Consider the following 286189-nt stretch of genomic DNA (forward strand, 5'->3'; position numbering starts at 1 on the left):
TTAACTGATGACAACATTAAAAAGAATCAACGTTTAGCGATCATGAAATAATACCATACATGATAAGATGTAAACAAGCAGGGAGATAATGAAGATCAGTAGTTCTACTCAAACTACTTGTGCACGTAGGCTATAGAAGATTGGTCAAATCTAGCAAGTAGGAAAGTTTAAGTGAATGACGTGAAAGTGAAAGTAAGACATTCGAAAGGCCAACATAAGTTAAGGTTGCTTTTGGTAGTACAAATACTTTCACCACAAAAACTGTCGCTCTAAATAGCGATTCTGTTGTCTTTGAAAGGTTCTCTTATTGACGCATTGAACTGCAATTTGGATTAACACCTGCTTTTACAAGGCGGAAGTATTTAGGCGCAGAATAGACGTGCGCGTTCAGGAGCAGTCTTTGTACATACCGCGGAATACATAACTAGGCGCTCTTTACTCTTCCCCTCCCATCTTTTTACACTAAACTCCCACTTTCCCCTGGATCCTCCCATGAATGCATATGCATGACATGACAATCGCAGTCTGCCACTTTCAGCTCCCGCGACAGGCAGTTTGCGCTTTTACATCATTGCGGCCTGTTTGTACATACCTCGCAATGATTTTACATGGACATTGCGAAACAAATACGCCTGAAATGGGCGCAAAAGCGTTAGTACATCTAGCCCTCAAAGCCCTGATAATATTTGTCCGTTTTCCGGTTTTGTTCGTGCATTGGTCACCTAAAAAGTAACCTATATAGTACAACATCCACATGCAATATCTTTACAATAACAACGCCTAATTAGAACACATTCATTTGGACAACTTTATACAGCCCTATAAAGGCTACTTATAATGGTTAATACAGTTATTCCTATTTTATGTTCACTGATCTATAGGCCTCCTAAAGTCTCCAGTGGTTTTATTCAAGATTTCTCTGACCTTCTGTCCTCCATGGCTTCTAGATCTGATAAACTGTTGATTTTGGGAGACATTAATATTCACATCTGTTAACAAATCGCTGGTCAATGAGTTTTTAAGCCTTATTGAATAATTTAACCTAACACAGTCTGTAACTGGCCCAACTCATCAAAAAGGTCACACCTTAGATCTTGTTTTGTCATCTGGTTTCCCTGTCTCTGTTACTGCTACTGTTGATGTGTCTGACCACTTTTTGATTATGTTTGAATCCTCTGGGTCTTGTCTAACTCAGTCTCTTCTAGGTTTATTAAATAATATTTGATTGTTTTGCTAGTCCCCCCTTTTTTATTTATTGATTTATTCTCCTGAACGGACATAACACCACCATTGATTTATTCGTCCTGAACGGACATAACACCACCACCAGGGCCTGAAGTTCTAGGTGTATGTAAAAACCCATATTAGGGAGGGCACAGATCGCCGAGAGGGGAGACATCACAAGCAGTAAGCCAAGTTTCAGTTATGAACAGAAAGTCCAGTTTGCTAGATAAAATAATATCATTAAGAATGAAAGTCTTATTTGCCAGTGACCGAGCATTTATGAAAGCAAACCTAACAGGTGAAATCGTCGGTTTCCCCGAGATAGTCCCATTAAAATGTACAGTACCCCACCATGGGAAGGTGTCTTGACAGCGGTGAGATGGGAAGACCATATGCCGGGATGGTGGCCTGTAACACAGGCAGCTCTGGTGGGTCGCACATCGCCGGCTGAAGTTGGTGCGTAATGGTGGCATGCAGCGCCGACATGAAAGACCGTTGTCCATGGCTCACATCCGAAGAGGGAGAGCCATCCCCTGAGGAGGAGCTCCGGTGAGCTGACCCATGCTGGACCCCTATCTCGCTGGGATGTGGTCGCGGAGAGTCAGAATTCCAGCATTACCCTTACGCACATGGGAGAATTCACCCCATAGACATTAGATGATGAAAGAGAACAAAAAATGCTAATAATAGTTTTGAGAGTTCTCTCTGCAGTCTTCATTATTGAATTACTTGTAATTATTGTGATAAAAGCAGTTATCGTGATACTTTTAAAAAAAATATTATTGTGATCTGTTTTGTGATCTGATCTAGCCTGGCTAGCGCCAACACTTCTCAATGAGACGTGGTCTGGAAACCAAACGTTCATTTTCTCGTATTTGAAAAAAATGCCCAGATCCGTTTATTGGGTGCCACGGATGTCTATCAAATGCGTCTGTGCATAGCTCATCATCGTCTTGCTTTGCCCCTTGTTCTGTGATTGGTCCCCTATCTCAGGCGAAAATTTGCTCCATGGTCTCCAGGCTGCCTTAGCAGCGTGAATCAAATCGCGCGCAAGGCAGCATGGGAACACCCAGGCTAGATCTGATCTGTATTGTGAAAAAATCTGTTATCGTAACAACCCCACTTTCTACTGTCAAAAGGACAAAATAATTTTAAAAGTGATTTTAGAGTTATTAGTGAAAAACCAAAGGACTTAACACTGAACACACTGAACCGTGTGGTGTTGTTTTGGCCTTCCTGTAAAGTTGGTGAAATGTCACTTACGCCCCTCTGGTTCTAAGACCTCAATATATGAATGTAAATATGAATTGTTAAAGTTTTGTTAACCATATTTAAGTATTTTGTTGAGGATTGTTATACTGTCTTGTCATTCTTGTAGATCTGATAGCTACTGTTTGTTCTCTTTATTCTTGTTTTCATAGTAGAATGAAGCATACAGAGAAGCTGTCACCATCAGCTAGTCTGTACTTCAGCTTTTCTCTTTCCTCCCCACATTGATTTTGCCTCTTCAGAGTATAGTAATACATCCCACATTTAGCTATGCATCATGCTTAGATGGTTAAAACATCTTATTTTTTGTTACATGACCATTAAATCTGTATATATGATGTCAAATCAGGGAGTGAAAACACTCTACTCTTTAAAGATCCTATGTGTTGCTGCGAATGTGTAGGTATTAATACATTTATAATAACTTCTGATACTTTTAAGCCATGTGATTTCACATGAAGGGCTATGCCCTGACCCACAGAAGTGGTCTACTTTTGATAGGAAGATGCGGGCCATTGTGTGGGCCGTACATCACTTCAGACATTACCTAGGACTTCAGGCTCTTACTATTGTCATTGACCATAAGCCCCTTCTTGGACACCTCTCCCTGGCTAATGCCCGAATAGGCAGACGCAGCAGGTGGGCCCTGGAGCTTGACCCTTATGACTGGGTGAGTGATAGCTCACAAGGATAGTTCAGGACATGCAAACGTGGATGCTATGTCTCGCCGCCCATCTTCAGATGATGACTGTGATATTACCAGTCAGGCCTGACCCATGAACATTCATGCAGCAACACAAACTGATGTGTCTATAGTGGACACCCCTCTTCAGGTTCCTGTCAGTCCACTGGCAGGTGACCACACCAGATCAGCCTATGTCATACTCCATGTCTCAGGATGGTATTTCAACCAAAGACATGCAGAGGAACAATGCTGATATCAGCTTATTGATGTCATGGGTGGAGAGTAGCCAGAGGCCCCTGATGGAAGGTGAATAAGGCCCCTCTGACAGTGAGGCGGCTGAGGAGTGAGTACCCAACCCTTACCTTGGTAGATAGACTGCTATACTGCATGTCGGAGCAACCTGGGATTGTTTATTTGTCCCATAACCACAGTTACACTTTGTAAGGGCAATAATTACAGAACTTACAGAAGTGATGGAGACCTCTGATGCTTAATTCAATATTTTAAGAATTTTTAAACCGATCATAGTTTTGAAGAGGATGTTTTTTATATAATGCATGCACACTTCCATATAATTGACCATGGTGTGGTGTAGCGTAACAAGTGGTGTTTGTGACAGAAAGCATAGCCCAGTGATTCCCAACCTGGTCCGCGGACCCCATTAGAGGTTGCCAGAGATTGCAGGGTGTCCGCACAATGTTGCCTGGGCTGAGGTTGTAAGGTTACCAAATTTATATTTGTGAGCATTAAATGTATAAAATCCCAATAACACACCCAATTGGATAATCAAAATTCTGTATAATCCAAATTAAATCAATTTTTTGTTCCACATTTAAATTCATGTAGCTATTTATTATTGTAATTAATCACAATTTATTATTTTTGTGTGTGTATGCGGGTAGGAGTTCGGGTATGGCTTGTCTTAGACACACGCAAGGGGGCCTTCAAGGAAAAAAGGTTGGGAAACACTGGAATAGCCTATACTTATCTACACCACTACGACATCAAGCTGTGGTCGCACCGCCCCTCCGTAGGCGGTCCTGTTTTGGCGTGTTACCTTTCCGCAAGCTCATGGTGCTGAAATCTCGCTCCCTCGCTCGCACGCACCAAAATGTAGACTAACGTAGTTGAATTTAAAAGAAAGGTTATCTGCTGAAAAAGTCACCATAATGGAGGAAGATTTGTTCCAGTTACGACAGCTTCCGTAAGTGCAAATTACAGCCTATAGACTCATTCACACTTGCATAAATGCGCATTTACGTCGGCGAATGTTATGATTGTTGTCATCTATGATGTAAGGATAATTTCGATACAGATGAGAAAACACGTATAGCCATATTCTATTGTGGGTTATGGCCATGGCTTAGACGTTTTGGGGGTTTATGTAGCTCTGCTAGCCTGTTCTGACGTTCATGATTCAATGTGTTTACCTACCGTATCCCACTAGCCTACACCTTGACCGTCACCAAACATCACTCCCAGAGTGGGTTTCCTATAGTCTCCAAACTAACATGACAAATAGACGTAGAAGATGACCAGGCGTAGTTGTTTGAAGCTAATGAAAATAGTACCCATGGTATCAAGCAATGGTTTTGCCTATTGCTAGTTTTCATGTCAGATAATTGAAACATGAAAAGCCATTGCCTTTAATAGGCAAGTATGACTGCCATATTGACCCCTAAAATACAAGTAGCCATGCGTTTTAATTTCTCAACTAAGGCCTCAACATTATTATGCCTCATATATATATATATATATTTATTTTTCTTGAAGAACAAGGTGCAATGAAGGCTCATTTAGGTTTTCATATTAACCTTTCACCCTCCACTGATCCAACATTAGTGTTAGTAACACACTCTAAATCATCTCTTTTGAAGGATATGGCCACACAAAGTGGATGGTACAGGCATAGGAAACAAGTGCATATGGATAATATGTGGCCTACAAAAAGTTGGGTCTTTCTGAAATGTAAATAAAAACACAAAACAAATCATGTAGACTACACCCTGGACGTTGTGGAAGAGAAAATTATGGAGGGGTGGAGGTCTGGGGAGCGGGGCGGGTGTGTGGGTGTTGTGTGTGTGTGTGTCTGTGTGTGGGTCATTGACAAAGTTTTTAAAAATGTGTTTTCAAAATAATCTTTAAAAATGGGCAGAATGCATTTGTTTGAAGTTGAAAGACTGTGGTTAAACAAGTCTTAATGGCCGTGTTACATTTGCAGGGGTTTTAATACATTTTTAGACTGTATTTGCAATTTCAACACCCAAAAAATGGTGGCGCAACTAAAAGTTTCTTAACAAAAACCCACACTTCTTTTTTTTTGGTAAGAGTGTCTATAGTGCTCAACACAATATTATTTTGTAGTTGACCTTGGTATTAAAAGTAACTTATGAAAACGTATGAATACTTTATTGTATAGGGTAGGTATTTTGGTTTTCCAACATCCAATTTTACATTTAAAATGTAAATAAATAAATAAATACTTAACAAATTAAAAAATAATTAGGTACAGCACATTTTTCAACACTTTGTTCACTTTGATTTACTATTTCTTGGTTTAAATTAGTATTTTACCTGGTTGCACCACCTGACAATGTGTTTGCTCCATCTGACTTTTACTACTAATTTCAAATTATACATGCATCGTCTTGGACACCTATATAACCTTTTGACTTTGCTAGCAAGTTCATTCAATTCTTCAATACAATAAAGAGTTGTATATTAAATTAACTGTTTCTTAGTTTTACATTGGTTGTACCACCTGATATGTAAACTGTACAAGTTCAACTATGAAGAGAAAGTAGATTTATCAATATTTGAGAGAGAGATTTACAAACTTTTCACTCATCAGTAAAGGTCACTTGTGGTCCTCTTGATGAGGCAGTATCCTGTTTATTCTTTTCCCTATTCAATTAAAAATAAACGTTTTATGAATGCGTTTTATAAATGCGTTTGATCATTTCAGATTCCAGACAAAAGTTTTTTTTCAATTTTCCAAACAATTTAAGAGCTATTAAACTAGTAAACTTTGTTTATTTGAAAGGTCTTCAACAACATAATATTAGGGCTGGGTATCGGAAATTTTTCGATAAGGTTCTAATTTCGATACCTTGATTTCGATGTCGGTTCCTAAAAAATACTTTTTCCGATACCATATATTTGTAAATCAATTTCAACAACAAATATAGCCGCAAGCGGCAATGGCGGGCCCGAGCACCTGCGGGCCGCAAGCCGTGACATGTCGGAATCCAACAAAGCACCGACGTGGTTCATTTGTGAAATGTACATATTTGATGCATGTGCTATTTGTTTTTGTATTTTATTTTCTGCCACATGTACTTGCTTGGCCAGGTGGGGGCGCAATGCAAGGCAGGCCCATTGGGTGTCATCATAATCATAATATATATTAACCTGAGAAATTTCAGACCATTCATTTTAAGCAAAGAACATTTCTGATACACTTTTTGGTTGGCCAGATGGTGGCGCTATGTTAGACATGGAAATAAGACATGTGAATATCATCACAATAATGATATCCAAAATTTGTGTAAACTTTCAGATCAATCACTTAAGGCATTGTCCATTTCTGGCACATTTCCTGCTTGACCAGGTGGTGGCGCTATGCCAGGCAGGCCCATTGGGTGTCTGGATATCATCATAATCATAATATCTATTAACCTGAGAAGTTTCAGACCATTTATTCAAAGCATAGAGCATTTCTGACACATTTCCTGCTTGGCCAGGTGGTGGCGCTATGCCAGGCAGGCCCATTGGGTGTCTGAATATCATCATAATCATGATATCTATTAACCTGAGAAGTTTCAGACCATTCATTCAATGAACTGTGATTTATGACACATTTCCTCTTCATGTGGTGAGATATTAAAATCATATCAAATATATAACATATCAAAAATCCCTTCACAATTTAACATCAGCGACATCTTGGCATAATGTTTGCCAAATTTCACATGAATCTGACAAACCGTCTAGGAGCAGTATGTTAAAATTGATCATGTGACATCAGTGTAATTGTCATTCTTTCTGTTGCCAGTTGGTGGCGCTATGCCAAACATGAATTATGGGCATGTAAATATTATCATTAACATGGTCTTCAATGACCTGTGAAATTTAAAACATTTCAAGCCATGCATGGTGAATTATGACACATTTATTGCTTATGTGGAAGGGTATTAAAATTAATAATTTCGCCATTTCGTCAAATTACAACATATCAAAAAAAGGCTTCACAATTTATAATCAGGAACATCTCGGCGTCATGTATACCAACTTTGACATGAATCGGATCAACCGTCTAGGAGGAGTACGTTAAAATTGATCATGTCCACATTGCACAAAATCTCAATTACCTCACTTCCTGTGGGCGTGGCTAATGGCATGTTAATACAAAAGTTGTTTGTTTTTGGGAGTTACATACACCCACCAAATTTGGTGTGTGTATCTAAAACTATATGCCAACCACAAGTCACAGTGACATAAGGGGGCGCTAGCGAGTCTCTGGGCCATACCCGGGGCCAAGCTTTTTTACCTAGCTGCTTTGTGTGACACCTGATGTTTGTGTCAAATTTCAAGACTTGCATATTAAAATTATGACATATTTCAACATATCAAAAATCCCTTCACAATTTAACATCAGCAACATCTTGGCATCATATTTGCCAAATTTCACATGAATCTGACAAACCGCCTAGGAGGAGTATGTTAAAATTGATCATGTGACATCAGTGTAATTGCCATTCTTTCTGTTGACAGGTGGTGGCGCTATGCCAAATATGCATTATGGGCATGTGAATATCATCACTCCCATGGTATTCAAAGACCTGTGAAATTTAAAACATTTCAAGCCATGCATGGTGAATTAAGACACATTTATTGTTTATGTGGAACGGTATTAAAATTAACAATTTCGCCATTTTGTCAAATTACAACATATCAAAAAAAGGCTTCACAATTTAGAATCAGGAACATCTCGGCGTCATGTATACCAACTTTGACATGAATCGGATCAACCGTCTAGGAGGAGTATGTTAAAATTGATCATGTCCACAACGCACAAATTCTCAATTACCTCACTTCCTGTGGGCGTGGCTAATGGCATGTTAATGCAAAAGTTGTTTGTTTTTGGGAGTTACATACACCCCCCAAATTTGGTGTGTGTATCTAAAACTATATGCCAACCACAAGTCACAGTGACATAAGGGGGCGCTATGGAGTCTCTGGGCCATACCCGGGGCCAAGCTTTTTTACCTAGCTGCTTTGTGTGACACCTGATGTGTGTGCCAAATTTCAAGACTTTTCGATTATGTTAACCACCTCAAAATATTTGCCAACCACGGGATCAGTCACCTAAGGGGGCGCTAGCGAGTCCCTGGGCCACGCCCAGGGTCAAGCTCTTGTACCTAACTGCGATGCGTGACACCTGACGTGTGTGCCAAATTTCAAGAGTTTTCGACCATGTTAACCACCTCAAAAACAGGAAAGCAAAAAAGTAGAATAACAATAATACTCAATAATAATAATAATAATAAATATAACCGCAAGCGGTGATTTACGGGGTCCGAGCAAAACGAACATGATGGCATAGCTTTTTAGTTTTACATATGCTTTGATTGTTTGGGCACAATTGTTCAAAAGAAACGTGATCGGATTTCGGTTATCGGATTTCAGTTACCGGATTTCAGCTATCGGTTTGGATCAAATCTTGAAAATGGGTTGTTCAAAGGGAAACAAGGATCCTGAAATTGGATTAGATCACATAATCTATTCTTGGTTTTGATCTGGATAAAACCTTCACTTTGTGTCGTTCAAAACTTTTGAGTTGGATTGGAATAAATTTGATGCATAAAATTAGGATTACCCTGTGCTGTAACATTATAGTGTGCTAACCTCCACAACCCAACAGTATTCTAACAATACTTGATTCTACAGGACTATTTATTTGTTGTGGATAAGATGAAGGGTTTGATAATGGAAGGCAGTGTTTCCCACAGAATTGAATTGTATTTGTGGTGGTGGGTTCTGTGTCGGAGTCAATAAGATAAACAGCGTATAATTATACAGTTATACTTGCCTTGCACTACAAGTCCATATTGACAAGTAGCTGTAATGCTGTAATGTTATAGTGTGCTAACCTCCACAACCCAACAGCATTCCATTCTAGTATGCTAACCTCCACAACCCAACAGTATTTTAACACTAATGCTTCAGGTGGGATTTGAACACTCAACATAAGGATGACCAGTACAAGGCATTATCCCACTAAGCCACTGTCAATCCTACATCTTTGCCAGTCACATTCACATGGTGAAAATGTGTATTGGTAAACACACAAGAAAAACTCCAAGTATACATTTGACAATAAAATGAAGGGCTTTCCTGAAAGAGAACACCTGAAAACGTTTGGAAATTCTGGGACAATTACACATTTGTAGAGAAGAACAGTAATGGATGAAATATAAATATGATAGACTTAATGATGAAGGAAAAATAGTAAACAAAGAAGTTCCCCTATATGTCTTCGAGTGTGTCGGCATTCTGATTCTTGGCAACTAATGAGTGTGAATGTTGATTGCCTGATGTCATTCAGGTGCTGTTCAATGGTGTGACTCTTCAATAACCAATAGCATGTGCATCTTGAGCCTAAAGCTCTAGCAGGATTCGAACTCTCAACCTAACAAACACCAGCACTAGGCATTATCCCTCTGAGCCACTAACAATCCGACATATTAGGCAGTCACATTCACATGGTGAAAATGTGTGTTGGTAAACACACAAGAAAAACTCCAAGTATACATTCGACAATAAAATGAAGGGCTTTCCTGAAAGAGTACACCTGAAAACTTTTGGATATTCTGGGGCAATTAGACATTTATAGAGAAGAACAGTAATGGATGAAATATAAATATGATAGACTTAATGATGAAGGAAAAATAGTAAACAAAGAAGTTCCCCTATATGTCATAGAGTGTGTCGGCATTCTGATTCTTGGCAACTAATGAGTGTGAATGTTAATTGCCTGATGTCATTCAGGTGCTGTTCAATGGTGTCAATCTTCAATAACCAATAGCATGTGCATCTTGAGCTTCAAGCTCTAGCAGGATTCAAACTCTCAACCTAACAAACACCAGCAGTGTGTAATGAGTGTGAATGTTAATTGCCTGATGTCATTCAGGTGCTGTTCAATGGTGTGACTCAGAAGGCTCAATGGTATGGAGTGATGACACGGAGATGGCAGGTTTCGGTGCAACACAAGTTAACTTTATTTGAGTTTCAATTTATCTGTTCTTTTGTTCTTTACTTGTATGTGTGCTGCATCAAAGAGGAAACAAACAGAAAATGGAGTAATCAGTGAAATGGGGTAAATCAGTACAGATCCCAACTCACAAACAAACCAATTGACATTTGAACAATAAACTGAAATCATATGGCTATATAAGGTACAACTAAACAATACTTGACATCCCAAGTCAACCAACATCACCTAATCATCTCTCACATGGGACTCAAACACACCAAACCAACAAACAAAGACCTTAACTTTACACATGATTGCAGAGCTACTCTACAAACTGATAAACATCACAAAAGTCATAGTGAGGGTGATTAAAGTGATGACTTACGTTAACTCAAAGACGCACACAGAGCAGGACACACTGGAGTGCTGGGTTGAGATGAACAAAAGAGCGAACTGAGGGCGAGCAAACAATTTATCCTGGTCTGAGCCCCTGCTCCGGAGCTACAGGGTTTCCCAGCGGGTAAACTTTGGAAAGATTTGCAAAGATTTGGAAAAGATTTTTGAAAGACTACAGTCTCAGACCCTCTCACATCTAAAGACAAGTAGTAGAGTTTTAAGTCACAGACTATGATTTTGCAATGACTAGGGATCTTGCAGGGTCACTATTTACAAGACTGCAACATGATTCCTTTAAATTATTACCCATTGTGCAATAGATAAACAGGAACTGAAAATTATAGCCTACTAAACTCAAAGTCGTATTTTCATGTTTCTGCAGCATTGTTTCATGCGTGACATCCTTAACCGATATAGAGTTGTTCTGTCAAGTGGAAGAGCCGACTAAATATGTATAAGAAATGACAAATATTATAAGAATAACAAATAATTATAGGCTACAGCTTATAATTATACAGTAATACTTGCCTTGCACTACAAGTCCATATTGACAAGTAGCTGTAATGTTATAGTGTGTTATCCTCCACAACCCAACAGCATTCTATTGTAGTATGCTAACATCCACAACTCACTAATGCTTCAAGTGGGATTTGAACTCTCAACCTAAGGATCACCAGTACAAGGCATTATCCCACTGAGCCACTGTCAATCCTATATGTTGCCCAGTCACATTCACATGGTGAAAATGTGTATTGGTAAACACACAAGAAAAACTCCAAGCATGGAGGGGCGATTAGACATTTGTAGAGATGAACACTAATAGATTAAATATAAATATGATAGACTTAATGATGAAGGAAAAATAGTAAACAAAGAAGTTCCCCTGAATGTCAAAGAGTGTCTCGGCATTCTGATTCTTGGCAACTGATGAGTGTGAATGTTGATTGCCTGATGTCATTCAGGTGCTGTTCAATGGTGTGAATCTTCAATAACCAATAGTATTCGAGCTAGAGCCTAAAGCACTACCGGGGATTCGAACCCTCAACCTAACAAACACCAGCACTAGGCATTATCCCACTGAGCCACTGACAATCCTACAGATTGGGTAGTCACATTCACATGGTGAAAATGTGTGTTGGTAAACACACAAGAAAAACTCCAAGTATACATTTGACAATAAAATGAAGGGCTTTCCTGAAAGAGTACACCTGAAAACTTTTGGATATTCTGGGGCAATTAGACATTTATAGAGAAGAACAGTAATGGATGAAATATAAATATGATAGACTTAATGATGAAGGAAAAATAGTAAACAAAGAAGTTCCCCTATATGTCATAGAGTGTGTCGGCATTCTGATTCTTGGCAACTAATGAGTGTGAATGTTAATTGTCTGATGTCATTCAGGTGCTGTTCAATAGTGTGAATCTTCAATAACCAATAGCATGTGCATCTTGAGCCTAAAGCTCTAGCAGGATTCGAACTCTCAACCTAACAAACACCAGCACTAGGCATTATCCCACTCAGCCACTGACAATCATACACATTGAGCAGTCACATTCAAATGGTGAAAATGTGTGTTGGCAAACACACAACATCAAGAAAATTCCTAGCATACATTTGACAATAGAATTAGGGGCTTTATAAAAAAGAGTACATATCTGAAAATGTGCACTGTTAATGGTATCCACCCAATGATGGTTGTATGTTTGTTATCCAAAAAAAAAAAAATACTCATATAGGAATATAGGTGATATAGGAGAAATGGGCTGAGTGGTCGAACTTTATTGGCCTATATCTCTGAAATGGAACAACGTATCCAAATTCTTTTGATAACTTTTGTGAGGCTTTGTCTAAACATTGTCTGTGAGAATTTTGGTGAAGATTTGATAATTTTTGAAGCCTGTGAAACTTTTTATGATGTTTGGCTTTTCTCTGAAATTGTGGCAAAAGTAAACATTTTTAGAGCATAAGACCAGGGTGAAAAAGATGCATCTGAATGTAGAGATTAATATGATGAAAGAATTTTGAGTCTAGGTGAATCTGGTAAGGAGAAATAAGCGTTTTTGACAAGAGCGCCACCTTTGGGTGCAGTACCCCAAATTTGGGTTATGGGTAGTGGGGGGTACTGGTAACAATACTTGAAAATGTCAAGTTTCTAGGACTTACGGTTTATAGGAATATAGGTGATCTAGGAAAAAAGGCCTAAGTGGTCTAACTTTATTGGCCTATATCTCTGAAATGGAACAAAGTATCAAAATTCTGAGCGATAACTTTTGTGAGGCTTGGTCTAAACATTGTCTGTGAGAATTTTGGTGAAGATTCGATTCTTTTTGAAGAGTGTGAAACTTTTTATAATGTTTGGCTTTTCCATGAAATTGTGGAAAAAGTAAACATTTGTAGACCATAAGACCAGGGCCAAAAAGATGCATCTGAGTTTAGAGATTAATATTCTGAACGAATTTTGAGTCTAGGTAAAACTGGTAAGGAGAAATAAGCATAATTAACTTTTTTTTTCAATAGCGCCACCTTTGGGTGCAGTACCCCAAATTTTGGGTTATGGGTAGAGGGGGGTACTGGTAACCATACCTGAAAATTTCAAGAGTTTTGGAGTTACGGTTTAGGCTGCAGTATGACTTTTACAGAATTTTGGCCAAAAAATGAACGGTACAGAAACAATAGGGTTCCTGCAGCTACGCTGCTCGGACCCCTAATAATCCTTACAAAAACAATAGGGCCTTGCGCCCTTCGGTGCTCGGGCCCTAATAATAAATATAGCCGCAAGCGGCAATGGCGGGCCCGAGCACCTGCGGGCCGCAACCCATGACATTTCAGAATCCATCAAAGCACCGACGTGGTGCATTTGTAAAATGTACATATTTGATATGTGTGTTATTTGTTTTTGCATGTTATTTTCTGGCACATTTACTTGCTTGGCCAGGTGGGGCAATATGCAAGTCAGGCCCATTGTGTGTCATCATAATCATAATATATATTAACCTGAGAAATTTCAGATTATTCATTTTAAGCAAAGAACATTTTTGATACACTTTTTGGCCAGATGGTGGCGCTATATTAGGCATGTGAATTACACATGTGAATATCATCACAATAATGATATCCAATATTTTGTAAAGTTTCAGATCAACCAATATAGGCATTACCAATTTCTGGCACATTTTCGTGCTTGGCCAGGTGGTGGAGCTATGCCAGGCAGGCCCATAGGGTCTCTGGATATCATCATAATTATAATATCTATTAACCTGAGAAGTTTCAGACCATTCATTTAAAGCATAGAACATTTCTGGCATATTTCCTGTTTGGCCAGATGGTGGCGCTATGCTAGGCATGTGAATTATATGTGTGAATATCATCACAATAATGATATCCAATATTTTATAAAGTTTCAGATCAATCACTTAAGGCATTGTCCATTTCTGGCACATTTCCTACTTGGCCAGGGGGTGGCGCTATGTCAGGCAGGCCCATTGGGTGTCTGGATATCATCATAATCATAATATCTATTAACCTGAGAAGTTTCAGACCATTCATTCAATGCACTGTGATTATGTGACACATTTCCAGTTTATATGGTGAGATATTAAAATCATGACATATTACAACATATCAAAAATCCCTTCGCAATTTAACATCAGCAACATCTTGGCATAATGTTAGCCAAATTTCACATGAATCTGGCAAACCGTCTAGGAGGAGTATGTTAAAATTGATCATGTAACATCAATGTAATTGCCATTCTTTCTGTTGCCAGGTGGTGGCGCTATGCCAAATATACATTATGGGCATGTGAATATCATCACTACCATGGTATTCAAAGACCTGTGAAATTTAAAACATTTCAAGCCATGCATGGTGAATTAAGACACATTTATTGTTAACGTGGAAGTAGGGATGTAACGGTATGAAAATTTAACCTCACGGTTATAGTGACCAAAATTATCACGGTTTTCGGTATTATCACGGTATTTTAAAAAGTGTGTTCAATATGTTCAGAAAGCACTGATAGGCCTACACAAGCTGAAATAGTTTCAAAAAGTGTCCCGTTCATGTTTAATTGGCTATGTGCTTATAGCTTCACTTACCCTAACATTACTTGGAGGTTGCTATGTTATTTGGATCCAATGAGTGAGACCAGGCTTGGAATTTCACCATTCTGGAGGCAAGGCCACTTGGCCTTCAGTTGGGCATATTTGGTGGAGGGCACAAAGGCCACATGTTAGGGCACCAAGGCCAAAGTTAACTATACAGTAGTAGGCTATAAAAATGATCAAAGTTGTAGCCTATTCACTGCAGTAGACCTGCATCACTGTATGAAACATTACAAAAACATGAAACATGACATATTACATAGAACTGCAAATTATCTGATCATCTAATATTTACAGATATCTAGGCTATATTTAACATTTATTTTATATTTGGCCTGTTATGAAATCATGTATTGAACAATTTAAGCACAGTTCAGCTTTAAGAAACTCAAATAGCCTAGATGCATGCTTAGCATTTTGTGATCTACTTTCACAAACTCTTAGTCAGCTGTCCTCTGATTTACCGATATCTAGGCGATATTTGTAACATTTATTTTGTATTTGGCCCGTTATGAAATCATGTGGAACAATTTAAACACATTGTAAAACTTAAAGCCCAAATTTGGAGACATCCATGCATGTCGAAATTTACTGCAAATTCAAAACTGGATTACTCTGGAACGGCTAACTGTACAGGGGACTGCTTTACACCTTTGTGTTCGGTAAGGTCTGCTGTTTATTCTGATATATGGTTTGTCGTGTGTTAAACGAAAGGTTCGTGAAGTATTGCACCGAGAGGAATGGGTAGGGAGATGGACGCAAAACCTTCAGTAGAATTTATGATTAAATTGAATTATATTATTTACTTTTCTCGCGAACCGTTCACCACAGCAATTTGCTGCTAACATCGTTTAAAAGCTGAGAAAAAGCTCTTTCATGTGATAGGATACTTGTGATGTCTGTGTGATAAGTAGGCTACTTCGCGAGTAGTTCAACTGAGAAGAATGGGTGAATTTAGACGCACTTTCTTTCTCCACTGCGTAAAAGACTAAATTAATTTGCGCTGTGAATATTTTGACAGGCCATAGGCTAAATAAAAATCGCTATTAGTAGGACGCAAAGCAGAATATTGAAAGAAGGGCACCAAGGCCACCCTTGCCTGTAAACCTCTGATTTTCAAAGGGACATCACGGCCAACGCAAGGGGCAATGACGTGGCCGTAGTGAAATTCCTACCCTGAGTGAGACCAAATGAAGTGTTCGAAATAAAACTTTATGCTACTGTGTTCTTCTGATAACGTGAGTGGAATGGATTTAATGTGGACGTGAACATAAAAAGACGCAGAGTGGCTAAATGATACAGTGCAAGTTTTGCGGTGAAAATGTTCCGCCTTTTAAAATCAGTTGTAGCCTAATCCAAATAGCAGTTAAAACCATCAATTAGACAATAGAATCAGTAGGGTACCAATTTTGCTTCATTGTACCAGGCCTACTGTATGTCAAAAGCAGGCTCGGATGAAGCTGGGAAGGATTAAACACACGATTTCAACACCGTGGTAATCAACCGTGATAATTATGATATTTCAAAAGAAAACGGTAATTGTTATCGTCAACATTTTTATCACGGTTTATCATTATACCGGTAATCGTTACATCCCTACGTGGAAGGGTATTAAAATTCATAGTTTCGCCATTTCGTCAAATTACAACATATCAAAAAAAGCTTCACAATTTAGAATCATAAGCATATTGGCATCATGTATACCAACTTTCACATGAATCGGAGCAATCGTCTAGGAGGAGTACATTAAAATTGATCATGTCCACAATGCACAAAATCCCAATTACCTCACTTCCTGTGGGCGTGGCTAATGGCATGTTAATACAAAAGTTGATTGTTTTTGGGAGTTACACACACCCACCAAAGTTGGTGTGTGTATCTAAAACTATATTCCAACCACAAGTCACAGTGACATAAGGGGGCGCTATGGAGTTCCTGGGCCAAGCCCAGTGCCAAGGCTTTTCCCCTGTGTATTCATGGTACCTCTTGACGTGTGTGCCAAATTTCATGCGTTTTCACCGATGGGAAGAACGTCTTCTGGCATCACAATTCATCACATTTTAGTCCGCACAAAATCCCAAATACCTCACTTCCTGTTGGGCGTGGCTAATGCATTGTACATACGAAAGTTGTTCATCTTGGGGAGATACACATACCTACTGAATTTGATGCGTCTAGCTGAAAGTATGTGCCAACCACTGCCTCAATCACCTAAGGGGGCGCTACTGAGTCCCTGGGCCACGCCCAGGGCCAAGCTCTTGTACCTAACTGCTTTGCGTGACACCTGATATGTGTGCCAAATTTCAAGCGTTTTCGACCATGTTAACCACCTCAAAAAAGGAAAACGCTCTGAGACAAAGTTAATATAATAATAATAATAATAATCCTTACAAAAACAATAGGGCCTTGCGCCCTTCGGTGCTCGGGCCCTAATAATAATAATCCTTACAAAAACAAAAGGCCCTGCGCCCTTCGGTGCTCGGGCCCTAATAATCCTTACAAAAACAATAGGGCCTTGCGCCCTTCGGTGCTCGGGCCCTAAAAATACATTCTCCTTTTGTGGTGAAATTTAACATAAATACAAACTTTTTTGCATATGCACATCTGTAGAAATCATAAAAATAAACAATACTTAAGAGATTATTGCTGTATAGGCCTACTTAACATCTGCAGTATTAAAGTGAAGAAATGTAAATGTAGCCTAACAGATTAGTGCATTTTTTTAAATGCAAACTGCTTTGCACATAAGTGGCATTTTGCTTTGTTGGCATCCACCTTAATGAAATGGAGCCACACTTTGATTTATTTGCCATTTATTACATTATATGGAAAAAAACAATACACCTCTCCAGACTACACACCCCTTTGTATACAATGTGTCTATGCTTTTTTCCTATGGCAAAATAACACAGATTTTGGATAATCATGCCTGCCAAACTGTTGATAATGTATCGGTCTGAAATACAGTCAGACGTTTTGCCCTACACACATTTGTCATCTGACATGCAGTGATTTTTGTGCTAAGAGAGATTGCTATGTGAGCTAACCAAAACAAACTCCTCCGCACCATAGACAACTTTAGCATAGCAATGCAGGTGCCACAAAACAGAACGCGATGTCTGTGGATTCAGCCACACTACACTGTCAACTCTATGTGGAGAAGAGATATTTGTTCTAATGCAAGCCAGCATTGTGTATAATGCTTGTCACTTGAGGGAATAGCTAGATTAACTAGAAATGCAATTCCAAGGAATTACCAGTGCATGAAAATGCTAAAGTTGTGAAACAGATAATACAAAGATGGTTACTACGGTGATGCTAGGATAGACATGGTGGTTGCATAGCTTAATAAAAGTTGATAGTTTAAAAGTAGACTGTTTAAAAGCTGAATGTAGATAGTTTAAAAGTTGTTGATAGACAGTAGATAGTTTAAAAGTTGTTGATAGACAGCTAGTTTAATAGATAGTTTAATGATAGTTTAAAAGTAGACCGTTTAAAAGTTGAAGGTAAATAGTTTAAAAGTTGTTGACAGACTGGAAGTTTAATGAATGTTGATATTCAAATAGTTTAATGGCTGTGTATAGGTAGCTATTTGACGATAACTGAAAGTTGAAATGGCTCTAATGTTTGCTAGCAGTTATCCTAAGATTTTTAACTATGCTAACCATGCTACTTAGCTAATGTTTTATAGTAGTGTTAGCAATGCTAACATGCTAACCATGTTACTTAGCTTACTTAGCTAACGTTTTCTAGCAGTTTAATGAATGTTGATATTCAAATAGTTTAATGACTGTGTATAGGTAGATATTTGACGATAACTAAAAGGTTGGAATGGCTCCAATGTTTGCTAGCAGTTATGCTAAGATTTTTAACTATGCTAACCATGTTACTTAGCTAATATTTTATAGCAGTGCTAACAATGTTAACATGCTAACCATGTTACTTAGCTAACTTAACTAACATTTTCTAGCAGTTTTGCTAAACATGCTAACTATGTTAACCATGTGACTTAGCTAACCTAGCTTATAATTTTTAGTAGTTATGCTAACTATGCTAACTAGCATGTTAACAATGCTAACATGTTAACTATGCTAACCATGTGACTTAGCTAACCTAGCTAATCATTTTTAGTAGTTATGTTAACAATGTTAACATGTTAACTATGCTAACAATGTGACTTAGCTAATCTAGCGTATCATTTTTAGCAGTTTTGCTAACTATGCTAACTAGCATGCTAACATGCTAACTATGCTAACCATGTGACTTAGCTAACCTAGCTAATCATTTTTAGTTGTTATGCTAACTAGCATGCTAACATGCTAACTATGCTAACCATGTGACTTAGCTAACCTAGCTAATCATTTTTAGTAGTTATGCTAACTATGCTAACTAGCATTATAACAATGTTAGCATGCTAACTATGCTAACCATGTGACTTAGCTAACCTAGCTAATCATTTTTAGTAGTTTTGCTAACTATGCTAACTAGAATGCTAACAATGCTAACTATGTTAACCACGTGACTTAGCTAACCTAGCTTATCAATTTTAGTAGTTTTGCTAAAAATGCTAACAATGTTAGCAAAGCTAACATGCTAACTATGCTAACCATGCTAACTAGCTACAGTCGGTAGGAGTCATAGTTGATGACAAGTGTTGACATAGTTGATGACAAGTTAAAAGTTGTTGATAGACAGCTAGTATAATAGGTAGTTTAATAATAGTTTAAAAGGAGACTGTTTAAAAGTTGAATCTATATAGTTTAAAAGTGTAAAAGTTGAATGTAGATAGTTTAAAATTTGTTGATAGACAGCTAGTTTAATAGATAGATAGTTTAATAATAGTTTAAAAGTAGACCGTTTAAAAGTTGAATGTAAAAAGTTCAACCCATTACATTGTTTAACAGTGGATTATTGTAGTGAGGACTTATTTTGAAACAGTTTTGGGCAGAGGAAACAGTTGAATAGGATGTGTAGTCTTAATTGACCCAGATTGTATGCTTAAAGCCTGAGGCTGCAGGTGGCCTGAACACCTGCCATAGGATTCTAATTGCTTAACGCCCGTATTATGATGTCATAATCGGCAATGTTAAGTCTATGGGGATTTTAAAAAGTTTTTCTTTAATAGTTTAAAAAGTATAAAAGTTTCAAAGTGAAGACCTACGTTAAAAAGTTTGAATGAAGTTTCTAAGTTAAACTGTTCAAGAGAAATTGCATACGGAAAAAGTGGTAAGCGGAAGAATAATAACTAGAAATGCAATTCCAAGGAATTACCAGTGCATGAAAATGCTAAAGTTGTGATGTAAAATATCATGTATAGTTAAAACAGATAATACAGAGATGGTTACTACGGTGATGCTAGGATAGACATGGTGGTTGCATAGCTTAATAAAAGTTGATAGTTTAAAAGTAGACTGTTTAAAAGCTGAATGTAGATAGTTTAAAAGTTGTTCATAGACAGCTAGTTTAATAGATAGTTTAATGATAGTTTAAAAGTAGACCATTTAAAGGTTGAAGGTAAATAGTTTAAAAGTTGTTGACAGACTGGAAGTTGAATGAATGTTGATATTCAGTTGTTGATAGACAGCTAGTATAATAGATAGTTTGATAATAGTTTAAAAGGAGACTGTTTAAAAGTTGAATCTATATAATTTAAAAGTTGAATGTAGATAGTTTAAAATTTGTTGATAGACAGCTAGTTTAATAGATAGATAGTTTAATGATAGTTTAAAAGTAGACCGTTTAAAAGTTGAATGTAAAAAGTTCAACCCATTACATTGTTTAACAGTGGATTATTGTAGTGAGGACTTATTTTGAAACAGTTTTGGGCAGAGGAAACAGTTGAATAGGATGTGTAGTCTTAATTGACCCAGATTCTATGCTTAAAGCCTGAGGCTGCAGGTGGCCTGAACACCTGCCATAGGATTCTAATTGCTCTATTCAAATAGTTTAATGGCTGTGTATAGGTAGATAATTGACGATAACTCAAAGTTGGAATGGCTGTAATATTTGCTAACAGTTATGCTAAGAATTTTAACTATGCTAACCATGCTACTTAGCTAAGGTTTTATAGCAGAGCTAGCAATGCTAACCTGCTAACCATGCTACTTAGCTAACGTTTTCTAGCAGTTTAATGAATGTTGATATTCAAATAGTTTAATGGCTGTGTATAGGTAGATATTTGATGATAACTGAAAGTTGGAACGGCTCTAATGTTTGCTAGCAGTTATGCTAAGATTTTTAATTCTGCTAACCATGCTACTTAGCTAATGTTTTATAGCAGTGCTAGCAATGCTAACATGCTAACCATGTTACTTAGCTAACTTAACTAACATTTTCTAGCAGTTTTGCTAAACATGCTAACTATGCTAACAATGTTAGCATGCTAACTATGTTAACCATGTTACTTAGCTAACTTAGCTAATCATTTTTAACAGTTATGCTAAAACTGCTAACTAGCATGCTAACATGCTTACTATGCTAACCATGTTACTTAGCTAACCTAGCTAATCATTTTTAGCAGTTATGCTAAAATGCTAACTAACATGCTAACATGTTAGCATGCTAACTATGCTAACCATGTGACTTAGCTAACCTAGCTAATCATTTTTAGCAGTTTTGTTAAAAATGCTAACAATGCTAACATGCTAACTTTGCTAACCATGCTAACTAGCTACAGTGGGTACGAGTCATAGTTGATGAAAAGTGTTGACATAGTTGATGACAAGTTAAAAGTTGTTGATAGACAGCTAGTGAATGTATATAGTTTAAAAGTTGAATGTAGATAGTTTAAAAGTTGTTGATAGACAGCTAGTTTAATAGATAGATAGTTTAATGATAGTTTAAAAGTAGACTGTTTAAAAGTTGAATGTAAAAAGTTCAGTAGTTTAATGGGTTTCATTGTTTAACAGTGGATTATTGTAGTGAGGACTTTTATTTTGAAACAGTTTTGGGCAGAGGAAACAGTTGAATAGGATGTGTAGTCTTAATTGACCCAGATTGTATGCTTAAAGCCTGAGGCTGCAGGTGGCCTGAACACCTGCCATAGGATTCTAATTGCTTAATGGCCGTATTATGATGTTATAATCGGCAATGTTAAGTCTATGGGGATTTCTAAAAAGTTTTTCTTTAATAGTTTAAAAAGTATAAAAGTTTCAAAGTTGAAAAGTCATACCAACCCGATCTGTTTGAAGACCTACGTTACAAAGTTCGAACGAAGTTTCTAAGTTAAACTGTTCAAGAGAAATTGCGTACGGAAAAAGTGGTAAGCGGAATAATAATAATAAGAAGTTGCCTAGGAAGAACAGTACAGTGCATTTTCATGCACTGTAATAAGAAGCCTAGGAAGAACAGTACAGTGCATTTTCATGCACTGTAATAAGAAGAAGTTGTTGAAGTTGCCTAGGAAGAACAGTACAGTGCATTTTCATGCACTGTAATAAGAAGAAGTAGAAGAAGTTGCCTAGGAAGAACAGTACAGTGCATTTTCATGCACTGTAATTAGCTAATCGGTGGCCAGCTATTGGGAGAGAAAAGGACACCATTTCGCCCAGAAACCATTTATCATGGTGTGGATGATGTTGTAGTTGTCATGATTGGAGGTGAGGAAGAGTTTTCAAAATCAAAAGGGAGAAGTGATGTTCAAAGATCCTTCATTTCAACTCTTCTTCTGTGTGACCTGTGTAATCTGTAATGTACTCTTTTGATCCCATGAGGGAAATTTGGTCTCTGCATTTATCCCAATCCGTGAATTAGTGAAACACACTCAGCACACAGTGAACACACAGTGAGGTGAAGCACACACTAATCCCAACGCAGTGAGCTGCCTGCTACAGGCAGGCGCTCGGGAAACAGTGAGGGGTTAGGTGCCTTTCTCAAGGGCACTTCAGTCGTTCCTACTGGTCAGGGTTCGAACCGGTTACAAGTCCGAAGCGCTGCCCCACAAGTGTTTATTAGCTAACAGACGCTAAGATTTATTTCTTTAGGTATCGGAATTTGGCATCAAAATATAATACATTTTTCGATACCCAATAGGATCGGAGCATTTCAGGTTGGTGCCATAAAAGCATCAACTTTCGGTGCCCAGCCCTAACCCTTATACCAGTATTTATTTTTTGTTTCCTTAACTTTTAAATTCTATATTTAATAATTTTCACATAGTGTTAGTGTTGCACCATCTGACATTTTGAGAGTTTAAGATGATAAAAAATAATATATATATTTTTTATAATAAACAGAATATATGTTCAAATTATACAGGTTTTATAGAATAAAATTATGCTTGTTATGAATAATTTACAATTATTTTAAACCAAAGTAATGGACTCCGACACAGAAGTCTGCATGTCACGTCATTGATCTGTGTGTGTGTGTCAATCAATCACAGTGAGCGGTGGCTACGCTTGAATGGAAAGGATTGGAGGATTGGAAAGTTGAAGAGTTGAATGGAATATCTTGGACCTAAGACTTTTCCTGTGCATTTGTAGCCTACTTGCCATAGCCTGTATGTTGCCGTAGCCTGTATCGTAAACGTACTAATTACTAATCATTTTGTTCGAAAATTCTAAAACAGCAATGTTTTTTAATACTTCAAAATAACATTTGATAAATTAACCTTACATTTTTCAGTAAATCTGTGTAGATTTGAACAAAATCTAGTTTGGTTCTTACCAGGGGGATATTCCATCAACCTCGCTAATAAAGGCGGCGCTTAACAGAAATAGCCTGGCTTGAACTAGCGTAGACTTTCACTTGGGGCTGAAGCCGTTCCATTAACTCAAGTAAGCGGCATCTTGGCCTCGTTTATTCAAGTGAGGTTTAGTTCAGCTTCATCTCTGCTCGTGCACGAGGTAGAAAAGTAGACCAAAACAGTAGATTGACGAAAAGACGATATATGTCGTAAAATTAAGACAATACTAGATGATTTATGTTCGATAGGCAAGCGCCATCTACAGGATTTTCATCAAAAGTCATCAAATTTAACATCGAGAGAAAAAAATAGATTGCCTACAGAAATTGGAGAATAATGAAAGCATACATTTAAAATAACAATGCTAATGGTTTGAAATCAATTGCGAGTTTGATTGGCTTCACTCTTGAACACATAGACTAAACAGTCTATGCTTGAACAAAACGAGTGAATGAATAAATAGTAGGCTATAAACTCAAAAACAACTTTGGCATATATTCAAAACTATCTATAGCCTACGTTCTTATATTAAAAGAGTTCACTCCAAATTATTGTCTAGGTGTAGGTGGTCATAAAATAAATTAGTATCAACATAATAGCCTATTGTCTCCCATAAGTCCCAAAGTGTTTGAAATAAAATTATCTGAAATGCAATGGCTTTCAATTCAATTTATGCGTAGTATTTAATCTGTGTAGCACACAGTTGATTTGACATTCATGAACAATCGTCGACTCATGAAGCAGTTTTAATTATTTATTAGCTGCCTAGGCTACAGAATAATTATCGTTTGGCTTGCATATAATATAGCCCGCAAAGCTGTCACTGAACAGCCTACCAAATGTGCATGACCCTTTATCAGCAGTAGACATATGTCTTTCATCAAAGATTATATCTAAAAATGCCATTATCAAGGTGATAAACAATGTAGCCTTAATACTTCGTATGGGAAGCGAACCTGCGAACATGCAAGAAAGTAATTCCTATGCCGTCTTGCTGCACGTTACACCACCACCGAACGTAAGTGATGCAGAGTAGCATGATTCCTAGAATCACACGCATGTGAAGTTAAAACATTTTTAATCGTATAATCTTCAGACATTCTTTGGAGCTAGTGAATGTGTAAATCCATGCTTGGTGTACTGTCGGAAAAAAACATTTAGGCCTACTTCTATTTTTGAAGTTATAGGCTACAGGTGACGAGAGCACAGGTTGACGGAACCATCTTTTTGGACTCGTTTTCCGACTGATTGTTTTTTTTTGCAACACAGCTTAATTTAGCTTGAAAGTTAACCTGCTACGGAGCAGGTTAGTTCTGTGGCATAAATTCCCATGGTTACCAAACTGGGATTCACGTTAACCTCATTAATGGAATGGAATTCTCACTAAAATTAGCGAGACTTATCGAAATAGTGAGCATACTACTTCAAAAATAGAAGTAGGCCTATATAAATGTTTTTTCCGACAGTGCACCAAGCATGGATTTACACATTCACTAGCTCCAAAGAATGTATGAAGATTATACGATTAAAAATGTTTTAACTTAACATGCGTGTGGTTCTAGGAATCGTGCTACTCTGCGTCATTTACGTTCGGTGGTGGTGTAACGTGCAGCGAGACGGCATAGGATAGGATTTACATTCTTGCGTGTTCGCAGGTTCGCTTCCCATACGAAGTATTAAGGCTACATTGTTTATCACCTTGATAATGGCATTTTTAGTTATAATCTTTGATGAAAGACATATGTCTACTGCTGATAAAGGGTCATGCACATTTGGTAGGCTGTTCAGTGACAGCTTTGCCAGTGGGCTATAGCCTATTATATCTCATGCAAGCCAAAGGATAATTATTCTGTAGCCTAGGCAGCTAATAATTAAAACTGCTTCATGTGTCGACGATTGCTCATGAATGTCAAATCAACTGTGTGCTACACAGATTAAATATTAGGCATAAATTTAATTGAAAGCCATTGCATTTCAGATAATTTTATTTCAAAACACTTTGAGACAATAGCCTATTATGTTGATACTAATTTATTTTATGACCACCTACACCTAGACAATAATTTGGAGTGAATGAACTCTTTTAATCTAAGAACGTAAGCTAGGCTATAGATAGTTTTGAATATCTATATGCGTATCATAAGTTGTTTTTGAGTTTATACTATTTATTCATGCACTCGTTTTGTTCAAGCATAGACTGTAGACCTATGTGTTAAAGAGTGAAGCCAATCAAACTTGCAATTGATTTCAAAACCATTAAGATTGTTGTTTTAAATGTATGCTTTCATTATTCTCCCATTTCTGTAGGCAATCTATTTTTTTCTCTCGATGTTAAATTTGATGACTTTCGATGAAAATCCTGTAGATGGCGCTTGCCAGATCGAACAGAAATCGTCTAGTATTGTCTTAATTTTATGACGTATATCCTCTTTTCGTCAATCTACTGTTTTGGTCTACTGTTCTACCTCGTGCACGAGCAGAGATGAAGCTGACTTTAACCTCGCTTGAATAAACGAGACCAGGATGCCGCTAACTTGAGTTAATGGAACGGCTTCAGCCCCAAGTGGAAGTCTACACTAGTTCAAGCCAGGCTATTTCTGTTAAGCGCCGCCTTCATTAGCGAGGTTGATGGAATATCCCCCAGGTTTGGCCTTTAGCGAGGTTGATGGAATACCCCCCTAGAGTGCCAGCAAACTAGACCATTGTTGATGATTTTTGTACAGCCACAGCATATTCTGTGTTATCGCTATGAACACATACAATGGCTCATTTAAAAGGTGAGACTTTAAGGTCTCAGTGGGTGCAAACCGTGTATTTCTACACGCCTCTGTTCCTGAGAAATCCCAAACTAAACAGTGGCTAGTTTTCATCAAAATCGCTGTTTTTTTCTAGAAATGGAGATAAAACGTCTTTCATGAAATATGAAGTGTTGCCTGTAAATTTTCCGGGAAGTGATCAGTGAGACCTGGCGAGACTGCCACCTAGTGATAGACCCACAAAAATTGCCTGGTTTTTAACTGACGTGCAAGCGTCACTGATTTGACCCAAAGCGGCAACCGAGTTATGATAAAATGTCCAGATAAAATGTCCAGATTGTGCGTTTTCATGAGTTTTCGATCGTCATATATTTCATTTCCATTCATCACAGAGTTCCCAAAATCACATGTAAGGTGTGTTGGAGTGTCTAGTTTCGTAATGAAAAAAAAAAAAGCTAAAAACGTAATATTACGTTTTTGCCACTCAACGCATGGGAAGGAAAAACGTAATATTATGTTTTTGGCACTCAATGAGTTAATAAACAAAGGTGCGATTCGTGTGGTTCCCAGTCACGAGTGCCAGACAGGTTTTTACAGTCGTTACTTCCTTGTTCCAAAGAAAGGGGGCGACATTCGCCCCATCTTGGACTTGAGAGCACTGAATTCTTATCTCAGACTTTTCACGTTGAAGAATGCTAATAAAATTGTCTCCTTAATTCCACATGGAGACACAGTTGACCGAGTAGATGCCAGTGTAGTTAAGAGCAGGTAAAAACTTGAGGCTGGCTTGCGAAAGAATAGTTCTTTATTCTGGGTGTAACAACAGAGTTCTGGACAGCACAGCACAATGTTGCAAGGTGAAGCCAAGGTAAGAAACTGAAGCAAAGAACTAGGAAACTCCTGGCTAATTATAATACCAGAATATACATTCACGTCTGGGGTCAAATTGGAGGGGGGAGGGGGGCTTGTTCAATTAAGACGTCTCTTGTGGGGGAACAATTAGTTAGGTACACCATTTGCTATTGTAAGGTGACAACATTCTGTCTGCTTACAATAAACCTTCTGTCCCCACAGTTTCTGCAGTATTAAACAAAGAACCAAAAGAATGACATACAGAAAACCACTAAAATCTAACAACGTTCAGAATGATGACACAAAAAACCCTGTTACTTTCTGTTCATCAGAACGACTGGTTTACCTCAGTGGATTTGAAGGACGCTTACTTTCAAATCCAGGTCTTTCCGCCCCACAGGAAGTTTCTAAGGTTCGCCTTCGAGGGCGTGGCCTACGAATTTCTTGTTCTTCCTTTCGGACTAGCGCTAAGTCCACGAATATTTTCAAAATGCGTGGAGGCGGCGCTCTCCCCACTGCGGGAGAGGGGAATACGGGTGTTGGCCTATTTGGACAATCTGCTGTCTTGTGCGACATCGAGACAGCAGGCCGCGTCTCACACAGAGCTGCTTCTGTCCCACCTTTGCAGCCTGGGATTCAGAATAAACAGCGAAAAAAGCTCTCTCACCCCATCACAGGAGATTGTGTTTCTGGGAGTGAATCTCAACTCAGTTGCACGCCGCGCAACGTTGTCTCCCCAACGTATGCTCTCATTCCGGCAGTGCCTGGCCCTCTTTCGACTGAATCAGAAAGTGTCATATCGCCTATGTTTGCGTATGCTAGGTCTGATGGCATCTGTCATAAACGTAGTACCTCTGAGTCTACTTTTCATGAGGGATTTTCAGCGGTGGGTAAACGCCCTCCGTGGTAAACGTGGGTAAACACCGGGTGGTGGTGACAGTGGAATGCCAACACACGCTCAGGCAGTGGAGGGCCCGACTACATTCACGCAGAGTGTGTTGGGCGGCGTTGTCACACGCAAGGTGGTGACTACAGATGCCTCCTTGACCTGTTGGGGTGCTCTGATGGAGGGCAGAGGAGTGAGAGGGCTATGGCCTCCTCATCGGCAGGGTGTGCATATAAATGGCCTGGAACTCCTGGCGGTGTTCCTCGCACTCACAAATTTCTCCCGCTCCTCCAAGGCCTTCATGTGCTAGGACGGACAACACCACAGTGGTCGCTTATGTGAATTGTCAGGGCGGCATGCGCTCAATTCAGCTGCACAGCCTGGCCCGCAGACTGCTACTGTGGAGCAGCGCGCGTCTTCTCTCCATCCGGGCAACACATGTGCCAGGACTCCTGAACTCAGGTGCGGACATGCTGTCCAGGGGCCATCCGCTCCCAGGGGAATGGAGACTTCACCCGGAGGTGGTGGAGGTGGTGGATCTGGATGCGTTATGGCAGGGCTGCCGTAGATCTCTTCGCATCGCCAGAAAACGCGCATTGTCCGCTATTCTTTGCTCTAACAGCGAGCGAGGCGCCGCTTGGCACTGATGCTCTGGCACACCCGTGGCCAAACGTTCTGCTGTACGCGTTTCCTTCGGTGAGCCTCAATCTGCCATCACTGCTCAGGGTAAGGACAGAGGGTCTGACAATGATTCTCGTAGCCCCCCTTTTGGCCGGGACGTCCTTGGTTAGCAGAAATAGCTCAGCTTCTCTATGCCGCACCGTGGCGCCTCCTACTACGGAGGGACCTGCTCTCCCAGGCGAGGGGATAAATGTTCCACCCTCACCCAGACAGGTGGGCTCTTTGGGCCTGGCCCGTGAGAGGCTCAATTTAAGCTCAGCTGGTTTGCCTTTGAATGTGATTGCTACTATTCAGAGTGCTAGAGCGCCCTCTACTAGGTCTTTATATGACTTGAAATGGAGGGTTTTTGAGCATTGGTGTGAGGAGCGTCAAGAGTTACCTTACCAATGTGCTGTTCCAGTTGTGCTTTGCTTTTTACAGGAGCTCTTGGACCAGGGCAAAGCCTTTTCTACAGTTAGACCCCGTTTACACGAGCATTTGTATTTTTATAAACGAAGACATTTCCCTACGTTTGAGCCTTTCATTTAGACGCAAACGGAGAATTCGCCCCGTAAAACGGTTATCCAAAAAAACTCCGGCCAAAGTGTTTTTTGGGGAAAACTCCGTTTATGCGTTTGGTTCTAAACTGTGGTAAACGGAGTTTTGGGCAGCCAACGTCACAGTATGCAACAGAAGTACACCAAATGTGCGACCAATGTTTACATTTACATGCTCTCACGTGCGACTTTTCAGGGTTCTGATTGGTTAATGTGAGCTTGAGGCTATCGTTAGACTGCCACTGTGGTTTGGCGTGCTCATGACAGCATGTATGTACACGGGTTCGTGTAAACACATTTTAAAAAAAAAAACGGTCTCGTGTACATGCAGTTTTATTTGCAAACGTAGATGGCCAGATATTCGTTTAGGAAAATACCCTGCTTCGTGTAAACGTAGTCTTAAAGTTTATCTGGCAGCTATACAGTGGGCAGTGCTTCGACTTGGCCAGCTTCACTCGCGGTCCGCGCGTGGGATCACGCGGTATCACGCGACTTTAATTTGTATTTTCCCAGTGAGACGCTGCAACAACCCAAACAACCGGTAGATGGCTCAAGTGAGTAGGGTGTCTCGTAAAAAGAAATGGAGCCTGGAAAACCCTACACAGACTTCACTACAGACTTTAGCAGACTGGTTTAGAAATAATTTAATAGCCAGAAATATGCCTGCCCTGCCCTAATAAAGAAATATTTGGTTAACTGCGAGTGAATCCCGTTTGCAGCCGTAGAAGAAACGCAGGACAAATTAAACATTCTGGTTTTCTCCGAGTGCAACGATGATAGACAGACATCATTTGGACAAAATATAGAGCATATTAACCTCGTTGCTCAGCCAAATGCCTTCCTGTTACGTCCTGTTATCACGGAGTTACAGGCATAAACGATTTTTTAAGGTCACACGTTTACTTCATTAGCGGTTTATTTTTTTGATTATTAAAGAGTGTTTTTCATTTAAAGGTTTGACTTCGTGCTTATTCAGTAGAGCATGTAGTGCTCTTCCCAATCCCAGACGTTCACATTGCATGTTTGTTTGTAATGGATGCAACCGCGAGATAGGCTACGCGTTTGACGGCAATGAGTTGTGAACGGACATGAACCAAGACATATAGCCCAGCAGCAATCTAGGGACTGTTCGTTATTTATTGAAGGGGCCACCGGATGAATTTTGAGTGCTTCAGTCAAAAGTTGCATGACCCTCCCTTGCCTGCTAGAAATTGTTCAATGACCCTCCGACAGAATTGTTAAAAAAGACATGACCCTCCCCTTGCCGTCTTCCGCCCGCGCTGCTTTGCGCCACAGCCACACACTGTGATAACGTTCTTAAATCAATCTTTCGTGAGCTTGCATGCTACCAGTCCTTCCTTTTCAAATGTGTTGCGCCTGTTTGCACAATTTCACAAATAATCATATGTGATTAATAATATGACAAATAATCCCTGTGCATGGGGACCGAAACAATGCACTTTTTCCGTGTTTATCACGTATTTTAACTTTCCCCCGCTGTCTTGCCGTAGAATAGGCTATCCCAGATTTTAATACTCTCATAACAACCCTGCCATCGGGCCTGTCTCTGTGTTGCCCTGTTGCTACCCCTTGCCATTCCAACGAAACAGATGTCTTCAAATCATCGTTTTCCTTGCTTGAATGTCATAAACATACAACTTTAGACAGCAGAATTACGCATAGGCTACTTGGAACATAACACATTGACAAAGGACAGATGTATCGTAACACCCCCAATTATCACCACTTTTGTTCAGAAATTCTAAAACAACGATGTTTTTTAACACTTCAAAATAACATTTGCTAAATTAACCTTACATTTTTCAGTAGCCATAGGTGTGTAGATTTGAACAAAATCTGGTTTGGTTCTTAACGGCACATGGACGGTTAGACCGAGAATTCTTGTCGTGAAATTAAAATTCCACTGGAGCTCCAAGCGGTTGTGTACACGCAGCCTTACAACACTGTTTACAGCTCTTTGAGTCACGGTAAAATGTCATTTTTGGTACATAGCTAATTTAGATACACCTATGGTGTTGGTGGTTGCGTCTCTTTAGGAGTCCGCTGTCTTGGTTTGTATAGAAATGGATAGTGACACATACACGCAAGACGGTGGAAATACGGGACCGACGGTAATAGGGGGAGTTCCGATATGTTGCTAGTGACAAAATATTAACTTTCAGTGTTTTACGATGTCTTTGTCATGGGGAAGTGTTTTTCCCCATGCATTTATTCTAGGCTACTGCATTGACTGCCGTGAGAGAAGCGGGTTCTGTGTTTTGTTCATGTCAGTGACTGACGCGAGAGAAGCGGTGTCTGTGTTGTGTTGCATTGCGTTGCGTTAATTTATTTTCATTGGGCATACCGTGCCGTGCCGTCCACAGCTCTTCAGTTCAGTTTTTTGAAACAATGAGTGCAGGAAGCGCGTTTGTATGGTTATATTGCTTGACGGGGGGATCCCAAGCAGCTTTCAGCCATAAGGCTACTTTGAGAACATTTCAATTCACCCGACACTAATATTCAAAATGTTGACAACTATTTCGGCATAGCCTATAAAGCAGTTTAATTAAATGGAATGTAGTTGTAAACAAACGAGCTACTTGGTGAGGCTTGGCCTCACAGATGCGCTCGTGCTTTAGATCAGGGGTCCCCAACCTTTTACGTAGCCTACCATGGACCGGTTTGATTCCCATTTTTTTTTTCACGGACCGTGGAGGGGGGGGGGGGGGGTATTGGGGGTTCGGGGGTTCCATGTTCCATATGTGTTGTGCATGCATTACTTGAAAAGAACTAGCTCCAGTTATGTATGAACAGTGAAGGTAACGAACTCTTAAAAACGTGAAAAACGTGAACTTGAAGAAGTGAAAATGTAACAATATGAACTATGAAAATTGAACAACTTCAAGCTACATCTATCAAGTGTGAACATGCTTAACAAAATATGGGAACAAAACATGGGAACTAAACATGCATTATGAATATAATCAGTGGGAGCCCTGTGCTTGTTCCCTGCAACAAGACAGTGACACCCTCAGTGTGTTTGAAATGTCCAGTCGATTAGTGCAATTGTCGATTAGTGCAATTTGGTTTTAGTTGCAGTCATTGCAGAAAACCCGGCCTCGCATAGATACGTGGTGGGAAATGGTAGCAACGTTTTCAGCGCTTTTACGGCTATCTCGGGATATTCTGCTTTGGTTTTGATCCAAAAACCCGCCAGAGAGGTTTCCTCATACACACTCTTAAGACCACCGTCATTTGCAATTTCGATCAACTGCTCTTCCTCCTGCGCTGACATGTTAGGACTATTCGGGATATTGACAAATGGCTTGCAGACCCACTCATTGGTTTGCCGTGGATCTTTGGAGGATGGGAAGTAGCCTAACGCTCAAACTCCATTTGAAAGCGCAACAAGGTAATCGCGCACCAGCTGCAAGAGAAAGGGCCCTGCCTCAGTCTCTCCCAAAACCCCCACTACTGTTTGGAACATATCAAATACACCCCGTCCCCATTCGTCCCCACAAATCAAGCTTGGCTTTAAATGCAGCGACTTTATCTGCCAGTTTAAAGACAGTCGTCATTCTCCCCTGGAGTGACAGGTTGAGGTCATTAAGCAACCCAAATATGCCACATAGGTAAGCGAGTTTTGACACCCAGTCCTCATCACTAAAATGTGCAGCTAACGGTGACTTTTTTTCTGTAAGAAATCTCTGCAGCGGCTCTCGCAACTTAAACACCCTGGCCAGTGTCTGCTAAAGATGCTTGTTTTTTGATGCTCATTCTAGCAGTTTAGCTAACTTCGTGTGACACTACCGTTCGCCAAGAACTGATCAAGTGAAGTGAGCTGACCTGAGGCTGCGCAGCGCTGAAGGCAATATGTAAAGTGTTGAAGGCGGGACAGACGTAAGAAAATAGACCTGGCAAAATGCAAACATGTGTGCAATCAAACAACTGCATATAGGCCTATGCCATGTAAAAACGTGACATTATTGCGAATAAAATTAAGTTTAGTTTGCATGCATTTTTTTAAAACTCATGTCGTAGGCTACGGCCCGGTTAGGAATGTACCGGCCGCGGCCCGGTGTTTGGGGACCGCTGCCTTAGATGGCAGGAAAAATCTTCAGCCTATTAACTGACCACCCGATTCACGTTGGCTGGGGGGGAAGGGGGGCCATCAGACATTTGTGACCAGTTAATTCGGCCCTGCCCCCAACAAATCACACCTTCCCACCTCTGACAGCTTAAAAGAACTCACACCTATTCACAAACCTGCGGCATTTTGCCGTGTTTTGAAATCCTATGCAGCTTTCAATAGTGAGGAAGCAATTTTGCATTGTAGGCATAACTAACATGCAATAACGCCACCAACAACAACCAAAACTAGGCTAATCATTGTCAAAATGTAAATTAAATGTAACATTATTGTGCATCAAATTAAAATGTTCTCTTTTGCAAACGTAGGCATAGTAACAGAATAATTTAATAATGTTACAAAGATACTACATCAATCCGTATGTTTCATTAGGCTACTAGGCTATTTGTTTTGCCTTACTCATTATTCATTTAGGCTAGGCCTTTTTATTCAGTTATTAATCATCTTCCTTCTCACTACTTGTGTAGCGCACGCATTCTCCGACCTGTCACCTGTCACTCATCATCGGAAGGGAGGTGTTTGGAATCATTCCCGCGTTACAATCGTCAGCCAATCAAGGTGGTCACTTCAGTCAAGCTCGTGCATGAGTAGTGACGTCATCTATAGCAACGAAGACTCACTCCTAGTTTAGGAGTTGTCTGAAAGGCTTTGTGAATAACTTTTAAGAGAAAACTCCAAGCTAAAATCTTTTAGTGCGATTTAGGAGTAGCCTAGCCTACTCCTAGTGGTAAGATAAAAGCCTTTGTGAATAGCCTACGGCCCCAGTTATTCATCATCTTCCGTCCTTGTGTAGCGCACGCATTCTGAGACCTGTCACCTGTCACTCATTATCGTAAGGGAGGTGTTTGGAATCATGCCCGCGTTACAATCATCAGCCAATCAAGGTGGTCACGCTTGCCCATTTACACAAATGAATGGTCGAATATTACTGATGATTATTGTTATTTAAGAACATGCAGTGTGCGTAGGGCACCAAAAACATCTTGCTCGTAAAAAAGCATCATACCGCACATTGTGGCGGGTCTGTTATTTACTGTAGGCTAGGCTGCGCAAACCACAGGGCAAGCCTGCATTCGAGGCCTTCTGTTGAAGACTTTTATATAAAGCCTGCGCTAACAGTAATCCTCCTGCCCCTGATAGGCCTACCACAGCTGTGGATATGTGTGGAATGTTCAAGTAATAACACAATCCAATGTGTGTCTCAATTGTCCCCCGCTGACCAGACCACCTCACACATTTCTCTAGATTTTGCAACGAATTTACATGACACAATGCCATAAAATATGCCAGTTTTAGGACACAGAATAATGTTTGTAATGATACCAGTTAGGCCTACGTTTAACAGTAACAAGTGTAATGAGCTATTCATTGTCGAAGGTGCATGGTCAAGTGAAATTCTTACTTTGGAAAACAAACATTTGCCGATATCATCGCCGATCATCAGAATATTGCTCTGGACTGCAGGTAACTTGTTAACCCAGTGGTTCTCAAACTTTTATTTAATTCCCCACTTTGATCAAGGGGCATTACTGATGATAGTGGAGATAACGTGTTATCCCGAGGCCTTTGCCAGTCAGCATCTCCGACGGTACCCTATTAAAAATAGGCTATACGTTTTCGATGTCCCAAACGGAGAGACATAGGCTACTTTATTGTTTTTAACGATCTCTATGCTACTCACAAAAATGTAGGCATGGGGACATGATGAAGTAGGCTATCCAACTGTCGTGTGTTAAATTATTGTGATTACGAGCCAGTGGTTTTCAAACATGCGTGACTCGGACATCTAACTAAATGCAACAGGCTCATATCGTCCTCGCATTCGCAAAATGAGGACCAGTGTTTTGTCAAATTGCAAATAGCTATTCGTTTTAACGAATTTTTATGATAGTAGCCTATGCTTTTTGTATAGGCTACTATCTTAATCTTGGAATATCGGGAAGGGAAGTGGCGCGTCTGCAGTCAGCCAAATATGAATGTAATTCTGCGGCATAAAGCAGATGTATTTGTTTATTGTACAGAAACAGAAAAATAAAAATGACATGTCAAGCAGTCAACTGACTACATTGCAGTCAAGAAGTAGGGGTAAATTAAGACACTGTTTTGATTTGCGTAGTTGCATTGCCCCCAACACTGACAATAACATAGCAGATTTCGATTTTCGCTACCACCGTGTAGTCAAGCCTTAAGCCATACCCAAGTAGCCTTAATGAGGTAATGTTTAATTATGCATGATTTATTTTGTTATTGAATTCGTAGGCTGGGATTCCTCTCGGTAACAATTATGTTTGGTAGCCTCCTGCTTTTTCAGAAGGGGCGGCAGTCAGGCTACTGACAGAGCGATGTACAGTGGCAGAGCGACGCACAGTGGCTGAAAGTGGTACTAAAGCTTCACGCAGCTTCACGCCTCGTAATGCGCGACTGAAGTGGCCATTTGAAAGCGATGCCCACTGTATCTGCGTGCCACATAGGCATTGGCACAATAGCGATGGGATCTCACCCGTTGGTGTGTCGCTTTATGAAAGGTGCTAGGCGTCTTCGGCCGGTGTCTAGGCCTGTTATGCCACCGTGGGACCTTTCCTTAGTGCTGGACGCATTGTGTGCGGCCCCCTTTGAGCCCCTGCAGGAGGCTGACTTGAGGCTGCTGTCTTACAAGACGGCACTTCTGCTTGCATTGGCTACCACCAAGCGAGTAGGAGAGCTGCACGCGTTATCTGTGCATCCTGCACGCACTCAGTTTGCAGTGAGGGATTCTATGGTAACTCTGCGTCCTAACCCGGCATTTGTTCCTAAAGTTTCAAATGACTTTAGCTGTGCGCTGGTTCAGCTTCATGCTTTTCACCCGCCCCCCTTTTCCTCCTCTGAGCATCGTTGGCTTTATTCCTTGTGCCCCGTCCGTGCTTTAGGAGTGTACATGGACAGGACTAGGGTGTTCAGAAGGAGTGATCAGTTGTTTGTGTGCTTTGCCAACCCGTTGCGAGGTCAGGCTTTGTCCAAACAAAGACTTTCTCACTGGCTTTTAGAGGCAATTTCTATAGCCTATGTGAGTAAGGGGCTACAACCCCCGGTTAATGTCAAGGCGCATTCCACCCGAGCTGTGGCTGCGTCTTGGGCCCTCTTTAACACAGCGTGTCTGTGTCTGACGTGTGTCGCGCTGCGAGTTGGGCGAGCTCAGACACTTTTGTCAGGTTTTACCGTTTGGATGTGATGGCTCCCCCTTTAGAGCATGCAGTTCTGGGGACGAGTACCTGATGCGACTTTCTTGTTGCCTTGGGCCTGTTTCGGGAAGCTAGCCTGGCAATTGGGGCGCTTTCTATATCCCATAGTGAGATGTCGAGCGAATCGACCGAAAGAGAACTATAGGTTACGGTGAATTGGGCTTCAGCGAATTACCACGCAAGAGGCGTGTCCCATAGTGAGATGTCTCACTCATCTCCCTCAGAGAACCGGGGTTACATACCGTAACCCAGTGGTCTCCAACACGGTGCCCGCGGGCACCAGGTAGCCCGCGGGACGGCTATGAGGCGCCCCCAGCGCACTTTCTAAAAATAGCCAACAGGTCGCCTGCAGATCACGCTCTAAAAACACGCTCCATTGTGAAGTTTTCAATAGATATTTAAGTCTAGACCAGAACCATTTTAAGAATGTATGTAGCCATACATCTGTAACATTAAATTGATATTGGTGATACCTTTGTAGCTGCGTTAAATTTTAGCCTTTGGCTCCAAATCCGTTTCCCATTCAATCTTTAAACAACAACGGAAGCGGAGCGCATACACGATGCTCGCACGCATAGACAGTAAAGGGGGAAAAAACTTGCTTGTCTGGTGTAGCCAATGGAAGCATATCTTCAAAAGTTCTGTGGCCATTCCATGTTCGTCAAATACGGTTCTTGCATGATTGTTCAAGGACTGAAAAACAATGGCTTTAGCTCACAGGCCTTTTCTCCTCCTAGGCAACTGCCGAATAATAGCGCTGAAAATGTTATAGCATGTATGACTGAGCAGGACTGTGCATTACCCTTTTTGTCAGATCGATCATTTCAGGTGTGCAATAACTTTCAAATGAGTTTTCATATGTTAGGGTGGTGTGGGCGATTACTATTGAAATGTTAAAACCGAATTGTCCACTGAAATCAGAACTTAAACAACCCCTGAATTCATAATGGTGGGTGGGTATAAATTGGGTACAAATTCTAACCCAAATTATTAATTGCACAAAAAGATAGTTTTTTTTGTAAAAAAAAAAAATAGATTAGATTCCCCATGCAAAGTATGAAATGAACAAACTGAACAAAATTTTTGGTAGTGTTGCATAGGTTATTGATATTAAATTTGAAAATACAGTTGCTTAATATATAAAGATGTATAGGCCTGCACAATATTGATAATTTAAAAGTAAAAATCACATACAGTAGGCCTATTATTTAGGAGGACTACCCTCGCAAAAAAGGGGTGAGGGTATGTTTGTTTTAAATGAGTAGCCCTCCATATGATTTCGGGTCTTCAGGTAGCCCTCATTCCCAAAAAGGTTGGAGACCCCTGCCGTAACCTATACTGTAGTTATGTTGGTTCTCCAAAAAGCATTTGACACTGTGAACCACAATATTCTTTTAGTCAAACTTAGAGCCCTGGGTTTTAACTACAGTATGCGTCTCTACGATGGATCCAGTCTTCTTTGGGGGGCTGAGAATAAGTGGAACTATATCAACACTTCTTCCACTTACATGTGGGGTCCTTCAGGGAAGCATCTTAGGTCCATCATTCTTTTTGCTGTATATTAAAGGAGAATTCCGGTGTGAAATTGACCTTTGATCCATCCAAAAATGACCTTTGTTTTTGATAGCTGTTGAAAACGGCATGGAACTGACAGAGATGTTTTTGTTCATAAATAAATAAATAAATAACATTATGCTGATGCCTTTTGCTTTTCCCAAATACAATGTAGCCTACAGGTGTAAGTGACCTTTCATCAATCCAGTTGCAATGGATGAACTGTGATGAACTGCCCTACTTGTGATTGTTTAGAGATTTTAAAGGTTTTATAACAATGCTACATCTTCTTTGGCTATTCTACAATCTATTCACCTTTTCAGCACCAGTAGGCTACTTTCTGTGCAGCCGCACACACACACTCAGGCATGCCAAACAAGCATACACAAAAGTTTCAAGAGTGGGGGATGGAGTAAAATATGGAGACAAATTGAAGTGTGATTTATTTTCGTGGAACGGATGTACAGGACTGAGTCATATTTTGTACCGCTATGCGGTACATCTAGTTATTGATTTATTTATATAAGAATCATCCTTTGTACAAAATACGTCAATAAAGATTTTCAGTCAATCAAATATAAATATATCACGACTCTAGAGGGAGCTCTACAGTGCAATTTCAGAGTGGCAGCTAAAATTGTTGAGTTGCCATTGACAATCAAAGTATTATATCCCCTCGGGGCTTTCCGTAGTTTGGAAAATATATTCCTGCTGCTGCGGTGGCACTATTCTTATACTATGTTTGTGAGGAGTACATGAAGTAAACGATTCTCAACAACTCTTGACTGATGGATTATTCTATTAATTAACATTTTACAGTGTGGTGAAGTTTCGCCGGACAGGTGAGAGCTCTCGCTCAGATGATGACCATACAATCAAGGAACAAGATGTCCAGATGAACACTTCCCAAACTGATCTTGAACCTGGCCCTAGCCTGGCTGATGGTGCTTCGGTTCCGCGGGAATTTGCCAATCCCACTGATGGTACAACAAGAATTAAACAATTCTATAGCCCTGACTAAATTATGATTTTCAATGCTGTTTCAACATTGTGTAGAAATGTCTCTGCTTAGTGAATGCAATGACCTGAGTGATTAGAGCCCGGCAGGTGTCATTGTAAGATTTTTTGTATATCGAGAGTTATACAAAATAAGAATTATACGAGAATTTACTAAATTGTGTACTCATTTTACTAAATTGTCGATTCATTTGACTAAATTGTGCGCTCATTTAAATTGAGACGACAGCAAAATGAGTGCACAATTTAGTAAAATTTGCGCACAACTTACTAAATTGAGAGCACAATCTAGTAAAATGAGAGCATGATTTAGTAAAATGATCACACAATTTAGTAAAATGAGCGCATATCCTGTGGATATACACATGTGCAATGACACCTCTGGGTTTCCATATCAAATCCAGCGTATGCAATTTCCAGCGAAAATGTAGTATGATGTTTGCTTTCATCCTAGATACCTTTATGGTGGAAGATGCAGTTGAGGCCATTGGCTTTGGGACTTTCCAGTGGAAGTTGTCTATCCTCACTGGACTATCATGGGTGAGATGGTCATGGTGTTAATTTACATATTACAAAATTACAAAGAGAGATGGACAACATTGTGCTGGGTCATTAACAAGAGGCCTGGACCCAGTAACATGAAGTAGTTAATGACCAATGATTTCATTTCTTCAAATGTTTTGATTTGATAAACTTTTCATCATCATTATTTTGTTGTGTTCCTCTATTGGTTCAATGGAAGGAAATCCTGACAAAACTTTGTTTAGCCTTTCTCTGCATTACACTTCTGAAACCCCTTCCTTTTTTGTTTTGTAATCATTCAGATGGCTGATGCCATGGAGATGATGATACTCAGTATACTGGCTCCCCAGCTTCACTGTGAGTGGAGACTACCCAGCTGGGAGGTAGCACTGCTCACCTCGGTACAATTTGCAATTTTTTTTATTTGTTTTTGTGTATTGCAGGGGTAGCTAGCCTCTTTCAGCTAACACATCCTTGATGTACGATTAATGTTTATATGGCTATTTGGGTCTCAGGATGGAGAAAAGAACTCAGTTGGGTCAGCAGAGTTGGCTGCCACTAGTTATTTATTTTTACTTTCTGATTTCAACTTCTTCTTTTTTTTAACTAGGTTGTATTTATTGGAATGATGATCAGTTCTTCACTATGGGGGAACATATCGGATAAGTATGGCCGGAAAACAGTGAGTTCTCTTCTCTGATTGAAGGCTGCATTAACATATTTCAAAATAACTTTCATCATATAATTTCTGAAACAACAAACTAAGGAGTTAAAACCATTTGTTCCGGTGTGTGTGTGTGTGTGTGTGTGTGTGTGTGTGTGTGTGTGCACGCTTGTATGTATAACAGGGCCTGAGGATGAGTGTGTTGTGGACACTGTTTTACAGCATTCTCAGTGCATTTTCTCCAATCTATCCCTGGATTCTGTTCCTTCGTGCTCTCGTGGGATTTGGCATTGGAGGGGCACCACAATCGTAAGTGTTGTTTTAGAGCATTTAAAAAAAAGAAAAGACCTGCATCAGTAGTCTGATGTAGCAAGACTCAATTCTGTTAAGGGGAGTGTTTCAACTGAAACTGGGAAAAAAATGCCTCTGCACACAATTGGATAAACCTAACCAATCAGGGGTGGGTTTCTAAAAAAGGGTCGTTGGCTAACTGCTGTTGCAAACTTTGGAGTTAGAACCATCATTCTTGGATTTGGTGTTTCTAGAAAGGGTAGTTCCAACCATAGATATACAGTACACTGCTCAAAAAAATGAAAAGGAACACTTTGAAAACACATCTGATCTCAATGGGAAAAAACTCATGCTGGATATCTATACTGATATGCACTGGGTAATGTGTACTGGGTAAAGGTTGCCACATTATTTTTTTGGTAATGAAAATGATCAACCTACAGAGGGCTGAATTCAAAGACCCCCACGAAAATCAATGAAAAAAGTTAAAAAAAATGATGCGACAAGCTAGTCCATTTTGCCTAAATTTCATTGCAGCAACTCAAAATGGTACTCATATGAGGTGTTCTACTGGATTTAAGTCAGGGGAGTGTGGGGGACAGTCAATGGTATCAATTCCTTCATCCTCCAGGAACTGCCTGCACACTCTCGCCACATGTGGCCGGCCATTGTTGTGCACCAGGGGGAACCCAGCGGCCTCTGCACCAGTACAGGGTCAGACAATGGGTCTGAAGATTCATCCCGATACCTAAGAGCAGTGAGGGTGCCGTTGTCTTGCCCATAGAGGTCTGTGCGTCCCTCCAAGGGTATGCCTCCCCAGACCATCACTGACCGACTAATCGGTCATGCTGAATGATGTTGCAGGCAGCATAACGTTCTCCACAACATGTCCATACCCTTTCACGTCTGTCACATGTGCTCAGGGTGAACCTGCTCTCATCTGTGAAAAGCACAGGGCGCCAATGGCGGACCTGCCAATTTTGTATTCTATGGTAAATGGCAATTGAGCTCCACAGTGCTGGGCAGTGAGCACAGATCCCTCTAGAGACCATCGGGCCCTCAGGCCACCCTCATGAAGTCTGTTTCTGACAGTGTGGTCAGAGACATTCACACCAGCGGCCTGCTGGAGGTCATTTTGTAGGGCTCTGGCAGGGCTCCTACTGTTCCTCCTTGCACAAAGGAGCAGATACTGGTCCTGCTGCTGGGTAAAGGACCTTCTACCACACTTCCCAGCTCTCTTAGAGCAACTGCCTGTCTCCAGGAATCTCCTTTTGGGACTGCGCTGGGAGACACAGAAGTCCTGGCAATGGAATGTATTGGTGTGCCACCTTTGTAGGCTCCAGGTACTGGCTTATGCTATCAGTAGTGACACTGACCCTACCCAAATGCGAAACTTGTGAAAAATCACTCAAGAAGGATAAAGATGGAAAAATGATCAGTTGCCACCACCTGTAAAACCATTCCTGTTTTGGGGGTCGTCTCATTGTTGCCCCTATAGTGCACCTGTTGTTGATGACACCAAAGCAGGTGAAACTGATTCACAACCACCTCTGTTACGTAACTGGCCAGACCAATGGGCTAGTTGCACGAAAGGCTCCCGGTGAGCTTGTTTGTTTCCTGTGGAGCCAGGTGTGTTTGAACGTATGATTGATGAATGTAATTAGTGTCTACACGGACCTGGCTAGGTGTTGCACCTAGAGAATCAGAATGTTACGATAAAGAAGGACGTGTAGACACTAATTACATTCAGAAGAGCGGCAGGTTCAAACACACCTGGCTCCACAGGAAACAAACAAGCTCACCGGGAGCCTTTCGTGCAACTAGCCGATAGCTTACAAGTTTGATAGACTTGATGCTATACTCCTGTGAAAAAGTGTTCCCTTATTTATTTTGAGCAGTGTATATATAATAAACACTAGGGGCCCGATGTACGTACATTTGCGAACGTAGCATTATCAGCGTCATGGATAAACCGCAGACTGCGAACGCTGTCAGACCCAAGTTTCCGTCATATTTATCAAACTAGTGTAAACTGCACCTTTCTCTGCCTTTCTCCTAGCCTGGTCCTTACCGCCTGTGACTACGTTTCTCTTCGTCATACAGTCTGGAACAAAGTAATAATAATCTGTTTCCGTAATGGGCGGATGCTTATTTTGAGGTTTAAAATCATTGGAGTTCCCTTAACCAATCAGCAACGTTTGGTAATGACGTATGCTGTGCGCCGGAGTTCAGGCTTTTACGCTTCCCACTTCTGCTCTCAGTAGTAAAACAGACCGCTGGCTAGTATGCAGGCTACCTGACCGCCAGGGCAGTCTCTTCGTAGTGGATATATCTCTAACTTGCGCCAGCCACAGACCGAGAGTTGTATACCAAAAGCGTCACGTCGCCGAGATTATATCAGCTCTTGTCACACGCCAGTTTTCCCTCTTATCTCTTCTCGCCGCTTATCAGACGATTGTTGTTCTACGCAGCCCGGTGACTTCATCGGAGCTTACTTTGTTCTCCACGGGCTGTTCAGACTACACTCTCGGATAAGTTGGATTGTACTGACGACCTACGTGTTATTTAACCTGGAGCTTGCTCAGTTAAACTAACAGTTGTTCGGCATAAAACAACGCACCTTGAGCCACGCTCGGTGACTGGCTAACGTTACTGTCCACAAGCACGGTAGCCTCGCCTGGACCCCAGCTCGGCCACAGGCTAGCCTCTGTCAAACACAAACACGGAGCGGTTTACCTTGAGCCCAGCTCGGTAACCGCTAGTCCCAGTCAAGCACAATCACAGCAGCCTTGCCTTGAGCTCCGCTCGGTAACCGGCTAGCTCACGTCAAGACACACCGCCTCGCCTTGAGCCCCGCTCGGTAGGGTAGCTATAGCTAACATTCCATTCCTTAAGTAGGCCTATGCCACATTGATTTTGTTAAGGTAATTTGAGAGTAGGGGGGAGAATAACGAGCAGCAAACGTTTATTTGAAAACATGATAAGTAGTGATGCATGTAGTACACTTGTGCGTTTAGGTTTAGCTATCACCATCTGATAAATCAAACTTTTCCCAAAGCCAGTTGGAAGAAGAGTTATACGTCCTTGCCATTTATAAAATTGACAAGACAAGCCTCTTGCTCCTGCTTTAATTGCGTGATGCCCTCGAGAGTTGCGACAACTTCGCAGATAGCTTCTAGCGTCTCTTCCTCCGTCGCCATTGTTGCTGTGCTGTTGAACTACAAGCTTCGCTGGACTACAAGCAACTCGGCAGGCAAGTTCTGCGTCATCACTCAACTGTTCGCTGATTGGCGCGGTCGTACGCGAACCGCATACTGTGGATTGGGCCAGACTACGTGCGAGGCTGAAATCAAATTTTGGCCGGAAGTACGTAGGATGGTAACACCAGGCTACCTTTCTCCGCCCATAAACGCAATTTACGAACGTCCACAACTGAATGGCAGAGCCTATACAAGTGCAGTTGAATGAAGTTAACTGATGACAACATTAAAAAGAATCAAACGTTTAGCCATCATGAAATTATACCATACATGATAAGATGTCAACAAGCAGGGAGATAATGAAGATCAGTAGTTTTACTCAAAGTACTTGTGCACGTAGGCTATGGAAAATTGGTCAAATCTAGCAAGTAGGAAAGTGAATGACGTGAAAGTGAAAGTAAGACATTCAAAAGGCCAACGAAAGTTAAGGCTGCTTTTGATAGTACATATATTTACAAAACTGGTGCTCTAAATAGCGATTCTGTTGTCTTTGAAAGGTTCTCTTATTGACGCATTGAACTGCAAATTGGATTAACACCTGCTTTTACAAGGCGGAAGTAATTAGGCACAGAATAGACGTGCGCTTTCAGGAGCAGTCTTTTTACATACCGCGGAATACATAATTAAGCAGTCTTTACACTTCCCCTCCCATCTTTTTATGCTAAACTCCCACTTTCCCCTGGATCCTCCCATGAATGCATATGCATGACACGAAAAACGCAATTAGCCATGTTCAGCTCCCGCGACATCATTACATCATTGCGGCCTGTTTGTACATACCTCGCAATGATTTTACACGCACGTTGCGAAACAAATACGCCTGAAGTGGGCGCAAACGTGTTAGTACATCTGGCCCTAGATGTCTTATGGCGGAGTCTCTAACGGCATCACCGGCGGCCATCTTGTCATAGGCAAGCTATCTGGTAAGGTATATATCTTCTTCTACTATGGCAGAACAATGCTCCCAGGCTATAACAATGACACCTTCAGGTCACTACCTGCCGTTACAGTGCACCATTGAAACACAATGTTATGAGCTAGCTGTTGCAAGATAGCCGCGAGGTGCAGACATCGACCTCCATTGGCCAGCAGCGCGGACGAGACATCTAGCCTTTATTATATATACTGTATCTATGGTTCCAACGCTCAATCGCAAACATGGGTGGAAAGTTTGGCAGTTGGAATGACAGGTCGAGAGTAGTCGTTGAAGCGTTGATGGATATTTTGCAGATGATAATGTTTTAATTGCATTAGTTTGGCTAGATTGACCCTTCCATATTCATACCTGAACACCTTCCAACTGAGTATTTAAGTTATCGTAACGTTTTAAATTTACGGGGGGTGGAATGACGGAAGTTGTAATGGTGTTTAGACATGACAGAAACGTTTTCTTCCATTGATTATAAGTTGGTTGTGCATTCTCAATCATTTCTATGTATGATGTAGCTCTATAGATGCTCTAGTAAATGTGCAGGACTATTTTTTATAATGGCCTGACGTCATTAACACTAGTGTTTTGAACAACGGAACTTCGACCAAACAACAACACTTTCTAGACACAGTTGTTGGGGGAGCCGTGGCCTACTGGTTAGCACTTCGGACCTGTAACCGGAGGGTTGCCGGTTCGAACCCCGACCAGTAGGCCGCGGCTGAAGTGCCCTTGAGCAAGGCACCTAACCCCTCACTGCTCCCCGAGTGCCGCTGTTGATGCAGGCAGCTCACTGCGCCGGGATTAGTGTGTGCTTCACCTCACTGTGTGTACACTGTGTGCTGTGTGTTTCACTAATTCACGGATTGGGATAAATGCTGAGACCAAATTTCCCTCACAGGATCAAAAGAGTATATATACATATATACTTATACTTGTTACAAGGTTGTTGTTTCAGCAATTGGTGCAGTTTTGCAGACCAGAATATGCATTTACAGCTGAATAGCACATAGCATAGCCTTTGGGGGCAACTTCACTAAATCAAAGTACCTCTTTTAAGCCATTAACTAGGCTCATTATACGTATGCTGATAAACCAAAGTGTTTTTACCTTTGTAAGTGTAAAGATAGGATATTAAAAAGGACTGTTTGTGTAGTCAGATCATTATCTTCTTCTTTTTCCAGTCACCACCATCTTAAACGAAAGTCTGCATTTATAGGCCCACACATGCAATTTCCACTCTTTCCCCACAGTGTCACTCTGTATGCAGAGTTCTTACCCATGAGGTCAAGGGCCACATGTATTCTACTGATTGAGGTATAGTACTGTTTTTCACATGTACACACTTAGACCATATACATGCATTCAGATGCTTATTAACTTTAAGACTGTATCTCAGACTTACTAGATATACTAGATTTCAACATTCTCTCTCACAAAATGCTAATTCTGTGGTAACAGCTTCCCTAACCAAGTGTTATTAATCATATATTAAGATAAAAAAATCTAGTTGGTATTGTATTTAGTGTGAAGACACTTACATAGTGCTTTCCTGTACAATCCTTTGACTTAATTTAATAAGAGTAAATTATTTGAAGTCATTATTTTGGCTGCCAGTGCGTTAAGCAAATTTGTCTTAAAAATATGAACATTCGGCTGCCAGTGCGTTATGCCATTTTGTCTTGATAATGCCAACCTTACACGATTTTCGTGCCATTTCACAGTCGGTGACTTCCTTTCCGAAGTCGGAATGAAATAATTGAAGTTTCACTGGAGTCGCGGCGCGCTCCTGTTAACTACATTGTTTATTGTAAGCGATTTATTGCGATGTAAGCGATCTATTGTAAGAGTCATTTTTTTCTAGTCTTGGCGTTACGACAATATCAAACATAACAAAACATAACAAAAGACACAAGTCTTTAAGTCGTGGCTCATGCAAATAGTGACGTGAACAATATAAAAACCAATAGTAAGCTATCTCCAGCACCAACATTAGCACTCTCCAACACCAACAGGAATGGGCAAAGCAGGCTACAGTTGAAGTCTAAATGTTTTTTTTTTCATATTTTGTTTCTTAGAAATTATTAGTCGGCTATTCCACGTGACAGAACTCTATGGCCTCTATCATGACGGCCTAAAACATATGGTCACTGGCAAAAAGTTGAAACAAATTTTGTGGGTTGTCCAGTCCACATTGGGTGTGGTGTAGTTATGAAACGTAGTTATCAAACGTCCGGCGCTTGACGCAAGAAGGTGGGCCTTATGTTTCTTAATCAGTCATGGGCGTGTTTTGTGCGTAACATCCTTTAAACCAATGAGAGTGATCTGTCATTCCCTTTAACATCCTTCAAACAGCGCATCGGTATTTTGATGGTCACCGGCGTATTTGAAGGAATCTGCTTGAACACTAGACCGTATGGACCAGTTATTCCACTAAATCATGCTTTACTAAAACCTATCAGAGTATAGCCTAGACACATTTGCACTCGTCTATTATTTGAACTCATTGACAAAGTGAAACTAACTTCACCGTGGTGTCAGTCCAAAAAAATCATCTTTTGGAAATGGATCTTCATGCCTTAATTAAAAAGCATACCTAACCTAGAGATTGGGATGGTTTTATTTCAGTTAGCCTAATAGCTGGTTTGATTTGCATTGAGAGATGATCTTATGGAAGGTACCCCATGCCAATCGTGAGATATGGTAAAGGGTATGTGATGATGTGGGGTTATTTTAATTCCAAAGGCCAAGGGAACTTTATCAGGATGTATAGTATCCTGGATCAATGAAATAACTGGCCTTTAAAAATAAAAATCTGCCTGCCTCTATTGGAATTCAACATAGGGGTATGAATACGTATGCACCCTGTATTTTAATGAAGAACATTTATTTATTTACGATACAATTTTCATTCACAAAGAAAACTGGTGTCGTTAAAGGTTGGATTTTTCCTCATTTTTTGATTAAGGCATTAAGATCCATTTCCAAAAGATGATTTTTTTTATTCCTCTTTTTAGTCAACTTAGCATGGGGCTGAAGACTTTTTATAGGCACTGTAACTACTCATTGTGAGATGTATTTCATTATATCTTTATTCTAATTATGTTTCCCATTGCAATCGTGTAATTATGACCGCCGCGCAGCGAAGCGGCGGTCATATAGGTTTAGTCAGATTTTTTTTTTCTTCTTTTTTTCTTTCTTTTTTTTTTTTTTTTATTCTTTTTCGCATGTCCAAATTTCCGGGGAAATTTGTCCTTGGTGGGCATGTAACCCCACATGGATAGCATGGAACCATGGTTTTTCATTTTGATCTGTAGCCGGACTGGACCCCCCGAAGGGAGGGTAGGGCAGACACAGTTTTCTGTGAATATCTCAAGAACCGTAGGGTTTAGAAGGACCATTTTTTTTTTGTATGTTGATCTCAAGGGGCCATGTCAACCCATTCCATAACCACTCATTTCATGTATAGCGCCACCTAGTTAAACACAAAAAAGTAAAAATGAGGTGTTGTAATCGCAGGTATCTGTGACTTAACATAGTCAAAACTGCACGAAATTGGAAGTGTATGATCATTATGACACCCTCTGAATGCACGCCAGGTTTTGTGGAATTCCGTTCGTGGGGGGCCACACAATAAATTAATTTATGTTACTATACACCAACTGGCCTGTAGGTGGCCGGAGACAGTTTTCTGTGAATATCTCGAGAACCGTAGGGCCTAGGAGGTCCACCTTTTTTTTGTATGTTGGTCTTAAGGGGGCATGTCAACCCATCCCATTACCACTTATTTCATGTATAGCGCCACCTAGTTAAAAATTAAAAAGCTAAAAATTAGGTGTTTTCATCACAATATCTCTGGCTGACATGGTCAAAACTGCACGAAATTGAAAGTGTAGGATCATTATGACACCTTCCGAATGCATGCCAAGTTTTGTGAACTTTCGTTCATGGGGGGCCTTACAATAAAATAATTTATGTGTACATTTAGTGACCGTACACCAACAAGGATTCCTGGGACACTGAAAGACCGGGGTACACGAAACTTAGTGGGCATGTAACCCCACATGGATAGCATGGAACCATCGTTTTTCGTTTTGATCTGTAGCCCCCCCCGCTGGACTGGACCCCCCGAAAGGAGGGTAGGGCAGACACAGTTTTCTGTGAATATCTTGAGAACCGTAGGGCCTAGGATGACCAATTTTTTCTGTATGTTTGCCTCCAGGGGTCATGTTAACCCATTCCATGTGCACACATGTGCATAAACAGATACACACGCACACACATACATTCACAGTAATCATACGTATGACACATACTCACACAGTAGACATGCACATGCACAAACACACATACGCAGACAAACACACAAGCACACACACACACACACACACCCACACACATAAACATAAACGTGTGCACACACACATGCACACAATTCAAGAATTTCTCAGAATTATGAACAGGCAAGATGGGGGTGGGGTTGTATAAAATCATTTTTACATGTGAAATCTATGAACTAATCATGTTTTGGTACTTGTTGTCTAGCAGATACCAGTGAGAATTGAGTGTGGATAATGCAATTTAGTGAGACAGTTAGAATCATATAGGCCTTTCAGCGTGATTTATTTTTGTGGAAAAAATGTGCTGGACTGGGCGGTGGTCATATTTTGTACCGCTCTGCGGTACATCTAGTTTGTAATGTTTTGCATGGATGTGCATTGGTGCGCGTTCGTGGATGAGAGAAGCAGGGTGCATTCTGCACCTGCCCATATCACTGTAGATAATGCGCTTTTAAAATAACATATAAACAACTCGCCATGGATTTCTGACCATTTCTGTTGGTCAGTGGCATAATGTGTTTTAGATAGTGTACGATAGCTATTTTTAGACAATGCATCAAACCCTTCCTTAGGTCGTTAATTGCCACACCCCTTGGCGCGTTGCTCAAAAAAAGAGATGGGCATGACTCGAGTCTACGATAGGAATAAGCTTTGTGTCGTGATGATTATAGACTTTCCTCCAGGTTTTGCATTACGAAAACAGGGCCCTATATCAGTTAGGGATGTCACACAAGAAACAATGCTGCAGATAACACGAAATATGACTTTGATGAGTAGGCTATCGTTTGAGTTCATGTTGATATCTAGTGCACAATGGGAAATAATTTAAAGGAATCTAGTTGCAAATAGTGTTATAAATAGTGTAAGAAAAACGGAGGATGGTTTCCAAAAATGTTGCAAAATAAGTCCTTTAATCCAATAATAGGCAGTAGCAAAGTTTGCAACGATACAGTAATAGTATTCAAAAATACAGCAATGTCACGCAACGATAACTTCGAAACACCACAGTCAGAATGCATGTTTAAACCATGAAAACCACAACATATATACAAAAACTTATAATGAGTAGGTAACTCCCTTTGTGTAAATTAGCTAGCCAACTTTTGTGGTTACGAAAGTATTTGAATTAAGCCAACTGGCTTTTTGAAGTTATGAAAGAAATCATTCTAAATGTAAATTGTTCATTAGTGGATCTCTGTCAGTGACAGTTTCAAGCTGATTTTTCTCTGTGGCCCATTCTATAATTGCATTAGTTGCCATTTGGCTTCTCTCCAGGGGAGAGCCTGGCGTGAACGGAAGAACCTTCTTTATCTTTGAACACCATTTGGCAAACTTACATACCTTTGCCTGAGACATGAGAGCTTGGTGCTGATGTCAATTCAACTTCAGAACGCCAGTTAATCATTTGAGTCACTCGGACATATTTTGTAGGACAAAATCAGTAATCTTACAATAGTGACCCTGCAAGATCTTTACTCGTTGCAAAATCATAGTCTGTGACTAGTCTGTGACTTAAAAACTCTGTGACTTGTCTTTAGATGTGAGAGGGTCTGAGACTGTAGTCTTTCAAAAATCTTTTCCAAATCTTTTCAAAAATTCTTGTGTAAGGATGCCATTAGATGCCTTAAAATAAGCCAGTCTTATTAAAGTCAAAATGATCTTACGAGAAAGTGCTAGGTAAATCTCTTTATACTAAAAACAATACCAACTAGATTTTTGTTTATATAAGATTAACACTTGGTTAGATATGAGTTTTTGCAGTGGATCATCTTGTGACTCACTGTCATACTCTGATTTATAGATATTCTGGGCACTTGGCACTGTGTTTGAGGTACTGCTAGCCATCTTGGTTATGCCAACCCTGGGCTGGCGCTGGTTGCTTGCACTCTCCACGCTTCCTCTCTTGATCTTTGCTGTCCTCTGCTTTGTAAGTATATACACATTTGAAAGATGTAAATATATTACATGTTATATTTCAAACACAGACATTATACATTTTGTATCAGAACAAATATTTATTGGGATGGTGATTAAAATGCATGATCAATATGGTGCTAAAATACAGACTCTGAGTTTGGAATTGAAACTAAATTGAAATTTTAATGTTGAGAGACTTTTTTCAATGTCAGTTTAATGTGTAGCTTCAAAGGAGGAACCAAATGCTCAACAGTGCTAACTTCGAAACTAAAACAAAAATGGATACAAGAACAGGAAAAGAGTGACACCACATCATTTGAACACGAACACAAGAACACAGAATAAAGCCTGAGGTACATGAGGGTTTAAACACAGGGTTAATTACAAAACACGGCACGGGTGAAATCAATGAACCAATACCAATGAACAAAACCAGTAAGTGAAATAAAGACCAGAGGGATATCTCTGCAAGAGGGATATCTCTTGCTCTCCATCAAGCAAGCTAAATACTGGCTTATTTCAAGTCCTGGCTTATTTCAATAAGTCTCACTAATTTAAGTGGGAAATCCAGCGACTTGTCACATAGATCTCCGTTTTTCGAGGTCACTGAGTACTGTCAGTACGGGAAAAAAAACAAAATAATCGGTTTTACCTAGATCGAGTTGCAACAGCCATCAGTTAAAGGCAGCTACAGTACTACACTCTAGGGACATGTTCATGAGGCCTGTGTTGCCCCCTGCAGGTAACCCCCAGAACCTAGTCAACGTCAGCCGTTTCTCAGACGTAACCCCAGGCCTAAGCAGTTAAAACCTACGATACCTCCCTTGAGGTTATTGTAGATAGCAGGGACCTACTGTCGAGTGAAGTCGCACGTCTTCCCTCTACGGCGCAGATAACCTAAAGCTCCTATTTTTAAATATCCCCCTTGGAAGTTGATCAGGCTTCCGTGGTGGATTTATTGAGATGTTTATGAAATAAGAAGCGACTACGCCTAGGTCTTGAACAGTTGGCTAACGTGCGAAGATGTTTGACCCTAGAATTTATCTAGAGACACAGGTTATAGGCTACTTCTTGCTTAGGTTTTTAAAGAGTGGAGACCTTCTTACCGTCCTTCAGTATAAAGTCACGCTGACCTAAGTCTTAGAAAAGACAGATGAATAACCACAGAAGAGACAAGTTATCTTACCCTCCTGCTGGAATTCGTAGGAAAACCAAGAAAAGACAAAAAATACTGCTTGAAGAATTAGATGCCAAGGTTAAATGAGTTCTTTACTTTTCAGCACTTTGGTGATGTTACAAAATGCGGCGTAATATCCACTTGCAGGTTACAATGTCGTAGAAAATATAAAAAGAGTAAATCCACAAAATAGGAAAATAGTAAATCCACAAATGGAGAAGAGATTACAATAAAAATAGTAAATCCACAAATGGAGAAAAAGAGAATATACGGAAAAAAAGTAAGTCCTCAAAAAAGGGAAAAAGTCAGCTGATTGTCTTCTGCAGTCACTCTCTGTCGGAGTAGCAGGTCTGATATCTGCAACAGGTTCCACGGAGTTTCGGTCCGCGACTCAGCCTGGCACGACGTCCAACACTTTGCTTCTCAACGAATTTCGGAGGACGAATTCTGACAACCGCACGCGACATCATAAAGCAAAAACCCAGCGAGTTGAAGGAAGGAAAAAAGAAGAAGCAGCCCTGATCGTCTAGTTCGACCCTTATTTATACTAGGTGGACTTGTCCTCCCCCACACATTCCTGAGACAAATCAATCCTATTTTCCCACGACAGTTTAGAACCTTCTAGAAGTTCCCACGAGGGCTGGGAATATTCTCACGTTAGCTGGGAATATAGCTGGGAAAATTCTCACGTTAGCTGGGAATATTCTCATAATAGCTAATACATTCTAGAAGTCACTGATCTTAACCAACAATTTAAGATGACACGCATTAACATACTTCTCCGGGTTACATTTCAGAGATGATACATTACATTCAGGTTTACAGATAGTTTCCACAGGTTACACAAACAGTTTACATTCAATGGCAATTATAACCATGTGACACATTACATTTAGCAACATACACTTTTACAGTCATCAAGAGAGATCGGTTACATTCTTACAGGTTACAAACACTTATGGCATTAACCTTCACACAATGCAATCTGAATACATTCATTTAAACAGTTTAAAGGCACTTTACCTATTTCACAGTTTAAGACATACAATTCCTTACATGCATAATTCCCTAGACTTTACAAGGTCAGGCTACTAAAATACTTGTAATGATACATTTCATTCATCGCACTTTATTATTTATTATGAGGTCATTGTTTGCAGTTATGGTTCATTTTCCATTCTTTTATTCATATTCAATAATCATCAAGTATTTCTGAGGTCAGGGTGATCTGGTTTAGTAATCCTGCACATTGTTCAACATCTGCTTCAACACATTCATTCACTTCCACGCTTTCAGGTGAACTTAATTCAAGAGTAGGTTGCAAGGTCATTGGTTTGACATTACGATTCAATTCCTGGTCAGTTTCTTTCCTAATTTGTCTAATCATATTTTCTAGATCAGAGAGATTACCTTGATAGCTAGCGCTGAATCTAGCCTTTCTGCGTTTTCGCCTTGTAAGACGTATTGGTTTTGTGCTATCGCTCTGGGGTCCATACGGTTGGTGTTCTGGCAACACGTCACCCCCTACTTGGAGCACAGGGCGTAGCACAGAAGTAGGCACTGCGTAAGGAACTTCGAAGGATACTGGACCCCACAAGAGGCCAATCCGGGCTCCAGTATGATACTGCAAAGAAGCCCAAGGGGCTCGCGTCTGATAATCATAAAAACACATTAATACTACACGGGTCACTGGATAACTGTACAGAATTGGAATTTGTCGATATGGAGAGAGATTCCATGCATGCAAGACAGAAGAACTGATCGATCAAATCAAATATATTGTCAGGATATACTCCAATCATTATCAAGGGTTCAGGGCTGTGTGTTATTGCTACTACCTGTACCCAGCACTCGGGTCTAGCAGAAACGCAGGTTCCGCACAGGAGGTAGGTATTATTCTGTCGTCCGAGGTCACAGTCAGCCTGGAGCAGAAGAAATAACGCTATACCTGCCCGGGAACAACTGACGTTGCTACACACCTGCTCTGAGGCAAGGCTAGTTCCAGCAACACATCGGCCCAATCCGCCCGATATTCCGGGGTCTGTAGTGGGGAAGTCGGAGTCTCGGTCGGGACTATCCGATCGGTCTCCATCACATGGTCCTGGCTACATGAGGGAATAAATAAACATTTATCCAGTGCCCCTTTATCTGATATAGGCTATGGATCGCTTTTCCAAATGTCTGTAAAGGAACTGAATAGGCAAAATAATCACATGACAGTGAACAGGATACTAAAGGCCTAGGATGTCTTATTGCTGATTCTATGTACATCTCATCTCGCTTCATAATTTGGATTACAGGGATATTCCCCACAATGTCTGCCAATTGTCCTCGTAAGGGTAACATTCCATAAATTAACTGACACAGGGGTTTTACCTCCCGCATATTTAACTCTTGAATAAAGCATTGCACCTGATCCAAAGACTTTTCACGCATGCATTCAACACACACTTTCTCATAGTTTCAAAGGCATTACATAGTCCTTATGTTGGCGTAGTATAATAACGAGATATAGTATAAGCTGCATGCAAGGAATCGGTAAGTGAGGATTCTGTTCGTTAACATGTTAGCGGATGCGCAGTGTAGCACCACTCCTTCAGTGAATCAGAAAAGGGGAATAATTCAAAAGTTCCCGCGCAACATCCTAGCAACTTCTCTCGCTCCTCAGTCATGTGACGCAGAACATGCTTACTCAACATTGGATAATGTAAAGGGAGGAATAACATGAATGGCCATAAACTATTTCACTTCCAATATTAGACCATCCGATAGGTGCAACTTAACGCACCAGAAATGTTAGGATAACGTCCAAAAAAAATAATTAGATTAGGTAACACATTAGGTCAAATAACAAAAACATCCTTTCCTACACGTTTCATTCTTCATGAAGATAGAGCATGATTAGTATAAGTTGTCATGAAGTTAGCAAATATCCTATTGCTGACGGCAATGCATGTTGCGCTGATTCCGCGAAGCAAATGAGCATGCATCAGTAACCTTATCACTCTCATCTTTCCCACCTATGTGTGGCGAACAGCCTTGTAGCTCATGCTCCCCAAAGTGGAATTTCTCGGGATAGTTAGTATTTGCAATGGCATGCAGATTAATGTGATAAGTAGCAAATTGTTAAACCTAAGCATACAAAATCATTAGCCTACTCTGTCTTAATATAAAGATGTTATCATGTTTGTCAATTGCTCTATGCTAACAAAATAATCGTGAGTCAGAGAAGGCCTATGCCTACTGAGATAAGAGTTTGTCTTACAAGTAAAAGTCCTAGCGCAACTTGGATACCCACAGCATTTACGCAGAGGGTCACAGGCAAATAGTCATAATAATGCTGACAACAATTACACAACTTTTAACATGAAGATCTTAAGAATATTAAGAATAAAGATCTTAATATCGGTTAGTATAAAGTTCCGTATTGGACAATGGGTTTGGACACATCTCTTTATCATTTAACTCTAGAAAGATAAAACTTATTAACATTTCTGTAGGTCATAGCCTACCACAGCTATAAAATCTTCAATAACATTACAAATGTTATTCACTAAGGAGGCACAATATTTTACCCAAATAAGTGTAATTAACTAAAAACTTACGCATAGGTCTACTCGCTCTGCTTAAAGGAAATTTGCCCATGAAAGTGCGTCCTTAGTGAAGCCCGTCTCTGCGTGAGCTTTTTAATGACTATGACAAGAGGCGGTTGATGGAGATGCATGGTCATGGAGGGTCTAGAGACATCTGACTACATTTCGTACCTACAACGAGCATCGGAGTCTCCTCCCTGCCAGTTATCCTTAGCCTATCTGCGTTGGGGTCATCTGCAGGACGAGAACCATCATGTCTTATTTGTGTTCACTAGTGTTTTCAGGTTTTACTGACTTTTAGAATATCTGAGATTGAATGTAAGATCATATCTCTATTAGTAAATGGGATACTTCCTTAAATGCATCTAGCAATTAACTGACGTTGTTAACCACGGTAGGCCTCTGCAGGCATCCCAACACCCTTACAATGATATAACGTTATCTTCCACTGGGATATATCCTGTTTTGTAGTGTCCTCAAACTCTCTCTTAATTACAACACTACTGGTCCATGGAACAGTCAAGTGAATGTCTATTTATTATTTTAACATTGTATACTAATGCACATCTAAATCTTGTAATGGAATAAGTAATGGTTGGGTTAGCAGTAAAACTGAATTGCCCCTCCGGGACCAATAAAGTTATCTGAATCTGAACCCGAATCAATACACAATTGGTTAAATATACCCAGAAGTTACCTTAGCCAAAGCAACACGTGTCTAATAACCTACCAGCAACTGGACACTTTGGATAAGTTATCATTATAACGCTTGTTTGCATCTTCTATTACTTACTAAACGCGCATGTAACTGGCTACACTTCGCTGCATACTTCCATCTGCAGTGTGAATTCTTACCACCAGGTTATCGTGTCCCATTTCAATTCTAGTTATGCTTTCTTTCTAACATTCTATCTTATACTTCACCTATGAAAGTTATATCATACTAAGTTCAATAAAGATCATTGTTGTCAGGTAAAACATCTTTACCATCTTCCTGGGAATATACAAGATCTTTTGCATTTAAACATTCTCATGCGAATAGGGGAAAAAATATAACAGCATTCCCAATTCCTGCCACGCTAGGTTGTGCTTACTAGAATGAGTTATGTCACAAGATTCCTACGATTATTTTAAAGTTTGATCATATTGTCTACCTATCCTTTATATATGCTACATTATATTTTTAAATGAGCATGGCAAAATAATGTTTATTAATCACACGCTGTAACTCGTTCTTATGAAAATGTCACTTTCAAGCATAAACATAAATCATCTAGGCCTACTTTTACGCACAATGGATAAAAACATCAAGATGCGGACGCGCCTATATGCAAGTCTCATCGAAGCAGTGTCATACATCAACCAAGCCAAATGGCCTAGAAGGGACGAGGTTATCGGGCATTCAAGGAAAAATGAGTTAGAAAATCGAGTTGAGTTTCTACTTAAAAACTGGCGACGCACTCCATCTCAAATAGAACAGTAACCGATTAGGTATTTAACTATCTAATTGTCCAAAGTGTGGCTTTCTCCACATGATATTTTGTTTCCTCTGCATATGTTATCAACGACTAAAGTTGTTGGTCCTATTCATCAACACCTTAGCAGCACAATCTGATTACGTTACTGCCTGGCTCTGGCTGCCCTAAATTACCTCGTAACACGGTTCTTCTTCTGAATTTTTTGCCATAGCCTTTTACCGAGTCTAATATGGACCAATGCAACCTAGAGTCCATTCAAAGCTTACATTGTCATTTGCCTAAACCAACGATCATCGAATTGTATTAAATTGTAACATTCTCATCTGTATGGTTCACGGAACACTATATGCGTATCTATCAGCAGAGTAGGCATAGTTAAACTCCGGAAGGGTACAAATTCGTTTTCGCATAACCTGAGACTTTAACACCAAGCTATTTAAAGTTTCTTGTTTCTGCCAATAAAGATAAACATAGGAAATATAAACGTGAGACTGGTATGTAACTCTGCAAGGGATTTATCTGTATGGCTGTGCGCATTCCTTATCATCTGATTAGATCCACGCAACCCCACAGAGCTGGTCTTCGTCTCGCATCATTGCTCCCAAGGCTCCCATTATCCAAGCCTCGCTAGGGTCTCTGTAAAGTAACCCCAACTTATATAGTAGGGGGGCCTATGTGTCTAATTTGGGGGCTTGTGGGATTCACATGTTAATTTTTGGAGAGTATTATATCTTTGTTCTAGGGGTTCTTAAGAGTAAAAAAAAACATGTCTCCATTTTTTTTGAAGGTTTTGAAGGACCCAAATCAAAGGTCAAATTCAGAAAAGGTCAAATATGGTGTTTTGTCCATAAACCTCACATTGCTGGTATTATAGCATAGGGTTTGGTGCCTACAAGGTGTGCAAAAGTGGGCCACATAAACAATACAACATTATAAAACATTTTTAGGCTGATGATTGATCTCTTTAACAAGAAATTGTGCCTAAAATTCTCGAAATTGTCCGCTAAAAAAATAATACTTCAATATCAATACAATCAATTCATGCCTATTAGTGTGCTTGAGTGTAGGCCTAGCCTGCTCTGTCAGTTCTTGTCTACACCCATTCAGAGCACAAAGTGCAGAGATCTCTGTTAAATCAAGTTTAATAGACTTAATAGACTTTTACATAGTACCAGCTGAAGTCTGTAAGGCCTTCCGTAGCTTATGTAAGTGTGATGAAAAGAAAGGGTAAAGGATCAGATAGACAGACAGGTGTGTGTGTGTGTGTGTGTGTGTAAGAGAGAGAAAGAGAAAGAGAGACACTACCAGCATGGATGGATTATGAACTTTCAGGCCCCTGGGCCCAGATGTATTAAGGGCCATCCACTAATTGTTGCGGGGGACATTTTTAAAAATGTATTTGATGTGATTTCCTATATTCTGGTGCATTTTGGGGATGGCCAATACTTTAATTAAATCAGATTCATAGCCTATATGTTGATATGATGTGTTGATACTGAGGCAATGATTCCATGCAATGGCTTGGGCCCCCTGACTCCTTGTCTCCCCTGGGCTTGGGCCCGGTAGGCCCATGCAGTAATCCATCCCTGACTACCATTGACAGTTGGCTGATAGCTGGCAGTGATAGAATTTAGAATATTGAATAACCTGAAGCACATAGTGCTCTGTTCTTCATGGTTGGTGATATTAGTGACCTTCTAGCCTTCTACATTTGAGCAAGCACATTTTCATAGTCCATGGTGGCACAGTCTAGTTAGGTTATATTATGAGGTCTTTCTGTTAGTCAGGTGATGGCACGCATATTCTAAAAGAAACAGATTTTGGGCTATGTATCCAGTGGCAGATATGTGTGGACTGGTGAATGAACCATCACTAGAGACATATGCCAAATTTCTTGTTTTTGTCCATGAGAGAGTATAGTAATTCACAGATTGGGTTAAATGCAGAGACCAAATTTCCCTCACGGGATCAAAAAAGTATATATTCTATATAGAAATCATGTGAAGCAGGCAGGACTCGGTGTCTTCAGAAAAGACGTGGTAGACCATCTTCTGAACCTGCAGCAACACCTGCAACTGCATAAAGTCCATCTAGAGGGACTTTGTACACTTGTTCAGCAGCAGCTGCTTCCAGCATAGATAAGTGCTTCTTCTGTCAGAAGCAGACAAAAGAGTGTCTTCATGAGGTGTCCTCTTTCAATGCAGGCAACCAACCAAGAACTATAAGTAATATTTTGAAGTCAATGACTTTTAACAGGTAGCCAGTGTAAAGGTGCTAGGATGGGGAAAATATGTTCATATTTTTTGTGTGTGTGAGCAGCTGCATTTTGAATAAACGGTTAGCTCTTTAGACAGGTATTATTACAGCCAGCATAATAGCATTGCAATAGTCTATCCTTGAGATGACAAAACATTAATTTCTTGGCATCTGGTAAGGAGAAGGACTTCCTTATCTTTGAAATTTTCCTTAAATGGTAAAATTAAGTTTTGGTGATCTATTTTATGTGATTACTTAGTGCTAGGTCCTGGTCAATTATAACTCCCAGGTTTTTAACACTTGTGGATGAGGTCAGTGGAAGATCACTATATGTAGCCTGTGATGTGGATAGGATATCCCTCATCTTTTTGAACCTAAAACCATGACTTCTGTTTTATCTGAGTTCAAAAGCAGGAAATTATTTGTCATCCATGTCTTTATAGCTCTTATACATGTGTCAAGTTTGGCTAACGGGGTTAATTCATCAGGTTTTATGGAGAGGTATAGTTATGTATCATCTGCTAAACAACAGGGGCCCCAGTACTGAGCCTTGAGGCACTCCATATTTTACCATAATCTGGGTAGATGGTTTATTATGGACCTGTACAAATTGTTGATGGTTAGGAAGGGATGATCTAAACCAAGCGAGTGCTGAGTCTTTGATGCCTATCAAATTTTCAAGCCTAAGTAGTATTGTCACGGTCGGGTCTAGAACCCGGGCCGTCGGAGTGGCAAACTGACTTTTAACCCACTAGGCCACTGAGACTAATGACTCAAGTGCAGAGCAGACAAAGTAAGATTAACTGAGTTTATTTCAGGTTTTAGACACAAAAGCTCAGAAGATCCGAAAAAGTCAAAAACAGTCCAAAAAGTTAAATCCAATAACATCAATCCAAGGCGTAATCCAGAAAGTCGAAGTCCAAGAGCCAAGCCAGGGTTCAGATAACAGGGTTCAGTCCGAGGGAGGAAAGGCAAACAAATCCAATAGGAGAATCCAAAAGAGATACCTTAAACAGTCCGGGTCAACACAGAGGTAACGAATCCACAGGGCAAAAATTTCCACAAATTTCCACAAAGGCTTAGAGCTTGAGACACACAGGGTATTCACGAAGACTTAGCAAAGACACAGACAAAGAGCAGGGTTTAAATACACTGACACAATGAGGAAATGAGACATGTGACCAGAGACAATGAGGAACAGGTTAATTGGATAACAAGAGGATTGGGTAATGAGTGACTAGCGACTAGGGACCGAACTCTTGTTTTTGGCGACATCTAGTGGCCAAAATAGTTAATGCGTGACAGGACCCCCCTCTCTAAGAACGTCTCCTGACGTTCCCTGGACAATCAGGATGTTGGAGATGAAAGTTCTTTTTGAGATCCTTGTCCAGGACGTCCCGTGCTGGGACCCAGGAGCGCTCTTCCGGTCCATAGCCCTCCCAGTCCACCAGATACTGGATCCCGCCACGAACCCGGCGGGAGTCCAGCAACCGGCGAATAGTGTAAGTGAGCTGACCATCAATGATCCGAGGCGGGGGTGGGGCCTTGGGGATAGGGGCAAAGGGGGAAAACAGGACTGGGCGTAACTGGGACACATGGAAAGTGGGATTGATTTTCAGGGACCGGGGCAACTGGAGACGGTAGGTGACCGGGTTAATCCTGTGGGTAACCTTGAAGGGGCCGATAAAGTGAGGGGCCAGTTTGCGGGATTCCACCCGCAACGGGATGTCTTTAGAGGACAGCCAAACCTGCTGTCCAGGTCGGAACTGCAGCGCAGGCCTCCGACGGCGATTGGCCTGACGCCGGCTCCTCTCGGACGTCTGCTGCAGTGACTGTCGAGCTCGCCGCCAGGTCCTCCTGCAACGCCGGACGAAGTGCGAGACAGAGGGAACACTGACCTCACCCTCCTGTTCAGGGAACAGTGGCGGCTGGTACCCAAACTGGGTTTGAAAAGGCGACATCCCTGTGGCTGAAGACTGGAGGGTATTATGAGCGTATTCCGCCCACAACAGTTGAGAGCTCCAGGAAGTGGGGTTGTCGGACACCAGACTTCTCAAAGTAGTCTCCAGCTGCTGGTTGACCCGTTCAGTCTGGCCATTAGACTGAGGGTGATACCCAGATGAGAGGCTGGCTGTGGCTCCAATCAGCTTACAAAAGGCCCGCCACACACAGGAGGAGAACTGGGGACCCCTGTCCGAGACGATGTCCTGGGGGAGGCCAAAAACTCGAAAAACATGGAGAAAAACAAGCTTAGCAGTCTCAAATGCTGTAGGCAGCTTGGGCAAAGGTATGAAACGGCAGGCTTTAGAAAATCTATCAACAATAACCAGAATAACACTGTTACCTTCAGAAACTGGTAAGCCGGTGACGAAGTCCATGGACAGATGAGACCAAGGGCGATGAGGGATGGGGAGGGGATGCAGAAGACCTTGTGGACGTTGATGTTGGTTCTTACTCTGGATGCACACAGAGCAGCTGGCCACAAAGGCCTTGATGTCTTTTAACATACCAGGCCACCAGAAATGTCTCTGGAGAAACTCATGGGTCCTCTGGGACCCAGGATGGGCAGTGAGGTGGGATGAATGGCCCCATTGAAGAACCTGGGACCGTACAATCCGGGGCACATACAGCAGTCCTCTTGGGCCAGTTCCAGGATCTGGGTGTTTCAGAAGTGCCTTCTTCACAGTCGCCTCAATCCCCCAGCGGATAGGTGCCACTATTCGTTTAGCAGCAATAATGGTTCTCGCCTCATCATCTACCCGACTTGAGGGAAGGAATTGCCTAGAGAGTGCATCCGGCTTCTTGTTCTTGGTTCCAGGGCGGTATGAGAGCGTGAAATCAAAACAAGTGAAGAACAGTGCCCACCGGGCTTGACGGGGGTTCAGCCGTTTGGCCTGTTGGAGGTATTCTAGGTTCTTGTGGTCAGTCCATACCAAGAACGGATGCTGGGCCCCCTCCAGCCAGTGTCTCCATTCTTCCAGGGCACGCTTAACTGCCAATAGCTCTCTATCTCCAACATCATACCTGGTCTCGGTATCAGTCAAACGGTGGGACATAAAAGCACAAGGATGCAGCTTTCCATCCGATGAGTGTTGAGACAGGACAGCACCTATCCCAACATCTGATGCGTCCACCTCAACAATGAATGGCAATGTTGGATCGGGCAGCGTCAGAATGGGGGCAGAGGAAAAGCTTTGCTTCAGCTCCTTGAATGCCTTATCTGCCTCCTGAGTCCAAAAAAAGGGCACATTGTTTTTCTTAGTCAGCCTGGTAATGGGAGCAGCCACAGAACTGAAACTTCGGACAAATTTGCGATAGAAATTAGCAAACCCCAGAAATATTTGGATCTCCTTGACAGACCCAGGAGTAGCCCAGTTACTCACTGCTCGTGTCTTCTTAGGATCCATTTCAACACTGCCTTCCCTGATGATGAATCCAAGGAAGGACACCTCAGTGGTGTGGAAGGCACACTTCTCTGGTTTAACAAAGAGAGAATTCCTGAGCAACCTCTGGAGAACCTGACGCACATGATGGTGATGCTCGTGTAGGGACTTAGAGAATATAAAAATATCGTCCAGGTACACAAACACAAATTGGTTAATCATGTCCCTGAGAACATCATTGATGAGGGCCTGGAAGACTGCAGGGGCGTTTGTTAGTCCAAAGGGCATCACTTGGTACTCATAATGACCAGTAGGGGTGTTAAATGCAGTCTTCCATTCGTCTCCTTGGCGGATTCTGACAAGATGATACGCGTTGCGCAGATCCAGTTTTGAGAAGATGGTGGCTCCCTGAAGTAGGTCAAAAGCAGTAGACATCAGAGGCAGAGGGTAGCGATTACGAACTGTGATCTTGTTGAGACCCCGGTAGTCAATACATGGGCGTAGACCTCCATCTTTTTTACCCACAAAGAAGAACCCTGCCCCTGCTGGAGAAGTAGAGGGGCGAATAAAACCAGAGGCCAGGGCATCCTTGATGTAGGCATCCATCGCTTTACGCTCAGGCAATGAAAGAGAGAAGATACGGCCGCGTGGAGGAGCGGTGCCAGGCAGGAGTTCAATGGCGCAGTCATAAGGCCTATGGAGTGGAAGAGTAGATGCTCTTTTCTTGCTGAACACCTCCTTCAAGTCCAGATACTCAGTAGGGACATGGGATAACTCGGAGGGATCTATAGACTCTGGCTGAAAGGAAGGGCTAGCAAAGAGGCATGTAGCGTGACACGTAGGACCCCATTCAAGGATAACACCTCGACTCCAATCTATGTGAGGATTGTGGCGGTTTAACCAAGGGAAACCTAAGCCCACTGGGAATTCAGGGGAGCTTATTAGATGCAACGCTATCTCTTCTTGGTGATTCTCAATCATGAGACGCACAGAGGATGTAACAGAAGTCACCACCCCTGGACCAAGAGGGTGGCCATCTAGGGCGGTGACAGAGAGAGGGACATCAAGAGGGACTTGAGGAACGTTGAGTCTGTTAACAAGATTGGCATCAATAAAATTTCCAGCAGCACCAGAATCTACCAAGGCATGGCAAGAGTATACTTTCTCTGCCCAAGAGATTTTAATGGGAAGGTAGACACCAGCACCGGGTAATTCGGGAGAAAAGGTGGCTCCCGTCACAGCCCTCCCTCTGCTGGACGGGACTGGTCTTTTCCCAAGAGATCTGGGCAGGAGGCTCTGAAGTGACCAGGCTTGCCACAGTAAATGCAGCATCTCTCCCTTCTGCGCCGCTCCTTCTCAGCCTGAGACAAGCGAGCACGTCCAATTTGCATAGGCTCAGGATCATCTGTGGGGATTGCAGATTGTTGCCAGAGGGGAGGTGGCCCCTCGGATGTAACTGGATAACTGGTACGGTTCCGGTTACGTTCCCGGAGGCGGTTGTCTAAACGTATTGCGTGGGCAATCAGGGACTCAAGGTTGTTGGGACAGTCAATTGACGCCAGGCCATCTTTCAAAGCCTCAGATATCCCATTCATAAAAGCTGACACAAGTGCTGGCTCGTTCCAGCCACTGTCAGCTGCTAGGGTTCGAAAAGTGATGGCATAATCAGCTACACTGTTCCTCCCCTGGCGGAGATTTAAGAGTTGTCTTGCAGACCCCTGACCTGTGGCAGATTGATCAAAAACACGCAGCATGCCATCAGAGAATGTTTTGAAATTCGAGCATTCAGGGCCCTGTTTTAGCCAGATGGCTGTAGCCCAGGCACAGGCCTTATCAGTCAGGAGAGTAACCACATAAGCAATTTTAGCCCTATCCGTAGGATACATAGAAGGTTGCAATTCAAAAGTCAATTGGCACTGGGTCAGGAACCCCCGGCATTGGCCCAGAGCACCGTCATACCTCCGAGGTGTAGGAAGCCGAGGTTCAGAACCCGGAGGTGGATCTGGAGCAGGAGCAGGTGAGGGACCCGGAGGTTGTGGATCAGCAGGTGGAGCAGTAGGAGGAGCTGATGGTTGTAGTTGAGTCAAGCTCTGAACTGTGTCATAGAGTTGCCTTAGAATTTGGTCATGGCGACTTAAAACATTCTGTTGAGTTGCCAATGCTTGCCCATGAGTGTCCATTGTAGCACCAAAGCTATTCAAGGCAGCCATTATCTTTTCAAACTCAGTGGGAACAACGTTAAGGGAACTAGATGCTTCTGCTGAGTCAGTCATGGCTAAGTCTTCTGTCACGGTCGGGTCTAGAACCCGGGCCGTCGGAGTGGCAAACTGACTTTTAACCCACTTTTATTTCAGGTTTTAGACACAAAAGCTCAGAAGATCCGAAAAAGTCAAAAACAGTCCAAAAAGTTAAATCCAATAACATCAATCCAAGGCGTAATCCAGAAAGTCGAAGTCCAAGAGCCAAGCCAGGGTTCAGATAACAGGGTTCAGTCCGAGGGAGGAAAGGCAAACAAATCCAATAGGAGAATCCAAAAGAGATACCTTAAACAGTCCGGGTCAACACAGAGGTAACAAAAATGTCCACAAATTTCCACAAAGGCTTAGAGCTTGAGACACACAGGGTATTCACGAAGACTTAGCAAAGACACAGACAAAGAGCAGGGTTTAAATACACTGACACAATGAGGAAATGAGACATGTGACCAGAGACAATGAGGAACAGGTTAATTGGATAACAAGAGGATTGGGTAACGAGTGACTAGCTAGGGACAGAACTCTTGTTTTTGGCGACATCTAGTGGCCAAAATAGTTAATGCGTGACAAGTATGTCATGGTCTATGCTGTCAAGGGCAGCACTGAGGTCCAGGAGGACCAGTATAGATACAAGGCTAGGTTTTTTGAGGGAGAGCTTAATAACAGATGTCTTAAACGACTGCGGTACATGCCCTGACAGAATTATTTATAATCTAGAGCAAAACATTATCCAGGAAGGGGAGACCAGTCTTAAGAAGGTGAGTACAAATAGGGTTTAGTAGACTAGTTGTGGAGGTGACATTGTGGAGGTGAGATCTAATATGTTGTGTATATGTAAATTAATTAAATATTGTTTGAGGTCTCATCTGTGATTCAGTGATTTTGCTATCTTTCAGCAATGGAGTTTGTGTATTTGGTGAAACTGATTGGTTATTGATCTTATCTCTAATTGTTTGACATACAATCATAATACTTACATACAATCATACAGTTGAAAATAATAAAATAACTGTTTTGTGAACTTTATTCAACATAGCCAGTGATTTAGGCAATATTTATGGTGTTAATTATAGTGAAATATACAATTTCACAAAAATAGGGTTAAAACAGGTAAAAAAAAATGGAGACATCATTTTTCTCCATGTTCAATGACCTCTAAAGACAGTCCAACCACTCTCCAAAAATTAACATTTCAATCCCACAGAAACCACATAGGCCCCCTGACTAATATGCGACGCCAACATCTTTATCTCACTCATCGTTACTCTGAGGATAATTATTCACTTTATTAACTAATTCAAAAGGGTTTATGTAAAGCATTGTGAGTTGTTTCTTACATGTTACTGTACTATAAATGTAATCTTGACTAGTTTAACTATAATATTCGATATGGCCAACGCTCCTCTGAGTCTCTTTGCTGGCTAAAGCAACCCATGAACGCGGGAACTGCGTAAGGTTTCATACCGTCCTGATGATTGAACAAGTAGACGTAGAATCGTGGAGTTAAAATGTCTAAACGATCTCATTCAAAATCATTAACTTTTCTACATTGTTATAGGACAAAGACGTGCCTACTAAATAAGGGACTTCCACCCATTGATTCTAAGCGATGTGATAAGCCTATAAACCATTGTAACAAAAACGATGTGTGAGATCCCACTTTGAATATTACAGCGCAACTAACCTAAAGTCGATCTTTCGGCTTTAAAAGATGAATTAAAATGGAAGGATTTAAAGATCTGCTGCTTTTAGTTTACTTTCTTTTAGATAAAACTTGTATCTTTACCTTAAACAATACACGGGTATTGTAAATGGGGAATTCATTACGGACCAAGCCTCGCAGAACAATCAGTCTCATGTGATAGCAAAATCTGAAAATCACCATCGGGATCATACCATGATAGTCTATACGAACACTTTTAGAAATGCATATTCTTAGCATGGACTAAGTTACAAAGCATCAGTCACTCAATGGGAAATAGTGACCACATGAGACAATTCCACACTAATTATCTTATCAGTATACTTTATCTCCTATCGTTAGGTGTGGAAGATAAGAATCACTATGAATGTGAATTACAACGTGATTATGGGTATCATCCTCAGCTAAAAACAGAATGTCTTTGCGGAGAAATTTCACTACCCCCACCAAGGGTCACAAAATCTGGCTCTGCCCTGACTCGACAGGCTAGTGACAGAAACCAGGACACCTTGGGGTAGAGCTCGAGAAGCTTATCATGCCAATTCAAGATTAATGTATTGTTGGTCGTACCTGGTACATTGTTGGAATTTGTCTCAAAATTGACCTTCCTAGTTTACGCACCATTCCTTTTGTTTTACGCATAAAATCTGAATACAACTTTCAGATATAGCGTACTGTTGAACAAGGGACATTATTGATCAATAGACAGACTACATCTACGCATCCCCCGCAACGTTGCGTTATGTCTTACACAAAAATAAAGAGTTATAGGCTGATTTGAACGTTCAACCTGTCCTGAATGAACTTAAACGCTTATTAAGATTCCCATTATGGACACAGCAGAATAGGTTATTATCCTAAAGTTTATTTGGAAATCTGTCTGTCTGCGAGTCTATAGTGAACTGCTTGCGCCCACAAATGAGCAGCCAGGTCATTACACTGCAGTAGGTTGATACGGTTGGCTAACCTCTCGTTATCTGTGGTTACTCCAATCCCCAGTAAAAAAGTTGTCTTTTCCATCCTTCCCAATACAAACTTTTCATCTAATTTAAAAACTGCTGTTTACATACTTTGTTTACAAACTAGAAACCATAAGGCCCTGATCCTGCGAACATTAACCGACTATTCAAGTATATTGACGTGGTCCTGTACTTTCCAAACATTACCGACAGACGCATGTTTGACACTCGTGAATATCAGTTTAATACCCATTCTGAAACATAACAGACTTATAGTTACTTTACGAGTCTAATCATATTTTTTTTCTTGGCAGACTAGTTGCTTTATCAGGCGGACATTTGACATCTGCTTTTTAATCAGTCTACGTAAGCAGACTATTCTCCCCATTCATCTTTGGTTCGCTGACCTGAGTTGTACATTGAAACTGGGTACAGGCTAACTTTAGAATATTGGACTTACGCTTTCCTCTAGTTTTATTCGAATAGTCGTCTATCTCTGTCAACGCAACGAACGAGCCTCTAAGGATAGTTTTTTTTTTTTTTACAAAGTGTTTTACTCGCTATGTTGAACTTTCCCTCGTCGTCCTCGCTTCACAGCTTGTAACATAGACGTGTGACTGATCCTTATGGCCAAGAGTGGCCTATCTCTGCATAGCCTCGACTGTGTCCTGCGTAACTCTTAAGCAGCCAGGGTCACAGAAACACATTTCTAATAACTCTCAAAACGACTAGGAGGGGGTTTAAGCTAATGTGTTTATCACACAAGGCTACAACTGTTTCGAAGAACTTTTTATCCTGTTCACGTATGGCATATCAAATAAACCCATCTTCCCGCAGCCGCACTCACGGACGGAGAAGGCTATATCTCTCCTGAGATCTAACTCCTAGAAAGTTTCTATTAAAACACGATGGATTCGCCATCCTTTAGGTTTTACACCAATGACTATCTGAAGTCATTGACGTTAAGCCTACGCTCTCAAAACCAGTCGAATTAGTCTATACTTGTACTTAATGAATCAACATAACTTTTACTCACGCTCCCACGCATTCAAGCGGTGTGTCTGTGAATCCCATGCAGCGCAATAGTTACAACGTTCTGTCCAGATAGATAGATACTCGCTTCTCATCTATTCATGAACGGCGCTCTTGTTTATTAACACTGATACTCTACTTATTGGCTGTACAAAGGCGATTGTGGGTTTAAGTTATTTTGCATAATTACATCTAGCAATAACTATCCATTAATTTATTGAATACCGTCGGCAATACATAATAGCAGTGGAACAGTAACCCACGCAGTGTCACCACCACAATGCATCCCCAAAAACTTTAGTTAGTTGTAACTACACAAGTTAATTGATACTTTGATCAAACTGAAACATTTCTTTGTCATGTATACTAAATACTACACGCAACAAACTCGTCAATTATTGGAGACGTAACAGCCAATGTAATTTAAGGCATTTTGATGAGTTGTAAGCGCTTAAGCACTCCTGCTGGTATCCGTACCAGTGATGCCTTCAGCCTATCTCCCCTAATCTCGGTGCTTATCGAAGGGGAGCGACCCCTCATAGCCCAACCGCAACTAGGGAGACGGCCATCGCAGTTTGAGGACTGGTAGTTTACCTACAAGTTGTTATACGTTTGAGTTTAGTTAAGCCATTCTGTCATTACTCGCTGTCTTGCATTTTCTAATACGATTTTTCAATTAGCATAGGCTACTCGAAGCATTCTACAGTCCCAAACATTAGGGACGCGAATCTCGATTCGCGGTAAGCGTTTCTTTTTTTCTTAGATTCAGTCTCATTTCCTGATGGAGAACTTATATAAGCCTACGACAGGCTCAAAATAGGCAAACTCTGCCATCGCTAGAGCTGTTACTTTTAGTTTTACGCACGGATTTCCGCCTATAGTCTCCCTACTACTGAACAACACGTAGTAAAGATGCCTTTAGAATCTATTCCCGAAAGTAAGATATGTATCCAATATATCTAACATAGACTCCGTATCTTCCTTTTCCAGGCAAGCGCGTATCTCGACGCTATTTGTTACTTTCCGTAACTGTTTCTGCAATATCAGTGCAACCTCTTTCTGATGTTACACCAGTTACCCTCCTAATAGTCCGGAATATTAGGAACCGTCTTACTTTTACGGTCTCGACCCACGAACTTTCTGTAGGTGTTTTTGTCGAGGAATAACCACTTCCCCTCGGAACTTAAAACAACAGCCACAACAGTGTTTTGTCTTACACGTTGTTTGTATATTATATTATCTAATATAAGTTCCAGAGATAACCACCAAGACCGTTATGTGTCTATCAGAACACACCGAATGCGACGGTTAACACTTATCCGACGCCAAAATTAGACTGATAATTAGAGTTGCGTTCTCAACATCTAATATTATTATCTAAAGGTCCTCCCGGTGTTCCAGTTTAGATGGTGAGCAGGTTAACTTGTGATATTTGCATAAAATCTGTGAATATTCAACAAGACCCTGCCTGCTTGTTAACAACGCTTTGCTCTGCCTCCGCCCTTCCAGTGCTGGAGATTCACATTTTCACAAGCCTACAGTGCGTGACAGAATATGAAGCAAGATCTTGCCGAAAACATGCGGGAATCGCTATGTATAATGCATGTCTGCTTAAGCATCCACACAAAATGTTGTGCAAACAGGAAATGTGTCAAAGTAAATCAGCGAAGGTTTTGTTGGGTTTCGAACATGAGTCTCACTGAGGCAAAATGTTCCAAGCAGTAAACACTATCACCACTACACCACAGAGAGCAATGCTTGTCATTAGTCTATTAGACTACTAGCTTACTAGCTATCCTGATGTCCATGTTAACTGGTGATAGCACATGAGCAAACACAGCGAATGCATGCCTTGAATAATGCAGATTAATTTTGACTCAGTAATTTTGCATCACAAACTAACAAATGACCCCATCAGACGTTGCTCGTTTTTTGTGCAGAAACACACATCGTGATTATAATGCGGAAAAATTATGAAGATCACTTGGGCCTCGAACTGCTCACTAAAATAGCAAGCTAGCAGTAATAGTCCACCCTGCTAAGCAATTGCACCACTGGTTATTTTGTATCTATGTAATAGCATGGTGTTCCTATTAACTGAATGTAGGTCTATGTTGTGACAGCTTATTTGTCAATCGATCAAGATATTCATTATAGCAAACATCTAGGCTAAGTGAATGTTTTGCAACAGGCTGGTGAATGAGCAGTAAGTAGGCTAAACTATTTTGTAATTTAGGCTACGTGGGAATCTGAAACAGCAACCACTGTCATCAAACTCTCTAGCTACATCAAAGTTTTGTAATATATGCTACCATGATAACCATTTTGTGTCGTCAAATTAGGACCAACAAATTAAATAATATTTAACTCGGAGAAAAAGTTTCATGTGTTCACTTTAAATCATTAGACAGCTCACTGCATAACTTCACCGAGACATGACACTAAGTTATGATAATTTTTGCACATGACTGACGTATTTCATATTATTAACCCCCAAAACGGAATAAAGTGTTAGTGGGACATGCCAGTTTGTTGTACATCAGTTAGGTTTTGGTATGTGAGGCAAAGATGAACCTATTTTGTTGTTTTGAGGCTTGCATATGCCCATGTTAAATTGTGATGGCACCAGTTAACATGGGCGTATATTTCTCACTTATGTTAACCTGTGTTAACTTTGACTAACAGTTCAATATATACATAGAAATCTGGCATCGATTTCAGCGGCTCGTAGTGTAGTGGTATAGACGATGTAGAAGCTAATCCAATCAACTTTCTTGTCCATGCTTGGTTCGAATCCCAGCTAGATCGCTAGTTTTATTTTTTTCCATTCATTCAGTATGTGTCATATTTGTGGATAATGCTTAAACGAACATGTATTAGACATACACTGGTGATGTTTTCAGCGATATCCGTTATAGTGTCTCACTTGCAAACACTTCGTGAAAATGTAGCCTAATATAAACTTGCACTATCGGAGGCAGAGCAGATTAAGAAGTTGGCAGGGTCTTGTTGAATATTCACTGATTTTATGCAAATATCACCAGTTAAACTGCTCACCATCTAAACTGGAACACCGGCAGTTCGGCACCATGTGTTGCCCCCTGCAGGTAACCCCCAGAACCTAGTCAACGTCAGCCGTTTCTCAGACGTAACCCCAGGCCTAAGCAGTTAAAACCTACGATACCTCCCTTGAGGTTATTGTAGATAGCAGGGACCTACTGTCGAGTAAAGTCGCACGTCTTCCCTCTACGGCGCAGATAAAGCCTAAAGCTCCTATTTTTAAACATCCCCCTTGGAAGTTGATCAGGCTTCCGTGGTGGATTTATTGAGATGTTTATGAAATAAGAAGCGACTACGCCTAGGTCTCGAACAGTTGGCTAACGTGCGAAGATGTTTGACCCTAGAATTTATCTAGAGACACAGGTTATAGGCTACTTCTTGCTTAGGTTTTTAAAGAGTGGAGACCTTCTTACCGTCCTTCAGTATAAAGTCACGCTGACCTAAGTCTTAGAAAAGACAGATGAATAACCACAGAAGAGACAAGTTATCTTACCCTCCTGCTGGAATTCGTAGGAAAACCAAGAAAAGACAAAAAATACTGCTTGAAGAATTAGATGCCAAGGTTAAGTGATGTTACAAAATGCGGCGTAATATCCACTTGCAGGTTACAATGTCGTAGAAAATATAAAAAGAGTAAATCCACAAAATAGGAAAATAGTAAATCCACAAATGGAGAAAAAGAGAATATACGGAAAAAAAGTAAGTCCTCAAAAAAGGGAAAAAGTCAGCTGATTGTCTTCTGCAGTCACTCTCTGTCGGAGTAGCAGGTCTGATATCTGCAACAGGTTCCACGGAGTTTCGGTCCGCGACTCAGCCTGGCACGACGTCCAACACTTTGCTTCTCAACGAATTTCGGAGGACGAATTCTGACAACCGCACGCGACATCATAAAGCAAAAACCCAGCGAGTTGAAGGAAGGAAAAAAGAAGAAGCAGCCCTGATCGTCTAGTTCGGCCCCTATTTATACTAGGTGGACTTGTCCTCCCCCACACATTCCTGAGACAAATCAATCCTATTTTCCCACGACAGTTTAGAACCTTCTAGAAGTTCCCACGAGGGCTGGGAATATTCTCACGTTAGCTGGGAATATAGCTGGGAAAATTCTCACGTTAGCTGGGAATATTCTCACAATAGCTAATACATTCTAGAAGTCACTGATCTTAACCAACAATTTAAGATGACACGCATTAACATACTTCTCCGGGTTACATTTCGGAGATGATACATTACATTCAGGTTTACAGATAGTTTCCACAGGTTACACAAACAGTTTACATTCAATGGCAATTATAACCATGTAACACATTACATTTAGCAACATACACTTTTACAGTCATCAAGAGAGATCGGTTACATTCTTACAGGTTACAAACACTTATGGCATTAACCTTCACACAATGCAATCTGAATACATTCATTTAAACAGTTTAAAGGCACTTTACCCATTTCACAGTTTAAGACATACAATTCCTTACATGCATAATTCCCTAGACTTTACAAGGTCAGGCTACTAAAATACTTGTAATGATACATTTCATTCATCGCACTTTATTATTTATTATGAGGTCATTGTTTGCAGTTATGGTTCATTTTCCATTCTTTTATTCATATTCAATAATCATCAAGTATTTCTGAGGTCAGGGTGATCTGGTTTAGTAATCCTGCACATTGTTCAACATCTGCTTCAACACATTCATTCACTTCCACGCTTTCAGGTGAACTTAATTCAAGAGTAGGTTGCAAGGTCATTGGTTTAACATTACGATTCAATTCCTGGTCAGTTTCTTTCCTAATTTGTCTAATCATATTTTCTAGATCAGAGAGATTACCTTGATAGCTAGCGCTGAATCTAGCCTTTCTGCGTTTTCGCCTTGTAAGACGTATTGGTTTTGTGCTATCGCTCTGGGGTCCATACGGTTGGTGTTCTGGCAACACGTCAGGCCCCATGTTCATGCCCCCAGAGTGTAGCGCTGTAGCTGCCTGGCTGCTTTAGCTGTTGGGTGCAGCAACTCGAGGTAGGTAAAACCGTTTTTTTGTTTTCAGGGTTTTTTTTCGTACAGGCAGTACTCCGTGACCTCGAGAAATGGAGATCTATGTGAAAAATTGCCAGATGTCTCCTTTAAGTGAGAGTTCTGTTGCATTACTGTGGTTACAGGAATCCCAGCTTATCTACATGCTGCCACATGTCCACATGATGCCTCTCACCACAGGGTTTTCTGGTCAAAAACTTGCATACAGAAAATACTTGAATTTGTGACGCAAGGGGGACTGCATCTCCAACTTGGCTGTTGCCCACTCTCAAGCCCTGCCAGTGAGTAAAGAACACAAGTGCATTTATCAGAATTAACAGAGAACAACAGAGCACCAAGAAAGAAGGACAAGTGGACAAAGAGCCATTGTACTTCTGGATTTGAAGCCCTCGAATTCAGGCAAGGAGTAGGCAAAAGGCAAAAAAACACATAATTCACAAGATACCAACAACTAGAAACAAGAAATGAGAGCCTGACTCTGGAGAGTACAAGGCAATCCTGCAACTGGGAGATGAAAAGACTAAATGCTAAAACTTAGGGCTCTGATTAATTATGAAGAATCACAGAATTATTTGTTTATTTTATTTTCCAATCTGTCAAAATGATATATCAATGAAAGATGTTAAGCGCATCAAGGCTATTTTACCCAGCAGCAAGCCTCTACAGCACTGCAAAATAGCGCAAGTACTTCTACAAACTTAACATTTTGGGGGATTAACACAAAGTTATAATAAGCTACTATTAAAATTGTGCTGAAAATGTTTGCTTTTTGCCAGGCAGGGGCTCAGACTCAGAGAGGAGTGGCACATAAGTATAAGTAATACACTACATTAAAGCCTTAAATTCAATGTCAAATTATGGATTATTAATAAACAAACTGTTTTATGTAAAGAATAATTGAAAATTCACAATTTGACATATGAAGTAATAAATAACTTAGAAATATACGTAATATAAATAACGCAGAACATCTGAAGCACAATTTGGTAGATGCAATGCAACAAGAAAGAGTATTTTCAAGTAAAGCAGTAGCAAACTAGAATTAGGTTTTCCACCTTATACAGTAGCCTATAAGCTAGATATGCATGGAGAGCAACTTCATCACATTGTCTAGAAATTGGTTCTTGAGTCCAGTGACACAGGACATGCATAGCATCTCAATGCATACCCATAAATATAGCCTCAACTAGGGGTGTCACTAGGAGTGCAAAAGGAGTGTGTAACGGAGGCGAACTGAGCTAGCGTGCTAGTTGCCCGTGTAAATTCTCACAGCCCTAACCTTAAGAACGCTTCTAACCGCTGAGTTGGGAGCCTGGGCTTTTAGCTCAGTGGTTAGAGCGTTCGACTCCCATGCCGGTGAGTGTTGAGGTGGCGGGTTCGAGGGCCGTGAGCGGCGGACGAATTACGACCTCTGTTACAAGTGCAATTTTAAAAAATTTTTGCAGGGTTCCGGGAAATTTTTAAAATGTTAAAGATGCAATTTCAACATAGTTTGGGAAAGGAAGGCCAATCGTTGGGGTCCTTATTACCATATTTTAATAACAAATAAAGCAAATTTTCCCTCAATAGACCTAGGCCTACTGAGTATGGTAGGCCTATTTATGGGGCATTAAGAGAAAAAAATCGTCATTTAACAGAGACCTCACACCCAAACAATTTTTTATGCCCGTTACGTGATGAATGAATGCATCGTTTTCAGGTGCCACTCTAATCACTAACTGTAAATGGATTAATCCAACACAACTCCTTGTTTAATTTTCAGTTTTCATGGAAATCATTGGTATGTTTGCCTAGGACCACCTGTGGCTAGCCTGGCTCTTCCACTCGGTTTATACCCTATGGTACTGTAGCTAGCAGTGTTAAAAAGGCTGTTGACTACTGTACTAGTAGACTTAATGGAACAAGTTCATGGAAAACGAATGCTTGTGAAGAATTTGATTTGATCCTACAGAGCCGGTAGGATACGTAAGCAAGTTTATCTCTTCAGTTATCCAAATGAAGTGTCTTAAAGCTAGCGAGGTACAGAGGCTGGCTACTACTAGCCTGTAACACAGACCATTAATTCAAAGCCAGAGCTGGCTGCTTTTTTCACAAACCTGAGCTGATGGAAGTATTATCAGGGGTTGGGGGAGATGATGTCTCAGTCTCAACCTCTTCTTGCACTGGCTGTTTTTTCCCACCCAAAAAACCTTCTTGTATCCATATTGTATCCATAACTATACGCTGCAATAGTAGGCTATTAAACTGTAGACGGGCTCTGGTAATATCAGTTTGACCGAGGGGGGAAGAATAGAACACTGATGTTGAATTTGCAACAAATTATTTTGAGTCAGTAAGGAATGCCAGGTCAGCGTTAGTAACAATGTTGCAGTTGTGACTGCTGGCCGTGGCGTTCGATTGGAACCTCATACAAATCTCTAAGACGATTTTCATTATCTTTTAAGGCATAGATATCCGGGGCTATTCCCAAGACATCCAGGGCTATAGCCTCGAATGCCCAGGTCTAACGACGCCACTGGCCTCAACAAAGAACAGCATCAAAATGTAAAACGCTTGTTTGGGAGACACACACTGCTCCGGGTGTGTAGGTGTACTGTATTTTCCGGACTATAAGTCGCTCCGGACTATAAGTCGCATCAGTCAAAAAATTAGAAATGTATTTAGAAATTTACACAAAATCCAAGACCAAGAACAGACAGCAGGGGCGGAGCCAGACATTGTAAACATTCGGGGCTTAGCCCATTTTTTTTTTTTTTTAAATAACCCCTTAAATAATGACTTCTAGTGAATTTTGTGTAAACTAATGGACACATTGAGACTTAAAAAATGTAAAACTAACATTCAACAGATTCAAGGTATCTGACTGGCACTACACTGTGTAAAATTATAGTTTTGGGTCTTTCAAGAGGCAATATCTGTTCATATCTGTTTAGCATGTACTTAGTTAATTAAACGTTTCTTATGGTTTGTATATTATAGTATTTGTTTATTTTCATTAGGCTATTGTTTGATATGACATTATTGTTTATTATTGCTATTCTCCTTCTTCCTCTTCCCTGATCTCATCTGTGTGACAAATATATAGAATATCTTATACTATAATATACATAATATTATGATATATTTTACAGTATGGCCAGTCATCATGATACGGTATTTTAGAAGGAATGCATTATCATCTTGACATAGGCGTTTCTAAATTATATTAATTTTGTAATTTAGCAAGATTATTCATAGGTTTCATCAGGTAACTTTACACAGGTGCATAAAATCAAGCACCTAGATTATGAATGCAGACTGCATGGTGCTTGATTAACACACATATGGAAAGGGCCCTCTCCTCTCAATATATCATTGTAATGTTTTTTTTTTCAGTTAATAATTAGTTAGGCAGCCAAAACAACATAACATGACTTTTATATTTATGTGGACTCTTGGATTATAAGATCTGTGGTGGTGGATAGGATATCAACAAGGTTTTAAGGTAGGCTAACAGTTAACATTCTTTTGTGCAACATATGACACTGAAAAGTTGACATGGGCAGATAACTGTTAATGGGTTTTTCTGACATTTCAAAACAGTGTAGCCTAATTTATTACAAGACGAGGATCACTTTGTTTTGGGAGCTGGAATTTCTTATTCTGCAGTAGGCTTAGGCATTTAGTGCTAGGGAGCTAGCCAAGTAGCCTAACGTTAGCCTGCCTAACTGACTGAAAGCTCTTAACGTGATATCACCAACCTGAAACAACACTATCCGTCAGTTCACTGGGCGATGCTGTTGTTTGAACGGAGCTGGGTGGTCTTTTGAAAAATGTTCTAATATCCATAACGTTTTAACAACATGTACACAAAGTGTTTTATCACAGACTATAAAAGTGACAGACTTCTGACAGAGACTTTTTGGAACACCGAAGCCATGAGGTAGCGTTGTCAAGGCAGCATTTTCACTGGAAGTAAACAAATCAATCTAACCATTGAAATCACCATAGCGGATAGCCCAGAGACCTGGCATAGGTCGTGTAGCAAGTCAAATTATTTTTCAATATTGGGTTTTGAAAATAAGGGATTTTGTGACATTTATAGAGAAACCGAGGGGAAGTTATATTGGAAATAAGAATTGCCGGGAATTTAAAACACTAAAAAAAGATTCGGGGCTTTTGAAAAAAGATTCGGGGCTTAAGCCCCCTAAGCCACCCCCTAGCTCCGCCACTGACAGACAGACTATGTAACTGGACACATACAGGCCAAAAAGATTGAGAATTCTACCGGGAATGTTAATGAAGACGAAGGAGTGAATGGCGGCAAGCTAAGGCGAGCTGGGCAATAACGAAGGCAGCCAAGGAGGGCCCGACAGTAATTGTAATGCAATTTGCAAAAGATTCACTGAACAAAAATGATGTGGTACATGAAAATTTAGCTAGAAATGTGGAGAATGCAATGCAGTCAAGCATTTTGAGCGATGTCGAGGCACAAGCCGGCAGCAGAGTAAATGCTCGGGAGGCTACCTCCAAGAACGAGAGAGAGAAAAAGATGTGCGTTTTGAAAGAACATGCAGACGAAGTAGTGAACGGCTGCAAACGTCTGAGACGAGCCGGGCAAATGCTCGGGAGGCTGCCTCCGAGAGAGTGAGAGAGAAAAAAAGATGTGCGGTTGAAACTGACTAACATTTAAAAACATGTTAAATTATATATATTTTGATATGTAAGTCATACCTGACTATAAGTCGCAGGCCAGCCAAGCTATGAAAAAAAGTGCTCCAAGTGTGTGTGTGTGTGTGTGTGTGAGTGAATGTATGCATACTACACCAGGATAGGTAAAATGCAGAGAACAAATGTCCTCACAGGACAGCCTTTACTGAATGATGCCCTCAAGTTCACAAAACAACCGGTAGGCGCAAACAAATACTCCAATGTTTTTTTTTTTGCAACAGAAGATGCCGCCCTGGGCGATTGCCCATATAGCCCATATAAGGATGCCACTGACTGACACCAACATTCACTCACACACTACACAGCAGACACTAATGAAGAATGAAGTTTAACTTAAAAATGCACTCACCATCACATTTTGAACTGCTGTTTGTCTTGTTCAGGTGAATATTTAGCTTCAAATGTTATTTTTAGACTTTAAAAACAGTCTGATTGAATTAAGGAAAGCAAAGACTTATAATCTAAAACCAAGAAGTCCTTCTCAGAGGCAGTGTTGTAGGAGGCGATCTGATGATGACAGGCACAACACTGCAGCAGCAGCAGCTTATCTCAAATAGGAGAATCTACTAACTTTTGTGCGCACTGTTTGGAACTCTAGTGTTACATGTTACACTACTATGTTACGGACAAATATAATGTGATTACACCCCTGTTCAATACTGATAATAAGTCAAGAATTGATTGAATTTTGAATTTAGATTTATACTTTTGTTTTTATTTGATTTGATTTGGAGGCCACCAGACTCTACTCAATCCCCCAACACACTCACTAAAAAGAGGGCTTCATGTTTCTATTTCATATATTTTGAAATTCATATTAAGTATATTTTGTTAATAATTAATTAATTTATAGTGTTTTACGGAAGAGTAATTAGGTGTCAGTCTCACAAGTTCATGAATGGCTATAAAAACTAGGAGCTTTGTTGAAAATGCCTACCGGTATATTTACAGTTAAAACAATGATTAAAAGTTTCTAATCAACTGGAAATGTGACAAACATACATGCTTGGACAAAGACCCATGGTTATCTTGCCCCCACACACAGTATGGAGGATGGTAAGATAGGCAAAAAAATCCATAAGAATCACTGTTGGAGAGGTATCATCTTGGGGTCAGCAAGTCCCCCCAAAAATCTTCAAAAGTGACCTCACTGCTAATAGATTATTTAGAGGGCATGCCAGGTAAAAGCCTATCCAGTCATTTAATTACAAATGTACAGTATACGGCAGGAGTTACCGAATGGTACAGTGACATTGTCAGTTTTATACATTTTGTGAAGATTGCCTAAAATAAGGGCCAAGGCGAAATTACAACAAAGAAGACCGAATGGCTCAAAGAAGCAACAAAAGGCTCGTTACAGAGCAGTCAGGTTTAGACATGCAAAATCGCTGTCTCAGACATCAATTTTTCACAAAGAGTGCTAAAAAGTTATATAGAGGGGATGAAAAGTTTATATAGAGGTGGTTCAGGATCAGCTGACCAAGAATAATGAGCTGATAGCAGGTGCAAGCCGTGATTGACTAATGAGGTAGCAAAGCTAAATGATCAATACTTAGGTGATGCTGAGCACTGATTGGATGACGAGGGGAGAGGAGCAGATGGGGGTGTTAAGACCAACACTCACTGGCATTGTCTAATGCGCATCAAGTGACACCAAAGTTTAGAACTCTATTATTTTTAATGGTGCAAAGCCCACTGGTGGTGTCGTGCAAAATTGGAACAGAACAGACACAAAAACAGGCATCTTTAAACAGGGTCTCTTCAGGATTGAAAAGGGTGTTGTGGTGCTTCATCCTTTTGGTATATTGACGTTTTTTTAAATGTCCTCTTTAATTTTCCTAAAATCTTTTTGCTTTGTGTGTTTGTATTTCCATTTCCCATTCCAGTGGCTTCCTGAAAGTGCTCGTTATGATGTGATAACGGGAAATCAGGAAAAAGCTCTGAATACTTTGAAACGCATCGCTATGGAGAACAAAGTACCCATGCCTTTAGGCAAGCTCATCGCTGCCAGACAGGTAATAGAGTATATCACATTTGCACTGATTTAATTCCAGCATATTTTGGTTTTATAATCCTTTATTTAATAATGAAATAATTATGAACACATTTGGATATGGTAGTAAATGATTAATAAATGCTGTATTGACATTCCTTAAGTAATTTATGCATTATTTTTAAACTATTAGTCAATGGTAGCCTCGTTGAGACCAGACCCTTCTCAGTTGAGAGTGGGTCTAGAAAAGGTTTAATTGACTTACGACTTCTAGCAGGGGCATAACTAGCAGTGAAATTAAACTAAAATTGGTGCATTAAACTCTAACCATATCATTTCAGAAGTGTAGCAATCTTGTAAACAAAGATTTTAAATGCAGTTGTTTACTCAGTTTCAAAGAAATACACGTCCATGCCAGATTAGCGATTGTATTGGCATGCCCGTGTTTTAGGGACATTGGAAATGGGCTTCAATGGCCTCTTGGCTAGACGGACCTGCAGAGCAAATCCCAAATTTGCAAAAAGTTTGTATGGGTATTCCCAGGCTAAGTCAGTGGTGTAATTACTATTTAGAAATCATTAATAAACCATTTGTAAACAATTTGTTGCTGAATGATTCACTTGTAAGCCATTCAAAATAGCTGAAGAAAGATCCCTTTAAAAATAATTTGTTATGTGACTAAACATTTCCTGAATATTTATATCCACTGCACCCAGGCATAGCCTGGCTAACGTCAGATCTCATCTCATTGAGATGGGGTCTGGGAACTAGACATTAATTTTCTCGTATTTGAGATGTGGTTTACGAATGCCCAGAGCCGTTTATTGGGCGCTACGAATGTCTATCAAATGCGTCTGGACGTAGCTCATAACGGCTAGCACCCAGGGGTATTATACAAAGACTAACCAGTTTAGCTTTCCAATGGTTCCAGAAGGTGCTTTATGGATAATAAATTGGCATCACTCAATTAATTTGTAAATGTATGGAGCAGGATTTTGCATCCCCTAATCTAAAGTGTAAACAGGTCATATCATACATAAATGCTCACCACACTATGTGCAAATCAAGTTACTGGCCGTCATTCCTTGATCAGAGGTGCGTTTTTACAAAAGTTAGCTTCGTCATTGCTAAGCCACCGTGGTACGACACAACTTTCGCTCAAACAATGACCTTGTAACACCTATGTCTAGAAAGCGCTGTTGTTTGGTGGTTGTTCCGTTGTTCAAATCACTTCAGTGTGAATGACATCAGGCTATAAGTTGATGGTAAAAAACATACATAGAAATTATTGAGAATTTACAACCAACTAATAATCGATGGAAGGTAATGTCCCAATATTTTCTTAATTATAGTCGCTGCTCATGCACAGGCGTGAATGTTGATGTTGTGGATGCAGCTGTGTCTGAACACCATTGCAACCTCTGTCGTTCCACCCCTGCACTCAAAGATGAATGAATATAAATTCAAAATGTTACGCTGTTGGAGGGTAGGGTTGTAACCAAATCCATTGTTGATGCACAACGGAAATAGTAGTTTGAATAGATGTTTTTTTGATGTTTATTGACTAAACTGAGATATGGTCCGCCCACTTAATATGTTTGTGTGGGAACTCAAATTTGAAACATGATCCACATGCAAAAAAGCTGTTGATTACTGATAAAGACTGCAATGTAGTACATTCATATCTAAACGGTTCGGTACGAATATGTGTACCTTTCCACCCCTATTGGAGGGTGTTCAGGTATGATATCAGGTGTCAGGTACGAGAATGTTCTATGCACTCGAGTAGAAAATGTTTGCAGACTGGTGTACTGACAACAATTGTGACCCACTGTCGTGTCCCATTAAATCAGTGCTTAGTTCCTACAGCATTTATTAGAACTTGGCTGCTCTGCTTCCACACTAAAGGTTTGGCTGCTATTTCTGCCTGCCACTTAGGCTGAAACGGAATGATGCCAGAAGCACACCCCCTCGCGTTTTGCTTGGGACCTTAGGGTGGTGCTCAAAGCTCTCTTCGGGCCTTGCTATGCTATCACTTCAGACTACCCTCCTCATTGCCCTGATTTCGGTCCAGCAAGTGACAGCGCTGTCTGTGAACTTTGCATGCATGCAGTTCTCAAAATGTGACTTGAAAGTGGTTCCCAACCCAAACCCATTTTATCTGCCTATAGTGCCAACCTCAGCCCCGAGGAGTAGAATAATCAAACTACCTGCTTGTCTTGCACTTTCAAAACAGAGGCTCTCCCACTGGCTAGTGGAAGTCATCCCTCTAGTGTATGAAGTGTCAGGCGTGCCAACCCCTTAATACTTGAGAGCATCCTTGGCGGCATGAAAAGGTGTATCGATAGACCAGATATGTTTCAGCGCGAGGTGGGCTTCAGGACCTTCACCCGTCCTTATGCAACTGTCACATGCCACATGTCACTCACTTCACCCAGTGATGAACGCTCTAGCCGTTTCCCAAAGTCAAGGAAGCATACTCAACGGCCACCAACGTCATCAAACTCCGCCGAGCACTGTTCCGATGTCAGAATACTTCTAAATTTGCGCCTGTCACAGACTCAGACTCAGGACAAAGAGTAAAATCCACAGGTGTTTTAATGAAGGTTCTTGTCAAGTAAACAAAAGTCAAAACAGTATCAAAAACAAAGTAGAGTCCAAGAGGACAAAAACACAGGAGATTGCAAAGGAGAGTGGTAACTAAGGCAGAGCCAAAAATACCAGAAGACAAAAGACTTCTAGATAAACTGTTCAACAAACTTAGGTATACAAAAGCCCAGAAGATAAGCTTAACTTCACAGGAGAAAAACACTGGATAAATTGGAGAAGCACTGGAGTGCCAATATTGAGGGAGTGCATCCGTATGTCATATAGAGAGGAGACCAGACAACAACTGAGGACTGGAGAGGGTTTTTATAGGTGGGTAAACGAGCTGAAACGGGCAACAGGGGAGGAGTGCTAATAGGCTGGGGATAGTGAACGATGATACTGATTAAGTGGAGATTGAGTAGTGGGCGTGGCTGAGGGAGAGCCCAGTGCCGGTGTGACAGCGCCCTTCGTTCTGAGAATTTTCAAGGATGCATCTTTGGATCCTCAGGTGAAAAAAATACCCATAATCCTCTGCGTTGACATGCATCTTAGCAGCGGCATTGTCAAAACAGAAGCGTGCAGTTAAAAGCGTCCACACTAGCTAGTCTCTTCCAAAGTAGAGTCCTAATCTTCGTAGAACCCAACTCACAAGGAAGCATTCTATCAAGGAAGAATGCTCCACTTTGGGAAATAACATCTATCTGCATGCTTGCCAAGTTCTGCTCGTGTCGGATAGCTCAATTATCAGTGTGCTTATGCAACTATCGAAACAACCAAAATCACCGGTCACTGACTTCACTCTATACGCAAGCATACGCACTCTTGCCAAGCTCTGCTAGCATCAGACAATTCAAATCCCTTCACTGTGCACTCGCAACACCTCTGCTTGTGTTAGCCAGTTAGATCACTCCAAGTTTCAAGTGGACGTGAGAGAGACCTCTCCCCACTTGGTGCATTGCTTTCCAACGCGGACGTGAGAGCTTGAGCCCGTTGACTAATACAAGTCACCACGCACCAGCTCTGCTTTTGACATATGGATGACTCACTGCCTAAGTGGACATGATAGAGAACAGTCCCTTGCCTAGCAAGTGGGGACATTTTAGTATCAACCTGCTGATATCCCATCAGGTATCTATGCATTAGCCATTTGCTTAAGGGGGGTTCACATTACACGTGCGCGCAAGAACTAGTCTGCCGCTGCGCCAAGTAAAGCGCAGCGAAAGTGGCATTTTGCTAAACCGCTCAGCGCATGCTATCGGATTTATGACACGGCAGGAGTGAGGGGGAATACTCTGCTGTGTGTAAGACCATGAAACTTCTACATGCGTGAATTCTCACTCTGCGGTATACAGTATATCACTGATCTTCAAGCGCGCTTCCTGCATCTTGTTGACTATGAGTTGGTGAACAATGTAGCCACAGTCGCACTGAGATCCCTGGTATACGTGTTCCCATTGGTTAACGTTGAGTGAATTTGACTGAAAGAGAAAGTATGGTTATGAACATAACCTCGGTTCTCTGAAGGAGAACACAAGACGTTAACCCTTTCTTCCTTATTGACTCCTGATTCTGGCCATTAGGTGCTTCAGAATGTCAGAATAGGAGGAATATTCTGCATGTAGGATATATAGACTTTCACATGCAAATATTTCCCCCCCCTCAGAGGCAGGTGATTGTAGACTGGTTCAGGTCGATGACATTACCAGGGGTGAACTTCCCGTGGGTTAACTTCTCATGTTCTCCTTTAGAGAACCGAGGTTATGTTCATAACCATATGTTATCGATATTATTATTGTTATTATTACTATTTGGCTTAATGTAGGATTACCAACTTTAAAAAAACTGTCAATTCTCACTATTGTAATGTTCATATTCTGTAACTTGCTTTGGATAAAAGCATCTGCTAAATACAATACCATAACCATTTCACAGTTTTGAGTCATAATAAGCTGCATTGATATGTCTCTTAGACACCAATAGGATATTCTACCAGAAATGTAAGTGGGGGGAAATTCTTATTCTTGAATCTGAAAATGTTGTCATATGGAGGGTATGTTTAACTATGAGAAATACCTATTGTGCCATAGATGTTTTGTGCTTGAATAAAATACATTAGACACATTTAACCCTAAAAAAGTTTGTTATGGACAAATCTGTATATGATAGAATGATTCCCTAACAAATTTCTGTTACACAAATAACATTGTTTTGTTGATAACATGTCCCTGATTGTATCTAACATGGTAATCCCCATAAGAAATATAAGAAATATATTCTACAGACAATTGTAGTGGATAGTAAGCACATAAGAACCATCAGCCACTCATAATATTATAAATACATAATGATGGATATATATACCCCACCTTCATCTACATAGTTTATTAATCAGTATTTTTTTCAAAATAGTAATGTTTTATTTCCATGTTTTATGTGACAGGACTGACCGTGGTTTGACAGAATTTACTTTATACAGTGAAACTTGTATATGGCATGCATTTTGCATACATTTGTTGTCAAATTAAAATTAACCAGAGTTATCAGGCCCTGTTAATTCTTTATCGTAGCAAAACTGTGGAAGACGTATATCAAATCAGATTGGGCACAGTCCATTTTTTTTCCAAGTGATTTTCATAAAGAAAAAAAAAATATTTGATAACCTAATGAATAGCGCATTCCTTTAAAGAACAACTAACAATCATCTAGTCAGTTCAAGGCTTTTTTGGATTATATATGTTTTATTCATTACTATAATTCCAGGACAGACAATGTACATTTCAGACGAGAAACTCACAGATGGAAAGAGAATGCATTTATTGATGTAAGTAAGTATAAGGTAGTATGCTTGGCCTAGATCTGCTCAAGATATTGCTGCTGCAGAGCTGCATAAATGAAGCTGCATGAGCAATACAATTTCCGCTGAAGAATGCTGCTGCGTGAGAACATATAACAAGCATAGATGGGAATCAAAAAGACCCCCCTATCCTAAGCAGACAGGTGGAGCTGGGGAAGAGGAGTGAGCAATTTAGCGATGTCATCTCACGAGTCACGACTGCGTGAGTCTGACATCGGACCGCGGATATCTAAAATACCCTGGCAATAGAAACGAGACTGATTGGTACACACCACGACCAATTAGTAGCGTCACTCAGAGTTTCCCGTATGAACTAGTCATTTCTGGTAGAATATCCCCAGGATTGCACAAAAAATTGTCGGTCGTCGAGCAAAAACTGGGGGTGGGGGGTTAACATGAAGGGACATGACCCCTACATGGAAGAAAACCTTGTAATTTCATGTGTATCAGTGGTCTGGTTTGGTGTCCTGTGAATCATCAACCAAATGGGTGGGGGAAGAAAAGACACCTTAACAAAGCCTATATGACTACCATACTCATTCAAACCTATGTTTTTGTTCTTGTACTGTGTACAGTGAAACCTAGTGAACAGGTGAGTGTAAAATTGATATTCTAAGTTTTGATTGTTTTAGTTACTGTGACACCATTAATAATGGTATTGTGACTTTGTCAAAAGGAGGACAGAGGGAAAATCCAGGACCTATTTTCCCCACACTTTCGTTGGACTACCATTCTATTATGGTTTATCTGGTAAGGCATAGATATTTTTATATAAATGCTCCAGACAATGGCAACCATATCAACTGGTATGATGGTAACAGCTGATGTGCAGTATACTGTATTATGCGTAGGTACATTACTGTTGGTTTTGAAGGTAATTTTAGGCATTTAGGCATTTTAGAGTTTCATTATCATAATGGGCTGTATTTTGGGTCACCAGCGCATGGCGTAAAGTTCGTTATTCACCCGCGCAAAGTTGAATTCGGTATTTTGCACGTTTATTTTTTAAGCATTGCGCCCAGGGGTGTGGCAATTAACAACCTAGGGAGTGGACTAGCGCATTGTCTAAAAATCGCTATCATACACCACCTAAACCTGGTCAGAAGTCAATGGCGAGTTGTTCATATGCTATTTTAAGAGCGCATGTCAAGTCATATTGGTAGGTGCACGCACCATCCTTCTATCATTCAACGCACACCAGCGCACGTCCATGCAAAGCATTACAAATTGCACGATTACAATGGGAAATATTAAGATATTACGAAATACTGTACATCTCATGATGAGTAGTTATTCACCATCATTTACAAATTGGTAATGACGGTTAAAAGTGATTAGGGGAGAGGCGAGAGACACGTAGGGAGCACAGCTGAAGACGCACTGTCACGAGATATAAGCAACTCCTCTGCAGGATAAATGTTGTTTTATTCAGTCATTTGAGCAATATTAGGGTAAGTGTTGCTTTTTCCAGCCTATGTTTTCGGTGGTAACCCATTGTCAGTCAATAGTGAAAGTAACTGCATTTAACTGTCTTGTCGTTGACTGACTCCTTGGTGAAGTTAGTTTCACTTTGCCAATGAGTTCAAATAATAGACGAGTGCAAATGTGTGAAGGCTATGCTAGGTTTTAGTAAAGCATGGTTTAAGAATGACTATTCCATACGGTCTCGCAAGCAGCCTCCTTCAAATGCGCCGTTGAATGCCAAAATACCGATGCATTTATTTGACATATCGCGCGTTGCGCCGTTAAAGGGAATGACAGATGTCATTCTCATTGGTTTAAAATGATGTTACGCCCCAAACACACCCATATGACTGATTAAAAGACCTAGGAACACCTTGTTACGCCATGCGCTCCACTTTTGAGAAAGAAACCCCTCCCAATGTGAACTGGACATCCTACTAAATTTGAATAGACTTTTGACGAGTGACGATGCACTTTAGAATGTCATGATAGGGCCCAATGTTTTATAGTGTAATTTCTAAACATAAAAAACATGACAATATTGGCTTTTAAGAGAGGCCTTTTGGTTTTCTTGGTTTTTTTTATTAATGTTTCCCATCCAAAGAGCACCTCAGACCAACTCTATGTGAGTCCAGGAAGCACTCCAAAGTGTTGTTTTTCAGTGCATTTTGGGTCTGTTGCCACTACCAAAAAAGTAACCCTATCTTTCCTGACCATGTACATTTTTTATATGAATGTTATATGAATGATGGCATTGTGGTTATGACACTGTCTACATTTAGACAAGCTATGTTCTATATTTCTTAAACACTGTCTACATTTTAGACAAACTACAATTTTTGACAGAAATGTATCATTGTTTTTCTGTTTAGTCCCAGGCCATGTTGGCAAAGAGCAGGCAGACCATTCTGCTTAAATAGTCCTCATTGAAGAAGTGACTGTCAATCCTTCAGACTGGCCTCTTTAATATTTCAAGAAAGTGTATGAATGAATTGGATGAATGTCTTATGAACTCTGTTACCTCTGTCATAAAACTGCATAAAATATTTTTAATATGATGCATGACGCCTGCACAGAGATGTCACCTCCTCTGGTGGGATATTTCAGATAGGCAGTGAGGAATATATGCTTCTTTTTTCATTAATTTACACAAAATGTTGAGGATACACCAACAATAGATTAATTATTCCTCAACTCTGTTATTGTGATATTGGAGTGAATCTCTCAATAAAAAAATAAAAAAACTAGTATGATTAAAATCCATGTTAAGCCACAAAATGATGGGAAATGTAAACTCTTATCGTCAATGCTGTCATTGGATTACACAGATAAATGATAGTGCATGTCTACTGCACTAATGATACTCTTGACATTTCAATGACTACACTTGAAATGTACCCATATATACATATACATACACACACATACACACACACACACACACACACACACACACACACACACACACACTTTTCTGCCATAAAATAGATTCTTACTTACTTTCATTGCCATACTTTCAATGCCATTCTTCTGAGGCTGAGGAGTTGTGCCAGAAACATTTAGAACATTTAGAAATTGTTTTGAGGCTTAATGCTGCTTTACCCCATAATGAATTGCGAAATGTTTCAATCATTTTACCCCATCTGTAAATGACAGTTGAAACATCTGTTCTAGGTTCTCGAATGCATTCTCTTACTATGGTCTTGTTCTGCTGACAACAGAGCTTTTCCAGGAGGGAGATACATGTGGAGGTGTGTCTTGAAGAGAGGGCTGTCTGCATTTGTGTCCCAAATTATCTATACTGTGACAGGAATTTGAGATTAAGTTTCATTAGATGTCCTTTCCAGGTTCCAGAGCCAGTAAAGAGCCAGTCTGCAGCCTGGAGTGTAAATACCTAAACTCGGATGACTACAAAGACCTACTGTGGACTACTCTTTCTGAATTCCCAGGTAATTGCTTCAATTCAAAGCTTGTTCCATACATTGTCTTAATTCAGGGTAGTTTATAATCTGCTGTTTTGATTTACACAGGTCTGCTGGTGACCTTGTGGGCAATTGATCGTATTGGTAGAAGAAAGACCATGGCACTGTGTTTTTTCATCTTCTCCTTATGCATTTTGCTACTCTATGCTTGTGTAGGGAGGTGAGCATACATTTAAAAGGGGGGGGGGGGGTTAAGCAGCAAAGATGCACAAACACCATGAGTGTTTATACTTTTCCTTCCTATCATTAGATGGATAGATAGATATTCATCCAAAGTGAGATTTTGGCTTCCAGTAATTTATATGACATACAGAACAACACACAGTCAGGTGTCCTTCCATTGCAATCTTGGTAGTTAGAACTATCGTTCATGTATTTGGTGTTTCTCGAAAAGGGTAGTTCTAACAGTCAATCGCAAAAATAGTTTGATTGTTGGAACGAGGAGTCATAGAAGCATTGTTTATCATGACCTTCGCTGCACGGCGGTTTATTATCACCGATTCCCGGTACACTGAAAGATGGGGTGCATCAATGAATTTGTGGGTATTCACCTTATTCACCCGGCGTCCAGAACAAGGCTGCAGGGTACACTTGGCCAGGGAACAGGCCATTACACCTCAGTCTAGCAGATGGTGGTAATGCATTCCGTTTGCAAACTGCCAAAAAAAAGGCTCACCGAAAGAAAAGAAGGGTTAGCTGGTGGTGTCTAGAAGGGATACAGCTAAGGGTTAGGGTTAGGATTAGGGTTAGGTTACTTCCTGTCCTGATACTGTTTATTTCTATGGAGATTTCACTGGAGATTTCACTATCTGTTACGTGACTTCCGTTGTTAGCTGTATCCCATCTAGCCACAACCGGGTTAGCTGGCCTGTTCTTCTTCTTCAGTGAGTTATCTTGACAGTTTACAAATGGAGTGCAGTAACACCACCATCTGCTGGACTGAGGTGTAATGGCAAGTGTACCCTGTAACCTCGTTCTGGCCACCGGGTAAATAAGGTGAATTGAAGTTTATGTGAGCAGCGTGAGAGTGGCTAGTTGTTTACTTTTGTTTCCAAAGTATCTTGAGAAGTCTACAAAATTGGTTTTATTTTAAGGTGAAAAAGAAAGTGGAGAGCCAAGTGCTATTTCAAGAAAAAGTCCTTGTATATGGATCTAGAGGCATTTCTTAGTAAAATTTGGGAACAGGACATTTTATCATAATTAACATGTGCTGAATCCAACTAGCCCTGTTCCCAAGCAGAATTTTGAGTTTTTGACCATCTAAATAAACTCCAAATAATAGCCCGGGCTTTTATTTTCCCAAATCCCCAAACTGCACCGGCTAGTATTAGAGACAGGCGTCTATATGAGACAGGCCTTTAATTCCCTTTACACAAAACTTTTCCTCTGCAAAGATGGAAAATATTATCGAATTAATTATTTCAAACACACTGAATGTCTACCTATATGACTAGGCTATCTGATGACAATTACGGATCATCATTCATTTATTGTTGAGATGTTGTTCATTGAGTGAGATACAGTAAGATCCAAATAGCTGGGATAGCCAGAACAGATGAAACACATTTTAATTAAACGTAATCTATAAAGAGATCGTATCACACTGAAAGCTCATATTTTGTCACAAGCAAATAGCCTATATCGGTCCTTTGTCAAATACAGTTGCATTATCAGCCCTGACCAAAACCGTTCAGGAATTATTTATGCAAAAGTGAAACGTGCTTAATGTTTCATTCTCCCTCCTTTTCGGCAGGAATGAAACAGCATGAGAGAGCATGAACCATACTGTTTCTCCCGTTTTGTATTTGCCAAATTCTACAGTCTACATTCAAATCATAGCCTATACTTCCAGGCGCACAGGAACATATTTTTGACCAGGGGTGCTGAATAACAAAATAATCATGGATGTCCGACGATTTCTCCCCCAGCATATGATTCGAATTTAGACAGCTAAATACGCCATTTCACCGCCGTGTATGAGTAGGTCTAACGGCTCCCACACACAGCTGCGTGCTTCGCGTTGCTGGAGACGCATCCCATTCACTTTACATGGGCTCACGTGATCCGTTGCCGAACTGAATTGTGGGTCCGTCGTGTCGCGTTTCTCCCGCCGCTCGCGTTGAGTTCAGCTGTTGCTGCACCGACAGACGGCACCGGCCAATCAAGCCAATCTACGGACGGCACCAACCAATCACATTACGTTTTTACTTCAAGTCATTTGCATAGCTACCGTCGGGAACACCCACTGGCATGCATTGACGGAACGCAGATGTGTGTGGGAGCCGTAAGAGTGAGAAGTTTTATAATGCACTGGGCAGCCACATTCCACTGCAACTATGCGCAGCACTTGCCACTCCGACTCATCAATAAAAACTGTGCGCGCGCACACCAGTCCCATAGAAGCGCACTTGACTTTACATCATTAATCTATTTCAGTAGGTTATATAGCCAGAGAATGTCCGTAGACGGGCTCTGATATAGCCTAGTCTAAGGTAAATTCCTTTTCTGACTTCTTTCTCTTTATCGCCATGGCATTTAGAATAAAGAATAACGTTCACGAACCGTTCTGGTTTTGTTGCCAGCATAAAAACAAGCTTACCATCGGCCTATCCGCAAATTAACACAAGGGATGAATTAAACGATGACGAAGTCGGATATATAGGCATAGTTCATATTGGAAAGAAAGTTATACAATTTGGAACTCTAGCTTTTCCCCACCGAAGTCTTTTAATGCCATCTAATCATAACGTGCGCAGTCTGCGCCATACTTAAGCCCAAATCACACCCAAGATTTGCAACGAGATGAGCAGCAACTTGATGCAACATTCTTAAACCTTGCAACTGTGACCAGACATGTGAATGCTTTGCGACGGCTTGTAACGACGTGCAACATCTAAGTCACACTGCTGTAACCTCCTTTCTGTAACGGTTTTGTGTCATTGCAAATCTTTAAACAGATGATCTGACGGGTTTTAGAACATTAAATACAACCCGAAACTAAAAAACAGACCAGGCTTCTACTGGAGACCGGCTTTTAACCCAAACCTGTAGCCACGCCAGGCGTTTAAAAGAGACAGGCGTCTCTTAGGGACTCGGCGATTATTTGAAGTTTTACGGTAAACAAAATGGCTGCCAAAATGGCGATTTTGGGCACTTTCTTCGGACAGGCATTATTATACCATGTAAATAAATTAATATTGTTCACATCTGTGCATCTCAGAAATCTCCCGTGGGCAATAAAAAAAAAGTAAAGGCTATGAAAAATATAAAAAAGCAAAAAAAACTAGTATTATGCTAATTAGCCTTATTATCACCTTATTATACTCTTGACTATGTTTACGGTCCTCTTTGGCAAAGAGTGTGGCCTGACTTCATTGGCAAACATCTTCTTCGTGGTGGGTGGACACATGTTTGGAGTTTAAAATCATTGGAGTTCCTTTGAACTAATCACGAACAACCGTAGAAATGTCAGTAGAATATTGCTATGTTTAAGTGTAATAAAGTGTGTACATTATAAATATAAATAGAATACTATGGGTGGGATAGGGGCAAAATGTTCGCCTCCTTGTTGTCCTGTGAAGGTTGCCATCGACATGGACACCTCAACAGGCACAGGCAAGGAGGCACCGGGGGGGGGGGGGGGGCATACCATACTGTGACACAGTTGGTGAGGATGCTCTCAATGGTGCAGCGGTAGAGGTTTTGAAGTTCACCAGGATCTGAGGAGAGAGGTTGTGTTCTTTAGTCTCCTCAGGAAGAAGAGATGCTGGTGAGCCTTCTTGGCTCAAGGTAGAGGTGTTGAGGGTCCAAGAGAGGTCCACAGAGATGTGGACACACAGAAACATGAACTGGTGACATGCTCCACCTCAGTCCTGTTGATGAGGATGTGGCTTTGTGTGCTAGCTTTTGACTTCCTGAAGTCCACAATGAGGTCTTTGGTCCTTTGGTGTTGAGAGCCAGGTTGTTGTCGGTGCTCCGCGATGTTAGGTGCTGGACCTCCTCCCTGCAGGCTGTCTCATTATTGTTGCTGATGAGAGCAATCACCGTAGTGTTGTCTGCAAACTTGACAATGGTGTTAGAGCCATGTACAGGTATGCAGTTGTAGGTGAAGAGGGAGTAAAGGAGGGCTCAGCACACACCAGTGTTCAGGGTGAGGGTTGAGTGGGTGAGGTTATATAATCTAACAGACTGCGGTCCAGAATCTAGTTTCAGAGGGAGGTATTGATGTCCAGTTCACTGAGTTTGGTGATCAGTTTGGAGGGGATAATGGTGTTGAATGCTGAACTGAAGTCAATGAACAGCATTCTCACATAGGTGTTGCTGTTGTCAAGGAGGGACAGGGCAGAGTGAATTGCCGTAAAGATGGCATCCTCTGTGCTCCTGTTTGCTCCTGCAAATTCTCTTGAAGCATTCTATACTGCAAACAAAATCTACCTCTGGGTACAAATAAAGTAACTTAAACTTGAACTTGCACTAGTTATAAAGTTATTCATCTAGCTATTAATTCACAGGACATGCAATCATTTTACTAACAAAAATGTTATGAAGAAATATGGGTAACACTTTATGGTAAAGGTACATGAATTATCATGAATTCATGCATGAATTAATTCATGATTTATGCATTACTTCATTCCTTTATATCCTATGAATCATCAGGAATTGAAATGAATTCATATACTCTCATTCATGATGACCTCATGTATGAACAAAGAGCAAGTTTTAAAGTCCGCACATCCAAATGTCTGACCTGGGAGCAGGACAAACAAACGACCAGACAAAAAAGAGAAAAAGTCCGCTTCAACCAGGGTTTTCTGAAGAAGGGTGATTACCCGAAACGTCACGGAAAAATAAAAGTGGGAGCAGAAAACCCTGGTTGAAGCGGACTTTTTCTCATGTATGAATAACACATCAACTAAAGCATTAGGTGTGATGGGTATATCATTATGATTTATGATTTCTTAAGCATGATCATCATGATTACATGAATTTTAGGATAATTGCTCATGCATTCATCATGTCTGTGGCCCCTCAAATAAAGTAGTGAATAATGACATGTGTTTAGAGAACTCCAAAGTTATGTTCAAATCAGAATTTGAGCAGTGATGACCACATTTTTGGCAGAAAAATAAAGTCATGATCATGGTTAATACATCATAATTCATAATGATGTGTCCACCGTACCTAATACTTTAGTAATGTGTTCATGTATGAGGTCATAAATGACAAACTATGAACTCAGTAAATTCCTGATGATTAATTAGATATTAATGAATGAAGTAATACATAAATCATGAATTAATTACAGTGCATGAAAATCCTATGGCAGGTATTCAGGCCACCTGCAGCCTCAGGCTTTTAAGGAACACGCCACCCAAAATCAGTAGTAATATATGTTCTTACCTTAACTTTCACGAGTTGAGTCATACCTCTCCCGCGCCGGTAGGTGCACTCAAACGCTCTGTCGCGCGGCGCGAATGTGTTAGCATGTTGCTATGCTAGCGGGCTCTGCCGTGACCGTAGAGAGAGGAACATAGCAGTAATCAAACACCTCCATTTTTTCCCTACTTAAATACAGTTGCACGAGTAGTTGATAAAAATGTGTACGTCACACAACATGAAACGTGGCGATTTTCCAAGCGAATAAACAGGAGAACTACAATGTGTGGCGCAATAGCACTTGGGAGTACTTCGACCTAGCGTGGTAATATTATTAACACCTAATTGTAGATCCTATCCACCACAGAGTTTAGAATCCATGCTGGATCGACCCTCAGCCTCTCCCTCCCCTCTGAGCGAGAGAGAGGCACACACACTAGAGATGGGCTATTATTTCAACCATAACTGCATAGCAAAACTTATCATCCATCAGCCATCCATCAGCACCAAAGTTTGTTGACCAATTTTCAAAACCGCACCCGCCCACCATCCGTTGGTTGTTTTAATGTAGGCTATATGGGTGATGCAGCGCTGCTGACGTGAGGCTAGAAAGCTCTTGCCTGTTCTAGAAAGACTGATCTAATGCAGCAAATATATTAAAAGGCTAAAGTCGTACATTGGCTAGGCCTATCCCCAGAATATCAGCAGCAAACTCAGTCTCTGTCGCGCAAAACAGTCTCCAAATAAAACGCACATCGGCCTGTTGCCTATTCTGCCATGCAGCTTGTGACAATATATCGTCCAAAATGCTTGATTGCATTGCATTCTCCACATTTTTAGCAAAATTTTCATGTACCACATCAGCATTTTTGTTCAGTGAATCTTTTGTAAATTGCTTTACAATTACCGTCGGGCCCTTGTCAGCAGACTTCGGCTTGCCTCTTGCCACTATTCACTCCTTGTCTTCCGATGTCATTTCTGAGTCATCTACAGATGTTTACACACATTCACCTCCCTAAATAGAACCAACTTGACGTTGACTTCAACCTGTGTTATATCCTAGATGAGACTGCCTGGGTTATTTTGTTTAGATATTAGCCTATATATAAAACACATAATTGTAGCCTACCATTCAGGGAATAGGCATTTACAGTAAAAGAGAGACAGAGAGTGATATGACTCAGAAATGACATTGGGCGATGGCAGTGCGAGATGTTCAGAACGTAAGAGCTAAAACTTCTACAAACTCCATAACATCCACAGCGGAAAAAGAAGGCAAGAAAAATAGTCGGAAAACTTAGATGTGTAAGGCAAGCAAGCAAGTTTGGCGGTTGTTACTAAAAATGTGAACATGCACGTTGCACTGTTGTGCGCTGGTGGACTTTCAGAATGAATGGAGTCGGAGTTTCTTTAATATCGAGGCGTCATATTTGTCCGATGGCCTGCTATAAAATGAATTGCGATGTCTGTCTGAAAAAGACACGCTCGTGCAATCAAAATGAATGGGAGTCTTTAGAACAGGCTTGTCAGTCAACCTGACATATGTGTAAAGTAGCCTATAATGTGAATGACTTGTTATTTTATCAAGGATTTCTTTCTTTTTGCAAAAAATAAAGTACAATAGGCATTAATTAGTAGGCCAGGAGCATGCTGAAATTATGTGGCAAATTGCGTTTTTTATTACAATGATAAAATTGTAAAAGGACGTGACCGAAGCTGAGGCAAGCCAGGCAATATAGGCCCAACGGTAATTGTAAAGCAATTTACAAAAGATTCACTGAACAAAAATGCTGATGTGGTACATGAAAATTTAGCTAAAAATGTGGAGAATGCAATGCAATCAAGCATTTTGGACGATATATTGTCACAAGCTGCATGGCAGAATAGGCAACAGGCCGATGTGCGTTTTATTTGGAGACTGTTTTGCGCGACAGAGACTGAGTTTGCTGCTGATATTCTGGGGATAGGCCTAGCCAATGTACGACTTCAGCCTTTTAATATATTTGCTGCATAGATCAGTCTTTCTAGAACAGGCAAGGGCTTTCTAGCCTCACGTCAGCAGCGCTGCATCACCCATATAGCCTACATTAAAACAACCAACAGATGGTGGGCGGGTGCAGTTTTGAAAATTGGTCAACAAACTTTGGTGCTGATGGATGGCTGATGGATGATAAGTTTTGCTATGCAGTTATGGTTGAAATAATAGCCCATCAGCGCATCTCTAGTGTGTGTGCCTCTCTCTCGCTCAGAGGGGAGGGAGAGGCTGAGGGTCGATCCAGCATGGATTCTAAACTCTGTGGTGGATAGGATCTACAATTAGGTGTTAATAATATTACCACGCTAGGTCGAAGTACTCCCAAGTGCTATTGCGCCACACATTGTAGTTCTCCTGTTTATTCGCTTGGAAAATCGCCACGTTTCATGTTGTGTGACGTACACATTTTTATCAACTACTCGTGCAACTGTATTTAAGTAGGGGAAAAATGGAGGTGTTTGATTACTGCTATGTTCCTCTCTCTACGGCCACGGCAGAGCCCGCTAGCATAGCAACATGCTAACACATTCGCGCCGCGAGACAGATCGTTTGAGTGCACCTACCGGCGCGGGAGAGGTATGACTCAACTCGTGAAAGTTAAGGTAAGAACATATATTACTACTGATTTTGGGTGGCGTGTTCCTTTAAGCATAGAATCTGGGTCAATTAAGACTACACATCCTATTCAACTGTTTCCTCTGCCCAAAACTGTTTCAAAATAAAAGTCCTCACTACAATAATCCACTGTTAAACAATGTAACCCATTAAACTACTGAACTTTTTACATTCAACTTTTAAACAGTCTACTTTTAAACTATCATTAAACTATCTATCTATTAAACTAGCTGTCTATCAACAACTTTTAAACTATCTACATTCAACTTTTAAACTTTTAAACTATATACATTCACTAGCTGTCTATCAACAACTTTTAACTTGTCATCAACTATGTCAACACTTTTCATCAACTATGACTCCTACCCACTGTAGCTAGTTAGCATGGTTAGCAAAGTTAGCATGTTATCATTGTTAGCATTTTTAACAAAACTGCTAAAAATGATTAGCTAGGTTAGCTAAGTCACATGGTTAGCATAGTTAGCATGCTAGCATGTTAACATGCTAGTTAGCATTTTTAGCATAACTGCTAAAAATGATTAGCTAGGTTAGCTAAGTAACATGGTTAACATAGTTAGCATGCTAGCATGTTAACATGATAGTTAGCATAGTTAGCAAAACTGCTAAAAATGATTAGATAAGTTAGCTAAGTAACATGGTTAGCATAGTTAGCATGTTAATTAGTATTTTTAGCAAAACTGCTAAAAATTATTAGCTAGGTTAGCTAAGTAACATGGTTAGCATAGTTAGCATGCTAGCATACTAGTTAGTATAGTTAGCATAACTGCTAAAAATGATTAGCTAAGTTAGCTAAGTAACATGGTTAGCATGCTAATATTATTAGCATAGTTAGCATGTTTAACAAAACTGCTAGAAAATGTTAGTTAAGTTACTGCTAGCAAACATTAGAGCCGTTCCAACTTTCAGTTATCGTCAAATATCTACCTATACACAGCCATTAAACTATTTGAATATCAACATTCATTAAACTGCTAGAAAACGTTAGCTAAGTAACATGGTTAGCATGTTAGCATTGCTAGCACTGCTATAAAACATTAGCTAAGTAGCATGGTTAGCATAGTTAAAAATCTTAGCATAACTGCTAGCAAACATCAGAGCCATTCCAACTTTCAGTTATCGTCAAATATCTACCTATACACAGCCATTAAACTATTTGAATATCAACATTCATTCAACTTCCAGTCTGTCAACAACTTTTAAACGACTTACCTTCAACTTTTAAACGGTCTACTTTTAAACTATCATTAAACTATCTATTAAACTAGCTGTCTATCAACAACTTTTAAACTATCTACATTCAGCTTTTAAACAGTCTACTTTTAAACGATCAACTTTTTTTTTAAGCTATGCAACCACCATGTCTATCCTAGCATCACCGTAGTAACCATCTCTGTATTATCTGTTTTAACTATACATGATATTTTACATCACAACTTTAGCATTTTCATGCACTGGTAATTCCTTGGAATTGCATTTCTAGTTAAAGTACCCTTACCGTAAAGTGTTACCGAAATGGGTAAAGGCCTGTGTAACTTACTCCGAGACTACATACATTACCAACCCAATTCGCTTCAATTATGTAAATGTAATGTAAATCAGGTTTTATGGCCAAGTATACTTGGGTATACAAGGAATTTGGTCTCTGCATGTATCCCATCCGTGAATTAGTGAACACACAGATCACAAATTGAAGCACACATTAACCTGTGTTGCATTTGTTAATTACTTTAAGACACATTCCGTGATAGCCGACTTCTTTCGTAACTATGTGTCACGCAGTGTTGGGCAAGTTACTGAAAATTAGTAAACATTCTACAATGCATGAAGGCCTCCCTGACCTTGTTTTGCGCCACCCTCACCATCTAGGTGGTTTGATAGATATGTAGAGTACACTGCTGCTTGCCTTCTACTAGTAGTATGCATGGTGGTGCACTGACACTGAATTCTGCAATATAGTAATAAGTTATTATTATCATTATTATTGCAATCCTTCTGTAGGCTACATGGAATGAGTTCAATGGGATATAATGTGAAACAATGTAAAATGGCCTATTTTCAAAGCAGTTATTGTCTGCTCACACACACATACAACCTTAGGTTGTCCTCATCCTGCTTTAAACACAGTTGTATTATATAGCATTTTAAGCACCACCAGTTTGGGAAAAGCCTGCGCTGCACAAGTGCTGACCTACCGAAATAAGTTCTAATGCGCATCCGAGGGTTTGGGGTTGTGCGCTTTTACTGTAGTGGAGCTTATGAGATGGAAACGAAAAGGCTTTTAAGATGCCAGTTTAAATTGTAGCCTAATGCACTCTTGTGTGTTTTAGCATAAATCCGAAATAAGGAGGAATCTGAGGAGGCTCCTATTAACTGTAAAGAAACACAATCGCTGGAAACACAGCTAGGTCGGGAGACGTTAGATCAGAAGTGCATCTGTCATCTTGTCTGCAGTCGTTTATTCAAGATCAACAGAGTAACGCAAGTAACAAACTCTTTGAAATTTCAGTAATTGTAATTGTGTTACTTGATTTACAAAAATACTTCGTTACATGCTCGTTACCACTAAAAGTAGTGGAATTACAGTAATGTGTTACTTTGTAACGCATTACTCCCAACACTGGTGTCACGTGACGGTGCATTGTCCTGCCCATTATTTTCAATTAATGAAGCAAAACTTGAAGATAGAAATATTGAGGACCTGACCTCAATGTCCTCTATGGTAGATACGGCCAGGCAATGGCCCTTGTAATATAGTTAACATAATAAGTCGCTTTGGATAAAAGCGTCTGCTAAATGAATAAATGTAAATGAGCAATAATGAGTGTTTCAGGCGAATGCTTATATCAGTAATTTTATTTTAGTGATATCTCCTTGCCTATTTACAGACTGATGAGAGTGAGGTTCGCCTCTGGTTACGTTGTTGCAATGAATGCCACCATGATTGGAGAGCATGATTGTGACATCATGTCGGGTAACTCTGGGCACAATACTTTTGCACGAGTCTCCAAGCATAAAATCTGACCCGACATTGCGTTCAAGACATTTTTCCGGAGTCAGAGATTGGTATTTCCGAATGACTGATGTGTCATGTACACAGTATTAAGAATCCATGATTTTTCAACAGTTAAGCAACAAAAATAGTTACAGTGTAGGCCTGCAGAGTAGTTAGAGTGTAGGCCTGCAGAGTAGTTACAGTGTAGGCCTGCAGAGTAGTTACAGAGTAGGCCTTGCAGGCTCTGACGATCCAACCTGGTCCCTTTTGTTCACTCAAGGGTGCCGTGCTTAGCTGCTTGGCCCCCACATCACTGTCTGCATTTTTTTGTATGGTGTGTGTGTGTGTGTGTGCGTGTGTGTGTGTGTGTGTGTGTGTGTGTGAAGATGTTATACAGTTGTGCTCTTACATACTCTGTTAGCATACTCTGTACCATTCTTTGAAGAAAACGCAAGTGATCAGGCAAAACACATGGCATTTATTTTAATGGGATTCAAATTAAACCATAAGGCATCACAGAGTAGTGTGATCATTAAACAAATCAATAGCAGTAAAGAAAATCAAAAGTTTATATACTCAGTCCTTAATACTGTGTTTTACCTCCTTTAGCACCAACGACAGCGTATAGTCTTTTGTAACAGTTGTGGAGGAGTACCTTCATCTGAGGTGGCACAATTGCCCATTCTTCTTGCCCTGTCCAGAGATCCGCTTTACAAACAGGGATGGTTCACTTTTCACCATAGGAATTATTGACTCCTCTCCAAACATAACGTTTACGGTTGTGTTCAATTTAAATATTAAATTAGTTTTGGTTTCCCGAAGTTCTGAGACATATTTTCAGCTGCCATTTTGTGGCACAGACATTAAATTATTCTGCCAATTTGAGCCCATTTTTGTTCAAGTGCCTACTTATTGTGGATTTTGGCAGTCAGTTTGAAACACTAACTTGCAGTGAAGCTTGTATTTCATCTGAAGTAGTTTGATTTGGCTGAAATCTTTGTTGGTCTGCCTGATCCAACTAAATCACTAATTCACCACTTCTTTATCGGACTTTAAAAACTTCTGACAGGCATTTTCAAATCGTTGGATATCTTTTTATAGCCTTTTCCAGATTTATACAGTTCAACTACCTTTTCTCAGAAATATTCAGTCAGTGCAGCCCAGGGTGAAATGTGCAGAGGTCTCCCAAGAGCTCCAAAATTCATTAACTATCATATTCAAGATTCAGGATTCAAGAATGTATTTGTCATGCATAATTTGTGGAACAAAAAGCAGTGAAATGGGGATTGCGACTGCAACTCCCAGCTGTGCAAAGTTTAATAATAATAGAAAAGTAAGAAGATAGAAAACAGAAGGGGGGTGGGGATTAAATAAAATAAAATTTAAAATGTTTATGAAGAGGGGGGAATTATGCATTCATTGTCCGTATGGCTTGGGGGAAAAAACTTCTTCTTAGGCCACATTTACACATAGCCAGGTATTTAGAGAAACGAATATTTCCCCCCCTCCGTTTTCAATAATAATATCGTGCACACAACATTGTTTTCAAAAAACTTGTCATTTACATCAACCCGCATGAATACGCTGTCGAGCGCCATAATAACTATGCCAAACCTATGGGTGGCAGTGTAGGGAAAGGAATAAAGCCATGCTGGCCAATCAAAATCCTCAGAATCGACACCAACGACTAACACGAGCAGTAAAAATGCTGACCTCCGTGCGATCCTTCGCCTCTGCTCCTCCATGTAGAGCAGTTGTTGCAAATGCAAACAGGCCAGAAGCGTTTGCACAAAAGTAAAAATTAGTAGCACCTTAACAGCATCCATGATAATCCTGATCAAAGAAACTGTAAACATCAGGCACTCACATGACGTTAAGGATTTTCTGGCGCATAATGTGACGTTTAAGAAGCTAAAACGCCGTTTATCCCTGTTGACACGGCAGCACATAACCGGCATTATCAGAAATCTCCACTTTGGCCGGAGGTTTTAGAAATAATCGTTTTCTGTGATAAAAACGGGGTTTTGGTGTAAACGAGAGGCCAAACCGCAGGGAAATATCTGCGTTTTCCCTTCGTGTAAATGGGGTCTTTCTGTTCTGGCCTTTTGAGATCGAAGCCGCTTTCCAGAGGGCAACCATTGAAAAATGTTATGGCCAGGGTGATGACAGTCCTTTAAAATCCTTTTTGCCCCTTGACAGGCAGCGCCTAGTGTAGATGTCCTGAAGTCCTTTTCTTAAAATAGTTATATAGAATATAGATATATAGACTTTATTTCTGCATTGTTGCACTGTTGGACCTACTCATTTGCATGACCACTATTACCATTGCACTATCACCATGACACTCACTCACACAGAGCACCTTACCTTACCTTACTATGCACAGAGAATCACAGGCTCAGTCCCTGCCTCAGTCATTACAAGTGCCTCTTGATTGATTAATCACCACTATGTGGATACTGTTTTTTTAGAATTGATTTAGATTAAGTGTTAGTTAGTATAATTTCTATCTAATCTATCTATCTATCTAAGTCCAGGAAGTGCAGTGTTGGTGATTTTCTCTGCACACCTGATTACTCTATGCAAGGCCTTCTTATCCTACAGGCACTAATTACAATCAAACATGTCACAGGTGTGGAAACTTACCATTGATAGCCAATTAAACTTGGGTGGGTCAACTTGTATTTCATCAAACCAAACATTCAAGGATACGAAAACTTGTACAGGACCATTTGGGTGATAATTTCAGCTATTAATATAAAAAATTGCACACACAATCATGTGATAATAATGAATGGCTTCACCTGATCACTACCTGTAAATAAAACAGGTTATCTGACCAATATTTCATGAATTCAGCCAGGGTGTGTAAACTTAAGAGCACAACTATATAAAAATAAACTACTATATTAAAATATGACAGTATTATAGCATTTGGTGCTAAACATTATGGGGTGTAATCTATGATTGTAACGGCTGGTCCTATCTGTCTGTGGCAGGACGTTTCTGACAGTACTGATATTCATCGCACGAGCTTTCATTGCAGGAGGTTTCCAGGCTGCTTATGTTTATACCCCAGAGGTAAACTACTCACCTACCCTACTTTAATACGTATTTTAGTCTTAAGAAGGTGGATTAGATACTGCATAGCATTTGATTCAGTTTATTAATTGAGTTTGATTATAATGGCTTTTAAAGGTGTACCCTACAGCCACCAGAGCCCTGGGTTTGGGCACAAGCAGTGGAATGGCAAGAGTTGGGGCTCTTATTACACCTTTTGTTGCACAGGTGCAGTAAAACACAATTACCTTCTACAGTGTCTTAAGCATCATACTTGACATTTCGTGCAGAAACTGTACTTATTAATACATCTATTTTTTAGTTCTTCTGCAAATGGTTATTTAAGATACAATCCCAATACACAACATGTTCTTGATTGTACTTATGAATGCCAACTTGGTATACAGCAGCATGTTTTATGTCCACAGCTATAGTGATCCCTTTCTTTCTACACTATGTGTAATTTGGTAAAATTGGCCATTCAGAATTCTGAACAGTGCAGTTGTCCAGCTGATTCAGAATATGCCAACAGAACTTGCATGCAGCTTTGGGACTATAATCTCCTTTAATGTATTGGCATGAAATCAATTGTTACCAAATCTCTGGAATCTATTCTCACAAAACAGTATGTAATGTCAAACACCCTTAAAACAAGTTAGCACACCAGCTAGTATCCAAAGGTTACCTTTTAATAAATATGGATCATTTGTAAGTGTATGCACCCTCGATACATGATATTTGTAACTTTTCTTAAATCTTGTGGTACAGACATCATAAATACTTGGAACTTCATCTGAAATGTAGTCCTGGCATAACAATTTCTTCTGTAATTTAATGTGCTTTCTGTTATTATCTCAGGTAATGTTGGAAAAATCGGTGTATCTCACCCTGTCTGTATACTGCTGCTGTTGTCTGCTGGCAGCAATTGCCTCCTGCTTGCTGCCTATTGAGACCACAGGCCGGGGCCTGCAGGAGTCGAGCCACTGCGAGTGGGGCCAAGAGATGATGGGTCGAGACTCTGTCAACAGTCCTGGTGGTGTCCTCAATCCAAACTGTAACCCCAATGACTGAATAGACAAAACACAAGAGAAGAGACACAAAAAATCAGCATGTACTTATTTTGATATGAATGATTTTGCTCATTTATTTGTTTGTGTCAAGTGTTATATCTTCCAGTCAATCAACCATATGTAATCTGATATTCATAGATCAGCATCAGTATGTTTAAATCCACAAAGGTGGTTTTCATCATTACCTCTCATCCATGTGTTTTTGCTGTTGTTTTTTAGCAGGATTTTTAAAAAACTAGATCCATTTTTCATGAACCTTGGTGTAAATGTGTTGCATGGATCCCAAGGAGGATCCCATGAAATGTTGAAGCATATCTGGGCCCGTATTAACAAAGCATTTTATCTTACCACTAGGAGTACTCATAAATCGCCCTAAAAGATTTTAGCTAGGAGTTCTCTTAAAAGTTATTCACAAAGCCTTTCAGACTTACTCTTACTAAGGAAAAATGACAACTCCTAAATTAAGAGTGAGTCTTCGTTGCTATGGTTGACGTCATTACTCATGCACAAGCTTGATTGAAGTGACCACCTTGATTGGCTGATGATCATAACACAGGAATGATGGTAAAAACCTCCCCTACGACGATGAGTGACAGGTGACAGGTCTTTGCTGGTTAGAATGCATGCGCTACTCAAGTACCGCGAAGGATGGAAGATGATGAATAAATAGCCCAAATGAATAAAAGAGTAAGACAAAGCAAATAGCCTAGTAGCATAATAAAAATACACTACGGATTGATGCAATATCTTTGCAACATGTTTTAAATGAATCTGTATTTACATTTGCAAAGAGGAGAAACAATTAAATGAGATGTTACATCTAGTTCACATACAATTATGGTTTTAGTTGTTGTTTAATTATTGCATCCCTTAGTTACAATGCACAATTATTCCCTCGCAATTGAGAGCTCCTGTAACCGTTATTTCAAAACATTGCGACGTGAAATGCCACTAAAAGCGGTTCAGAATTATTTGTGAATAGGTCTTAGGGAGTTAGGAGTCCTCTCGACTTCTTTTAAGCCGTCCCAGACTTAGGTGCTATTTTTAGGGTTAAAATGCTTCGTGAATTACTCTTAGTCAAAGAAATTGACAGGGTTGAATCTGCAGTTTCATGCTAGACATTTCCACCAAGTTTCGTGAAAATGGGCGTCTGGCGTCTATATGAGCATAAACAATCGCTTAGTCATGTCGAAGCTGGTTTTAAGTCTACCATGGACGGTTAGGATTTTACGTTGATACTCCAATTGTCAATGGAGAAATTGTATTGAATTCTTACTTCTGGAATCGGTTGTGGGCGGGACTGTTGAGGTCTATTGTATTTTAATTGTATTTGGTACTTTTCCATTGTTATTGACATTTCACATTTGCATTCACTAGCAACAAATACAAATTTGTCAATAGATCAAAATACCGAGCAAACAGGCAAAAAATGTATTCAATATTAATGTGTGTCAATTGCTCCCTACAATCTCACTGAGGCTTGGTCTCAGGACAATGTAGCCCTGGTGCAGATAAAGCATTAAATGTATAACTGGGTAATATTGTTTTCACAGTAGTCATTTGACTACAGCTAATTGATCCATGCAATCTAATTTGACACTGCAGTGGTCTTGTCAAGGTTTGTCAATGAAAAGAAATCACCTGGTGAAACTGAGAATGCTACATGTTCCTGTCACATGAAGCTGTGAGAATATATGCTAATACTATAATGCCTATTTTGACGACGCATGGTCTGAAGCATGTGGTTTAAGTGCATTTAGGATGTGTCCAGTCCACTTTGCTAGTTTGACAATTGAATAAGTGATCTGACGTCTGGCGCATGGTTCAAAAGGGTTGTTATTATGTTTCTTAATTAATTATGGGCATAACATCCAATAAACCAATGAGGGTGCCATCTGCCATTCCTTTAAGAGCAAGGAGTGTTGGTATTATGACGACGAGTTAACTCTGCAGAAGACATTGCTTGCACTCACAATTTTCTTTGGAATAGTAGTATTCCACCAAAGCTTTCATTGCTAAAATAGGTGCATGTGTTTGGCAAGCAGAGTACGTATCTGTACTCACCTAATAATTGCACGACAAAACATTTCCAAAACAGTTATTTATTAACGAAAACAGCCTGAAAAAACAACACTTACCCCAATTACTTTGCATTTCATTACCAGGGTCTCATTGGGTCTCGTCACTAGACAGATCACAAGCAAGACTTCTTGACAGTGCGCTCTCAAAATAACCATAGCATACTGTGCTTTTCACTTCAGACCAAGTTTTTCTTGATAAGTGGCATCATCATTTTCAGTGGCATCAAAATAGCAATGTGTGATGGCTGCACCTGACCACACCTCGTGCTATTTACATAACGTGTGCGTCTGGGGGTATATTGATCAACTGCATTGGCAACAAACTAGCAAAAACAGTTGCAATCAGCCTGGCACTCTGATGCGCCAGACATAAGATAATAAGACATAAGAGGCCATAATGTTAATATAAATGGTATAAATGGTTTGAGCAGAGGTAAATTTAAAAAGAAAGCTCTTGGTTGTAATGCAATACTTGTGTATTTGTAGCCTATTTGTACTTGTTACAATTAAGTAGGCCTACCTGTGTCATGTAGTGTGTACGTGACTGCTGTTTAGATGTTTATGCTGTGAAGATATCTATGTAAGGGATAATGGCCCAGAGGTGTCCCGATATATACACAATTAATGGACGAGGTGGAGGCAAAGAACTCTACAATGTGAAGTGGAGTTTTAAAAGATAATCCGACTTGTTGAGTTTGTTGTACTACTTTCTTTGGTTACTGACTGATAACGATGGGTAGGTAGCTTGTTTACAGTTGATTCCATTGTTGCGAAGCCTGCTGCCTAGTTTAACCGTCATACCATGGTTGTTATTTTAATTCAAAAGACCATTGAAATTGAATGGTGATCCAACTTTTTACCAGACTTCAAAGATGTCCAGATATAGAATTAGTCACCTTGTCAGCCAATCAGAAAAAAGTATTTCTTGTCTCTGGGGATAAACAGAATTATTTACTAAGGAAAACTATGAAACTATAACCGTAAGACAAATGTAATAAAAAATACTTGACAGGGCTACCATTTTAGCTGGGGCTTTCATTTGTTTAACACACATTGCAATGCGTTAATACCCACCCACACAAACTAATGCTATTTTAGTGAACTGGGTACAAGATTCTTCTAATGTAATACCACATGAAAGATACATTTTTGAGTGTATTGCGAAGAGGAGTCTATTGTCCATGACACAGAGCATAATTGACCCGAATTAATTTCAATACCAACCAAGCAAGGGGGCTGAGGACATTGCTGGACTTTGTTGCTGGGCACCTGTTGCTGGACACATGCGCTTATGTTTTGTTGACTTCTCATCAGCTTTCAACTGCATGCAGCCCCATAGTCTAGTTCACAGGCTGTTGCGATTTTCAGACATTGAATCTGGCAATATGTTGGCTGGTCCATTTTTTTTTACAATAAGGTCACAGAAACCCATGTGAATATGCTAATGAGTCTGTGATTGTCAGTCTCCTGCATGACCATGACGTTGTCCATGGCAACATCTAACATGATGAATTGACATTCGATGCCAATACTCCAGCTATAAAAAGGTCAATCAAAAAGTTGAAGGGATTCAATGATGACAGATCACTTCTCACAACTGTACTAATCTTTTATTGAGTCAGTTTTAACTTTTGCTATGATTTGCTGTTTTGGCAACCTGAGTGTGACAAACAAAAATAGACTTGGTAAAATTGTTAATCTCTGTCAGAAGATATCTGTCACTAATCTCAGCAGCAGGGTATGTGTATGAGGTCAGAGCCACACAGAGGGCAATGGCCTTTTGGCAAACATTATTCACCTGCTCCACTCAGAGTTTTACCTCCTGCCACTTTTCTTAGCGGGCTAAGTCTAACAGAGACCTAAGATCATTTGTCCCATTAACAGTTGGTGTTATTTTTAACAAACGGTCAACTTGCCATCATTGTATGTTTACATTCAGATTGGACCATATTTGTGATTAAGCACAAGTATTATGTGATTTTATATTTTGAATATTGATTATATTTGATTATATAATTTGTATTTATGTCCTTATTTATTATCTCATGTTTTATGTGATTGAGTGTATTTGTGCTGGCTACTTGTTGTGAACCAAATTGCCCCATGGGGACATTAAAGATGATCCAATCAATTCAATCCATAGATATATTCAGCATCTAGTCATAATTGTGCGTACCGCCCCCAGAGTGGTGGAGAAAACCCCTACAAAGGGGAAAGCAAATAGCTTGGACTGAATGCAACTTAAAGGAACACGGCAACATGTTGGGAAGTTAGCTTATTGGCCAGCTCCTTCAGAGTTACAGACAGACCTGGCAGCAGACACCAATTCACGGACGGATATCATATTTTTCCAAGGGGACACAAATGTATCCACTATTCACTGTTGCAGGAACTTAAATTGAACATGTTAATTTAAGATAGGCCATTAATAGATACTGGGGCTACAATATTTAGGCCTTACTTGTCTACAATGTCTACTTGTCTACAATGTACCCAAGTAGCTTAACTGTATCTAAGCAACATAACCTATTGCTGTATAATGCTGTGGCCAGTGCACATGGATGAACAGAGATGAGAGAGACTTGAGTGTATGTGTAGAACTGAGATGCATATGGAGAGTAGACGCGCTGTGAACATATTTCCCCTATCCTAGCATCTCTACACTGGCTGCCTGTTAAAAGTCGCATTGACTTCAAAATATTACTTCTAACATACAAAGCCATAAATGGCCGGGCACCTGGATATATTAAATATCTCCTAGTCCCATATAACCCATCTAGACCGCTACGATCACAGAATACTGGACTTCTTGTAATCCCAAAAATCTCAGAAACTACAGTAGGAGGCAGAGCTTTCTGCTACCGCGCACCCCTCCTCTGGAATAATCTCTCTCCCTCAATTCGATTAGCAGACACCCTCCCTATTTTTAAGTCTAGACCTAAAACATACCTCTTTAGTGCCTCCCATAGTTAGGTATGGTGCATTGTGGAACTTCACCCACCTCAGGGTTTTTTGGAATGGACCACCCTACAATGTCCTTGTGTGACCGGCACCCCAGTCATGCGTGCGATGGTGGTCACTGACCATACCTGCGCTGGTGTCGACTACCCTTCACCATGCCTTAGTTATGCTGCTACTGTATATAGCATAGTGCTGTCATGGACTTTTCATGCCTCACGCTGTACAACAACCCTAGGCAGATGGGTCAGGCCCTTGAGTCGTGGATCTGCTCAAGGTTTCTATATGTATCTCCAATTCTAGGGAGTTTTTCCTCGCCCGTTACCCATGGGCCTTCTTTTCTTTTCTCTGATTGTCTAACATTCTGTAAAGCGACATGAGACATGTGTAATGATTTGGCGCTCTATAAGTGAAATGAAATTGAAATTGCTGTTGAGACTGGAGCAAGTCATATTCAAAATAGTGTCAGAATAATAAATCCACAGACAAAAGCCTGATTAATTTGCTGACCAATTTCAGATGATTTTTTATCTATACAGCTCTTTTAACACTCCATCGGTACAGTAAGTAAAGCATACACCTGAATATGATGATGACCCCCGTAATACTTTCTTAGTTCTCTTAAATTCCATGGTACATCATTCTAAACAACATAATTAAATTAATGTTACAACTTAAGATATTATTTTCATCTAAAAACCGATGGAATTATTTCTTATTGACATTTACTCTACTTCAATTTCCCCATGTTTACCAGTTTGTTTGGTTCATGTGTCTCAATAACAATAATTCTGTGTTAATCTTTAAAACCTTCTATAAAACCTTCATTTTCACTTATGTTAACATTAAAATATCAACGTAATGCTGCTTTGTTGGTCTGCTGGGTCAAAGATGTGACTTTTTCTCCCATTGTTTCAGCTTCAGGATCTCCCCAAAAAGTCTTGCAGCCTCTTGGGCACAGCCACGATGAATAGTAAGCCCATAGCCTCCATGGCCATAGTTGTGGATAACCTGTGATAACGACATTTGTTGGGGCATTTTAACTAATAACTCACATGTATAGACAAAACTGTCATGATTAACATATTTGTCCCAACATAAATCATAAATATTTGCAATGGCTTTTTTATTTCTTCATCTTGTAATAATGGCTGTGTCAACCCAGTAAGTTTGTCACTAAACCACATATTTTAAATACACCCACGGTCCACGGTACACCCAGCAAAACACTTTATTTGAATCAAATCCAACATTTGATTTAGGTTGTATTTTGGTGTTCAACAAAACTGTACACTGCGTTCTCTAAACATGTTTTTTGATACCGGTAGAAGAAACCCTATTTGGAAATGTGTATTAAACGTTGTAATCAGGTGTAATCACAACATATGACACATTCAAAATAGGGAAAAACGTAACGTTAAATAATAAATACAAACACAATAATAAAAACATCTCCAACGTTTAAAGAGGGTGCTAATTTGGTGTTAATTCACTCCAACTAAAAACCAACATGAATGACATGTTCAAAATAGAACATAATTAATAACGTTTAATGGAGGTTTGATTGTTACATGATCTTCAATGCACCAGTTAATACTACCTGTTACTATGTAAAACAAAAGGATAGTCATGTGTCAGATGGTAGGGCCTAGGCATTGCTACTGCACAATGAGGTCATTACTGAATTGTTTTAATGACTGAAACATTTTGTTCTGAATATACAGTACTAGACAGTTTGCATTGTTAAACCTACTCAGGAGACCTATACCAGTACCAGGTTGAAGATAAAGTAAAACACTAGTTGCCGTCTAAGTATCACTGAAAAATCTGCAGTTTACTCAATGATGACCTTTTGAATAATAAAATAACTGGATGTGCGTATTAAAAACTGTTTTGTTAGCCTATAACCTACTAGGACTTAACCTGACCCTAGCCCAGGGGTGGGCAAACTTTTTGGCTCAAGGGCCACATTAGGTTTTGAAAATTGGCCGGCGGGCCACACAACCCCCCCCCCCCCCCCCCCCCCCCCACGACACACGCCTAAAAAAATAAACATTTTATAATTTAGTATGAAAAGTATTTGTTTTAAAATACTGCTAATTTGTTTTAAAAATACTGCTAATTTTATGCTGTTTAACAAATGTATAAATTGTACACTATCGCTTTAAGACAGTCGCTTTAATTCACGTTTATTTCTCAATGATCTTCTGCCTGCTCCACTATGGCTAGTGCTGTACCTACGGCTGGGCCCTCTCACAGTTTTTAAATGGTCAGTAGTGGGAACTACTGTTGCCTTCATGATTTCCTTTTAAAACTTTCTTATAAGGAGGAGATATCAATTATCAACAATCACAAGCCAGCTGGAACCTGCGGCTCTCTCTCCCTCTCGTGAGTGCAGACGCGTTCCCAATTAAATGGATTGCATATGTTCACGTTAGATCTGCTGCAAAGGAGATAACTAAGAGTTAACTAGTTTAACATGATGTTATCTCTATTTAACATGATGTTTTGACATTGACATTGTAAACGTTATCTAAGGAGAGTGAAAAGCAGTTTGCAGTAAAGCTAACCAACGTCTATCGCAGGAAAAAAATAGCGAGCAGCCTGATAAATAGCCTAAATGAAATGCTCGGCGGGCCGGATGAAAGTGCTTGGCGGGCCGGATCCGGCCCGCGGGCCGTAGTTTGCCCATCCCTGCCCTAGCCAGATGAATGTCGTTCCGCTTAGCTCTGGCTAGGGTCAGGTTAACTAGGACTATCCCAGTATAAAAATTCACCTCATAGATAGTGAATTACGTGACAATATTGGAGGATGCAAAATATCATCATCCTAGAGATGCACAGACCATGAAAGAGGAAGTAGGCCTATCAGTAAACACGCAGAAGTAGTAGGATGACAGTTGTGAATGTATGATACATTGACTGCTAGTTCCAAAGGCTGCTTAAAGGGATACCAGGCAAGCCTGATGCCTTTTCTCTATGAAGCTCCCCCTACCGTCTGTACGTTTTGATATGTGTGTGAGCCCTCGCTCGGTCTGAAGCTCTTTTCCTTTTTCTTTGCATCTTCCGTCAAGGGTTTTCGCTGCTTATTCGCCAGCTCTGCCATTTTACACACGTTTGCAACAATCACTAGCGTTTCGTTAGCCTGCCTCTGTGCTGGGGATGCAGGATGTAAACAGATCCTGCTTCTTGCGATGTATGAGACTTTGTGATACTGAAGGTCGGCGGGTAGGATACACCGAACTTGCAAGTGGGATATTCTTCCTACAGGCAGTAGGGGCGGGCGAGAGAGCCTTCATTCGTCCCGTTCACTCCCGATCCAGGTCACGGCACCAAACCTGCATTGTGTTGAACCTGCGTGAATCAGCCCTGCACACGCCCGAACTCGAACCCGCGAACAGCAGCACCTCAGATCGGAGTCGAGCGTGCTGACAGTTGAGCTTAAAGCCCAGGCTACTAGCACGCATGCCAGTAGCACTGTTGAGGTGTCGGGAGTGAGGTTTACTAACGTTCCACACGCACAGCTAAGCTAGCTGGCATCCATTACACTCGGCAGGCTACCTCGGAGAGAGCAAAAGAGGAAATAAACGTGTTTAAAATAACATTCCGAGTCCCGACAAAAGCCCCTGTAAATGTGCCGGTTTAAACCAACCACTGTGTGTGGTATTATTATAGCCTGATCATTAACTAAACCCATGTATGATGATTGGAGGTTTACACAGTTGCTGCCTGCTCAGGTCCACAACTCGTTTGAATATCATGCCATCATGATAACTGAGCCATACAAATTATACTTGGTGGTTATTTATCGCCCTCCAGGACAACTTGGGAACTTTGTGAACGAGTTGGACATTCTACTGTCTGCTATTCCAATGGATGCATGCCCATTATTAATCCTTGGCGATTTTAATATTCATTTGGATAACTCGTCTTCAATTGACTTCCTGTCCTTACTCTCCTCATTTAATATCACACGTGTCCACAGTCCTCCTACTCACAAGGCTGGTAAAGATCTTGATTTAATTCTGGTACGTAACTGTAATACAGACAACATTTTGGTTAATCCATTACATGTATCGGATCATCACTTTATCAGATTCTATGTGCGTCTCTTGGATAACCCAGCAGCTCCTCCTCCGATAATTTTTTTCCGGCGTAATCTCAGAAGCCTCTCAAGCGACCATTTGTAACATTAGTAACATCTGCTTTACCTACTCCTAGCTCATTCTTGGCACTTGAGGTTAATGACGCTACAGAGACTCTCTGCTCTACACTGGCATCTTGTCTGAATGCAGCATGTCCTCTTTCCTCAAGACCTACTCGTTCTAAACCTCGCCATCCATGGCTGACGAACAGTATAGTGTTACGACCCTGTGGGTCTTGTGTATTATGTGTGTTTGTTACTTTTGTTGTGTGCTTCCAGGCAGATTGGCTGCAGCTGAGGGGTGGTGTGAAACCCTATGACGTCAGGGTAGCCCGGCCCTTTAAAAGGGGGCTGACGTCACTGAGCTCGGTCTCTCGCTGGCTAGCTGTGGGGATCGTTCGTTGCCACCGTCGCTGCCGCACATCGTTGCCACTAGGGCCAGCCTCGGGCCTTGCCCGAGCAACTTGCCGTCATCTCTCTCACTCCCTGGGGTGAGAGACCAGGAGTGAGCGCCTGGCCGCCGAGGCCTACTTTGTAGGCCGTGTTTTTCTTAATTTAGACATTTTTCCATACTGGTTTTTTTTGTATTAATAAATACACCATTTTCTTAAGTTTTGTGTCTGCCCGTTTTTGTTATATCCCACAAGCCCTAGACCGGGATGTAACAAATGGGGGCTCTATCCGGTTTTTTGTTCCCAATTTAGCAACTTGGGCCTAAATTTCCCCACCTCCAGTTTTTGTATCGCTTTAAGCCCTCCTTACACTGACAGACTTTGGAAAGATTTGCAAAGATTTGGAAAAGATTTTTGAAAGACTACAGTCTCAGACCCTCTCACATCTAAAGACAAGTAAAAGAGTTTTAAGTCACAGACTATGATTTTGCAATGACTGGGGATCTTGCAAGGTCACTATTTACAAGACTGCAACTAGATTCCTTTAAATTATTACCCATCGTGCAATAGATATCAACAGGAACTGAAATGATATCCTACTAAATTCAAAGCCATATTTTCGTGTTTCTGCAGCATTGTTTCATGCATGACATCCCTAACCGATATAGAGTTGTTCCTACACGTGGAAGAGCCGACTAAATATGTATAAGAAATGACAAATATTATAAGAATAACAAATAATCATATAGGCTACAGCTGTCGCCTACTTTGCCCCTTCCTGTTTGATGTTGAAGAGAGGTCACTATTGGTTTTTATAGTTCACGTCAGTATTTGCATGAGCCACGACTAGAAAGACTTGCGATAATATCAAACATGTTTAATATTGTCGTAACGGCAAAACTAGAAAAGGACTGACTCCGACTGACTTAAAACCGCTAAGATTGGCACCTTACACTAAACGATCTAGTTGACGGGAGCGCGCCGCGATTCCAGTACAACTCCCATGATTTCTGTCCGACTTTGGAAATTTAGTCGCCGACTGTGAAAACAGACCAAAATCGTACAATGTAAGGCCGCCATTAGTCGTGCCGTCGTATTGTTTTGGATGTGGTAACAGTCTTTTTTTAGGAAGCGCGCTTGCGACCAAGAGGCTCTGGTGAGTTAGTATTTTGATTATTTTTTTGATTTGGTGGTGGTTTTGTGAAGCAACCCCGGGGGGAGGTTCATTGCGAACTTCCAATTGGTACGCTTCGAAGATAATTAGGTTTATTTTTAGTTTATGGGTATTAGGGTCCAGAGCTTCGCCCAGTCTGGGTATTGGTTAAAGCGTTGCTTCGTTAAATGATTGAGCACATTATAGATGGGCAGACTAACATTAGATTTTTGTTTTTGTCATTTTTTGAAGTTCGTTTTTTCGCTTGTGTGCGTCTGGTGGCAGCTTCGTAGCCAAGTGCCTTTGTTTTCTGTTCGTGGCAGTAAGTGGCAAATTCTTTTTTTTCGTGGCTTCTGATATTTTTCCCGAGCTGTTGGTCCGAGCATTCATTTTTGGGTTAGAGGGGGTAGCCTAGAAATTAGATAAGCCTTTTGTGAACGACTGAAATTGGTCGTTATTTGTTAAATTTGACTACCGCAGACTGAGTTAATTCGGCTATATTTTTCGGCAGTGTTTGTCCCAATGTCTGCGGTTGAAGAATTTATTAAAAGTCCTTCCGAGGATCTTTTGTCGGCTTGCACTAAGGACCAATTAGAAAAAATTGCAGAGCATTTTTCAATCACACTTACTTCAGAGGACAAGAAGCGTAAGGAATTGCTCCTTAAAGCTGTGGGTTTAGGTTTAGTCGTTAAAAATATTCTGCCTGCTAGAGAAGGTATAGTTTCTCCTGTGTTGTCATCTGCGAGCAATGCTTCTGATCGGGAACTGAAAATTAGAGAGTACTCCTTTGAAGAGCGTAAATTACAGTTAGAAGCGGCACGCATACGTGCTGAACGAGAAAATTGGGTGGTTAAAGAGAAGGAATTGGATAAAGAACTTGAAATTAAGAAATTAGAGATTCAGCACGAGCTTGATTTAAAAAGGTTAGAGCACGAAGCAGCGGAGAATGAGCGTCAGCGCGAACACGAACGCGATGAGCGTAACTTTCTTCTAAAAAAGCTTGAGATAGAATTGGAGGATAAGAGACTTACCATCGCTCAGCCAGTTCCTCCAGTTCCCTCTCGAGATTTAAGTCACTCTCCTGTTCACTCCCCTGTTCACTCTCCTGTTCGTCCTTCTGCTTTAGGCCTAGGCCTATTGTCGGCTCCTGTGGGATCAGGTTCTGCTGCTCCGATGGGCGAGATTGACACCGCGCCTTTACTCTCGGCTGCCCTGAATACTTCAGATGCGTCTGATGTACATGCTCCCTTGAGAAATCCCGATAATGTCCTTCCATTTGCTCCTGGTCTTCCTTTGCCATTGCCCCCAGCTCAACCTTTTGATGTGAGTCGCAACACTCGAATGATTCCGCCCTTCAACGAACGTGAGGTTGAGAAATATTTTTCGCATTTCGAGAGAGTTGCCATTACGTTGAGATGGCCTGCTGAAGTCTGGACGTTGCTATTGCAAACTGTCTTGACTGGCAAGGCACAGTCTGTATATTCTGCCCTCACCGTGCAACAAAGTTCGGACTATGACACAGTTAAAACTGCAATTTTAAATGCCTACGAGTTGGTTCCTGAAGCCTACCGTCAGAGATTTCGTGGCCTTCGCAAGTCCGACAACTTCACTTTCGTGGAGTTTGCGAGAGAGAAAGAGAGTGCTTTTGACAGGTGGTGCACGTCACAACATGCACACACGAAAGAACATCTTCGTCAGTTAATTTTGCTGGAAGAATTTAAAGGTTGCATTCCAGAGACAGTAGCAATGTATTTGAACGATCAAAAGGTAACAACCTTGGCGCAAGCTGCTGTCTGTGCAGACGAATTTGTTCTCACGCACAAAAGTTTGTTTCAGTTCTCTTCTCTGCCTCGTCGTTCTTCAGCTCGGCCTTCCAGTCCGAAGCAGAGCTGGAGAAATTCAGAATTTAGTAAGCCATCTTTGGAAGGGGAATCTCGTGAGTGTTATTATTGTCATGAGGTTGGCCACCTCATTGCAGTATGTCCGGTTCTGGAAAGGAAGAACTCGTCTCCGAAGCGACAACATTCGAAGAGTGCTGGCTTGGTGCGCACTCTAAGTTTAGACCATTCACACGGGGGAATTGACAAAGTTTATGATCCGTTTGTTTTGGAGGGGATGGTGTCTCTCTCAGGGCTTGAGAGGGATGGTGTCCCTGCCAAAATTTTACGCGATACTGGTGCAGCCCAGTCGTTTATTGTTGCTTCTGTTTTGCCGTTCTCTGAGGAGACGTATTGTAGCGCTGATGTGCTAGTCCAGGGAATTGAGCTCGGAGTTTTAAAAGTCCCATTACACACTGTGCACCTTGAAAGTGATTTGGTCTCTGGTTCTTCCGAAGCTACCTATGGAAGGGGTAACCTTTATCTTGGGTAACGATTTAGCTGGGGGAAAAGTTATCCCTAGTTCGAAAATAAGGTTTCACGGTTTGACTCCGATAACAGAAAATTCTGACTTCGACTCTAGGCTTTCGCAAGTCCTGCCAGCATCCCAGTCAGAAAAGAACATCCACCCTGTAGGTTTGCCTGACATTTTAAAGTCTGCTAATTATCAGTCTGCGTCACCTCGCGCCAACTTCGCACCTCGGTCGCTGTCCATGTCCGGTGGTGCTGAAGTTCGTTCGTCGTTACCTATAGACGGAAATCAGATCAGGCTTGCGCATGTAACTGACACCACTTTGGCTAGTTGCCACGCTGCAGCTTCTGGGATGGGAGGTGTAGCCAATAAGTCTCTGAGATCTCGCAAGAAAAGGAAAATCCCTATGAGACAGAAGACTGCTGGTTGTCCTGTGCCTGTCTTTTGCCAAAATCTTTGTATGTATTTGTCTGCTTTGTGTGTTAAGGATGTGCAGAGGTTGAGTGTGTCTTTTCCAGCTCTCTCCTCAGATACTCCCTCCTGTGCCGATGACCACTGTCACCATATGGCTGTGGGTTAGGCCTAACATCTCTCTGTTACACATCATGGGAGATTTAGTACCTGTGCAGGTGTCTCACTCACTAACCAGTTGAATGTGATCAACATTAGATGTTGATTTTTGGTGGTGGGGGTGTTACGACCCTGTGGGTCTTGTGTATTATGTGTGTTTGTTACTTTTGTTGTGTGCTTCCAGGCAGATTGGCTGCAGCTGAGGGGTGGTGTGAAACCCTATGACGTCAGGGTAGCCCGGCCCTTTAAAAGGGGGCTGACGTCACTGAGCTCGGTCTCTCGCTGGCTAGCTGTGGGGATCGTTCGTTGCCACCGTCGCTGCCGCACATCGTTGCCACTAGGGCCAGCCTCGGGCCTTGCCCGAGCAACTTGCCGTCATCTCTCTCACTCCCTGGGGTGAGAGACCAGGAGTGAGCGCCTGGCCGCCGAGGCCTAATTTGTAGGCCGTGTTTTTCTTAATTTAGACATTTTTCCATACTGGTTTTTTTTGTATTAATAAATACACCATTTTCTTAAGTTTTGTGTCTGCCCGTTTTTGTTATATCCCACAAGCCCTAGACCGGGATGTAACAATAGTCTCAGTACGAAAGGAACTTAGAGCTGCTGAGAGGAAATGGCGTAAATCCAGAGATGGAAATGATCTTAGTAACTAATGGCGTTTGTAACAAACGGAAGTTCGGGAGGAGCATGACGGAATTTGCCACGCCTCCTTCAATCAGACAGGTTATTTATTCGCAGTCTGCCTCTATCTGCCGAAGTTGCAGCATCGGCGTCACTCCGCTTGCAAGGAGAGCTACTCCGCGGACCATATCTTTAATTAGAGCAGAGTTGGATGTAGGATCGATTGCCCTCGTTTCGCAAGGAAAGCAGACCTACGTCGCCTCCTCCAACAATCAGTTTATCTTTCCTCTCCTACTATAGCCGATCAACCGAGCACCAGCGCCGCAGCGCGGAGCTCCGTTTCTCCGGCGTCTCCCCCTCTGTTCATGCAACATGTTTTTCAACTCCGCAAGTTATGGCAGCCCGCGTGCAGCCCTCTACCTTGTCTTCCGCTACTGCGGCCTCTTTCTCTATTCCTAAACAGCTTTCCCCCTGCTCACTCAACGCAGCAAGTTATGGCAGCCCGCGTGCAGCCCTCTACCTTGTCTTCCGCTACTGCGGCCTCTTTCTCTATTCCTAAACAGCTTTCCCCCTGCTCACTCAACGCAGCAAGTTATGGCAGCCCGCGTGCAGCCCTCTACCTTGCCTTCCGCTACTACGGCCTTTTTTTCCAGCTAATCAACCCTCCCCACCTTTCTCTTTGCCTACCTAGGGTGCTGCGCAACCTCCTCTCCCTTCCCCCGTAGCGACCGCGTCGCTACTTTTTCCCCTTTCCCCTTCATCTCCCGACGGCGCGAACCGCGTTCGAGCCCGCGTTTTTCCCCAGCCAGGGACCGCGTCCCTGGTTCTCCCTCACCCCTCTTTCCCTGGATTGGTGCCACCACCCTATAGGCTACCGTATCGGCATCTCATCTGAGACCATGTCTACATTAAATAGTAATACAATTTAATCTATGTGGTCATCACAAATAATGGCGCATCGCTTTAACTCAATGAAGACAGCTGATACACAGGAGCTGTTGCTCTGTCGCTTATTGCCAAGAGGGCAAGGAAGGAATTTTTCTCCTTTAAATGTCGGAGTTTTTTCGCATTCCTCTGTGTTCATTGAGTGTCAGCATAGCCTATCTGACCAAGGGAGCACCTGCACCTGCGTGTAGCTCTGCCCTGTTCCTCGGAATCCTCTCTAATAATGTGTTGCTGCTCATCACTTCTCTTGCCGTTATAGCTACCACAGTTAGCTACAGCAGCCTATTTTAATTGCTTAGGCCTTACTAGCCTACTAAACATTGGGGTGCATTAGATGTTGAACTTCACACCGCGCGTGTTTGGGCTGTCATTTTCAACATCTACTCTCTCCTGCAGCCCTATACAATTTGGCTAATTAGTTTTTCCATCGCATGGAAAGATCCCCCCTCCAGACTACGGACGCTCCGTTACTCGCTTTCAAACGCAGCTCAACACTGTTCTAACGCAAATCGGAATCCCAGCAGGCCGTTACATATTTTATGGTGCAGCCACCAACGCGGCAAATAACGGCCTGTCCGATCAAGCGCTCAAAACTCTCGCCCGTGGTCCTCGCCTATCCGACGTCTACGCCTATCACTCTTATATCAGATCAAGTCTCTCTGATCTGAGGGAATTAGCGCACCTCGCGCTCTCGCGTCGAATTTGTTCGCGTGGTCCTGGCTATAGGGTCCCTCATCTTTAATGCATTTTTTGGGGTGTATTGCGGAATCCTGTACGACTCCTGCCTGCGCAGTTGACTCCTGCACGATCCCGCAAATCACTTCAGGACCCTGGCCAGAGACTTCGCCAAACATGCTTTTCTATTATGCTATTATATCTGTTTGCAAATTACGGATGTGAACTAGTGAAATGGCGTTTGTAACAAACGGAAGTTCGGGAGGAGCACGACGGAATTTGCCACGCCTCCTTCAATCAGACAGGTTATTTATTCGCAGTCTGCCTCTATCTGCCGAAGTTCCAGCATCGGCGTCACTCCGCTTGCAACCCACCACCTCCCCTTACGCCTCCCGTCTTCCATAGTTCAAGAATAAGGGGGTGTATTGCGGAATCCTGTACGACTCCTGCCTGCGCAGTTGACTCCTGCACGATCCCGCAAATCACTTCAGGACCCTGGCCAGAGACTTCGCCAAACATGCTTTTCTATTATGCTATTATATCTGTTTGCAAATTACGGATGTGAACTAGTGAACCAGTCTTTGCTGTCATCATTTTCATCCACTGTTACACTTGCAAAAAAGGCATTCTATCAAAGCAAGATTGAGAGCGCCACTGACAGTAGAAAACTTTTTTCTACTTTCAAATCTCTTCTCAATCCTCCACCACCCCCATCAACTACTTCACTGTCAGCAAATGACTTTGCAACATTTTTCACTGAAAAAGTAAGTGCTCAGTTTGATGCTCCTATAAGGAGGGCTTTGCCTTGTGTTAGTATGACCGCATCATTTGACTCTTTCTCTCCTCTTGATGAGGAAGCAGTCTCTCAATTGCTTCAGCGATGTCGTCCAACAACATGCCCATTAGATCCTGTCCCGTCCACTCTTCTACAGTCTATCTCACCCGCTGTTCTACCAGCAGTCACACATGTATTTAATGCTTCACTCAGTTCTGGAATAGTTCCTTATTCTTTTAAACAGGCTAGGGTTACACCTCTGCTAAAGAAAAGTACACTTAATCCAACTGAGGTGAAGAACTACAGACCGGTCTCCCTTCTTCCTTTCTTGTCAAAGGTTTTGGAGAAAGTGGTCTTCAAGCAAGTTTGTGACTTTCTTCATCAGAATAATCTACTAGACCCTATGCAGTCTGGTTTCAAGAGTGGTCATTCTACTGAAACTGCTCTTCTGTCTGTGACTGAAGCATTGAGAGTCACAGACAGAAGTCCTCTGCTCAGTCATCAGTATTAATTCTACTAGATTTATCTGCAGCCTTTGATACTGTTAACTAGGGATGTCCGATATTGGCTTTTTTGCCGATATCCGATATGCCGATATTGTCCAACTCTCAAATTTCGATTCCGATATCAGCCGATACCGATGTCGATATGTGGGTTATTTTTCCTCAAAACTAATTTAGGTAACATCACATATCTCCTGTTGTGGAATTAACACAACATGCTTAATGTTATTGTGATGCCCCACTGGATGCATTCTTGAATGCAACAAGGCTTTCCAAATGTTAACATTGTCTGTGCAAAATAAGAAAAATACTTCAACTTAATTTAGGGAAAAAGTGCCATGTTTATTTTATTTTTTTTAAATTGTCTCAAACAACAGTTTGGATTACACTCCCTGAGGTAATCTTGACAATGCCCACAACAAATAGGGCAAATTTGACTTCTTCACAAATGATAAAACATTGTACCTGAACAACTATGTGCAACATAGCAGAATGTAAAGCCAACTAAAATAACAGGCATAGTGTATGACAGGCTACCCTTTTTCTGTGTTAAATGAGCCTGCATTTGTAGGATGCTTCATGAACTGTTTCTTTAAAGGAACACGCCACCCAATGTCAGTAGTAATATATGTTCTTACCTTAACTTTCACGAGTTGAGTCATACCTCTCCCGTGTCCGTACGTGCACTCAAACGCTCTGGTGCGCGGCTGGACTGTGTTAGCATGTTGCTATGCTAGCGGGCTTTGACGGCAACTAAGCGTAGAAGCAGGCCTGCCAACTTTTCAAAAAACCTTGGAGTGAGATTTGGTGGGGCCAACCAAAATTTTGCTGTGTCAATTTTTTTTTGGCTCATTCAGCATTATACCGTACAGTAAAAAAACGCACATCAATGGTTCTCAGGTGTAGGGACCAGGCATGGACGGATTATGAGCTTTCGGGCCCTTGGGCCCAGATGTATTAAGGGCTCCCCACTAATTGTCGTATATGTGGAAGGGGGGTTTGGGGGTACTCCCCCAGAATTTTTTTAATTAGTTTAATGTGATTTCCTGTATTCTGGTGCATTTTGGGGATGGGCAATACTAAATTCAATCAGATTCATAGCCTACATCCTGATGTGTTGATATTGAGGCAATGATTCCATGCAAAGGCTTGGGCTTCAGGGCCCCCTGACACCTTGGGCCCCTGGGTCTGGGCCCGGAAGGCCCGTGCAGTAATCCATCCCTGGGACCAAATTTTTTTTTGGACTAGATGCAATTTCCTGAATTCTGGTACATTTTAACAGGTTATTTAGATACTTCTATATAACAAAATAAAGCCAGCCTACGAAATTAATAAAAAGTAAATCATGCATAATTTTAAAATAACTCAATAGGCTACTTGGCTACGCAATAAGGTTTCCATTACAGCACCGCGGACGTTCAATGAACGTATGAAAGCGGATGGTTTGTTTGAAATCCCGACACATGGAACGTAATAGTGATCATCAAATACCTCCCCAGATTTCAGTGCCCATCAGTCCCAACATTTAACAATATAATCAAACAGTCCAAAAGTAAATTAAATATCAAACTAAACCGAAAATGTCATGCTTTAGAAGGCCTACCAGTATGCCGCTCCAAGAAACGCATGTCTCAAAATAAAACTCGCATAAGAAATAAAGGGCTGTCTCGAATACAATCCTGCCCCTAAAGGCCTGTACTGTCTTAAGACCCCGGCCATAATTTGAGGATTTACAGTATCTAAGTAGACAAACTGGCTTCAGATATCCAACAGAGTGAATAGAGATTGTGCAGTCTTAGCTGTGGTTAGTGACGTGATGCTGTTAATGGGGAGTTTTACATAGCCTAGCGTAAACCTATAGGTTATTATTTATTTGGCATACCTATAAGGCTTTTTACCTTATCAAAAGTGAGGGGGACGACTGATCTCTTCAACACTGCGGGGGATTTGGCGCTTGTCACTGTGTGTGTGACAGAAGCGGAATGGGAGAATGCGTGTAACAAAAGTTTTATGAGCGATTTACGCGAAAATGGGAGAATCCAATGAAAATGACAATGAAGCACTAAACAGATGCTGAAAACAGCACTGGTATTTCACACGGCAAAAGTGGGGGTGGGGGGTCCAAACTAACAATTTTAAAGAGTGGGTGGGTGTTTTGTAAGAATTTAAGAAATGTTTGTATATTTTGCATCAATCAGATGCACTTTCAAAATAAATTCAGAGGTCAGACTTGCTTATTTTTATGGAAATATTTGTGCTGTAGCCTAAGCTATTTTGCACTTCAGAATTATAACCATGCACACACAGGTGGAATAGTTATGGTGATATTGCAATAAGTTCACAACCACAAAAACATATGCTACATTTCACAGTTCAGAAATGTGTGTACATTTCAGCACTCCATGAAATTATGCAGAAGTGGTCACCTGTGTTATTCAGCTAGTTTATTTAAGATAATATATTGGTCATTGTAATGGCCATAGCCTATAGCCTACATGATATTCCTTTTTCAGGATGTACCCATATCTGCATGATGTGAATGTTTGCATATGGCTTATGTCAGGCTTTATATCAATATTTGTGTCTCGTTATTTGATTTTCTTCATATTTTTGCATTAATGTCACTAGGAAGCATGCCAATATAAATATATTCATTTATCTGTAATGGGATTGGCTGGAACCTGACAATATAAGAACCATGATAGTGGGATAATCTATGGCTGAGCAATTTACAAAAATGTGTGTAGGCCTACTGACAAATAGTTAACATTAGAATACATTATAATTTCGCCCCAATGAGGCTATGTAGAAATGTGTTGCAATTTCAAAACCGGATTACTCAGGAACCACTTATTGCACAGAGGCATGCTTTATATCCTCGTATTCGGTAGGTTTGCTGTTTATTGTGAAATAGGGTTTTCCACGTGTTGTGTGAAGGGTTAGTGAAATATTAAACCGAGAGTAATGGGTAAATGCAAATATGATTAGCCTAAATTGCACGTCGGTTCAATGTTAATTCTCTCGCGAACCATTTATCACAGCAACTTGGCGCTAATATCATTGGAAAGCTTAGCACGTTCACATGATGTGTGATATCATATGTATAGGTTTAGTTTAGTTGAACCTCATCTGCCAGGTATTTGACCTACCAGGTTGACACTTCAGCGTGAAAAATACTCAATAATACTCAAAGCATACCTGAAGCCGGGGAAATGCGGGGGGGGGGGGGGGGGGGGATGCGCCTGGGATAGCTTCTGAAGTAGCATCGCAAATGAGAGAAAATTTAGAAAATTCCACAGACAGGGGGTGCTCTTGAACCCTCTCACCGTCTCTGAAAGCATAATCGTGGCTCAACAGGTAGATCTATAGGCTAAACTAATTTTTCAGGCATCTGACCGACCGGGTTGACACTTCAGCGTGAGAAATCGGGGGTGTGGCGTGTGAGCGTGTGAAACTAATCAAATGCGTGGCCAATGCGTGAGAGTTGGCACCTATGTAGAAGTAATCAAAAACATCCACGTTTTACCGACTTAAATACAGTTGCACGAGTAGTTGATAGAAATGCTACGGCCACGCAACGTGAAACGTGGCGATTTTCCAAGCGAATAAACCGGAGAACTACAATGTGTGGCGCAATAGCACTTGGGAGTACTTCGACCTAGCGTAGTAGTATTGTTAACACCTAATTGTAGATCCTATCCACCAGTGGCGCCTGCAGCTGTACGGCCGTACGCACTGTGCGTACCTTCAAGCTCCGCGGGGGGAGAGAGAGAAAGAGAAAGAGACGCGTTTAGAAGTTTGTGTGTGATCGGGGGCGGGGCAGGGATGGGGTTTGCGATAGAGAGACCGGTCTAGTAGATGGGGCGGGGTGTGTGAGTGATCATGACAACTGATTGGTTACTGGAAAAGTAAAAAATTGAATTGTATCGCTTGCCCCCTCGCTGTGTGTCATCAGTGTCGATTCCCTCCAAATTGAAGAACAGCAACTATCAGTCAGTAGTTCTACCATACCGTGTGCGATTACCAGCATAAAAATTAGTAAACGAAGCTTCAAACAAATGAGTTTATTTCAATCATTTTCTAAAAAGCCTAAATGCAATGATGCACAGGCGTCCTCTGCTTGCCAGCCGTCTCCGGTACCGTCAAAAAACGGCTAGCGGCCAGGCTGAGACACAGTCCTCCAACTTGGTGCCCATTAGATCGATCAGTTCAATAAATCCGTTCAATAAATCAGTTCCGTTCAAATATGTTAGCGCTTGTTATGCACTTTTTTTGTGTTGTTATTTTTTTTGGGGGGCGGGTTCCGATGTCTGTGCGTACCTTAACATTTAATCCTGCAGGCGCCCCTGCTATCCACCACAGAGTTTAGAATCCATGCTGGATCGACCCTCAGCCTCTCCCTCCCCTCTGAGCGAGAGAGAGGCACACACACTAGAGATGCGCTGATGGGCTATTATTTCAACCATAACTGCATAGCAAAACTTATCATCCATCAGCCATCCATCAACACCAAAGTTTTTTGACCAATTTTCGAAACGGCACCCGCCCACCATCCGCTGGTTGTTTTAATGTAGGGGAGAACTGGTACAATTGTAACAGCGGTACAAATGTAACAGTGTTTAATTCTCAAGATATGGTGTAGCTACGGAAACGTAAACAGACACATATCATGTAATTATGTATAATCTTACAGCCATCCAAATATGAATGGTCTACTATAAATACGACCAGAGATATTAAGCAAAAAGGTGCAAAATTCAAGCATCGCGATTTATTTATTTTTAACCGCAACTGTTTGTTTAAGTTTGCTTTGTGAAATGTGAGCGTGTGGACTTCAATCACATGTCATTCATATCTTCAGTCCCTCTGTTTCAAGTTAACACGAGTCCTATTTGATTTATGTAGTCACAGCACATGCAATTAAATGAAAATAAAAACATGACCTGTGCGGGTCAGTTGTAACACCAGTCTCTATGGCAAGATGAACTGATTTTATCGCGAATGCACGAACATTCTCATTGCGAGTTATGGATTATGATTTTTGTGCCGCCATCACCCAATTAAAGTTAACACAGCAACTTGAAATATCACTGTTGGACCAAATGCTTCAGACATGTAAGAAATAAGCAGTTTATCAACTATATTTACTGGTTTTATCAAGTGGATATGGCCAAAATAAGCATATTTAAAGGTTATTGTGAGCTAGCATAACACCGTAATATGGTCTGCAATGGCTAATCAATAATGCAATAAATTAGCTTTAACAGTCATACATTTGGACTTTTTTTCTTGATTTTATATGAAAACAGATGCTCTTTGTTTAACACAGCACTGTTTTGTGTTAAAATATGTTATAGGATTCACGATTTTAGTGTTACATTCATGACGCTACTGTTACAACTGTACCGCACTTTTTTATGGCTGTTAAGTTAAATTATTGACAAACTATAACATCTTTTTTAAATTCTGTTTCAACTTTCATGGAGTAGACATGTACGACTCTGTTCTGGTCAAATTTCACAACTCTCAAGTCTATCGTCTTTGTGTAAATCGAGTTTGAATTGGAAAAATAAAAAAGTGTTACAATTGTGCCGGTTCTCCCCTAGGCTATATGGGTGATGCAGCGCTGCTGACGTGAGGCTAGAAAGCCCTTGCCTGTTCTAGGAAGACTGATCCAATGCAGCAAATATATTAAAAGGCTAAAGTCGTACATTGGCTATGTTGTAGCCTATCCCCAGAATATCAGCAGCAAACTCAGTCTCTGTCTCGCAAAACAGTCTCCAAATAAAACGCACATCGGCCTGTTGCCTTTTCTGCCAGCTTGTGAAAATATATCGTCCAAAATGCTTGATTGCATTGCATTCTCCAAATTTTTAGCTACATTTTCATGTACCACATCAGCATTTTTGTTCAGTGAATCTTTTGTAAATTGCTTTACAATTACCGTCGGGCCTATAGGCCTATTGCCTGGCTTGCCTCAGCTTCGGTCACGTCCTTTTACAATTTTATCATTGTAATAAAAAACGCAATTTGCCACATAGTTTCAACATGCTCTTGGCCTACTAATTAATGCCTATTGTACTTTATTTTTTGCAAAAAGAAAGAAATCCTTGATAAAATAACAAGTCATTCACATTATAGGCTACTTTACACACTGTTATGTCAGGGTGACTGAAAGCCTGTTCTGAAGACTCCCATTCATTTTGACTGCACGAGCGCGTCTTTTTCAGACAGACAGCGCAATTCATTTTAAAGCAATTTACAAAAGATTCACTGAACAAAAATGCTGATGTGGTACATGAAAATGTAGCTAAAAATGTGGAGAATGCAATGCAATCAAGCATTTTGGACGATATATTGTCACAAGCTGGCAGTATAGGCAACAGGCCGATGTGCGTTTTATTTGGAGACTGTTTTGCGAGACAGAGACTGAGTTTGCTGCTGATTTTCTGGGGATAGGCTACAACATAGCCAATGTACGACTTTAGCCTTTTAATATATTTGCTGCTGGGATCAGTCTTCCTAGAACAGGCAAGGGCTTTCTAGCCTCACGTCAGCAGCGCATCACCCCCTACATTAAAACAACCAGCGGATGGTGGGCGGGTGCCGTTTTGAAGATTGGTCAAAAAACTTTGGTGTTGATGGATGGCTGATGGATGATAAGTTTTGCTATGCAGTTATGGTTGAAATAATAGCCCATCAGTGCATCTCTAGTGTGTGTGCCTCTCTCTCGCTCAGAGGGGAGGGAGAGGCTGAGGGTCGATCCAGCATGGATTCTAAACTCTGTGGTGGATAGGATCTACAATTAGGTGTTAACAATATTACTACGCTAGGTCGAAGTACTCCCAAGTGTTCTCCCAAGTAGTTCTCCGGTTTATTCGCTTGGGAAATCGCCACGTTTCATGTTGCGTGGCCGTAGCATTTCTATCAACTACTCGTGCAACTGTATTTAAGTCGGTTTTTGATTACTTCTACGCTTAGTTGCCGTCAAAGCCCGCTAGCATAGCAACATGCTAACACAGTCCAGCCGCGCACCAGAGCGTTTGAGTGCACGTACGGACACGGGAGAGGTATGACTCAACTCGTGAAAGTTAAGGTAAGAACATATATTACTACTGACATTGGGTGGCGTGTTCCTAAAACTCAATCACCTTAATTGAATGAATGCACAAATATAAGTCAATTACAATGTGGCAACTATACTGCACAATTTTGAAAACATTTGTTTGAGCTAAAAAAATACTTCAGGCTTGAGGTGAAGTACAAAAAATGAAACATTTAAGGTGTACAAATCTTAGCAGCCTGTGTCCCTAGCCCATTACTTGGGCTAATGCAATCATTTAAATTATAAACTGGGCTCAATCAGCACTGCTCTACATGAGCAACAACAAAGAGATGCAACATTAAGGTAGTGTGCAATAAGAACAAGGAAAGCACAGTTTCAATCCAGACCTTCCAGAGTAGTAAACAAAGTCCTCCTTTAGTAGGCTATTAGTCCAATGAACGGGGCTAAAAGACTGACTGGCCTTCATAACGGGCCATACCCACAATCAGGCTTAGAATTTCACCATTTTAGGGGCAAGGCCACTTGGCCTTCAGTTGGGCATATTTGGTGGGGGGCACAAAGGCCACATGTCAGGGCACCAAGGCCAAAGTTAACTATACAGTAGTAGGCTATAAACATGATCAAAGTTGTATTCACTGCAGTAGAGTTGTATTCACTGCATCACTGTATGAAACATTACAAAAACATAAAACATGACATATTACATATAACTGTAAATCATCTGATCATCTAATATTTTCAGATATCTAGGCTATATTTAACATTTATTTTATATTTGGCCTGTTATGAAATCACGTATTGAACAATTTAAGCACAGCTCAGCTTTAAGAAACTCAAATAGCCTAGATGCATGCTTAGCATTTTGTGATCATGAAGGCTACTTTCACAAACTCTTATAGTCAGCTGTCCTCTGATTTACCGATATCTAGGCGACATTTGTAATATTTGTTTTGTATTTGGCCCGTTTGGCCCAAATTTGGAGACATCCATGTATGTTGAAATTTACTGCAAATTCAAAACGGGATTAGTCTGGAACGGCTAACTGTACAGGGGACTGCTTTACACCTTTCTGTTCGGTAAGGTCTGCTGTTTATTCTGATATATGGTTTGTCATATGTTAAACGAAGGGTTCTGAAGTATTCCACCGAGATGAATGGGTAGGGAGATGGACGCCAAACCTTCGGTAGAATTTATGATTAAATTGAATGATATTATTTACTTTTCTCGCGAACCGTTCACCACAGCAATTAGCGGCTAACATCGTTTAAAAGCTGAGAAAAAGCTCTTTCATGTGATACTTGTGATGTCTGTGTGATGAGTAGGATGGGTTAATTTGGACGCACTTTCTTTCTTGCGCTGTCACTTTCTCCACTGCGTAATTTGGCCATAGGCCATAGGCTAAATATATATCGCTATTAGTAGGACGCAAAGCAGAATATTTAGAGAAGGGGGCACCAAGGCCACCGTGGCCTGTAAACCTCTGATTTTCAAAGGGGCGTCACGGCCAACGCAAGGGGCTACTACGGCCACGAGCAAGTTTGTTACTGCAGCCATCCACGCTTGTTTGTATGCTTCAAGACGCAGATTGATGAGGTCATCATCTGTGCGCCGGCGGTAAACGCTTCAGGAGCGCATAGGCACTATTTGGGTGTAACGCAAGCATTATTTTATCGGTTTTAAGGCAAAAAAAATCCGATAACGATATTAACAGATATTACATTTTTATGCTAATATCGGGCCGATAATATCGGTTGGCCGATATTATCGGACATCTCTACTGTTAACCATGACATTCTCCTATCTATACTATCTGAACTGGGAATTTCTGGAAAAGCTCTCGACTGGTTTGAATCTTACCTTAAAGGGCGTTCTTTCAACGTGTCTTGGCAGGGACAGGTATCCAAGCCTCATGACCTCACCACAGGTGTGCCTCAGGGATCAGTATTAGGACCCTTGCTTTTCTCTATTTACACCACTTCCTTAGGTGATACCATTCGCTCCCATGGATTTGACTATCACTGTTATGCAGACGACACTCAACTTTACCTGTCTTTCCCACCGGATTTCTGCATGCCTTAAGGATATTTCAGCCTGGATGAAAGATCGGCACCTTCAGCTTAATCTCTCAAAAACAGAGTTTTTGGTGTTTCCAGCTAAAACAGCTATTCCCCAACAGATTAACATCCAGCTTGACTCAACTTCACTGACCCCAACTAGATCGGCACGAAACTTGGGCGTTGTAATTGATGACCGACTTAACTTCTCTGAGCATATAGCTTCTATTGCAAAATAATGTCGGTTTATGCTTTACAACATTAGGAAGATCAGACCTTATCTGACACAAGATTCCACACAACTTCTTGTTCAGACCATGGTCATCTCTAAGCTGGACTATTGTAATTCACTATTAGCTGGCTTACCCGCTTGTGTAACAAGATCATTACAGCTGATTCAAAATTCACGCCTGGTCTTCAATCAGCCAAAGAGGACACATGTAACTCCTCTCCTAGTTACTCTCCATTGGCTCCCTATAGTAGCCAGAATTAAATTTAAATCTCTCACTTTGGCCAATAGGACACTAACTAGATCTGCTCCTAGTTATTTTAATTCAATAATCAAGCCTTACATCCCCAACCGCCCACTGCGGTCTTCTGGTGAGCGTATGTTGTGTCGACCAGTCATGAAAACTGGGTCTAATTCCAGACTCTTTTCTTCAGTGGTTCCATGTTGGTGGAATGAACTGCCCAGTGCTCTCCGTTCCTGTGGTAGTTTTGGGTCGTTTAAGAGGGGTCTAAAGACATTCCTATTCAACATATACTTAGTTGTTTAAGCGCTTAGGTGTTATGGTTTATATAATGTTGTTTTATTTTAATTGGGCTGTTAATTAATTTGACATTATTGTTTATTATTGATATTCTCCTTAATGTAGTCTTAGCATGTCATTGTTTTTATATTATTGATTGAATTGACATTATTGTTTTATTATTGCCTTTCCCCTTTTTTACATTGCTTTTTTATTAGGCTATTGATTGAATTGATACTATTGTGTACTACAACTATTCTCCTTACTATATTTGACCTACATTTTAATCTGTTCCCTGTTCAATTTTAAATATTATTATGTTGTTTTGTATTTATGTGTCGCTTTGGACAAAGGCATCTGCTAAATCCATAACCATAACCATAACCATGTATAAAGACTATCACCTAAAGCATCTGGCATATGATTTTGATAATGTGCGTGTGCGCACATGTGTCAGTCAATCATAACAGTCTGCATAATCATTGCAGCCAACCTTACAGTGTATCTCTGTAAACATTGTTCTAATGCCTCGTTTTAACAGTTAGGATAATGATGAAGAGAAAGTCATCATTCTCAAAATAAGTACTGTTTATTGCGAGACCAGGCAAGCAACTGGTAGCTTGAGAGCGACGTGTTGGAGACCCATGGTGTAAGACAACGATTTTTCATTGGCAACAGTATTAAAACAACCAACAATAAAAAATTAAGAAGAGCTCTTTTATTTCATTGAGTTAATCGAAACAATGTAGGCAATTATTACCCCGGTTCATTTGGGGGTCGACCTTTATTTGTAAATAAAATCCCGGCCTGTAAATTTGAGGATTTACGGTATGCACATGTGTTTTACAATTAGTGCAAACCCCAATCTCTGACCGAAAGTGTGCAGAAGATATCTGTCACTAATCTCAGCAGCAGGGTATGTGTATGAGGTCAGAGCCACACAGAGGGCAATGGCCTTTTGGCAAACATTATTCACCTGCTCCACTCAGAGTTTTACCTCCTGCCATCAGGGAGGAGGTATACTTTTCTTAGCGGGCTAAGTCTAACAGAGACCTAAGATCATTTGTCCCATTAACAGTTGGTGTTATTTTTAACAAACGGTCAACTTGCCATCATTGTATGTTTACATTCAGATTGGACCATATTTGTGATTAAGCACAAGTATTATGTGATTTTATATTTTGAATATTGATTATATTTGATTATATAATTTGTATTTATGTCCTTATTTATTATCTCATGTTTTATGTGATTGAGTGTATTTGTGCTGGCTACTTGTTGTGAACCAAATTGCCCCATGGGGACATTAAAGATGATCCAATCAATTCAATCCATAGATATATTCAGCATCTAGTCATAATTGTGCGTACCGCCCCCAGAGTGGTGGAGAAAACCCCTACAAAGGGGAAAGCAAATAGCTTGGACTGAATGCAACTTAAAGGAACACGGCAACATGTTGGGAAGTTAGCTTATTGGCCAGCTCCTTCAGAGTTACAGACAGACCTGGCAGCAGACACCAATTCACGGACGGATATCATATTTTTCCAAGGGGGCACAAATGTATCCACTATTCACTGTTGCAGGAACTTAAATTGAACATGTTAATTTAAGATAGGCCATTAATAGATACTGGGGCTACAATATTTAGGCCTTACTTGTCTACAATGTCTACTTGTCTACAATGTACCCAAGTAGCTTAACTGTATCTAAGCAACATAACCTATTGCTGTATAATGCTGTGGCCCGTGCACATGGATGGACAGAGAAGATGAGAGAGACTTGAGTGTATGTGTAGAACTGAGATGCCCAAATTTGGAGACATCCATGTATGTTGAAATTTACTGCAAATTCAAAACGGGATTAGTCTGGAACGGCTAACTGTACAGGGGACTGCTTTACACCTTTCTGTTCGGTAAGGTCTGCTGTTTATTCTGATATATGGTTTGTCATATGTTAAACGAAGGGTTCTGAAGTATTCCACCGAGATGAATGGGTAGGGAGATGGACGCAAAACCTTCGGTAGAATTTATGATTAATTGGAAAAACGAATTTGAATAGTATATGTTGAAACTGAATTCATTACATTGTAACTGAATCTCAGTCAACTTGAAATTGAATATAATATTTTGAAATTGAACTCATTTGCTCTGATACATAAATTATCCTGACTGAAAATTTCGCTCTTGGAACTTTCACATTCAGTTCTCAAAATTCAGTTTCAAAACGTGAAATTCAATTTCAGTCTACCGAGACAAAAACAGCTGGTAGCTCAGGAAAAGCAATCGAGTGCAGAGCTATTGTGATCGCGTGACTAGTTCCGAGCGCGAAGCAGAGCATAGTGGGCACTTGGTTTGCACGGTTATTAGATCTGCACGCACGATTCATAAAACACATTCCGATTGTAGGCCTACTGTCTCACCTACCGTTTATGTAATTTTAAACAAATAAAACATTTGTTGCAGTATTATTTCACACTTCTAGCTTGTCAATCCTTGAAATACAGAACTAGCCTAGGCTACCCAGCCATCAAACATCGATGTAGCCTAGGCCTACTTACTTACCGTTTTTGTAATTGTAAACAAATATTTTTTTTTTTGCAGTATTACATCTAAAACTTCTAGCCTGTCAATCCTTGAAGTACAGAACTACCCAGCTAGCCATCAAACATCGATGTATGGTCTTACCTACCGTTTTTGTAATTTTAAATAGGCTAAAACATTTTTTACAGTATTACATTTCAAACTTCCAGCCTGTCAGTCCATACAGAACTACTCAGCTAGCCATCAAACATCAATGTACTGTCTACCAATTGCAGTACTAAATTGCAAACTTCTAGCCTGTCATTCTTTAAAATGTCATGGGCATAACTTTCTCTCGTTTTCGTTTTTCCTACTCAACTACTGCTCTATTTCTTATCCTGGACTGCCACCTACTGGATAGAAAAGGCAACAACCTAGTAATTATGTGAATAAAAATCTACATGTTTGAATGACCAAAAAAGGACAAATCATTACCGTTTTCTTACGTTTAAAGCCACTCTTGTAATACTATGATGTGTAGGCTACCTTTATTTGCTTCCAATTACATATGGTTATGGTTACGCTTTTGTCCAAAGCAACATAAATACAAAACAATATAATACTTAAAATTTAACAGGGAACAAATGAAGATGTTGGTCAGACTATAATAAAGAGAATAGCAATAATAAACAACCATGTCAATTCAATCAATAGTCTAATGACATAAACAATGATAAAAAAGGGAAAATAGTAATAATAAACAATAATGTACATTCAGTCAATAATATAATAAAAATAACAATAGCATGGTAAGACTACATTATGGAGAATATCAATAATAAACAACAATGTCAAATTAATCAACAGCCTAATGAAAATGAAACAATACTATACAAACCATAAGTGTTAATGAACTAAGTGCATGTTGAACAGATACGTCTTTAGACCCCTGTTAAAAGACCCAAAACTATCACAGGAACAGAGAGCACTGGGCAACTCATTCCACCAACATGGAACCACTGAGGAAAAGTCTTGAATTTGACTTATGTCTGGTCGACACAACAGACACTCTTCAGAAGACCGCAGTGGGCAGTTGGGGATGTACGTCTTGATCATTGAATTAAAATAACAAGGAGCAGATCCGGTCAGTGTCCTATAGGCCAAAGTGAGAGATTTAAATTTAATTCTGCCTAATAGGGAGCCAATGGAGAGTAACTAGGAGAGGAGTTACATATGTCTTTGGCTGATTAAAGACCAGGCGTGCGGCAGCATTCTGAATCAGCTGTAACAATCTTACTACACAAGCAGGTAAACCAGCTAATAGTAAATTACAATAGTCCAGCTTGGAGATGACCATGGCCTGAACAAGAAGTTGTGTGGAATCCTGTGTCAGATAAGGTCTGTTCTTCCTTATGTTGCAAAGGATAAACCTACATGATTTTGCAATTGCATCATATCTAATATCAGCTGATTACACACATAAACTAAAATTTAGATTGCCCATACATTTGGAAATCCATCACCACCAATGGCAAACAAATCAATTCCAGAGAAAACAACAGTGGACATGTTTATTAGTGTGTAAAGTGTTTTACAATATGTGTTGCATCTTGCAAAGATATTTATTATCCTCCATACTAGAGCTTGATAATGAGCTCTTCTAATATGCCATTGAGCAGTGTGAATTGAGTGTGCATAATGCAATTCAGTGTGGCTCTGGCATAGTGTTGTCACGATAGTGTTGTCACGATGTCACCAAAATTATGACTTCGATACAATACCTGCCATAAACATCTTCATACTCGATACTGAAACGATATCAAAATCCTAAAATCCTCCAAGTGTATTGAGTCATTTGTGTTGAATTTGGTGCACTTTTGGTCAATTCTAGGTTTTAAACTTCTAAACTTCCTACATAATTATTATTTTTGTAGTCAGTAAAATAGTAGTGTTTGTGTGTGATTAAAGGTGCCATGTGTAATGTCCGCCAAAAAATCAATTCATACTCCACATTCCATAAAAGATGGGGGCAGTATACCTCCAGAAAGTGAGTTGGTCTACCCTAGAGTAACAACCGAGACATGTGTATTGCAGTTTGGCTGGTGGTTATGTTGCCCGCATACCGCCTCCCATGGCCGAAACTGGTATTATGACACCTCACTTATGCAGAAGAGCCTAATCTTTAGGCCATCTGATGTAGGTTACCCTAGGCCTTCCTGTGTTTATGGGATTTCTTACACAGTTGCAAAGTGAAGATAGTCTTCTTTGCTCCCAGTGTAATTTAATAAGTATGTTTCAACCACTCAGGTCTTAATCAGATAGGCCTACACCATTATCTGTTGCAATATCTGTGTGCATTCCTACATTAGGTCTATTTCTTTGATAGTTAACATCATTTGCTCCCACATAACAAATACCAGATAACAATACAAAAGTTTCTTACACACTTTCCTGCATACTTCTTAAATGTGCTGCAGTCAGATGGGTGTCCTAAAGACATAACTAGATCTTGAGCATCTATTACCAGTGTTGAATGAGCAGTTTTTGCAGTGATCACTACTGGACATTCCACATTGCTAGACAGCACTTGAGTGAGGATAGACTTATTTCCACTTCACAAATAACCATCGCTATCTGCAATAACTACAGTACAGGGACATTAATCAGTTCAGCTAAGGATTTGTCCTAGGTCCACTTCCCTTTCAGCATCATATGCAGTAATGATGCACTGAAGAATGATTCTTTTTGTTGCACTATAAAGGATATCTTGTCTAAATTGTGTTAAAAAGTGTTTCCAGCTAAAACAGCTATTCCCCAACAGATTAACATCCAGCTTGACTTCAACTTCAGACAGCTTCAACTTCACTGACCCTAACTAGATCGGCACGTAACTTGGGCGTTGTAATTGATGACCTACTTAAACTTCTCTGAGCATATAGTTTCTATTGCAAAATCATGTCAGTTTATGCTTTACAACATCAGGACGATCAGACCTTATCTGACACAAGATTCCACACAACTTCTTGTTTAAACCATGGTCATCTCCAAGCTGGACTATTGTAATTCACTATTAGTTGGCTTACCCGCTTGTGTAATAAGATCATTACAGCTGATTTAGAATGCTGGAGCACGCCTGGTCTTCAATCAGCCAAAGAGGACACATATAACTCCTCTCCTAGTTACTCTCCATTAGGGCTGTCACTTTTGTGAAAAAATCCTGTTCGATTTTTGAGACGTAAGTGTTCATTGAATCGATTGTAAAATCGATTTTTTATGTCTAAAGACGTTTCCATTTTCAACGCCAAATATAGGCCAATCCACAAACAACTAACAGGCATTAGGACGAACGTAAAGAGGGCGCTTGTAGACGCAAGCCAGCAATATTTCTGATGATTTATTGGCGTGAAGTTTCGTGCACAATGACAAACAGAAGTGCAACATTCTCGAAAACCAGTAAGCCGAGTGGACTGCCATTACATCAGTGACATGACTGCAGGCTTCAACGTAGCTGTGTCTGTGTTTATTATTAGAAATGTCAAACAAATTTCGCCTACGTAGAACTCGATTGCACAGTTTGCGTAGCCTACCGCTTTGTTCTTCTCCATAGTTTGATATACCAAAAATCCAAAGTACTTCCACATCGAACTCCTCAAGTTATTAGGGCCTATCACTCGTCTCTCTACATGTCGCACAGGTTGATCGCGTTGTCCTCCATTTTTTGGCAAAACACGAGCAGCACAGCAGCTGATTGAAACAGCTGTTCCCGGTGCGTAAACTTGGTGGGAATTTTCTTTTTAGCTTTCGCAATGCTTACTGCACTTCGGAATTCTTTTATATTCTTGTTTGTGAATTCTGTTACATCTATCTTTTTTATTTGTTTATTTCGTTTAAAATGAATAGTGTAAATATTTGGTTAAAATCGATTCCCTATTTTAGTTTTCGAAACTTGTGTTGTTTGGTCCAATCGATTGTGCAATCGATTTTCGAACGTAAAGTGACAGCCCTACTCTCCATTGGCTCCCTATTAGCCAGAATTAAATTTAAATCTCTCACTTTGGCCTATAGGACACTGACTGGATCTGCTCCTAGATATTTTAATTCAATAATCAAGCCATACATCCCCAAACACCCACTGCGGTCTTCTGATGAGCGTCTGTTATGTCGACCAGTCATAAACACTAGGTCTAAGACTCTTTTCCTCATTCCTGTTCAACATGGACTTAGTTCTTTAAGTGCTTCTTATGCGTTACGGTTTGTATAATATTGTTTTATTTCCATTAGGCTGTTGATTAATTTCACATTATTGTTTATTATTGATATTCTCCTTAATATAGTCTTACCATGTCATTGTTTTTTATATTATTGATTGAATGGACATTATTGTTTATTATTGCTTTTCCCCTCATTTTCATTGCTTATTTTATTAGGCTATTGATTGAATTGACATTGTTGTTTATTATTGCTATCCTCCTTATTATAGTTTGACCAACATTCTAATCTGTTCCCTGTTATATTTTAAATATTATGTTGTTTTTGTATTTGTGTGTTGCTTTGGACAAAGGCGTCTGCAAAATCCCATAACCATAACCATACATTTTTTTGCAAATAATGCAATCTCCATAGCACTCTTCAGCACTCCTCAAACATGCACACTCTTCCATTTTTCTGCATGGCTGGAATTTGAATGATAGGATAGGAAAGAGCACCAGTGAGATGTTTTAACTAGGCCTTTACAGTAAAAACAAATACAGTGTAAATTAAGCTTTTAGCTATTATTTCAATTTATATTTTAGTTGTAGCTTATTTTCATTTGCTTCTTGAGGGTCATTGGGGTCATTCCTGTCCTGTCCTACAACATATCTGATACATAAAGAGTATATTAATGCCTTATTTTTTGCAATTCCTATGATATCTGATGGCAAAACCAAAAAGTATGTGAATTATGCTAATTATGCTAATAAGCAAGCTTAAAACTCAAAATTGAGCTTGGTAAACAAAATATTTGAATTCAGCACCCTCAAATTGTGTGAAATAGCCCCTTTACCAACTTTTCCTCAAATTTGCCAACAGGACTTTTTCTGAACGTTTGTTAGCTATCTGCTCTCCCTCTATCAGCCCTGGACAGGTTAAGGATAAAAATGACTTGACTTAAGTGAACCCAGTCATACACAGTACAATTGAAATAGTTTAAAGGTGCAGTCAGGGATTGTGCAGGAAGTTGCTCTGTGTGTATGTTTACATTTATTAGCAGATGGTTTTGTGCAAAAAACAAGGATAAAAAAAAAAAAAAACATGCCAGAGAGGAAGCTCACCCCTACCTTCAGTATTCCCAGAGAAATTACATGTTTTGTTTTTGTTTGGGCTACAGGCTGCCCCCACTTTGTTAGTTTCCAGTTTTTGGAGCCTGGGCTGCCTACAGAAACAGTGTACTCACTGAACAGGCAGCTAGCGAGGAGATGATTGTTGAATGTGACAAAAAAAAATGATGCATTTGAAATTGCGTAAATTCCTTGACTGCACCTTTAATAAGGTTTCTAAATCCAACAGGATAAACACTTAAAACTTTGTGATGGTATGATACTTCCAAATGATTGTTGATAATGATGCTATGGAAGCCTCACCTCAAATGTGACTGGACCAGACTGAATGGACTCCCTTTCGAGTCGAACACTGCTGCGCACAGGTCTTAGCCCTGTCCAGTCCTCTACAATTCGTGCATGCTGTAAAGATAGACAAAGATTTATCTACACGGCCACACTTAAAGGATTCAAAATATTTTCTCTATCTATATTCTCTGTTGCATGAGTAGTATACTTTACTACTTTACTTTATAGCTTAGTTTACTTTAGTTGATGTGTTGTTCATGTATGAGGTCATGAATGACAGACTACTGTATGACCTCATTTCAATGAGTGATGATTCATGATATTAAGGAATGAAGACATAAATCATGAATTACTTCATTCATGATAATTCATGTACCCTTATATCATAAATGTTACCAAAATTAAATTTTTCAGCTTGCGTGCAAGAGGGTGGTGGCCCCCAGGATCAAAATCTAGTGGGGCTACACACCCACTAAGTTTCATATGCCCTGTTATTACAGTGTTCCGGGAAACTTTGAAAAAAATGTTGACAGATTTTTTTTTAATAAGTAACTTTGACAACTCCTATATGACCACCTAGCACTAGCGCCCTAGCGGTGGTCATAATAAATATACAACAATAGACATGAAACTTTTAAGGTATCACATTAAAATGGACTCACATTAAGACTGGGCTCCAGCTGGCAGGCCTCCTCCCATATCTTCTTGTGATCAATGGAGTTATTTGCCTTATCCCAGTTCCCCAACTGGAAGATTCCTCCCACAGTCACCAAACGACTCCTATAGTCCATTTCACAGTGTTAGGTTCTGAATTTAAAATATTTCATAATCTGTTAATATTACTATGAATTGAAGGGAAATTTATGAGAATATTCAACCTTTAACTAGGAACAAAAACAATAATTTCACCTTGAACTTATCATCAAATGTCAAACTAAATGGCCTTTTCCCAACTGGCCTAATGCACAGGCACATTCTAAAAATGTCCATTGTAAAAATATCACATTCAACTGTCTGACCTCAAAATCCTCTAATTTTATCCTCCCTTTGAATTTTGTAATAATTATATTATTTTATTGACTCCTGTTGTTTTCAAAACATAAGGTTGAAATTGAAAGTAGGCTGTAGATCAGTGAAAATAATGTATTAGTCTACCTGTCTACCTGTCAGTTTTGCTACAAAATATTTGATCGCCTGCCTTACTACAATACACCAACAAATGGTACGACGTTTTGACACGGTAGGATAACTAAACAGAACACTGTTAGTGTCCTTTGTCTTGTAATGACCCAAATTCTATAGGCACTTATGCCAGCCTTACACCGTATGATTTCGTGTCGTGAACCATGTGATGTGGGCAATATAAAGACCATTAAGTGAGCTCTGTCTGGCACCGGAAGAGGCAAAGTAGGTACAGGATACAGAATTATTTGTGATTTTTATTGTGTTACTTATAAATTATTAGTGTTCCACATAAATATAGCCCAATGACCTGCCTGAAAATACTTCTACGCATCTAAACACTTTACCTTCACCTGCTCTTGCGTAACAGGGTGTGATATTGTTGTATTTCAAAAGTCGTCTTTCTAAAGCATAAGTCATTGTCGGTGTTGGTGTGCTAGCTCTTTACTGCACCAATTTTTATCTCTTGTAAATTGTACCTAAAACATCTAAAAACTCTGGCCTAAGTTTAAGAATACCTGAGTTTCTCTTTAAGAACATTGAGAGATATATTAGTTACCCTGGTATTATGTAAGGTGAGTTATAAGTGCCTTTTGCGAAGTTGTGTGTGAGAATCCAATGCTTAAGCCAAGGAGCATCCACCTGGTGACAGTAGCACATTGTTATGTTAAAATGACTATAGTTATTTCACATTGCAGAGGAATTTAGAAATGACCTGTGCAGTTATCTTTTCAGCTCTAACCTTAATGATCTGACCTCGTCCTGGCTGGAGCTGTGGATCAGGCTGCAGCTCTCCAGATCGCATTCCGGTACAATTAATAATGACTTGAAAACCACTGTCAGCCAACTGGAGAAATAAGGTTCAGAGTATTATTTACCTGAACTTATATTCAGCTGTTTTAAACATTGACCAGTATAATGCAGTGGTTTGAAGTGACACAACAACACAAGATGATATTTAATCTTGGATGAGATACAACCTATGACTCAATCTTTCCAAAACTGAGCTCCTGGTATCCTCAACTAATCCCACAGAATATGTACATTATCAACAGCTAAAACTGCACATAACTTGGGTGTCCTAATGACCAGAGTTAATTTCTCTGACCATGATAAAGTCTTGGTTCTGTATAATATAACATTTTTAAATGACATACACCTCAATAGAGATGCAGGCAAACCAGTTATGTTATTGGACTTTAGTGCAGCCTTTAACATTGTTGATCTCAACATACTACTCAAACTAAAACACTGCACTGCAAAAACTGCTTATCTAATCAAATCTAACCAAGTGTTATTAATCTTATATGAAGATCAAAAAATCTAGCAAAAGATTTTAGCTAGCACCTAGCACTTTCTCGTAAAATCATTGGGCTGTGTTTACATAGCTTTCATTAGGCACAAATACTTACTAGGGATGTAACGGTATGAAAATGTAACCTCACGGTTATAGTGACCAAAATTATCACGGTTTTCGGTATTATCACGGTATTTTTAAAAGTGCGTTCAATATGTTCAGAAAGCACTGATAGGCCTACACAAGCTGAAATAGTTTCAAAAAGTGTCCCGTTCAGTTTTTCATGTTTAATTGGCTATGTGCTTATCGCTTAACTTACCCTACCATGACTTGGAGGTTGCTATTACTGTTATTTGGATCCAATGAGTGAGACCAGGCTTGGAATTTCACCATTCTGGGGGCAAGGCGACTTGGCCTTCAGTTGGGCATATTTGGTGGAGGGCACAAAGGCCACATAGGCTATAAAAAATATCAAAGTTGTATAGCCTATTCACTGCAGTAGACCTGCATCACTGTATGAAACATTACAAAAACATGAAACATGACATATTATATAGAACTGCAAATCATCTGAACATCTAATATTTACAGATATCTAGGCTATATTTAACATTTATTTTATATTTGGCCTGTTATGAAATCATGTATTGAACAATTTAAGCACAGTTCAGCTTTAAGAAACTCAAATAGCCTAGATGCATGCTTAGCATTTTGTGATCTACTTTCACAAACTCTTTGTCAGCTGTCCTCTGATTTACCGATATATAGGCGATATTTGTAACATTTATTTTGTATTTGGCCCGTTATGAAATCATGTGGAACAATTTAAACACATTGTAAAACTTAAAGCCCAAATTTGGAGACATCCATGCATGTCGAAATGTACTGCAAATTCAAAAGTGGATTACTCTGGAACGGCTAACTGTACAGGGGACTGCTTTACACCTTTATGTTCGGTAAGGTCTGCTGTTTATTCTGATATATGGTTTGTCATGTGTTAAACGAAAGGTTCGTGAAGTATTGCACCGAGAGGAATGGGTAGGGAGATGGACGAAAACCTTCAGTAGAATTTATGATTAAATTTAATTATATTATTTACGTTTCTCGCGAACCGTTCACCACAGCAATTCGCGGCTAACATCGTTTAAAAGCTGAGAAAAAGCTCTTTCATGTGATACTTGTGATGTCTGTGTGATGAGTAGGCTACTTCGCGAGTAGTTCAACTGAGAAGAATAGGTGAATTTAGACGCACTTTCTTTCTTGCGCTGTCACTTTCTCCACTGCGTAAAATAAATTAATTTGCGCTGTGAATGCTAAGATTATTTTGACAGGCCATAGGCTAAATAAAATTCGCTATTAGTAGGATGCAAAGCAGAATATTGAAAGAAGCGCACCAAGGGCACCGTGGCCTGTAAACCTCTGATTTTCAAAGGGACATCACGGCCAACACAAGGGGCAAAAACGTGGCCGCCGTGAAATTCCTACCCTGAGTGAGACCAAAGTAAGTGTTCGAAAAAAACTTTAGGCTACTGTGTTCTGATAACGTGAGTGGAATGGATTTAATGTGCACGCGAACATAAAAAGACGCAGAGTGCAAATGTTACAGTGCAAGTTTTGCGGTGAAAATGTTCCGCCTTTTAAAATCAGGTGTAGCCTAATCCAATTCGCAGTTAAAACCATCAATTAGGCTAGACAACAGAATCAGTAGGGTACCAATTTTGCTTCATTGTACCAGGCCTACTGTATGTCAAAAGCAGGCTCGGATGAAGCTGGGAAGGATTAAACACACGGTTTCAACACCGTGATAATCAACCGTGATAATTATGATATTTCAAAAGAAAACGGTAATTGTTATCGTCAACATTTTTATCACGGTTTATCATTATACCGGTAATCGTTACATCCCTAATACTTACAATACCTAAATACAACATACCTACAAGAAAGGACCTTCTTTGTTGCCATCGGCAACTGTACCAAAAAAACAACGTCCTTGACCTGTGGTGTTCCCCATTTCTTATTGGGGGCCAAGCAGAAAAGCTGCGAAGGCACCCATTGTGTTCCTACAGCATGTTTTCTTCCCTATTGTTACTATGCAGCCGTAGCCCACTTGTTAGCACTCTGGACTTGTAACCGGAGGGTTGCCGGTTCGAGCCCCGACCAGTGGACCGCGGCTGAAGTGCCCTTGAGCAAGGCACCTAACCCCTCACTGCTCCCCGAGCGCCGCCGTTGAAGCAGGCAGCTCACTGCGCCGGGATTAGTGTGTGCTTCACCTCACTGTGTGTTCACTGTGTGCTGTTTGTGTTTCACTAATTCACCGATTGGGTTAAATGCAGAGACCAAATTTCCCTCACGGGATCAAAAAAGTATATATACTTATACTTATACTTATACTTATGCTTCAGTCATTGAAGTCAATGGCAGCCCATAGAACCGTGTGGTAAAAAGTTGTGAAATTTGGCACACTGATTGGGGACAGCGCCATGAGTAACTTCACCAAGTTTCATGTCCCCACCTCGAGCGCTCTAGTGCCACCAACAGGCCAAATTTGGATGTGCGTTCATTCACGTACATTAGGGCAGGGGTTCCCAAACTTTTCCACGACAAGGCCCCCCAAATACCATTAGGTTCTGGCCAAATGTAAAAATACATTAAGCTAATCCTAATAATTATTTTAGCCACAACCACATCGCGATGGAGCATACAGTGTGTAAAAATGTTATTTGGAGCTTTCTGCTATATGAGAGCCATCACTCTACCATTATTCCCAGCCATTATCATGGGAAATATGTTCAGATATGCGTCACATTATTATAATGGCATTGAATAACAACCCTCATATATATTTTAAATGTTTCAAATGTATTTATTTCTTGCTTTTATTTTTCCCTCCAACTTGCTGAGGCCCCCCTGGCACCCCCTCGCGGCCCCCCAGGGGGCCCCGGCCTCCACTTTGAAAACGACTGCATTAGGGTATCGTTGGAATCCTTGGACCAAGCCAAGTTCAACGTCAGTTATGACGTCAATTTCCGCCTTCATGGATTTTCTGCCATAGTGGATTTTAGCGAAAGTGAAACTAAAATTTCACGCCTCACATAGTTCAGATGATCTTCAGACCAAGCCGGACAAAAGTTATTGAACAGATTTTTCAAATTCAAAACCGTGACAGCCAATCAAAATTGGCGGCAAAGCCGCCAAACAGGAAAAGAGCTCATATCTCAGCAACCCTTTCATCTATCATAGCCAAACTTAGTACATAGACTCATGACCCCATCAGGAGGATGCTCAGAAATTGGTGACCTTTGACATCTAGGGGGCGCTACAATTAGCAAAAATGCGTTTTGACCTGTAGTTGTTGATGTGTTTGGAATTAAAGCGTACTAGTGGTGTCTGGTAATATGGTTGGAGGTCCTTAGGCCGACTCAGGCCAACTTGTGATGTCAGCAGATTCAGCCGCCATATTGGATTTAATCAAAAACACTAAAAAGTTTTCACAGCTCACAAATTTCATCTGATCTTCACCAAAATTGGCCCAGACCATCTTCAGACCATGCCCAACAAAAGTGGTGCTTTTTTATAGCCATATCTAAAACCGTTCGCCAGTAACAGCCAATTGAAATCGACGGTGAAGCCGCCAAACAGGAAGTGAGCTCATATCTCAGCAACCCTTGCATGTATCATAACCAAACTTGAAACATGTACTCATGACCCCATTAGGAGGACACTCAAGAGATTTGGTGACCTTTGACCTCTAGGGGTCACTGCAATTAGCAAAAATGAATTTTGGCTTGTAACTGTTGGCGTGTTTGGAATTAAAACTTACCAGTAGTGTCTTTTAATACTGTTCAGACTGAGCCTTAGATATGTCTTGATTTTTGAAGCCATATTCACAAGCGTTTGCCCAACACAACCAATAAAAATCCGTTGCGATGCCGCCAAAACAAAAAGTTACCTTATATCTCAGGCAATCTTTGTTGCTAGACATGAAACTTACTCCGACAGCTTACGGCCATATGTCTGATGTAACAACATTGAGTTGCCATGGCAACTCCAGCCTATCTGCTTGGCCCCCTCATTGCTGTTTGCAGCTATATTTCTTATTACAGTGCATGAAAATGCACTGTATTGTTCTTCCTAGGCAACTTCTTATTACAGTGCATGAAAATGCACTGTACTGTTCTTCCTAGGCAACTTCTTATTATTACAGTGCATGAAAATGCACTGTACTGTTCTTCCTAGGCAACTTATTATTATTCCGCTTACCACTTTTTCCGTACACTATTTCTCTTGAACAGTTTAACTTAAAAACTTCATTCAAACTTTGTAACGTAGGTATTCAAACGGACGAAGCTGCTATGTCTTTTCAACTTTGAAACTTTTATACTTTTTAAACTATTAAAGAAAAACTTTTTAAAAATCCCCATAGACTTAACATTGCCGATTGTGACATCATAATACGGCCGTTAAGCAATTAGAATCCTATGGCAGGTGTTCAGGCCACCTGCAGCCTCAGGCTTTAAGCATACAATCTGGGTCAATTAAGACTACACATCCTATTCAACTGTTTCCTCTGCCCAAAACTGTTTCAAAATAAAAGTCCTCACTACAATAATCCACTGTTAAACAATGTAACCCATTAAACTACTGAACTTTTTACATTCAACTTTTAAACGGTCTACTTTTAAATTATCATTAAACTATCTATCTATTAAACTAGCTGTCTATCAACAACTTTTAAACTATCTACATTCAACTTTTAAACTTTTACACTATATACATTCACTAGCTGTCTATCAACAACTTTTAACTTGTCATCAACTATGTCAACACTTTTCATCAACTATGACTCCTACCCACTGTAGCTAGTTAGCATGGTTAACAAAGTTAGCATGTTATCATGCTAGTTAGCATTTTTAGCAAAACTGCTAAAAATGATTAGCTAGGTTAGCTAAGTAACATGGTTAGCATAGTTAGCATGCTAGCATGCTAACATGATAGTTAGCATAGTTAGCATAACTGCTAAAAATGATTAGCTAAGTTAGCTAAGTAACATGGTTAGCATAGTTAGCATGCTAACATGTTAGCATGTTAGTTAGCATAGTTAGCATAACTACTAAAATGATTAGCTAGGTTAGCTAAGTCACATGGTTAGTATAGTTAGCATGTTAGCATTGTTAGCATGCTATTTAGCATAGTTAGCATAACTACTAAAAATGATAAGCTAGGTTAGCTAAGTCACATGGTTAACATAGTTAGCATGTTAGCATTGCTAACATAGCATGTTTAGCAAAACTGCTAGAAAATTTTAGCTAAGTTAGCTAAGTAGCATGGTTAGCATAGCTAACATTGCTAGCACTGCTATAAAACATTAGCTAAGTAGCATGGTTAGCATAGTTACAAATCTTAGCATAACTGCTAGCAAACATTAGAGCCATTCCAACTTTCAGTTATCGTCAAATATCTACTTATACACAGCCATTAAACTATTTGAATATCAACATTCATTAAACTGCTAGAAAACGTTAGCTAAGTTAGCTAAGTAGCATGGTTAGCATGTTAGCATTGCTAGCACTGCTATAAAACATTAGCTAAGTAGCATGGTTAGCATAGTTAAAAATCTTAGCATAACTGCTAGCAAACTATAGAGCCATTCTAACTTTCAATTATCGTCAAATATCTACCTATACACAGCCATTAAACTATTTGAATATCAACATTCATTAAACTTCCAGTCTGTCAACAACTTTTAAACTATTTACCTTCAACTTTTAAATGGTCTACTTTTAAACTATCTTTTAAACTAGCTGTCTATCAACAACTTTTAAACTATCTACTGGCTATCAACAACTTTTAAACTATCTACATTCAGCTTTTAAACAGTCTACTTTTAAACTATCAACTTTTATTAAGCTATGCAGCCACCATGTCTATCCTAGCATCACCGTAGTAACCATCTCTGTATTATCTATTTTAACTATACATGATATTTTACATCACAACTTTAGCATTTTCATGCACTGGTAATTCCTTGGAATTGCATTTCTAGTTATTATTCCGCTTACCCGCTTACCACTTTTTCCGAACGCAATTTCTCTTGAACAGTTTAACTTAGAAACTTCATTCAAACTTTGTAACGTAGGTCTTCAAACAGATCGGGTTGCTATGTCTTTTCAACTTTGAAACTTTTATACTTTTTAAACTATTAAAGAAAAACTTTTTAAAAATCCCCATAGACTTAACATTGCCGATTGTGACATCATAATATGGCCATTAAGCAATTAGAATCCTATGCCAGGTGTTCAGGCCACCTGCAGCCTCAGGCTTTAAGCATACAATCTGGGTCAATTAAGACTACACATCCTATTCAACTGTTTCCTCTGCCCAAAACGGTTTCAAAATAAAAGTCCTCACTAGAATAATCCAACTATCATTAAACTAGCTATTAAACTAGCTGTTTATCAAGAACTTTTAAACTATATACATTTAACTTTTAAACAGTCTACTTTTAAACTACCATTAAACTATCTATCTATTAAACTAGCTGTCTATCAACAATTTTTAACTTGTCATCAACTATGTCAACACTTGTCATCAACTATGACTCCTACCCACTGTAGTTAGTTAGCATTGTTAGCATAGTTAGCATTTTAAAATGTTTAGCAAAACTGCTAGAAAACATTAGCTAAGTTAGCTAAGTAGCATGGTTAGCATAGTTAGCATGTTAACATTGCTAACATAGTTAGCATGTTTAGCAAAACTGCTAGAAAACGTTAGCTAAGTTAGCTAAGTAGCATGGTTAGCATGTTAGCATTGCTAACATAGTTAGCATTTTAAGCAAAACTGATAGAAAACATTAGCTAAGTAGCATGGTTAGCATTGATAACATAGTTAGCATTTTTAGCAAAACTGCTAGAAAAAATTTGCTAAGTAACATGGTTAGCATAGTTTAAAATGTTAGCATAACTGCTAGCAAACATTAGAGCCATTCCAACTTTCAGTTATCGTCAAATATCTACCTATACACAGCCATTAAACTATTTGAATATCAACATTCATTAAACTTCCAGTCTGTCAACAACTTTTAAACTATTTACCTTCAACTTTTAAATGGTCTACTTTTAAACTATCATTAAACTATCTATCTATTAAACTAGTCGCCTATCAACAACTTTTAAACTATCTACATTCAACTTTTAAACAGTCTACTTGTAAGCTATCTATCTATTAACCCTTTGCAGACCGCACGTTCTAATTTCGGTACCCCAGTACCGATGACGTTCAGTCTAATAACTCAGCCATACCCCAACCAATTTTATCAATGAAAACTTCCTCAAAAACATCACATCATAGGCTTTCTGGCGATATGATTGGTTAAGGGATTTGTGGCGCGAATTTATTTTACTACGTGAAGGAAAAATCAAGAGTTGATGTCTCCCTCCACTAGAGGAAAAACGGCAGGAAGCACTATGCATCGTTGATCTTGACGTCGTCAAAAGGAGAAACTACTGGATCGATCATCTGAGGTAAAAACAAGTCTTTTTATGTTATTACTACTTGTTATCCATGTTATTACTTCAAAATCGTTTTTAAAAGTTATTTTTGCTGGTAATTACACCTTGTATGCATGGCCGTAACATAATGCGTGTGTGTGTTCACTTCAGCTGATATGACAGCTGATATTTTAGCACACCGTAATCTTTAGTAAACTCATTATTTTCAGTCATTTCTGGGGGGTTACTATATGTCAACCAAGATTACAGACCTACTATGACTGACATTTTAACGATTTGTTCTATTTTGAACGATGTTCCTTGCTTGTCAGCTGATACAGAAAACTAGCTAAGTTAGGTAACGTTAGCATCAGAAGAGGCTGCAACATGTCCCTGACGCGTAGTCGCGATAAAGTTCACTCCCGTGCTTCATGACTGCCAACTTTATGTCAAGTACACCTAATCGGTATTTTATTGTCAAATAAACCTTTCATTCCTTCGTAATATGTATAGCACAATTTACAGTTGTTTGTAGCCAAGTTGCTTAGCTTACTTAGATAGAAACATCTGACATGAATGACAACGTTAATGTTACGTTACCGACGTGAAGACTGTGTTGATCACCGATGGTGTAACGTAAGGATTTTATTCATTGACTGCTGTTTTCATGAATACATGACTGAAGATTTGTTATAAATGTGTCTTAGTATTGTTTAGCTTTTAGGCTGTAAGGTTGGCTGCTACGAGGTATGAGGTTTTTGGGTGGCTAACTATGATGGGAGCTCATACGCCCAAGCCTACTCGTCGACACATTATTTTCTAAGGGGGTGTTTTGTCTTTACGCAACTGCAGTCGCCTATGCACGGTGTGTATGTGTATGCATACGCTGTTTAGATGTTTTCTGTCATATCTCCTGACTCATGTTCATGAATCAATGTTTGCTTGTAAGCGGTTATGCTATGTATGGTTTAGCTAAGGCAATAACACCTAGTGAGCTCTGAGACTAATGTTACCTCTCCAAGCAATATTGGAGTCCTCCAGTGACAATAATACTTTTAGTGAAAAGAGTCATGGTTGGTGGTGATTAGTTTTATTTTACATTACTTCCACATAATCTTAAACAACCTATTTACTAACAGACCTGTGATTTTTTGTTATTTTAGATGGAGGGAGAGAAGTATGTGCAACTGAGGTGAAAGCAGCCGACTGCTGATGGCAAACATGACCCCAAGGACCACGGTGGCATGGACATGGGACATGGATGGGTAGTTTCTGGATGAAGAGGAAGACAATGATGTGGTAGAGGAGGAGAGTAATCTCCCATCATCCTCAGCTGGGTAAGCATGTTTGTGTGTGTGTGTGTGTGTGTGTGTGTGTGTGTGTGTGTGTTCGCCCAACTGGGCGTATGCACATTTCTGGTTGTGATAAGAGTGTTGCTTATAACAATAATGACAGGGATTATAGTGATAATAGTTTGGTTAGATTTGTAATTCAATTTCTAATTTTCTTATCTGACAATTTCTTTATTTTGTGCTTGGTCAAGTCCCATGTTAGGTAGAAAGCATACACTTTGCCTATCCTTCTAACACAGACAGGGACACTAACTCCAGTAGCATTTACAGTACACCTCATCGTCTGCTAGGCTTAGATGGACACACACACACACACACACACACACACACACACACACACAGATCTGGTGTGAATGCGGCGTTAGTGTATCACCTTATGTGTAGGGCAAATGATATCGATAATTATATATTGTATCAAATTATATGCTGTATGGTTGTTAAATGTATTGAATTTCTTCTAATGTTTAATTAATTAACACTTATTAGTGTGAATGTTAATATGAATTGATGCTTTGTTCATCATGTTAAAGTATTTTGTTGATCTTTGTTATACTGTTATCTTGTCATTCTTGTAGTTCTAATAGTTACTGCTTGTTTGTAAACATATGTTTTGTTATTTACCTGAAGTTGTTGTTCCTGATTATTTAATGAAATTGTTAAAGACTTATCTAAATAAAATGATTTATTTCTTCTTTCGTAAACCTAACACGTGTGCCAGTGTCTGTTATTCTTGTTTTCATAGTAGAATGAAGCACATGGAGAAGCAGTTACCATCTGGATAGTCTTTATTTCAGCCTTTATCTTTCTTCCCCACAATTGATTTAGCCTCTTCAGAGTACAGTAAGACATCCTATATTTAGCTATGCATCTTGTTTTGATGGTAAAACATCTTATATTTGTTACATGACCATTATATCTGTGTATTTTTGGTCAGATGTCAAACCAGGAAAGGAAAACATCCTACTCTTTAAAAATTCTACATGTTACTGCGACTTGCAGTTATGAGTAAATTAATCATAACTTCTGAACCAAAGTTGATAAATTGATTCTGTTTTTTTCACTGAGGAGATCACAACACTATCTATCTTTCACACACTATATCTACAATAGACATTAGGTGAAAAGCAAGATTCATCTTTACAAATTGATATTTTCGTGTTTTTTGATGTTGAATTTTGAAGGTATTGTTTAAAAACAATGTGTGTTACACTCAAACTTATTAACTATGATATGTACCATTTTAAAGGGCTAGTTCTCCTGATTACAATGGTGGGTATATCTTATCTCTGCCATGTAGCATGGCCACACAATAAGCCTTTTTGTCTCACAAGGGCATCAAGTATGAAAAATCGGAATGTTTTGTGCCGTCTGCAAAGGTCTAATACATTTATCATAACTTTTGAACAAAAGGTGATACATTGATTCTGTTTTCATCACTGAGTAGAGGACAAAATTGTGAATCTCCTATACACTCTAAGTTTTTCTCTATCTACAACAGAAATTGGGGGAAAATGAGATTAATCTTGACAAACTGATAGTTTTGTGTTTTTTGAGGTTGAATTTTGAAGATATATTTTTAAAAATATGTGTGTTCTCCTCAAAATTATTAATTATATTTTATACCATTTGAAAGGGCTATTTCTCCTGATTATAATGGTGGGTAAATCATATCTCTGTCATGTAGCATAATCACACAATAAGCCTTTTTGTGCCATAAGGCCATCGAGTATGAAAAAATGGAATGTTCGGCGCGGTCTGCAAAGGGTTAAACTAGCTGTCTATCAACAACTTTTAAACTATACGTTTAACTTTTAAACAGTCTCCTTTTAACTATCAACTTTTATTAAGCTACGCAACCGCCATGTCTGTTCTAGCATCACCGCAGTAACCAGCTCTTCTTTATTATCTATTTTAACTATACATGATATTTTACATCACAACTTTTGCATTTTCATGCACTGGTAATTCCTTGGGAATTGCGTTTCTAGTTCTTATTCTTATTATTCTTATTTGTATGCCAGAGGAGTTCGCTGGTGTACACTTGCAGGAGTGCAGCAGTGTTTACTGCGTGACAGTGGCCGATCTTAATCTACTAAAAATTTTGTTATAAATTTACTAACATTTTGTAAAGATTGTAGATATTTTGACCCAAAGTTACAACCATATCAGACACCTCTCCTTGTAATGAAATCTCTTGCATATTGGGAACACAAACAAACCTCCTGAAATGAATTTATCTTCCTGTGGCAAAACTTCACACCTCTTTGTATTAGCCTGAAAATAAAAAAGTAAGTTAGTATCACAACAACTCTGTGTTGTGTTGTGTTTTATTATGTCAAATAAGGAGACCTCAAATGAAATCACAAATTGTACAGTGATGCAGTGATTAAGGAAAATGAAGAGTTTTCTAAAATATATTTGTAAAATGGGTCCACCCACCAGTCCATAAGCCATGGTAAGTAGGTCTTTCCCTCAACCATAAGTGCAGTGTTGAACCATCCATGACTGTAAGAAATTCAGCATTATCATTAATAGTTAACATAGGAATAATAACACCACAATTATTATTGTTGTTGTTGTTGTTGTTGTTGTTGTTGTTGTTGTTATTATTATCATTATAGATTATAATTCTAGACTCAAAATATCATTATACTTCTAAACTATTGTTAGGAGGTTCCCTGGAGACAAAACAAAGTATTTTACATTTGTAAGGTGTGAAGTAAAGAAAAGAAAGGTACAAAGAAGGACTGTTTGTGCAGTCAGTGCAATACCTACTCCGCCACCTTGCTACAAGGTAGCGGAAACTGGAGAAATGATAAGGTAATGCACAGACAATTCTTCTGGTACTTTAGCCTGGCGGGCCATCCAATATCATTGAAATGTATAGTCTGGAATCGAATCATTCACCTGCTTAATCCAAGGGGCGGGCAGAGAATTGTCTTTCAAACTGCCTAGGCATGCAATAGGCCAGCGCTACGACCATATCCGTATCCGGTCGGCAAAACGGCAAATACATCCTTCTTTGAAAGGAATGACTTAAGTGCATTGTGTTGCTCTACTTTCAAAGAAAAGCACAAGTCCAACTCCTCCAAAGTTGACGCCAACGCCGATTCAAACAACCGCTCTTCGTTCGCCATAGCCACCTTCCTTGTTGTTCACCATCGCAGGATGTCGTTATCCTGTTAAGCCCGCCTTAAGACTCTAACGAAATAGAGCGCTGTGATTGGAGAACATCCACTGTGTTAAGCCAATAGAAATTCCTATGGTTCGATACTAGACGTACAGGCTGAGCAAATTAATTTGCCGCCGCTAGGGTGCGTCTAGATTTCTAGGCTACTGGTACTTCTGAATCGTAAGACATATTAACATATCCAATTTAGCATAAACATAAAGCGATGAATTGACAATAAGAGAGGGATAGTATGACAGTGATGGAGGGACTGTACAAGTGGTGGCACTCAACGAAAAAAAATCAGGAGGCACATAGAGTAGAAAAATGTGAGGTTCTCAGTGATGCAACAGAAATATTTCATTACACAAAAATAATTTGTTAGCTTAAGTTATGACCTTTTTTAAAATGGAACACAATGGGGTGGTAGTAGTATAGTGGCTAAGGAGCTGGGCGAACATGCAAAATAACTTTTCTGGGCCAGTAAATAAATAATGTGTGGGGGGGAATATTACATTGGACCCTGCATAATTATACAAATAAAATAAAGGTACAAAATCACGTTCCCTAAGGCTCGTTGAAGTCCACACAAAATGAAACCTTTAGAGGACATTCTGGGGATGTCCTCTAAAGGTTTCGTTTTGTGTGACCTTCAGCGAATGCTCTCAGACTTTCCTCTTACAGTTATAGGCTTATCCTCATCAGTGGAGTCTGAGTAGTAGGTCTGTCACTGTGTCATAACAGGGCTGATTTTGTGTTGCCTGTGTGTGTGTGTGTGTGTGTGTGTGTGAGTGAGAGTGATGACACATAGGGCTACGGTAAACTTCTGTTGTGTATGTTTCGACCAAAGATACTTTTAGTTCAATCGTCTCTGGTTCATCCCGGGGTTCAATAAAGCAATGGAGCTGTGTTCGGATTTGGAAGCGTCTTGAAGAGTGGACATAACTTCATTTTATGTTGAGGTTGCAACATATTGCAACAGAGATCTATGTGAAATGTTGCCAGAATTGTCCTTAAAGAGATGTGCTATTGAGAGCGCTAACACCCTAGGATACGCTCCCAATATGAGGTGCTGCAAGTTGCTGGTTTGAGTCCAGGCAAGTGCAGGGCTGAGCCGTGTGGTAAACACAATGCAGGTTACATCGTTAAACAAGAGAGAAATAAATGTTTTAATCAAATGAACATGCCTGGTAAATAATTGCTTCAATTACAAAAGAGTTTGCAGAGGCACTCTGAGGTTGAAAAAGTATAAAAAGCATTTAATTCATCATGTGCTTTTAACCAGTTCTTGCCATGAGGAATTAAAGGCTTTTTATACTTTTTCAACCTCAGAGTGCCTCTGCAAACTCCTTTTTTTTCTTTGGATTAACCTACGTATTGGACTGATTGTTACAGACTAATTTTAATATATCCCACGTAATACAGAAGAGTAATACACTTCCCAAGCGTGCCTACGCGGCAGCTGCCACGAGAACAAAGAAACATACCACTTTCCAAACAGTGTGTCTTTTTTTCCTTCCCCAGCTGATCGCGGCCCGTCTTCTGTCTAGCTCTAATGGACAATATATATGGTAAGCAGTGTTGCCACAGTTACCTTGAAAAAGTAATCTGATTACTGATTACTGATTACTCCTTTAAAAAGTAACTTAGTTACTTTACTGATTACTTGATTTTAAAAGTAACTAAGTTAGATTACAAGTTACTTTATTAGTTACTTTCAGCAGCTGCCGACAACACCCCCACCGCCTCAACATACAAATGATAACTGGTTTTGCCAATACTCACTATACTGGAAGTGCATTTTAACAGCAATGTATAGCAGACATCCCAACCTAACCTACTTAGATACTGAAATTCAGATGTTTGTTCAATAATGTCTAAGTACACCAAATAAGGAAGGCCTATTGATAGAAATTGTTATAGTAAAATATGTAGATTTTTTGTAGATTTGTTTTTCATGTAGCCTTGGCAACTAGCCATCTTGTATAGGCCTGAGTAATATGCAAATTAAATTACACTTGTTAAACTCACCTCAACAAGTATTTTGCAATCATTTAACCCGCCGTGAGCAATGCTAAAGTCGCTGTTACAAACAGTGCAGTGTGCAAGATTATCATTATGTTTTAATCTTTTGAGACAATTAGGTACACTTTTGTGTAGTCTGATGTGAAATGGGTCTTAAATCTTCCTTTTTGAGGGGCACTGACGCTGCCATCACGCTCCTGTTCCTAGATACACTGACTGAACTGATTAATTAAGTTGGGGAGAAAAGAGATATAAGCACACTTACACTGAAAACTGATTGGTTGATTTAGCAAAACAGACCAGGATGCTCTCTGTTTTGGATGCGCTTCAGGCACAAACGCACCACTCCTCTCTCTCTCTCCCTCCGTTGTGTGCGTGTTAAGCTCATATGCACACGCAATTTGAAGTCCGGTCTGGCTTGCGTGCTCTTGTTTGCTCTAGGTTCCGGGAGATTTTATGTAATTTGCGGGCGTCAGGAAGCCGCTATCAATATGTGGGAGACTCCCAAAACTTCGGGAGACTTGGGATGTCTAGCTAGACAGCACTTTGTCGCCAGCACAGAATGTACAATGTACCTTAATGTTGTCATGTTTAGCTGACACAAACTCCAAGTAATGACTGATGAAATGTGCATCTCTCTCTCTCCCTCCATTGTTTACGTTTGTGTCGCGGCGTCGTTTTACACGTGAATTGTGCTCATGCTGAAAACGTGAGCATAGCCTACATGACATTAATCCCCAAGACAAGAAGAAAGCAAAGAATATATCTTTTTATTAAGGAAAATGACAAAAAAAGTAACGCACAGTAACTTAGATAAGTAACTTTAATCTGATTACTGGTTTGTAAATAGTAGCGCGTTAGATTACTCGTTACTGAAAAAAGTGGTTACTGGCATCACTGATGGTAAGTAGGATATAGTGTAACAGCTTGGCCAATAGGTTTTAAATAAAACATAAACCACCCGACCTACCTCAAACAAACGAACAGGTGAGCATGGCAAGAGGACAAACAATCTTCCCAAGCAAGCCCTGATCTGTGCGCACCTTGCTTACGGGAAGCAGCAGATTAGGAAACCGCGGCCATGTCCTACCCCATTTAAATACTCGTGTCAATCACAGCTCATTCATTGAGAAAAACACAAAACCCTGGCCCCTCCAAGGAGTGTCAGACACCCAAAGCGGCTAGCTAGTGCACTCTCCCACATTTCACCCCCCCCCCAAAATGAATCGTCGCCTCGACGATGGACTCCTAGAGGGAGGTGGAAGCAGTGGATTGGGGCAATTTAAATGGATTTTTGTGTTGTCCTGCAGTTGCTCGAGTAGAGCGCCTCAACTGAGAGTCAGCCTCTTGAACATGCTCGCTCTCAGCCGGACTATCCTGGCAGGACAATGAAGAGTCAAGGGCAGGGGCTGAATTGCTGTCAGGAGAGTTCACAGCAGTGTCCTCATGCTGATCAGCTGGCTGTAGGTCTATGACCGGTTCATTATGAAGCACAATTGCACGTTCTTCATCAGAGTCATCCTCCATGGACACCAGGCTCCTTTCCTCATCAGCCATAGCTTCCTCCATTGGTTCAGCTTCAGCTGGATCCTCCACCCCCTTCAGCACTCGTCTCAGTTCAGTGTGGTGTATGTGCCGAATGGGACACGCTTCATCGACTGGAACAATGGCATAGACAGGGCCATGGTCAGAGGGCGTCTGGACTACCCTATAGACACGGGAACTCCAATAGTCCTGTATCTTATTGCGCCCTCGAACATGGTTCTTGACGTACACAAGGTCACCCTCTTCTAGACGATCATCACGACAGGACTCATTATGCTTCCGGTTTCGATTCTCGGCTTTCTCTTTCAGTTGTTGCCTCACGTGCAGATGGGCCACCCGAAGACTCTCCTGGTGCTTATGGACCCAATCTTCTGGAGTGGCGTCTGTGTTCCCATCTTCCCCACCGGACCCCAACAGGAAATCAACAGGCAAGCGGGGCTCACATCCAAACATAACATAATATGGAGTCATTCCAGTAGTGCAATGTACGGTGGTGTTGTACGCATAGGTTAACTGAGGTAGGTGCCTGGGCCAATGTCTCTTCAGCTGGTAGCAATGTTCGCAGCAAGTCATGTAGGGTGCGGTTGAACCACTCACATTGGCCGTTTCCCTGTGGATGATAGGGCGTGGTTCGACTCTTTTTAACTGCATACATGGAACAGAGCCGCTGGATCAAGGCATTTTCAAAGCTTTTGCCCAAATCGGAGTGAATTCTATCGGGCGGACCAAACCGCTGGAACCAGTGTTGCACCAGGACCTGTGCAACTGTGTCAGGAGTGGCGATGGCCTGGGTGTATTTCGAAAACACATCTGTTAATATGAGCACATTCTCCCGTCCATCACTGGCTGGTTCCAACACAGTGAAGTCAAGGGCAAGTATCTCATGTGGCCGGGAAGCAAGTAGAGCCCATTGGTAGGTCTTTACTTTAGGCTGCAAAGCCTTCCCAAGTGCACACCTCTCGCAGTTACGACACCACTGTTCCACATATTTAGTCATGCCAGGCCAGAAGCATCGCTCACACACCAACTTCAGAGTTCGGTCCATGCCCTGATGGCCATGACCCTCATGAACACTGCGCAGAATCTCTTCCCTCAGACATTTAGGCAAGATGAGCTGCATTATCTCCTGGCCGCCTCCTGCCGGATGAGATCTGCGATATAGAACTCCCTCTCTCTCACAGAAGGCTCCCCAATGACGCAGCAGCTCCTTACTTTCGGCCATCAATTCCCCCCGCTCCTGAGCACTCGACTGCCTAGCCATCCTCCAGAACTTCAGAATCGGCCCCAGAATTGGATCCAGCTGTTGCAGCGAGGCAAGTTCGGTATGGGAACGTCTTGGAAAGGCTACGACTTCCCTACAATGCGCTTCGACCCTGATGGACTGTTGTTCCAGTATGGACTGCCCCAAATTGGATGGTAGGTCAGTGCCAGGGGCCAGACGGTCAAGATATTGGCGCGACAGGGCATCAGCATTCCCATTCTTCCGTCCCGGTCGATACCTAATGGTGAAATTGAAAGATGCCAGCTGAGAGGCCCACCGTTGTTCCAGAGCACCCAGTTTGGCAGTCTGGAGATGGCTCAAAGGATTGTTATCGGTGTAGATGGTGAAAGTACTTCCCAACAGATACTCCCTGAACTTCTCTGTGACTGCCCACTTTACCGCCAAGAGCTCCAGATTCATGGAGCTGTAATTTTCCATGTTCCTTTCTGTTGGCCGCAGGCCACGACTAGCAAAGGCAACTGGTCTAAGCCTGCCATCTTGCTCCTGGGAGAGCACGGCCCCCAGTCCCGCATGGCTGGCGTCCACCTCCAGGACAAATGGCTTGGCGAAATCGGCATAAGCCAGAATCGGAGCAGTCACCAGCTGGTGTTTTAAGGACTGGAATGCTTCCTCGCAGGCCTCATCCCAGGCAGACGCGAGTGGCACTGGTGGTGTTTTCCCTTTCTTCCTCGGCCCAGTCAACTGGCCAACAAGATGATGCAAAGGAGCAGCAATCTTGGCAAAGCGTCATACCACATGCCCCAGGTACTTCACTCTGGTCTGAAAGAAGTGGCACTTAGACAGCTTCACCTTCAGTTGTTGTTGAGACAACCTCTGGAACACCTCCTCCAGGCGCTCCAAGTGCTGAACCACAGAGGAGGAAAAGATGATCACATCGTCAAGATACAACCACACAGACTGGTATCGCTGATCACCGAACATTCGCTCCATGAGTCGCTGAAAGGTGCTAGGTGCATTGCAAAGCCCAAAGGGCATGCGATTAAATTCGAAAAGGCCGAAAGGGGTACAAAACGCTGTCTTGGCCTTATCTCGTTCTGATACTGGAACTTGATTATACCCACTCGCCAGATCTAAGGTCGAGAACCAGTGAGTGGGGAGCGGATAAGTGTCTTTATGAGTCTTCGCGTTGAGCCTCCGATAATCAACGCACAGCCTAAGACTCCCATCTTTTTTGGTCACAATAACAATCGGTGACGAGTAAGGACTGCAACTTTCTCTGATCACTTTGGCCTCCAAAAGCTGCCTAATATGGGCCTTGACAACTTCGTATTGGGAAGGGGGCAATCTCCGGTAAGGTTGTCGGATACCCTTGCTATTCTGCAACAAGGTAGGGGAGACCAACAGGCCTGCAGGGAGGGGGGTTTCTTCAGAAGACAGAGGTTCCAATAAAAACTCTCCCATGGGAAGCGGAGGGCAAGTGACAGGGACCATGGACAGTGTTCCTGCCGCAAGAAGAATAGGTGGACCGCACCGTACTCTGGCTTTAAACGCAGTGGAAGAATTAACTACGGCCTCAACTTGCTCACAATGCCGTAAGGCACGCCTGATCACAGAAGGCGCGGATGAAATGAAGGGTGACGGGAAAAGATTAGGGCCATGCTGTTCAGAAAGAGTTCACGCAAAACATTCATGCCCAGGATGCCGGGGATAGCTACTTTACGCTGCTTATCTACTGGGTTCACTGGGTCCTTCACAATGAGGATGCCACGCTTCGGAATGTTCTGTCCCAAGACAACAACATCAAGCTCCACATAGCCCACATAGGGTATATCTAGTCCGTTGGCGGCACGCAGACTTATCCAGCCACAATCCTTCGTCTTATAGTGGGACAAAAAAGTTAAAAAGAAACTTTCGGTTATGGTGGTGACTATGGATCCCGTGTCAATCAGACACTGCACTTCAACCCCTCCCATCATGACTGTTTGCACCGGACATGATCCAACCAGCCGCTCATAAGATGGTGAAACAGCGGCCCCAGACCCAAATCGAGCTCCCAGTGTGTGGCTCTGCACACTGGGGGTGGTCAGTTTCCCGAAATGCTGGGGGAGGGTTCACTCACATTGGTGTTCGGGCCAGGGGGGACCCTGAAGTCACGCGGGGTGGTGGGACAGTACCTAGCAATGTGACCTGGTGGATTACACCGGATGCATATGGGTTGACCATCTGGAGTTCTCTTGAAGCGGGTCCCTCTGGATGTGGGCGCAGGTGGACGGCGAGGAGAGTCAGGTTGGGAGCCTACCCGTGCCATCAGGAGGTCCAACTGAGCCTGTTGCCGAAGGATCATCTCTTTAAGTTCAGAAAACTCAGAGGGTGGCTTGACTTGAACTACGTCGCATTGAGTGGCAAATTGGGCCTCACTTACTAAGGGGGTGGTCCTCACAGGCTTGTCATGGTTAGGTTGGCCCTCTTCCACCCACCGGATAGCCTCACTTCGAACACCCAGGAGTCTAAGACTGTTTTCACAGAATTGATCCCGTATTACTATGTCAGGGTTAGTTATAGAATGGTTAGTACATGACTTTACCTTGTCCATCAATTCCATTAAAGCATGAGAAAACTCATATAAGGATTCCCCCTCCCTTTGCTTCCTATCAAAAAACTTTTGCTGCAAATAGACATAAGATTTGGTACACCCATACACTTTAATAATCTCTGCGGGATCTTCTTTTGTTGCCTTGGGGCGATATTTAATTTCATTGCGTGCCTCCCCCTCTAAATGATCATACAGGAACATAGCTTTGTCGAGATTAGACATACCTCACATGGGGGAGTAGGTAGCAAGCCGGGACTGCTCTGTTGAAATTCATCTAAAAATTACTCAAAGATCCTATCATAATCCTACAACTGTCAGTGTTTCCAATGAATGAAACAGAGAACATGAATAAGAGCGGAAAAAAGAAGTTTAAGGAGACTGAACAACAACTTAAGGACTCAAAGGGCGCAAACGCTGCTAAGCAGTCTCAACCTGACAGGGAAACTAACATGCTAACCTTGTCAGACATTGAACGATTGCTAACATCCACGGAGGAACGCATCGTAAATAAACTGTCGGCGCAACTCTCTGCCAATCGGGCCAGTATCGAGGAACATCACGAGTCTATCCAACACCTAGAGACTTCTGTGACTGATGTACAGGACAGACAAGAAATACTGGAAGCGAAATGTGCCGCGCTGGAAAAGGATAACGTGGAACTGAAAGAGAAGGTGGATGATCTTGAGAACAGATATATACGCAATAATATCCGCATAATTGGGCTTCCTGAAAAAAGTGAAGGGAAACAACCCACTACATTTATTGATACGCTGCTGAGAGAAGTATTTGGACAGGAAACTTTCCCTACACCAATGATCGCAGACAGGGCCCATCGCATTGCAATCACGAGAACGAACACAAGCGACAATAGACCTCGCCCCTTCATCGTGAGAATCCACCACTTTCAGACGAAGGAGCGCATCCTAAGACTGGCGAGAGAGACCGGCAACATCTACTTTCGTGGAACTCGGATCCACTTCTTCCCAGATTTCAGCGCTGAAATATCCAGAAAGAGAGCTGCCTTTGTTCCAGTGAAGTCGCAACTAAAGGAAGCGGGGATCGACTACAGAATGCTGTTCCCTGCCAAACTTCAGGTCACAGATGCAGATGGGAAGAAGCACGTCTTTCAGACGGTAGAGGACGCGACTCGCTTTGCCGAGCGAGGCCAAACCAGCACGAGAGAGGAACCGTCCTAAAGGATTCTTAATAGACCCTAAATGGTCCGACTGTGAGTGAGTAGTCTATCCCTTCCTGCAAACGAACTCTCAGGTACATTTTTGGACACATTTCAATTGTAATTTAAGAGGGGAGAAATTAATGACATTTTTTTTTCTCTTCCTGGCATTATATGGCCCACTGTTGGACTTTGGTTAACCGTTTGGTTTGATTGACATTTCGCTGCGTTGGTAGTCATATGCGCTTTCATTATTTCCTATAGTTAAGATGTAGCCTAGGTTTTTTTTTTTTTTTGTCCTCTTTGCTAAGGAAAGGCATACACTGCTCACATAATGTAAAGAATGTACATGTTAAGCCTATTACAGTACAATTAGGCAATTTCTAAACCATGATGTTTTTTGTTCTCCTTCTCAGTTGTCTCCATGGTGCACTGACATTACTTTTCTTTAATCTTAGACATACATTAACAGAGTATAGAGTTTAAGTATAAGAATAGGTAGAACACACTTTTGGTGTTTTTTGATAGAAAGAGTTTTTCAGCTTAGCCTCAAATGTTTGTCTTATTCACTTATGTATTTTGTTATCTCTTGTATTTTTCTCTTATTTTATCCCCACCCCCCTCCCCATCTATGGTTCCCACAATTCCAAGTCTCTCTTTAGGTCCTAACAAACATGACTTTTAGAATTCATAAACCTCAACCTATCCAATGTGTCTCACTTAATGCAAAAGGTGTGAATAATCCACTAAAAAGACAGAAGATACTATCCTATATTTCCCATCTCAGAACAGATATTGCATTCATACAGGAAACCCATTTAAAGAATGACTCCATAAGCTATCTTAAAAGGAGGTGGGTTGGTCAATTGTATCATTCTAAGTTTAACACTAAGGCCAGGGGGACCGCGATTCTAATTCATAAAGATGTCACATTTCAAGCAGAAAAAGTGATCAGTGATACTAATGGAAGATATGTTATTGTAGTAGGGCAACTATTTTCTCTTCCTGTTATTCTTCTAAATTTATATGCTCCGAATTTTGATGACTATAATTTTTTCTCCAAACTATTTTCTGCCATACCAACTCATAACAATTATAACTTGATAATAGGAGGTGATTTTAACTGCGTCCTTAACACTTCACTTGACAGATCCTCACCAAGGCCACAACCTCTCTCTAAATCAGCCAAGGTTATCAGTGATTTCTGTACACAGTTTGGTTTATCTGACATATGGAGATTTCACTACCCCAATAAAAAAGCGTATTCTTTTTTTCTCTAGAGTCCATCACACATACACTCGCATAGACTACTTTTTGGTTGATAACAGACTGACTGGGAGCACACATTCTTGTCAATACCACACAATCTCTGTCTCTGACCATGGTGCACTGTCTTTTCAGCTTAACTTAGCCAATACTTTCAGGCCCGCATATCACTGGAAGATAAACCCACTTCTGCTCTCTGATGACGAATTTACTGATTTCATTACTTCGCAAATTCAATTCTTTATCGCTACCAACAGTACTACAGATGTGTCCCACTCAACACTATGGGAGACTTTGAAGGCCTACCTGAGAGGACAAATAATTGAATTTTCATCTAGAATGAAGAAAATCAGAGAGGCCAAACTTAAAGACATTTCTCAGGCACTGGCCAAAATAGACTAACAACATTCTTCATCCCCATCCTCAGATCTGTTTAAAGAAAGATTGCGTTTGCAAACAGAATATGATATAGTGACCACAGACAAAGCTGCACACCTGATCACTAAGGCCCGTTTTAATATCTATGAATCTGGTGATAAGGCTGGCAAACTTTTAGCGCGACAAGCGCGACAGGCTGCAGCGTCAAGACTTATCCCTAAGGTCCAGGATCAAACTGGTGAGGTAGTAACAAATCATGCGGAGATCAATCAGACCTTTAAACAATACTACTGCGACTTATATCACTCTGAGCACACTATGAATACTCCAAACTTTGAAACATTCTTTGACAAACTCTCATTCCCTTCTGTCCCCCCTGAACTTAATGCATCTCTGGGTGATGAAATCTCAATCATAGAAATTATGCAAGCCATTAAATCGTTAAAAAACAATAAAACTCCAGGGCCGGACGGCTTTATCTCAGAATTTTACAAAAAGTTTGCCCATGACATAGCTCCATACCTAAAAAACATGCTCAATGAATCTTTGTCCCATGGACATCTCCCCCCCACTCTGAGACAAGCCGCAATCACGCTTATTCTTAAAAAAGGCAAGGACCCACTTCAATGCGGTTCATACCGCCCCATTTCTCTACTGAATGTAGACTATAAAATTCTTTCCAAAATACTCTCTGCTAGAATGGAAAAACTACTGCCACACATAATATCAAGAGATCAGACAGGCTTTATTTTAGATAGGCACCCTAGTTCCAACTTAAGGCGGCTATTAAATATTGTCCTCTCACCTTCAACATCTACACCTAAACCAGTAATCTCACTTGACGCAGAGAAAGCATACGACCGCGTGGAATGGTGTTACCTTTTCTCTGCGCTCAAGCAATTTGGATTTAACGAAGGTTTCATATCCTGGGTGAAACTGCTATATGCGAATCCCCTGGCCGCCGTCATCACCAATGGCCTCCAGTCAGAATACTTCCCACTGAGCAGAGGCACCCGTCAGGGCTGTCCACTGTCCCCTCTCCTTTTTACTGTAGCCATAGAGCCATTAGCTATTGCCCTAAGGCAATCTGAAGGCTTTTCAGGAATAGTACGCAGAGAGCTGACTCACAAGCTTTCTCTGTATGCTGACGATTTACTCTTATATACATCTGACCCTATAACTTCTGTCCCTTCCATTGTCCATACATTGGATCAATTTGGTAAAATATCTGGTTACAAAATAAATACTCAGAAAAGCGAGATATTCCCCCTTAACGAAGCAGCCTCTCAAACACCGCACTCTCACTTTCCTTTCAAAGTAGTTAAGAAAGGATTTAAATACCTTGGAGTAGAAATAACCACCTCATTCCCCTTACTGTTTACAAAGAACTTTGGTGTACTCTTTGAAAAATGCAAACAGGATATGGTGAGATGGTCTACCCTGCCTCTCTCCATAACTGGCCGTATCAATCTTATCAAAATGATTGTATTACCCAAATTTCTTTACCTTTTTCAAAACATCCCCATCCTAATAAGAAAAAAATTCTTTAAAACTCTGGACCAATGCATATCCTCCTTTATTTAGAATGGCACGTCACATAGGATAAATACACGGTCACTTGAAAGACCAAAGGGATTAGCTGGCCTAGCCTTACCTAATTTTATCTATTATTACTGGGCGTGCAACATTCAAAAAATCCTATTCTGGAAAGAAGACTATCACCCGGAGTGCAGTGAGGCCTGGTTACATCTTGAATCTTCAAACTGCTCAATCCATCTTGGCTCTGTGATCTCCGCGCCAGCCCCTCCAACACCACTCACTCGTTTCTTTTCCAACCCAGTGGTCCTCAATTCAGTTAAAATCTGGTCACAATTCATAAAACATTTCAAGTTAAAGACAATGTCAATTCATTCACCAATTACTAACAACTATAGCTTCCCACCCTCTATCTTGGACTCATCTTTTAAAATCTGGAGGACAAAAGGCATAGTTTCTCTTTCAAATCTCTTTTCGCAAGGTACATTTTGTTCATTCTCTCAATTAACCCGAAAAGTTTGACCTGCCAAATTCTCACTTTTTTAGATACCTCCAAGTACGGCACTTTGTGCAGAAGAATATTCCTTCCTTTCCACACCTTCCACCCATCAACACCATTGATAATCTTCTCTCCTTGTCCCCACAGCGAAAAGGTCTGATCTCAGGGCTTTATAGTATCATCAACAATATCTCTCCCCATTCATTGCAAGAAGTTAGACAACTATGGGAAAAGGACCTTGGAGAAGAAATGCGAGATGATCAATGGGACGCAGCTCTAGACTTAGTGCATACCTCTTCCCCCTGTGCCAGACATAGTTTAATTCAACTCAAAATCATCCTAAGAGTGCATTGGACCAAAGCCAAGCTGGCAAAGATATTTCCCAATATGGACCCCTCCTGTCCCCGTTGTCAAAATCAACCTGCTGACCTCTTACATATGTTCTGGTCCTGTCCACTCCTGCAAGCCTTCTGGACAGACATTTTTAATGCATACTCGGTTATGAGTGGCATTAGAATCCCCCCAAACCCAATATGTGCAATTTTTGGTTTCACTGATGAAACGCGCTCACTTAAGAATGACTTTTATGTTGTCATAGCCTTTACATCCCTCCTGGCAAGGCGTCAGATACTCCTACAGTGGAAGGAGCAAAGGCCCCCGACATTTAGGAAGTGGATTAATGACACAATGTCTTTTTTAAAACTGGAAAAAATACGCTATACGCTGAAGGGCTCCATACAGCGATTTGAGAGAACTTGGAACACCTTCCTTACATATTATGAGAGTATACAAGACCCAATTGAAGAACAATAGATGACCCCCCCCCCCCCCTTTTTTTTTCTTTTTTTTTTTTTTCTTCTTTATGTATGTGTGTGTGTGTGTGTGTGTGCGCGCACATGCATGGGCGCCTGTTTATGTTCACATTACTTATATTTCTGTTACTTTCTATAGGCCAGCTGAGGGTGGGTAAATGGGTGGGCTTTTGGGGAGGGTTGTATACTGAGTGCATTCCATAATTGTAATTGTATTGTTGTTGTTTTTCTGAAGAAAATCAATAAAAACTGTTAAAAGAGATTAGACATACCTCAGACATACCTAATGCAAGTCTGTGCCTCATCCACCCAATCTTCCACCAGGAGGCAGCCCACACCCCTTGCCCCTGAAAACTTAGAGCATTTGCGTTCCCGGGGTAAATAAAAGGCTTGTTCCCTGCGCGGAGGGTCAGTTGCTCCGCCATTATCCCCACTAGACTGCCCACCCGTATTTCCCCTTGAGGTCTGAGACAGTCTCTCATAATTTCTCTGCAAATCTTCCATTTGAGCACGGAGCGTCTGTAATTCTTCTTCCATGTTGGCATTAGGAGCAAAGTACCAACCGCTGTTTGTTTATATTACTAGCTATTGTCTTATAAAAAACAAATAACCAAACAAAAATACAAAACTTGCGTTGCTCAAGGTAACAAACACTCACAAAAGAAAATTAGAAAATTAATTAATCAAGTTTCGTCCTGCCAACTGCGCCAATTGACCGATCCCAAGCCCCACCTCCCATTGTCAGTCCCATAGTTACTGTTGCTAAGTCGGACAAGTTTTCAGGAAAGTGTGCGAGAACGCGTGTTCAACATGGGGACGCAGCACCATTTAGCCGAGTGCAACAGTGTATGCTGGATTTCTGGGCGTCAAGAAATATCGATATATTCAAAAAACAGAGGCTAGAAAGGCCTTCAGTATGCGGAAGGACACATTCACAATGTCCACTGTTATCAACGAGGTGGAACACCACAAATTGAAACCAATCCGGTGTTACAGATCTTAATGGGATGCATGTTAACTGGGGATAAGCACGTTATCACGAGCAGGTAGTTTACCTTATTTGCTACAGATGTGACTCTGTAACATCTCAATAAACAGGTCTGTGCAAACATATGGTGTTGACGTGTCCATAACAAAATCTAACCATATTTCGAGGATTAATTGAAGACGGGACCAAGTGCTGCAGATCCAAAGTTCCCACGCAACTTGGGAGAGTGGCTAGCCTATAAGCAGCTCATGTTGGAGAGATGGATATACAGCGGGGAAAATAAGTATTGAACACGTCAACATTTTTTTCAGTAAGTATACTTCCAATGAGGCTATTTGCATGAAATTTTCACCAGACATTAGTATTAACTCAGATAATCCACTCATATAAAAAAATCCAAACATTAAAGTCCATAGGTAGAGTTATGTGCAATAAAGTGGAATGACACAGGAAAAAAGTATTGAACACGCCTGCTGAAATTTCTTAAATACTTTGTGGAAAAGCCTTTATTCGTAATGACAGCTTCAAGGTATTTCCTGTATGATGAAACTAATCAGTCCCAGTATTCTGGTGTGAGTTTGGCCCATTCTTTTAAACAGATAGTCCTTTAATATTGAAGATTTCAGGGGTCCCTCTTGATCTTTAGTTAACTTCCAAAACTGTTCAATTTAATTGAAGTCAGGGCCTTGATTTCCTTTCTCTGAAACCAATTGAGAGTTTCCTTTGCTGAATGGTTAGGATTATTGTCCTGCTGGAAGGTCTAGCCTTGTCTCATCCTCATCATCCTGGTGGACGTAAAGATTCTCCTAGAACAAAATGACTCCATTCATCATTCCTTCAACTGTATGAAGTCTGCTAGTACCATGAGATGAAAAACAGCCCACACCATGATGCCACCACCTCCAAACCTCACTGTTGGTAGGGTATTTTTAGGGTGATGCACAGTGCCATTTCTCCCCCAAATATGGTGTGTAGTATGACATCCGAAAAGTTACATTTTAAACCAGAATACATTCTCTCAGTATTTCATAAGATTGTTCAAATGTTGTGTAGCAAACTTTCAACGAGCTTCGACATGTTTTTCTTCAGCAATAGAATCATGCTGGATGAGCGTGCATAGAGGCCATGGCGGTGGAGTGCATTACCTATGATTTTCTCTGTAACAATTGTACCTGCTGCCTCCAAATCTTTCTGGAGCTTTCTCAGAGTGGTCCTTGGCTCTTGGGCTACTCTTCTGACTATCCTTCTGACTTCCTGGTCAGAAATCATGCAAGGAGATCCTGTGCATGGCCAGTTGATGATGTAGTGATGTTCCTTCCACTTGCAAATAATGGCTCCAATACTGCTTGCTGGATGATTCTGAAGTTTTGAAGTGCATCTGTAACCAGTTCCAATATGTTTTGCAACAATAAGGTTGCAAAGATCTTGGGAGAGCTCTTTGCTTTTACCCATCATGAAATGTTTCTTGTGTGACACCTTTCTAACCAAAAACCTTTTTATAGCCCACCAGTATGTACTTACCCAGCTTATTTCAATTTGCACAGATAGGAGGGATAATTTTTTCTAACTACTTATAGATTCCAGTTTGTTCCTTGCCATTCCTTGCGTTTGTGTACTGCTTTATCTTAGCGTGTTCAATACTTTTTCCCTGTGCCATTCCACTTTTTTACTCATAACACTACTTTTAGACATTAATGTTTGGATTTTTATATATGTGTGGATTACCTAAGTTAATACTAATGTCCGGTGAACATTTCATGCGAATAGCCTCACTGGAAGTATACTTACTGAAAAAAATGTTGACGTGTTCAATACTTATTTTCCCCGCTGTAGCTTCGCTTCGGTAGGCCGATAGCCTACTTATTATTTTGAATGGCTGCTTTAGAAGGAAGAGTTCAAATAAACATGATACAAGTGTATTGAAAAGAAACCGCACTATCTATCCGAGTTTAAACCCCACGCACGACATATCTGCATGGCAGGCAGACGCTAGCAGACGTGATTTGTCTTGCACTAGACTTCATCAGTGCCCGCTTAGGCTGTACTTAATTTAAATGTGGCCAATGTAGTAGGCCTAATATTGGCGATTTCGAGACTGTATAGCCTACAGCCAGGCATAGTTTTGAATCGGCACATGATTTGATCTTTAGAAGACATTGGCTATCTCGTTCAGCCATCAAATGCATCGCAGTAGGCTATTAGCCTATTGCGTTTGTTGAAAAAACTAGATGTACCGCATAGCGGTACAAAATATGACCGCCGCTCAGTCCTGTACATCCGTTCCGCGAAAATAAAGCACACTTCAATTTGTCTCCATATTTTACTCCATCCCCCACTCTTGAAACTTTTGTGTATGCTTGTTTGGCATGCCTGAGTGTGTGTGTGCAGCTGCACAGAAAGTAGCCTACTGGTGCTGAAAAGGTAAATAGATTGTAGAATAGCCAAAGAAGATGTAGCATTGTTATAAAACCTTTAAAATCTCTAAACAATCACAAGTAGGCTAGGGCAGTTCATCACAGTTCATCCATTGCAACTGGATTGATGAAAGGTCACTTACACCTGTAGGCTACATTGTATTTGGGAAAAGCAAAAGGTATCAGCATAATGTTATTTATTTATTTATATATTTATTTATAAACAAAAACATCTCTGTCAGTTCCATGTCGTTTTCAACAGCTATCAAAAACAAAGGTCATTTTTGGATGGATGGATTTTTTTGTGAATGTTTCTTCTTCTACATAAGATTTTAGTCATCTTTAGTTCATGTAATACTTTATTGTCAATGCACAAATTAAGTAACAGTAGTCTGAAACGTTATTGTTAATGCACAAATTAAGTAACAGTTGTCTGAAACGAAATGCTGTTTTACATCTAGTGGTGCAAATAACTGACATGTCCAAATGGGCCTTGATGAAATGCGTCGCTAGACTGTTCATACACATTTTAACGGGCCAAAGTTGAAGAGCTGTTGTCCGTTATTGTTCGTGCAAATATAGGCTGATTCATGTTCCCTTGCATTGTGTAACTGAGGTCCATTGGCTAGTCTGGCTTTCACCAGACCAAGCTCAATCTTTTAAGAAATCAAAAAATAAATAGCGGGCAGATCAGGCTGGGTTCACCAAGCCTAGTCCATAGGCACCCGATATTGTTCACGCTGTGGCAAAAATGCATCAGGGAGTTATGACAAAACTGTAACTAACAAACTAGATCCTAATAGAAAGCTGTTAGCTTCCCTAAGCTACAGGTAGGCTTATAAGTTAGGCCTATTTACAACATAAATTGTCAATAGGCTATGCTGGCGACACAAATAAAATCTCCTTTGGAAACCAATGGCTTACGCCTTACAGTATCAAGCGGACTTAAACTGCCATATCGTGGCGAAAAGTTGTAATAAAATTCACGCAGCTCCATGAGTCAAGGAAAGCGCGAATGAAGTAGCCACTTCTAAATGGGACCCACTACACAGTAGCTTAAGGTGTGTTGCTAAAGCAGCCATAATAAAATGAAGGTGTCATTGTTTGGATACTTCACACACACGTGCTTTTTAATTTCACAGACTACAACTACCAAGCTGGAATCAAAGCACATCGATTCCCCTCTCACACCCTGCACGCACTTAAAACAAAATAAACAGGCGTCTCAGTCTCACGCATGTATAGGCAAAACTGTATCAGACCGGTGTAACGTTGGTAAATCTTCCATTGCACAGAATGATTTTTGTAGCACGTGCAACAAATGACAGTCGAAAGATACAATTACAGTGCTGCTATCAATTTGCTTGGTATAACCGCATTTATAGTTTTCTACAAATGCAATCAATCAAATTGGCCTCCATCACTCAACCAACGCTAACGGTAACATTACCTAGGTCCTTATTGATATTATAAGATTAACGTACCTGCAGTAAAAACCAAGCATGTCCGATAAACATCCTCAGATTTATTTCGGCTTCAAGAAGAAATGGGAATTACATTTCATGTGAACATCATCCTATCCTTATTAGACGTTCTCTGCGGTAAACTATAGTCCTTGTAGGAAGCGTCCATTGTTATTCCAACCCACGTTTAACTTGATAACTTCCAACAAAATTACGTCTCACTGCAACGATGCGCCATCTAGTGGACAAACGACTACTTATCGCCAATACTGGAAATGCAGCCATGATGATGAATATTTATTTTGGCTTTCTTTTAATCCTACTGAATTTGTAATTATGTATCAGCCATTCTAATACCGATAGTATGTGGGTGCCTGTGTGTGTGTGCATGTGTATATGTGTGCACCGCCATCTACAGGCCAATGAGTGTACAGTCACTAAATGTACACATAATCTAATTTTTTTAAGACCCCCCTCATGAAATTCTACGAAACTTGGCATACCCCCAGAAAATGCCAGGTCAATCATACACATAAAATTTAGTGCAGTTCTGAACATCTTAACTGAAGATAGGGGCGATTAAAGCAGAATAATATTGCATTTTCATTTTTTACCGGGGGGGTGCAAATCACAAATGAGTGATTATGGGCCAGATTGATGTGGGCCCTTGAGACCAACATACCATAAAAGATTCTTCATCCTCGGTGCCACGGTTCAGGTAGTTATTTAGGAAAAACTGCTTTTTTTGCGGTTCGGGGGGCCCAGCACGGGGGGGGAGTGGACCCCGGGGACGAAGCGAATTTTTTCCATAAAAGTCTAGTGGGGCTACATACCCACCAAATTTCATGTGCCCCAGTGGTTCAGTGTCCCGGGTATCGTTGACCAAAAATTCAGGAAGTAGATGACGGGAAAAAAAAAAAAAAAACTTTGACAATCCCTATATGACCGCTTCGCTAGCTTCGCTAGCGGCGGTCATAATAATCGTTAGCTTATTTCTGTGAACATTCTTCTATCCCAAGTTAAACATGGCAAGTTAGCCTGTGCCTAAAAGCTGAAAGTAGCCTATTCTTGTGTGTAAGGCGATACATGATTGAAGGTGTAGCCTATTTGCGCGTCTTCCAATGAGTGTGCGAGTTCCTGCAAGTTAGGTAGGCTATACTTTTTTGCGTAGGCTTATGTTGCCGTTTCAACAGTGGAAACCAGGTTTAGTTATGATTTTGTGTGTAGTTATGAACACAAATAAAGGGAACATTTTCGTACACATTCAGATTTCTTTACTGAAAAGTAGCAGCCTATCCAAGTTGTGAAAAGTTAGGCCTATGTGTGTTAACGTTTCACACGGTCAGGATATCGGATGTCACTTCTACAAGTACCCCAGGCATATATTTGAACCTTTTTGAGCTCTTTAGTTATTTAGTTACTTAGGCTACTCGCAAAAGAAGCATTATAGCATTCGCATAACCGGCGTATTGTCAAACAGAATGGACACTAGAAAATTCTAAATTGACCGAGGTTGACCGAGGTCCTCCGAAGTCCTCATTGTGACATAGTAAAAGGGGGCGGGGCTTGGGATCGGTCAATTGTAACACCCTCCCTATGGGGAGACGTTCACTACGCCACACCTTAAGTTATACCTAGAGCTAGGGGAACTCTGAAGCAGAAAACAGCACTACCACTGATTACAAACGGAACATCTTTTTATTTATAAATATTTGTAAAGTTCATTTTCTTTCTTTTGTTAAGGTAAAATGACACACACTTACACAATAAGACAGACTATAAATAGACGTACACCACCTAGTGGCTGCAATTAGTGCAGCCTATAGTTATCCCAGAGCGCTCAAGTAAGACACAGTTGAGAACGTGATTCAATTGTACACCGCAATTCAAGTGTTAAAACACTGCATATCATTCAATACAATACAAACTCCACCACAAGAATACACAGCAAATAGGCTACTATATAGTCCACGGGCAAAGCCCCACACCACTCGTTATAGATGAGTGCCCATAAATACTACAAGGCCTGCTAGATGACTGAATAGGCCAGCCAGAACAAACGGACATAAAACACAAAACAAGGAAACAAAGAAATAAATGAAAGTAGCCCCCTCCTCTACGTGCGCAGCCGACTAGCTGCAAAAAAAAGAATAACCATACGTACTGACACATACAACCCTTGGGCAGAGCGCAAATAAAACAAAACAAACCAAACAACTAAAGTAAAACAGCGGCTAGTAGCAGTAATGCGTGAACCCACTGGATCTAGGAGAAACAAAACAATATTCTCGCATTACAATACATACGCTCATTGGAGCAGAAATAAAATGCATTTATTTGATAAAGTAGGTTAGTCCAAACTAACCTACGTATTGGACTGATTGTTACAGACTCATTTTAATATATCCCACGTAATACAGAAGAGTAATACACTTCCCAAGCATGCCTATGCGGCAGCTGCCACGAGAACAAAGAAACATACCACTTTCCAAACAGTGCGTCTTTTTTTCCTTCCCCAGCTGGATCGCGGCCCCTCTTCTGTCTAGCTCTAATGGACAATATATACGGTAAGTAGGATATAGTGTAACAGCTTGGCCAATAGGTTTTAAATAAAACATAAACCACCCGACCTACCTCAAACAAACGAACAGGTGAGCATGGCAAGAGGACAAACAATCTTCCCAAGCGAGCTCCCCCTGATCTGTGCGCACCTTGCTTCCGGGAAGCAGCAGATTAGGAAACCGCGGCCATGTCCTACCCCATTTAAATACTCGTGTCAATCACAGCTCATTCATTGATAAAAACACAAAACCCTGCCCCCCTCCAAGGAGTGTCAGACACCCAAAGCAGCCAGCTAGTGCACTCTCCCACACATGCACTTTAGACTGTCATAAAGGGCTCTATGTCTTAAGATTTACATGTTTTGCTTCAGTAATGCCAGAAGGACCATTGTTGGGATTGTTTATTTCTCACTCTCACTCTTAATTAGAATGACCAGAGAACACAGGAAATATGTACACAGTATTTAATACACATAAAATGTAGTTTTTGTTCTGATACCAGTCCAATTTTAGTCTCAAGCTGCCATTTGATTTGTTGTTTAAGCCAAGGGGGTGACTGGTCATTATCCTATGGCCTAGGCCACTGACGGGCATGCCTGGCCTGCCAAAAGCTGCTGGTAGATCCAGCTATGATGGGGGTCTTGAAATCAGCTGCTGACTTGACCGTGGCTAACCCTAAAACCAGGGATGTAGTGGTAAAATAAGAGGTGGGTAAACTATGAATTCTGTGATCTCAGTGAGGTGGACTGTGCCATGCGGTATCAGATTTTTAAAAAAGGCATTTAGAACATGTTTGATGATGGTGGAGGTTATTGTCCAAAGTTTGTAATAATACCAGTGGTATTAAATGGTTCCTAGAGTGTTGATGAGTGTATATATTGTGAATATGGATAATACAGTGTGATTTTTGAATGTTAAAAGTTGCAATTCTGAAATTTCAGAGGTGGATAAACTGTGTTTATTTGCGTTTATCCTCCACTACATCCCTGCCAAAACTGACACTGCCGTGTCAAGAGCATTTTGGCATGGCACAAAGTGGAGGAGCCACCGGTGACCCTCTTCATTGTATTTCCAGGTGTAAATACAGTGTCAGCTTGCCTCGTCAAGGCTCTTTAAATAGAAATCTTTGGCCGTGCTTTTTCCACTTTAGGTGGGATGAACTCTTCCAGCTGTAGCTTTTCAGTGAGATCTTTGATCTCTCAAAGTGTCGTCATCTCCTTTGCACTTCTGATACCAATAGACCCCTGAAGTTCGCCTACAAAAAAGCTGCCATCTTTGAGATCCGATTTTTTTTTATGGGAAAATAACATGTGGATTTTGAATTCTCGCACCTGTTAAACTCTCGCAGGGATGAAAAAGTCTGAAATACAGATGTTTTCCTGAACACACTTTTGTCCTCTGCCTTCGAGTGGATACTGTGATCTCCGGTTCGTGAAGGCGGCACACTTTGAGGTTCAGTAAGTTGTGAGTTATTTAACAAAACAAACTGAATTGGAATATCCTTAACCTTTCAAAAGTTATGATAAATTTAGTGATCAGTGAAATGCAGGAAATGCAGGAGTTATTATCCCTGAAGCCAATTAATAGTGCTGAGGACTATCAATTGTGTGTCTGAGTAGCAGGGTTGTGCAAAATTCAAATTGCAATTCTGCTTCCTGTTTATTGCCTCAATTGAAATGCAAGTGAAATTGCAAAAAAGAATTGAATTGGAATTTAAGAGCCAGTTTCAATTCAATTCTGGAATTTTGCACAAGCCTGCTGAGTAGGTGGTTAGCAGCACAGGAGCACTGCAGGGGACTGTACTTTCACTTTTCCTCTCTACACTACAAACCTCAGACCTTCCAGCACAATTCTGCAACCTGTTAGTTGTGGGGTGTGTAAAGGATGGAGAGGAGACTAAGAATAAAGAACTGGTGGACAATTTGTGGCAAGGTGTGGAAACAAATTTCACAAATTAAATGTGGCCAAGAAAAAAAGAGTCGTGGTCCCGGACCAGGGCCAAGGCTAAGTTGAACACTGAGTGAAAAAGTAGGCTTTAAATGCCTGACAAGAAACTGGACTGGAAGTGCACCAACGTCGGGGCTGTCTACAGGAAGGGACAGAGCAGACTACTTGAGAAAACGTATGTATTTTAATGTGCAGCAGAATGTTGAATATGTTTTACCAGTCTGCTACTTCTAGTGCAATTTTCTTTGTAGCCCTCTGTTCAGGCAGCAGCATCAGCGAACGCCACCAAAAAAGAACAAGCTGATTAAAAGAGCTGGCTCACTGGAGCCCTAGTTGGTTATTGAGAGAAAGATGTGGCAAAAACTGCTTCCTCACATATGATGCATGAACTACTGGTCAGACAACAGAGTGTTTTCAGCTGGAGGCTGCCTCAACTTTGCTGCAATATGGACTGTTGAAAGCCATTCCTGCCCACTGCTATGCCAAACAATGACTCAATTGCACAAACACTTCATGGGCTATATCTTGCACTTTAGCGCAATTGACTTCGCGCAAATTGCTTTGTGGGTGGATCTTGGGCGCTGTTTCTATTTTACCAGCGGGATCATGACTGTTGTGCCCGACGCAAATCTAAAATGGGGTGGTCTGAAGTAGCTACATTAATCATGGGTGTGGTTTGGGCATAACGTGCAATAAACCAATCAGAGCGTCATCTCACATTCCCTTTAACAACAGGCACGCTTGTTCCATAGCGGATTGCACTCGTATATTTGAACTCATTGGCAAAGTGAAACTAACTTCACCAAGGAGTCAGTCAACGACAAGACAGTTATATGCAGTTACTTTCACTATTGACTGACAATGGGTTACCACCGAAAACATAGGCTGGAAAAAGCAACACTTACCCTAATATTGCTCAAATGACTGAATAAAACAACATTTATCCTGCAGAGGAGTTGCTTATATCTTGTGACAGTGCGTCTTCAGCTGTGCTCCATACGTGTCTCTCGCCTCTCCCCTAATCACTTTTAACCGTCATTACCAATTTGCAAATGATGGTGAATAACTACTCATTATGAGATGTACAGTATTTCGTAATATCTTTGTTCTAATTATGTTTCCCATTGTAAATGTGCAAATTGTAATGCTTTGCATGGACGTGCGCTGGTGTGCGTTTATGAATGATAGAAGGATGGTGCGTGCACCTGCCAATATGACTGGTGACATGCGCTCTTAAAATAGCATATGAACAACTCGCCATTGACTTCTGACCAGGTTTAGATGGTGTATGATAGCGATTGAACGCGCTAGGCCCCTCCCTAGGTTGTTAATTGCCACACCCCTGGGCGCAATGCTTAAAAAATAAACGTGCAAAATACCGAATTCAACTTTGCGCAGGTGAATAACGAGTATTACACCATGCGCTGGTGACCCAAAATACAGCCCATAGTCAGTTGGGAACAGTTTGCTATTGATTTTTCCTTTTGACAAAATGTAATACAGAAATGTCACTTTCGATGTTTTGGGATCCGTGATTCGTGGAAATGTGTATGCTAGATTTATACCTATTTTTTCACATCGGACACCACACTGATTTCCCTCGTGTAGCAATATTTGTCCTTGTAATTATGTATGGTTTGGAGAAATGGGAACTGCGTCGTATAGATGAGAGGAGCAAAGTGCATTGCGCAACAGGCACCCAAGCAAGCGCTCCTGCAGGCGTAAGCTACGGCTGTACCTTCCCATCAGGCAACAGAAACAGTTTCTAAGTTGACCTTTCCAACTCTGCACAGTATCCCATTAACTGCATGACAATAGGCTATTTACAATATTTTATGTAAAGTAGAGTTTGTAAACACGTTATCATAAACTTAATGCACGCACAACTTTAGTTTGAGCAGGAGAGAGAATAACAATGAATGGACGCAGCAACTACAGAAATTGTAGCCAAGGCTACTTGCTGCTTTCTTTTACTGTCTATGGTTGCTGGTTAACAGCACATAATAAGCTTATTTAAGCAAATTCACAAACTCAAGACTTCAAGGCCATCATGGATATAAAATGTTTTTTTGAAAACAACGAAAGGATGGAGGGAACAAAGCAAAGTTTGGAGTTATTTCAGATGGGCTACGACAAGGTAGGCAAAATTGTGGTGCTTGTCAAAACCTTAGCGCAGGTGGAATAATGCTTAGGTTGATGTTAAAGCGCACACGATGTTTAAAGCCATACACAACGGTAAATTGGAACAAAACTAAAGGTAACTTTAGCCTTTATAGGGCTGTATAAAGTTGTCCAAATTAATAGGTCGTAATTAGGCGTTGTTGTTGTAAAGATATTGCATAGATGTACTATATAGGCTACTACATTTTTAGTTGACCAATGCACGAACAAAACCGGGAAATGGACAAATATTATCAAGGCTTTGAATGTTTCCATCTGTGCACAGGGTGTCTGTAGATCATTGTGCATAGCATTCATTTCAGCAGGCCTGTGGCCATGCATGCGCCCTTAAAATAGCATCTGAATTTGCGCCACTGACTTTAGACCATGAGGTTCCTGGTCTGTGGCGGAATTGTTTTCTGAAACAGCAAAATATCAACAGAGACCGTTTGCGTCGGAACACGCCCCCTCTTTTCGCTGAAGCGCCCCCGTGGGCGCACATGTACCTGTGGAGGGAAAATTCCAATATGCGCTGACTGCAAAATAGGAAAGACAAATGCACGAGTATACAAAGTCAATTGCGCTGGTGTGCACGATAGAGCCCCATATCTAAGTAAATTATAGTTACTTGTGTGGATGTGTGTGGGATATACATTAATATTGTTAGTTGCTGCTTTAACACCATAATTTCCCTTTGGGGATCAATAAAATAATTATATATCTATCTAGCAGCAACAGGTCAGGTGAGTTACTTACAAGCAATAGAAATAAGAGTTGCAATTGTATCTTTAGTAGTCATGGTGAAAATAAAAACAGATTAAAATGGGGATGTGCACAAAATTAAACAAAGGCAAACAAGCTGTAATCAGTGTAATCAGTGGCAGCTTTATTGTACAAATGTCACAGAAGTGATAATAAGATAATACCCTACCTATAGCCAGGGAACATCTCCAACTCCCGCTCCGTTAACTGACGAAAACCCAGCACAATGTCTTTAAATGAAGGCTCCTAAAACAAACAATATAAATATTCCATTAGAGTAAGTTGAGTTCAGTATTCAGTCATCATGGCATATCCATTTCACCTGCTGCCATATCAATATGATATGAATATGATTAGATGCAATCAAGTTTCATCTCTCACATGAGTATATTTTCCTGGATAACTATAAAGAAACCTTTAAAAATTACAATTTATTTCTGTAGTTTCGCTTTCTGTTTCAGTAAGCTAAGCTTAAAGGTGCTCTAAGGAATGTTACACGGTTTCTACGGTAAAACATTTTTAGTCACATGCAGCAAAAATCACCTAACCATCCGCTAGCTACCTGTGCCCTGAATACACTGTAAAAAACGCGGTATCTGTGGACAGCCCAGGCTCCAAAAATGGAAACAAAAACAACTTGGTCCAGCCTGGACCATAAAAACATAACAAACTGTTCCAGTGACGTTACCCAACATCGCTTAGAGCACCTTTAAGTAAATAGTGTATCTGGGTAGGGATCCATTCCATGCTATAATACACTTCTAGGGGATAATGTCTACCAGTCAGTATAGGATAATAAATCATAACAGGAGGAAGAAGAGTAATATAGACTGTCTTGCCTTGTGTAGAAGGCATTGACTTTTTTAAAGACTCAACATTATACTTTCTTGAAATTTCATTATCTGTGTTTTTTTTCATAAAAACAAATGGTCCTTGACAATTCTGAGATATACATATTTCCAATATTAGTGTGTGTTGAGAGTGGACATATGAATCCAGTGTAATTTTTCACTTCATCAGTACAAGGTTAAATATTATTTTGCATACATCATCATGCATTGAAGTAAATTTTGCTTTATATTATAAAGGTTTATAAAGGTTTCAACTTTTAAGCTTATGATAGCGCAAAACAGACCTGCCAACCTGTGCACATTTTGCATAAATGCGTACATTTTGGGCATGCATTTTCACATTAAAATAAGCCAGTATGATTTGTTGTTGTTGTGGAGCGCATTAATTAGAATCTCCCGCAAATCGATTTCATGCGAGAGAGAGGTAGAGAGAGAAAGTGACAAGACACAGTCAGAGAAAATGAAAGGTATAGCAGACGTATTGGCTTCTTTTTGTGCTATTTTTGCAGACCTGCTATTTGTTTCTTAAGGCAAGCTTTATAATCATCTCTCTCCCTCTTTCATTACACATAGCCCGCCGAAGCGATATGATTGATGCCCGATTCAGGGCATCGAAAAAGATAATAGACTAATAAACACACACCCTATGCTTCGCTAAAGTGGATCTAACAACAGTGTTGCTTGCTGTTACTTTTCGTCTGCCCTGAAGTGACCTTAACAAGTCTCACTTGCAAATTCACGTTTGAATTCCTTTGCGTGAAATGAAAAACTTGCTCTGGGTGTGATTGTGAATTTCCCTATAATAGCCTAATGATGATATGTAATCACATATCTCTTATTAGTGCAGCGTGACTGTATGGTGTCAGTGGGGGGCAAGTTAACAGATTAAGGGCCCTATCATGACATTCTAAAATTCATGGTCACTGACGAAAAGTTTAAACAAATTTCGTGGGTTGTTCAGTTTGGGTGTGGTGTAGTTATGAAACGTTATCAAATGCCCGGTGCTTGGCGCTAGAAGGTGGGCCTTATGTTTTTGGGCACAACATCCTTTAAACCAATGAGAGTGATCTGTGGGCAGCCGTGGCCCACTGGTTAGCACTCTGGACTTGTAACCAGAGGGTTGCCGGTTCGAGCCCCGACCAGTGGGCCGCGGCTGAAGTGCCCTTAAGCAAGGCACCTAACCCCTCACTGCTCCCCGAGCGCCGCCGTTGTAGCAGGCAGCTCACTGCGGGATTAGTGTGTGTTTCACCTCACTGTGTGTTCACTGTGTGCTGTTTGTGTTTCACTAATTCACCGATTGGGTTAAATGCAGAGACCAAATTTCCCTCACGGGATCAAAAAAGTATATATACATATACATTGCCTTTAACAGCAAGCAGCGCAACTTCAAACAGCACATCAATATTTTGATGGTCACCGGCACTCTGCTTGCACGCAAGACCGTATGGAACAGGTATTCCATGCTTTATTAAAAACTAGCAGAGTATATAGCCTACACGCATCTGCACTCGTCTATTATTTGAACTCATTGGCAAAGTGAAACCAACTTCACTGTGGTCTAATAGTCAACGAGAAAACAGTTATACACACTTTCACTATTGACTGAAAATAGGTTACCATCGAAAACAGCCTGAAAAAAGCAACAATTACCCCAATAATGTTCAAATGACGGAATAAAAACCTAAGGACATTTATCCTGCAGAGGAGTTGTTGCTTACATCTCGTGTCAGTGCGTCTTCAGCTGTGCTTCATATTTGCCTCTCGCCTAATCACTTTTATCCGTCATTACCAATTTGCAAATGATGGTGAACTACTCATTGTATAATATCTTTATTAGTGGGTTTGATCCAGTGACATCACAGCTCTAATTGTTTAAGCTTGCACCTGGCAGAGTTCTGAGCCATCTGGCAAGCCCACTATTGTTCTTCTTAAGTTTTCTTATTAGTGGGTTTGATCCTGCAAGCCCACAGCATGGCTGAAAGCCATGCTGTGGGCTTGCGGAGCAAGCCCACTATTGTTCTTGTTAAGTTTTCTTATTATTATTAGTGGGTTTGATCCTGCAAGCCCACTATTGTTCTTCTTAAGTTTTCTTATTAGTGGGTTTGATCCTGCAAGCCCACTATTGTTCTTCTTAAGTTTTCTTATTATTAGTGGGTTTGATCCAGCAAGCCCACTATTGTTCTTCTTAAGTTTTCTTATTATTATTATTATTAGTGGGTTTGATCCAGCAAGACCACTATTGTTCTTCTTAAGTTTACTTATTATTATTATTATTAGTGGGTTTGATCCAGCAAGCCCACTATTGTTCTTCTTAAGTTTTCTTATTATTATTATTATTATTTATTATTCCTGTTCACCCACTTTTTGGCCGAACTACTGCTCCTAGACCGTTTGAGCTATCGACGCGGTTCGAACTCCAAAAATTCAGGCCCGAACCGGTGTAACTTGCTTGTTGCTTTCGTGTCGCTGGCCCTTGTCGTTTTCGCGGTATTCCCGTTTTTCGGCGTTTTTCGGCCCCATTGAAATGAATGGCGGAATGTTCAGAATTCAAATTTCAATTGTGACATCACAGCTCTAATTGCTTAAGCTTGCACCTGGCAGAGTTCTGAGCCATCTGGCAGAGCTCTAATGGGCTGGGCTGGGCTGTCTGTGTATATGAAGGTGTGTGCATGTAACTTTTGACCCGAATGTCCGATTTTCATAAATGAGGTACCGTTGGAATCCTTGGATGAGGCCGAGTTCCATTCCCCTGATCAAACCCACTCTTGCAGTTCCTCGGAACCGCAATTCTAGTTATATCTTCCTATTCACCCACTTTTTGGCCGAACTACTGCTCCTAGACCGTTTGAGCTATCGACGCGGTTCGAACTCCAAAAATTCAGGCCCGAACCGGTGTAACTTGCTTGTTGATTTCGTGTCGCTGGCCCTTGTCGTTTTCGCGGTATTCCCGTTTTTCTGCGTTTTTTGGGCCCATTGAAATGAATGGCGGAATGTTCAGAATTCAAATTTCGATTGTGACATCACAGCTCTAATTGCTTAAGCTTGCACCTGGAAGAGTTCTAAGCCACCTGGCAGAGCTCTAATGGGCTGGGCTGGGCTGTCTGTGTATATGAAGGTGTGTGCATGTAACTTTTGACCAGTATGTCCGATTTTCATGAATGAGGTACCGTTGGAATCCTTGAATGAAGCCCAGTTTAATGCCTTGCCAGCACTAAGTGTAAAGGTAATGTAAAAAAAGATGAGACAGCGCGAAGCGCTGTCTCATCTTTTTTTTAAAGCCAAACCATGTTGATACAGGTCATTAAAAAAAAAATATATATATATTTTCCAAATCCATTCAGCCCAGTTCAATGCCTTGCCAGCACTAAGTGTAAAGGTCATGTAAAAAAAGAGGAGACAGCGCGAAGCGCTGTCTCATCTTTTTTTTAAAGCCAAACCATGTTCATATATCATTAAAAAAATAAATAAATAAATAAAGTATTTTACCAATCCATTCAGCCCAGTCCTATGCCCAGCATGCTCTATTCAAACTTAGTCATGTATGTGTACAGTTGTATAGATTATTACATTGAGAAACACACTTTCATACAGATATTATGCACATCCACACATGACACACCTGACACATTCATGTTAAGTTACTCATCATTGCCCGGCAAGAAGTCCACAATCAATTCAATTGTCTTGCCACGATCTGTGGAGCTTACAGACAACGTTATATTGCTATAGGTTCTGTATGCCATTTAAAGCCGACCTAACGATGAGTCCCTTTAAGACGGTGTGTTGCAATGCATTCTGGGTGCTGTGCTGTGATCCGACGGCTCGTCACCTGACCCACCAAACACAACGATGCTTGAACCAGAGCACTTGAACTGAAGGTAGTAAATATAAATAGCTACCAAGGCTCCAAATAGCAACACACTTACACCGTAGCATAATGAGGGTATCTACATGTAAAGCGAAGCATTCAGAACTCTACAGGCAGTTTATTAAAAAGAACGTCAACGGGTCAACGTCAACGATAAGTAAGTCAGGCTAACGTAAACGTTAGCTATTTGCTGTTGTCATGCTAGTGCTATATGCTTTAGGCTACGTGATGGCCATTTATCACACTAATTTTAGGTACTACTTTTACGAGGTCTGTAGTTCTGTCAAAATGTATCTTATCGTTGAACAGACTACAGTTTTATCTTCCTTAGACTTCGTAGATGTAGTTACTACAATTTGGAAGCGAATTTCGAAGTGTAAATATGGTTTTAGTGTGTAAACAGACCAACCGCGATTTTGCAATGAAGTTAATGGAGCCTTTTATGTAGGGCTACTAGGCTACTTTCACGAAGTCTGTAGTTCTGTCAAAATGTATCTTATCTATGAACAGGCTACATGATTATCTTCCTTAGACTTCGTAGATGTAGTTACTACAATTTGGAAGCGAATTTCGAAGTGTAAATATGGTTTTAGTGTGTAAACAGACCAACCGCGATTTTGCAATGAAGTTAATTGAGCCTTTTATGTAGGGCTACTAGGCTACTTTCACGAAGTCTGTAGTTCTGTCAAAATGTATCTTAACCATGTAGTATGTTCATAGATATCTTCCTTAGACTTCGTAGATGTAGTTACTACAATTTGGAAGCGAATTTCGAAGTGCAAATATGGTTTAAATGTGTAAACAAGACGCCTGATGTTTAATGTTAATGAATGGGCACAGTATTATTGTGTACAGTAATGGGCTATCAGTAGTATGTAAACAGTTCATGTGTTATGTGATTTACATAAACTAGTAAACAACTGAAATGTTAAAAGCTGGTATTGTGTTTCCTGAATTCTTACATTCAGGCATTCAAATGAAATGTAATTAAATAGCATATCAATCATGCAACAATGCAAAAACAATGAAACTAGTGTATTAGTAAAGCAGTACTCTGATGTGCATGCTTTCACAAACTTTTGTAAACAATCTTAGCACTTTAAACATTGACTGTTTTGAAGTGCATGTAGGCAATATAGTATAAAAATAATAATTGTGATATCATTACAATTTGATAGGGGTTGGGAGGAGGGGGTGGGTTCATGTAGGTGGGCCCTATGACCCCAAAGTATGCCTTGACTGGGCCTCAGGTCAAAGAAGTTTGAGAAATGCTGATGTAGACAACAAAGCAGCAAGGAGGCGTCGTGTGATCATTTAAACAAGTTTTATGACAAGGTCGATGAGGGTGGGAAAAATCGTACATTTCTGTGCAAACTTTGCCCGCACTTCAGTCACATTGTCTTTTAAGAAAATGCAGTCCTTTTTTCGGTTCCAGCAGCCAACAACCTCAGAACTGACCCTTCAGGCCTCTCAGCAGGCGCTGGCCTTTAACCGCAGCCAGAAGAGAGTCAGCAGAAATTTGATTGCCTTTAAAAAATCTGACTTCTTAAAAAATCTTAAACTGGCTGCATTACGTGATTATTTCTGAGATTCTGATACGTTTTTAACCATGACCTATACACAGTTCTGGTTTGAAAATGTATCTCTTAAAATAATCACTTTATGCAGTCAGCTTAAGATGGCTTACTAGCAACTAACTAATTACCCTAGCAACAACCTAGAAACCACCCATGTAATGTCAACCTAGCGACCACCAGCATAGCAACCATGTTATTTATGCGTTTTAGCTTATTGGATGTTGCGTTAATGCAGACAACTTTTGATCCGTGTGCCCGATTTTCATAAATGAGGTACCGTTGGAATCCTTGGATGAGGCCGAGTTCCGTGCCACTGATCAAACCCACTCTTGCAGTTCCTCGGAACCGCAATTCTAGTTAGTGGGTTTGATCCAGCAAGACCACAGCATGGCTGAAAGCCATGCTGTGGGCTTGCGGAGCAAGCCCACTATTGTTCTTCTTAAGTTTTCTTATTAGTGGGTTTGATCCAGTAAGCCCACAGCATGGCTTTGCCATGCTGTGGGCTTGCGGAGCAAGCCCACTATTGTTCTTCTTAAGTTTTCTTATTATTTATTATTCCTGTTCACCCACTTTTTGGCCGAACTACTGCTCCTAGACCGTTTGAGCTATCGACGCGGTTCGAACTCCAAAAATTCAGGCCCAAACCGGTGTAACTTGCTTGTTGATTTCGTGTCACTGGCCCTTGTCGTTTTCGCGGTATTCCCGTTTTTCTGCGTTTTTTGGGCCCATTGAAATGCATGGCGGAATGTTCAGAATTCAAATTTCAATTGTGACATCACAGCTCTAATTGCTTAAGCTTGCACCTGGAAGAGTTCTAAGCCACCTGGCAGAGCTATAATGGGCTGGGCTGGGCTGTCTGTGTATATGAAGGTGTGTGCATGTAACTTTTGACCCGTATGTCCGATTTTCATAAATGAGGTACCGTTGGAATCCTTGGATGAGGCCGAGTTCCATGCCCCTGATCAAACCCACTCTTGCAGTTCCTCGGAACCGCAATTCTAGTTATATCTTCTTTTTCACCCACTTTTTGGCCGAACTACTGCTCCTAGACCGTTTGAGCTATCGACGCGGTTCGAACTCCAAAAATTCAGGCCCGAACCGGTGTAACTTGCTTGTTAATTTCGTGTCGCTGGCCCTTGTCGTTTTTGCGGTATTCCCGTTTTTCGGCGTTTTTGGGCCCCATTGAAATGAATGGCGGAATGTTCAAGGATTCTAATTCGATTGTGACATCACAGCTCTAATTGCTTAAGCTTGCACCTGGAAGAGTTCTAAGCCACCTGGCAATGTCTAATGGGCTGGGCTGGGCTGTCTGTTTATAATGAAGGTGTGTGCATGTAACTTTTGACCCATATGTCCGATTTTCATAAATGAGGTACCGTTGGAATCCTTGGATGAGGCCGAGTTCCATGCCCCTGATCAAACCCACTCTTGCAGTTCCTCGGAACCGCAATTCTAGTTATTTATTATTCCTGTTCACCCACTTTTTGGCCGAACTACTGCTCCTAGACCGTTTGAGCTATCGACGCGGTTCGAACTCCAAAAATTCAGGCCCGAACCGGTGTAACTTGCTTGTTGATTTCGTGGCGCTGGCCCTTGTCGTTTTCGCGGTATTCCCGTTTTTCTGCGTTTTTTGGGCCCATTGAAATGAATGGCGGAATGTTCAGAATTCAAATTTCGATTGTGACATCACAGCTCTAATTGCTTAAGCTTGCACCTGGAAGAGTTCTAAGCCACCTGGCAGAGCTATAATGGGCTGGGCTGGGCTGTCTGTGTATATGAAGGTGTGTGCATGTAACTTTTGACCCGTATGTCCGATTTTCATAAATGAGGTACCGTTGGAATCCTTGGATAAGGCCGAGTTCCATGCCCCTGATCAAACCCACTCTTGCAGTTCCTCGGAACCGCAATTCTAGTTACTATTATTATTATATCTTCCTATTCACCCACTTTTTAGCCGAACTACTGCTCCTAGACCGTTTGAGCTATCGACGCAGTTCGAACTCCAAAAATTCAGGCCCGAACCGGTGTAACTTGCTTGTTGCTTTCGTGTCGCTGGCCCTTGTCGTTTTTGCGGTATTCCCGTTTTTCGGCGTTTTTGGGCCCCATTGAAATCAATGGCGGAATGCTGGGGCTTTATGACATCACAGCACCTCATTACTTGCACCTGGTAGAGCATCTTGAATTGGGTTAGCTGGGCTATGAGTTTATTGAAGGTTAGCTGAGTGCAGCTGGAGAGTACTAGCACTGGCAGATGTCTAATGGGCTGGGCTGGGTGTCTGTGTTATGGTGTGTGCATGTAACTTTTGACCAGTATGTCCGATTTTCATGAATGAGGTACCGTTGGAATCCTTGAATGAAGCCCAGTTCAATGCCTTGCCAGCACTACAGGTCATTAAAAAAAATATATATATATATTTTCCAAATCCATTCAGCCCAGTTCAATGCCTTGCCAGCACTAAGTGTAAAGGTCATGTAAAAAAAGAGGAGACAGCGCGAAGCGCTGTCTCCTCTTTTTTTAAAGCCAAACCATGTTCATATAGGTCATTAAAAAAATAAATAAATAAAGTATTTCACCAATCCATTCAGCCCAGTCCTATACCCAGCTAACTCCATTTGAACATAGTCATGTGTACAGTTGTATAGATTATTACATTGAGAAACACACTTTCATACAGATATCATACATATCCACGCAGCATTACTAATCAAGTTACTCATCGTTGCCCAGCAAGAAGTCCTCAATCAATTCAATTGTCTTGCCACGATCTGTGGAGCTTACAGACAACGTTAAAATTCTATAGGTTCTGTATGCTATTTAAAGCCGACCTACCGATGAGTCCCTTCATGACGGTGTGTTGCAATGCATTCTGGGTGCTGTGCTGTGATTCGACGGCTCGTCACCTGACCCACCAAACAACAACTCTCTGGGATGTGGCGTAAATATCGCGTAAAAACCTTGTTGCCGGTGTTCCAGTTTAGATGGTGAGCAGGTTAACTTGTGATATTTGCATAAAATCCGTGAATATTCAACAAGACCCTGCCTACTTGTTAACAACGCTTTGCTCTGCCTCCGCCCTTCCAGTGCTGGAGATTCACATTTTCACAAGCCTACAGTGGCGACAGAATATGAAGCAAGATCTTGCCGAAAACATGCAGGAATCATTATGTATGTCTGCTTAAGCATCCACACAAAATGTTGTGCAAACAGGAAATGTGTCAAAGTAAATCAGCGAAGGTTTTGTTGGGTTTCAAACATGAGTCTAACTGAGGCAAAATATTCCAAGCAGTAAGCACCACTACGCCACAAAGAGCAACACTTGCCATTAGTCTAGTAGACTAGTCTACTAGCTTACTAGCTATCCTGATGTCCATGTTAACTGGTGATAGCCTATATTATAAAATGAGCAAACACAGCGAATGCATGCCTTGAATAATGCAGATACATTTTGCCTCAGTAATTTTGCATCACAAACAGTAACAAATGACCCCATCCATTGCTCGTTTTTTTGTGCAGAAACACACATCGTGATGCGCAAAAACTATGAAGATCACTTGTGGGCCTCGAACTGCTCACTAAAATAGCAAGCTAGCAGTAATAGGCCACCCTGCTAACCAATTGCACCACTGGTTATTTTGTATCTATGCAATAGCATGGTGTTCCTATTAAATGAATGTAGGTCTATGTTGTCTTGTGACAGCTTTGTCAATCGATCAAGATATTCATTATAGCAAACATCTAGGCTAAGTGAATGTTTTGCAACAGGCTGCTGAACGAGCAGTAAGTAGCCTAGGCTAAACTATTTTCTAATTTAGGCTACGTGGGAATCTGAAACAGCAACACCTGTCATCAAACTCTCTAGCTACATCGAAGTTTTGTAATATATGCTACCATGATAACCATTTTGTGTCGTCAAATTAGGACCAACAAATTAAATAATATCTAACTTGGAGAAAATAAGTTTCATGTCTTCACTTCAAATAACTAGACAGCTCACTGCATACCTTCACCGAGACATAACACTAAGTTATGATAATTTTTGCACATGACTGACATGTTTCATATTATTAACCCCCAAAACGGAATAAAGTGTTAGTGGGACATGCCAGTTTGTTGTAGGCTACATCAGTTATAGGTTTGGTATGTGAGGCAAAGATGAACCTACTTTGTTGTTTTGAGGCTTGCATATGCCCATGTTAAATTGTGATAGCACCAGTTAACATGGGCATATATTTCTCACATATGTTAACCTGTGTTAACTTTGACTAAGAGTTCAATATATACATAGAAATCTGACATCGATTTCAGCGGCTCGTAGTGTAGTGGTATAGACGATGTAGAAGCTAATCCAATCAACTTTCTTGTCCATGCGTGGTTCAAATCCCAGCTAGATCGCTAGTTTTATTTTTGTCCATTCGTTCAGCATGTGTCATATTTGTGTATTTGTGGATAATGCTTAAACAGACATGTATTAGACATACAATGGTGATGTTTTCAACGATATCTGTGATATTGTCTCACTTGCAAACACTTTGTGAAAATATGAACCTGCACTAGGCGGAGGCAGAGCAGAACGCTCTTAAGAAGTAGGCAGGGTCTTGTTGAATATTCACTGATTTTATGCAGATATCACCAGTTAATCTGCTCACCATCTAAACTGGAACACCGAAACAACCGGGAAGAGGCAACAGGATAGCAGCACGAAAGATACACAGGATACACACGGAATTTTCATGGACGTCCTTATCAGTCTATGGTCTAACTTATAAACGTGTCGGGTCAACGTCAACGATATGTAAGTTAGGCTAACGTAAACGTTAGCTATTTGCTGTTGTCATATGCTTTACGTGATGGCCATTCATCACACTGAATCAGAATTACCTTAGCTCTCAGTAAGTTACAGTTTATTATAGTCATGTGATTTACATAAAGTAGTAAACAACAGTAATGTTAAACGTGTGAACAAGTTAAATTCTACCCCACAAGCCACAATAGGAACGTTCAAGTAAGCGTTAGCACATATACAAACCTTTTAATGTTAGCTAACATGCTAAGCATTGAAAATGAATGCGTTAGCAATAGCCACTGCTTTTTTTGAGCTGACAAGCCCTGGAAATGCGTTAACGTAATCAGCCAAATTGACTCACTTCTTAAGACCCTTGGTATGGTGTTACAAGGATGTGGAGTCGACATGTAAATTGTTAGTATGGTTTTAATGTGTAAACAGACCAACCGTGATTTTGCAATGATGTAATTTTAGGTACTACTTTCACGAAGTCTGTAGTTCTGTCAAAGTTTATCTTAGTTTATCTCAGACTACATGGTTATCTTCCTTAGACTTCGTAGATGTAGTTACTACAATTTGGAAGCGAAATTCGAAGTGTAAATATTGTTTTAATGTGTAAACAGACCAACCGCGATTTTGCAATGAAGTGAATGGAGACAGTTTAGGTAGCCTACTACTTTCACGAATTCTGTAGTTCTGTCAAAATTTATCTTATCGTTGAACAGACTACATGGTTATCTTCCTTAGACTTCGTAGATGTAGTTACTACAATTTGGAAGCGAAATTCGAAGTGCAAATATGGTTTAAATGTGTAAACAAGACGCAAAATATATGTTACTGAATGGGCACAGTATTATTGTGTACAGTAATGGGCTATCAGTAGTAGGCTATGTAAACAGTTCATGTGTTATGTGATTTACATAAACTAGTAAACAACAGAAATGTTAAAAGCTGGTATTGTGTTTCCTGAATTCTTACATTCAGGCATTCAAATGAAATGTAATTAAATAGCATATATATACTCTATCAGTGTATGATGCTTGCATGAGGGAAACATCCCAAAACAACGGCACCCATATAATTGCTGTTGTTTTGAGAAGTATTTCTCATGCAAGCATCATGCAACAATGCAAAAACAAAGAAACTAGTGTAGGTACTACTTTCACGAAGTCTGTAGTTCTGTCAAAATGTATCTTATCGTTAAACATACTACATGGTTATCTTCCTTAGACTTCGTAGATGTAGTTACTACTACAATTTGGAAGCGAAATTCGAAGTGCAAATATGGTTTAAATGTGTAAACAAGACGCCTGATGTTTAATATATGTTAATGAATGGGCACAGTATTATTGTGTACAGTAATGGGCTATCAGTAGTATGAACAGTTCATGTGTTATGTGATTTACATAAACTAGTAAACAACAGAAATGTTAAAAGCTGGTATTGTGTTTCCTGAATTCTTAATTTCAGGCATTCAAATGAAATGTAATTAAATAGCATATATATACTCTATCAGTGTATGATGCTTGCATGAGGGAAACATCCCAAAACAACGGCACCCATATAATTGCTGTTGTTTTGAGAAGTATTTCTCATGCAAGCATCATGCAACAATGCAAAAACAAAGAAACTAGTGTAGGCCTAATTATATTTTACATTAGTAAAGCAGTACTCTGATGTGCATGCTTTCACAAACTTTTGTGAACAATCTTAGCACTTTAAACATTGACTGTTTTAAAGTGCATGTATAGCAATATAGTATAAAAATAATAATTGTGATATCATTACAATTTGATAGGGGTTGGGAGGAGGGGGTGGGTTCATGTAGGTGGGCCCTATGACCCCAAAGTATGCCTTGACTGGGCCTCAGGTCAAAGAAGTTTGAGAAATGCTGATGTAGACAACAAAGCAGCAAGGAGGCGTCGTGTGATCATTTAAACAAGTTTTATGACAAGGTCGTTGAGGGTGGGAAAAATCGTACATTTCTGTGCAAACTTTGCCCGCACTTCAGTCACATTGTCTTTTAAGAAAATGCAGTCCTTTTTTCGGTTCCAGCAGCCAACAACCTCAGAACTGACCCTTCAGGCCTCTCAGGAGGCGCTGGCCTTTAACCGCAGCCAGAAGAGAGTCAGCAGAAATTTGATTGCCTTTAAAAAATCTGACTTCTTAAAAAATCTTAAACTGGCTGCATTACGTGATTATTTCTGAGATTCTAAAACGTTTTTAACCATGACCTATACACAGTTCTGGTTTAAAAATGTATCTCTTAAAATAATCACTTTATGCAGTCAGCTTAAGATGGCTTACTAGCAACTAACTAATTACCCTAGCAACAACCTAGAAACCACCCCTGTAATGTCAACCTAGCGACCAGCATAGCAACCATGTTATTTATGCGTTTTAGCTTATTGGATGTTGCGTTAATGCAGACAACTTTTGATACGTGTGCCCGATTTTCATAAATGAGGTACCGTTGGAATCCTTGGATGAGGCCGAGTTCCATGCCACTGATCAAACCCACTCTTGCAGTTCCTCGGAACCGCAATTCTAGTTAGTGGGTTTGATCCAGCAAGACCACTATTGTTCTTCTTAAGTTTTCTTATATCTTCTTTTTCACCCACTTTTTGGCCGAACTACTGCTCCTAGACTGTTTGAGCTATTGATGCGGTTCGAACTCCAAAAATTCAGGCCCGAACCGGTGTAACTTGCTTGTTAATTTCGTGTCGCTGGCCCTTGTAGTTTTCGCGGTATTCCCGTTTTTCAGCGTTTTTGGGCCCCATTGAAATGAATGGCGGAATGTTCAAGGATTTTAATTCAATTGTGACATCACAGCTCTAATTGTTTAAGCTTGCACCTGGCAGAGTTCTGAGCCATCTGGCAGAGCTCTAATGGGCTGGGCTGGGCTGTCTGTGTATATGAAGGTGTGTGCATGTAACTTTTGACCTGTATGTCCGATTTTCATGAATGAGGTACCGTTGGAATCCTCGAAAGAAGCCCAGTTCAATGCCTTGCCAGCACTAAGTGTAAAGGTAATGTAAAAAAAGATGAGACAAACCATGTACATATAGGTCATTAAAAAAATAAATAAATAGTATTTTCCCAATCCATTCAGCCCAATCCTAAGCCCAGCTAGCTCCATTCAAACTTAGTCATGTGTACAGTTGTATAGATTATTACATTGAGAAACACACTTTCATACAGATATTATGCACATCCACGCATCATTACTACTCAAGTTAAGTTACTCATCATTGCCCGGCAAGAAGTCCACAATCAATTCAATTGTCTTGCCACGATCTGTGGAGCTTACAGACAACGTTATATGACTATAGGTTCTGTATGTTATTTAAAGCCAACCTAACGATGTGTCCCTTTAAGACTGTGTGTTGCAATGCATTCTGGGTGCTGTGCTGTGATCCGACGGCTCGTCACCTGACCCACCAAACACAACGATGCTTGAACCAGAGCACTTGAACTAAACGCAGTAAAAATAAATAGCTACCAAGGCTCCAAATAGCAACACACTTACACCGTAGCATAATGAGGGTATCTACATGTAAACCGAAGCATTCAGAACTGTGTAAGTCTACAGGCAGTTTATTAAAAAGAACGTCAACGGGTCAACGTCAACGATAAGTAAGTTAGGCTAACGTAAACGTTAGCTATTTGCTGTTGTCATATGCTAGTGCTATATGCTTTAGGCTGCGTGATGGCCATTTATCACACTCATTTTAGGTACTACTTTTACGAGGTCTGTAGTTATGTCAAAATGTATCTTATCGTTGAACAGACTACATGGTTATCTTCCTTAGACTTCGTAGATGTAGTTACTACAATTTGGAAGCGAATTTCGAAGTGTAAATATGGTTTTAATGTGTAAACAGACCAACCGCAATTTTGCAATTAAGTGAATGGAGTCTTTTTAGGTAGGGCTACTAGGCTCACGAAGTCTGTAGTTCTGTCAAAATGTATCTTATCTATGAACGGACTACATGGTTATCTTCCTTAGACTTCGTAGATGTAGTTACTACAATTTGGAAGCGAATTTCGAAGTGTAAATATGGTTTTAATGTGTAAACAGACCAACCGCGATTTTGCAATGAAGTGAATAGAGCCTTTTATGTAGGGCTACTAGGCTACTTTCACGAAGTCTGTAGTTCTGTCAAAATGTATCTTATCTATGAACAGACTACATGGTTATCTTCTTTAGACTTCGTAGATGTAGTTACTACAGTTTGGAAGCGAAATTCGAAGTGTAAATATGGTTTAAATGTGTAAACAAGACGCCTGATGTTTAATATATGTTAATGAATGGGCACAGTATTATTGTGTACAGTAATGGGCTATCAGTAGTATGTAAACAGTTCATGTGTTATGTGATTTACATAAACTAGTAAACAACAGAAATGTTAAAAGCTGGTATTGTGTTTCCTGAATTCTTACATTCAGGCATTCAAATGAAATGTAATTAAATAGCATACCAATCATGCAACAATGCAAAAACAATGAAACTAGTGTAGGCCTAATTATATTTTACATTAGTAAAGCAGTACTCAAACTTTTGTGAACAATCTTAGCTCTTTAAACATTGACTGTTTTGAAGTGCATGTATAGCAATATAGTATAAAAATAATAATAATTGTGATGATATTACAATTTGATGGGAGGTGGGAGGAGGGGGTGGGTTCATGTAGGTGGGCCCTATGACCCCAAAGTATGCCTTGACTGGGCCTCAGGTCAAAGAAGTTTGAGAAAGGCTGATGTAGACGACAAAGCAGCAAGGAGGCGTCGTGTGATCATTTAAACAAGTTTTATGACAAGGTCCATGAGGGTGGGAAAAATCGTACATTTCTGTGCAAACTTTGCCCGCACTTCAGTCACATTGTCTTTTAAGAAAATGCAGTCCATTTTTCGGTTTCAGCAGTCAACAACCTCAGAACTGACCCTTCAGGCCTCTCAGGAGGCACTGGCCTTCTAACCTAGCGACCACCTGAGCAACCAGCATGATTGCCCTAGCAACCAGCATAGCAACCACGTTATTTATGCGTTTTAGCTTATTGGATGTTGCGTTGATGCAGATAACTTTTGATCCGTGTGCCCGATTTTCATAAATGAGGTATCGTTGGAATCCTTGGATGAGGCCAAGTTCCGTGCCCCAGATCAAACCCACTCTTGCAGTTCCTCGGAACCGCAATTCTAGTTATATCTTCCTATTCACCCACTTTTTGGCCGAACTACTGCTCCTAGACCGTTTGAGCTATCGACGCGGTTCGAACTCCAAAAATTCAGGCCCGAACCGGTGTAACTTGTTGCGTTTTTCGGCCCCATTGAAATGAATGGCGGAATGTTCAAGGATTCTAATTCCGATTGTGACATCACAGCTCTGATTGTTTAAGCTTGCACCTGGAAGAGCTCTAAGCCACCTGGCAATGTCTAATGGGCTGGGCTGGGCTGTCTGTGTATAATGAAGGTGTGTGCATTAGGGCTGCACAATTAATCGAATTTTAATCACGATCACGATTTTGGCTTCCCACGATCAAATTTGCGTGATCGAGCGATATTTCAAATGCGTGCTCTACCCATAGAACCAACCTGGCAACCCATAGAACGCTCCGCAAAACAAATCAAGCGCTCCTTAGACCTGTCTGACCATGTGCCTGCATGCAGCCTACCAATGTCAGCTGTTCCCTGCACTGCTCAGCCTGATGCACTGCGGACTAGTGACATTATGTTAACTATTAGTAGGCTAATTAGATTATACAATAAACGACGATCAAAAATCAATGTGTGGCACAGCAGAAGGCCAAGAGCTTGTCCCTCGAAGCGGATCATCCATTGTTCGAAAATATTTCGGATTTCAGGCAAGTTAAGTTAACCAAAAATATAAGCAAGGCAGGGCTCTCAACTCATACCGTGAAACACATCACATGACGTAAACCACACATGCCTTTTTTACCACGTTAACTTTTAGTCCTTGTTTGCTTCCTCTGATAGCCTATACTGTAATAAGAGTTGAGCTAACGACGGGATCCGAGGAAGCAAACAAGGACTAAAAGTTAACGTGGTAAAAAAGGCATGTGTGGTTTACGTCATGTGATGTGTTTCACGGTATGAGTTGAGAGCCCTGCCTTGCTTATATTTTTGGTTAACTTAACTTGCCTGAAATCCGAAATATTTTCGAACAATGGATGATCCCTTCGAGGGACAAGCTCTTGGCCTTCTGCTGTGCCACACATTGTTGATCGTCGTTTATTGTATAATCTAATTAGCCTACTAATAGTTAAACATAATGTCACTAGTCCGCAGTGCATCAGCTGAGCAGTGCAGGGAACAGCTGACATTGGTAGGCTGCATGCAGGCACATGGTCAGACAGGTCTAGGAGTTGATTGTTTTGCGGAGCTTCTATGGTTATGCTAGTCCATTTAATTGGGGACGCATTTGAGCGTGGGAGAGAGGGCGATGGCAACAGTAGTTCCCATTACTGACCATTTATAAACTGTGAGAGGGCACAGCCATAGGCACAGCACTACCCATATAGGCTATATTTGAGTGGAGCTGGCAAAGAGTCTTAAAGTGACAGTGCACCATTTATAAATGAATTAAACAGCATCAAATTAACAGTATTTCTTAAGAAATTAATTTTCTACAACAAAATTATTTTGTCATTTAAATAATACAAAACATTATTATTATTATTATTATTATTATTATTATTATTTGTGTGTGGCCCGCTGGCCAATTTTCAAAACCCAATGTGGCCCTTCAGTCAAAAAGTTTGGACACCCCTGGACTAACGATTACAGTAAACTTATGAACACGCTAATGAGGAGCGTTGGGAGGATTCCCGGTGGGCGTTTTCCCAAATATTAACAAAGTAGCATGCACAAAACATTTGTTTGGAAGTTGTTTGGAAGTTTGGAAGTCGCAGTCAAATCTATATCTGCAGTAATTTAGTGGAGTAAATGTGAGGGGAAGAATTTGGGTGAGCCAGATAGCAAGTCCAATATGTTTAGGGAAAAAATATTTTTGTCACTAAAATTAATTAATAATCGTGATAAATAATCGTGATCTCAATATTGATCAAAATAATCGTGATTATCATTTTGGTCATAATCGTGCAGCCCTAGTGTGCATGTAACTTTTGACCCGTATTCCCGATTTTCATAAATGAGGTACCGTTGGAATCCTTGGATGAGGCCGAGTTCCATGCCCCTGATCAAACCCACTCTTCCATCTGGGAACTTTTCATTGAAGAACTTTTGGGAAGGGGCGGACATACTGGTTAGCTGATTGGATAAACCATCTGTCTATCACCACCTTTGTTGGTTATCGACGGGCCAAATCAACCAATTAGATGAACAAAGTATTCTTCTAATGCCGTTTAACATACAATTAAGTTAGGTAACGTGACAAACGTTAAGATGTTTTAACTTTCCATTTATGAACCTAATCAACGACAATTCCCATCAAGTTTCACGGTAGGCCCTACACTTCTGAAGATAGTATATTCCTCCATTATGAACTGGAATCAGCCGTGGAGGATGTCTGTGTCGTTCATTCCTCCCAGCTGCATGGCTGAGACTCATAGCTTCACAGTTTACCCAGGAATACTTTCTAATTTGAATAAAACTTGCGCGATAGCTATGCTCATCTCTGTGGATGCCGTCATGTTGTTCGTTGCGTCACACCTCAACCCGCCTCAAAGCCAATGCTGATTGGACGTTCGTTTGGTGAACTGCTCCAAATTTTCTTTAACGGAAAGTATCCAGACTGATCTGCGAGTGAAACCCTGAAGCTCGCGAGATCAGGATGGTCTCACGAGGCTAGTGTTACACCATAACTTGCATCAATTGAATAAGAGCAGCATACTGGGGCAGGGTTCTCAAGTTTTGAGCTCAGCTTGGAGTGAGATTGGGGGGGGGGGGGGGTGCACTCACTCACTAATTATAAAAACCTTGAATTTGTCATTGTAATCTATACATCCTATATCTTGTTTTTGTCTGGGAAAGTATAATGCATAGCCTATGTCTCTTATGTCAGCCTTTTCAAGGGAAACCATTTGTTTTTTTATGTCACCAGGAAGCATGTCAGTAGAAATAACTTTTCATATTTAGGTGGGATAGATTGGAATCTTGATACATAATAATCGTGACGCTGGGATATTCTATGGCTCACCAATTTACGAGATGTAGGCCTATATGTACTGAGTGAAACAAATATTTTATTTATTAGGCTAATTGCTTTATTCACTTGAGTAGCCTATATTGTCACTGAATCATTAGACTAAGCATGTGCATGCCAAAACCGAGGACAGCAAGTTCATTATACATTATGGTGGTTGGCAGGTCATTGTCTGCAGCAGTCCTGTATGTTTAGAAAAAAATGTAGGCCCTATGTGTAGCATACTCGCTCAAATTGATAACACTCGTTAATAATAAGCTAATTTTCCTTCATTGTTGACATGGTCCATGGAGGATCAGATGGGTGTCCAGGGACCTGATGAACACGGCGCTAAAAAGCACAAACGAGTGCGAAAGTTGCAGCCGTGACGACAGGGAAAGTGCAGGCAGTCACGAGAGTGATTGGTCGTGTAAAATGAACGTTGCTGATGTCTGGCTTACACAAAGCTATAACGACACAATCATTAGGTTTTCTTAATGACCGACAGTTTAGTTTAGTTTATAGATAAGAAATAATTTTGCCATAAAGTAGGCTAGGCCAAATGTTCGTGAAAAGGCTTGGTTTACACACCCTGTAAAGTACCATAAGTAGGCTGGTTTACCAAATGACAGACAGTTGAATTTCTGAATAAAAAGAATGTTGGTGCAGTTTTGAAATCTTAAACGTGTAACCCCACACAAGCATAACGTGGTTGTAGGGAGGGGATGTGCTATTTTGGAATTTTACCCGGATACAACGAATAGCCTACTATTTTTTGATTGGATGTCGGTGGCTATTTATTTTTTTGATTTTGCTGGTGAGTGGTGTGCTAGTTCTGAACCCTGCGAGAAATCCTCTCGTATCCCTGCACCTCCTCTAATAATTATGCAGATACCTTGACATCCCTAGTAATATTTCTGCGTGAGAAATGCAAGGTGTGGTGTGTGAGCGTGTGAACTTGTTGAATTGCGTGTGTCTCACGCCCATTGCATGAGACTTGAGAACCCTGCTGGGGTAAGAGGTTCAGTCCCAGTTTAAATTAAATTTAAGAAGGTATTATTTCAACTACAGACAGAACAATGCAGAGACAGAGCATGTCATGAATGTGTGTGACTGTGAGCTATGTTCCGTGAATACAAATTTAATGATGGCGGAATTCGCTGACATTATTATTACTAGGTCTGACTGAGACTGACAGCTACGACGTAAACCTAACGTTTCGCGCTGGCTACACTTGCGTCTTTTGATTGGATGAGCGCCAGTTTCTTAATCACAACAAAATACATGTATGTCATTGATTGGTTGCATTTGAAAGGTTGCATTTGAAGGGCGTGAAAGGCGAAATAATTTAATGTTGCATTATCGAATGTTATGTTTTGTATCATGGACATATTTGTTGCAAATCTCCCGACCACTATGTCGACCCGAGACCGCAAGACCAAGACAATGAGACCAAGACAAGACCGAGGGATCCGAGACCAAGACAAGACCAAGACCAAAGACGGTCGAGACTGTGACAAGACCGAGACCACGTAAAAGTGGTCTCGAGACCAAGACCGGTCTCGAGACATCCAACTCTACTATACACCAACTGGCCTGTAGGTGGCCGGAGACAGTTTTCTGTGAATATCTCGAGAACCGTAGGGCCTAGGAGGTCCACCTTTTTTATGTATGTTGGTCTTAACGGGGCATGTCAACCCATCCCATTACCACTTATTTCATGTATAGCGCCACCTAGTTAAAAATTAAAAAGCAAAAAATTAGGTGTTTTCATCACAATATCTCTGGCTGACAAGGTCAAAACTGCACAAAATTAAAAGTGTAGGATCATTATGACACCCTCCGAATGCATGCCAAGTTTTGTGTACTTTCGTTCATGGGGGGCACAATAAAATAATTTATGTGTACATTTAGTGACGTACACCAACAATGATTCCCGGGACACTGAAAGACTGGGGTACACAAAACTTGGTGGGCATGTAACCCCACATGGATAGCATGGAACCGTCGTTTTTCGTTTTGATCTGTAGCCCCCCGGCTGGACTGGACCCCCGAAAGGAGGGTAGGGCAGACACAGTTCTCTGTGAATATCTTGAGAACTGTAGGGACTAGGATGACCATTTTTTTCCGTATGTTTGCCTCCAGGGGTCATGTTAACCCATTTCATGTACACACATGTGCACAAACAGATACACACACACACACATACATTCACAGTAATCATACGTATGACACATACTCACACAGTAGACATATGTACGCTTGCACAGGCACATACGCAGGCACACACACAAGCGCACGCACACGCACGCACGCACACACACACACACACACACACACACACACACACACACACACACAACATAAACATGAACATGCACACAATTCAAGAATTTCTCAGAATTATGAACAGGCAAGATGGAGGTGGGGTTGTATAAAATGAATTTTACATGTGAAATCTATGAACTAATCATGTTTTGGTACTTGTTGTCTAGCAGATATCAGTGAGAATTGAGTACGTGTGGATAATGCAATTTAGTGAGACAGTTAGAATCATATAGGCCTTTCAGCGTGATTTATTTTTGTGGGAAAAATGTGCTGGACTGGGCGGCGGTCATATTTTGTACCGCTCTGCGGTACATCTAGTTTGTAATGTTTTGCATGAATGTGCGCTGGTGAGCGTTTGTGGATAAGAGAAGCAGGGTGGGTGGTGCACCCGCCCATGTCATATGATAATGCGCTCTTAAAATAACATATAAACAACTCGCCATGGATTTCTGACCAGGTTTCTCTTGATCAGTGGCATAATGCGTTTTAGGTGCGATAGTGATTTTTAGACAATGCGCCAGACCCCTCCTTAGGTCATTAATTGTCACACCCCTTGGCTCGTTGTTCAAAAAAAGAGACGGGCATGGCGAAAAACTCAAGTCTACGGTAGGAATAAGCTTTGCATCATGATTATAGACTTTAGACTGTGCTTTAGACCGTCATGATAGAGGCCTAAGCGTTAAGTGATTAGTGACAGTGAGGGACCCGGGCTTTGTTGATGAGGCCAACTGCAGTTTTTGCCATGAGGTTTTGGTACCTGATGGACCACAGCCTCCTGCCGGAAGGGAGTGGCTCAAAGAGACTGTGTCCGGGGTGGGAGGGGTCAGCCACAATCCTACCTGCCCGCCCCAGGGCCCTGGAGGCATGCAGATCATGGAGGGATGGCAGATAGCAGCCAATCACCCTCTCAGCAGAGCAAATGATACGCTGTAGTCTGCGCTTGTCCTTGGTAGAGGCCGCAGCATACCAGATGGTAATGGAGGAGGTGAGGATAGACTCAATGATGGAAGTGTAGAAGAGCACCATCATTGGCTTTGGCAGGTTGTATTTCTTAAGCTGTCGCAGGAAGTACATCCTCTGCTGTGCCTTTTTGGTGAGAGCACTGGTGTCCAACTCCCACGAGGTCTGGGTGATGATGAAGCCCAGAGAGCAGAAGGACTCCACAGAGTCTACAGGGGAGCCAGTGATGGGAGCGGGTGTGGCTGGGTTCCTCCTGAAGTCCACAACCATCACCACTGTCTTTAGAGCATTTAGCTCCAAGCTGTTTTGTCTGCACCAGGACACCAGATGGTCAATCTCCCACCTGTAGGTGGACTCATCACCATCAGAGATGAGCCCAATGAGGGCGGTGTCGTCTGCTAACTTTATGAGCTTGACTGACGATTGATTGATGGATGGAGGTGCAACTGTTTGTATACAGAGAGAAGAGTAAACGGGAACCGGTGCTGATGGTCCAGGAGTCAGAGACATGTTTCCCCAGCTTCACATACTGCTTCCTATCAGACAGGAAGTTAGTGATCCACCTGCAGGTGGAGTCAGATACATGCAGCTGGGAGAGCTTGTCCTGCAGCAGAGCTGGGATGATGCTGTTGAAGGCGGAGCTGAAATCAACAAACAGGATCCTGCCGTATGTTCCTGCCAAGTTCAGGTGTTGGAGGATAAAGTGGAGGGCCATGTTTACTGCATCGTCTACAGATCTGTTGGCTCTGAATTGGTCCAAGTCGGCTCTCCTTCCTCTCAACGATACTATGAGGCAAGCTTCTTTACCAAGCGATATTCCAGTGGTTGATCATTTTAAATACCTAGGCTTATCAATTTTTCCCTCGATTCAATCAACCGTCTTTTTTAATTTCAACTGGACTCTCAGGCAGGTGGAATCTGATTCCCAATTCATTTCGAGCAAGAGCTGCCATCATCAAGATGAACATCTTACCACGGGTCAATTTCTGTAGTTCAATGTTGCCCTTAGCACCTCCTGCTGGACATTGGGAGAAACTTCATAAATTAGTGTCTAGTAGGGGTGTAACGGTTCATGTATTCGTATTGAACCGAAACGGTACGGGCGTCGCGGTTCGGTGCATGAATTTACATGGAGAATACACGGTATAAAAATACATAAAACTCGTGTGCGGATTAATTAATGTCATGCGCAATTACTGTTAAGTAGCGAGAGTTACGGGAGTTCTTTAGCGACACCTAACGCTAATCTGTAGCCTCGCCTTAGCTCTGAAGCTCTGAGTGGCGCCTATGTTTTTTTTTGTCAGGTCGTCGGTCGAGTCCGTCAGTCATTAGCAGCACTAAGGTTAGACCCACAAGAGTTAGAGGATCCGCTGGTCTCTTTAAGATCGCAAGTTTGAGAACTTCAGTTACAGTAACGTTAGTACAGGCGAAAGAGTGGTGGATAAGATGAAACTGTGTGTCGGCGTTGTTCAGCAGGGTATGTGAGTGGAAAAAATGCTACACATATTCGAAGTCATCACCCAGATGATGTAGGCTACCAATCACTGAAACGAGGGGAAAAAACTTCGCCTGCCCTTCAGTAGCCTTTGGATACACATACAAATAGGGCCAAAACCTATGGCTTAAATTAAATGATTTCGTAATGACAGAAAGCTATGTAAATCGCGTGGTAATTACCTTTATGTTGGGGTAACTTGTAACTTCTCACATGAGGAGCTGGTAGTGTTAAGTGCATAGACAGTAAAATAAAGTGACAACGCTAACCAGGCTAATAAAGAAACCATGCTACGGTGAGTAAGGCTAGATTATTACTTTACACACAATAAAAAAAATATTGACCCTTCCATATACAACTAAACACAGATGTTGAAGGTCTTGCTTAAGTGGATTTTTAAAATCATTTTTCTATGTAATTTGCACTTTCAGAAATAAGAGATGCTGTAGGCCTATTTTCAGTTTTATAGCTGATTGTCTTATTTTGTTTACAAGTTACAGATGGAATCTGGGTACTTATTGTACTGTTTAGCCTACATCTTACACACTTCAGGCTGTTGCAGATAGCTCAGGGAAGAGACTGTATGACACTAGGTGGTACAGCCTGAGACATGTACAAAATTTTTGTTTTGCTTTTCCCTCCATTGTACCGAACTCGTACCGAACCGTGATGTCCGAACCGAGGTATGAACCGAACCGTGACTTCTGTGTACCGTTACACCCCTAGTGTCTAGGAATGTCTGGAAAGGGAAACGCCCACGGATCAAAATGTCCATTTTGCAGAGGCAAAAACTATCGGGAGGTCTTGGGTTCCCAAACTTCCAGTTTTATTTCTGGTCCTTAACACTTCGTCCTCTTCATACCTGGTTAAACCCGGATGCACAAGTAGCTTGGCGTTCTTTAGAAGAAAACCTAGTAAGACCACATAGGCTTCAGGATTTAATCTACTCTAACATCCCTTTTAAAACCTGTAAATCCAAATTTGGTTCATTAATCTCACATCTTCTTTCCACATGGAGAAACATGGAACCACAATCTGAAAATCTTTCAAAATTCCATCCTCACCTTCCTTTATTTAATAATTATGCCCTTCGCTTCGGTGGTCATCCGATTTCCTTCCATCAGTGGAGCGATAAAGGGATCAATACCCTTTCCGACATTACATCAGGTAATGTACTCAGATCTTTTCAAGTCACATTACAACTTACCTGGTACCTCTTTTTTCTTCTACCTGCAACTCCGCAGTGCCTTACGGGCATATGGTGTCCCTTGGGGAGAACATTTGGAACCTCATCCGATTCATAGAATTTGTGGTATTGCATCTACCCGAGGCTTGGTCTCCTCTCTTTACACATACATCACCAAACATGCAGAAAAACCGCTGCAGGTTGATAGTCACTGGAGCCAAGATCTCTCAATTGCACCTAACACAATCAATTGGTCTACAGTCTGGTCAAGGATAGTCCTATCATCGCGTAATCCCAACCATCAGATGATTCATTATAATTTCATACACAGACTCTACTGCACTCCCCGTAAATTATTTTTAATGAATCTCTTTTAATTAATCTCCCAACTGCCAGCTATGTTCTTCAGGTACAACAGGAACTTTTGTTCATATGGTCTGGGACTGCCCTGGTGTGAGAGATTTTTGGAGTATGGTCTCCAATAAGATGTCCATAGTACTTGAGCGTACCATCCCTTGTTCCCCAACTATCTTATTGCTTAGTGATTTTACTGGCCTAGACCTGTCTTTGATGCACCAACGCTGGTTCCTGGTAGGCCTAACTGCTGCCAAGAAGCTTATAGCTCAGAGATGGAAAGCACCTCATGATCTGTCTTATCAACACTGGGTAAATACAGTTATAGATCTGGCTAGGCTGGAGAAATCAGTGGCCATTATGCATGGTGCTCAGGTTAAAAACATTCATTTATGGTCATCCTTTATCGACATTATGTTGGGATAGTAGTCATGGTCTTATGTCCCCTTTCTGCTTACTCTTCCTTTTTCATCTTTTATCTTAATTTGGCATACTAATTTTGTCAACTTTGTTGAGCTGTATCAGATAACCGAATCTCTTTCTTTTTGGGCGGGGGCGGGAGGAGCAAGACCTGGGGATGGGGGGAGTGAATGTGGTTGAATGCTGTATGTTGTTTTATTTGATGTGTGTTGTCTTATTTGTTGTCTTAGATGTATTTCAGTTTGTTTATGTGTTTGTTGTATGAAGCAAAATACAAAAAAATTGATCACAAAAAAAAAAAAAGATCTGTTGGCTCTGTAGGCAAACTGCAGGGGGTCCAGGAGTGGGTCTGTGATGGTTTTAAGGTGGGATTGGTCTGTAGTCATTCAGTCCTGTGATCTTTGTTTTTTGGGGACGGGGATGATGGTGGAGGTCTTGAAGCAGGCTGGTACATGGCATAACTCCAGTGAGATGTTAAAAATGTCTATGAACACTGGAGACAGCTGCTCGCCACAGTGCTTCAGGGTGGAGGGAGAAACAGAGCCTGGTCCCGCTGCTTTGCGGGGGTTCTGTCTTTTGAACACTCTGTTAACTTCCTTCTCCAGGATGGAGAGAGCGGTCATTGTGGTGGAAGCGGAGGAGTGGTTGGGGGCCTCTGAGTTGGGCAGTTGTGGAGGGGCCTGGTCCTCTGTTGAGGTAGGGGAAGAGGGACTGTAGGTCTGGTATAATAAATTATAATGATTAGTAAATAAATAAATAATAGTAATTATTTAAGATTAACCTAGATTGTTTTCTTATTTGTTGCAAGATGTATGACCATATTAGGCTTAGGCTATAGTCTATTTAGTAGGCTACATCAGTCACGCCTATTCTTTGCTATTTGTGAGTCCCACTGTGTGTGCTGCCTGTGCAATAGTGTTTTGGTGTGGGAGATTCTAATTCATGAGCTCCACAACAACAACAAATCATACTGGCTTATTTTGATGTGAAAATGCATGCCCAAAATGAGTTGGATAATTATATTCTTAGTTGTAAATTCCCAGTATGTCCTGCTGGTGACCTCAGTAAAAAGTACCTGTTAAGACGCTCTTAGTCAGTAACGAGTATTCTGGATCACCCGTAGATCTACGAGATCTATGTTCTTAAGCAACAATGGTTTCGAGAAACAGTCTGCAAATCTTAAGACATTCGTAAGAGGGACTTTATCACCGAGGCTTACAATGCTTTCGGGAAACCGGGCCCAGATCTGTAGGGTTAACAGACGTTTAAGCAGAACTGACTATTAGATTGGATATATAGGACCACAGAAACTTGATGGTTGTAGCACTCACAGGGGCTGACTCTGTACACAAGTTGTAGCCAGACTGAAGGAAGATACCCATTTGTATAGCATCTGGTGAACGCAGGAAGCTTAGCAGATAATCAAAGGTCTCCTTGTTCCATTTCCTAGAAAATATTTACCAAAAAGATTTTTGAAATTCATTGAGATGCCTCATGGATAAACAGTGCAGCACTTACACGCACAATTGCAACCTCTTTGAAAACAAACAGTTTGTTAACACACATAATTATGCCCTATAATTATATTATATTTATGCAAGCCCTTTACCTAGAATTCCTATATGTTTTTACACTTTTTCTTTGTGGTTTCTCAGTGGCTTCACAGCTAAATACTTCATATTTTAAAAATGGATTTTGTGATAGGAACTGGTTTTCATTGACATTTTATGAAATATTAGAATCTTTGACAATGTTATCTGCAGAAAATATGAATGAATTTCAAAAATGAATTTCAGAATATTTGGGTAAAATTCTCACATCTCCTGATTGTTGCCCTTGTCATAGAGGTATGGCTGCCAAAACCCAGCTGCTCCATCACTTGTTGTAAGAGGGGTGAAACGGTCTGCGTACACCTCTATGATCAGTGGACTAGCTCGCTCATGGTACTGCTCATAAATGCTCTGAGCAGTTGAGAGGCCAATGACTCCGGCACCAATAACTGCTACACGCATGTCTGGAAAAAAATACAAAGAAATACATGTTACAGTTATCAGCATACAACCCGAATTCCGAAAAACGTTTATGCTTTGTAAAATGTAAATAAAAAAAGAATGCTATGATTTACAAATCATGTCAACTATATTTAATTGAGAATAGTTCAAAGACAATATATCAACTGCTGAAGGAGAGAAATTTTCAAATATAAGCTTTGAATTTGATGCCAGCAACACATTTCAAAAAAGTTGGGATGGGGGCAACAAAAGGCTGGAAAAGTTGTGTAATAATAAAGACAACTAAAGGAGGAACATTTCACAACTAATTAGGTGAACTGAGGGCCCTATTATCGTAGTTTAAAACGCATGATCACTGGCGAAAAGTTTAGTTAAATTTAGGATGTCCAGTTGGGAGTGTTTTCGTAATCAACGTTGGGCGGATGGCTCAACAAGGCAAGGTTTCAATGAGAATGACACCTGTCATTCCCTTTAACAGCGAGCAGCACAACTTTAAACAGCGCATTGGTATTTTGATAGTCACCGGCACATTTGAAGGAATCGGCTTGCACACAAGACCATGGAACAGTTATTCCACTAAACCATGTTTTTAGTGCTGTCACTAACGACTAATTTCAACTAATTTTTTGATTAATTGACTAATCTAAACGACTATTTTTTTTAACAAAAATCAAGTGTTATTTCGTTTTGTCCATTTTATTTTGAACTCAACTGACGGGCCAAAACATAAAATATATATCAGCCTACTTTTGTTAGAAACTCATTAAGTAAACTGTTAGGCTATAGTACACTGTAGTGGACACTATGGACATAATTCACCATACTGTGTTATTGACATGTTCCCTTACTTAACTATGCTTGTGCTAAGTGTGTTCTGTGCTGTGAGTTATGCTACGATCTGTAACCGATCGTCCAAACGAATCCTGTGAACGCACTGCCCGAAACCACACTTTTTTGAAACCAGGTCCCAGGGTGAAAACATTTGAAACCGTACCCCTTGCGTGTTCATTTGGACGGCGAAACCACATACTTGTGTATCAATGATGTCATCGTCATACCTCAGCTGCCCTGGACTTGACACTCGTTATAGTATTGCCTAGCAATACTAATTTTCATACATGACATTACCTACGATTACACTCAGTAGGCTAAATATCACAACTGGTGCTGCGCAGCGCTAATAGCTTATCATGACTTGGTGGACTGAAAAGTGTTTTTCCTATGTGTTTTCTTGATGCATTCTAGCTACTGTCAGTGACTGACACGAGAGAACTAGTCAGAGGTTATTAGGGAAGTGCGGTTTAAGTTGAAATGAATTTTTGCATAGTGCTGGTGTCATTCATTCATTTTACATGTCTTACAACATAAATAAATACATTCATAGTCTAGTGCAGTGTTTTTCAACCTTTTTGTGCCACGGCACACTTTTGACACTTAAAATGTCCCACGGCACACTAACATCCTGTGTGAAGAAAAAATAAACATACCATAGTCTAAAACTTCAAATAATACACAGATATGGCTTGTTTTATTGAGCAAGACCTGCTCAATAAAACAAGCGCCCTCTGTTTCATTTGTAGGTGACTATATCTAATTTAATTGTTGTTATGAACTGGATATGTGATGATTCTGTGAATACTGGATATGGGGCCCCCGTTGTACAATGCCTGCATACCACAAATAGTGCAATCATACAATCAATGAGAGCATGTGGTTATAAATTCTTTGATGCAACAGTTGCTTTTCTGGAGCAGTGAGTGACATTTGGGTAATTTTCTGTGGCACACCTCATGGCACACTAGTGTGCCCCGGCACAGTGGTTGAAAAACACTGGTCTAGTGAAGTCAGATATGAGCATACAAATCGCTTAGAAATCATGTTAAGCCTACAGTAGATGCGCACTAAATGAGAATGCACGATTTAATGCAGGAAAAAAGTATCAAAGATATTATAGCAATATTATAAATGTGGCGATGGAATAGTCTAGAACTTGGGTAAGCCTAGCATTTAGTAGCCTATGCACTTGTGGTGATAGCCAATAACTAATGTGAATCGCAGACTATACAACCAAAGAAAGTAAAGGAGATTATTTGCGGTGGTAAACACTTACAAGTATCTACATCTGGACAATAAACTGAACTGGTCAGTCAACACTGAAGCACTCTACAAGGGCAGAGCAGGCTGTACTTTCTGAGGAGGCTGCGGTCCTTCACTAAAAAGAGGGATGCTGGGCGACTAGACAGACTAGTAAGGAAAGCTGGCGTGGGAGCTGAACTGGAGTGCATCACTTCAATATCAGACAAAAGGACCCTGAACAAACTAATCAACATCTTGTTCCATGTTCCATATGTGTTGTGCATGCATTACTTGAAAAGAACTAGCTTTAGTTATGTATGAACAGTGAAGGTAACGATCTCTTGTGAAAAACGTGAACTTGAAGTGAAAATTGAACAATATAAACTATGAATATTGAACAACTTGAAGCTACATCTATAAGTGTGAACATGCTTAACAAAATATGGGAACAAAACATGGGAACTAAACGTGCATTACGAATATAATCAGTGGGAGCCCTGCTTGTTTCCCTACAACAAGAAGCTTCCATCTGGGGGTGATGGAAGACAGTGACATGCTCAGTGTGTTTGAAATGTCCAGTCGATTGCGCAATTTGGTCTTAGTTGCAGTCATTGCCGAAAACCCGGCCTCGCATAGATACGTGGTGGGAAACTTTTTCAGCGCTTTTACGGCTATCTCGGGATATTCTGCTTTGGTTTTGATCTAAAAACCCGCCAGAGAGGTTTCCTTATACACACTCTTAAGACCACCGTCATTTGCAATTTCGATCAACTGCTCTTCCTCCTGCGCTGACAAGTTAGGACTATTCGGGATATTGACAAATGGTTTGCGGACCCACTCATTGGTTTGCCGTGGATCTTTGGAGGATGGGAAGTAACGCTCAAACTCATTTGAAAGCGCAACAAGGTGATCGCGCACCAGCTACGAGAGAAAGGGCTAGAGTTGGATGTCTCGAGACCAGTCTTGGTCTCGAGACCGGTCTCGAGACCACTTTTACGTGGTCTCGGTCTTGTCACAGTCTCGACCGTCTTTGGTCTTGGTCTTGTCTTGGTCTCGGATCCCTCGGTCTTGTCTTGGTCTCATTGTCTTGGTCTTGCGGTCTCGGGTCGACATAGTGGTCGGGAGATTTGCAACAAATATGTCCATGATACAAAACATAACATTCGATAATGCAACATTAAATTATTTCGCCTTTCACGCCCTTCAAATGCAACCTTTCAAATGCAACCAATCAATGACATACATGTATTTTGTTGTGATTAAGAAACTGGCGCTCATCCAATCAAAAGACGCAAGTGTAACCAGCGCGAAACGTTAGGTTTACGTCGTAGCTGTCAGTCTCAGTCAGACCTAGTAATAATAATGTCAGCGAATTCCGCCATCATTAAATTTGTATTCACGGAACATAGCTCACAGTCACACACATTCATGACATGCTCTGTCTCTGCATTGTTCTGTCTGTAGTTGAAATAATACCTTCTTAAATTTAATTTAAACTGGGACTGAACCTCTTACCCCAGCAGGGTTCTCAAGTCTCATGCAATGGGCGTGAGACACACGCAATTCAACAAGTTCACACGCTCACACACCACACCTTGCATTTCTCACGCAGAAATATTACTAGGGATGTCAAGGTATCTGCATAATTATTAGAGGAGGTGCAGGGATACGAGAGGATTTCTCGCAGGGTTCAGAACTAGCGCACCACTCACCAGCAAAATCAAAAATAAATAGCCACCGACATCCAATCAAAAAATAGTAGGCTATTCGTTGTATCCGGGTAAAATTCCAAAATAGCACATCCCCTCCCTACAACCACAGTATGCTTGTGTGGGGTTACACGTTTAAGATTTCAAAACTGCACCAACATTCTTTTTATTCAGAAATTCAACTGTCTGTCATTTGGTAAACCAGCCTACTTATGGTACTTTACAGGGTGTGTAAACCAAGCCTTTTCACGAACATTTGGCCTAGCCTACTTTATGGCAAAATTATTTCTTATCTATAAACTAAACTAAACTGTCGGTCATTAAGAAAACCTAATGATTGTGTCGTTATAGCTTTGTGTAAGCCAGACATCAGCAACGTTCATTTTACACGACCAATCACTCTCGTGGCTGCCTGCACTTTCCCTGTCGTCACGGCTGCAACTTTCGCACTCGTTTGTGCTTTTTAGCGCCGTGTTCATCAGGTCCCTGGACACCCATCTGATCCTCCATGGACCATGTCAACAATGAAGGAAAATTAGCTTATTATTAACGAGTGTTATCAATTTGAGCGAGTATGCTACACATAGGCCTACATTTTTTTCTAAACATACAGGACTGCTGCAGACAATGACCTGCCAACCACCATAATGTATAATGAACTTGCTGTCCTCGGTTTCGGCATGCACATGCTTAGTCTAATGATTCAGTGACAATATAGGCTACTCAAGTGAATAAAGCAATTAGCCTAATAAATAAAATATTTGTTTCACTCAGTACATATAGGCCTACATCTCGTAAATTGGTGAGCCATAGAATATCCCAGCGTCACGATTATTATGTATCAAGATTCCAATCTATCCCACCTAAATATGAAAAGTTATTTCTACTGACATGCTTCCTGGTGACATAAAAAAACAAATGGTTTCCCTTGATAAGGCTGACATAAGAGACATAGGCTATGCATTATACTTTCCCAGACAAAAACAAGATATAGGATGTATAGATTACAATGACAAATTCAAGGTCTCAAAGGGTTAATGCTTCTTTCCAATTTTTTTTTATAATTAGTGAGTGAGTGCACCCCCCAATCTCACTCCAAGCTGAGCTCAAAACTTGAGAACCCTGCCCCAGTATGCTGCTCTTATTCAATTGATGCAAGTTATGGTGTAACACTAGCCTCGTGAGACCATCATGATCTCGCGAGCTTCAGGGTTTCACTCGCAGATCAGTCTGGATACTTTCCGTTAAAGAAAATTTGGAGCAGTTCACCAAACGAACGTCCAATCAGCATTGGCTTTGAGGCGGGTTGATGTGTGACGCAACAAACAACATGACGGCATCCACAGAGATGAGCATAGCTATCGCGCAAGTTTTATTCAAATTAGAAAGTATTCCTGGGTAAACTGTGAAGCTATGAGTCTCAGCCATGCAGCTGGGAGGAATGAACGACACAGACATCCTCCACGGCTGATTCCAGTTCATAATGGAGGAATATACTATCTTCAGAAGTGTAGGGCCTACCGTGAAAACTTGATGGGAATTTTCGTTGATTAGGTTCATAAATGGTAAGTTAAAACATCTTAACGTTTGTCACGTTACCTAACTTAATTGTATGTTAAACGGCATTAGAAGAATACTTTGTTCATCTAATTGGTTGATTTGGCCCGTCGATAACCAACAAAGGTGGTGATAGACAGATGGTTTATCCAATCAGCTAACCAGTATGTCCGCCCCTTCCCAAAAGTTCTTCAATGAAAAGTTCCCAGATGGATATGCGGAGCAAATCCATCTGGCGGAGTCAGGTTAGTGTAACACCAGAGACTTTCTAATGTGGAGACACAGCACTCAAAAAATCCTCCATAGAAATGCATGGGGCTAGTTGGCAACGCCAATATGGCCATTGTCTACACATATCCCACCCCTTCCTCGCCAAAATGTCGACATGTGTATACATTGAGCGAATCATGTGGTGTGAGTTGACTACTTTGAGCCAATTATGTGGTGTGTTGTGCAGACATTGTGCCAATCATGTGTTGTGAACTCGACACTGGAGCACGGTTGGTGTGGTGAAGCCTTGCGCATGCGCATTTCTGCTGAATAGGATGCCCGATGAGTACCCAAAAAGCGTTGCAATATGGCCGCCGAGTGGAGGGACATGCCTAAAAGGACTTTGGTAACACTAGCTCGCTAGCTGTTTTTTTATTTTTTTTTTTGGTCTCGGTCTTGGTCTCGGTCTCGTCTCGACTTTGTCTTGGTCTTGACTCAGTCTGTCTTGGCCTTGGTCTCGTCTTGGTCTCGGTCTTGATACCCTCTGGTCTTGGTAGTGTCTTGGTCTCGGTTTAGGCGGTCTTGACTACAAGTCTAGAAAGGGCCCTGCCTCAGTCTCTCCCAAAACCCCCAATACTGTTTGGAACTTATCTGGTCCACTCGTCGTCCCCACAAATCAAGCTTGGCTTTAAATGCAGCGACTTTATCTGCCAGTTTAAAGACAGTCGTCATTCTCCCCTGGAGTGACAGGTTGAGGTCATTAAGCAACCCGAATATGTCACACAGGTAAGCGAGTTTTGACACCCAGTCCTCATCACTAAAATGTGCAGCTAACGGTGACTTTTTTTCTGTAAGAAATCTCTGCAGCGGCTCTCGCAACTCAAACACTCTGGCCAGTGACCTGCTAAAGATGCTTGTTTTTTGTTGCTGTTTTTGTTCGCCAAGAACTGATCAAGTGAAGTGAGCTGACCTGAGGCTGCGCAGCGCTGAAGGCAATATGTAAAAGTGTTGAAGGCGGGACAGACAGACGTAAGAAAATAGACCTTGCAAAATGCAAACATGCGTGCAATCAAACAACTGCATATAGGCCTATGCCATGTAAAAACGTGACATTATTGCGAATTAAATTTAGTTTAGTTTGCATGCATTTTTTTTAAACTCATGTCGTAGGCTACGGCCCGGTTAGGAATGTCCTGCGGCCCGGTGGTTGGGGACCGCTGGTCTAAAGTACTCATTTTCATTCTATATTGATCTACTTTTGCACAAAGCTTCACGAGACCTGGTGCTAGGGCTCAGTTGTGTTTCTAAGTCCATTCAAGTGACCTAGAGGGCTGAATTGTGGTCAGTTCAGAGATGCTTGCAGTCCGGCAAGAAGAAAAAACTATATCCTAACCTCTGTAGCCCTGTGTCAGTACATCACAGTTATTCTGATGGTCTCTACTGAAACTACTGTCTGAGCTTTCCAAAGAGGTCAAGCATTTGATGGTGGGCCAAATTGGGTGAGAACAGTGGCTTCTAGAGTATAAGAACAGTGCGATTTCAGGGTAAAAGCCTAGAGATGGCCCGTCCGTAATAGTTAAACCACACAAAATTGTATTGTAAATGAGAGTATACCAGAGTCCTATGTACACCATTTTACAAAATGCATGAGCATACCTTGGTAAAGTACTAATTTTCATTCTATATTGATCTACTTTTGCACAAAGCTTCACGAGACCTGGTGCTAGGGCTCAGTTGTGTTTCTAAGTCCATTCAAGTGACCTAGAGGGCTGAATTGTCAGTAAATTTGTAAAATTGTAAAAAAAAAAAAAAAAGTAAAATTGTTGTAAATGAGAGTATACCAGAGTCCTATGTACACCATAGTAATTTATTGATATGCCGCATAATGTCCTGCTTTTTGGTGTTATGAAAATGGTCACCCTAGTCGCAAGTCATGCTGAAATTTATCAAGTCAAGTCTGAAGTCATTAAAATCATGACTCCATTCTGACTCGAGTCCAAGTCATGTGACTCAAGTCCACATGACTGGCAGTTAGTATCAAAGGTAGTTACATCCAGTACATTGGACAAGAACACTACAGACACATGGGCAATCTCTATCTCTGCTTTCATTAGTATGTCTACTCATCTATGCAGAGAACATAAATATGGCTCATGGTTCCCTGGTCCAGAGTGCTGCATGTTGTCACCCTCAATGCCAATACCAGTTTAACTGATCAGCTTCCTGATTTTATCGGTGGAGTTATGGTGGATGTTCAAAATGGAGCTGGGCAAAGTATTCTCATGAGACATATGAAGAAGTGCATGCATGAAGGGCACATGGAAGTGTGGTGGCAAATCACTGGCGAACACATCTGCCACTAGTGGAAAACTTGTCACCAGGGCCGTAGTCACCATAGACTTTGGGGGGGACGTGTCCCCCCCAATATTCAGATGTGACCAAAATGTCCCCCCCAATATTCGGACATACAAAAAAATAAAGAAAAAAACGCTATAGGCTACTACAGGAAACCAACAAGTCCCGCCATCTGAAATGCAATCAAACGTAAATAACACACAAATTAGTGACCTATTCATGGTTTCAGAGAGTACTCTGTGAGTGGTTTGTCCTGGAGGTTTTGCGTTTATCGTTTGAGGCGTGCGCTATCAAAAGCTTCCTGCACCCTGCGGTGCAGGCTGTCAACAATATCGCAAAAGATACCGGTACAATTCTCACAAAACTTGTTGGAAAGGTGTAGCACTGTCTAAGGAAACCCCATTCATTTTTGAAGCTGATCAGACTCAAAGGTAACTTTGAAGCATTTTCCATATTGTAGCCTATTTTCTCGCAATGATAGCGAAAGTGAAACGTAGTGTCCTTTCATTTGAATTTGTGCGTGCCTGTGCCATTCATTTTTTTTTCACGTCTTACAACATAAATAATGCATTCATATGCTAGTAGTAGGCCTAATGTCAGAAATGAGCCGGTTTATAAGCCTCTTAGAAATGGCTGTTGCATCTTGCATGTTACATTTAGATGCACACTCAATCGCGCATCCATGCAGGCAAAACGTAGCACTCAAATGTGGCGACGGCACAAAAGTTGAAAAAACTTTACAATGGCGGTGATAGCCTACAGTTCATGTGAATCGCGGACATTAACCAAAGAAAGGAATTTCCACCTCCATTCACCAAATAAAGGCTGTGTTTCTACATTTTAACACAAAACGTAATTTCTGTCAGAAACCAGCCTATAATGCATAGGGTAACTTGAGGGGAGTCAGACAGAAGAGGGACCTGTCTTAGTAGCCTATATTGCATCCCATCCCTTTCAAACAACCTTAAAATTGTGTGATTAGCCGCCAGAATAATAAAATCAAAATACAAAATATGATTGGGCTAGGTCCAAACCTATGAGTAAGCATTCAGTGTAATATAGAGGTTATCAAAGATACTCTAGTTTGTATTTTCTTTTAAAATATACATTTTGGAGACAAATGGAGTCATACCACAGGTCTATATCCAGGGATGGATTATTGAATGGGCCTACTGGGCCCAAGAGCTCTGAAGCCTAAAACTGTGTGAAGTTGCTTCTCCGCCCTTCTCTTCTATTTCCACAAAACTCACAAGTCAATATAAAGGGTCAAGTCTTCCGGGGAAGTATGCCCCCGGGCCCCCCTATCTTAACAGGGGAGGGTTTTTTTGCATCTATGCCCAGGGGTTCATAATCCATCCGTGCCATGTCTGCCAAAAGTTTGGTATATCCTAATTGACTGAGTTAACTAATGACTTGTTTGTGATTTTAATAATATTTTTGCATGGCAGGAAATGTATTGAAATTCTGTTATTGAAATTCACACCGCACCACAGATTTGGTCCCCCCCAATGTTGACATCATGGCTACGGCCTTGCTTGTCACTGTTGCCAGAACTTTGCTGGAGGTGTGCCTCTAGCGGCCATTAGAAGGGGTAGGCCTACCTTGCGCATTAACAAACAGTTGCAGGGTTTTTTTTTTTAATGCGATGCTTGAATTTTGCACTTTGGTTAATATCGTAGGCCTATATGTTGTGGCTAGACCAGGGGTGGGCAAACTTTTTGGCTCAAGGGCCACACTGGGTTTTGAAAATTGGCCGGCGGGCCGCACAGCAATCCCCCCCCCACGACACACGCGCAAAAAAATTATTTTTTTATAGCCTATAATTTAGTATGAAAAGTGCTTTAAAATATGAATTGCTTAAAAATACTGCTAATTTTATGCTGTTTAACAAATGTATAAATTGTGCACTGTCGCTTTAAGACAGTCGCTTTAATTCACGTTTATTTCTCAATTTTCTTCTGCCTGCTCCGCTATGGCTAGTGCTGTACCTACGGCTGGGCCCTCTCACAGTTTTTAAATGGTCAGTAGTGGGAACTACTGTTGCCTTCATGATTTCCTTTTAAAACTTTCTTATAACAAGGAGATATCAATTATCAACAATCACAAGCCAGCTGGAACCTGCGGCGCTCTCTCCCTCTCGTGAGTGCAGACGCGTTCCCAATTAAATGGATTGAATAATGTTCACGTTAGATCTGCTGCAAAGGAGATAACTAAGAGTTAACTTAGTTTAACATGATGTTATCTCTATTTAACATGATGTTTTGACATTGACATTGTAAACGTTCTCTAAGGAGAGTGAAAAGCAGTTTGCAGTAAAGCTAACCAACATCGTCTCTATCGCAGGAATCCGGCCCGCGGGCCGCAGTTTGCCCACCCCTGGGCTAGACCATTCATATTTTGATGGTTGCAAGATTGTAGATAATTGTATAATATGTGTCTATTTACGTTGCCGTAGCTACACGATATCTTGAGAATAAAACACTGTTACGTTAACCGATGTTATTGTACCAGTTCTCCCCTACTTACCGGTGCGTTTAATACAGCCGTGAAGAAGAAAAGTGGAAAGCGCGATCAATTGAGGTTAAGTTAGGTCGGTTTGTAGCGTAGCCTATAAATTAGCCTCCTAGGTCAAAGTCCATTCAGGAGAAAGTCCAGCCCTGAAAGTGAGATTAGGCCTATTCCTACCGAGGGAAAAAGATTGTCTTCACTCTGGGATTGATTGATTTTCTGGGATTGATCTCTTTTTTGGGTGACTGTCCCGGATAATTAATATTTTCTGGGACACGAATTGTCCCGGTTTTTGGTGAAAATGAACTTCTGATTATAATTTCTGCTAGAAACTATTCGGTTTTGTTCTTGGTTGTGTTTATCGGCAGGGGCGATTCTAGTAGGCTATATCAGACCTTGAGGGGGCGTCACTAGCCCTTAGCTGCACTGGGGCAGAGGACCCCCTAGGGGGGTAGGGGGGCATGCTCCCTGTAAGAAAATGTTGCGTTTTAATGTAAACATTTATGTAAATGTTTACAATGTAATGTAAACATTTACATTTAAATGTATCAATCTGGTACACTTTACCTTCTAGCTGCAATGTGTATCCTTAGCAATAAGTGGATGCAGCATATTGGGTACTGAAATATTCACAGGAATCCATAAAAAATTGATTATTCATGTTGTTTTATCCAATATTAGTTGTGCATGCATCCTATACACACCCATTGAACCAACAAAGAAAATGCAAAAAATAGAGACTTTTGTGTAATTATTCCATATTTTGTGTAGTCGTTCTATATCAGAACATCTAACATACAATCTAAATAGTCCACAATAAACCTCAAAGTGCTACCTTTCATTTGAGACCAGGATTATGCTTCTACACCTAGAGGCTGCCACACAGTAAACCTTTTATTGACAGTATGCATTTTGTCCTATGGTCCAAAAGTCCTATGGGGAGTTTCCATAGGCATTTTACAAAACGCATGAGCATACCTTGGCAAATAATGGTCCAAAGCAGTCATGTTTTATTCTATATTGATCTACTTTTGCACACAGCTTCACAAGACCTGGTGCTAGGGCTCAGTTGTGTTTCTAAGTCATATCAAGTGACCTAGAGGGCTGAAATGTGATCAGTTTAAAGAAATGTGTTAACCGGCAGCATGGGCAGATTATGAACTTTCAGGCCCCTGGGCCCAGATGTATTAAGGGCCCCCCACTAATTGTTGCTTATGTGGGAGGGGGGGTTTCGGGGGTCCTCCCCCAGAAATGTTTTAATTTGTTTAATGTGATTTCCTGTATTCTGGTGCATTTTGGGGATGGCCAATACTAAATTCAATCAGATCCATAGCCTACATCCTGATTTGTTGATATTGAGGCAATGATTCCATGCAAAGCTTGGGCTTCAGGGCCCCCTGACCTCTTGGGCCCCTGGGCCTTGGCCCGGTAGGCCCGTGCAGTAATCCATCCCTGACCGGCAGAAATATAAAACCGTATTCTAGTCTCTACCTCTGTGCCAGTAGCCTAGAAATCTAGACGCGCCCCTAGCGGCAGCAAATTACATTACATTTGCTGCCAGGGCTAGTCTAGCAACTCTCCGTTGACAATGTGAGCTCCAGAAATCGAAACTTAATCTGGCATTGAAATCGTGTATAGAGTCGTTTGTTGGGCTTAACATAATGATTGATGGCAGAGTTGCAACGGTTTGGCTTGAATTCCCTGCTACTTGAAAACAAATATCCTATTGCGGTCCTATATTGCGTGCAGAGGGAATTTGAAAGACAACTGATTATCCCGCACCTCGGACTGAGCACTGCGAACGGTGAACAGCGAGTGCCCAGACCCTACATTTTAATGTGGGTCTGGCTCGCCAGGCTACTGTGCCAGTACTTTCCCACAACTATTCAGATTTTTCCCTAAGAAACTACAAGGTCTCAGCTTTCTAAAGAGACCAAGCATGGCAGGCCAAACTAGGTGGGAACAGTGGCCTTTGAAGTAGGCACAGTGCAATTTCGAGGGGGAAAGGCCTAAAATGCCCATCCCATAATATGAAGTTAAAGGGACACCAGGCAACGTTTTCGTGTTAATTAATCATCTTCGTAAGTTGGTATATGGTTAAATTACTCATTATGGGACGAATGAAGGCTCTCTCGCCCGCCCCTACTGCCCGTAGGAACAGGGGCTTAGATTTGCGTGGGGACCGAAGGACGTGTCCACACCGATGTCAAATAACAACTGAAATGTCCCCACCAATATTCAGGTGGAAATGGGGAAAAAAGCGCTCGCATGCGCTACACAAAGAGTTAAATCATTTCTCACTTCAGTGCTACGGATCATCTCGTACAGATCTTGTAATGTGCAGTAGCCTATAAGGGTAAATCGCGCTGATTTGAAGTTACCTATATAATAACTACCAGTGAGCCGCAGTCTCCTGCGCAGCATGGCGCAGCACTTCAGCTTCACTTCACTACAAGGCATATGAAGTGAGTCCAAATTCACCCATTCTTCTCAGTTGAACTCCTCGAGAAGTAGGCTACTTATCACACATGTGTCACATGAAAGAGCCTTTTCTCAGCTTTTAAACGGTGCTAGCTAGCCACTATTTGCTGTGATAAACAGTTCGCGAGAAAAATAACTTCAAGAGATTTAATAATTATTCTCTGTGCCCATCTCCACATCCATTCGTCTTGGTGGAATATCGTAGGCCTACACACTCTTCACGCAACACATGACAAACCATATATCAGAATAAACAGCAGACCTTACCGAACACAAATGTGTAATGCATTCCCGTGTACTGTTCCAGAGTCATTCGGTTTTGAAATAAATTGTAGCAAAATTCAACATGGTTTTTTGGTTTTAAGCATTTCTTAAAACTGAGCTGTGCTTACATCGCCTAGATATCTGTAAATATCAGAATCAGAGAATATACAGGCAGCTCACGGTTAAGAGTTTGTCAATGTAGCCTTAATGATTCCTTTTCACAAAATGCTAAGCATGCATTGCATGTATTTAAGTTTCTTAAAACTGAGTTGTGCTTAAATGGGTCAATGCATGATTTCATAACAGACCAAATAGAAAATAAATAGCCTACATATCTGTACATATTAAAATCAGATTATGTAGGCTACACAGTATAGTTAGATCAAGTTGGACAGTAGCACATTTTAATCATGGATAGTAGTTGGACAATAGCACATTTTAATCATTTTATATATCTATAGTGGCTGGTGAAAGAGTTGAGTGGCTTTTTTTCAGGGGGGGGGGGGGTTGTGGTGTCCCCACCAAAGCTCAGACCAAACCTATGCCCTTGCGTAGGAAGAATATCCCACTTGCAAGTTCGGTGTATCCTACCCACCGACCTTCAGTATCACAAAGTCTCAGACATCACGAGAAGCAGGATCTGTTTACTGCATCCCCAGCACAGAGGCAGGCTAACGAAACGCTAGTGATTGTTGCAAACGTGTGTACAATTGCAGAGCTGGCGAATAAGCAGCGAAAACCCTTGACGGAAGATGCAAAGAAAAGGAAAAGAGCTTCAGACCGAGCGAGGGCTCACACACATATTAACACGTACAGACAGTAGGGGGAGCTTCATAGAGAAAAAGCATCAGGCTTGCCTGGTATCCCTTTAATGCCTGTTCATTGTGCTTTGCTAATAAACAATTTAACTGAACTCTGGCATGTTGTGAGACATTACAATGTTATACATAGTACTGGTAATATTGTGTTATCAATGTGGCACAAACAAACAAGGCTAGGGTTTATGGATTAGCCTTATATCTTACAACAGCTGGTGAAAGGGCTTTATGAGAACCATTTAGACTCCGCGACTTTAATGACTTCATATTTAAAGTTAAACAGCATAGAATGTGCAGCATTTTTTGTTGAAATATATATGTATATATATATATTTTGTTTATTTGTCTTGGATTTTCACATGTGGCAACCCTACTCAAATGTCATTTTAAGGTGTGACCTTAATTTACATTTAAGGTGTCAAGTCAGGGGTTCCCTTTATTTTTTGTGATTAAGGGGCTAATTAAGGACAATTTAAATATATCTTAATTTTATTTTAAGGTTATAATTCAGGGATTCCTTGATTAAGGGGGAAATTAAGGGGAAATCGAAAAAGTAAGGGGGAAATTCAGTAGGCTTTTCTCCTCAATCGACCTTAATCTATGCACATTTCTACTTAAAAACTACTTAATTATATAGAGGGGTCTTGAGGTCAAAAGTAAGCCAATAATAAAGGGTGAAATTAAGGGGTTTTGTTTCATAGTGCACCCGGTGCTGATCCACTGTTACTACACAACATTATGTCGTGTCGCACTCCATTCTATTCCTATGACGTCAAGCGACTTTAACGCACCCGCTAAGCATTCCGGGAAGGCGGCACTGCATTTGAAAAAATGTTGCGTGTAAAAAAAAGCTGGCCGATGCCCATCTTTATGCAAATTAATCTGTTGAACATTACGCGACTATCCAATGAAAGCACAAGGTTGTAGGTCCTTTGTTGTACCTTTGTAGGTCCTTTGTTGTGCCTGTGAAACTTTGGTTCCGCTTACAATACAAATTAATGTTTTAACGATCTCTTCCACGACCACCTAGTAATACATAAAACAAACAAAACTATGATTTGGAGAAATACATTGACTGTTGGTGTTTCTGGTGAGGATTTGAGATTGTATTGAGTAAATAAAACAAGATTTGAATAGAATGGAGTGCGACACGACAAAATGTTGTGTAGTACCAGTGGATCACCACCGTTACAAAATGGCGTTCCCGGCTTGTCGCGCACCAGTGTGACATCAAAATGACGTTGATCCCTCTGTCATGCGACGAATTTCAGCCTCGCGCAGGCAGCTCCTGCACAGGATAGTTTTTTTCAGTTTAGCGTCTGGTCGCATTTGGTTGTTGATCAAATGCAGGATAAGCCAGAAGCCAAAATCAGGGAGCAGGTGTGCCTCTACAGGCATCAACCACATTTTTGCTAAGTTCGTTCATAAATCAATTCAGGAAAACATCAGGCATTTCAGGGAAAAAGAACTAGGACCCAGGGACATGGCAATAATCTAGCAAAAGTTAACAAAGAGATTTATTTTCAACCAAAGTATAGCTCTACTGCTAAGACCTGAAAAAAATCTCTTTCCACTTTAGGAAATGACACCAGTAGCTCCCCACCTGTTTCTGAGTAGCTGTCCAAAGGTTTGAGGAAGATGTTCATAAATCTGATAGCCCAGTCACTTGGAAAACATTTCCTATGAAATCAAATTCACAGTCTACAAAGAGAGAAGGTAAATGAGTTGAAAGGAACCTTTCAAAAGCATACAAATCTTATTCAGCGGTTTTGGGTGGAGATCAGCTATGTATGGCATGCTACTACATAAAAGCTCTCGGCCATGAGTATATGGCATGCTACTACTACATAAAAGCTCTCGGCCATGCCATTTTGTCAAAGTAGCTCTTGGAGGAAAAAAGGGTCTCGGCCATGTCCATTTTGTCAAAGTAGCTGGGTGGAAAAAAGGATGGAGACCACTGCTCTAAAGGTATTGTGTTGCCTTCAGAGAACGTTCCCAGAACGTCCCCTTACAGCTGTTTTTGTGCAACTGTCAGGGAACCTTTAAGGGATGTTCCCTGTTGGTTATATTAAGGATACATTTTTTATCCTTTAACTGACGTTCCCAGAACGTTCCCTAAAGGTACAGTTTTGTGCAACTGTCAGGGAACCTTTCGGGAACGTTCCCTGAAGGCTAGCTTTATACTTTTAGCTCTCCGTCTGGTTCGACCACGGATTCAATAACGCACCGGAGCTGTGCTGATTTGGAAACGTCTTTCATGTTGAGGTTGCAACACTTCCAGACCTGTGAACCTTAAAGAAGTTTTTCCCTAAGTGGTTTTTAAATGTTAAAACATTCACAGTACCTACAGAGTCATATATTTTTTTTGTCAGCTTCAATGGGTTGACAGAACTGGGAGAATCAAACTGAAGTTTTCCCTTAAACTCATCCCCTCTTCTTTGAGATGCACTAACAATACTATCCACATCCCTATGATTATTATCATCAAGGCTTCCACTTTTCTTTTTCCTTTTGCAATTTCGCGTTACTGTGTACCAGTCTCCACTGTTCGTTTCTCCCGTGTCGTGTCCTCTCCCCCCATCTCCACCGCTTCCTACTCCTGCTAATTAGCTTATAACGCTAGTGATTTGGGGCATAGAATAAAGTGAAAAGAAATCGCTATTTCTATACCACTAAGGCTACCACACTTCCACGGTAGCATATTGAGGGCCCCTACCTGTAAACCGAAGCATTGAGAACTTTGTAAGTGTACAGACAGTTTATTAAAAAGATAGTTTAGAAAAACAGTAGCAGTCACGTATACAAACGGGCGCTATCTTGGGAAACCAGCCATGCGACCAGTCATTCTCTGAGATGTGACGTGAATCTCGTGTGAAACATTGCTGCTGTAAGAAAGCACTGAACGCAACAGAGTAGTGCTTCCACAGGATACACACTAGAGAGGGAGGGTTATACAACTGAAGTTGAAGACATCGACAACGAACCCTTTCATTTTGATGGATGTCCTTTTTGAATATACAGACGAAGAGCTGCGGGAGCTCCGTGAAAGGGCTATGAGAGGGAGAGAGAGCTACCGGTAGTCAATGCTGCAACACAGCCTCGTACTTCGGGAAACTGGTGGTGTACCTGCGGACATTGTGAAGCTATGGCCACCGAAGAGGAGTGCCTGCGCAGCATGGAGTGGGACCTGTTGCTTTGTGACACCCAAGATACGCAGTGTTTTGTACAGTCTGAAGATTTCCCCTCTCTGATAAACAGCGCTGTACTTGAAACTTTTTTTCATATGCCGAAAAGAAATTGGAGGCGGCAACCCAAACCAAAGGGACCAGATGGACAGTTATCCACTGAGTAAGTACTAGACAAGTTATGTTTTACATCGGTGCGATTATTTCTGATATATTGAGCAAATTACGTTTAGCTGTAGGTCTTGATAATTGATCTGCGCAAATTACCAAAAAACCTCTTGCCCTCCCCCAGCCAGTGCAGACTTGTGGCTTACCAGGTGGTTCTGGAGTGGGGACTGAAAGGAGAGCGTCTTGGACACAGACAAAGAAGAGTTCTGCCAAGCTGTGTTGTTATAGCTATAAGAAATAAGTAGGAAGCAGAAGAAGTTTCAAGGATTCTATAGCTAGTATTTTATGCAAACAGCCTGATTGTTTCATACAGTGCAAATAATGTTCATACCACCTACTTAAAATAAGAATAATATACAAACACCACTGTTTTTGTCCTTCTCTTTATTCACTTATAGGTTTCACAAATTTTAGGATTGTTTGAAGCGCGATAGTCTTTGTGACAGCATCTCCGATTTTTCTAGCCTTGGTACTGGGGCTATATTCTTCGGTGGGGGATGGGGCCTAGGCTCAAGAGTCCGTTCCTGCCTCATCCTCAAAACATCTTCCATGAGGTCTTTTCTAAAACCCTGTATTGTTTCTTCGTAGATGGGTTTGGCCACCCACTGATGGCTTGCTTTGATGTAGGTGTATTTGAATCGAGGTTCTCCTAACAAACACAAAATTATTGATAAATCAATAATTTCCAACAAAGTAGGTTAACACAACCACCTGTTCCACTAGAATAAATGTTACTGCTGGTTGAGCCTGGAAATCAAACTTCCAACTCTACTAATCGATAGACTATTTAATAATAATAATAATAATACATTTTATTTGTTACATAGCGCCTTTCAAAGCACCCAAGGTCGCTTTACTAGACATTTACGCGTAAGACAAAAGATGCCGGACGGAGCGGCGTAGTCGCCAGCGTTCCCGTGACATCAAGACAAACAAACAAATTTACAAAATAACAATAGACGCACAAGACAAAAGATGCCTGATGGAGCGGCGTAATCGCCAGCGTACCCGAGACACCTAACTGTAGACATACAAGACAGACAACAAACAAAAATTAACAAGTAATAAAATAAAGAAATTAAAATAAAGAAAAGTCTGTGTTAACTTAGTCCAACGGCAATGATATGGCGTAGCTACAGCTGTGTCTTCAGACCAACCCGGAGGATTTAACGTTAACAGGCCTTCAGTAAGTGACGTTAGTAGGCCCTACTTGTAACAGTTAGACTGCAGTCTAGATCACAGGAAGCATAACCAAAGATCCTTGATGCTCCGCTTTAACCCTCTCTGGCATTACCGTCTGAAGTCGTGGGCGATCTTGCAGAACAGCAATTCGGTGGACTTATAACCGCGACAGTGGTGCTCAGCGGCCGCGGTAGATCTTTCGCAGAGTAGCATCTAGGTCCTAGCCTGACGAGCCAGACCCACATTAAAATGCATCAAATTCCCTCTGCACGCAATAGGACAGTGCTGAGTCTTATGCGTTTTCCCACCAGCGAAGCTAGTTGGCTAGTTCAAACTTTTGCCAACTTAAAACAAGCTTAACTCGTGTCACACTGTTGGCCAACAGCAACATCCATCTTCTTTGTTTTCAAGTAGCATGGAATTCAAGCCAAACCGTTGCAACTCTGCCATCAATCATTATGTTAAGCCCGCCTAACGACTCTATACACGATTTGATTGGCCTGATAGAAGTTTAATTTTTTCGAGCTCACAAGCCAATGGAGAGTTACTAGACTAGCCCTGGCAGCAAATGTAATTTGCTGCCGCTAGGGTGTGTCTAGATTCCTAGGCTATCTAGGTCCAGCTGTCCCGAGAAATCTCCTCTACCAGACAGTGAAGTGCAGCACCGCTCACGGATGGATGGATGGATGGAAGGATGTCAGTCCAGGGCAAAAAGCTAACGTTAGCCATAGCAAGCTCCCAATGGACCAACGTTAACGACATCAGCCGACTTGGAAGCAGTAACGTTAAAAGGGACTAAGAATAACAAGAAAACTATCAAAAACAACGTAAATAAAGAGAGAATACATTTAACTACACAAATCAATACAGAAAATGAACATGACATTACATAAAATTACGAACATTACATAAAAACAAACAAAAACATGATGCCAGGCGGAGCAGGGTGTCTCGCCAGCGTCCCTGTAACCTGGCATTTTGGTACAGTGCAGTAGAGTGACAGATTCAGAGGCAAATGTTTATTTTGTTACCTTTTACCATTTATTTTCAGTTGCCTGCCAAGATTCCAATTGTGGTCCATGATAGCTAGTTCAGTTCTGGGCCCTCATTGTGTCATAGCCAAAGTGCAGTCGCTTTGGTGCATACTTCAGTGTAACATTGTGATACACTTCAAGTGATCCTGCAAGTGTCCAATTTAAATACATTACTCAAAATGAAATAGAGTGTGGATAGATGGGTTACAATACACTTCAAGGACAAGTTGAAGTGTACTACAATTGCTATTATGCCTGTGTTGTTAATGCAATTGTACAGGAGAACAGTGCTACTAATTTTCACAGCTGTAAACAAAATAGAGTCGACTGTGTTGTACCCTGTCACATTATTTTTTTTTTTAGTATGACACAATGTTTTCGGACATATACAATTCACAATAATTCCAAAATGTTTATGTAACCGGGTCATGTTTGGAGTTTATCCTTTCTTCATTTCATTTGCAAGTTTAATAGTGCATGTCTCCTTTAAATGCCAGAAAACTACAGTGACGTCAAGATGTAGTTCCCAACAAGGCCGTAGCCATGATGTCAACATTGGGGGGGACCAAATCTGTGGTGCGGTGTGAATTTCAATAACAGAATTTCAATACATTTCCTGCCATGCAAAAATATTATTAAAATCACAAACAAGTCATTGGTTAAGTCAGTCAATTAGGATATACCAAACTTTTGACGGACATAGGCACGGATGGATTATGAACCCCTGGGCATAGATGCAAAAAACCCTCCCCTGTTAAGATAGGAGGGGCCCGGGGGCATATGACCCTTTATATTATGACGACTTGTGAGTTTTGTGGAAATAGAAGAAAAGGCCGGAGAAGCAACTTCACACAGTCTTAGGCTTCAGGGCCCCCTGCTCTTGGGCCCAGTAGGCCCATTCAATAATCCATCCCTGGATATAGACCTGTGGTATGACTCCATTTGTCTCCAAAATGTATATTTTAAAAGAAAATACAAACTAGAGTATCTTTGATAACCTCTATATTACACTGAATGCTTACTCATAGGTTTGGACCTAGCCCAATCATATTTTGTATTTTGATTTTATTATTCTGGCGGCTAATCACACAATTTTAAGGTTGTTTGAAAGGGATGGGATGCAATATAGGCTACTAAGACAGGTCCCTCTTCTGTCTGACTCCCCTCAAGTTACCCTATGCATTATAGGCTGGTTTCTGACAGAAATTACGTTTTGTGTTAAAATGTAGAAACACAGCCTTTATTTGGTGAATGGAGGTGGAAATTCCTTTCTTTGGTTAATGTCCGCGATTCACATGAACTGTAGGCTATCACCGCCATTGTAAAGTTTTTTCAACTTTTGTGCCGTCGCCACATTTGAGTGCTACGTTTTGCCTGCATGGATGCGCGATTGAGTGTGCATCTAAATGTAACATGCAAGATGCAACAGCCATTTCTAAGAGGATTATAAACCGGTTCATTTCTGACATTACTACTAGCATATGAATGCATTATTTATGTTGTAAGACGTGAAAGAAATGAATGACACAGGCACGCACAAATTCAAATGAAAGGACACTACGTTTCACTTTCGCTTTCATTGCGAGAAAATAGGCTACAATATGGAAAATGCTTCAAAGTTACCTTTGAGTCTGATCAGCTTCAAAAATGAATGGGGTTTCCTTAGACAGTGCTACACCTTTCCAACAAGTTTTGTGAGAATTGTACCGGTATCTTTTGCGATATTGTTGACAGCATGCACCGCAGTAGGGTGCAGGAAGCTTTTGATAGCGCACGCCTCAAACGATAAACGCAAAACCTCCAGGACAAACCACTCACAGTGTACTCTCTGAAACCATGAATAGGTCACTAATTTGTGTGTTATTTACATTTGATTGCATTTCAAATGGCGGGACTTGTTGGTTTCCTGTAGTAGCCTATAGCGTTCTTTTCTTTATTTTTTTGTGAATATTGGGGGGGGACATTTTGGTCACATCTGAATATTGGGGGGGACACGTCCCCCCCAAAGTCTATGGTGACTACGGCCCTGGTTCCCAAAGGGGTTTTTGTAGTGATTTCTGAGATTCAGAGGAGCGGGAACGTTGTAAAGGAGACAAGGCTGCTGGCACGAATGCAGGAGAATAATCGTCGCCAATAGCGTGTGTAAGTTGCATAATTGTTAAAATAACGACATAATACACATTTAGTAGTATGTAACTTCGTACTTTTTGAGAAATGAGTTACTTTGCTAATGGAGGCCTGTTGATTTGTGAATTAGCCTCGCCGTCCTGAAATGTGTGCCTGCAGATTTGTCCTTGGTCAATGCAATACTGTTTCATTCGGTATGAAAGTAAAGGTTGAATGACATTTAAGTTGTGCTAAGAAACTAAACAATGTTTTATTAAGGTCACTAAAAGCCACATTGTTTTATCTAGTTTTGAGACTATCCTGAGATCTGTATCCTGGTGAGAACACCCGCCAATGCAGTGACGTGTATGAAGTTGTAAGTGTATTGAATGTCTCGTTGCTTCATGTTCAATGATATTTTTATGTAATGTATGAGTTTGATGTAGGGTGTATTCATGATTTTTTGTATTTCTCTCTTTGTACTATCACCGCTACCGTTTTATGCCACTGAGATTTACACTGTATCACCATGTTGAGTTGTTAGTTTTAGCCTGCTAGATTTGTAGGCTGCTACTTTTGGCTCCGCCATCTTAAATGGATTTTGTAAGGCTAGTTAATGTTAATGAAGCACTAGGTGCTGGAGATTGAACATTGGTTCTATTTTTTATACACTTGTAGAAGACAGAAGTGAAAACATTTTCTTTTGGTTGGGCTTTTGTATTGGACCACATTGAGAGCTACAGAGCTTAATTTTGTTTTGTACTTATGTCCTTTCTAAAGATCCTTTTTCCATATATCCTATAAAGAACCCTAAATATATCTTTGTTGGTTTTGGTGTCCATTATTCCCCGCCAACATTTATATCAACCAATACACAATGTCATTGTTACCTCATCACCATGGCTTGAGCTTCAAGACCAATACAGGTGGTTGCTGATTGATCTGATCCATGTCTGCAGCCCTCTGTTTTCGGCTTTATTTGAAACTTTCGCAAGCTTCTTCTTTACACCTAGGTTCACCAACAACAAAATGAAGAGAGGGGGTGAGGGTGGCATTTTTCCATGTCATCATCCACAAACATTGAAATGTGTTTGTTTGGTTATGTGTTCATATGGTAGATGTGATACTTATAGTTAGGGAAAGCTAGGCATTTTTTTCACCGATCTGCAAAACAAAATATTTTTTTTACTATGTGTTCCTATAGGTGTCTAGTAACACCTCCAAATTTATCCACGGCCAAATCCTTGGGGAAACGCCTGGAGAGCCAATCAAGTTTGGCGTGCCCAGAGGGTCTGGGCGAAAATAATGAAAACATTTTTGTTTTAGCAATATTAGCTTTTGAGATGCCTAACTAAGGGTTTGTAGGGGTGCTGAATCTATCCCAGTCATTCGTTTTGAGTAAAAATGACTCCCAAGTCCATAGAAAATCCATAACAAGTGGTTTTATTGAACAATTACAAAACAAAACTTCCTTAATCAGTTTAAAATTTAACAAACTTCATCCAACTCCCCTGCACTCACTCACTCCTGTTATCATCTGGCTGGTTGATGTTCTGGCAAGAGTTATGACAGTTCCCACAAGCAGAAATACACTTTTTACAGCAGCACCTGAGAGTGTCAGTCACCTGCACAGTTGCAGCTGACAAACTTCAGAAGGTAGTCCGGTGCAATGGGTCTGGTGTGACTGGTGCATAACCATGTTCTCCTTGTTTCTATCCACACTCAAGGACATCTAGTGATGAACTTTGTAGCATTAGCCAATCTCTGGTCTGGAGATATGCCCGCACAGAGTGCTGTGCTGCAGCTCCTGTAGTCGGAGGCAGTTTCTAAGGCTTGATACTAGTTATGTTGTCCTCATTAGTTTTACATTTTGTTGCTCACTGTCCACCCTCCATGTTGGACACTCTTTTCTCTCTCTCTCACACACATCTATGCACATTGACTCTCTCACAAACACATTCACAACCACACACACACACACACACACACACCTATGCACATTGACTCTCACAAACATATTCACAACCACACATATGCACATTGACTCTCACAAACATTCACAACCACACACACACACCTATGCACATTGACTCTCACAAACACATTCACAACCACACACACACACCTATGCACATTGACTCTCACAAACATATTCACAACCACACACACACACCTATGCACATTGACTCTCACAAACATTCACAACCACACACACACACACCTATGCACATTGACTCTCACAAACATATTCACAACCACACACACACATCTATGCACTGTGGCCGCCCGGCCGTGCGAGGCAGAATAGTGGGTCAACCAATTGGAACAAAGCAGTCAGATGCAGAGGTTGCAGTGAAACAAACTTAGGAATTTATTTATAATGTGTGGGGGATGGGGAGCAGAGTTCAACTCAAATCTTCACTGCGGGAACGAGGTAGTCAGAGGACTCGTGTCGGCTTCTGAGATAAAGGAGAGAGCGAGAGAGAGAGACACACGGACAATGTTAGTGGGGAGTTCAGTCCCTGCCGCTGACCTCGTCACCCAGCCCTATTGGTTGTCTTGGTGGGTCTTCAGGCCCTCTTTCCTGTTCCAGCTGTCGTATCCTCCAGCAGCTCAATCACTTCAGCTAGGTTCCACTTCAGCTACGTTCCACTTCAACAAAATCACAACACAACGTTCCACAACAGGCAAACAGGTTACTTCTGAAAAGGGTGGCCGTAAGCCCTTACCCTGAGACTGGCTTTGACGTCTAGTCTCCACTCTTCTTACGCTCAAGCCAGTCTGCCTGAGGTTTGTCCTGTTGAGCTTTAAAAAGGCAGCTAATTGCCTGATTAACCCTCTGCACCTGGCCAGAGGCAAGCACAGACACCTGGGGGGGCGGAGCTTCCTAACGCACTGCTCTTAGGTATTACCACCCATCCAATACTATGCCTCTCATCTGCCTTTGCTGGGGGGTATACTACGAAGCACGTTAGACATATCTAGGCTATGTAGACATATCTAGGCTTGACAAAGCCTTGACTCAGGGGTATAAGTTAAGTGATACTACGATTGCAGTTATGTGATATATTTGTCAAACTAGGCTTTCAGCTCAGGGGCCTGTACTACGAAGCGGGGTTTCTGGCTTATCTGGGTAACTTCGAGAGTAACTTGATCACGTGTGGCGTAACTTCCCGATTAACCCGTACTACGAAAGGTGGATAGGTTTTAACCGAGGTATGCTGCCATGGCAATTTACGCTGCATCTCAAACCTGCTCCGACCAGGTTATGTTCTTGGTTAACCCGAGGTTTCCGTTAACCACACCCTTTATAAGTACCACCCCTCCACTAACAATTTCTCCCGAGACATGTCGGCGTACCTGGATGATCCATACGACATTGGAGCGCAAATCGTGAGGGACTCTCTTCGCAGGACGAGGGGTTTTAGAGACCGCCAGAAAATATATATAGCCTACCCGGACGATATTCTCTATGAAGATATAGATTGTCAGCCGAGGGAATTCGTTATCTTTGTCAGATGATCTAGGAAGACGTCTCATAGCAATGCCCGTACGTGGACATTCATGTATTCAATCGGTGATGCAAGAATACTGTATGTCCTAAAATAAATCGGACATAGGCCTACAGTATGCTGAACATCTGAGCAAGAATAGCCTAAAATAAATCGGACATAGGCTACAGTAGGCTTAATAAATAAAAATCACCATTTTAACAAACTTGTTGAATTGAATGTCATATTACTGTACCCTGCACATAAAGGCTACACATTTCCACAGCACCAGAATCCGACCGAATGCCTCCCTCAACCCCCTCCATAATCGGCCTTCCACTATTATTTGCGATGGCCAACTCCTCTGCTACTGTAAAACACTCTGGTGCCTTACAGTAGTGTTCAAAGACACCTTTTTCTTGTTAGCTGTAAAACAGAGGCCAAGTGAAAGCTATAAGCATAGGCCTACATGTTTTCATAATTAAGAAATATTAATGCAAGCTATGACTATATAAACCACTATTCTGAATAATGTGTTTGTGTTTCATTTTCACCTGCTGCCATGTGCGTTTGGCAATGGTGTTGCATCTGAAATGTTCACAGGATTAGGCATACACTAAATCAGTCAATGGGGCTACTTAAACATTCAATTATCCTTATTACTATAATCTATATGCCCACTTCTAAATTGTGTTGCATCTGTAGGCCTTTCTATGAACTCAAAATAAGTAATTTAATTATTTCAACTCATTAAATACATTCCGCAAGCTATTAATCCTCCGTATTTGAAGAACATATGGAAATAAAACTTTACTTTTAGGCATTTAGGATCTGCAATACGTTACCAACAGCCTTGCCAGCATGCTTTGTTCACTGCCGACGTATTTGTCATAATAATTGGCATTCCTCATCCGTAAAATAAGGCGTCATCACTGAAAGTGGTGATTTGCGCTGCAACCCGCCCCTTTTATGTGAACGCGCACAAAATCCAATGAGGTTAACCCTGGCTCAACAAATCAACTTCATAATCAGCGTCGTAGTACCGATTAACACCACTAAAGATAACCAGGTTTTGTCAACCCCGGTTTAACAAAGTAACCTTGGGTTACATCTGGGTTGGTTAATCTCCCTTCGTAGTACAGGCCCCAGATCTGTGCGCGTTCTCGGTGTTGGGATGACGTTGGCCAATCGTGTAACATGGAGATGCACAAGACCGCCTCTATTTAAAAACAATTACTTCCGCATTCATGAGCGATAGCTTAATCTACACTGCGGTGATTTTTTGTGTCTAACCTATAACATCAAATAAATAGTCATCAGTTGTTGTATGGTATGCACGTCCATAGTGGGATATTTGCACGCATAGCACTATTAAAGCGCATTCGAGATCCAAAATGTTAGTATAGGCGGAGCTCCACCTGTAAGATATATGACGGAATCCTACACGTGAGAACTTTTTTTAAGACAGTTGATTGGTCAGTGTACGGTAGATTACACGATTTGAGCTATAACTTAGCACATAACCTCCTCCCGACCAGGGGTGCGTTTCCCAAAACCATAGTTGCTAACCTGTTAGCAACTTAGTTGGTTGGCAATGGGAAATTGCATTGCAACCAACAAAGTTGCTAACTTACTTAGCGACTATGGTTTTGGGAAACGCGCCCCAGGTTTGGTTGACAGCATAAGATACCATGGTGATATAGCGACACTAAAACAGATCCACTTTCGTGTCACAGCATAGCCTGGCTTTGAGCGCAACATACCTCGCTAACCCACTAATCGAGATTCGTAGTACACCCCACAAATGTGCGACCAATGTTTATATTTACATGCTCTCACGTGCGACTTTTCAGGGTTCTGATTGTTTAATGTGAGCTTGAGGCTATCATTAGACTGCCACTGTGGTTTGGCGTGCTCATGACAGCATGTATGTACACGGGTTCGTGTAAACACATTTTTTTAAAAAACGGTCTCGTGTACATGCAGTTTTATTTGCAAACGTAGATGGCCAGATATTCGTTTAGGAAAATACCCTGCTTCGTGTAAACGTAGTCTTTATGTAGAGCAACAATTTTTTTTTTCACAACCTCAGGGAGTTCTTTGCCATGAGGTGCCATGTTGAATTTCCAGTGACCAGGGGCCTGTACTACGAAGGGAGCTTAACCTACCCAGATGTAACCCAGGGTTACCTTGTCAAACCGGGGTTGACAAAACCTGGTTACCTTAAGTGGTGTTAATCGGTACTACGACGCTGATTATGAAGTTGATTTGTTGAGCCGGGGTTAACCTAATTGGAGTATGTGCGCGTTCACATAAAAGGGGCGGGTTGCAGCGCAAGTCAACACTTTCAATGATGGCGCGATCACCCTACTTCACGGATGAGGAATGCGCAATAATCATGCGAAGTTATGAAGAATTCAAAGAGACAATACAACATAAATCAAACACGACGGCTGCAAACAAAGCCAGACAAAGCTGTTGGCAACGTATTGCAGATCGGTTAAATGCGTGAGTAAAGTGTTATTTCCACATGTTCCTCAAATATGTGTTACGGAGGATTAATAGCTTGCCGAATGTCTGAAATGTGTTGAAATAATTACATTAAATATTTGGAGTTCTGAAAAAGGCCTACAGATGCAACACAATTCAGAAGTGGGCATATAGAGTAATAGCCTAAGGGTAATTGAATGTTTTAGTAGCCCCCATTGACTGATTTAGTGTATGCCTCACTTAAGGGAAGAGGAGAGAGACTTCGCCGCATAGTCTGTCACTCCATGTTTGGGTACTGTCTGTCCACTATAGCCACTTTTTTTCATCACTGATGTACTGCCTCGCTGGTTGCGTGCTATATTAGCACATATGCATAACCCCTCCCTCCATCTCACAGGCGGATTGTGGCCACACTTATACCTTTTGTTATATATATATATATATATATATATATATATATATATATATACACAAAATGACATTAATATATATAGATATTTCATATTACCTTGCCTACACTCTTATGTCCATATTCATTTGATGCTGGTCTGTAGACTTTAGTCTTGCACTGTTGGATTTACTCATTTGCACCATCACCATGACATTCACTCACACAGAGCACCTTACCTTACTATGCACAGAGAATCACAGACTCAGTCCCTGCCTCAGTCATTGCAAGCGCCTCATGATTAATCACCCACTATGTGGATACTGTTTTTAGACTTGATTTAGATGTTGGGTTATTTAGTAAATGTATTTCAGTATATGTTTTAGTATATTCTTTATCTTGTACTGTCCTTATTGCTTAGCTGTGTTTTGTTATACCATATACTTTTAATGACTTTTTTTCTGCTGTTAGTGAATGTGTGTGATGTCTGTATGCTACTGACACCTTGATTTTCCCCTTGGCCATCAATAAATTATCTATCTATCTGAATATTTCAGATGCAACAGCAGTGCCAAACGCACCTGGCAACAGGTGAAAATGAAGCACAAAAACATCATTCAGAGTGGTAGGTTTATATCGTTAGAGCTTGCATATCAATTAATGTTAATATTCCCAGATTATGAAAATATATTGTACGCTTATATCCTCCACTTGGCCTCTGTGTTACAGCTAACAAGAAAAAGGTGTCTCTGAACACTATGGGAGGAGGAAAGGCACCAGAGTGTTTCACAGTAGCTGAGGAGTTGGCACTGGCAAATAATAGTGGAAGGCCGATTATGGAGGGGGTTGAGGGAGGCATTCGGATGGATCCTGGTGCTGTGGAAATGTGCAGCCTTTATGTGCAGGGTAATATGACATTCAAGTTTTATGTTAAAATGGTGATTTATGTGTTGCGTCATGTGGTGTTATGTGTACAGTTAAAGGGGATCATGTGGAGATCCTCCAGCCACCACAGCCCAGCACATCCAGTGGTCCTCAGGCCCAGGTAATTGTAAGAAAGAATCTAATTGGATTAACTGTGAATTATATAGGTGCAGCCTCACAAATGTAATGTATTTGTCAGGAGGATGACATGAGTGAGGACACACTAACTGCCCATTCCGAGGCTCACATCCAGGTTGAAACATTTTATCACTGCTATACTGTACAGTCAATAATCTAGGAGGATGACCTATTTCACCTATGACTTTCCAGTCTAAATGACTTTCCAGTTTTACGTCTGTGTGTACTGAGTGAGTTGTATCATAGGCTATCAGCCGTCTCTGCTCGTATTCTTTTGCAGGAAGAGTTGCAACAGCCTCTGTCCCCTCCTGAGGAAACCTCCTCTCGGCCATCAAGGACCCAAAGGGTACATTTGCTTTGTCTTTGGTTCTGCATGCTGAAATGTTTTATGCATAATACATTCTCTTTTTGGGGGTTCTGTAGGCTGGGACGGATAATGTGCGCAACCTATATAAGCGCATGCTTGAACTGGACTGCGTAAAGAAGCAATTAGAAATCAAGAAACTCAAGCTTGAAATAGAGAAGCTAGAAGACGAAAAGAAGGTATTAGTAGATCTGCATTTACCAGCCCATCAATGTGTGTATAATCATTCATTGGGGGCCAAGCAGCGAAGCTGCGAAGGCACCCATTGTGTTTCTATTTTTTCTTATTATTATTAGGGGTCCGAGCAGCGTAGCTGCAGGAACCCTATTGTTTCTGTACCGTTCATTTTTTGGCCAAAATTCTGTAAAAGTCATACTGCAGCCTAAACCGTAACTCCAAAACTCTTGAAATTTTCAGGTATGGTTACCAGTACCCCCCTCTACCCATAACCCAAAATTTGGGGTACTGCACCCAAAGGTGGCGCTATTGAAAAAAAAAGTTAATTATGCTTATTTCTCCTTACCAGATTCACCTAGACTCAAAATTCTTTCAGAATATTAATCTCTAAACTCAGATGCATCTTTTTGGCCCTGGTCTTATGGTCTACAAATGTTTACTTTTTCCACAATTTCATGGAAAAGCCAAACATTATAAAAAGTTTCACACTCTTCAAAAATAATCGAATCTTCACCAAAATTCTCACAGACAATGTTTAGACCAAGCCTCACAAAAGTTATCGCTCAGAATTTTGATATTTTGTTCCATTTCAGAGATATAGGCCAATAAAGTTAGACCACTTAGGCCTTTTTTCCTAGATCACCTATATTCCTATAAACCGTAAGTCCTAGAAACTTGACATTTTCAAGTATTGTTACCAGTACCCCCCACTACCCATAACCCAAATTTGGGGTACTGCATCCAAAGGTGGCGCTCTTGTCAAAAACGCTTATTTCTCCTTACCAGATTCACCTAGACTCAAAATTCTTTCATCATATTAATCTCTACATTCAGATGCATCTTTTTCACCCTGGTCTTATGCTCTAAAAATGTTTACTTTTGCCACAATTTCAGAGAAAAGCCAAACATCATAAAAAGTTTCACAGGCTTCAAAAATTATCAAATCTTCACCAAAATTCTCACAGACAATGTTTAGACAAAGCCTCACAAAAGTTATCAAAAGAATTTGGATACGTTGTTCCATTTCAGAGATATAGGCCAATAAAGTTCGACCACTCAGCCCATTTCTCCTATATCACCTATATTCCTATATGAGTAATTGTTTTTTCTTGGATAACAACCATACAACCATCATTAGGTGGATACCATTAACAGTGCACATTTTCAGATATGTACTCTTTTTTATAAAGCCCTTAATTCTATTGTCAAATGTATGCTAGGAATTTTCTTGATGTTGTGTGTTTGCCAACACACATTTTCACCATTTGAATGTGACTGCTCAATGTATATGATTGTCAGTGGCTGAGTGGGATAATGCCTAGTGCTGGTGTTTGTTAGGTTGAGAGTTCGAATCCTGCTAGAGCTTTAGGCTCAAGATGCACATGCTATTGGTTATTGAAGATTCACACTATTGAACAGCACCTGAATGACATCAGACAATTAACATTCACACTCATTAGTTGCCAAGAATCAGAATGCCGACACACTCTATGACATATAGGGGAACTTCTTTGTTTACTATTTTTCCTTCATCATTAAGTCTATCATATTTATATTTCATCCATTACTGTTCTTCTCTATAAATGTCTAATTGCCCCAGAATATCCAAAAGTTTTCAGGTGTATTTTTTCAGGAAAGCCCTTCATTTTATTGTCAAATATATACTTGGAGTTTTTCTTGTGTGTTTACCAACACACATTTTCACCATGTGAATGTGACTACCCAATATGTAGGATTGTCAGTGGCTCAGTGGGATAATGCCTAGTGCTGGTGTTTGTTAGGTTGAGGGTTCGAATCCCCGGTAGTGCTTTAGGCTCTAGCTCGAATACTATTGGTTATTGAAGATTCACACCATTGAACAGCACCTGAATGACATCAGGCAATCAACATTCACACTCATCAGTTGCCAAGAATCAGAATGCCGAGACACTCTATGACATTCAGGGGAACTTCTTTGTTTACTATTTTTCCTTCATCATTAAGTCTATCATATTTATATTTAATCTATTAGTGTTCATCTCTACAAATGTCTAATCGCCCCTCCATGCTTGGAGTTTTTCTTGTGTGTTTACCAATACACATTTTCACCATGTGAATGTGACTGGCCATCATGTAGGATTGACAGTGGCTCAGTGGGATAATGCCTTGTACTGGTGATCCTTAGGTTGAGAGTTCAAATCCCACTTGAAGCATTAGTGAGTTGTGGATGTTAGCATACTACAATAGAATGCTGTTGGGTTGTGGAGGATAACACACTATAACATTACAGCTACTTGTCAATATGGACTTCTAGTGCAAGGCAAGTATTACTGTATAATTATAAGCTGTAGCCTATAATTATTTGTTATTCTTATAATATTTGTCATTTCTTATACATATTTAGTCGGCTCTTCCACTTGACAGAACAACTCTATATCGGTTAAGGATGTCACGCATGAAACAATGCTGCAGAAACATGAAAATACGACTTTGAGTTTAGTAGGCTATAATTTTCAGTTCCTGTTTATCTATTGCACAATGGGTAATAATTTAAAGGAATCATGTTGCAGTCTTGTAAATAGTGACCCTGCAAGATCCCTAGTCATTGCAAAATCATAGTCTGTGACTTAAAACTCTACTACTTGTCTTTAGATGTGAGAGGGTCTGAGACTGTAGTCTTTCAAAAATCTTTTCCAAATCTTTCCAAAGTTTACCCGCTGGGAAACCCTGTAGCTCCGTAGCAGGGGCTCAGACCAGGATAAATTGTTTGCTCGCCCTCAGTTCGCTCTTTTGTTCATCTCAACCCAGCACTCCAGTGTGTCCTGCTCTGTGTGCGTCTTTGAGTTAACGTAAGTCATCACTTTAATCACCCTCACTATGACTTTTGTGATGTTTATCAGTTTGTAGAGTAGCTCTGCCATCATGTGTAAAGTTAAGGTCTTTGTTTGTTGGTTTGGTGTGTTGGAGTCCCATGTGAGAGATGATTAGGTGATGTTGGTTGACTTGGGATGTCAAGTATAGTTTAGTTGTACCTTATATAGCCATATGATTTCAGTTTATTGTTCAAATGTCAATTGGTTTGTTTGTGAGTTGGGATCTGTACTGATTTACCCCATTTCACTGATTACTCCATTTTCTGTTTGTTTCCTCTTTGATGCAGCACACATACAAGTAAAGAACAAAAGAACAGATTAATTGAAACTCAAATAAAGTTAACTTGTGTTGCACCGAAACCTGCCATCTTCGTGTCATCACTCCATACCATTGAGCCTTCTGAGTCACACCTTTGAACAGCACCTGAATGACATCAATTAACATTCACACTCATTACACACTGCTGGTGTTTGTTAGGTTGAGAGTTTGAATCCTGCTAGAGCTTGAAGCTCAAGATGCACATGCTATTGGTTATTGAAGATTGACACCATTGAACAGCACCTGAATGACATCAGGCAATTAACATTCACACTCATTAGTTGCCAAGAATCAGAATGCCGACACACTCTATGACATATAGGGGAACTTCTTTGTTTACTATTTTTCCTTCATCATTAAGTCTATCATATTTATATTTCATCCATTACTGTTCTTCTCTATAAATGTCTAATTGCCCCAGAATATCCAAAAGTTTTCAGGTGTACTCTTTCAGGAAAGCCCTTCATTTTATTGTCAAATGTATACTTGGAGTTTTTCTTGTGTGTTTACCAACACACATTTTCACCATGTGAATGTGACTGCCTAATATGTCGGATTGTTAGTGGCTCAGAGGGATAATGCCTAGTGCTGGTGTTTGTTAGGTTGAGAGTTCGAATCCTGCTAGAGCTTTAGGTTCAAGATGCACATGCTATTGGTTATTGAAGAGTCACACCATTGAACAGCACCTGAATGACATCAGGCAATCAACATTCACACTCATTAGTTGCCAAGAATCAGAATGCCGACACACTCGAAGACATATAGGGGAACTTCTTTGTTTACTATTTTTCCTTCATCATTAAGTCTATCATATTTATATTTCATCCATTACTGTTCTTCTCTACAAATGTCTAATTGTCCCAGAATTTCCAAACGTTTTCAGGTGTTCTCTTTCAGGAAAGCCCTTCATTTTATTGTCAAATGTATACTTGGAGTTTTTCTTGTGTGTTTACCAATACACATTTTCACCATGTGAATGTGACTGGCAAAGATGTAGGATTGACAGTGGCTTAGTGGGATAATGCCTTGTACTGGTCATCCTTATGTTGAGTGTTCAAATCCCACCTGAAGCATTAGTGTTAAAATACTGTTGGGTTGTGGAGGTTAGCATACTAGAATAGAATGCTGTTGGGTTGTGGAGGTTAGCACACTATAACATTACAGCATTACAGCTACTTGTCAATATGGACTTGTAGTGCAAGGCAAGTATAACTGTATAATTATACGCTGTTTATCTTATTGACTCCGACACAGAACCCACCACCACAAATACAATTCAATTCTGTGGGAAACACTGCCTTCCATTATCAAACCCTTCATCTTATCCACAACAAATAAATAGTCCTGTAGAATCAAGTATTGTTAGAATACTGTTGGGTTGTGGAGGTTAGCACACTATAATGTTACAGCACAGGGTAATCCTAATTTTATGCATCAAATTTATTCCAATCCAACTCAAAAGTTTTGAACGACACAAAGTGAAGGTTTTATCCAGATCAAAACCAAGAATAGATTATGTGATCTAATCCAATTTCAGTATCCTTGTTTCCCTTTGAACAACCCATTTTCAAGATTTGATCGATCCAATCCGATAGCTGAAATCCGGTAACTGAAATCCGATAACCGAAATCCGATCACGTTTCTTTTGAACAATTGTGCCCAAACAATCAAAGCATATGTAAAACTAAAAAGCTATGCCATCATGTTCGTTTTGCTCGGACCCCGTAAATCACCGCTTGCGGTTATATTTATTATTATTATTATTATTCCTCTGCCATTGAAGTCAATGGCAGCCCATAGAACCGTCTGGCAAAAAGTTCTGAAATTTGGCACACTGATTAGGGACAGTCCCATGATTAATGTCACCAAGTTTCATGATGGCACCTTAAGCACTCTAGCGCCACCAACAGGCCAAAGTTGGACGTGCGTTCACGCACGTAACTTTTGACCCGTATGGCCGATTGTCAGAAATGAGGTATCGTTGGAATCCTTGGAGCAAGCCGAGTTCAACGCACCCTATGACGTCATTTTCCGCCATGATGGATTTTCCGCCATTTTGGATTTCATCAAAAAAACTTAAAATGTATCAGGGGTCACATACTTTCTCTGATTCCCACCACATTTGACACAGATCATCTTCAGACCAAGCCTCACAAAAGTTATCACTTTTTGTCTTCGGAAGTATTACCGTTCGCCCGTAAAAGCCAATCAAAATTTGTGGCAAAGCCGCCAAACAGGAAGTGAGCTCATATCTCAGCAACCCTTGCATGTATCAAAACCAAACTTGGTACATTGACTCATGACCCCATCAGGAGGACCCTCAAGAAATGTGGTGACCTTTGACCTCTAGGGGGCGCTGTAATTCACAAACATGCCTTTTGGCCTGTAGCTGCTTCTGTGCTTAGAATTAAATTGTACTAGTGGTGTCTGGTAATACTGTGAAAGGTCCTTAGGTCAACTGAGGACAACTTGTCACATCAATATAATTTATTCGGCCGCCATATTTGATTTGATCAAAAACACCAACAATTTCGCACAGGTCACAAATTTCATCTGATCTTCACCAAAATTGGCACAGACCATCTTCAGACCATGCCTTGTCACTTCATTTATTTCTGTAACAATTGATAGAATCGTTTGCCCGTCACATCCAATCGAAATTTGTGGCGAAGCCGCCAAACAGGAAGTGAGCTCATATCTCAGCAATCGTTGCATGTATCAAAACCAAACTTGGTACATGGACTCATGACCCCATCAGGTGAATGCCGAAGAAATTGTGTGACCTTTGACCTCTAGGGTCACTGCAATGAGCAAAAATGCATTTTGCCTTGTAACTTTTGACGTGCTAGACGTGAAACTTGCTTTGACAGCTTATGGCCATACGTCTGATTGCAGCATTGAGCTAACAGCATTTCATTGCCATGGTTACTCCGGCCTATCTGCTTGGCCCCCTCATTGCTGCTTGCAGCTATATTTGTTTTTCTTTCTGTAATTTTTAGGAAAGACAACTTCAAAAAATGACCTTGAATGTGTTTATTGGTTGTGTGGGTTTGTATTTTTTATTTTAATGAGTGAAAAATTGCTGGGTGATTGCGTCTCTGACTGCACGCCCTGTGGGATGGTCAAGGGTCATGGCGTCAACAACGTCTGGGGGCGAAGGAATGTAATTTGGCACTGTTTCTCTCCTAATTGTGGCTATATTGTGTAGCACCACACACGCAGCTACAATCTGACAGGCCCTCTCTGGCTTTACACGAAGGCCTTTCAAGCATGCAAAACGTGCCTTTAGGATCCCAAAGGTCATTTCAATTTTGGCCCTTGTGATGCTGTGGGCAGAATTGTAATGTCTTTGCGGCCTTGTTTGTGGGTCAGCATAAGGTGTTTGGAGATGTTTCAGGCATGCGTATCCACGGTCCCCCAGCAGCAAGCCATCAAAACGCCCTTAGATGAAATGGAGAGCAATTGTCACATGTAAGTTTGTGTCCAAAAACAATTCTATGAGGCCGATTGCCTTACCTTCTTCAAATCTTGAAGATAGCGTGGACTCCCTAAAAATGCGGGAATCGTGGACCGAGCCTGGCCACCTTGCTTCCAAGCTTGTCACCATGTACTGGTGATCACATGTCATCTAAGAATTTAAGGTTATTTGGTCATTTTGGTAACATTCCTGCAGGAGTTCAGAACATGACTAAAGTTGAAGCAAAGTGTTTCACCGGAAAATGATCAACAGGACCACCCCATGTGCAGGACGAGAAAGAATGAAAAACACAATGGAGAAGGAATGTGAACTATATGAATATCATTGTTTAACATTTTCGCAAACATGCAAACCAAAACTTTAGCCTATGTGAGTCCAATAGGTGAAGAGAAGGTGAACTTGAGGTAGGACATAATGGCCTATAATCACATATCAAATACACCTAATACCTGCACGTTGATGCTGTGGAAAGATTTGCGATTTATATAATCGCCCTCATGCTCTCCCAGGGGTGCATTGATTGGAATGTGGGTGCAGTCGATGGCTCCTATTACTCTTGGGAAACCTAAGGGAAATTGTTAGTCATGAATCTCGCGATTGTCTTCATGGAAGTAGCCTAATACACCTGTTTTGATATTAGTAATTACCCGCGATTGCATAAAACCCTTCCTTAATTTGCAGAGTGGTTAAATGGCCAGGGAAAACAAATGCATCCAACAGTTTAGATAGAGCAAGTACCACTTTGCGAATTATACGACATACAGTATTCTTGCTCAGATGTTCAGCATCACCGATGGAATACATGAAGTGTCCACTTGCAAAATACCTCAAAGAAAGGCACATTATCTGCTCTATCGTAAGGGCATTGCTACGGTGGGTGACATTAGACGTCTGCCTCGATCAGCTGACAAAGGTAACGAATTCCCTCGGCTGAGAATCTATATCTTTCATAGAGAATATCGTCCGGGTATGTCAGCGGATTCTGACGGTCTCTAAAAACCCTCGCCCTGTGAAGAGAGCCCCTCACGATTTGCGCTCCAATGTCGCATGGATCATCCAGGTACGCCGGCATTGTCTCGGGAGAAATTGTGAATGGAGGGGTGGTGCTTATAAAGGGTGTGGTTAACCAAGATCATAACCTGGTCGGAGCAGGTTTGAGATGCAGCGTAAATTGCCATGGCAGCATACCTCGGTTAAAACCTATCCACCTTTCGTAGTACGGGTTAATCGGGAAGTTACGCCACACGTGATCAAGTTACTCTCGAAGTTACCCAGATAAGCCAGAAACCCCGCTTCGTAGTACAGGCCCCAGTATGAGAGAGTGTGAGAGCGATAGCACCAAATTTAACACACCGGCTCCCCCACACACCTGAGACCTTGTAACACTAACGAGTCACATGACACCGGGCAGGGAAAATGGGTAATTGGGCCCAATTTGGACATTTTCACTTTCACTTCAAGGGTGTACTCACTTGTGTTGGCTGTGGTTTAGACATTAATGGCTGCGTGTTGTGTTATTTTGAGGGGACAGTAAATGTACACTGTTATACAAGCTGTACACTGACTATTCTACATTGTAGCAAAGTGTCATCTCTTCAGTTGTCCCATGAAAATATATAAAATATTTACAAAGTGAGGGGTGTACTCAGTTTTGTGAGATATAACTAGTATCAAGCCTGAGAAACTGCCTCCGACTACAGGCTTTGTCAAAGCCATGGTAATGTCATTTAACATAAGAATAATGCATTCATATTTACCTGGACCAAGTCATAATGGACAATTTCTTTCGAGGTGGAAAGAAATCTTGGAAAGAGTAGGTAGAATATTTACTGCTAAAACCTATTGGAAAATAAATACATTTACCTTCATAAATATAAATGTATATAAGCATGTTTAATAGTCCAACCAAAGTTCAATTAGTGATCCTACTGACCTGGACTGTTACACCTTGCGTCGCCACATAACTCAAATCTTCTCTCCAGAGGCAGACAGCTGAGTGAGTCGCTCCATGATTTTTTGCTGTTGGTCTTTGTAGGCATTGTTTATGACAGGAATTAGATATTTTGACTGGATGTTGTAGTACTGTGTTTTTCCAGGAATCGGAATGTTCATAAGATCCACCCATTATGTCAGTGTATGTGGCTCCTGTAAACAGTGTTGCCGCACAGGTCAGGAGATTGTTTCGTCCCATGTCTCTATGGTCAGGACATGATGCCTACTCCCCTGAATGTCCACGTAGGCATGTACAATAGATTTTCATTTGGCTGGCTCGTGTCACCATCCTTTTCTCTTCAATAGCTGTATCACACATGTGGCAGGTCTTGAAGAGATTGCTGTCTTCCTGCCCATCCATTGGTTGTCCCTTGGTCAGAAGCAGAGCCCGAATCTGATCCTTGGCTGGAAGTAGTAGTGTCACTCAATGGCTGAAAGCATCAGCAGGATCGTCCATCTCCATCTCCAAAGCTAACACTTAGATCATGAACAGATGCTCCTGAACCTTCCTCCATGTCTTCCTGTTCGTGTGACATTACATAGTTAGAAAATAATCAAGCTTTTACTTCGGAATCTAATATCAACATTATCACAGAGGCCAAGGGTACTTGAAAAAGACATAGCTCCACTGCCTGTATGGGTAGGACTCCAATGTGATATTGATGCTGCAGCCATATCCTGGTCATTTTTAAAAACAGCGTTACTTCATTGTTGCCATTGGTGAATGTCAACACTACTCGACTATCAACTTGATGCAGAGCTTACCTCTAACAGTTCCCATGTTGGAGGCCATGCGACATACATTCCAGAGGACGTTGGTGTTGTACGTGGCCTGACTGAAGCATGCTCAGGAGTTGATAGTGAAAGTCTGAAGGCAGGTGGTGGACTGGACCTCCTTGACCGGGCTGCTTCTACACTATCTGCGTGTTGGAGCCTCTTTGGGGTAGACTCGGAGTGCAGCTAGATCTGATATAATTTCTTGAGCGGAGGGTTCAGAACCACTTGCAGAACATGTGAAAAAGTATATTGATCAACACACACATCTGAATGCACTTACAATATAAAGCATTGCAAATTAAACTAATGTACGTAAGATACTGGGCAATTCCACGCTAAATGGTCACGCCCATTACGCCAACACAATGCCATAGTATTGTATGGTATGGTATGATGATTACTTGAAATTTGAGCATTCACTGTTCTTGGTTGTAGAACTTACATGAAAAACATTTCACATAATCATTCACATCATACAAATACCATGGCATTTTGTTGTCGTTATGGACATGACAGTTTTGCATGGAATTGCCCTACTACTGATGTTGAAAAAAACCAACTTATTTCAGAATAAAGTAATGGCATGCTTGGCATAAATGCTGCTGTTTAGCGTCATAGAATTTTGACCAGCTGTCCCAATTTAGACCAACCAAGGTCTAGTAGATCAATGACCAAACAAATTCACACATTACCTCATCCAGATTATCCGCAACAGGTCTCTCGGCTCTCGGTACAGCACTTTTCTTGAGGTGAATTCTTCTGGGAGGGTTGGGGGCTCTCCTGGATATTATGAAGTCGTCTGTGACGGAGTACCGTCACTACAGTTGAGTATGCGCTCTGACAGCCGTGGCCTACTGGTTAGCGCTTCGGACTTGTAACTGGAGGGTTGCCGGTTCGAACCCCGACCAGTAGGCACGGCTGAAGTGCCCTTGAGCAAGGCACCTAACCCCTCACTGCTCCCTGAGCGCCGCTGTTGTTGCAGGCAGCTCACTGCGCCGGGATTAGTGTGTGCTTCACCTCACTGTGTGTTCACTGTGTGCTGAGTGTGTTTCACTAATTCATGGATTGGGATAAATGCAGAGACCAAATTTCCCTCATGGGATCAAAAGAGTATATATACTATACTACTATACAACGGGCCTGGCTCTTTGGCGTTGCGGTCAAGCTGCAGGTGTAGTGCCCCGGAGACCCGGGTTCAAGACCGGGGAGGGGTCACTTCTCTCGCCCTTCGCTACATATGGTGTCAGAAGTAGGATGGCTTGCCGTGAGGTCATTGGAAGCTTGCCCAGTGTGTGAGCTGTATGAGGGACCCCCAGGATAGGTTGACCCCAGTGTGAGGGACCCCAGAGATGGGTGAAGCATGTGTGTGGGCCACCCTGAGAAGTATGGCTGGTGTTTACACGAGCGACGCCAGTGTGCGTGAAGTGCATGGGCAAGCTTCCCGAAGGGGAGGGCAATGTGACAGAGTACCGTCGCTACAGTTGAGTATGCGCTCTGACTGCCATATCAACGGGCCTGGCTCTTTGGTTTTGGTGTCAAGCTGCAGGTTTAGTGCCCCGGAGACCCGGGTTCAAGACCGGGTGGGGGTCACTGCTCTCTCCCTTCCCTAAATCGTCCTTGTCGAAATGGTTACTGCAGACGCGGTAGTCCATCTCTCGATCATCGACGTGTAATACCACAGCCAGCCACTGCTTCAATATATCGCTGTCCTGCAAAGGAAGTCTGTGAAAACTTTCCGGATTGTAATGTTTCATTTTCTTATCGCAGCCGGGAAAAGCACAAACACGAACCATTTTCTTTTCTTCTCTTCACTTCGCACACATACTGTTTGTTCATCTTCCTCGCGCCTTCTGATTCATTCACATCTCGCGTATACAACGTCTCTTCCGGCAACAACGTTTCACGCAAAATTCACTTCACATCTCAGAGAGAGTTCGACTGGTCGCGTGACTGTTTTCCCAAGATGGCGCCCATCACAGGCTATCGTACCCCCACCATCACTGGATATTGCACCCCTCCCCCTCATGGCGATCACGAACAATGAGGTGACAACGACCTCAGTCAACAGCCATCAGACACACAGATCCCCGATGCCATCACTTATCTTCTACACAGGACACATTCTCACCTAGACAAGGGGAAAAGTGCTGTGAGAATCATGTTTTTTGATTTCTCAAGTGCGTTTAATACCATCCAACCCCTCAGACTGGGAGACAAGCTCTTGCAGATGGGTGTGGAAGCTCACCTGGTAACCTGGATTACAGATTACCTGACAGAGCGACCACAGTTCGTCAGACTGAAGAACTGTCTCTCTGACACTGTGATCAGCAGCACCGGAGCGCCACAGGGAACTGTGCTCTCTCCAGTCCTGTTCACCCTGTACACATCTGACTTCTGCTACAACACCGAGTCATGCCACATGCATAAGTTTTCTGACGATACTGCAATTGTGGGGTGTATCAGGAACGGGCAGGAGGAGGAGTACAGGAGCCTGGTGGAGGACTTTGTGCATTGGTGCAAACTCAATCATCTTCAACTCAACACTTCAAAGACCAAGGAGATGGTGGTGGATTTCCTCAGGTCTAAGCCCACTCTGCTACCAGTCTCCATTGATGGGGTCAATGTGGAGGTGGTAAGCACCTACAAGTATCTGGGTCTCCACCTGGACAATAAACTGGACTGGTCAGCCAACACTGATGCACTCTACAAGAAAGGGCAGAGCAGGCTGTACTTCCTGAGGAGGCTGCGGTCCTTCAATGTGTGCAGCAAGCTCCTCAGGATGTTTTACCAGTCCAGAGGCGATTGCTCTAAGACTACAGGGGAAGCTCAGCCTCCTAAAATATCACAGAAAATCGCATCAAATAACACTATTACATTAGCTTCTAGCCTACTATTCCAACTAGAACATGCTGAAAACATGTTCATATTCATTCAGATTCAGATTTTATTTGTCACATACATACAATGCAGTGAAATGTTACAGTCAGCGCCATGCTAAGCAAAAACACACAAACTGACATAGAACAACCTACCAAAAACAGTAACAGACAAGAAACAATACATTCAAGATGTCAGGGGGTTATTGCAGATAGGGAAGAAGTGGTATTCTCTACAGGAGAACAGTGGTATACACAATAAAAAGTGCTTAAACAGTGCCATTTAGGTACCGGCTCGGGGGAAGAAACTCTTCCTTAGTCTCTCAGTCCTTGCAGCCAGTGTACAATATCTGCTTCCTGAGCGAAGCAGAGAGAACAGACCATAGTCTGGGTGGCTGGGGTCTTTAAGGATTTTGGTGGTCTTGTCCTTACACCGCTTGGTATAGATGTCCCCTAGGTTAGGGAGTTGCCCCCCTATGGTACGTTCAGCTGAACGCACCACTCTCCGCAGAGCCTTACGGTCCTGCATGGTGGCGTTTCCATACCAAGCGGTGATGCACCCAGTCAGGATACTCTCAATGGTGCTGGAGTAGAAGCTCTGCAGGACTGTTTTGGATGCTTTGAATTAGGGTTGTGCCGATGGACGATATCATCGTCCATCGTGATGGTTGACAGGCATCACGATGGGAAGCAACCATCGTGATGCCACGCCCCCACATGCCAGTCACTAATTCCTGGTGTAACAGGGTAAAACATAATGAAAAATGAAATTTGCCTACTTTAAAGGCTGTCAGCCAAACAGTTATCACGTATTAGTCTACCGTCTTGTAAAATAAAAGTCGTATCAGTCTACCGTCTTATTCAAATAATTCCTGACTGTGACATGAATGTGTAATTGTCTTTTTGTAGCCGTTTTTTTACTTCGCCCTCCTATAGCCTGGACTGCGCGATCGCAGCCCTTTACTTTTACTTCCCGCCGCCCTCATAGTCAGCATAGACGGTAGCCTGATAACGTGGGATGCTGCATAGCGTACTACTGAAGATTGTAGTAGATAGTAGTCTTAAAGGAACACGCCACCCAATGTCAGTAGTAATATATGTTCTTACCTTAACTTTCACGAGTTGAGTCATACCTCTCCCGTGTCCGTATGTGCACTCAAACGCTCTGGTGCGCGGCTGGACTGTGTTAGCATGTTGCTATGCTAGCGGGCTTTGACGGCAACTAAGCGTAGAAGTAATAAAAAACATCCACGTTTTACCGACTTAAATACAGTTGCACGAGTAGTTGATAGAAATGCTACGGCCATGCAACATGAAACGTGGCGATTTTCCAAGCGAATAAACCGGAGAACTACAATGTGTGGCGCAATAGCACTTGGGAGTACTTCGACCTAGCGTAGTAGTATTGTTAACACCTAATTGTAGATCCTATCCACCACAGAGTTTAGAATCCATGCTGGATCGACCCTCAGCCTCTCCCTCCCCTCTGAGCGAGAGAGAGGCACACACACTAGAAATGCGCTGATGGGCTATTATTTCAACCATAACTGCATAGCAAAACTTATCATCCGTCAGCCATCTATCAGCACCAAAGTTTTTTGACCAATTTTCGAAACCACACCCGCCCACCATCCGCTGGTTGTTTTAATGTAGGCTATGGGTGATGCAGCGCTGGTGAGGCTAGAAAGCACTTGCCTATTCTAGAAAGACTGATCTAATGCAGCAAATATATTAAAAGGCTAAAGTCGTACATTGGCTATGTTGTAGCCTATCCCCAGAATATCAGCAGCAAACTCAGTCTCTGTCTCGCAAAACAGTCTCCAAATAAAACGCACATCGGCCTGTTGCCTATTCTGCCAGCTTGTGACAATATATCGTCCAAAATGCTTGATTGCATTGCATTCTCCACATTTTTAGCTAAATTTTCATGTACCACATCAGCATTTTTGTTCAGTGAATCTTTTGTAAATTGCTTTACAATTACCGTCGGGCCTATAGGCGTATTGCCTGGCTTGCCTCAGCTTCAGTCACGTCCTTTTACAATTTTATCATTGTAATAAAAAACGCAATTTGCCACATAATTTCAACATGCTCCTGGCCTACTAATTAATGCCTATTGTACTTTATTTTTTGCAAAAAAAAAGAAATCCTTGATAAAATAACAAGTCATTCACATTATAGGCTACTTTACACACTGTTATGTCAGGGTGACTGACAAGCCTGTTCTGAAGACTCCCATTCATTTTGACTGCACGAGCGCGTCTTTTTCAGACAGACAGCATTTTATAGCAGGCCATCGGACAAATATGACGCCTCGATATTAAAGAAACTCCGACTCCATTCATTCTGAAAGTCCACCGCACAACGTGCATGTTCACATTTTTAGTAAAAACCGCAAAACTTGCTTGCTTGCCTACACATCTAAGTTTTCCGACTATTTTTCGTACCTTCTTTTTCCGCTGGATGTTATTGAGTTTGTAGAAGTTGTAGCTCTCACGTTCTGAACATCTCGCACTGCCATCGCCCGATGTCATTTCTGAGTCATATCACTCTCTGTCTCTCTTTTAAATGCCTATTCCCTGAATGGTAGGCTACAATTATGTGTTTTATATATAGGCTAATATCGAAACAAAATAACCCAGGCAGTCTCATCTAGGATATAACACAGGTTGAAGTCAACGTCAAGTTGGTTCTATTTAGGGAGGTGAATGTGTGTAAACATCTGTAGATGACTCAGAAATGACATCGGAAGACAAGGAGTATATGGCAAGAGGCAAGCCGAAGGCTGCTGACAAGGGCCCGACGCTATTGTAAAGCAATTTACAAAAGATTCACTGAACAAAAATGCTGATGTGGTACATGAAAATTTAGCTAAAAATGTGGAGAATGCAATGCAATCAAGCATTTTGGACGATATATTGTCACAAGCTGCAGAATAGGCAACAGGCCGATGTGCGTTTTATTTGGAGACTGTTTTGCGAGACAGAGACGGAGTTTGCTGCTGATATTCTGGGGATAGGCTACAACATAGCCAATGTACGACTTTAGCCTTTTAATATATTTGCTGCATTAGATCAGTCTTTCTAGAATAGGCAAGTGCTTTCTAGCCTCACCAGCGCTGCATCACCCATAGCCTACATTAAAACAACCAGCGGATGGTGGGCGGGTGTGGTTTCGAAAATTGGTCAAAAAACTTTGGTGCTGATAGATGGCTGACGGATGATAAGTTTTGCTATGCAGTTATGGTTGAAATAATAGCCCATCAGCGCATTTCTAGTGTGTGTGCCTCTCTCTCGCTCAGAGGGGAGGGAGAGGCTGAGGGTCGATCCAGCATGGATTCTAAACTCTGTGGTGGATAGGATCTACAATTAGGTGTTAACAATACTACTACGCTAGGTCGAAGTACTCCCAAGTGCTATTGCGCCACACATTGTAGTTCTCCGGTTTATTCGCTTGGAAAATCGCCACGTTTCATGTTGCATGGCCGTAGCATTTCTATCAACTACTCGTGCAACTGTATTTAAGTCGGTAAAACGTGGATGTTTTTTATTACTTCTACGCTTAGTTGCCGTCAAAGCCCGCTAGCATAGCAACATGCTAACACAGTCCAGCCGCGCACCAGAGCGTTTGAGTGCACATACGGACACGGGAGAGGTATGACTCAACTCGTGAAAGTTAAGGTAAGAACATATATTACTACTGACATTGGGTGGCGTGTTCCTTTAAGTAGCTTTTTTGCTAGGCCCAGCGAAGGCTGGCAATGTGTAATATTCCGCTGATTGGTGCACATGCAAGTGTTCAGATTGATTGATTGTCTATCCGTCTTTCACAACGATTTTTCAGATCTTCGACACAACTTCGGTAGCCTGGTCAGTATGTCTCTCTTAGCTGTCCACTTTCATCAGGCCGTATAGCCTATATCAGTGTTTCTCAAACTTTTTCAGATGAAGGACCACTTAACCAAAAAAAAGAAACGCACGGACCACCTAGCTAAAAAAAAAAGATTAGACCTACTTCAACAGTATATTAGCCTACACAAGGCCTACTCACTGAACCACCTTGCTTATTGTCTTTGCACTTTGGTTATTGTGTCAGAGTATTCATATGATTTAAACTGGCATAGCTTACATAGACAGTGTTCCAGAACTGTTTTGATTTACATACAAGTTGGTTCAATATTGCAAACAACTCATCTATATTATATTTTACCACATCTGCTCGCGGACCACTTGGGATATCTTGCGGACCACCAGTGGTCCCCGGACCACACTTTGAGAAACACTGGCCTATATAATATATACAGTATATTTTTGTATGTGTTTTTTAAATGTATTTCTGTTCAGACATATGGTAGTGTTTACTACACTAGCCCCCCCCCCCCCCCGGACGACGATATCATCATCCATCATGATGTTTTACTGTACACATCGTCAAATGCCAATTTAGGGGACATCGCCCAACCCTACTTTGAATTTCTTCAGCCTCCTTAGATGGTACAGTCTCTGCCTGGCCTTCCTTACCACGGTGTCCAGATGGGTAGACCATGTCAGATCTTCGGTGATCTGGACACCGAGGTAGTTGAATGTATCCACCCTCTCCACAGGGGTCCCGTTGATGGATAAGGGAGTGTAGTCCCGCGCCTGCTTCCTCCCAAAGTCCACCAGCATCTCTTTAGTCTTGCTGACGTTGAGGTGGAGATTGTTCCTCTGACACCACTGGGTCAGGCACGTCACTTCTTCCAGGTAGGCCGTCTCATCGTTGTTGTGGATTAGGCCTACCACTACAGCAAACTTAATGATGGTATTGGAGTCTGCGGTGGCTACACAATCGTGTGTGTATAGGGAGTACAGCAGAGGGGACAGAACACAACCCTGGGGGGCCCCTGTTCTGAGGGTGATGGAGGATGAGATGTGCTTGCCCGCTTTCACCACCTGAGGTCTCTCTGTCAAAAAGTGCAGGATCCACCTGCAAAGGGCGCCATTCAGCTCCAGGCTCCTGAGCTTTGAGATGAGGGTGGAGGGAAGGATAGTAGGGGTGTAAAGATTAACCGATACGTATCGGTATCCGTTTTTAACGTGTAAGATACGGCTACATCAATATGTTAAGCCCCGTATCGGAATAAAACTGAAATGAACCGGTCGTTATATCGATTTACTTGTTACGAATCGGTTCACAACCTTTTCTGCTCGCTCAGACTCTCATTTACGTTGCAAGCAGCGCGTTCATCCCACTTCCTGTTTTGAAACTACACGTGGCACGGATTTGTGGGTAATGAAGTTCGTTTTGGGCTACACTCATTGCACAAAGTTGTCAAAGGACTTCATTACCCATAAATCTACTGCAACTTACGTGACAACTCGCACTCGGTCGTTTCTTTGACAGTTTTTACTCATTTGTTTTTCAAAATCCAGCGTGAAATTAAACACTTACTATAGCATTCCTAAACGGCAACGATAGTCTGTAGAGTAGCCTTACGTTTGATGAAGGGATTTCCTTAATGTTAAAGAATAATTTGGCCCTTGCTACTAAAACGATGCACAAATTATTATTATTTTGTTCATATTCACTCAGACTTGGAACAAAATAGGCCCAGTTCATTGTTCATATTTTGTTCTTGTAGGCTATCTGAGAAAAGGCCAAGATTGTCTTAAGCACTGTTTTTTTTTTTATATCGGTATTGTCTTACCTCAACAATAGGCTACAGCTCAGTGCTCTTTGAAAACAACAAAGTCAAATATCTGAGGGGGTCTCTTATCTGAAGGTGTCTGGCATTGTAATTTAATCTTAAACAACGCTCATTATCCATCCCTGTGCGATCTCTTACCATTAAAGACGTTAAATTAAAATATAGGCTATTACTGGGGACCTACCCTACCTCTTGAACGCAGTATGACTGCACTTCACCACCACACCACTAGACTATATGTGCAAACCGCATACGATCGATTTTGACAGCACTTGCAAGTCCGAAGAACTCATCCTGCTTTGATGCGAGTGTTTTGTGTATTCACATAGGCGTTCATTGGGCTAGCCTACATGATTTGATATGTGCTGAAAAAGTCCTGTTATTGAACTTGCGCTTCGCCTCTTCTATGTTTATTGACAAAGTCATACATTATGGCCCATAATACAGCCTACTTCAATGATTGTGTGAATTGATCTGTAGCTATCCTCTGCCATTAAGAGCTCCGGAAAGTTCCCAGATATTTTGAAACATCTGTTAGCAATCTCTAATGCAAGAATATTCAATGGCTACCCGACAACATCTCAGTGCAAATTCGAAAATTGTTCGTTTATTTATTTCCACACACGAGACGACTGAACACCCAGGTGTGTACAGTAATGTGTACATTAGCCTATAATACTAGAACATAGTTTGGCTGCAATGGCTTTATTAATTTCTGCCAGTTAGCGCATTTTCCCTGTGTATAAGTTAAAGACTATATGCATTATTATGTTTGACACTGAGGATAGCCTATCTGAGACGGTGGTCTGGTTCAAATGAGTTACGTTGTGAAATTGAGAATGGCACTCAAGTCTATTTCTTTGTATTGTGAAATTGAAATGAAATATGGACTATTGCAATCAATCATATGTTGAAATTAATTAAAAGGAATCGATTTCTATGAAAAATCTCTGTCTGTTGTGTGTGTGTGTGTCAAGTTATAGGGCTTACCATGCACATACTGCGCAAAAGCATCACTCGCGCCTAGGCTATTTGTATCACCTTTAGGCTATGCACAGGATGTGCCAACTTTTTATGAGATAGAGACCCCCTTAAAGACAAAAAGATAATTCGAGCCCTGCTACAGCTCCTTGAAAACAATCAGATAAATAAAATCTATAAAGTCTATAAAAATGTATTTTTATGTTGTATTTGGCTGCTGTGTTTGACTGAAATGTAGACTATTATTTTTTCATTTCAATACAGTATATGATACAAACCTCAGTTTAGATAATCATATTCACACATTTTTTTGCCTAATTGACATGACCATGATAATTGATAATATAAAATGAATGTGCACCTTAAGCAAATGATAAAAAATCTTTCAGAATGCTTTCCATTCTTCAACTGCATCGAACTGCATCGAATCGCATCGCATCGAATCGTACTGAATCGTTTTTTATGAACATTCTTGTATCGAATCGTGCCCATGTATCTAGATGTGAATCGTATCGTCTTTTACATGAGAGATTCACACCCCTAAAGGATAGTATTAAATGCTGAACTATAGTCAACAAATAATAGTCTCACATAGTTCAACACTTTCCCCTTGCTCTTGTCCAGGTGTGACAGGACAATGTGTAGTATGTGAGCAATGGCATCCTCAGTGGATCTATTGGGCCGGTATGCAAATTGTAGAGGGTCCAGGGCAGTGAGGAGCAGATGTGGGCTTTGACCAGCTTCTCAAAACACTTCATCACCACAGAGGTGAGTGCAACTGGGCGATAGTCGTTATGACAGGCTGGTCTAGGCTTCTTGGGTATGGGGATGATGGTAGACCTTTTAAAGCATGTGAGAATGATGGACTGTGCCAGGGACAGGTTGAATATAGCGGTGAACACTGGTGCCAATTGGTTGGCACAGACCTTGAGAACCCGCCCTGCTATCTCGTCTGGTCCTGCAGCCTTCCTGGTGTTCACTTGCTTTAAAGTCCTTCTGACATGTTCAGAGAGAACGAGTGGTCCTCCGCTCCCTCTTTCTCCGCCTCTCTCCCTCCCTGGTGCACTAGGCTCTTGGTCACGGCAGGTCTCGAAGCGTGTAAAGAAGGTGTTGAGGTCATTTGCCAACTCCTTACTTGCGCCTCCTGGGGAGGGGGGCGGGGCTTTGTAGTCAGTCATGACTTTTAGCCCCTGCCATACACCTTTGAGGTCTCCTTTCTGGAATTTGGACCCCACCTTCTCTCCATGGCTAGTTTGTTCAGCAATAAGGTTTTGCTGGTCATTTATCGTGATTTTGCACCCGTAATACATTGCTGTGACGACACGATCCATCAAAAAACAATGCAAAAAACCCATAGACGCTCGGCTTCACTGGACTTTCAATGGCACTACAGAGTGGGCTGATCTCAGTGCAGAAAAGCTACATGTTTATTGGACCACAAAATCGTCATTTCCAGGGAAGCCCGGCGTCTCTGGGAGTGAATGGGATAGTGGGATGGCCCGGACACCGAGCTTCTGTATGATGATTGGAGGAACCGTCATAGAGGCTGGACTCTTTTTGATTGACAGCATATGTCGCGATCTGGAAGTGGTTCAAGTTCATGGGATGCGTTAACGTTACTGTTGGCAGGTGAAGTCGAGGCAAGGCAAGTTGCAGCTCAAATTCTCATAATTTGGGAGCAATACAGTCGGTTTCAATTTGTCTTCGTAAATAGCATACTGTAAATAAAACCGTAATGTGGAGTTAGAGTTTGTGACTTGCTTTGGTTTCAGTTGTGTATTTAGGCTAAGTTAGGTAGCGCGCTATATAACGGTGTAGGCTACATTATGCCATGTCTGCCATGCCAACTCTATAGCCTACTGTTAGCCCTATTCTGGGTTTTGAGATACTTTTTGCCCTCAAAGAACAATATAGCACCTTAATAATATTAATTTAATAATTGACCATTGACCAAAGAGCAGCAATCGCCACTGTTGCCAGCGTCCTCTTCTATGCAGTGGTATGCTGGGGAGGAAGCACAAAGAAGAAGGATGCGGGGCGACTTGACAGGCTGGTAAGGAAAGCTGGCTCTGTAGTAGGAGCTGAACTGGAGTGCATCACTTCAATATCTGACAAAAGGACCCTGAACAAACTGATCAACATCTTGGACAATGAGTGTCATCCACTCCACAGCACTATTGTAAAGCAGAAGAGCCTGATCAGCTGGAGACTTCGCTCACTGCCTTGCACAACAGACAGACTGAGGAAGGTTTGGATACTGTCTGTCCACTAGCCACTTTTTACCACTGTCTTTCTGCCTCACTGTTTGCGTGCTATATTAGCACATATGCATAACCCCTCCCCCCATGCCACAGTCGAACTGTGGCCACACTTATACCTTTTCTTAATATAGTTATAGATATATAGATATATATTGACTTTATTCTTGCACTGTTGGACTTAAGGCTCCTACACACAGTTGCGTTCCATCAACGCATGCCAGTGGGTGTTCCCGACGGTAGCCATGCAAATGACTTGAAGTATAACGGTAATTTGATTGGTTGGTGCTGTCCGTCGATTGGCTTGATTGGCCGGTGCCGTCTGTCGGTGCAGCAACAGCTGAACTTGGGCGACGGGAGAAACGCGATGCAACGGACCCACAATTCAGTTCGGCAACGGATGACGTGAGCCCATGTAAAGTGAATGGGATGCGTCTCCAGCAACGCAACGCACGAAGCTGTGTGTAGGAGCCGTTACTCATTTGCACCATCACCATGACACTCACTCACACAGAGCACCTTACCAGTATTGCCAACTTAGCGACTTTGTCGCCATATTTAGCGAGATTTCAAAGCCCCCACGCAACTTTTTTTGTAAAAAGCGACTAGCGACAAAACTAGCTACTTTTTCTGGCGTTCTTGGAGACTTTTTGAGACTCTGATGTGATGGCATGTAACGTCCCTTTTTACTCTTATGAGTGAGCACTGAGTTAGGCTGTGCTGTGTAAGAGTCTCATGCCTGTTTCGTTTGTGAATTAGCCTACATCGAGTTCGCCCAAAGCGTTGCCCCATGATTATAAAAGTAATGACTGGCCTATGTAGTATCAGCCCATGTTATCCACGGAAGTAGATGTTCTATAGATCTAACAGCTCTGACAACTTTATTGGAAGGTGCAGCAACTTCGGGTGAGATTACAACCAGAGTCAACGAGACGAGAGCAATGACATGACAGGGAAACAGGGACACGCTTTCCAGCACCGTTCAACAAAGGAAAGTAGGCTACAACTTCATTCACAAGCAGATAGTTCAAAATCGAGCATACAAGTTAGAAAAACTTAAAGCATTCGTTTAGGCTATGTCGCCTCAATGTTGTCAATGCAGGACAGACTGTCGGCTGAGGGAAAAAAAATATGTCGGTCTGTCTGAGTAACTAAATAAATCCAAAATGTAGCCATTGTTGTAAGGTTAAATTGTGTGTAGCCTATGGTGAAGTTATAATCAGACTTCAAGCTGTCCAAAGCAAAGGCAGCAGTTGGGAATAGGTTGGAAATGACTGATTTTCAGCCACTTAATGCTCATTCTGGTGTATACTATGACAAGATCTACAGAAGTGTATCAATTACCCTAATATACAAGTATGTTAAATTAAATATTTAAATTAGGCTCTTAAAGTTGCCTATTTCAGTAGGCCTAGGAGAAAAGCAAACAGGTGTAAAGGGGAATTAAAGGGCCATCACCGTTTTTTTTTTTTTGGTTTTTTTTTGGGGGGGGGTGGTCACGACCAGGTGACGTAATTGATATGCAAATTAGTGCATGACGTCATATAGCGACATTTAGCGACTTTTGGAGCTGGCTTTAGCTACTTTCCATTTGAAATAGTTGGCAACACTGCACCTTACCTTACTATGCACAGAGAATCACAGGCTCAGTCCCTGCCTCAGTCATTGCAAGCGCCTCTTGATTGGTTAATCACCCACTATGTGGATACTGTTTTTAGAATTGATTTAGATTAAGTGTTATTTAGTATATAATTTGTATTTTTGTATATTTAGTATATTCTTTATCTTCTACTGTCCTTATTGCTTAGTTGTGTTTTTTATATTTGTAACCCGGGTGTTACTAAAGTTCATCTTTTTCTATAAAATTAGATTAGTGGGATAAAAGCAGTCAAAAAGTACAATGTTAAAAATTAAATTCTAAAATAGTTAAGTTAAAAATAGTGCCCATTTATTTACATTTCATGTTGTGCGCTTATTTTATGCTTTAAAAATAGAGATAGTAAAAAAGAGGTAAAATAGAAGTATGGAAATACCATAATCTATAATAAATACGATTCTAGTTAATGTGTAATGATGTTGGATAATCAGTAGTCTTATTGGCTAAATAGTGGTTAATTTCATGCGTCACGCCAGCCTATTGGTTGGGGAAGTTGGAGACAGGAAAGGGAAGAGGGAAGAGAAGCTTGGGTATTAATGAGAGCAGTTGCCAAAAAGACGTATGTTTTCAGTTGAAATCGAGTGGTTTGATATAGAAAAGCCACCGTCACACAGTCTGAGATGTAGTGCTTTAATGCTTAGCAGAAGGCATTACGGGTACGTTCTTGTTTAGTCTTTTTGATTGTTTACTTTTATGACAAAGTTTAGCCCTCACAGCGAGGAAGAGTAATCTAGCCTCCTGCTAGTTATAGTGTAAGGTGGAGCCTAGTTGCCGTCTCCAGGTACAGCCTAATTTTAGCACGACCATTAGTTTAGTAGCCTAAGTCATTTCGCTGAAGTGTTTTATCGATAGTGAAGAAAGCTGCTCAGTTAGCGCCCCACGTTTCCGGACACGTTGGGGTTCCACTGAGTAGCCTGCGAGGGACAACAGCCACCCGGATAGCGCCACTGGTGACCAGGGGAAAGCCAGTGGTTCCTCCGGGGTTATCCCTATGTTCCCCGGGTCCTATGTTCCCCGGGTCCTATGTTCCCCGCTACCGGGGAACATAGGACCCTTTTTTGAAAAAAGGGTCCTATGTTCCCCGGACCCTTTTTTGAAAAAAGGGTCCTATGTTCCCCGCTGCTTCCAAGTAGACTGCAGCCGCACGGCAAGGTTGTTGCTCCGTGCCCACACTTTGTTTGTGATGAGGGAAGGAGAGGGGGCGCCGCGAACTGAAGTTCTTTGCACAGAGGCGCAGTGCGGAGCCAAGTGTGATATAGTCACGTTTAATTTATTTAATTGTAACAGTAGCTGCTTGAAAAGACAGTGGCGTGAGAGTGGTGAATTTCATCAAAACCCGGCCCTTAAATCGTCTATTCTCCACACTTTGCGAAGAGATGGTAGCTGACCAAAAGGCTGTACTGTTTCACAGCGAGGCAAGGTGGCTTTCCCGAGGTAAAGTGCTGTCGCACGTGTTTGAGCTCCGAGTCGCCTCTTCTTGGAGGAAGAGCGCATGTTTGAATCTGCAAGCACGTTCACTAGTGAACATTTCTTGACGAAGCTGGTCTATCTTAGCGATACATTTGAGTTAAATGTCCAGTTACAAGGCAAAGACAAGCACCTACCTCACCTAGCAAATAAGATTACTGCATTCACCAAAAAAACTTGAGTATGGGACAGGCGCCTCGATCGCGACAGTATTATGCCTTTGAGATTTCTGAGCGAAATCGCTGAAACGTCTGATTGGGAGGCACTCTTGTGATCCCATGTATTAAACAGTAGGCCTACATCACATCCCTGCAAAGTTTATTTCAAAAATATTTCCCAACCAGCAGTGCTCAGTATGACTGGATTATGGATCCATTTAATGCAGCATGTTGGCATTTCATTGAATATATTGTACAATGCTGAATGGCCTATGCTTCCTAATATGTTGCTGGAAAACAGAAATATGTGTGTTATGTATTTATTTATTATTGTATCTGCAGCACCAGCTGATTTTAACTTTGTTGAAGAGGATATATTTAGAACTTGTCATTATTTCAATGAATTTGACCATTTTAAGCTTGACCTTGCACTTTCTTAGAGCGATTAGGGACAGGTGGGGCTCGAGAATGCCCCCTCAAAGTGGGGAATGAAAGAAAAAGTTTGAGAACCACTGATCTAGTTTGTTAACTACCACAGTCACGAGTTCAGTCCCAAGCTTGTCATTGTCTTTGCACTTGGCATGTCATTGTTGATTCTTACTGTACAAGAGGTGAAGGAGGTGATCTAAAATAGCCTTTGGTTGAGCTGTCGGAAGAATGGGATTAATTTTAAAGAGATAGCAAACTATACTGGGCTGTAGACCCAAAGGGACATTTTTGGATTATTGACGAGTCAGACCAAAGGGGCTTCGGAGCAACGCGCAGTCCCCTCTGCAGCGTGCCAGCGAACGGAAAAATGAACAAAACAAACCAATTAAATATCAACTTAAAAAGGCATGTAGTTGTAGCGCGTTTCTTCTGTAAAGAAGCACTACACAAGTAAAACCATTGACCTGACATAATAGTGTTTAGCCGTACACTAGAAGAGCATGAACAGCGTCTGCTCAAGGTTCTGGATCGACTAGAGGAGTTTGGGCTGAAGGTGTCCATTGACAAATGCCAATTCTGCCAGACCCAGGTTAAATATGTCGGACACATTGTGTCAGCAGCTGGTGTATCTGCTGATCCTGATAAAATCAAGGCTGTTGCTCAGTGGAAACCGCCGACCAATCTGAAAGCTTTACAGATGTTTTTAGGGTTTTGTGGCTATTATCGACGATTTATTGCCAATTACTCCTCTATTGTTCGCCCTTTGACCGATTTGACTAGAGGTTATGCACCTCCCCAGAAGTCCAGCCAGACCAAACAGTATTTGAGCAAATCAGAGCCATTTGGAGAACGGTGGACTCCGGCTTGCACTGAGGCATTTGACAACATAAAGGGTTGTCTGACTGATGCCCCCGTGCTGGCTTTTGCAGACCCAGCAAAACAATACATATTGCATGTGGATGCCAGTTTTGATGGATTGGGAGCTGTGCTCAACCAAGTGTACTCAGAGGGTTTACGGCCTGTAGCCTTTGCAAGTAGAAAGCTCAGCGCTTCCGAAAGAAATTACCCAGTTCACCAACTAGAATTCTTGGCTTTGAAGTGGGCCGTAGTAGACAAATTTCATGACTATCTATACGGAGCACACTTTACTGTGAGAACTGACAATAACCCGCTAACGTATGTCTTGTCAACTGCCAAACTAAGTGCTTGTGGCCATAGATGGTTGGCAGCATTGTCCACATATGACTTTGGTATCCAGTACAGACCGGGCCGGGAAAATATTGATGCTGACCTCCTATCCCGGAATGTTGCTAGTGAGGAGGATGGGTGGATACCACCCTCAGGAGTAAAAGCAGTTTGCAAACAAGTCAGTGTGCCGGGATCCGATAGGACTGCTATGCAATGTGTAGACCACTTGGGGGCACCACCCCACAGCATTCCTGATATGTATGCCTATCCCACATGGGTGAATGGTAGTCAGTCAGAACAGTTTGGGGTGGAGGAGTTGCGGGTAGCCCAGGATCAGGATGTGGTAATCAGCAAAGTAAGACGGGCCGTGGAAATTGGGAAAGTGTCTGCTCAATCGCCCAATGATCATCCAGACTTACAGTTACTACTAAAGGAGTGGCCACATTTAGTGCACAAGAATGGGCTACTGTATCGGAAAACCAGCAGGGTGTTGGGGAAAGAGATCTTGCAGCTGGTCCTCCCTAAACAGTTGCGGTCCCAGGTGTTAAAGTCATTACATGATGACGGTGGACATTTGGGGATTGAGCGTACCATTGAACTAGCTAGGGACCGATTTTATTGGCCTAGAATGGCCACTGACATCACTAATTACGTCAAAACCTGTGGGAGATGTGTGGCTCGAAAAACTCTTCCCCACAGGACTGCGCCTCTTAAACAGATTACAAGTAGTGGCCCCCTTGACCTGGTATGCATTGATTTTCTGTCAATTGAGCCAGACTCCCGTGGCATTTCCAATGTCTTGGTAGTAACAGATCACTATACTCGATATGCTCAGGCTTTCCCGACCAGAGACCAAAAAGCACCTACTGTAGCTAGAGTATTAGTGGAAAAATTCTTTGTACACTATGGCTTGCCAGCTCGGATCCATTCGGATCAGGGGCGTGATTTTGAAAGTCGTTTAATTAAGGAGCTACTGCGTGTCTTGGGTATACGGAAATCCCGAACAACACCTTATCACCCCCAAGGCGATCCGCAGCCTGAACGATTTAACCGTACTCTGATGTCTATGCTAGGTACATTAGACCCGGTTAAGAAACAAAGCTGGAGTCAGCATGTGGCGCTTCTTGTGCATGCTTACAACAGCACTAGAAATTATGCAACAGGCTATTCCCCATACTTCCTCATGTTTGGCAGGGAGTCACGATTGCCCGTGGATGTATGTTTCAATACTTTGTTGGACAAGGAGGAAGAGATGTCACATCAGCGATTTGTGGCCAACCTACAAAAGGACTTAAAGGATGCCTACCAGTTAGCTGTGGAAGCCTCCAATAAAAATCACCAGCGAAACAAGAAGGCGTATGACCTAAGAGTTCAACCACAGCCATTAGAAGCAGGAGACAGAGTTCTTGTTCGCGCATTGGGTGGTACAGGTAAACACAAACTCCAAGATAAATGGAACTCTCTCCCATACATAGTCATGCCTGTCTATCGAGTAAAGCCTGAGAATGGGAGAGGAGTGGTGAAGACTCTGCACCGAGACCACTTACTGCCCATAGGCTACCTAGTGAGGCTACCTGACCCCTCGGATGATAGCCGCTTCACTACACCGCCTGTCCACAGACCTGTCCGGACACGGAGTCAACGGACATTAGGAGCCAAAGAAGACTTGACATGGGCTACTGATCAAGACTCCTCTTTTTCCGATGAAGAGGAATACCCATATGTACCTGGCTCTGCCGGGACCAATGAACCCCACCAAGCTCCGTTGGGGTCTTCAAAGAGAAATGTTGTGGAGCAGACAGTTTTTGTCCCAGCAAGGCCTACAGATGGTCAGTCCCTTACTGAATCGGACAGTGACATCCAAAATGAACAAGATATACATGGAGAGGAAGACAATTTGCCAAGAGAATCTGAGGATGATAACCCAATAGAGGATGAGTGTGTTGATGCTCATAAGCCCACTCAAGCTCCAGGTGCCAGCTCACAAAGTGATGCAGAAATCATCCCTTGTGCTGATGACTCGAGTGGGAATGAAGTAGAATATGGTCCCCCTAGAGAGAGGAGGACTATTAAGCCAGTACTCCGGTTCAGTTACGATGAATTGGGAGAACCATCTGACCGGCCATTGGTCATACAGCACAGAGGAATGAAGATCTCTATCACCAAAGATGTGAGATACCCAGTTGCTGAAAGTTTGACCATTCAGATCATACCCAGCCCCAGTTGTCACCCACAGTCTGATGGGGACATTCAGACAATAGGGGAGTTCGACTTGCGGCAGATCTGTGCAGATCTGACTTGATGTGATGCATGCTGGGTTGAACACAATGCATACTGGGATGGACGCAATGCATACTGGTTAGAAATTCTGTCCGACTTCTGTCAGCCGGGGAGTGACTTACCACCGTGACACCATGTCACATGGCCTTAAAATATCGCGGGAGTCTTATCCTGCAGACAGATCTTGCAGTTGCCTTCCACGAGCTGCACGAGCTGAAACACGGCCTCATGACGTCAGTTCAAAGACGTGATAGGGCCATTTGGGAGGAATGTCCTCATGACGATTATGACTGGAGGCTCATGCTGCTTCCTTATGTTGGAATATGCGAAAATAAACAGAAATCGAAGGGATACCTTCTTATACGTGATTTCTGCAACAATGGTAGGCTAGCCTACTGAAAACGTTTGGATATTCTGTTATTTTCTGCTGTTGGCTAAATAGATAGACACACATATAGGGGAAACACTTGATATTGAATTTATGTGCTACAATGCAGGCCTGTTAACTGTATGACAACAGTGGTTTATTTAAACTACATCATAAGAATTTATTTCGTCAGTCATCATGCTCATTTTAATGAGTAAGAATGAAAGTTCTGCTGTGTTTATTGCAAACAACATTCCGCGATATCTCCCGCGATGTCTCCCGCGAGTCACGTCAGGCAGACTGTAGCCTTTCTGTCCGGGATGAGCTGCCTTCTGTTGTAGCTCCTCCCGGCTAGGCTCTGAAGATCACGTTTACGTAGTAAGCCAGACCAAGTCAGACTCATGGTGCATTCAGAGCACCTCGGAATGACAAGGACCGCCCCCATGGCTACTTTGTTTTTCCGACAGCAAGTGTTCATGTGCTTTGCCAACGGAATGTGTGACAAACACGGATGCCACAACAAAGGTTAAAACATACACTCACTAATCCTAAACAAACAACTGTATTTGCTTAAACTATAGTGTAAGATGCTCGTGAAAGAAAGATATGCAGCTTTCAAGTGATAAAAAGGGCAAATTCCCAAGTTCACATTAAAACTGTTGGACATAAAAGGCCACATGGACTACAAACGAACTACAACGTGACGACAAAAGTGATGACGAGCCCCTAACTGGGCAACTTTGTTAGCAAAATCTAGCCCCAGTTTCCGACCTCTGACTCACACATTAAGTGACGTGAATGACGCGGAATGATGATGTTTTCACTCGGAGAAAGGTTTTTACGAAGCCCATGAACGCTAGGTTAGCCGAAGTCAAACAAGCCTATTTAGAAAGGGGGGAGTGTAACCCGGGTGTTACTAAATGTAACAGGACAAGGTCCACGCCCCTTGTCTAGGTCAGGAGTGCCATTGCAAGTGGCTCTTGGCATTCGTAGGTGAGCCAATCAGCATATAGTAATGGCTATATTTTATGGCAGCTTTTAATTTGAAAGATGACGTCATAGCTGCATACTGTTTGTCCACCTGACTCCTGCCTTCACCACGGGATCCCTTGTGCTCTTTTGGCCTCCTGCCTGCTGTGCATGCTACCAGTGACATTCCTGGACTGCTGTCGGTCGCAGAACATGGGCCACATAACCAACCTGATCGAGCTTGGTGGTAACACAAGGAGCGGCAACATCAAGGCTACTTTGGTCCGGGTTTCCGAACGCTGCTGTTTTGTTTTTACCTAAGTTGTGATGGTCGATTTTACATGTTTTGTTCATTGTATGTTTGTATACGTTTTAACTTACAAACGGGAGAATAACTGTATACCGGACGCTCTCGTCCAGCATTAGGCCATAGCTCTATTGTATAAAATACGATGTTCACGACACCCTTTGTGAGTGCATACTGTGCAGTGTTTGTATTGGGTGTATTGGCTCGTCCTTTGATTTTCCTCTTTTGCCGGACCGGAGCTGCAGGCCAACTGGGGTGGCTGGTTATCTTGAGGGGGTGGCGTCCCTTCACCTTTCTTGCTGTGGTGCATTCGAGAACTTTACTATTGACATGTTCACGTGTGGTGTGTCTGCAGACCCTCCCTCTGATATACTCTCCAGCCCTGGGTAAGCTCCAGCCCTGTTCCTGGCTCCTCCCATCCCTCCTCAGCCAGTACTCTAATGATCACACTCTGGTGTATGTATGTGTGTGTCATGTGTGTGTCCAGGCCTTGTAGGCCGTTTGTGTCAGTGCCTTAGTGGCAAAAGGTCTGACTGTCTGGAGAGAACTCACTCCCTATATGTTTTTAATATTTGTAATAAAGACAGTTTATTTTTGGAACCACGCCTCTGGTTTTCTGTGACCACGAACCTGTGTTGCCTGGTTGGGCTTCATATACCAAGTTATAGTCCAACTGATTTGATTTGAATATTCTGAGGGGCAGGGCCTCAGATGGCGTAGTCGACATTACTATTAGAGAGCTAACCTACCACTTGCCACATAAAGTTCATCTTTTTCTATAAAATTAGATTAGTGGGATAAAAGCAGTCAAAAAGTACAATGTTAAAAATTAAATTCTAAAATAGTTAAGTTAAAAATAGTGCCCATTTATTTACATTTCATGTTGTGCGCTTAATTTATGCTTTAAAAATAGAGATAGTAAAAAAGAGGTAAAATAGAAGTATGGAAATACCATAATCTATAATAAATACGATTCTAGTAGTTAATGTGTAATGATGTTGGATAATCAGTAGTCTTATTGGCTAAATAGTGGTTAATTTCATGCGTCACGCCAGCCTATTGGTTGGGGAAGTTGGAGACAGGAAAGGGAAGAGGGAAGAGAAGCTTGGGTATTAATGAGAGGAGTTGCCAAAAAGACGTATGTTTTCAGTTGAAATCGAGTGGTTTGATATAGAAAAGCCACCATCACACAGTCTGAGATATAGTGCTTTAATGCTTAGCAGAAGGCATTACGGGTACGTTCTTGTTTAGTCTTTTTGATTGTTTACTTTTATGACAAAGTTTAGCCCTCACAGCGAGGAAGAGTAATCTAGCCTCCTGCTAGTTATAGTGTAAGGTGGAGCCTAGTTGCCGTCTCCAGGTACAGCCTAATTTTAGCACGACCATTAGTTTAGTAGCCTAAGTCATTTCGCTGAAGTGTTTTATCGATAGTGAAGAAAGCTGCTCAGTTAGCGCCCCACGTTTCCGGACACGTTGGGGTTCCACTGAGTAGCCTGCGAGGGACAACAGCCACCCGGATAGCGCCACTGGTGAGCCAGTGGTTCCTCCGGCTACGAGGGAAAAATCACCTGGTCGGCGTATGAAGGTATATTGGGTGCAAAAGTGGCGAGCACATTTAACTGCAGATTTTGCATGTGCACACTAAAGTCGTAAATGTGTAACAGTAAAGTTGAAGTTGTACATATTTTTTTATATCTTGTTAACACAAAATAGGGGCTACGGGTTCACAAATCCTTTTTACAGGTACACAAATCCTTTTTACAGGTACACAAATCCTATCCTGTGACTCACAACTTTCAAGAGTCACGCACTCCACACTTTTGCTCCAATCGTTGCAGCGCAGTAGGTGCGAAACACATTTGCACATCCGTGTTTCATAATCTGAGAACATGCACAACATTCGTGCATTTGTAAACCCAAATGTGAACTAATGCATCCGAAGTTGTGCATCTGTGAAATAATTTCTCATTAATAAAATTCTACAGATCGCTTTGATTTTCTTGCACGACTACAAGTCAATTGATACAAGTGCTCGAATCTGCTTCTACGAGTGACGAGTGACTTTTGCTCCTGGCTAGGTGATATAATAGGTGCAAAAAGATTTGTATGTGTGCACGTCGAGCAATCGATCGAGAAAACAAGGCGGCCGGATCTGGATCACGCTCAGACTACCATTGCCTGCTCATAAAAGTAACCTCAGCATGTTTCCTTATCAATGAAGGACACACGATTTATAGTTTTTCTTTGCACAAAGCGAGGAAAAAAATGTTGCGGTGTTAAGTCGACCTTATTATTCATAATGTCTGCACAGCAAACAATTGCTAACTTGCCTTGCACTATCCAATAGTCTTCGTGCAAGATACAAGTCAGCTGTTCGAAAATTGCAGAACGATTGTGTCAGATTGTGTGTCCTAACGATTTTGGACGGGCAGTGTTATATTTCTGTACTTCTAAACTAGTTATTTATCTAGCGATAGCTAGCTTGATCTGGCACTGGAGGATTTAGCAAGCAGGTAAATTAAGCTAAACAAAGCTGTCATGATAATGTAAACCAACAAACAAGATAACTTTCTTCATATTATTATCATGTTACTTACCTTATGAGCAGGCAATGGTAGTCTGAGCGCGATCCAGATCCGGCCGCCTTGTTTTCTCGATCGATTCGCTCGACGTGCACACATACAAATCGTTTTGCTCCTATTATATCACCTAGCCAGGAGCAAAAGTATCGTCACTCGTAGAAGAAGATTCGAGCACTTGTATCAATTGACTTGTAGTCGTGCAAGAAAATCAAAGCGATCTGTAGAATTTTATTAATGAGAAATTATTTCACAGATGCACAACTTCGGATGCATTAGTTCACATTTGGGTTTACAAATGCACGAATGTTGTGCATGTTCTCAGATTATGAAACAAGGATGTGCAAATGTGTTTCGCACCTACTGCGCTGCAACGATTGGAGCAAAAGTGTCGAGTGCGTGACTCTTGAAAGTTGTGACTCACAGGATAGGATTTGTGTACCTGTAAAAAGTATTTGTGTACCTGTAAAAAGGATTTGTGAACCCGTAGCCCCTATTTTGTGTTAACAAGATATAAAAAAATATGTACAACTTCAACTTTACTGTTATACATTTACGACTTTAGTGTGCACATGCAAAATCTGCAGTTAAATGTGCTCGCCACTTTTGCACCCAATATACCTTCATATCGGCGCAGCCATTTTGAGTTGAAGTTGCAAGAAGAAAGCGACGGGCACGCACGGTTGTAAATTAAGAGACTGTGAGTAGCCTACAACGTACCACCGTTCAATACTAACAGGCCTGCAACGTTTTATTTCTTATTGTTTTATTTGGTTTGATACAGCCGGCTTTTGTATTTTAATTTCAAGGTGAAATGCTAAATGTAAGATAGCCTATAGCTCAGTTGTGTTGAGAGTGGCCACTCGTTTAGCCTAATTACAGTGCTGACTATTTGTTTCTTGGTTTTCAATGCAATGGTTAAGAGTGTATTAATGCTGTATTGTATGGAGTATATTGCCAGGTAAGACCAATTTTGAAAACGGTCAGTTAGTTTCAGTTTTTTCAAAAGAATACTATTATCTTTAGGAGAGTAAAGGTGCTAGGCACTACTCAAGTTAGTTATTAGCAACTATATGCCACACTAATACAGTCATATTATGGCCTCCTTACACCAAGCAACTTTGACAAGATTTGGAAAAGATTCTTGAAAGATTGGATTCTTTTGAGTAAAGCTTGAATGGGGGGCATTAGTTAAAAGACTACAATCTTTCAAGAATCTTTCCCAAATCCTATCAAAGTTGTTTGGTGTAAGGTGGCCATAAGTTACATGCCAATATATGTCATATTATCCATTCATAAACTTTGGTGTTTAATAAATACTTGTTTATGATAAAATTGGTTAGTCTCCACTCACTGTGTGCCTTTAAAAGTTAAGACGAGACATTATTCTAGACATTAGTGTTACAAACCCAATTCTAGTCCACTTATTGACCAGTGCGAGGATAAGAGGGGCTACATATTACATACTTTTAATTACTTTTTTCTGCTGTTAGTGAATGTGTGTGTGATGTCTGTATGCTACTGAGACCTTGAATTTCCCCTGGGGATCAATAAAGTATCTATCTATCTAGCTATCTGTGTACGTGAATGCTACTGTTTTTCTAAACTATCTTTTTAATAAACTGTCTGTACACTTACAAATTTCTCAATGCTTCGGTTTACAGGTAGGGGTCCTCAATATGCTACCGTGGTGGCAAGTAGGGGTGTGACTTTCGAAACCGATGTCTCGAATCAGTGTCGAGGCTTCGAAGCACAAGTGTTTCGAAACACTGCTTCGAAACGTGGTTCAAAACAGCCATGTCATGTGACCACTGCTTCGAAACATTGTTCAAAATCCCCATGTCATGTGACCAAAGTTAAGTAAACCTTCGGTACATTTCACCGGTGTCGGCAGGCGTGCCCGCGCATTCAATTAACAGTGTAGACTATTCTTAAGCAATAACCATGATGGTGTGGTGACCGTGATTTGTTCAAGTAAGAGTTGTTCCTGGACCAACATTTTAAAGACTGTCCTGGACCAACAACTCTTTAACCAATCACAGCCTTGTGATGTCATCAACGTGAGCCTTCTGCTTCTCCCATTGCCATTTTTAAATTTCACTCCAGAAACAACCAGTGGGTCACCATAACTTGTATCTCAATATGGGTAGGTCCTTGCATATTTGTGTGTAAAATAGTTGTAAAATAAAATAATTCTGAGTGGAATCTGAACATATGCCCCTTAGATTTTTTTTATTTTTGTTTTAGCTGACTTGGTTCTATGTTTCTCTAATGTTAGCTGCTAGGCTAGGGACCATACATTTACTGTAATACATTAGCTTCCTAATAGGTAATTCAGTGGCTATGCATCTTTTAAACTTATATTGCAGGGATACAGTAGTTGAAGTAGCTTTGAAGCTCATTTAGCAATCTTGGTGCCGCTGTTATTCGTGCAAATGATAGAGGCTAGGCTAAGGAACATACATTTATGCTACCAAATTAGCTTGCTAATAGGTAGGTGCAGCATGCAACTACTGTATGTGAAGTGCCAAGCCAGTGTAATTTTAGTTCACTGGCTAAGGAGCACACTTTTGGACTACTAATGTAGCTTGGTAATAGGCTAAAGCAGTCGCTTTTGTTTGTACATGGTCCTGAAGCGATGTTGCCATGTTGGTCCAGGACCGCTATTAGAATGTTGTTCCAGGACCGCCTTTAGAATGTTGGTCCAGGACTGTCTTTACAATGTTCGTCCAGGACCCACATTGTCATGTTTGTCCAGGACCGTCATTAAAATGTTGGTCCAGGACCCACATTGTTATGTTTGTCCAGGACCATCATTACGATGTTGGTCCAGAACAGTCTTTACAATGTTGATCCAGGATCCACATAGTCATGTTTGTCCAGGACCGTCTTTAGAATGTTGGTCCAGCACCGTCTTTACAATGTTAATCCTGGACTAACATCGCCATATTGATCTTGGACCAACATTGTGATGTCACTCCTGGAAAATGTACAACAAACAAAAGTGACTGCTTAGTCTATTACTAAGAAGAGACCCAATAGTTGAAATAGCTTTGAAGCTCATTTAGCAATCTTGTTGACATGGTAATTCATGCTAATGTTAGCTGCTAGGCTAGGATACAAAAAATAGCTTACCCAGCTAACACAGTTACGTCGCCGTTACGTGGCGGTTACGTAACTTTATTACCAAACATACGTTGCCGCCACGTAAGTTCTAACGTTGCCGACACGTGCGGGTGAAAGACGCGATTACGTTGCCGCAACATATCTTGGCAACGTTTCTCGCACGTAACCTCCACGTAACCGCCACGTCGCGGCAACCAAAAGACATACTGGCGACATTGTAGCAACCTTCCTGAGAAAGGTTGCCATAATGTCGCCAGCACGTTAGGGCGGATCTGCATGTGCAGTCCTCATTTGCCCATAGAATCCACAAAATCTAGTCACATTCATATACCTGCATTCTGGCTGGTGGCTGTTGCTAATGTTGACCCCAAGCCTATTCAAGACAGCTGCACTAACAAGTATCAATTCATGACTGCCACGCACAAAATCTAGTTGAGATAGCCTAGACAAGCCACATTCATATTTTACCTGCATTTTGACTGGCTGTTGCTAATGTTGAGCCTATTCAAAAGAAAAGACAACTGTACACTAACAAATGATATTTTATTTAAAATAATGTGGAAATTCAATTTTGCGATGGTCTTCCACCTGCTGTTCCATCCGACCCTGTGAAGAACAAATAAAAGAGAACAGGTGAGTGCATTTATATTAATTTTACATTCAGTCAACAGTCATTTTACATTTAGTCAAAACTTAAATAGGATATGCTAATAGCTGGTTACGCTAGACTTTTTTGCTGCTGCTGGGTCATTCCTTCGCCCCTTGCACTTGTAGCCTAGATCAAGTGTGAGGATGCCGGCGCCGACGGTAGGCTACCAAGTCGCGGGAATAACGGAGCAGTGCACTGGAGATGCGGATGGTGTTTCTGTATTAATATTATTATTATAACTGTGCGTTCAGATAGCCTACCCGGCCGTAAGTATTGATACTGCTCCTTTGTTAAGTTTAGTTCATACTGTTATCAGTCTGTGCTCGTTAGAAGCATTGAGGATTGTAAATGCGTTGATATAACGCGAGTGTGAGAGTGAAATGGTCGCGGTATGATCCGGTATATGGTATGCACATTTAATGTACGATGTCTGACAGTTACTTTATAAACATGGAGATAATCTTGTGTTGATTCACCAGCATATTGCAGCTAAACTGTAGGCCTACAGTTTACATTGCTGCTATAGCTGTAATGTTAGTGAACCATGATTTCATGCGTTTTTGGCTATAAGCTTAATTGTTTTGGAGTTTTGTAGCTTGTTGCACTAAGATGTCTCGCCTAGAATTGGGCTATGTCTACACAAAACCATCGGGTGTATTTCCTCTTACCGCTTTTAACGATAGGCCTACCGGTAAGGAAAAAACGGCTAAAAGTACTGTAGTGCATATGCCAGACCAGTCGATGGCGCCGCGGGCCGTGCAGAGGCTTCACATTTAGGCCTAATTCGCGTAGAAGACAAAACATTGTTGAAACAGTTTGTTAAGCTGTCGCATAAAATAAGGAGACTACATGCAATTCGGTTTTCAATTCAGCTGTTAAAGTACTAAAGTTAATTTTCAAGGTATGTGACTTATGTGGAATTTCAAATGCTTAGGCCTACGTATTGCATTAGGTCTGAGCACTATTGGAGAAAACATTAGCATGCGTCAGTCAGTCATAGGTTGTAGTAAGCTTAGCTAATGTTTAACTAAGTTAAGCTAATGGTGTGCTTCAGTAACTTGGCCACAAAAGGCTGATACATTGTGCACATAAATCATGACAGGGGAAAGTAATAACCGGTTTAAAAAAAACAAAACAGCGTTGTGTAGATGGTGTCGAGCCGCCAAGGTTATTGCTTGAAGATGAAGACGAGTAACCACGTTTGTGAACAAGCTTAAAAAGTAGGGCATGGATCTGCATGGATCTGCATATCATTTTGAGGTGGTGTACAAAAATATGATAATTGTTCCCTAATAGTCGGAATATTCGTATAATTGATTTAGAGGGATATTTGCCTCTCTCGTTTCAACTCACCTTAAACTTTTGGTGTGGGCTGCAGGGGCATGTTTTAAGACCTCAGCTATCAGGAGCTCCACCTCTTCCAGCTCTGGCTTCCATTTCATGATCGCTTCTGTAATAAGATTGAATTTGTGATCAAATTTCAGGCAAACGCTTACAGATATTAGACACTTTATTTTTCTGAAAGCATACGAGTCCATGAACCACAGGACAGGCCCAAAAATGGGCGTGTTACCAACACTCAGGGAGAGATGAAGTGCACAGCTAACTGTCTGTATCATAGAAAGAAAACTGATAAACTCACCTGCACAACAGGCCATAAAAGTAAATAAAACACTCAGTAAATAACGTTAGTACATGCCATTTCCCTCGCCACTGACTGTATCGCCATGGCAACACCAAACGGTCTCACAAAACGCTAAATTAATGTAACGTTATTTAACCGTAAAATAATCCACGAAATGTCAAAAGATAGGGAATAATCTTAAACACATTTCCCTTTCTAACATAAAAACATCAGAAAACAATAAAAACACTTACAGAACTAAGCTGTATTTGGGTAATGGTGATGGTTTTATACAGTTAGCAGCTAGCATGTTCTGTAATATCTTCATTGAACTTTAACTTATTACAGATAGCCTACACTTTAGGAAATAAAGTGAAACTCACCAAAATACTATTGAAAGCACCACGAAATTGTCGCTTAGATGTGATAGAACAGACTCGGTTTGGTGATAGAAAAGACGTGAAAGGTGTTTAATAGTTCGGTGCTGTATGTTGTCCCATGATGAATGATTTTGCGTCTTTTCGTTTTTTTCCGTTAGGTGAACTTGCTCGCGTCTAACTCATACTAGCTCGTGGCTAGGAAGGCGTCTTAAAGGGGCAGTAACATTAATTTAAAAGTGGTGATCAAATAAAGTTGAAGGCTTTTGGTAACAAGTGTATTTATTAAGAAATGTCGTATATATTTATTACTATATATTAATTTGTATGTTAATTTAGTCTGTTTATTATTCTATTTTGAACCATTCAGTTGTGACCAAGCATGGAGATTACTTGGTCACACTTATCTGTGAGCTACAGGCATAAAAACAAGACCAATTTGTCAAACCCAGCTAGTTAGACACAATTGTTCTTTTATAGCTGCCCTCGCACACTTTTTCATTTCGCTGGATATTTTATTCAACTGTTTCTCAGCATAATGTATGTATGTGAACAGAAAGTAAGACACTTACCTTTTTTTTTCCTTTTCCAGGAACCGAACTGAAGATGCTGGGATCCACCATTTTAAAGACGACTTGAGGCAAAAGGACATCTTGACAACCCTCAGCTGCAACAGCAGAACCAGCCCCTCTGCGGCTTAAGGACAACGTCAGCTTGATAGAAAACTGGGGGCAGTTACCTTTGGGGTCTAGTGTTTCCCTGTCCCTTATATGCCTTGTGAATCACTGTTTTAAATCGGAGATGCTGACCACAGTCTTTGTTTGTTGTTTCCGATAGTATTTTGAAATAGCCTCTTATATAGTTCTGTTAATTGGGCAAAATGTCCTGCGTGAGAGTGTTCCTAGTCTACCTGTTCAAGTGGAAGCATTTGATGGGTTTACTTTCTTTCTATGTAGTGCTACTCTGTGTGCTACTTTGTGTGTTTTGTTGGAAGGTCTGTGGACAATTGTGTTTATAAGGCTTAGCTTGACCTAGGACCTTGGACCATGGCGAGTTTTAGGGTGTGCAAGTGAGTTTATGCTGTGTAGCCATCTTTTTTTGGTGGTCTTGGTCCTTTGTAAAATAGAAACTTTTTTTTATTTTGCCCTCTGTGTGGGGTTGTTGAGGTGCCAGTAGCTGTCCTCTGAAATGGAAAACAAAAACAAACAAAAAACCCTCACAACAGCATTGGTGTTTTGCAGAACTTGCATAGAATTTGTGACATGATTGACATAAAGGTTTTTAGCATGTATTCAACATTAGTCGGAGTACTAAAATTCAAGATCAATGACTGTTTTGAGGTGACTGAAACAAAGTACAATCAAGATTCCTGTTAGGGAAAAATAATCTTCATGGCCATTCTTCATGACATTGCAGTATGTTGTCATTTGTGCTCTCATCAGAGTATTATCATTGCAATTTTTCATACAGACACAATATTTTTTACTGTAATTTCTCTGTGTTTGATTACAAAATGAGTATTGTGGAGTTTTGGGGAGAAAAGACTGTTATTGTGGCCAGTAATTGGATAACAAGAGGGAGATCTAGACAGCATTAACATTAGGATTGGATTCTGATTAGCAGTCACTGTTTTAGCTACTCTCCACCTCAGCCGCTCCAAGGCCTTCATGCTCTGTACTGGTTGACTAATGCCTACCCTGCAATGTGGTTTGTTAGTACATCACTTCAATCTTTGAAACGCATGAATTTGACTTCAAATGTTGTTTTAATAGAAATAATTGTCGTGATTTATTTATGTGGTCCTTGTATATGCATTTAAAATAAATGCTTCATCAATTCAGTATTTGAATATATGTCATTGCTATTTTTTCAACTGGGTCAGAGTTTGTGGAACTGAGAATTGTTATGTAGTTCTGGATTAATCCTAGTTGAGCACAAATAGTTTCTGTGGGAATTGAGTCATCCCTAGGTAGTGAATAAACAATACAAACCAGTGGTTAATTTTTCAAAATAGTTTGACTTAGATGAAAAAATCTGTTATTTTATAGCATGTTAGCCTATGGGTTTTGCTTTGCTGTCTGAAGGTGAGCCCTTTATTGTCACTATAAAATGGAAATACAAATTCTAAACTAGAAATTGTCATACATATCCAGCATAGCATTCAAACCTAATCTTTGTGCTGGACATGGAAACAACCTTTAATACTCGTATGGTGTAATTCTGAACTTTGACGTATCACGGTAAGTAAATGACCACAACACTATGTCGCCGCAACATTACTTGCGTTACCAAGTGGCAAAGTTAGCAAAATTACCAAGCCACTACGTTGCGGCAACGTAATTTGTTTACTTAATGGCAACTTCCTGTAGGCAACGTTGTGGCAACGTAATTTGTTTACTTAATGGCAACTTCCTGTAGGCAACGTTGTGGCAACGTCACTTACACTACCAAGAGGCAACGTTATCAAAATTACCAAGCCACTACGTTGTGGCAACGTCATTTGTTTACTTAATGGCAACTTCCTGTAGGCAACGTTGTGGCAACGTAATTTGTTTACTTAATGGCAACTTCCTGTAGGCAACGTTGTGGCAACGTCACTTACACTACCAAGAGGCAACGTTATCAAAATTACCAAGCCACTACGTTGTGGCAACGTCATTTGTTTACTTAATGGCAACTTCCTGTAGGCAACGTTGTGGCAATGTTGCCACAACGTTGCCAGAAAGTAATGTCGCCATGACCAAATGGCAACTTATAGGCAACGTTGCCATTTGGTCGTGTGTTAGCTGGGTACTAATAGCAATACAAATCTGTCAGTTGTTAGTTTTTTTTTTTTTTTCTTGCTACATTTCTGAGAAACTTGCCATGTTTAAACCTTTATACAATAAGCTGCAAAATAGTTTTGTCTGCTTTGTTTATTCCAGGTCCATTATAGGGAAGTTTATCCAGGTACATCACAGGGAAGTTGGTCCAGGTCCATCACAGTTAAGCTAGTTCAGATCCATCACAGGGAAGTTGGTCAAGGTCCATCACAAGGAAGTTGGTCCAGGTCCATCACAGTGAAGCTGGTCCAGGCCCATCACAGAGAAGTTGATTCATGTCCATCACAGGGAAGTTTGTCCAGGTCCATCATAAAGAAGTTGACCCAGGTCCATCACAGTGAAGCTGGTCTAGGTCCATCACAGTGAACCTGGTCCAGGTCCATCACAGTGAAGTTGGTCCAGGTCCATCACAGGGAAGCTGGCCCAGGTCCATCATAAGAAATACCAGTCTGCACACACTCTGCTCTGGTCTGGACCCAAATGGATGGTCAAGAGCCTTGTGCAATGGCAGCAATGTCTGCTACACAAGCGACACTTCACTGTTTCAGTTTAATTTTCTCCTCATTCATTTGTTTATACTGTAATTTAAGGGGGTGGGACATGGAACAGCAGTTTAAGAAAGATGTTTAGAAGGGGATTGACTTTTACCATGTTAAGCTATGGAGACTGATGGAGTGTGGGTCTTTAAGGGCACTTATTTGGAAAAATATATTGAAATATATTTTAAGTGTCAAATTGTTTTTTTCCTGTCAATTTTGAATATTTACATATATTTCAAAATATATTGTGAAAATATATTTCAAATATTTATTTGTGTATGGGGAACATTATATTAATGGAAACACTTACTGTTACAGCTATAAAAATGGCAGAATCATCGATATGCATGATATTTCCATTCCATAACCGAGAGGTGGGCTACACGCTTCACAATGACGGCAAATAGTTGTTAACGTTATGTGGTTTGTCCTTCACACAACGCAGATTTTTGCGGCAAGACATGTATGCTGCTTGACTTGGTTCCACTTGGTACTTCCAAAAGGTTTTATTAGATAGATTGGTGCTGGGTAATAAGTCTTAGTGAACGTCTGATAACAACTCTTTGCCGTCATTGTAAAGCGTGTAGCCCACCTCAAACATGGGACAGGGACAGTTCTGTTGGTTAAAAAAAAAATGTTTTCTGCTGTTGACCTGTTCATCAACACTGTCATGTGGCTCACACTGTCCACTCACTTCCCCCTTTTGATGGACATTACTAGGCAAGCTTCAAAGTGCCTCATAAACAAACCACAGTATATCAGTTTCTAAATCTGTAGTCAGCAAGTCCCCAAATAATGTATGCAAGACCAGCCACTGTTTCCAAATAGGAAATGTGACTCAACTGTACAACGGTTCAAAGATTACTCAAAAAGTTAAAGGCTATATTGGGTAAAGTTATACTGATGTCCCTGACTTTATAGCGATAACTGTTCTTTTGTGACACATCATGTTACAATAAATTGTGAATGCTATTCTATGTTGTCAAAGTCATTCCAGACAATGATAATGTACCCAAACTCTTTTGCAACCAATAAATATGATTCTCTGAGATTGTAAAATAATTATATCTGGCTTGGTGACACCTATACAGGTAAATTCAGATAAATCTCTTAGAAAAGTGTATGGCTCCATTCTCTAGCAACTTGTAAAGAGACTTTGTGCACAATCCCAGATGCATGACAAAAGCAAGCAAAAGTTTTTAGGAAAAAGTCCACACACTTCTTGGTATTTTCTTTTCTTGATTTTATTTTCTCATAGTTTGGCAAGAATTACACTATGACCTTGATTGGTCTTCCTCAAATTCACTGCAAACACAGGCATTGCACATGGTCTAAATCACCTGGCCTATAGGGGGGAGCCAGCTCAGTGACACATTAACCCTTACAGGTACAGTATGGCAGGACAGCTTGTGGCGTGAATAAATGCCAAACAAATGCAGATTTGAAAAAAATATAGAGTTCATTCACTAGACTTTCTGTTCACAGTCCATATTACAAGTTCATATTACAGAAAAGGTCTGATCATGAAATCTTCATTGAGCCCTCTTGGGGCCAAAGTTCACTGGTGGTAGATCTAAAAAGCCTCTCTTTTTAAAAGCTGACTGTTTTTTGACTGTTCTATCCCTATGAACCTCAGAGCTGAGAGTGGGTGTTTGTTAAAATTAACAGCCAGGAGACTCTTATCATCATTGTTTCTGATGTTGCTTCTGTGTTCACATCCTTGTCTTCAGAGCCCTGCATGTTTTTCCTACATATGCTTTCCCACAGGGACATTTGATCAAATATACCTAATTAGTAGTGCTGCATGTGATTTTTCCTTTAACCCATAGTTCTTTTCCTGTTATAGGGTGATTGAAGGAGTGACATTTGTGTGTGAACTTGTCCTGTGCACAGTGTCCACATGGATCATTTCCATCTGGAAATATTGCGGTGTTGGTGCAGGTGGGCAGTCTGTTTTCATAGTCTCTGAAAATAGAAAATAAAATATATACAAAAAACATATCTTTAAAAAATATATATTGACAAATATGACAAAAATATATATTTTTGACACTTAAAATATAATTCAATATATTTTTACAAATAAGTGCTCTTACCGACCGACACTTGTCATAACGTCAGTCTCCATAGCTTAACATGGCAAAAGTCAATCCCCTACTTGAACTGCTGTTTCATGTCCCACCCCCTTAAATTATAGTATAAACAGATTAATGAGGAGAAAATTAAATTGAGACTACGTTTACACGAAGCAGGGTATTTTCCTAAACGAATATCTGGCCATCTACGTTTGCAAATAAAACTGCATTTACACGAGACCGTTTATTTTTAAAATGTGTTTACACGAACCCGTGTACATACATGCCGTCATGAGCACGCCAAACCACAGTGGCAGTCTAACGATAAGCTCAAGCTCACATTAACCAATCAGAACCCTGAAAAGTCGCACGTGAGAACATGTAAATGTAAACATTGGTCGCACATTTGGTGTACTTCGTATACTGTGACGTTGGCTGCCCAAAACTCCGTTTACCACAGTTTAGAACCAAACACATAAACAGAGTTTTCCAAAAAAAACCACTTCTCCGTTTGCGTCTAAATGAAAGGCTCAAACGTAGGGAAATGTCTTCGTTAATAAAAATACACATGCTCGTGTAAACGGGGTCTGAAACAGTGATGTATCTCGCGTGTAGCAGACGTTGCTGCCATTGCACAAGGCTGTTGACCATTCATTTAGGTCCAGACCAGAGCAGAGTGTGTGCAGACTGCAGGTCCATTCTTATGATAGACATGGGCCAGCTTCCCTGTGATGAACCTGGACCAACTTTCTTATGATGAGCCTGGACCAACTTCCCTGCGATGGACCTGAACCAGCTTCACTCTGATGGACCTGGACCAACTTCCCTGTGATGGACCTGGACCAGCTTTACTGTGATGGACTTGGACCAACTTCCTTATGATGGACCTGAACCAGCTTCACTGTGATGGACCTGGACCAACTTCCTTGTGATGGACCTGGACTAGCTTCACTGTGATGGACCTGGAAAAACTTCCCTATAATGGACCTGGAATAAACAAAGCAGACAAAAATATTATGCAGCTTATTGTATAAAGGTTTAAACATGGCAAGTTTCTCAGAATTGTAGCAAGAAAAAAAAACAGTCTAACAACAACTGGCAGATTTGTATTGCCTATTAGCAAGCTATTTTTTGTATTTTATCTAGCCTAGCAGGTAACATTAGCACAAATTACCATGGCAACACAATTGTTTAATTAGCTTCAAAGCTATTTCAACTATAGAGTGTCCCAGTGACGCCACTTCCGTTTGCCTCCATGGGACCTATCTTTCAAAAAATTTTGAACGCCAGTCTATGGCGAAAAAGAAATTATTTTCTGGTCCCGGTTGACTTGTGCCTTGAATTACCCATATGATGTTTGTCAATTTTAAAGACAATTTTTCATGTAAAGACATTTGCAGTTTGTTTCGTAACTATTGAATTACAACATTGTGAAAGATCGTAATTCCAACGACTACAAACCCATCAGTCGCGCTAGTGACGTTAGCTCATTCACAGCCACACTAGATTGTACAAGCATACCAGCAACAGGTCTTAATTGGGCTTTCCTTGCCGATGAAAATACCATGAGTCAGAGGATTAAACACATCAGGTAAGTTGTATTCGTCCATAGACTGTACATTAGATACTGTTAAGTGACATAGCAGGCAGCAAGATGCAACCGTTAACTAGCATAACAGCTAATGTTATCGTTTCATTACGTTGGTGACGTACATCGTTCGAGACGAGAGATGTAGTCGACTGAGCGGATTCGCACAAAACCAACATAACTTTTGAAGTCTATCGAACAACAGTACTTTCTTGACGTGAAAAATTATCTTTTAAATTCACACACATCATATGTGAAATTCGTGGCACAATTCAAACTGGACCAAAAAATAATTGTTATCTCTCCATTAACTCCCGTTCATATTTTTTTGAAAGATAGGTCCCTTGTAGCGGAAGAAAAACGGAAGTCACTGGGACACTCTATTGGATCCCTTCTTGGTAATAGGCTAAAGCAGTTACTTTTGTTTGTTGTACATTTTCCAGGAGTGACATCACCGTGTTGGTCCAGGATGGCGATGTTGGTCCAGGATTAACATTGTACAGACGGTGCTGGACCAACATTCTAAAGCCGGTCCTGGACCAACATTTTAAAGACAACATTGTAAAGCCGGTCCTGGACCAACACTGTAATGACGATCCTGGACAAACATGGCAATGAGGGTCCTGGACCAACATTGTAAAGACGGTCCTGGATCAACATTGCAATGACGGTCCTGGAGAAACTACGGTCCTGGACCAACGTTGTAATGATGGTCCTGGACAAACATGACAATGTGGGTCCTGGACCAACATTCTAAAGGCGGTCCTGGAACAACATTGTAGTGATGGTCCTGGACAAACATGACAATGTGGGTCCTGGACCAACATTGTAATGATGGTCCTGGACAAACATGACAATGTGGATCCTGGACCAACATTGTAAAAGACGGTCCTGGAACAACATTCTAATGGCGGTCCTGGACCAACATGACAAACGTCGCTCCAGGACCATGTACAAACAAAAGCGACTGCTTTAGCCTATTACCAAGCTACATTAGTAGTCCAAAAGTGTGCTCCTTAGCCAGTGAACTAACATTACACTGGCTTGGCACTTCACATACAGTAGTTGCATGCTGCACCTACCTATTAGCAAGCTAATTTGGTAGCATAAAAGTATGTTCCTTAGCCTAGCCTCTAACATTTGCAAGAATAACAGCGGCACCAAGATTGCTAAATGAGCTTCAAAGCTACTTCAACTACTGTATCCATTCGAAATAAGTTATTTAAAAGATGCATAGCCACTGAATTACCTATTAGGAAGCTAATGTATTACAGTAAATGCATGGTCCCTAGCCTGGCAGCTAACATTAGACAAACATAGAACCAAGTCAGCTAAAAACGAAAATAAAATAAAATCTAAGGTGCATATGTTCAGATGTTTTATTTTACAACTATTTTACACACAAATATTAGGGATGTGACGCTCGAAGCTGACGTTTCGAAAGAGTGTCGAGCTTCCAAAACGCCCATGTCACGTGACCATGGCTAAGTGAGGCTTCGTGGTGTTTCAATTTGGTTGGACAGGTGGCAGCACACTTACCGCGCAAGCCAATTACCCGAGTAAACACCTGTTTGATCTAAATTACAAAGTCCCAGAATGCTTAAAAGTCATTCAAACACATCCTATCTTTGTGGGTTTTTTGTGAGGAGAGAGATTTTGAGAGATATAGCGACATATAGCGATTGATAGTGCATTCTTGTGATTGATAGGTTAGTGATATAGATTAATTGACAGGCTAGAGATCGACAGTGAGCGATAGTTTAGATAGTCTAGTGACCCTTTGAAATACTGGCAGGAGAGGAGAGTGGTTTATCCAAACCAAGTGTGATGGCAAAAAAATATTTGTGCATGCCAGCAACAAGTGTGCCTTGTGAAAGAATTTTTTCCAAGGCTGGGGAGGTTTATTCAAAAACAAGAAACAGATTAAATGCCAAGACGGCAGAACAAGTTATTCCTAAATAAAAATGTATGTTGACATACAAAAAATGTTTATTATTTTTCCCATGTTGAACCTGATTAGTCTAACCTGCTTCATTCATGTATCCTTTATTTCCCTACAACATATTCCCAAAAAAAACCCTGGGCCATAAGCATAGCCTACATTTTAAAATCATTGTAGCATTTTCCTCCAGCATATTCCAAAGGATAATGTACTATGAAACTGAAATAACAAAACATTTGTAACTGGCAGATATAAAAATGTTCTAGTTAATGAAGGCATAGTCTGAACGTTTTAAGCACAAGCAGGGAGTCACACCTGCCGCTCCGGCCGAATGCAAGTGTGTTAACCACTGAACCACGTGGCTGTGGACGTAATCTTGTGTTCCGTGTTGGCTATTTATATTCTTCGTCTGAAGCAGTTGTGCTTCACGGTCAAAATGTGATGTTAGCAAAACTGGCCACTAGATGTCACCATGGAGTTACGTGTGTCGAATTGTTTCGAAGCCTCGACACAATTCCGGCGCAATTGCTTCGAACGTTTCGTTGTTTCACAAAGCCTCGTTCTGCCCATCCCTAACAAATATGCAAGGACCTACCTGTATTGAGATACCGCACTGTCTAAGGAAACCCCATTCATTTTTGAAGCTGATCAGACTCAAAGGGAACTTTGAAACAATTCCATATTGTAGCCTATTTTCTCGCAATGATAGCGAAAGTGAAACGTAGTGTCCTTTTATTTGAATTTGTGCGTGCCTGTGTCATTCATTTCTTTCACATGTCTTACAACATAAATAATGCATTTATATGCTAGTAGTAATGTCAGAAATGAACCGGTTTATAAGCCTCTTAGAAATGGTTGTTGCATCTTGCATGTTACATTTAGATGCGCGCTCAATCGCGCATCCATGCAGGCAAAACGTATCACTCAAATGTGGCGACGGCACAAAAGTTGAAAAAACTTTTACAATGGCGGTGATAGCCTACAGTTAATGTGAATCGCGGACAATAACCAAAGAAAGGAATTTCCACCTCCATTCACCAAATAAAGGCTGTCTTTCTACATGTTAACACAAAACGTAATTTCTGTCAGAAACCAGCCTATAATGCATAGGGTAACTTGAGGTGAGTCAGACAGAAGAGGGACCTGACTTATTAGGCTAGTCTATCTTGAATCCCATCCCGTTCAAACTACCTTAAAATTGTGTGATTAGCCGCCAGAATAATAAAATCAAAATCCAAAATATGATTGGGCTATAGGTCCAAACCTATGAGTAAGCATTCAGTGTAATATAGAGGTTATCAAAGATACTCTAGTTTGTATTTTTTTTTT

The 286189-nt window shown here is 41.0% G+C and overlaps 2 protein-coding genes and 2 long non-coding RNA genes across 4 annotated transcripts; 1 reads left to right on the top strand and 3 right to left on the bottom strand.

The window, feature by feature from the left end:
* Positions 1 to 4291: 4291 nt before the first annotated feature.
* svopa (SV2 related protein a) lies at positions 4292 to 108904 on the top strand. Its single transcript, XM_076269714.1, has 16 exons — positions 4292 to 4382; positions 39075 to 39238; positions 39727 to 39812; positions 40097 to 40195; positions 40405 to 40476; positions 40643 to 40767; positions 46191 to 46254; positions 51079 to 51204; positions 80716 to 80844; positions 86942 to 87015; positions 89404 to 89480; positions 89577 to 89678; positions 89760 to 89871; positions 103753 to 103834; positions 103952 to 104041; positions 104672 to 108904. Exons 1-16 carry the CDS (start codon positions 4348 to 4350, stop codon positions 104882 to 104884), a joined length of 1650 nt encoding a protein of 549 aa, XP_076125829.1. The 5' UTR covers positions 4292 to 4347; the 3' UTR covers positions 104885 to 108904.
* Positions 108905 to 110807: 1903 nt separating this feature from the next.
* Positions 110808 to 207873, bottom strand: LOC143106164 (D-amino-acid oxidase-like). The gene is made up of 10 exons (XM_076270372.1): positions 207680 to 207873; positions 207193 to 207307; positions 180047 to 180123; positions 153803 to 153868; positions 153583 to 153637; positions 141967 to 142071; positions 141784 to 141866; positions 140705 to 140822; positions 140058 to 140156; positions 110808 to 110933 (listed from the first exon to the last, which is right to left on the bottom strand). Exons 1-10 carry the CDS (start codon positions 207871 to 207873, stop codon positions 110808 to 110810), a joined length of 1038 nt encoding a protein of 345 aa, XP_076126487.1.
* A 17740-nt stretch (positions 207874 to 225613) lies between these two features.
* LOC143106596 (uncharacterized) lies at positions 225614 to 229271 on the bottom strand. Its single transcript, XR_012983706.1, has 3 exons — positions 229044 to 229271; positions 227418 to 227566; positions 225614 to 225853 (listed from the first exon to the last, which is right to left on the bottom strand). It is a non-coding gene; the product is annotated as an uncharacterized LOC143106596 (long non-coding RNA).
* Positions 229272 to 273768: 44497 nt separating this feature from the next.
* Positions 273769 to 275642, bottom strand: LOC143105921 (uncharacterized). Its single transcript, XR_012983577.1, has 3 exons — positions 275536 to 275642; positions 275247 to 275343; positions 273769 to 273850 (listed from the first exon to the last, which is right to left on the bottom strand). It is a non-coding gene; the product is annotated as an uncharacterized LOC143105921 (long non-coding RNA).
* Between the last annotated feature and the right edge of the window lie 10547 nt (positions 275643 to 286189).

This window comes from Alosa pseudoharengus, unplaced genomic scaffold (assembly GCF_046254945.1).
Source record: "Alosa pseudoharengus isolate Yale_2024_CS ecotype anadromous, Long Island Sound unplaced genomic scaffold, YU_APseudo_1.1 YU_APseudo_1.1_scf_6, whole genome shotgun sequence".
Taxonomy (NCBI): domain Eukaryota; kingdom Metazoa; phylum Chordata; class Actinopteri; order Clupeiformes; family Clupeidae; genus Alosa; species Alosa pseudoharengus.

Bases quoted from the DNA above. Each gene is read 5' to 3' on its own strand.
- svopa (XM_076269714.1), top strand. From the start codon at position 4,348: ATGGAGGAAGATTTGTTCCAGTTACGACAGCTTCC. The intron at 39,813-40,096 runs GTGAGATGGTCA...GTAATCATTCAG, and splicing joins TCCTCACTGGACTATCATGG to ATGGCTGATGCCATGGAGAT. The intron at 89,481-89,576 runs GTGTGTCTTGAA...TGTCCTTTCCAG, and splicing joins GGAGGGAGATACATGTGGAG to GTTCCAGAGCCAGTAAAGAG.
- LOC143106164 (XM_076270372.1), bottom strand. From the start codon at position 207,873: ATGCGTGTAGCAGTTATTGGTGCCGGAGTCATTGGCCTCTCAACTGCT. The intron at 207,308-207,679 runs GTGAGAATTTTA...AATATTTTCTAG, and splicing joins AAGGGCAACAATCAGGAGAT to GAAATGGAACAAGGAGACCT. The intron at 141,867-141,966 runs GTTAGAGCTGAA...TACTGTCACCAG, and splicing joins GACGAGGTCAGATCATTAAG to GTGGATGCTCCTTGGCTTAA.